The 259710-nt window shown below is 39.0% G+C and overlaps 7 protein-coding genes across 10 annotated transcripts; 3 read left to right on the top strand and 4 right to left on the bottom strand.

Annotated features, from left to right (window-relative positions):
- Window positions 1-21939: 21939 nt before the first annotated feature.
- Window positions 21940-57213, top strand: ABCB1 (ATP binding cassette subfamily B member 1). The gene is given in 30 exon segments (XM_066316830.1): window positions 21940-22052; window positions 22802-22862; window positions 24175-24322; window positions 27175-27268; window positions 31358-31549; window positions 32196-32367; window positions 33516-33640; window positions 34348-34519; window positions 36120-36233; window positions 36510-36620; window positions 37698-37823; window positions 38017-38220; window positions 38574-38744; window positions 39948-40109; window positions 41667-41849; window positions 42738-42786; window positions 42789-42883; window positions 43210-43317; window positions 44579-44656; window positions 46040-46061; window positions 46064-46122; window positions 46923-47126; window positions 48976-49076; window positions 50039-50179; window positions 51824-51980; window positions 52287-52484; window positions 54354-54560; window positions 55484-55630; window positions 56983-57052; window positions 57055-57213. Coding segments are annotated over 30 exon segments (3885 nt in total). The 5' UTR covers window positions 21940-21960; the 3' UTR covers window positions 57177-57213.
- A 25673-nt stretch (window positions 57214-82886) lies between these two features.
- Window positions 82887-102090, bottom strand: CROT (carnitine O-octanoyltransferase). 3 transcript variants are annotated; one of them, XM_066316894.1, is made up of 17 exons: window positions 102024-102090; window positions 101206-101414; window positions 95186-95310; window positions 94034-94215; window positions 93732-93856; window positions 93054-93162; window positions 91484-91577; window positions 91265-91390; window positions 90726-90827; window positions 90006-90089; window positions 89795-89902; window positions 89397-89527; window positions 87967-88090; window positions 86055-86133; window positions 85179-85272; window positions 84884-85003; window positions 82887-83825 (listed from the first exon to the last, which is right to left on the bottom strand). In XM_066316894.1, the coding sequence occupies exons 2-17, from the start codon at window positions 101318-101320 to the stop codon at window positions 83705-83707; spliced, it is 1839 nt and encodes a 612-aa protein (XP_066172991.1). In that variant the 5' UTR covers window positions 101321-101414; window positions 102024-102090; the 3' UTR covers window positions 82887-83704. The 3 variants fall into 3 exon arrangements, 2 of the variants coding, with proteins under 2 accessions (XP_066172991.1, XP_066172999.1); XM_066316902.1 differs by lacking the exons at window positions 101206-101414; window positions 102024-102090 and adding an exon at window positions 96021-96149; XR_010743402.1 differs by lacking the exons at window positions 82887-83825; window positions 84884-85003; window positions 85179-85272; ... (3 more) ...; window positions 89795-89902; window positions 90006-90089 and having other exon boundaries at window positions 91265-91413.
- A 114-nt stretch (window positions 102091-102204) lies between these two features.
- Window positions 102205-110221, top strand: OLAH (oleoyl-ACP hydrolase). Its single transcript, XM_066316949.1, has 7 exons — window positions 102205-102298; window positions 105042-105173; window positions 106802-106940; window positions 107520-107619; window positions 108683-108852; window positions 109721-109806; window positions 110047-110221. The coding sequence occupies exons 2-7, from the start codon at window positions 105044-105046 to the stop codon at window positions 110178-110180; spliced, it is 759 nt and encodes a 252-aa protein (XP_066173046.1). The 5' UTR covers window positions 102205-102298; window positions 105042-105043; the 3' UTR covers window positions 110181-110221.
- A 488-nt stretch (window positions 110222-110709) lies between these two features.
- On the bottom strand, window positions 110710-119585 carry ACBD7 (acyl-CoA binding domain containing 7). 2 transcript variants are annotated; one of them, XM_066316962.1, is made up of 4 exons: window positions 119371-119585; window positions 111458-111614; window positions 111296-111358; window positions 110710-111208 (listed from the first exon to the last, which is right to left on the bottom strand). In XM_066316962.1, exons 1-4 carry the CDS (start codon window positions 119380-119382, stop codon window positions 111135-111137), a joined length of 306 nt encoding a protein of 101 aa, XP_066173059.1. In that variant the 5' UTR covers window positions 119383-119585; the 3' UTR covers window positions 110710-111134. The 2 variants fall into 2 exon arrangements, with proteins under 2 accessions (XP_066173059.1, XP_066173067.1); XM_066316970.1 differs by having other exon boundaries at window positions 111458-111575; window positions 119371-119574.
- A 4025-nt stretch (window positions 119586-123610) lies between these two features.
- On the top strand, window positions 123611-124824 carry RPP38 (ribonuclease P/MRP subunit p38). Its single transcript, XM_066316817.1, has one exon. The coding sequence runs from the start codon at window positions 123805-123807 to the stop codon at window positions 124651-124653; it is 849 nt and encodes a 282-aa protein (XP_066172914.1). The 5' UTR covers window positions 123611-123804; the 3' UTR covers window positions 124654-124824.
- Window positions 124825-128465: 3641 nt separating this feature from the next.
- On the bottom strand, window positions 128466-160188 carry NMT2 (N-myristoyltransferase 2). Its single transcript, XM_066316806.1, has 12 exons — window positions 159945-160188; window positions 151402-151537; window positions 146928-147072; window positions 142040-142158; window positions 141853-141944; window positions 141630-141746; window positions 140912-141082; window positions 139644-139752; window positions 135980-136150; window positions 133443-133610; window positions 129332-129469; window positions 128466-129133 (listed from the first exon to the last, which is right to left on the bottom strand). Exons 1-12 carry the CDS (start codon window positions 160052-160054, stop codon window positions 129113-129115), a joined length of 1497 nt encoding a protein of 498 aa, XP_066172903.1. The 5' UTR covers window positions 160055-160188; the 3' UTR covers window positions 128466-129112.
- A 10378-nt stretch (window positions 160189-170566) lies between these two features.
- Window positions 170567-255427, bottom strand: FAM171A1 (family with sequence similarity 171 member A1). The gene is made up of 8 exons (XM_066316847.1): window positions 255031-255427; window positions 207530-207757; window positions 201591-201683; window positions 196410-196568; window positions 191248-191424; window positions 177835-177951; window positions 175290-175404; window positions 170567-174650 (listed from the first exon to the last, which is right to left on the bottom strand). The coding sequence occupies exons 1-8, from the start codon at window positions 255122-255124 to the stop codon at window positions 172949-172951; spliced, it is 2685 nt and encodes an 894-aa protein (XP_066172944.1). The 5' UTR covers window positions 255125-255427; the 3' UTR covers window positions 170567-172948.
- Between the last annotated feature and the right edge of the window lie 4283 nt (window positions 255428-259710).

The raw sequence follows: 259710 nt of genomic DNA, 5'->3' as shown, positions 1-259710 counted from the left end.
ATGTTGCCTTCCAGAAATTAAAAAGCCTGTCTTGAGGTTTCTTTCTGCTTCTCAGAGGCCTTTTAAAGGCCCATTGTTTCTGTAGCTTCTGTTAAGACATTTGTGCAGATTGAGTAAAAACTTTCAATTAAATTCAAGCTAAAGTGTAAAGTAGATTTAGTCTCTGCAGATGAGCAATTTCAGAGGCAAGGTTTGTTGTTCTTGAACTGATGATAAACATACTGGTTAATTACTAATATTTAACAATTTTTTTAAAAAGGAGAAAAGACCAACAAAAACCAGGATAACTTTTCTACATATATTAAAACCAGAAGTATCTTCTCATTCTTCTCCTCTATGTTTTTCCCAGAAACTGCAAGTTTTTGTTTTTATTCTTGAAAGAGATTTATTATTAAATCAGACTTATCTACTGGACCAAACCTTAGGTTTCAATATTAATAGGTTTTAGTCCTCAAGTAAATGGATTTCCTTAAAAATTGTTACTTTCTTTCAAATATAGTTTGTCTTCCACTAACGCCTTATCAAAGCAGAAAATGTAAAAAGGTTCTAGAAGACTTAAAAAGACTAAAAAATAATAATTTGAGTATCATCAGTTACTTTGGAAAGCTCAGTAAGTTTATCAGAAAATTTACTCTGATAAGTCTTGAATTTTTAAAGCCTCTCTGTAAGAAAAATAGACTATGGGAAAATCTTACTGCGTTCAACTAGCCAATGGGAGGATAGAGGAAGAGGCTTTTCTGAGGAGTGCAGAGCAAATGAACAAGGGGCAATTGCCAGAAGCTGCAGCGAAGGACAGATATTGGGAAAAATTCTTGATGCAAAGATGTTTGAGCACTGGGGATGCACAGGAAGCTGCTAGGGAGCACATCCAGGACAACTGATTCCAATTGATAAAAGGGTTATTCCATACCATATGGCATTGTGTCCAATGGTAAAAAACTTGGGAAGAGAAGGAAAAAGCAGGGACATTTGAGTTACAGCATTAGTCTTCCCAATAAGTGTTCCCCACTTTTCTGGAAATGGCTAAAGGTATGCCTGTTGATGGGAAACAGTAAATGTATTCCTGATTTTGCTTTGCTTGCATATACTGCTTTGCTTCACTTATTAAACCATCTTTGACTCAGCCCACAGTTTTTGCTCCTTTTCCAGTACAATTCTCTCTCCCATCCCACTGAGCAGAACTGAGTAAGTGGCTGTGTGGGCCTTAGCTGCTGACCAGGATTAACCCACAAGCTGGCACTGTATTGTCATTTATAGTAGGAGAAAATGAAGCTGATCTCAAGCTATCATGTGAGACTCCCTCAGTTTGGAGCAAAACACAAATTGGTGTGAAATGTGATATATTTTACTATTGCACTTAAGGGTAATTTTGAGTATACTGATAGTATGGAACGCATCTCATGGATTCCAGTCAGCTACCTAGCTTTGCATATGAAGCATAAGTAAACCAAAAGAACTTTCGCCTCAACATGAGGTGAAACCTTCTCTATATTTAGGGTGGCACAGCACTGCCACACACTGCCCAGGGAGGTCAAGGAGCGTTGCTCCCCAGAGACATTCAAAACTCACCTGGATGTGTTCCTGTGTCTCTTCCTCCAGGTGACACTGTTGGACAAGATGATCTCCACAGGCCCTTTCCAACCCTAACAATTCTGTGATTCTGTATATGTAGGAGGCATATATGCTTGCTCTTTAATTTTGTGATTTGAAATCATTTGGGGTTATTTTTTGCTTTGGGCTATTTTATTTTTTTTTGGCAGCATATCTGAGTATCTATGAATATCTGATCTACCAACATCTTTTTACATACAGAAACATGCTAGCTATAATTTGAAGTTGTAGTTGCACTTTTCCAAATTACTTTTTCCTAGGGGAATTCTAAGAATGAATCAATTTTTCAGATTATTTGTAGATCTTGCACTTTGGCATTATTGCTTATCCTTATGTCTTAGAAAATCTGTACAGGAGCCTTTAAAGAAAGGTTTGAGGGCATGATAGAAGATGGAATTCCACCCCATCTTCTTTTTTTGGCACACTGCTGATACTTAGTTCTGTGGAAGGAATGAAAGGATTTAAGGAAAGCAGAGCAGCATATAGCTTTTTAGAGCAGTCATGAACAGAAAGAGAATAAGAACAAAGCCTGAATTTTACAAAATTATATCATCCTAGTAGGGTTGGCCAAGGAAAAGTAATATGAAATACTGAAATATGAAGCATGTTTGTGACTTAGGATTAGACAGATGTTAATTTCAATCTATGAGCTTGAACACTTGTTGCAATTTGTTTTAAGGTTCCTTGCCTGAAATGAGTAAGAAAGCAATATTTGAAGACATCATGACTTAAGCACTGTACCTTTTGAAAGTTATGCTTGCAAGATTACTTGCGAGATAAATGAGATTACTGCTTTATGCCATGGCACATAAAATTTGATCTGTGGTCATCTCTCTTGATAGTTCTTTTTTCATACTCCAAAGTTATTTTATTAAAAAATATTCACTTTTCCTTTGTGACTTAAAATATTTACATTGCCACTTGGTGGCCTCATTTGATCAGTAACAGAAGATAAAAATCTGAGTTAAGATCCTTTTTCTTCAGAGGTGTGCAATTCAAACCTTGACATGATTCTCCTAGACATCCAGGAGCAATATATCCCTTTTTGCATAATGAATATGTGTATGTTGTGGTGATTGTTGTTGTAGTTCTCAAAGGTCCAGATCACTGATGTTAGTGTGGTCAGATTTAAGAGCTCTTCAATAAGGGTACAACTGAAGTGAATTATTTTTCTTCCCATTTTTCCTCTCCCATCCTTGAAATTTTAATGTTCAACACTCCTTCTCAATCAAAACAAGCAGAAGATCTTGTCTGCTACCAATAATTCAACTTCTCTCTTTTTTTTAGGACTTGAATTTGTTCTGATTTTGTTGGGCTTCTTTCCTGCTTGTTCTGCATCCTTAGTTCTTATTTTTCAGATTTTATTACTTGAAAATGTTTTTCTGTATCACTTTTGTGAAACTATACCCCAAGTCTCTGTCCCTCTGTGGTTCCATATTATTTGTATGATTAGCAGTGCTGCAAAATGCTAGTTTGTTGTTGCTGGGTTTGCTGATTTAGTGTACTTCTGTCTGGGTTCAAGGCAAGCAAGTATTTGTTATATCATACTTAGGACACTTACTCATAGAAATTTTATTGCTTGGCAAGCTTCTTGTCAATTCCCAATGCCTTGCAAGCTCAGGAAGAGCGGAACGGATGAGTGGATGTTGAGGTGGATTGAGAACTGGCTGAATGGCACACCTCAGAGGGTTTTGAGCAGTGTCACAGGGTCTAGTTGGACCATCACTAGTAATGTCCCCCAGGATTCAATACTGGAATTGCTTAACTTGTTCATCACTTGCTTGGATGAAAAAGTAGATGCCTCCTCAGCAAGTTCACTGATGACACAAAGGGAAGAGAAGTGGCTGATGCTTCAGTGTGCTGTGCTTCCTTTGGAGGAACTTCGACAGGCTGGAGGGACTGGCAGAGCAGAATCTTTTGAAATTCAACAAAGACAAATGCAGAGTCCTGTACATGGGGAAGTATAACCCTACACACCAGTACAGACCAGGAACTGACCTGCTGGGAGGTAGCTCTGAGGACAACCTGGGGGTCCTGGTGGACAACAAGCTGTCCATGAGCCAGCAGTGCCCTTGTGGCCTTGCAGGCCAATGGTATCCTGAGGTGCTTTAGGAAGAGCATTGCCAATAGGCCCAGGGACATGATCCTGCCCCTCCTCTCAGCCCTGGTGAGGCCACATCTGGAGAGCTGCGTCCAGTTCTGGGCTCATCATTACAAGGGAGAAATGGAGCTCCTGAGGTGTGTCAAGCAGAGGAGAACAAAGATGATTAAGGGACAGGAATGTCTCTCTTACAAGAAAAGGCTGGGAGAGCTGGGCCTGTTCAGCCTTGAAAAGAGGCAGCTGAGAGGAGACCTTACTAGTGTTTATGAGTATCTAAAGGGAAGTGGTCAAGAGGATGGGTAAGGCTCTTCTTGGTTGTTCCAAGCAATAGGACAAGAGGCAATGGGGAGAAACCAATGCACAGGAAATTGCACCTTAAATTTGAGGAAGAACTTATTTACTGTGATGATCACTGAGCATTGGAACAGCTCTCCCAGAATGGCTGTGAAATCTCCTTTCCTGAAAGTGAAACCACCTATTTCAGAAGCCATCTGGATGCAAAACTGAGTAATGGGTTCTAGGGGACTGTGTGTGAGCAGAGAGGTTGGACCGAATGACCTTCCAGCCTCAACCATTCTGTGATTCTAAACTCACAATCTCACACTCTGCTGGCTCAAGGCTAGGTGCTGCCTGAGCAAGAAAGTGCATTGTCACCCTGCTTCAGTCTTGTCTTATGATTTTCTTGCATAATCCATGTAGGTCTTTTGCAGTTGTATAGCTCCAGATAGCCCCAGGTCTTCTGTCACACTCTACAAGACATACTGCAAGCTGTAACAAAAAGACATCTAGTTAATACACAGGTAATGATTTATGGCTAAAATATTGGCTTCTTGTAACAGTGTTTGACTTTCCTCTAAAATTACCACAGTAGATTAGGTTTCTTCATTCTTCCCTGATCTTAGTGGTTGTTGATTCTCTGAAGTAATATCTTCTTTCACTGCTTGGTGCCTACTCATGATTTTTTTCTAGCTACTTGCTCAATTTTCTGTGATTCCTTAATGTTTTTATTATAAATATTCTGGTTGGTCCCAGGCTGCTGATGTTTGGATATTATAATCCTGCTGGTGTAGCTGAACATTGCAACTGTTTACCTAAAATTATATAGATGAGAAACATTGCATACTTATTTCTCTACACAGAGCATAATCTTCTGACAATTTCTACTGAAATACAAAAGAATACAATTACAGTATCTGTATCTGGTAATATGGATCCTAGAATCATTAACTATTTTGGTCCACACTCAAATAGCTACTGCTATTGTAGGAGCAATACTCTGTTTCCATTGTGGAAGCTTCTTCAGACTGCCTTTTTGTGGGACAGGACTCAGTGACTATAACCCTGTTTCTTACACGCCCTTCTGAATCTGTTAATAGCCGACCAGTAACACCCCTTACCTTCCATGCAGTGACTGATACATCTCTTCATGCAACAGTAATGCGAGTTTTGCATGTGCTGTTTTACAATCATCTTTATGCCTTCTTCAGTATAGGATCTTGGCCTTCCTTTCTCCTAAAATTGCAGCTCTATTCCATTTCAATAGTTGACACTTCAGCCATCCTATACTCTGGTTGTCCTATAACGTGTGTTGGTGATTACTGCTTAAAGAGTCTACTTATGTAAGTAGTTTAACAATGTTAATAGCACTTTCTACTTCCGGTGCCTTTTTTTCTCTAAAACTATTATTTTTGCTACTTCTATCCATATATTTATTCACTTGTGACATTGCTACATCTCAGGTAAATAATATTCAATTATTTACTTATATGTATTTTTATTTCATGAGGTTTGAATGTTGCTTATATTATGCTCCAATTTTAATAACTCTCAAGTCAAAGTTTCTACATAATAGTTTTCAAAATTCCAGTGTCACAATTTCTAGTCCCTCTAAAATGGTATCCATGAAAAGTCTTGGTTTGTTGTACTCAGTCACACAGAATCCATTTCTGGGTGACCATTGCAGTCCATTGCAGTGACCCTTCAATAAAAGCAGTATATCTGTTCTGCCTTAGAAAAGTCAGAGTAAATGTTTTGCTCACAGTAACAGGCATTCTAGTTAATTTGTTGCTACTGTATAGTATTTGTATACATAAAATTTTGAATTTTCTCTCAACTGGAATCTTTGGTCAAAAAAGTTAACCACATCAAGAATAAAACTCTGTGAAGTAAACAGTTGACCCTCTTTGTTTATTTGTTTTTGTTGGGTTTTTTGTTTGTTTGTTTCTACTTTACTTCTGGTTTCCACACTTCATTTACTTCTCTTCTGATTTTCTTACTTTAACTATCTGGTGTTTTCCACTCATATTTCAGTTGCTGAGGTTGTCCAGGTACCATCACAATTGTTGTGCATTACTTTGATTTTTATCCAAGTAAACAGAAATAAAATATGCAAGTTAAATTTGTATGTTGCTTCAAGCACCCATAATACATTCCCTTAAAATCAGAAACATTAATTAAAATCACAAGATTGTTTTTGGCATCGTGGAACATAGATGCTGTTGCTTATCCCTCATGTTTGTTTTCCACAATTTTAAAGTAGTGGAGACATTTATCTAATGTTTTCATTGTCTTTGGTACAGAAGAGATTTCCACTGTCTCTACAGCTAAGGTCTATGATCAAAAAAGAGCAGGGTGCTTACTACTTCCCTTGTTATGCAAGCAAATATTCACGATTTTGAAACTAGCATAGTTAATAATAAAAATAAAAGCAAGGAAACTTCACTCAGACAGAACTTAATAATTAATTTATGCTGCTTTTTTTAAAAGCCTCTCTGCTGGCAATAATTCTGGTGAGACTTCCCTTATGTACTCTTGAATTTTAATAGCAACATTTATAAAATGAAATTCTTGCTTTTATTAGCTTATTTACCTTGACATATTTAAAATCAAAACTGGAACTATTTAGGCTGTTTTCCATTTATGAGTTTATCTTGGTATACATAAGATCCTGCTTGTTTATAATTTGAGCTAGTTCATCCCATTTACGGTTTAGACTGTAAACTTGTGTTGAAGATATGCAACATTACTTTCCATCGTCCTTGCCATTCTGCAAAGTAGTGGTTCATTCTTGTTTGTTTATTCGTGCATGGAGTATTCCTTCCCATCTGAGTTGCTATAGCAACATTAATCTCTTTCCATGTGTTTGGATAGGGCCAGTGGCCGTTCTTTGGTTGAAACATTAGGCAGACTTTTTTTCTCCCAGGCATAGCTTTAAATCAGATGAAATTGGGAGAAGCTGTGGCTCACAAGTCATTACAATGACAAGATGATGCAATATAACAAACCTTCCTGTGATTTTTCACCTTTTGGTTTAGTGCTATTTTTATAGTCCCATTGGGCCGATTTACCTTGAACTGCAAGTTCACAGCAACATGGAGCCTTTATTTTCTTCACAAGCGTCCACAATTTCTTGATGATTTTCCCAGGAATGTATGTTCCTTGTCTCAAAAAAATGTATTGGTTTAAATTGCATCTGGAAATACAATGATAAATTTCTGCATAATGGTACACTTGGCTATAGTTTTCTTTACTGAACTACCTCAACCCACTATGTCAGTGAATCTAGAATTAGGAAACCATGCTTACTCCTGCTTTGCATGGTGTATGGGACTAAGGTGGGACTGCACCAATTCTGGTGTAGTCTGTATCCTAGCCCGTTGTCCTGGGTTTGGCTAGGACAGGGTTAATTTTCTTCTGCTGTTTCTCACTGATGTTTTGGCTGTTGCTACATAGTTCTTACCCTAAGTCAAGAACTTCTTAGTGTCTCATGTTCTCCAGTGAAGAGCTGCACAAGAAGCTGGGGGTGGGGAAGCACAGTCAGGACAGCTGACCCAAGATGGTCAAAGGAACATTTCCTACCACAGAACGTCATTTAAGGTGGGGAAATTGGCGGGGAGGAGCCGATCACAGCTCAGGCACAGGCTGAGTATCGGTTAATGAGTGATGAGCAACTATTTTGTACATCACTTATTTCTCCTGGGATTTATCTCCCTCTCTCTCTCTTTCATTATTATTGCCACTATTATTTTTATTGTTGTTGTTGTTGTATTTTACTTTGCTTCAGTTATTAAACTTTTCCTACATTAACCCACCATTTTTTTACTTTTTTCCAGTTCTGCTCCCCATTGCACTGGGCAGAGAGTGAGTGAGTATCTGTGTGGCATTTAGTTGCTATCTGGAGTTAAACCATGACAAAAATGGTTCATGAATTCTCTAATGTCTTAATTTTATTTTCTCCTAGTGGGCATATTCACCACAGCACAAAACAAGCAATTATGCACCCATCTGTCTTTGTGTTTGGGGAACTAGCTAACTTCTAATACTCTGCTTTGCATTCAAGCACCCCCCACATGATCTTGTTCATGCGTCTATTGAAACAAATCTATTTAAAGTGTACATAGTACTCATTATCTACAAGTGTTTTTTACCTGGCCACACTACACTCTCTATGCTTCACGTGTCTAACAGCTTCTATAGTAATCACCCCTCAATTTCCTCATTTCCATGTTGAAAAGTTGCTCTATCTTTTTATACCTTGCTTTGTATGATTTTCTTCAGTTTGTTTGCAAGGTGGGTGTCTCTTCCAGTGTCGGTTCTACTGGGACTACCGCAACCTTGACAAGGGTGTGTGCTTGACTATTCCAAGATTGATACCTCTGTATGTTTCTTTTTTGGTAGGCTTCTACATGACCTGCATTTTTTTTTCTCTCTGCTTTTATTAACCTATTTTCAGGATTTCCTTTCCATGATGGAGAGGCTACCAGATTTCCATTCTGTGTTTGTAGGTAATTTCTGTTCTACTTTGGTAGCCAAATAGTTAAAGCTTGATGTATCCGGTCTGAAACTACAAATGAAGCTAGGTCATTTCCTCTAGGTTTCTCTTTTAACATCATTAGCAGAGCTTGTGGTTCTGTTGCTTGTGCAGAGTGAAGGCAGACAGCTCTTTTTCTTTTTCCCAGCATATCTAATAGAGGATTTTTCCATACTTTTGATAAAAACTGGAGCCATTTGTGAACCACACAGAATAACCTGTGGCACCAAGTCAGTAACGGAGCTTTTATCCGGTGAGAGACACATAAACAGGTAAAGTGCACTCTGTTCTTTCCAGTGGTTAAAAACCCTATAGAGCTAGTGATAAAGTTTTGCCTTATTCTACAGGAAGCTCTTATTTATAAAAGCCATTGTGTATCCAGCTAGCCTCGGTTTGATATATATCCATTTTGTACTTTTCCACTGATTATGTACTTCAGTGTGCGTGATATGTACTTTAGTGGAGCATGTGTGATGCAGACTACTGCAAAGCAACCTCTAGTGATGTATACCCAAAGCTAATTGCCTGTACTAATGCTAAACCTGTTTTTTAAATACAAGTTTTTTTCCCACAAAATCTTAAGAATCTCAGAGCAAAAGCATTTTATTTCTATGTTCTTTAAACAGCACCTTGTAGATCAGAAGTGGCCAGCTGAACATGAAAAAGCTTACAGTAATGTGCATCTGAAGGCCAGCATTTGAACTAGTGCAGTTTTACTTCCTTTTATTCTTTCCATTATTTTTTTGTGAGATTTCTTCACTAATTTAATGAGTGGTTTACTCATTTCTGCAAATATGATTCTCACAAAAATGTAAGCATCTACAAAAGTGAAAGTAATACAATTTTTTACATGCATGGACTCAGTCAGTTTTATTGATGCCAGCATCACCATTCCTTTGACCTAAAACCATTACTGAATACTTCAGTTTAGTACCTGAGTTTTGTCATGATGAGCTTTGAAGCCTGTGTATTTGAATTTTGTCATTATTAGCTTTGAAGCCTATGTTTTGAGTAATGCTGGCTATTTCTTGAGTATATTACCAAACTTTCTGTTTTTCCATGTGCTGACATATCATTCATGTATGGTATGACATAACACATTCTGATGATAATTTCATGTATATGTGATGTGTTTGATCTGAAAGTCTTGAGGAACATGGATAAAACAACATTGCTTTCTCTCACAGCTTAATGTTTGTTGTTAGCAGTTCTGCTCTGTTAGTGGAATTGGAAGGAAAGCACTGGCTAAATCAGTAACAAAATAACAGTCAAATACTCTGCTTAGTGTTAAGTGAATTTCAGGCATACAAACAACCTGAGAGATGGCTGTATTATTTAAGTGTTAAAATGTCACTTTCAATTTCTTTTCTTTCCTTTTAACCCTGGACAAATAGGATGTTAAAATAATAAGTCTCTGTACTAAGATCTTACTTTCCAGTAAACTTGTTGATGGTCGATTGGAGCCCTTCCTCTGCCATTAAAACACAATTTCTATTTTTTCACTTTTTAAATTACAGGCACAAAAAACTTGAGGAAATTCTGTTACCCAAAAATCCGCTGGTTTTATTTCCTCCGGATTCTCAATAACAAAGCATCAGTGACTTGCAGGAATCACTCCACCCTCACCTCCCACTGGTCAGGCCCAATTTCACAAACATCCGTAGCAAAATCTGCAGCTAATCCATTTTGTTTCAACAAGGCTGTGCCAGTAATTCCCTGGTGTTCCTAAAAGGGATCCTCCCACTCCTGTAGGAACAGGAGACGGAGGCTCCTGAACTTGGCAGCTGTTTAACTGCAGGCAAAGGACTTAATGCAGGTACTTGAACATCCTTTTATGCATATAATGCAGTAAGTTTTATAATTTTCCCTCTTTCTTAGGGAACAAATTGTTGTAACTGGAACAAATATTAGTTGAAGAGTGGTCATTGACACTACAGTATCAATTAACACCATGGCATTAGTAGTAGTGAGTGTTCTTGCCTTAACTACCCAGTACTAATATTGTTATTGGCCACTTCCACTGGTTATATGTAATTTTACCACTAGACCAGGGGCAAGTAGACAGCAGTCTCCCTAGTCTTTGTTATTGAGAGGAAGAGATGATGTCTGAAAGCTTTGCTGAGAGGGACCTATTATTTTCTGTAGTTTTCATTCCTCATGATTTTTTATTTGCTTGACAAAATGAGCCAGGAAGGAATTTGTTCTATCCTATTTTCTCAAATCTTTGCCTCTTTTTCTCAAGTTTTACCATGTTTCCTTCCTATAGTTTCATTGGTGTCTGCTAAAGAAGTTTTCATCATATCATCCAAGAATATTTTGCAGTTACCATCACCACCTCTTTTTACATAAAGAGCTAAACCCACGCTGAGGATGGTTTTTCCTTTTCCGTTCCTTTTTATCTTTATTTTAAATGGAAGCTGTGGGTCATTTAAGACTGTATTTCTGAAAATTACAGTCTGAAATGTCTACAGTGTGTAGACCTTTTATTAGATCTGCAGGACTGGGATTTCCTTGTATTCTTTCTCACCTTGTCCATTTGGCTTGCCCATGGACATACCCTTGTATGGGCTTGCCCTTGCCCTTGCCCATACCTGCTGAAGCTGAAATTGCAGCTCTTCCCATTGTAGCTGTGATTGATTCACCAGTCTGATAATTACTCTTGCTAACTGAAGTCTTGTACCACTGCTACTCCAAAACCAGTGGTTCTATTTGATCAGATACATTCCTAGATGCCAATACCAATGATTATCCCAAGATTCACAGTATTTTGCAATCTCATAGTGTTCACAGATTCATAGTATTTTACATTCTCAACCTCTAGGTGGAATTACCTGCTAGCCAAGTCTCCTGTCATTGCTCATTGAGACATGTTATAACATGTGTCATAACTGTTCTGAGACCTCTACCTAGTAAATTTCTTGCAGGAAATTGTTCCTGCAGTATGGCTGATAATCATGCTCCATTCTGAGGCTGTGGAATCCTTACTAGTTAAGGAAAGCTTCTAAAGTCCCAAAAGCCCCATTTTAAAAGTTTCTGGATTCAGCAGCCTCAAGTTTTAAGGAAATACACTTGCTCACTCTGCAGCTGGGTCAGCTGCTATTGTTATGATAATCTCCCATATTTTAGGAGCAGCACATGCCAAACAAGATGCACCAGCAGGGTGCATTTCTTTTTTTAACCACTGTTTTGGTTTTAACAGCATAACTGGGTAATAAAAGCCTATTTTGTTGTCACTTTAACCTGAATTTTTGGTATAGCTGTGGTCTGAGTCTCCCTTATGTTCTTGCATGTAGGGTTGACAGTCGTGTTCTGGGTGACTGGTATTGAAGTAAAAGGGCTTTCTGAGTGTGCAGAAACTCATCTGTGCAGTGCAGTTTTCAGGGTGTGTCTTCAAGTTAGTAAATGGTTCACTGCAGAAACTATAAGGTAAACCTAGCAATCAGAAACTGAGAATCTACTTTTAAACACCATTAGACTGGTATTATACACCAGATCTGAAGAGAGACAAAAACATGAATAGTCTTATTATCAGCTACATCAAAACTCATGCACAACAGCGGTAACGTTTTGGTAACATTTGCCATTATTCCCACTATATCCATATTATATATATATATATCTCCTTTTCTGTTGGTCACCCCTCTTTTTTATGTATTCATCAAAATATATATGAAGAAGAAGGGGATTTTCAGAGTTGAACAATGTAATTATTCTTTTCCTCTATTTTCTATCATGGTTTAACACTAGTGTATGTATGAGTCATCTGTATGGCATGACAATCAAGTCCTTATTTGTATCTGTGTGATCTGTTGGGAGGAGATCAGTTTACTTAGATTACCATTATCAGAATAGCCACTACTATGAATATTGTGCTAACATAAAGGATGTTTTGATGACTACCATAGTGGTGGCACATAAAAAGAACCAAAGATATCTTTTACTGTTCTTGGGGTTAAAATGTTTATGGGGAACAACTTACTATGAAACCTTGAGGTAAGCATTATTGTGCCTGCCCAACTTCACCCTTTTGTGAAACAGAAGAAATTGTTAGTTCTAGTGCTGGATTTAATGGAGCAAGGTGAACTCTGTAACAAATTAAATGCAGTAACACAATCTAAACTCCAGTGCATGAAAAGACCATGCACTCATGCTGACTTAGACTTAGCTTCATTTTTATGAAGCATGAAACAAGCACACATGCTTTCCCTGAGAGACCTACCACTCTTGAATCATTCAGTTTACTTGATATATGAATATTGGTGGAAATCTATTAGGAAAGTAGGTTGTAAGTCTATTTCATGAAACAATGCACCACACCAGTATTCAGAAAGTGGTTTTGTCACATGTATATTTGGAACAAAATTAAGTACTGTATTTCAATATTTTTTGTTTTTGTAAACATACAATTTCATATACACGTAAGATTATCCAAGGGGTGTGTGAGAAATTCTTCTGGTCCTGTGACATACAGTTATAAGCATCTTTCTTTGCTAATGTGTTGACAAGGTTCTCCTCCCTCATGTGCACCATACCATGGAATCAGTTTATTATAGGACTTGGCCTGGTTCTGGTCGCACCTGCTTATAACTTCCAGCTCATTGGATGTCTTCATGAACTGATTGTCAGCCATGAGTGATCACTGCAGAAATTATCTGTCTTCTTTAGGGTGTGGGATAATTTAGCAATATATCCATCCTCAGACACCACAAAAAATCCTATATTGGCTTCTGCAAATGGCCCGTGACGTGGAGTCACTGCCAGGTTTTTTCCTCTATTGGTTAGATAAAAGGCTTTTTTTGCATACCAAGTCCCGTAGATACTGACCAGAGGTAGTTAAAAAAGAGCAATTTTTTAAATTTGGTTCTGCTTCATAGTACTGTCTATTCAAAGAACCCCAGAGGATGTATCCATTGAGGAATCTTAGTAGCATTTCATAAGCATGCCTTGCCCACAGGGACCCTTAGGATATTGGCCTTGGGTTCTCTAATTTATACTGGAACAGCATTCCTTGTGTGCCAGGTGCAGACAATGAATACAAGGAGAGTGGACTTCTAAGAGTGGGAAGTATCTCAGTTTGTCTAGGTGCTCGAATGACATGCTGTGAGTTGCTTCCTTGAACGTTTTTCATAGTAACAAAATCATTTGCCCTCAGTGAGTGGTGATATGGAAACAGGACTGTTCTGAACATCTTATTCAATCAGGGTGAGCTGTTAATCATTCATGATTTATTGATGACTATAAAAAGAAATCAAGGAATTACATTTAGTATCATGGCGCTCGCACAGGGTCACGTGTCACTGCATGCAAGCAGAATGTAAATTGGACAGAGGTCATGACAAAGGGCTGAGTCAGAAAGGAGGATGTCTAGAGTGCAAAGAGTGAGGAAGTTGAGGAATATGAGCAGAGATCACTTTGATTCTTCAATTATCATTGTGTGGTGCTGTGACACTGTCAAAGCCTTGTGGTTCAAGGCTCCCCATGTATTTTAACTTTTTGGGGAACCATCTGCCTGTCCTTCTGAGTCTGACCTGCAGCCTTTATCTCCCATTCTGTCTGGGAAGAAGGAAATCATATTGTGATTTCACTGTCCACACAGAGAAGGGGAAGAACATTGAGGAAGGTCTCTGAGGTTTGGTGATTACTTAAGTATCTTGTATGGGTGCTTTCTTCTTCTTCTTCTTGGCAGGAAGCTCAGAATTTACTAATATTACTAATATGAGTTTGGCCATGATTACCACTTCCTTAGTTTCATTGATTTCATTACTGTTTAATATGTTATGTCATTTTTACACAAAGTTTATACTTACACATCACTAAGAAATAAATAAGAAAAACACCCTGAAATCTGGATTTACAAGGCAAAAATCAAATAAATTCAAGTTTCAGTGGGTAGTGTATAGGAAAATGTTGGTTTTCCCTTACTATCTGCAGATAGTATCTGCAGATTGAGCTATAAACTTTGTTGCAATCAAAATACAATTTAATGATCTTATGATGAATTTATGGAAATTAAGATTAAAGATCCTTTATGGAATTAGGGAAATGAGCATTCAAGAGAAGATGCAGATAGATTAATCAGACATTAGAGCATCTAATCTGAGTCATTAGAAATACTACAGCCTTTTCAGTTACTATAGCCACAATGTAGCTGACCACAAAATAGAGAAATCTGATTTTCTAAGTGCTGAAGTTCTGCATGATGAGAAAGTTATTCCTTCCAGTGTCTTTAGAACTGTTTCTTGAAAAAGAAAGACATGCAGGCGTATCTTGACATGTCTGCATATCAAGAAAAGAAAATCACATGCAGACATATCTTGATATCTTAACTAGAATCTTCCTGGTGAGTCTCCCTGGATTGTTGTCAGGCACCATTGGTGTTGACAAGTTAAGCAGAGCTGTGGCTCGTGGCAGACGTTTCTGGAAGCAGAAATGATACCTCTATTGTCTACAGTTATGGCTGTTGGAAAGGTTTGGAGCTTGTGAAAGTATGTCTGCACTGTATCCAATCGCCTGTAGAAACACATTTACCTTAGAGTGCACAATCCTTTGTTTTACAGTAAACATCAAAATGGAACAAAGCAATTTGACTGTGGTTAAAGACTAACAAGCAGAACATGGTCACAGTGACATAATCAATGTCTTATGAGATGAAGTGATTATTTTTAGTCATTTCACCACAGCAACAATATCCAATGTCTAAGATCAAATAAAATATGTAAGTATACTTCCATACTGCTACAGAAAATGGAATTCAAATAACTTACAAAAATTAAAAATATTTCCCTATTATTGCAATAACCCCTGGTTTGGGGCTATTTACCTGAAAAAAAACTAAAGCTTTGGGGCAGTTTGAGTCCAGAGGATAGTAAGGTCAAAGATCAATAGCAGCAATTCTGCCTAGAGAGGTTATAAGAACAGAGCTGGAGGAGCATGGGGGTATTTATTTTGGTTTGGGGTTCTGTTTTTGTTGTTTTGTTTTGTCAAGAGAGGGCAGGCAACACTTGTGAAAGCAGCATTAAGATTTTGAAAGTTCTGTAAAGTGAAGTGGAAGAAGTTCTTCCTATTTGTTGTGGACAGGGAAGGGATAATAGGTCTAACTTATCTCAAGAACAATTCATGTTAGATATCCAGAAAACCTCCAAGTACTTCAGATAGTCTGAAGTTCTCCAACTTTGCTTTTGGAAACAAACAATGCAGGTACAGAATTCAAACACCTGTAATATGTAATACTTGGTGTGACTTGAAGGAAGAAGGATGGACAGGACGGCATTTTGACATTATATGTCTTCCTCATATAAAGAACTATAGCTATAGAAAGAAACAAAAACTTGAAATTCAGTATTAATGGGGAAAAGCTGAATGAAAGGTCTTTCATTCTCATAATTCCCTGTGTGATCTAGACATTTCAGAGATAATATGGAATAGAATGCAAGTATTTAGAAAATATGACTTTAAATAGTATTGTACAAGGGAATAAGTTGATAATTGGTTTCTGTATAAAATAAAATATTGATGCTGTTATATATTTTGTATGTAGTGAGTTTTTAAACTTCTTTCCTTGTTTTTCTGGTGTTCAGCTGTCTGTGATCCAAGACATCTTTCTAACTTTTGAGGAAATTGCTTAATTTGGATCAAGAACTGCAAAGAAGTTGATAAAATGGGCTTCTTCAAGGTAAGAAAGGTTGCAGACAGAGGTAAGACTCTTGAAATGGAGTTCAGCAGCAGTTTGGGATTCAAGACAAAAAACCATAATCATGAAAAGAAATAAAATCCTAAGGGAATAGCAGGGTTGTGGAAGCAATTCAGTCCCAATGAGGATCCATTCTAAGGGCTGTAGAAACTAGCTCTACCATACATTACTGAGGACTTCTTGGCCAACAAAGATTTTTCCTGTTTCTTGTTTCAGGCCACTGAACATACCAAAACTCACTTTAGTATTTCATTAATTCAAGTTATCAAAAAATGCTAATGTATGGTGACTAATCAGTAACTGCTGAATACTTTTAAGGTGTGTCTATTCAGTTTACAAAGGGCTCTTTGTGCTGGCAAAAGGTGGCTGTCCAATCAAAGCCACTCAGGAAGAGAAGGATTACTTGTACTGTTACAATGTTACCAGGCATATCCTTGCCTAGAAAAGTTCTATGGACAAAAATTGGATGTATCATAGTATTATATATTTTATTTAGATTTAAGTCGGAAGAGTATTTTTCACCTTCACAAAAAGTAATTTTATCTTTTCCCATCAGCTTTCATTTGTAAAATAAAGTCTTGAACATTCTTAAAGCCCTAATGTTCTGTAATATATTTCTTGAAATTAATTTTTCTAACTGTATTAATAATATAACTTTCAATGCAACTATCCAGCAAGTAATAATTATGTTTTCAGAAACAAGACTGAGTTTGTAAAGCTGAAAACTGGCACATTTCTAGTAGGAATCTAGTGACATTAGTTTGTGGCAGTCCTCTTTGTAAGATTAAGCAATTAACTCCAAATCAAATCACAGACAAAAAGCATGTAGTTTTGCAATTTTAAAACATGCTTTTCAGAATAGACTTTCTTTTTAAACACAAATAGAAGCTTGGTGCTTACATTAACTTGATTTGTTCTCATGCTTTGTCCAGGAAAAAAAGTGTCCAGCAACTACAATAGGCTTTATTCTATAGCTGAGTGTATAGCATGGTTAAACAAACACAAAATTGTCAGTTTCTGGCAGTATAATAATTCCCTCATATAGGACAATTCTCGTTGATAGAATGGTATCCAATCTGGCAAAATTCCTTTACGAAGTATTGTTTCTTTCCAGCCCTGATCACAAGGCTGATAAAACAGAACAGGAGTTCTAGTACCATAAATCAGAGGTTCTTCACAGGTGTCCTGATATATGCTAGGGTTGAATGTCGTTGAGGAATCATTACAGAATTCCTGCAATCCTTTCCAGCATATTGCCTACCTGGCTCTTATTGGAAAACCCAACTTTCCATCTTTAAAGTAAATGGAAGAAAAAAATAGTTTGTGTGATTTTCTCTGGTCACAATATATGCAGATGTTGAAGTATTCGCTTCATTTTCTTGTCTTGTTTGCTACTTTTGTTAATAAGTATATTAAAAAGGTTAGTTTTTCTTGATATCTTAATTTTGAAGGCATCATGCCATCATTTCACCACAATTTGTCTCTGATATCAAAGTTAGATTAACATTTCTGTGTCAGTAGTTTCAATATCATGTGTCAATTTGTGATGTGCTGGCCTGTATCAGATAAAAAAATGCATAGATACACTGTGTGATTTGTGAGATGAGATTTTCTCACCATAAATTATTTTTTAGAAGCATAAGTAGTTGAAACTTCACCACAAAACCTGAGAGCCCCATTTTACAAATGCCTTTTTCTGCAGTTTCAGAAACTCATATTTCATTATCAGTTTTTAAATAAAATATTAAGACATTTTGATACAAGAAGGGGCTTGTATAAGTATCTTTAGGTAATTAAATTAATGGAAACAGTCTGAAATAATTAATAGTGAGCACAGTACAGGATGATCTGTATATACTTAACTGCAGTCCAAAAATTATGTTATGATCATGCAAACTATAACTTAAAAAAACAGAGTTATAATGAAGAGTTCAGTGAACAGTCTGTAAGAGCAAAGACTCAAAGAAGGATTTAAGGTTTAGTTTATTGTGCCAATATAATCTCTCATTTTACTTGCGTGCTCAAAATAGATTATTCAAACCATGCATTTGTAACACATAAGAAAATATAATTAACTGTGCTTCAGTCTACAGAATTCGTGTTGACAGAACATTTCAAGCTGCCTGTGATCATCTTTCAAACATGTAAAGAGTATCTATGCTTAAAATTCTAAAATACATGTGTGAACATAATGCAGAAGCAATAAAAGTACGTCAGGCAAAGGGAAATTGGCTACTATATTAATAAAGAGGGGATTGAGTAAATCTTATTAATATATATAAGTATTTTGACATGGAAAATATATCTGATGCAGAGTTTCACAGAAATTGTAATATCCAAGAGGTATTGTTCTATCTTCAACTAAACAATGTCTGTGAGGGGAAATGGAGCATAGACACTGTTAGCCAATAGGTCTAACAAACTTATGACCACTTGAAATTTTAATGTAAAATTAAAAAATTAAAAAAATTTTTTCTCTTGTACAGGCTTTGCTTTAGACAACGCCAACTTACCTGACCTGATGAGTCACTTTGAGAACTTTCGACTGGCTAAAATCTCTTAAAATACTTACTCTATAACTCAATAGAGGTAGCTCTTTGACCTGCAGTTGTGTTTATCTTCATAAAATCCCACTGATCCATTGTTGGACAGGGCTAAAATGGACATATAGCAGAGCTTCACACAGTCAAAGTGGGTGAAATTTATCAGCAACTCTTTACTTGCTTTTGCAACAAGGGATTGATTAGTCCAACAGTTCCTATCATACCAGATCGCTGTTTCTTCTAATCATAGTATAACAAACTGGTTTGAGAAGGAATTTTAAATTGTTTATGAGCCTTAAATAGCTCAAAGGTCATAGATTGGTCATCTCTGTTTAAATCTCTCTTCTGTGGGAAATGTTGTCACTAGTAAGTAGAAGCGGAGAAAAGAAATTTTTTTTCATCTTGAACTATTGAATGATCAGGACACTCTTTCAAGACGTCTTTACTTAGCATCTAGTCAATGTCTATTTGGTACAGACAATGTCTATACAAGATTTCATGCTTCAATTCTTTGGCCTATAGAATTAAAAGTTTGCCCTTGATGACATCAAAGGTTGGCCAAAGCTGAGGGTAAACTCTTGATTTAACCAAACAATTAATCTGAGGGGAGACAGTATTTTTCAAACACTGACTTTATGAATCCAGCTAATGTATTTAGGACAAAACCTGTTGCCAGACTTTGGATGAGAAAGTATTTTTTCTTGGATTACATTGACTGGCACCTACCTTGTTTTGAGGTGGTTTTGTACATTTTTGATTATGAACCAGCTACCATGTTCACCTATTTTTCTTTTGATATACTCAGGTAATATGTGCAGTGATGATGCCTCAGATTCTTCTATTGTTAGTTTATTTTACAGATTTATTGTCCTCAGGCTAAAATTATATATTATCACCCAAATTATTAGTTTTAAACAAGATAGAAGAGATTAAAAGAAAGCTTTAGTAATCTCTGATTTCAAATTTGCTGCAGTTGTGGAGCTATGTGACTGAACAAACTACAGAAGCTATGGAGAAGTTAGAGAATTTTGTACTTTTACTATTACTGTACTTTTACTATTTTCTCACTTTTTAATATCATTTTAGTTGCTTCAGCTGCTGCTGTGACAAAACCAGATGTCTTTCATTTTCTTTGCATTACTGTATGCAGGCAGCAAGAGAAACTCTGGTAATAAATGCTCTTTTGTTTTATTTCTGTTTCCGTTTCCTATCATGATTGCCCTGCAATAGCATCAAGACATAGCAATGAGATAACAGAACATTATGACAGATCTCATTGTTCTCTCTATTTTCCATTTAAGGCAAAACAGTTGTGAAAGAGCTGCATATACTATTCCTTTTTTGGGGGCTGTTTTTTTGTTGTTTTTTTGGTGGTTTTTTTTAGTAATTTGACTTTTCTTTAAAGATTCTTACTTTAGTTTTTTTGGTTCTCACTGAAATATTTGGACCAGTCCATCAAGATCAAGTCCAGGAAAGCATTTAGGCACACAAGTTAAAACCCAGTATTCCCAGTAACAGCTGTGGATAGACTTCTATATAAATATATCAAAATGACCTTTGATAAACATATAATACTTATTAACTCTTTATATTCTGCTTGACTGGCATTGCTAAACTACCCTTTCTAAAGTAATCCTCGATCTGATAAGATTATCTCTATTTGAAAACATTATAAAATACTGCTTCACTAACATTTTGAAATTAGAGGCATGCATGAAAAAAAGGAAAAAAATTAATTTCTTCTTAGTAATTATCAATAATGATCAGAGTACATTTTGTAGGGTAAAGTGATAGAAGACCTACAGAAAAAATTGTATAAACCTACTTGTCTTCTATGACAAGTTTTTTTTTCCATAAATTTTACTTCTGTAAAGGTGTTGAACATGTCTACTTTGATACATACATTGAAATAACGGTTATGAAGTGCAACTTATTTATTTAACTGTTTAAAATATTTGTTATTTTCCTTGAAGTAATGCCTACAGATACTGATAGAAACAATACATTCCACAATATAACAAATGGCCCACTTAAAACTGTGTAGAATACGAACATACATTCAAAAATCAGAACACTAGTTAGGCAAATTTCTGCTGACAAGAGCTATTTCCAAAACACTTCTAAACTGGGTTTGAAACTCATTTTGCTGGTCTGCAGTAACTCAAATGAGTTACTCTATGCACTTTAATGAAATCTTGTTTTCTTTCACACTAGATGGGTAACGTTTTCCTGGATTAGATTTAGAAGATGTGAAAGGAAGCAAAAGATTGAAACAATGTTTTGGCGTTGCCTGGTTTCATTCTCACTGTGTATTCAAGAATGGATTCATCTCTAAGTGCAGCAGTTACTTCAAGCATTCAGCAATATCTCTAATAAGGTAAAGAGGAATTCCTTTCAGTTTTAGGGGCATAATTAAAACAACTGTACCTATAACAGGGAACTTTTTCTGGTGGAAGAATAAAGTATTCAGGCTTTTTTTCCCAGGTGACAATGAAATATGCATGCATTCAAGGACTAGTACTATTCACTTTAGGAAAAGGGAGGTGCTGTTCAAAGTGCATACACTTTACTATCCAAGATAAACGAGGCTATTGGAGTGGGAACAAACCCAAGAGAAAGCTATTTGTTATGCCTCTCTTACATAAGAGGAGCAAAGTCCAATCATGCTGCATGTCCTCAACCATATTAATTCTGCTCAGGTTTGAATAATTTTTCAGAGGAGTAGACACAAACTGGGAACAACTTTTCACGGTATGTCAGTAGTTTGGGGTTTTCTTTTAACTCAGAGATTTTTATTTTAATTCGCTGATAAATAAAACTGGGACAAATCCAATTAACTGCATATTCTTTTAAATAAGCTTTTAATTTTTCATTTATTTTGTGTATTTGTGCTGGATTGTAGAAAGTATTATTCTTTTATCATTCAAATGAAATTAAATGAATGACAGAGATATCAAATGGATAAATACATAATATAAATGTTTGTAAGGAAATTCCAAACTTCTGGACTCCTTTCAATATGCTTATACTTGTGCATTATGAATATTCACTTGACAATATATGATATTAATAACTTTATTGATTGTAATAAGTATTCATATCTTTCTTTCAAATGAAATGTTATTGAGATTACTGTCCTCAGCTTAGATTGTGTATTTCTCAGTCAAATATTATTTTACAGGAAACTATCTTCAATAAATTTAAAATGCATTCTGGAGATGAAAAGAGGTATACTGCAGATGGAAATAGTTATGAGATCGTTGCATCCAGCCAGGGTAATGAATCTGAAGACAAACAGTAAGTATTCTTAAATATAATAAACATTCTGTACTGTAGCTTATTAGACTACATTACTTTGGTTTATATTTTATTGGATTTCTTACTTTAAATCTTATTTTATTTTGTTTTATTTTGTTAGAAAAACCTAGTGAGAGAAATCTTTGTATCAAAGGAAGAGTAGCACTTATTGGCACATTTATTTCATCCAAAAGGACTACTTATTTTTTCCTTTAAAGGACTAAGTGTCTACAGTACTGACTAAAAAAACAATTCTAAAATATGACAGAAATTATATTGGAATGGAAATATTGGATAAATTTATGTCATATACTCATAATTATCTTAATATTTTTAGTCTGGCAGTGAATCAACTTCTTACATACCTTGAACATTTTATCTATTCCCCATTCACTATGTACAAATGTTTTCCTCTCTTCTGTTTTGAAATCTGTACAGTGCTTTAGTTCACAACTTCCCTGATCAGATAGTGGAACCACCAACTCTGTTGGTGTTGTTTCATCCTTGAAGGGGTGAACTGGGAAGAACATGACTTAAATTTACAGTAGCTAGGAGGTGATGCTACTTATATTGCTGAAGATTTAAATAGAAACATCTCAAGAATACTTAATAAATCATGTTCATTTTACATAATTGTTTACTGTAAAATTATTTCATAATTATCATAGAATTGAATTGCATTAATATGTTGAATTAGTATTTATGGAAAATTAGGTCCATTTTTAAATTCATTACCACACTTATTTTAGCAAGGCAAAGAAGAAGCAGAAGAAAGGGGAAAAACCTAAGATGGTCAGCCCATTTACACTGGTAAGGTTTATTCTCTCTAAATGTACTCACGTGTATGTACATACAGGCATATTTCAAAGTGTAATCAAAAATGGTTACATTTATGTTAGTATTCTGCATATAGGTTGCTGTCTCTACCAAATATGTTCATTTTACCGAATATTTGCTATAGTATAGAAATCAAGCAGGTCTTTTTGTGGATGTAGTTATACTAAAGGAGCTGACTTATTACAGATAAGGATTCTTAGGAGTGTCCTCTTAGTAATTTATCATCTTAAACACACCCATACCAGATACTTGCTTGTGAAAGACAGGAATTTCCATGTTCAGTCATTTCTTCTGACACAATGAGAAGAGTGACCCTATACCTACAGTAAGTGTGATCCTGTTCTCTAAATTACCAGAGTCAAGTACTTATCACACTAATTATCCCCATGAGTTATTATTCAGTCTCCTGAGTCAGCACTACAGGGCAATTCTATGCCACTGATGAAAATTAAAATCAAGAATTGCATACTAAAAGGTTCCATATTCTTTAAAATTTTCTGTATGTTTTTTAAAAGACAACCTTTTAATATTTAATCAAATAAATCCTAGGTCCTCTTAGTCATACTGAATTATTTTATGTTTTGTAGGTTCAGTGTGTGTAATACACAGCAATGACACTGCAAATAACAGACATAAAACTATAGTACGTGATGGTGGCCAGTGGCCAGTTTCTTTCCTTTGCTGTATCAGTTTATGGTTGTACAATTACATCATATAACTATAATTTACATCATTAAACTTAGTATTTTACAGTACAGAATAAAACAGATGATTTTGTAATAGATGAGCTCAAACTTTATTAAGTTCAAGAGAGGCAAGAGGATTTAAATTTCAATACATTTTTATGATATCTATGGTACATTAGGAACAGTTTTTTGGACTGCATAATGATGAATTTACAGTAAAAGCAATTATTGCCTTAGTTGTCATAACACCATTAAAACTTCTTATAATTTGAACTTTAAATGGCAAATCTAAAAAGCATAAATTTCTTATGCTTTGTTTTCTTAAGGCCTTTTTTACCCAGATGCAGATACGAGTGCATTAAAATGGCACATCTCTCTGGGATTGAGAGTTTATAGTGTAAAAGTGCTTATATAGAAAGGATTTATTCCTGTACATTTAAATTGTTTTAAAACTGTATTTCTAAAGAGATAATGTTATAGTTTTGCAACAGCAGGTGTAAGATTGATGGCTTTTTCTTTACTTTCTTGACTTTGTAGACGTGGCATTGTGTTAGCATTCTAATGTAACAGTTAGAATGAATTTCTCTTCTTACTCACAGTTTCGATACTCCAGCTGGTCAGATAAATTATTAATGATACTAGGCACTCTGCTGGCGGTAGCCCATGGAAGCAGTCTCCCTTTTGCGATGATAATTTTCGGTGATATGACTGATAGTTTTGTTGCTTCTGGAAACACAGGTTCTACAGGTAAGACTATATCTGCTATGCCAAGAACAATGGTTCATATTTAAAAAAGAGACAGGAAGATTCATGCATCTTGACAGGAGATACTAATGTCAGAAACCACAATGCTATACTATGATGCAAATTATAGTAATAAAGATACACTATGGTTGGGGGGACATTGTAGTGGCAACCTCCTGTAGGCTGCGTGACCAAGGAGGCTGAACAGATGAGGTCCTCTATAGACAGATTGGAGCAGCCTTGCATTCACCAGCCCTGATCCTCATGGGAGTCTGCAACCACCCCAATAACCCTGGAGGAACAGTGCCACCAGCCATAAGCAATCCAAGAAGTTCCTGGACTGTGTTGATGATAACTTCAAATGACAGAGGAGCCAGTGAGGAGAGGTGCTATGCTGGACTTCGTTCTTTCTAAAAAGGAAGGACTGGTGAGGAATGCAAATCTCAAGGGCAGCCTGGGTTTCAGTGACCATGAAATGGTGGAGTTTCAGGGCAGCAAGGCAGAGGACAGAAAGCTCACTATCTAGGAGAGCGGAGTTGAACCTCTTCAAGGACTTGCTTGGGATAGTACCATGGGATAAAGTCTTGGAGGGAAGAGGGGCCCAAGAAAGCTGGTTAATATTCAAGGATGACCTCCTCCAAACTCAGGAGTGATGCATTCCAACGAAGAAGAAGTCAGGCAGAAACACCAGGAGACCTGTGTGGATGAACAAAGAGACAAACTCAAACACAAAAAGCAAGCCTGGAAAGGGTGGATGCAAGGAAAGATAGCTTGGGAGGAATATCGAGTACTGGTCCAAGAAGCCAGGGATCAGGTTAGAAAAGCTAAAGCCCTGATAGAATTAAATCTGGCCAGGGATGTCAAGGGCAACAAGAAAAGCTCCTATAGATAGGTCAGTGATCGAAGGAAGATGTGAGAAAATGTATGTCCTCTCCAGAAAAAAATGGGAAATCTCCTTACTTGAGATACGGAAAAGGCTGAGGGACTCAATGATTTTTTTTCTTGACAAATACTTTGCCAAGTCTTCCTTGGCAAATACTCCAGGCACACTGCCCAAATCACAGAAGGGAAAGGCAGGAACTGGGAGAATGAAGAACTGCCTGCTGTAGGAGAAGGTCAGGTTTAAGAATATCTAAGGCATCTGGAGGTGCCAAAGTCTACAAGACCTGATGAGATGCATCTGTGAGGCCTGGGGGAGCTGGTGAAGGAAGTTGCTAAGCCACTGTCCATTATATTTGAAATGTCATGGCAGTCTGATGAAGGTCCCACTGACAGAAAAAGGGAGAAACATAACGTTCATTTTTAATAAGGGAAAAAGGAAGACCCAGGGAACTCCAGGCCAATCAATGTCACCTCTATGCCCAGCAAGATCATGAAGCAGATCCTCCTGGAAACTATGCTAAGGCACATGGAACATAAGGAGATTATTGATGACAACCAACATGACTTTTTTAAGGGCAAATAATGCCTGAAAAATGTGATGGCATTTTACTACCAAGTTACGGATTTGGTGTGTAGGGAAGAGCTTGGACATCAGCTATATGGACTATCTGCAAAGCATTTGACATTGTCCCAATCAACATTTTCTTTTAGTAAATTGGAGAGGCATGAGTTTGATGGATGGATCACTTAGTGGATAAGGAATTGGCTCGAGGGCCACACTGAAAGAGTTGTCCAAGTGGAAACCAGTTATAAATGGGTTCTTCAGGGGTCAGTATTGGGACTGACACTGTTGACAACAGCATCGTCAATGACATGGACAGTGGGATCAACTGCAGCCTCAGCAAGTTTGCCAATGACATCAAGCTCTGCAGTGCCGTTGACATGCTTTAGGGAAGGAGTGCATCCAGAGGGCCTCTGGGAACCTCATGAAGTTCAACAAGATCAAGTGTGAGGTCCTGTATGTGGATTAGGGAAATCGCAAGCAAAAATACAGACTGGAAGAAAAATGATTGAAAAGCAGCCCTGGAGAGAGTGATTTGAAGATGTTTGTTGTCAAGAAGCTCAACGTGAGCCAGCACTGTAGGCTTGCACCCCAGGAAGTAATATCACAGGCTGCATCAAAAGAATTGTGACCAGCACATGGAGGGAGGCAATTCTACGCTCTCTACATCTCTCTGGAGTGCTTCATCCAGCTTCAGGACCTCCCAGTATAAAAAGGATACATGTTGGGGGAAGTTCAAAGGAGGTCCATGAGCATGATCAGAGGGCTGAAGCACCTCCCTTATGAGGACAGACTGAGCAAGTTGAGGTGTTCACCCTGGAGAAGATTCCTGGGAGACCTTATAGCAGCCTTTCAGTACCTGAAACAAGGCTACAGAATAGCTGGGGAGCGACTTTTTATGACAACCTGTAGTAATTGGATGAGGGGTAATGGCTTTTAACTGAAAGAGAGACTATTTAGATGAGATATCAGGAAGAAATTCTTCACTATGAGTGTGATGAGAGACTGCAACAAGTTTCCTGGAGATGTGGATGTGTTCAAGGCGAGCTTGGCTGGGGCCCTGAGCAACCAGGTCTAGTGGAAGGTGTCCCTTTTCATGGTCAGGGGGTTAGAAATGGATGGACCCCTTAAGGTTTTTTCCAACCTAAACCATTCTCTTCTTCTATATGTGTATGCTCAGGAAGACATTTTAATCTCAAATTACAGTAATGTAGTTTTGTAGTCAGTGGATTTATGACTAACTTTGTATTAGTAACATTCATTCATGTGCATTAAAATGATGCTTTTCTTCCAAATCAACTTGATTCAAAAGGAGATGTACCAACTCCAGGTATACTGAACAGCACGCAGGAAAACTAATTTGTTAAATCTCGCTCCAATAAAAGTATTTATTTTTCTCTTCCTTTTCAAGGAAACAATTCAATGAATTTCACTGAAGATATGAAAAACATTTCAATGAATTTCACTGCAGAGATGCTTCACAAGCTGGAAGAAGATATGACAAGGTAATTAAAAATCGATACTTCCTCTTCTTTTTTTAATGTAGCCACACATTTCTAGTCAAGCCATTCTGCTCCCCAGAATTTAAACACACTAAACAACAAAAAAGCAATGATTTAATAATATATGTAACTAAAAATTGGCACAGGGGATTATTTGAGGCCCTGGGAAGATTCTTGAACATTCCCAGATATTCCTAAGAATTTTCCTGTAATCTCTTGCTCTGACCCAACCTGACACATTTCAGGGGTGTTCTGTATCCCAGTGACATATGCATTTCCTTCCTTCCTTCCTTCCTTCCTTCCTTCCTTCCTTCCTTCCTTCCTTCCTTCCTTCCTTCCTTCCTTCCTTCCTTCCTTCCTTCCTTCCTTCCTTCCTTCCTTCCTTCCTTCCTGCCTGCCTGCCTGCCTGCCTGCCTGCCTGCCTGCCTGCCTGCCTGCCTGCCTGCCTGCCTGCCTGCCTGCCTTCCTTCCTGCCTGCCTGCCTTCCTTCCTGCCTTCCTTCCTGCCTTCCTGCCTTCCTGCCTTCCTGCCTTCCTGCCTTCCTGCCTTCCTGCCTTCCTTCCTTCCTGCCTTCCTGCCTGCCTTCCTTCCTGCCTTCCTTCCTGCCTTCCTTCCTGCCTTCTCTTCCTTCTCTTCCTTCTCTTCCTTCTCTTCCTTCTCTTCCTTCTCTTCCTTCTCTTCCTTCTCTTCCTTCCCTTCCTTCTCTTCCTTCTCTTCCTTCTCTTCCTTCTCTTCCTTCTCTTCCTTCCTTCCTTCTCTTCCTCTGAATTTATATACTAATTGTTATGTTAAAAAATTGTATTGATTATCATCTGTCCATACCTTGGGCTATGGTGATTCACTTGCAAAAACAGTTGAATTGTCAGATATTACCTACTTTGCTGCCAAAGCATCAAGTTCAGCTAAATCACTCTCTATGAGTCTCTGAAAAGAGATTGTAGCAAGATGGGGTTTGGTCTCTTCTCCCAGCTAATAAGCAACAGGACTAAATTAAATGGCCTCAAGTTGTGCCAGGGGAGGTTGGATGTTTGAAAAAATACCTTCATGGAAAGGGTTGTCAAACACAGAACAGGATGTCAAGGGAAATGGTTGAGTGACCAGCCCCGGTGGTATTTAAAAGATTTGTGGATGTGAGACTGAGGGACATGTTTTAGTGATGGACTTGGCAATGCTGAGTTAATGGTTGGATTAAAATATCTTAAAGGTCTCTATCGACCTATATAATTCTATAATTCTGTGAAACTGGTTAGACTGTAGAAAATGCAGATTTAGATTATATGGTACCTTAAATCTAGCATTCTAGAGCAGGAAACAGCAGAATACAATAGCCAGTAAGTGCTTCTGCTACAAAAATCCATAAAGAAAAGATCGAATAAGAAGAGACATAAGCTGCTAATAAATGTGTTTTGTTAAGAGGCTTTATTAATCATTGTCCATACACATGATTTATGCAGGATATCTAAAGTTTGTGTGTTTCTTGTACCATTTCAAGTTCTTTTCTTCAGGTTGAACTCTGTTCCTCATTAGATATTGAAAAATGTATGATGTACTCTTCAAGGAAATTGTCTTTTTTGAAGAGGAGGAGATAAGGCATTTTCTGTAGTAACTCTTGCTGTTTTATATTAAAGTGCATTAAATTTTGGGTAACAGTGGACTGTAAACTTTTTTAGATTCAGTACTTCATTTTTGTGATTAAAAAACCCATGCCCATTTACACCAAAACACCCCAAGCAAAACATACCGAAACAACTCTTTACCATAAAGTGAAGGAAAAAGTTAGGAAAGGCTGTTTCTTAGAAATGAAGAACTTGAATATAATGAGAAGGAATTGACAGGGAATTGGCAATTATGCTTTATAGGAGAGTTGCTTGCTCCTGCAACATTTCTGTCAGGTCTGACATGAATGTAAGCAATGCCTACAAACCTTCAGTGGAATATACTTGTTCCCAGTGATTTGAAAACAAATTTGAAGGCAGAATTGCAAGCTATGTATGCATGGGTGAAGTTACCCTAACTGTTCTGTGTTTAGTAAATACATGAAGCCTAGTTGCACAACATTTTCAAAGTCTGTCTTGTGTTTATTCTAAAAGAACTTTAAAAACAGTTACTAAAAAATTGCTACATATGAAATTGTATAATTTGTTTTGTCCATTATTTAATTCTTGAGTGATCTCTCCCTGTCCTCGTCTTGACCTACAAGCTTTGAATTGTATTTTTCTCTTCCCAGTCTAGCTGAGGAAGGGAAGTGGTAGTGTCCTCAGAGGGTACCTGGAGTCCAACCAGGGTCAAAAGACCACAAATTAACTTTGAAAGTACAAGCAAGAGTAAAAAGTTGCCCTAGCTTCTCTTTAGAAACAAATTGTATGCTGATAAATGTATTACTAGCAGCACAGGAATAGACGTTCTTTTCCAAAGTTTCTAGATAGCGCCTTGAGTAGGCATTTTCATTGGCCTGACGAAGTTCTTTGCACCAAGTCCTTGTTTCTCTGGGAACGCCTGCCAGCAGGTCAAATAATGATAGAAACTGTTTGCAAGGACAGAGTTCTCACACAGGTGTGTTCAAGTACTCAACTATACATGTGGACTTAGTCGAGATTATTACTCACTCTGCCTAAACTCCAACTATTCCTCAAAAGAAGAACTATTATTTTACAATGCAATGTGCATTTACTCTCTGATAAGTTGCAGCAGTGAATTTATAGAATATATTTCATCAGCGTGGAATCTAGCAAAGATATGAATCCCTTTGGATATGATTTGTCAGCAGACAAAGTCGAAGCATAAATCAATTCTTTGAAGTGATGTAGTATCATAAACTAATTGTCTAAAGTAATTACTGCTGAATTCAGAATCAGTGTTCCTGGGTTTAGTTTGAGAGGCTGTTTTTTTTGTCTGTGGAGTTTTAATGGAGCCGAATGTGACTGAGGCCGATATTCAACTAACCAGCATTCTGTTAGGCATTAACCTGATTTTATTAAACAGTTTTGATTAAGTGAATTTCATAACGAGTATAGTTTCAAAATCCCTAACTAAACTGTGTATTATAACCACAAGAAAGATTGGAATAAAATTGAAGAAGTTTAATTTTGTAAGGCCTTTCTCTCTTAGAGCAGAACATTTGCACACAGATTCCTGTAATTTGGTCCTGCCAAGTTTCATGTTAAAGTTCCATATAATCAGTATGCATAACTTAATAAAAGGGTGGACATCACAAGAGTTCAGAAAAGGTCATGAGTCAAGCTTTTTGCTAATGGTTTACTTTTATGTAGATACATTGTCCTTATAATTACAGGTAATATACATCAGGAATATTTAATCATTGATTTTGTTTGTGTTTTACAAATGAAATCCATTAAATTACATTTTTTAAATTCAGTTCTGGTGTAAGCTCAATTATAACTGATTCTGATGTCAGTTCTTCATCAAATCAAAATTGATTTTAATCTTTTTAAACAGTTTAAATGTTTACTCAATTACTCAGATTTACTTCCAGTTACAGAAATATTGTGGTACTCCTGGTTTGGATTTGACATCCTACTCATAGTACAGGGTTGAATTAATATAAACATAAAATATCAGTTATGAATAAAAGAACCAAATAATTTCTGATCTTATGGCATTTGCTTTCAGTAGATGTACATACAGTAAAGATGTATTCTCAAATCAGGAAATATTTACTGCATCCATGCATTTATTTATTTACATAGACAGCCATGTTTATGATTTATATGTGTGTATGATATGATATAGATATATGTGATATGGTCTGTCTATGTGTCTTAAAAATGCTAGGCAGTTTTTGGACATGACACATTTAAGTGAAAAGGGTATTGTATCAGAAATACAGTTCTAAAATAATCCCATGAGAAAATACCTACTAATTTTGTTTTAAAAAAAGGTAATTCTGACATTAAATTTCCGTTCATGGAAAACTCAGCAAGTTTTACAGCAAAGTGTAAGTTTTAGTATAAGTATATAAACCCTAATTCGGGTCAAACAAAAAAGTAAGTGTATGCTAAATTCACACTAGCAAGGTAATTAAACCAATTTTCACCTGATTTCAGAGAATCTTGCCTTTTTTTTTCTTTACAGATATGCATACTACTATTCTGGAATAGCAGCTGGTGTCCTTGTTGCTGCTTATATTCAGACTTCGTTCTGGACCTTAGCAGCAGGTCGGCAAATAAAAAAAATTAGAGAAAAATTTTTTCATGCAATTATGAGACAGGAAATTGGATGGTTTGATGTAAATGATGTGGGAGAACTTAACACTCGTCTTCTAGAGTAAGTACACTATACCTTTCCCAATGGTATTTTATCTTGTTAAACATGCAGGATCTAGAATTTTTTATTTTTAAATTAAATAATCTCACTGTGAAGTGAAGTTTTCAAATTTCCTCATGGAGAGTCTCAGGGACAGAATTTCTAATACTTCTGATTCAGGACTGTTACAAAGATGTCAGAAAAGCACTTTGTTAAGAGGATGATGAAAGCCCAGCCTATGGTATTACCCCTACAAAATGAAAAGAGTTAATTTCTGGGCACACTGAGGACTGAAAAAGGTGCCAACTTAGCCCAGCAATGTTAACAGCTTTAGCTGCATAATGTTGCCGAAATGAAAGCTTTTCTCTTTTATATCCAAGTAGCCCACAAATACCAAACAGATCAAAAATTTGGAATTAAGAAAGTGAGAGTAGTTTTGCAGTGCTGAAAGAATTTCAGCTTTTCAGACAAAAGCAGATTTATGGCATTACAGTTTCACAAGAAATACGAAATTTTCCCTGGTCACACTACAAAATCCTTTACTATGAAGACAACTGTTATTGGGAGCAGTAACTGAATAATAAAGATCATCTTCCACATGTAACAAAACTGGAAACCTTCCTTGTTCTTTCTACATTTTTCTTCCTCTCTGTAATTTGTTTTTCAGTGATGTCGCCAAGATTAATGAAGGAATAGGTGACAAGATTGGATTGCTTGTTCAATCAATAACAACATTTGTGGCAGGGTTTGTTGTTGGTCTCATAAGAGGATGGAAATTAACCCTGGTAATACTAGCAGTTAGTCCTGTCCTGGGACTTTCAGCAGCCCTCTGGGCAAAGGTAAGATAACATATGTACAGTGTCAGGTTTTATATTAATGACACATAATGAAATAAATCTACATCTCTGTAGGTCTCAGTATTAGAATGTGTTGCTTGGAGGAGTTATAGTTTTAGATAACACTTGTGTACTTAAGCTCTTAGATGATCTGTGAATGACCCTCTCATTCAAGGCCAGGTCAGATGGGGCTCTGAGCAACCTGATCTAGTGGAAGGTGTCCCTGCTCATGGCAGAGCAGTTGGAACTGGATATTTTTAAGATCCCTTCCAAGGTCATTCTACTATTCAATAAGTCTATATAATTTGAATATTTTAATTCCCATAAATTGGGAAGACTTGTTTGATTTGAAGCTGTTTCTCCAAATATAGCACTTACAGAGAAGGAAGCAAGATATATGTGTAGAATCCACACCTGTAACTCTTTAATTTACATCTGTATAAGTACTTTTTCCTCTTGAAAGAAATAATTGCACCTCCTGGAAAATAAGAGAATAAATTAGAAAAAAACCTTTGTCTCAGATGCAGAGGTTTTTTTTCATAGTTGTTAATAGATTTGTTAAGAAATTCTATACAGACCTAGATGAGGCAAGGACCAAATTTCCATGGGACTGGAGTAACTCATATTTTTAAAGTCTTCAGATTGTTATCGTATTTTATTTCCCTTATATTTCAAAGATATTTCAAGATCTGATTCAAGAAAGCTTTCACTGTCTTGAGGGAGAATATTGCAGAAAAGGTAGGATTAGAGGCATATGTGCCATGTGTGTCAACTGGCTGAGTCTTCACAGACTGTGGCCAGTTCACAGTCTAAGATATAGGGCTTTCTGGCTTAGGTAGCCAGAAATTATCATGAGCTAAGCAGGTCTGCCTGGGAAAACCACACCAGCTCACTATGAGTACTCCTCTTATCTTTTGCACTGGGTGAAAGCAGAGTGGAAAGTCCAGGCCTTAGTTGTTTACAGTTTGTAATGTGGAATTATTTGATTGAATTCACAGCATCCTTAAGAATTTGGGTATTGGACATTCTGCACCCATGCCTAATATAGTCAAAAGGCCTCATACTGGAATATACTATCTGTGATAAAAGCCATTATGAGTGCTTGAGCTTATTCTGGTTTTCATTCATCAAAATATTTGATTCTGTGTTAGGTTCTCTCTGCTTTCACTGACAAAGAACAAGCTGCATATGCAAAAGCAGGCGCTGTTGCAGAAGAAGTTCTGGCAGCAATCCGTACTGTAATAGCTTTTGGAGGACAGGAAAAAGAAATTAAAAGGTAAGAGCAATATTTGCTTTCATCAGGGGATTTTAAAATACTCAATTCAAATGGTTTGAGAATACTCTTGTATATTTTCTGTTGAAAGTTTTGTGCTATCTGCATTTTTAGTTAATGACAGATTGTTAGAGGCTGTTACAAGGTTTGCTACACGTTGAAAGACAATTATTTTTCTAGAGTTGATATGTTGTCTCTGCATTAAAAGCTATTCAAACTACTTCAAATACCTTACTATGAGAGCTTTAGATGAAAGAAGACCCTGTTCTGTGAAGAGATGATGATAACCTTGGTAATCTAATCTGATTACGCAGTAGTCGTGAAGGTGCTAACAAACAGTATCTCTATTTCCGCTCTGCTGAAAAATATAGATTGTGATATATTTTAACCTTTTATCTTGAGTGGTTGACAATCAATCAAAGTTCACTGATCTGCAGGTTATTTAAGCAGCCTAAACACCCAGTCCCTGACCTGCAATGTCCTTTTATTTCTATATACCAAGTTAGCTAATGTTGGCATTTTTAGGAGTTGCCTTAGAAAGTCCATGCCTGACTAGGAGGCTTACCTTTATACAGTCTTAGGGTTAAAGATTTTATGTACGTAACTGCTGTACTTTGTAAACATTTTTTTTCTAATCCATCCACAGAGTTTTTGTGGTGTCCGCCACGGTACAAGTGTGAGTCTATTTTGAACTTCTATGTTTCTTCCAGATACCATAAAAATTTAGAAGAGGCTAAACGGATTGGAATAAAAAAGTCTATTACAGCTAATATTTCTATGGGTGCTGCTTTCTTACTGATATATGCATCATATGCATTGGCATTCTGGTATGGAACTACTTTGATCTTAGCTGATGATTACACTATTGGCAAAGTTCTTACAGTAAGTATTAATGAGTAAATTCTCAGTAACAGTGAGAAATAATACAGAACAAATTATGGGGATTTATTTGACTGTAATGTGAATTATGTCCCAAAATTGGCAAAGTAGCGTCCCTTCTTAACAAAAAGATTCTCACCACAAAGGCCTACATATTGCTCCTATAGGATCTCAAAATCGATATGAACCCAAATAAAACACATATGAATTTCAACTATTCCTATATATCTTCTGATTTTCAAAAGATCAGATGGGTATAGAAATAGTTCACTCAAAAACTGAAGTACAATACTCTTTCTGGTTGCTATTTGCTTTCAGAAGCCTGAGTGTATTTTCAGAATGCAGAAACAATTACATTTTTTAGCTGTTGTGTGGTCTAAGTAGATAATTTTCTTAATGTTTTGCTTATATTTTGCATCATAAGAACTTGGAACCACTTCTCAGTATTTTTAGAAATGGAGCAGGACAAAAATACACTTGTGATTAGGAAATATGTCACCATTTAATTTAAGGAAGAAAACTATAACCCTTTAAGTCATAACTGAAATTCTTCTCTTGATCTGGAAACCATTCTAATTTTGTATGAAATATGAAGTAAACAGGGTAAAAAGAATAACTTTGTTAACCATGGTGCAACGCACCCAGGTGACCAGACATGTATATAGATTTTTTTTTTTAACTACCTGTTTCGTTTATGAATCACTGAAGTTTGTGAAAATGTCTCTGTTACGTGTTTTTGACTCTTTTGAACCTTTTGTAAAGGTTGGCATATGGAACGTCTCAGTGAAGTTCATGACCTTATGTACAATTTATTCTGTTCAAAGTATTTGCAAGTCCTATTGCAAAACGTCTTTGTTGTAGTTCACCCAATGATGTTTTTATAACTTGGATGATGCATTATGATGTGTAAAATCTGTGAATAACCCCTGTTCAAGATAATGGGTGTGGCAGACTTTGCTCTGACTACTATGGTTGTTATGTGGTTTAATTGCTTTTTTTCTGATACTAACTGAAAGCAATAAACTGTGCTATGCTGAGAAAATTGTCAACTTTTTTCTGCTGTTGTTTCTTGTTTGCTTTCACTTCATTCTCTTTCATTGAAGCAGAGGATCCGTTATTACTTTGTGATGAAGAAGTTGAGTTTCTATACTTCTATTTCACTGTCTCTTTGAAAGCAGAATATTAGTGTTTTGCATATCTGCTGTTATTCTATTGGAAAATATGTAATACACTTTTCTGGTCTTTGGCCAAAGGATGAATTATTACAATAAATCCTGAGACATCAAGTGCAATTCTAAATTTTTTTGTCATAGATTTTGAAAGTCTTAGTCACTTTTTCACTTTTTCTCAATATATTTGCAAAATTAATGTTGTACAGCATCTCAGTTCTCATCTGAACCTTAAAAAAACCAGTCCTTTTCTTAATGTTTTTTCTCTGCTTGAGAGAGACCTTTGCAGTTTTGCTTTAATTCTGGATTCCTTAAATTTCCCTTAACAGACATGGAACCTCCTTACCCAAAAATATGTCATGTAAATTAATAAATAAATAAAAATTTCTGCTTAAATAAGAATGAATATATGCCTCTGTAAACATTTCTTTCAGGTCTTTTTCTCTGTACTGATTGGAGCTTTCAGTATTGGACAGACTGCTCCAAGCATAGAGGCATTTGCCAGTGCAAGAGGAGCTGCCTATACCATCTTTAATATAATAGACAATGTGAGTATCTTTGCCCTCACTATCATTTCAAAACTTCTTTTGAAGGTAAGAGACCCTTCTTTTTAAAGACAGGAACTAAATTTGCACAAAAGCTTAACAGAAAATTTTAAAAAGTATTCTTGCATGAATATATAATCAATGTAGCAGTGAGGGAGGAAAACATCACAAATCTCACCTAAATTACTTAACAAAATTTAGTGTTTCTGCAGAATAATGGTGCACTCAAGGACTTCTTTACTAAAAAAAAAATGAGATTTTAAATTTTATTTTATCCAGGAACCTCAAATTGACAGCTATTCAGAAACAGGTCACAAGCCAGACCACATAAAAGGGAACTTGGAATTCAAAAATGTTTACTTCAATTATCCATCCAGACCAGATGTTGAGGTACTGTAATTGAAGCTTTTTATATATATATATATATATATATATATAACAGTTGAACATATGGATCATGTGTTGGAAAAAAATAATTTAAAAGTCACGTAAATTAACTTTTGTTGAAAATCTAACAATTTCAGGTTGATTCTCTGATGTATATAAAACTACCTTGTCATCGAACAGATTTTAGCTAGATTTATTTCCACCCTAGGTAAACAGGCTAAGTTTCCTGAATATTTTTTTGTCTAAAGCTCTAGTTAATGTGGCTATGCAAAAACCATAAATATATATTTCTATCAGAATCTAAGTTTACAATCCTAACTCAAGTGTTTGTGTATACTACTAATAATGAGAAAGTAAGTTTTAAAATAATTGCAATGCAGCTCTGTTATAACTGTGTCTAAACCAGAAAAAAAAAGAAAGCTGCTGCAGCCAGGACTTGCTATATATGGAACAGAGATCAGAATCTGTATTTGTCTAGACAGAGAATGTTTCCTTTTTAAAGCACTGTCATATATTCAGAATCTTAATGCAGTGATGAAAAACAATGTATGAATCATTCCTGAAGATATTTCCATGGAGAGTGTCTTTGCATTACATAACTATTTCCTTCCTTACCTTCATTGACCTTGATAAAGTGACCTTTCTTACTTTTAATAGGCAGAAAGGAAATACACTCAGCTTTTAACCATGACTTTTACATAGCTTCTCTGTAGTCTGCATGATGCATTAAAGAAAAAGATGAGGCAATATTCTACAGAAATTTTGCATCATATTGTTTCTATACTATATTTGAGTTATGAGTAGTAGTAGTAATATTTTGTCATATGAACTGATTCGTGAGACAGGTAATTGTGAAGTGTGCTGTATGATATATTGATACTCAACCAATTGTGATGTAATATTAAAGAAAATTAAGCTGAAGTCGTCATTTATCCAAAATTTAAACCCACATGTTTATAAATTTCATTTTTTACCAGATTCTGCTAGAAATATGCAGGTTATTTTATTCTAACCTTTCAAATTTACCGTGACATTTCTAAATACTGTTATGTTTTTTGACCAACCTTGTTATATGGACAGATACTGAAGGGCTTGAATCTCAAGATTAATTCTGGCCAGACAGTGGCCCTGGTTGGCGGCAGTGGCTGTGGGAAAAGTACAACTGTTCAGCTCATCCAGAGATTTTATGATCCCAAGGAAGGCATGGTAAGACACCTCAAGTGAGATGACAGCTCTGTGTGTCACACATGTTGAAAGCCTAGTTCCAGCCTCACTGCTCTTGTCAATTTTCCAATGACATGGTGAAGCCTCCCCTAAAATGGCACATGCTGGCATGGAGAGAGACATTCCTTGATCAAAACACATAGTAAGCAGGTTTTGTCTGCTCTCTTTTGTTTAGGTTACCATTGATGGGCAGGATATTAGGACCTTAAATGTGAGGTATCTGCGGGAGGTTATTGGTGTGGTGAATCAGGAGCCTGTGCTCTTTGCCACTACTATTGCAGAAAATATTCGTTATGGCCGCGAGGATGTCACCATGGAGGACATTGAAAAAGCCACCAAGGACGCAAATGCTTATGACTTCATCATGAAGCTACCCAATGTAAGCAGATCAGCTCTCCTGCTGAAATCATTTCTTCTAAACCTTCTTGCGCCAAATATCTCAGAAGGAATACTTGTTAAGACAGGAAGCTATCCCTGGACCTGTGAATATGCAGGGCTGTGTAGAGTTTCCACATAACTTTTGACAATAATGTTAATTTTGTATCTTCAGGCAATGATTTGGCTGTCATTTGAAGAACTACTAGAATTCCAGGAACACAAATTATTAGTTAGGTTTATCCAAGTAGGTGTTTATTTCTGTAGAGAATGGAGGAGATGTTACTGGCGTGTCTGGCATCTTTAGTGGAAGGACTCTGCCACTGAATGTTTTCAATACATGTATTTGTCTTGTAGAAGTTTGAAACTGTGGTTGGAGAAAGAGGGGCACAGCTCAGTGGAGGACAGAAGCAAAGAATAGCAATTGCCCGAGCTCTGGTTCGTAATCCTAAAATTCTTCTGCTTGATGAGGCAACATCAGCTTTGGATACTGAGAGTGAATCAATTGTGCAGGCAGCACTGGACACGGTCAGTATTGTTCCAAAATGAAGCATGTAAGCAGGAGCCTAATATTTACTTCTTTCCTGGTCTTTTGTTGAAAATATAAACACATGAAAACACAAAAAGAAAGCTTTAATTTGGCTAATATTCTTTGTACAGAGAATTTTCGAGTTGCTGAAGGTATTACAGAGACAAATCTTATTTCAAATTAGAAGATGGAATCATATTTTCTGCATTATTAAGCTTAAATCAGCGTTTTCTTGGTGTAAATACCATCCTCATTCATCATGTGTCTTACTGTCTCTCATATTGCTGTCAGTCACCTGTTCTTGTTGAGCTTTGTAAGGTTCTGCTGGGCCTGTTCCTCAGGCCTATTGGAGACCTTCTGAATGCCATCCCTTCCCTCAATTTAATAAATTTCACCACTCAGCTTGATGTCACTCTCAAACTTACTAAGTGTGCACTCAATCTCAATCCCATTTATCAGTATCGATGATGAAGATATTGAATACCATGGGTCCCAGTATGGACCTCTTGAGGGACATCACTGAAGATTAACTCCATCCAAGTTCCAACAGAATTCCACAGCTTGGGATCATTACTTTGATTATTTAAACTGAAATTTGCTTGATCACTTTAAAACAACCTCATAATTAAAATGACAAGCTGTGATGTTTGCAACATTAAGTGTGTTACGCTTATAAATATCCAAAGAAAGGTACTTAGCTAAAATACAATTCACGTGAAATTGTAGAGAGTTTTATTTTTTATTGTAGTCACATGAGTTAGCAATGACTTAGAGCTTAAAACACTGATATCTTTACAAATGAATGTAACATATTTTCTAATGTTTCTGAGTATAAATTCTCCATGGATTTTTAAGGTTTAAGTGGGCAACTTTGGGCCTAAATAGAAAAAAATTCTAGCATTTAAAAATTTTTAGGGTTTGTAACATTCTAAAATTTTATATATTAAGATTTTTATTTTGATGTTTTTGATCAAAATTTGATGTATTTATGTGTCACAGTGAAAGATGATCTCTAATATTAAATTTCAAGATTTAAATTATATTTCTGTTTTAAGGAACTCAATGAATTTTTTTGTTTTGAAAGTTATATTTTTCTGAGAACCATTTTAATGTTCCTTTTAGGTCATATTCAACTCTGATATGAAGATGAACCGCTTTTGCATTTACTTATAAATACTCACACTAAATATTGCTATTTTCAGGCAAGGGAAGGGCGCACCACGGTTGTCGTGGCTCATCGACTATCAACGGTCCGAAACGCAGATCAGATAGTTGTGTTCGAAGGTGGAGTTATTGCAGAACAAGGGAATCATGCTCAACTGCTTGAGAGGAAGGGAATCTACCACAAACTTGTTAACATGCAGGTACTTTTGTCTCTAGCTGTAGCCTTTTTTTTTTTTTCTGCACCCATAGTCATTTTAGCAAAAGTATGAGAAATTCTACAGCATATTTTGATAACAGCAAAAAAGTCATGTACTTTGCAAGGAAAATAATAATTTGAGAGACCACTAGTTTTGGTACAAGACTTGTTTACACCCAGGAGAGTACATTCTTAATCTTCTATGTATTTAAACTTAAAAGACTATTTTATGTTTTCCTTTTATTCAGTTACTGTAGAGCAGATAACTACCTTAGTTTGGTATTTTATTGCTTGCTCTTAGTCAGATAAAAGGTAAAATAAAGTAGCTGACACTATAAATACAGTAGCTGACACTGGAGGAACAGGGCATGCATATTTTAAGCTGTTTAGTTATAATCCTTCATACTGAATTCCTTTCTAAAGAAAAAAAAGTGTTGGAATAGAAGAAAAAGGAAAATAAAGCAGTTATGCCAAGAGCAAAAATATGTTCTTAACTTATATAGACAGAAAAAATAAATTGCAAATTATAATAAATTTCTAAAATGTATAACTTATTGAATGGAGACCAAGATACATTGATACTTACACCCCAATGTCCTATGTGACCGTTAAGCTATAGCAGATTTTCACTGTAGCCTTTGATTTACTGCATAACCACTATGTCCATTGAATAAACTGAAACTGCCATCTCAGTATGTCAGACTGAAGAGGTTAACCAGACCAATTAAACTATTTCTTCATGGGAGAATCCATTTTGTTAGCTTAGATTCAAAGTAACTTTGTATCCATGCAATTGCAAATATGGGGGAAATGAGGAAATATCAAATGAAAAGAAAATTTAAAACAATTTAAAAGAAAATTAAAAATTGAAAGCAAGTAAAAAGATATATTTTTATTAGTAGTGCAAAAAAGAAGTAAGAAATAAAAAAATTCTGGAAAAAGCAAAATACAAATTGAAAGCAACTTTGAATCCAGTTGTTATCAAATACTCTAGGAGTGGGTAGACATTTATTTATTCTCTCAAAGACTGGCAAAAGTACCACCAGGGGTAAGGCTCTTTTCCAGGCTGCTCTAATTTTTCAGTCAGAGTCTCTTTTTGACTTGCTTCATGCTGAACTTCCTTATTCAATTTAAAGTCAAGAATTCTTAAGCGTGTTCTGCAGTAAAGGCAGTAATGTTTTATCACTTCATAAATAAACTGTATATCCCCCAAGAACTCATTCTAAAAGATCACAAGAGGAATGCAAAGGGTTTACCCTCAATTTAAAACTTTTTGTTTAATTCATTAAAAAAAGAGAAGCTGCTCTTGACCCCCTGTCCTCCACTTAATAATAGAATTTTCGTGAGTCATGCAAAACCCATATATGATTAAATCTCTGAAGATAGAGCTTTAATAAATATTATACAGGTTTTCATATCTCTTTAAGGCATTATATGTTGGTTCCCCATATCTCATTCAACCAGAACAAAGTTACTTTACTTTGATATACCTCATAATTTGAAAGTTTAAGTAATAATATATGCATATTCAATCTTATTATCGTGTTCGTCATACTTTTAGTCAATAGAAGCTGAAGTTCCATCATCAGGCAATTATGAGAATGTGCGTAGTGTCAAAAACAGTGAATCTGAACTAGAATTTGAAGAATCCTTAACTAAAGGATTGAGAAGACGATCAACTCGGAGAAGCATGAAAAAGCCAGGAGAGCAAAATGATAATCCTGATGAGGAAAAAACTTCACCTGTAAGTATCTTGCAGAGCTGTTAGTGAACTTGATTCACTAACAAAGTTTGGTAAATTCATTCTCCAGCTGAAAAAAGGTACAAGAAGAAGGAGGCATTTGATTGGGATGAGGAAGACATGAAAATTTTTAAATACTAAATAGCTTTTGACTGATTATATTAATAACTTCCTTTTATAGTCTCAACATAAATGATACAGAAATAAAATGGTAATTAAAAATCTATAACAAGGATGATGAGTTTATTATGGAAAAGAAATTTCCTTTAAAAGAAATAAACATATATATTTACACACCATACCAACATAGTCTATACAGGTTAAACATTCATTTTTGGATAAGAAACAAAATATTTAGCCCAACATAACTCTTACAACAAAACTCTCAAACTCCATCCCCAAAATATGACTGCATTCATATCTACAGCATTTATTTTACTGTTACAAATTGCTTAATGAACAATTACTCGAATTAATCAAGCCATGGATTACACAGAGCAATATGAGTAGTTCAGTCATCACTTACTCTGGGCCTAATATTTCTGGGTTTGAGAAGTTTTCCCTTGGGAAAAAGCAGCTCCTAGCAGGCTAAAATCTCTCAGACGCAGAAATACCAGGCCCACAATTGACCAATACCAAAGTATTCACCAACAAAAATTATATGGGCAAACTAATATTAAAGAATGACAGCAGTAGATATGATGTACAGATCTCTCTTCCTTGTGTTAGAATGACGGGAAAAAGCACCATAATTTATTCATGTTATGAAAACTACCTTTTTGCTTCTCCTGAATAGATTCTGGTAATAGGAAATCGATTATTAATCTCCCCTTTTCTCTGTATTTCTCCAAATACATTTATGTTTGTCCTAACCCAATTCACATTCTTTAGGCTGAAGAACTACCTCCAGCTTCATTTCTGAAAATCATGAAGTTGAACAAACTGAATGGCCATACTTTGTAGCTGGAACCTTGTGTGCAATCATCAATGGAGCTTTACAACCTGCATTTGCAATCATATTTTCTAAAATCATAGGGGTAAGTTGGAATAAAATAACAAAAAACTGTAAGCCCAGAAAATTTGTTTCTAGTAAAATTAGGTTAAAAACAATCACCACAATCAATCTTCAGTGAAGCTGAAAAGTGATGCACTCTTGCAAAACTCTGAAAATTTGTATATTTACAAAATGCTAAAAGTTTTGCTAGAACCTGAAATATGCTTGTTATACATTAAATATTATGTAACATATGATCAAATTTCACATGAATACATTTGACTACCAAAAAAGTTACTGAGAAAGATGAGAGTATTTTAGATTGTTAGTTAATTTTATAAAAATGTTGTTTCAAATTTTATTTTATAGATTTTTAGCGAGACTGACAAGGACTACTTAAGAAAACAGAGCAACTTATATTCCCTGCTGTTTTTAGTGCTTGGAATCATTTCCTTTTTACTTTCTTTTTTCAGGTATGTTTTATTATTTTAACCTTATTATAATTGTTCATCGGGTTTTATAAACCTATATACTAAAAATTTGCATCTTCATAATACGTCTCCAACTCAAACCAGAACCTGTATTTACGGTTCTAGATGTGTCCTATGCTGAAACTTTTTTTACCTAGAGCTGCTTTTGTTTAAGTCTTTTGAGCCTATTTAGACATCTTAACTTCAGAAATTCCCATCTTGTCCATCAGTTAGACACTTCTCAGCATGAAACTCTGGATTTTCTCACCCTTTTCTTCATTCCCTACTAACAGACAACTTCTCCACCCCTTACATTCTACCTCCTCCTTCTTACGCTCAAGCCTCCCTATTTGAATCTGTAATTGAAAATCTATCAATCTCATGCCTTTGTTCTCCAATTTTTAACTTTCCTAACCTCTTCCTTGTCCAAGGGAATGTCCCATATTTCTCCTGTGGGAGTCCCCAAAGACTCACAGGCCCAGTTTTGTCAGGTAACACTCATCAGACTGATATTCAGTTCCTCCTGCTGAAATACTAAGGGTTGTACCTGCTACAACAGTCCCACTAAAAAGAAAAAAAAAAAAGTAGTAATCATATTAAATATTTTCATATATAGTCTGGTTTATAATTTAGGAATATGTTGGTATAGTTTTATCTGTTAAATGAGCCCACAGAGTGAAAAAAATAAGGTGCAGTTGAGGCAGCAGCAGTCTCTTGCAGAAGCCTAGTTTGTTTATGGAATTGCCTTGTTGATCAAGAATAAAAAAGACCTGAGTATAGAAGGCTAAGTAGCACAGTGCTGTGATAGGTTTGCTCAGTTTATAAATGTTCAGATAATGTTTTAAATTTGACTGATGCATTTGACTTCAATGAACTTAAGTTGCCTTACAAAGTCTTTAATCTAAAATGAATTACCTAAATGCCACTTTTAAAATCTGACTTAGATTGACTCAGATATATGAAGTCAAAGGGTTGATTAGTGACTTTCTCCTCAAAGCATGCTGGTGAAGCAGTGCTGGGAAATATTGCTATGCTCCTTTTTTTAGCATAGCGTTGCTACGCTATATTTTTTTCAGTAATAGTAATTGAATGTCTTTACTATGAAGCTACTAGATTTTATATATATTTAACCTGGTTTTACATTTGCTTTCTGCAAACAGGACTAAAACGTTTTTTACTTTGACATTGTAGAGGCAATTAATCTAAAATATTTTGAATAAACACAAATAGTGTAATATATACTAAGCATTGTACTTTTTCTCAAACAGGGTTTCGCATTTGGCAAAGCTGGAGAAATTCTTACAATGAGGCTTCGATTCATGGCTTTTAAAGCAATGCTTAGACAGGTAAAGTTAATAAATATTTTGATTTTAAAAATATTTGGTTTTAAAAATAATCAGTGGTATTGGTATAAAATACAGTAGTCTACATCACTCTATCATACAGTGAAGATTGATTAAATGAGATTAGAAAACCAATTTGATTAGCTACATGTGGTTATGCAAAGGGTCCTTAGAGAGAGAGTCTTAAATCAATACAAGAGCTTTTATGTACTCCTTGCAAAGACTTAGTTTTTCAGCCAAGTTACAAGGGCCTGACAAGTTGATGTGCACCAGCAGTATCCCATTATCTGTTCATTTGCCCACTTTGCATTTTTGTGCCCTTTCTCCCCTAAAGAAATTCAACACAACTTACAGTGTAAATCTTACTTCAAATGTCTGTTTTAAATTGGGGTATGCACAGACATGTGGGTTTTTTTAAAATTTATTTGGAAGTCTCTGTCCAAGAACGTGACTCCTTAATTGTGTTTGTTAATGCAATAATAATATTGTGTATTGAAAGTGTGTTAAAGTATAATAGAACCTAATGTTGTGAAGTAATTCTAAATTCGCCTTAATTTTTCATTATTTCAGGATCAGTATTTTAGATTTTAAATACAAAATATGATAGTTATGGAGGTTTAAGTCTTGCACATAAAGCTACATGTAGACATAGAATTTTAGTCATGTGAACATGACTATTTTCAATATGACAGAAAACTGTTTTAGTCTGAAAAATTATGATTTATAGATCTGCCATACTAAAAATCTAATGAAAGGCAATCTTACATCTGAGTCTTGAGGTCACAAATGCCTGTGAGACATTTACCAGGACTTCATTCAATGCATATTACATGTGTCAGTTTAAATTAGATATTTGGTCACATGGTGAATAAGTCATAAACTGTATACCTGATCCCAACAATTAACTTTGATCAGATAGACCAGTTTGGTTTTTTGGTTGATTTAGTTTGGGGTTTTTTTGTTGTTTTGTTGGTGTCTCATAACTTCTAAATAAGCCTCTTCATTATGGGAAGAAACAAAGCAAGGAATATTTTATGTTTAATCTGAAAATTCTTTACACTTAGTCCTTCCCCAAACAGTTTTGTAACCATGAGGAGTGTGACCAAAGAGTCTCTCCTCCAAGGAGATTCAGTGAGGGAGCAGCAGTGAGGGAGGGTAAATTTTGCTTTTATGAATCTCTCAGCTGCTCCCCTCCCTTCTCAGCAGTGACAATGAATACATCAATGATTCACAAGATTACACTTCTTTCTAAATAGATTCAATGTGCAATGACAGAATTAAACTTATTTAAATATGCAGAACTGTGGCACTGCCACATACTAGATTTACTTAGCAGTTTATTTGAAATGTCCAAATCTGGTCTTAAAAATATTTTTCTTATTATAGGATATGGGCTGGTTTGATAATCCTAAAATAGCACTGGAGCGTTAACTACAAGACTTGCTAATGATGCCTCTCAAGTGAAAGGAGTGAGTAAAATTTTGGGTTGGAAGATTTCATATTTGGTTTAGCATGTAATGAAGTTGCAGCTTGGATTTGACTGGCTGGATAACAGTCTTGATTTTGACAACTAAAATATACCAAAAAACAATGGCTGGTAGAGAGTGCACCAATGCACTTTATAAAAATTATGGTTATATATATTTACAGGACTTATTTCCAAACAATTTTTTTTTTTAAGGTTACTATTGTGCTGTATGTGACCGTCATTATTAAACAAATTTATTGGGAATCTCTTGCCTAAGAAGTCTTTTTAAAGAGGTCTTATTCACCTAAAAACATGCAACTAAATTTATTTCAGTTTACGATCTCCTGCTATTTTTTTGGTCGTACAGATTTCTTATTTAAAAAAAATAGAACTGTGAGCAATTGACTTCCTTTTCTCTGTTACTTTTGTGGAGATACTTTTAAAGTAAATTGCTTACTTTCCAGGGGCCTGTAATATTAAGATAAAATACACTTAATGTATTAGTTGCGTATGCTTGAGTAAATTTTTACTGCTACATGAAGTTATGTGCTGAGTTTTTTTCTGAGCTGAAGAATTCTAAGTATCTTTGGCTTTATTCCATAGGAAAAGTAAATATTTAGCTTTTTCTTCATTGGGCTATGTGTGATGACTTGCATTTAAGAAACTCCCATTTTGAAAAATAGCAAAACTGAGTTAAGACTTTCTGAGCAGTGTTTTGAGAATCAGGAACTTTGTGGGTGAAAATGCTTTCTTTATTAAAAATGCAGTTATGTTAGTAAGAAATGCCTTTTTTTTTTCCAGGCAACTGGTGTCAGACTAGCATTAATTGCCCAAAACGTGGCCAACCTGGGGACTGGAATTATTATATCATTAGTTTATGGCTGGCAGCTGACCCTGCTACTTTTAGCAGTTGTGCCCATCATTGCAGTGGCAGGAATGATTGAAATGAAGATGTTGGCTGGACATGCTAAGAAAGATAAACGAGAGCTGGAAACTGCAGGAAAGGTGGGTCTAGAGAGATTAATCTATTTCTGTATAATGTATACAGACATATTTACCAGAACATTGTTAATGAATGTATGACTTCTGAATACAGAACATTTTACAATATGTAAATTCCAAAGACAGCCAGGCACACTAGTAGACCCACAGAGTATCAGAATTCTTCAATAACAATCGAAGACTTACCTTATTAACCTATTAATATTTTTGTAGTTAAATATTGGAATGTGCTGAACACAATTCAGGCTTATCCTCTTCTCATTCCTTTTCTAGACATCTTTGTTTTCCTTATTTTGCAACCATCCTCATTTTGACATTCTCTTTTTTTTTTTTCCCCCTCATCCCTTTTCGGCACGCCATCTATCTTATGTTTATTACACTGCTCTTTTTTTTTTTCTTCCCCTTCTTCATCTTATTAATGTTTGCAGTGATAATATGTATAATATCCACTGGTTTCTGTTTGCCATTCCTTTGTGAGGGAAGAGAAAGATGAGAACTGAAAAGCAAGAAGGCTAGACTCTTGTTTAACAAATTGAATGAAGGCATTTAATGTCACTTCATTCCAAAAATCCTTTTGGGACAGAACAACTATTTCATCACTTCCCAGATATTGCTTTCTTCAAGGTAAAACTATTCTAAAATCTCTTCCTATGTCCTACTGTTTTTAAAAGTTGATGAAAAGAAAATTATTTATCTAAGGTCACGCAATTCCATTCCTTTTCCTTTCAATGGGTACATTTCTTCTGCTTCTCTCTGAGGGATGAGCATTTATTTTATTGTTGTTTTGTTGTAAGATGTGACAGAAAACAGTTGACAGTTCTTGGAATAGACACCAAAGACTTCCTTAATGCATCATGTTGTGAAGAATTAGCACAGGTGTTACAAATATTTATGGTGTTTTTTCAAAACTTCAAAAAAAATTTCCTTTTCATAGTAATGTGAGTGTCCCTTCTCAAGGCCACCTAAGGAAGCACTGGACTATAGGCATTATATTCAATTTTCATTAAAAAAAATACAAGTTTTTTCAGTAAAAATAGCGTTCCACCTGGAAAATTTGCTTTCTGCAAAGAGTTGCTGAACTTAGGTTCCTAAAAAAACCTTACTTTATGATCTTAATTAAACTAAGATTATATTAAATGTATATTTAGCAAAATGCATTAAAGTCTTGAGAGTCTTTTCACAGAATTATCAAGGTTTAAGAGACCTCAAGGTCATCAAGTCCAACCATCAAGCCAGTACCACCATAATGACCCCTAAAGCATATCCCCAAGTGCCACATCCATCTCTTGAACACTTGGGGAAGCAGTGACTCCACCACTTCCCCAGGCAATCTGTTTGAATGCCTGACCACACTAAGAGTAAAATTTTAAAAAATTTTCTAAAAAATTAGATTTTTTTGATATGTAATCTGAATGTCCCCTGACACATTTATGTAGATAAGTCTAAAGAATTTGCAAGCTAGAAGACAGTATCAGAGCAAATATCTCAGTTACGCTCTAAGGCACCCAAGTAACTTCAACATTTTGATTATAGCCCAAACTCAGTGGACTGGAAGTTAAATGCTAATATGCCATTTTTCATGTTGAGTGTCTTCTCTATATTTTTTATCGCTGTATAGTTTTTTCACCATTCATTTGTAGAACATTTAAAGAAATCTTATCAGAAAATTCTGAGCATCGTAAAAAAATCTCATTGTCCTAAAAAGAAAAATGCTTATTTTTATAAACAGTCTATGCTTTTAGTAACCAGTATATAACATAAAATTGTATTCCAACAGAATCTTTTATTAATTAAGAAAAAGGAATTTCAACATACTTAACTTTTGATTAAAACATTTGTTTCTCTATTGCAGATTGCCACAGAAGCAATAGAAAATATTAGAACTGTTGTTAGCTTGACCCGAGAAAGAAAATTTGAGTCGATGTATGGAGAACATCTGATTGTACCATACAGGTATAATAAAAAAACTAAGCTAAAAAATCTGTAATGAATTGCAAGCATTTACTTTGACAAAAAATATATTTTTTGTAGTGTGTATGATATAATGTATAGTTTAATTTTCTCAGAATTAATATCAATATTTTTCATATTTTATTGACAAATGCAACCAGCCGCCAGCCAACACTTTTTAAATTCTGATTTAATAATTTTCTGTTATAATATTGGTATCTTCTATTACAGGGTCACTTGGTTTGGAAAAATGTTGGTTTTAAATGAGTTTTTGGAGTGGTCTAATCTAAATTTCCACCTGATTTGTTTTGGGTATTTAATTAAAAACATTTTAATATAATTGAACATTACATGAAGCTATTTTTATAGTTTTAGCAAGATGGAAAACATTTGAATAATTACTTACTGGTTTGGGGCTGAAAATAAAGTTATCTAAGTCTGTCTGGACTAAGGCAAAATTTAAAGGTCTTAAAAGCAAACAACTAAATAGATCCTACCAATTAAAGTTTTGTTTGTTCCAGAATAAAATGGTTAATTTTCAGGCATCTGTGAGAAAGTAAAGGAAATGAAAGTATATGTACACAAATATAATGGGAAAGAAGCAAGGGTGCCACTAAAACATCTACCATAATAAATGAGTGGTTAGAGCACATTGCAGGACGTAAAATATATTATTAGCTTTTTTCCCAGGCTGCTGGGTTTGAGTTCATGTCTGACAGTTTGCAGAACAGTTCCTAACCATTCTCAGGGTTGACATTGATGGGATTTCTCCAAGACTTTCATCTTTTTGTTGCTCTAGTATAAATAAGAACTTACTCTCCAAGAGAGATGTGTTTTAGTCAGTGTTTCAATGTATGTAAACTTTCCATTCATAACAGTATCAGTTGAAGTAAATTGTTTTTTGTGTACTAGGACTTCAGTATGACTGCACACTTTGATGAAAATATGCCTTTTTTTCTCTACAGAAATTCTGTGAAGAAGGCACATATATTTGGCTTTTGTTTTGCCCTTTCACAAGCAATGATGTTCTTTACCTATGCTGGCTGTTTCCGGTTTGGTGCCTATCTAGTGGTAAATGGACACATGGTCTATCAAGATGTATTTTTGTAAGTATCTCTTTTGAAATCCTTTTTCTGTCTGTCCAGGATAATATTTATAATTTAAGAGAAATAGCTCAATAGAGGGCTATGGGAACAAGTATGATAGGCTGAGATCCTACCAGTGTGGATATCAGTGACCTGGATACCCAAGAAGTTCAACCATACTGAATTTTGTTACCTGTATAATTAAAGATAGTCAGCACAGCTGATTTTGACCAGAAGATGTTAGAAAGTGTCTGCATCTCATCTGCTATCTGAACATCTCTAGCCAACGGAATGAATTTGTGGTTAGATTTGAAGGGGAGGGTTTGAGCTCCCTTTCAAAAACAGTGTGAGCCCTTCTAGGCCGTTCAAATGCAGAATAAAACAGATCACTTTATGAAGCTCTGAAGAAAAAAAGACAAAATAAATAAAAATGAATCTATTTTATTCTGCCTTAAAACAGGTTAAGAGGTGTCAAATATCAAATAACTTTTCTTGGTGATGATTTGTTACTATGGTGCATGACAGTAAGTAATCGCTGAAGATAACAGATTCTTAAACTATTCCAATGTAGCCTATGAATTACATAAAATTCCATAAAATTATACAAAAGTCATAAAAAACCAATAAAAGCATAGTTTTCAATCTTTATTGGTATTGTAAACTTGCAGCAGTGCATTTTACGCCAAAACAAATGTTTCCAAATACAGAAAAGGGGTTTCAGTTACACCCCTGACTTTTCAAAAAGAAGCATCAGAACTTTCTGGTCTTCCCTTGTTGCAATTGGCCCAATGTCTGCACAGGAACACTGGTTGGGCTTTAGAAATGTTCCTCAAAACCTGTAGCTGGTTCTATCAGCAGCAAGACAAATTAGCCCTCCTAAAACATAAGTATTAAAGAAAGAGCACAGAAGTGCTCAAGGTCTTCTTGGGGTGTCTAGTCAGGTGTCAGATGCTTCTCTGGCACCTGCACATGGCTTTTATTCTTATATTATTTTGTTTCTGTATTATTTGCTATTTTCTATTTTATTAAAACCTTTGGTTTACAAAACATACCCAAGTAGCTGTCTCGCAATATAAGCCACTCTGGGAAGTTGCAGATCAACCCTCAGACTTGATACATCTTCATGGGGCTTATTACCCTCTGGCCACATGTAAGACTCTATCATAAACCCTGCAATTTTTTTCCAGCAGACATGTGGTAGAAAATCAAATCTTTATTGTCACCTGTTGTAGGCTTGATTTCTTATTTTTGCTGATGCCTTAAAAAGTGATCAGTAATTCCCGAAGGTCGTTGAACCATAGAGAGAAAACCACAGTGATGATAGAACAGCATTAGAGTAACAATATTGCCATCCATTGACCCCAGTCCTTATAGCCTCAGCTGAGATTTAATATACTAACCAGAATTAATAACTAAAGACATTACTTCTAATAAGTAATGAAAACATGGAATTCGGAATGCAGGCATATTTGTCTCATGTCATTAAAAGAGGGAAAGAAGAAATTTCTGGAGCTAAATGAATAATAAAAGCAATAATATTTGATTACTGTTTATTCTTTCTAAATTTAGCCTTCTTTTTTCTCTGAGTAAAAGTTGACAGCAGCCACATCTCCAGTGTCCTTTTCTTCACTGTCTCTTGATATTTTTTCCTGATCCCTTTTATAGAGTGTTTTCAGCTGTTGTATTTGGTGCAATGGCACTAGGACAAGCCAGTTCTTTTGCTCCAGACTACGCCAAAGCCAAGATATCAGCAGCCCACTTGTTTCTGCTGTTTGAAAGAGTGCCCTCAATAGACAGTTACAGTGAAGAAGGAGACAAGCCTGTAAGTAAGCCATGTGTGATGGGTGATAGCATTTATTGGTAATATGGACAGCACTCTCCTCACTCTCTTCAAACTGATTCTTGCTCTCCTGATTACATCCTTATCACAATGCATCCTTGACACTATCTGAATACAATATGCACCAAGTTCTCTATTGTGAGTCCATCTTTTGCACATAGAGCCAAAAGGGTAATTGTTTTGTAAATCTCTATTGATTTGGGGAGGGGGGGCATACTTCTGCAATTCTATTTTAATCATCTGTGAAATTGTCTTAAAGATGTAACAATGATAATATTTTAATTATAGGAAACATTTGAGGGAAACATAACAATCAAAGATGTGGCATTTAACTACCCAAACCGACCAGAGGTCAAAATTCTCCAAGGTTTGAATCTAAAAGTAGAAAAGGGACAAACTCTGGCTCTTGTTGGCAGCAGTGGCTGTGGAAAGAGCACCGTTGTTCAGCTGCTGGAGAGATTTTATGACCCACTTGATGGGGAAATGGTAAGTATTTTTGCAAGAACTTGTCAAAGTGTTAAGTGAAGGTGTTCTTAATTGGCTTTCTGTGGTGTGATAAGTAAACAATATTTCTATGTTTATTTTTTAAGTACTTTTAATGTAAAGGTCAAGAGTGACTCATTGGTTTCCTTAATTAAATGAGATGTATGTAAGTCCCAGTTTCCTACATTACAATGAATCAATGAAGATCTGTGTTGTAAAAATATGCCTGATCCATAATATCATGATGGCTTTAAATTCAGGGCAAATTTCCTGAGGTTTTTATAACATGAACAGTTTAAAAACTAATAAATATATGTATCTACTTCTGTATGATCTAGTAATAGAATTTACCATCTATGTTCTCTCTCAAAAAAAGGTGAATATTGACAAAAGTAATTTTTCATAATTTTTAATTTTCAGAAACATCTTTATGAGTATGCCTGTTTATCAGGTGATAGATTACAAATACTTTCAGTAATTTTGGTTTAAAATATATGTGGAGTTCCCTATACTACTCATTCAGCACCTTTAATTTTTTTCACATAATGGTACTGTTGATTGCTGTGTTCTTTGATGTAAACATGCTCAGAGGTTTCGTCAGAAACAGAACACACATTTTGGTCTTTATGAGGTGAGAATAAGAAGGATTTTAGAACCTGTCTCTGTGAAGTACAAAACACAAACCAATACTTAAATAAAGACTAGATGCAATGGAAACTATTTTTTTGAGGTTAAAAGTGCCCATAAAGGTTCAGTCTAGCAAAATCATGTGTAGAAAGAAGCAGCATAGGTGCCTCAAAAGTGTGTTTAACTAAGTGCAATTTCCTTACAAGTGTTTCTGACCTCATGTCCGTAAATAACCAACGATAGTTCATTGAAGGGTAAAGCACAGACCTGTGCCATAGAAACCACAAGTGTCGGACTAATTCTCAGACTGAGTTGAACTGTGAACTGAGTGAAGGAGGTTTAGCTTAAAGCAGAAACTGTCAGAACAGCTGTTCACAAAAGTTCCCTCATTTAATTGGATTTTGAACCATGTTCAATATGACACCTTTTCTTTTGAAGAAAAAGTTATACTGGCTGAAAATTGACTGTTCTAGCACCAACTGTGGAGTTAGTAGAATAATGTAGAATTAACTGTTCTGGCACCAATTGTGGAGTGAGTAAAATAATAGCCATGCTATGAAGGGGGAAATTCTTCAACTACCCAGCTGATCATGTCACCCAAACAGAGCCTGAGTGCTGCACTGGGTCACTCTAGTGGAGATTTAACAGCCCTTTTAATGTCCTGGTATTTGTGTCCCCGTTAAGGTGACTTGTGCAATTATGAAGCTGATACATTAAAAAAAAAAAAAAAAAAAAAAAAAAAAAAAAAAAAAAAGTTAAAAATTCTAATAGAAAATATCTAATAGAATATCTATAAAATATCTAATAGAAAATGACAGCAATTCCACAGGTAAATTTAGCAGAAGTATGAGAGTTGCCAATAAATAAAACTGGCTGCAAATAACATCTTAAGGAACACAGAAGTAAATTCCTTCTTTACAGATACAAAATAGAGGAAAATTTTCTTGCTGAAGAAACAATTGATAAAACTTTACCCAAAGTCCTTTAAAGTTGCCTCTTCCACTATCTTCAAAATCTTAATTAAATATTGAATTAAAGAAAAGCAATGAGGCAGCATTCACTTCTATGAATTAGAAAATTTTGGAACATAGACAAGGAGGAGGTGAGGGGATTATGTGGGCATGCAATTGGTAAGAAAGAGCAAAGGAAAGACTGCAATTGCACAACTTCTGCATATGAATTTACAGTAAGTCTCAAATTCATATATAGCCATGTGACTAAAATTTAAAATGTTTGCTTTCTCAGCTTTTTGATGGCAAAAATGCAAAGGCACTTAATATCCAGTGGTTGAGAGCTCAGATTGGTATTGTCTCTCAAGAACCAATCCTGTTTGACTTCACTATTGCTGAAAACATTGCCTATGGAGATAACAGTCGGCAGGTGTCCTTTGAGGAAATTGTTACTGCAGCAAAAGAAGCCAATATTCATTCCTTCATTGAGTCACTGCCAGATGTAAGTTATTCCCTTCTTTTGTTCTCACAACTGGGTGTGAGCTAAAGTGGCAGGGAAAAACTGTGTCTGCTTATAATTACCTGGAGTACAATAATTCTCTGAGATGAAAATAAATCTGAAACTATTTTTAAAGTATTTTTCTTACTTAATTATGTTTACCATAGTTATTTTCCCTCTGGGAGATTCTATTGTCAGGTGGAGAGTGGAACTTTTAAGATCTCAGGGAAAAAAACACACAATTATATAACTGAGAGCTGGTAGTAAGGGGTGGATTTTTTAAGTTGGACATTTTTTTTAAGCTCCTGTCTCTCTGAAGCATATGTAAAAGATTCTGTTAGACGGATGAGTTTACACTTTCTTTCAGTTATACATATCCAGAATTTAAATTTCAAGTATTCCTATGGTCTGAAAATTACTAGGAATTTTTTCATCTATATATATGAGACAAACACATAATAATGTAAGACTGAGCATCTTGGGTGAGATGAAAGGTCTGCCATGCACAAAATTTTGTCCTGTGCAGTGACCAGGAAGACATAATCACAACTATTCAGTAAAATTTAATGACATTTTCCCCAGAAATTCATCTCACTTTGCATGATTTTTCAGAGTTTAAACCCCAGTATTTTCATAGAATTTCACTGACCTATGGTGTTGCATTGTCTGATGATGAGAATAACTTCACCATTTCAACCTTATAGTGGCTTGTTGCTTTGAATTTAGTAAGCACTTGATGTTATAAAGAAGTCTACTAGTAAAAGATCTATAGATCTGTGGCAGATAGAAATTCTGGTCAGTTGTTTTCAGAGAGCTACTGGGGTGGAATATGCAGATTATGGGAGGCTGGTGTCAGAGTTGATATGCTTCAATATACATCCAAACTGATTTTCATTCACAGGCTGAACTTAATATATTTTTTCCAGAAATACAATACCCGTGTAGGAGACAAGGGGACACAGCTTTCTGGTGGCCAGAAACAACGTATCGCTATTGCCCGAGCTCTTGTGCGTAAGCCCCAAATTCTGCTTCTGGATGAAGCTACTTCTGCCTTAGACACAGAAAGTGAAAAGGTAACTTAAGTATGAGCCAGGAATCTGGAATCTATTTTTTTCTATTATGATTACTGTTTTTACTCCCACAGTTTAATACCAAAATCTGGAAATATGGTGTCTTATAAAAATTACGTATTTAGGCAAATAGTAGGCAAATATAAACGTCTTACCTCTCCTTGGGAAAAAAAAAAAATCTTTTTACATCTGTATGGCAGTAGGCAGATTGAAGTTGCTATGAAGAATGCATTCCATAGCCTAGAAGTCTTCAGGTTTCAACTGAGAAAGTGCTATCAAAATTGAATCAGGAAACACAAACTATAAAAGCCAAAAAGATTGAAGATGCTGCCAGAGTATATCAAGGGTTTTCTTCTGTGAATTTGTGAAATGTGGCCTTCTTCAGTTTTCTTTCTTCTCCCATTTCTCTCTGGTCCTTGCTACATGTTCATGGCTAAAACAAAAATTTCAGGTGAAAATTTCTAAAACATTTACTTCTTTTTTTAAGCCCAAACTGCAACTTTGATACTACAAAAGTAAAACCTAGCTGTAGAAAATTCACAGAGAGTCTATAAAAATACTATTAATGAGGCAAATATTATATCATATATTATAATCTGGAAAGTTAAAATTTTCTACTAAGTTTTGATCGATTGTAGGCATGAAAAAGATTTAAGGGGAAAATGCCAGTACATGATCCCATTATTTATTTTTTTCTTGATTATATGCCAGTTAGTTATTGAAATTCAACCTCTTACTTTATTCTGCATTAACACATATGGAATAAATACAGGAAAACTGAGATGTTTTTAATATCTTTCTGGCAGTGATAGCTTTAAGAAAATGTGATTCATGAGAGTTCCTGTGAAATCATAAGAAGTAGTATGATAGCAGTTTGCCCAAGAGTATTGACTTGACTTCCATATATAATTATCACTCATGAAAGGAAGCTGTGGAGGTCCCCAGTTAAACCTCCACTTCACACAAAGGCCAACACTGAACTCAAATTTAGATTACTTTATGTTTTTTTGGTAGGGTACTTTAAATCTCAAGGAAATTCAGTAGAGAGGTTTTTGTCCCTGTTCCAATGCTTAATTATCTTTTTTTTTAATCTAGTCAGAACATCTCCTACAATTTAAGACCATTTTCTTTTTTGCTTAAAATGCATCTTAGTAATGAACCTGGTTCCTTCTAATTCTCTTAACTATCACAGCATTATCCCTCTGCCAACATGGGCTAATTCTAAATCAAGAATTAGCTTGAGCAACAGATAGTCCCTTTCCTTCAGTGTCACATTAGAGTTTACAGATGGCAGCTGAGATATATCTCACAACAGCTGCCAGAATAGTTCACCTTTTGGTTTGCTCGTTGTGCAGATTGTCCAGGAAGCACTGGATAAAGCCCGAGAAGGTCGCACGTGCATCGTGATCGCTCACCGCCTCTCCACCATCAAAATGCCGACAAGATCGCCGTGGTCCAGAACGGCAAGGTCATAGAGCAGGGCACCCATCAGCAGCTGCTGGCTGAAAAGGGTGTCTACTATTCCCTTGTCAATGTTCAAAATGTGTAATGCAGCATGTCCATTAAAGGCAGTATTTGTCTCTGAATTGTCACTGCAGCTATTTTTGTCATTGTAATTCAGTATCAACAGTCAGTCTTGATATTTTTGTTTTCTTCATTCCTTTCATATGTTATGAAACCCTAGAAATACTAAGGAAGTATGTACTGATTTCTCACTAGTTTTCATTATTCAAACCTCTTTCTGTGTGGCTAAAGCAGATGCCCATTGCACTCATGAAAGTAGAAGCATGCTAACCCAAATGTAATTAATATTAGCTTCTGCTGAACTCTTTCAAAAATCACGCTAATCAGGTGTAAGCAACTTGGAAATATTTTCTTACTCATTAAAAACAGTTTTGCTCTTGTCAGAAATAAACCTCAAGCCTTATCCTCACTGTGCCTGTGCAAGACAGTCAGTTCTGGCCTATTAGGCTGTTATGAGAACTTGCAGGTGAGCTGAAGCTTTATGCTAGATGTCTGTTGTTATGATGTGGAGTTTCAGCCTGGGATGTCAGCAAACACCTTGAAAATATGGGCACAGGCTGAAACAAGGATCTCATAGCTGTAAGTACCTTACTGACAGTTACTGATCATTGAAGAGCTGCAACCTTAAGAAATGGAAAAAGACTGCTTGAAATGAAACAGAAATTAAACAGTATCTAACTAAAAAAACCCAAGACCACAACAGATGGGCAGGACAAGGCATCTTCTGCAGCCTGGGAAAGTACTCTCTGCAAGTCTCTCAAAATCCTGGGAGTCAGAGGTCAAGAATTAAGAGCTCTCTAAAGACTGCAGTTTTTATACTAGGTGAAAATCCTGGATTTGGACTTGGAGGAGGGGAAAGGAAGGCATCCTTTTCAGTATTGACATCCTTGGTTGAAGAGCTCTTGAGCCTGAGCACTGCTGTGACTGAGATTCTCAAGGACTGTAACCATCGGTGCTGAATTCTTGGCATCAGCTCTGGGTTATTGTATATTATTTGCTAATATAGGATGGCTTTATTAAGGGCTAACTGCTTTGAATATGGAGTAATATTGATTAATAATTATTAATAATACTAAACACTAGAAATGTTTTGTTACTGAGTATTTATGCAGTAAAGTTTTGGTTTTAAGTTTAAAACTGTCTTGATTAATCAATCCTCCACTCTTCCATCATAGCAATTTCTCATTCCCTGAGGTTTATACATATAGTCTGTCTTACCTACCCCTAGATATTTATTCACACAAAACCAGTCTGTAGGCAGATAGGCTCATCAGCTAGGCTCAAACATGTACTAATTACAATCTACACAGTGTTGATTGATGCAGTCTCACTGTATTCGTCTTGAATCACATACCTATTTTCTTTTGTTCCTGTCTTAGATGGAAAACCAGTTTGACTGGAAAATTTGTTTCCTATTTATGCATTGCTTGATACAATAAGGCTCTTCTCCATCAATAAGGATATTACAGTGCAATAATATAAATAAGTTATACTGGCAACTGTAAGAATGAAATAGGTGCTCTTCAACATAGTCTGAAGATTCAGGTAAGAGCATACTTAAACTGATTATTTTTACTAAATTCTGGATGTTAGTATTTTGTTTTTTAAACTAGAATTTTTAATTGTTAATGATACATTTTCTAGCTATTGGATTAGTAATGATTGAGTTATTTCCCCAACTCATTTCAAAGATGCTTGATTTACCAGACCAATTTCGGTCTTCATGAAAATCAAGATAGCACTGTAAATATGTTATCAGAAACATGAAAACCAATTTTTAAAATTTTGGCCATATAGTATATGGCCATTGAAGTAAATGCAGAAACTTTCCAAAGCAATCTGGTTTTCCCCATTTTTTCTTCTACATTTTAAAAGAAGTATTTGTTGAGGCTTATGCAAAAGTTTGTATGATAATTCCAAATCCACCAGAAATGCTTGAAGAGCTGTGCTGCTGTTCACAATTACATCCTTTTCAGAATTTTTTCAGAAGACCATGACAGCTGTATTACTAAAACTGAGCTACCATTCGATACGTCATCATGTAGTTTATAGGCACAAAGCCAAAAGGACAGACAAAGACACTTCCAGAAATGCGTTCTTCATGATATCCTATTCATACACCTTTAAATTGCAATGCTTAACCCAAAGGAAGGGTTGACTGAACTAGGACAATTGTGTTTTCAGGACCATATTCTACCACCTCATTCAATGGGCTTTAAGAGGTCTTACTCCTTAGCTCTGCCGTTTCAATTAGGCTCTGACCATTCTGGTTCCCCTTGATGTCACAAGACACTTGTGTGAGCTCTTAGTCCTCCTAGTTGGAGTAGTCAGCTCTTTGCCCATAAGAACCCTGAATGCAGGATGATATATGTATGTTGTTATTCTGAAATAATTAGCTTTTCCCTCTGTCTTTGACAGCCTGCAACAGTTTCAAACAGCACTCGCTGTTTTGAGGGGAGGTAATTTAATGTTTCCCACATATTTCTTGTTCCTCTAGACCCATTATCTTTGGAACAAGTCTTTAGGGAGATGTCAGCATTGACACTACCTTGACAATCCTAACCACTTTGCAAACAAATGCCACTGACTGTGGGGAAACAGAAAGCAAGGATGTAAGTTCAACAGTCTGATAGCCCTCCTGCTGGAACAGCCAATCAACATAGAGTTCTCAGAAGAAAAAGAGGATTTAGGCTTAGAAAGTCATTCTTACTGCATATTCTTATACGGCTGTTAAATACCAGTGTCCTGTTGCCCAGCTTTCTCAGCATATTGACTCCTGCAAGGCTGTTCCTTATGCAGCAAGTGTCTCATTTCTAAACTCTTCTATAATTTCTGACATAGAATGAGAGAATGAGTAAACCATCATTCTCCCTAGCCTCAAGAGTTTCTGAATGAGTATTTCTCACCAATACCATAGACCATGTACCATGTTCAAAGGAAGACTATACATCAGTTCTGGTCTCCACTAGTCTCTTCTTCAGGCATTCCTTCGAAGTTCTTCCTGAGCTATCCCACATGTTGGGAAAAGTTCAATGGTCTTCCTTCCTAAAACTAACTCGCCATCTATCGAGATTTAGTGAACTAGCTCACCTTTCTTGCAAGTAAATGCTTTGAATCTGGTATCTCTTTCTTGTTGCTGTACTTGTCTATAAAAACAACCTTCCTGGTAGCTTAATTTCTGTAAGACACTAAATATCTCCTTTAAATATTGTTAATGAATAATTCATAGCACAAATAGACATAAACTTAATTCTTTCTCACGGTATATAGTCTATTTGTATCTTTATAACTCTTTGTCCCTCCTCTCCCTCAAAATCCAGTCTAACTTGTAAGTTTGGTCATTGAAAGGAAACAAGACAACTTGGAGGAAAGAAGAAACTTGATACAATGCTTATGAATACAGGGCAAAAACATTCAATTCTTGTGCAGAAAAAGCTACGTTGTAAATGTATCTATGGACACCCTAAATAACTGTTGTTGTCAAACATTCTGTCTTCTAGACAAATTGTCTAGAACAATGTAGTTCTATCATAAATTCATTCTGTATTTCCAAGAGAGGATGATGTCATTATTCTAGTTACCTTAAGAAAGTAAATTGAAAGCTGAAAGTAGAAACAGGACTACCAGCAACTACAAATTCTTTGCTGTGGATTTCATAGACTGTAGAGCTATTACCAGTAGAGAACAGGAAGAACAGGAAGGAAAAGAGCAGAACTCACAAGGGTAACTCAAAAGGGTAACAGGCAATCCCTGTTACTGAAAGGTGAGTACATTTCATTTTGTCTTTGCATGCTTATTCCTGTACATTTTCATTCCAGGTGTACTCCCTTAAAGAGGGAGATCAGTATCATAATGCTATTGCTGTAGAGATCTAGCACAGGACTGCACATAATTCACAGTGAGCATTGAAACCTAGGTAATTTCTCTAAGAAAATCTGTCTTCTGCAGGGTGAACAAAGGTCTGGCCAATGAAGACTGGGGCACATTTCGTCCTCTTCTAGAGCTGCTGTCAATAGCAGGTCAGATTAGCAACAACCTTGTGTTGTAACTCTTTATAAGAGGGTGTGAGCATGATTATCATAAATACCTACATTGTTAATGCCTTGGTATAGAGGATGAATCATACCTTGAATGAGTACTCTACTAAAATTGGCATCTTATATTCTGCATTATGTAATGTTTTATAAAAGTCAATCCATAAACACTGGCTGCAGCCTTACATTCACAATCCAGAGATATTTTTAATGGAAATACTAGAAATTGCATGGGGCTGTTTTAAAATGTCCAACATTTAAAGTCATTGATGCTTTAGATAACTTAAATGTAAATACTGTGCTTATGTATATAATCTCTGAGTAGAAATGGTATCATTCATTTGCTTAGTAAAGGAGACAAATATGTTAAGAATCTTTTTGAATACACAAACACTTGTTCTAAGATAAACAAGTGTGGTCCTTACATCATCTAACTAGCAAAAAGTTAGATGAAAAAATCACTGATGAAAAAGGAGTAAGCAAATGACATGATTAATCTAAGAAAAAAATCCAGTTCATTATATACAAGTTGTTAAAATGAAGCAATGTTGAGGGAGAAGGAATACATATCTATATGACACAGGAACTCTGGGTTCCTACTTATGTTTCAAATACTCATAGTAAGGGCAGCTTTCATTACAGCAATATATAAAAAAGCCAGGCAGAACTTAGAAAGAATGAAGCTACCATAGAGTCATAGAATGACTTGGGTTGGAGTGGACCTTAAAGAACACCTAGTTCTAACTCCTCTGTTGTGAGCAGGGACACCTTCCAGGAGACCAGGTTGTTCAGACTGAACAGTTCCAGGGATGGAGCATCCACAACTTTTTGGGCAACCTGCTCCAGTGCCTCACCACACACAGAGTGAGGGTGAGTAAGGGATTTTTTCCTAGTACCTAATCTAAGCCTGCCCTCTTTCAGTTGAATCCATTTTCCCTTGTCCTGTCCCTACACGCCCTTGTAAGTAGTCTAGGTACACAGTGACCAGCATTATCTACTCTCTTTACTGCTAGGGCTACGACAAGCTGCTTGGTTAACACTGACACTACACTTTTTTTCTCTAGGCACTCCTGTCTTTCCCCAGCATTAACTTCTTACCTTCCCTTTACATAAATGGCATTTTGTACAGCTTTCATTCTGGATTAATCAATGTGCTTGCTTGTTGTAGAAACTTTTCAGCCATTCTCAGCATATATTTAATAGTGTTGTAAAGCAATACATCATTTCCATGTTGTGCAACAAACAAAAAAACAAATAAAATTTTTGCACAACATTCCAAGGGATGAGTAAGAAAAGCCTCTATGGAATTATTACACATTTCTCCACCTATCAGATGAATTCCTAATCTAAATTAAGTTTTCCCAGTATTTTCTTTTGGGTAGTTCTACAGAAGATATAGCTACATGTATCTGTCTATTTTTCACTGCAAAAGAAGATGAGTTATTAAAGATCAGAGTTATTTACATATCTGCTGAATCAAAAACAACTTAGACACTACTCCTCATCCATTAGAGTTGTGAATTACAGTTCAGGATGCTAATATTTTCTTGTTCATCTTGTTAAATGGTACATTCAATGAAGCATACAGCAATCTAGATTTGCAGATGTCTATAATTTTGTTTCCTGCAATTTCCTGAGGAGCTTGATAAATAATCAGAAGCTTGGTTGCTTGCTTGGCATTTGTATGGTAGACATGTGAAATCTTTCCTCCGAAGAGATGATTATTCTTCTAGCTCTCATTTCCCACTATTACCTATGAGACTTCAGCTGTAGAAAAAAATGTATGTGATTTCCATCTAAGAAACATTCATATCAAAATGAAAATACATTTTAAAATATTTTTCAAAATTTCTCTATAAGTACTCATGAAAAATTTAAATGTGGAAGTATTTTTTGTGTTTGAACTTTAACACCATTTTCCTTTGAGTTCATGATGAAAGGCATGTTTTTCTTTTTATTACTCTATTCTGTAAATCAACAACTTTTTTTCCCATGGCCTGTATGTAATTTGCCACATGATGGCCTCATTGTTCAGAAAATGGCTACACTGATCTGCACTTCTTTTTTTCTTTTTACTTCTTATGTAGTCTTGTTCAACTCACTATATGCAGTATTCTTCTAACCTAAACAGCAATATTCTCTTTCTGCCTAAGGGATTAGCACATCAAATTTACAGTCCTGACAGCATTGCTGCCATGTCTTTTAAAATCAGAATTCTTAAGACCTAGACTAAGGCTAACTAGACAGACACTAACTGCTCTTCCCAGCTTCTACTATGTCAAGCAGACCTGCTGAAGGCAATCTATGATAGTAGATAATTTTTATTTCCACATTCAAATCAAAGGCCTTTCATTATTTCTTCCTAATTTAAAATTTTGTCACAAAACACATTAAGATAAAGGAGAAGGACAAAGAAGTTTCCCATATAAAAAGTATTTCAGAGTATATGAGAGCAAAGAGGTTTTCATTAACTCTGGGTAATTGATTCCAGATACAGAGTTTGAGTTCCATTTTTCAGTTCCATTTTTTTAAGAGAAATTGCATTCAACACACTGTCACTCTACGTTAAATTCCACGTGACCTCTACATTTTACAGAACACTATAGAAATTTACAAAAGAGGGTATTAAAAGGCCACATTTATATTAAAGTGAAAGTGTTCACCTGTGGGAAAAACAGGCATTTTACCACCATCAGGATTTTTACTAGTGAATTTAGTACTGTGTTAATAAAAGATAAAAGCATTTCATAGTTGCTTGATTTTGCAGCTGTGGATAGGAAATTCAATGTTTGGTTTGGTTTAGTATACCACAGACTTTAAAACAGATGTTCAATGCACTTTTGTTTAACCTAAATGAAAATAATTTTAATATAATTTAACTGTCTAATTGGTTAAACTTGCTGCAATGAGGACACAGAGATGGTTTACTGCTTTACACTGAGAAAATTCTGTTTCTAGGATGAGATTGCTTCACAAAGATGAAAATAATTCTCAATAACACATCAATGAACTTCTCATTGTGGATGAATATGGATGTGCACAAACACTAATCTTTTCTGTGTCCAGTAGCAGAAGAAGAAACAATAGGCTCAGTTTCCTCTGAACAAGAGAAAATAGTTTATTATTGTGTAGGTGGATGAACACTGGAACTTGTGCTTAGAGAGGTTGTGGAGTTTACATTCAGATATCCAAAACTAAACTAGTTATGGCCCCAAACTACTTGTCTGCTTGGCACTAAACTAGTTATGGCCCCAAACTACTTGTTCTGCTTGGCTCTGCTTAGCTAGGCTTTGGACTAGACAATCTCCAGTAATGTTTGTCAACTTCAGCTATTCTGTTCTTCTATTCAGGAAAAATTGTGGTCAACCATGTGGATCCAACCAATTAAATATATCCACTCCATATGGTGTCTTTTCAGTATGTCAAAACCATTCAATACATCGCAAGCTGTATAAGTAGTATAGTTATCGAAAAAATGCTTGAACATACCTTCATAGACTTCTGTACAAAGAGTATGTAAAAGTCTCCCATGCCTCAAAGATTACTGTAACATGACAAAAGGAATGGTATAGAAATACTTTGTGACCTCTGCTGACAGCCTGAGGCAAAGAATCAGATTTGGGTTGTGTCTGCCAAAGAGAAAGAGAGTTGTTTTTCACTCTTACCAACAAGCTGTCATTTCTAACAGAACATTGTTTTGACATCATGACAGTAAGCCATGACTTTACTCAGTGAAAGCCAGGGACTGGCAAACCTTTGTTGTCAGGAATTGCAGAGAATTAATTACAGGACAGCCACAGGCAGCTGGAGAGTGGATGCTCTGATACTGCCGTGGCTGCTTTCTCTGCTCTTCTGAGACCAGCTTTCTCCTTCCCCTCTGCCATCTCCTCATGCTACTGCATTGCTGTAAGACCTCAAAACCACTCTGAGAACTCATAATGAAGGAAAATACTCAGTTTCTCCAAGTTTCTAAGAGCTCTCACATTACCAAACCTCATTCTGATCAAATTTTTTTGGTTTAATTTTTTTACCTTTTCATCCCTTCTCAACCAATGCTATCAAACTCTGAAAAAACAACACTGATTTTCTAGATATAATACAGACATCCATTAAAGTAATTCTAGAGAGAAAATATAGCAGAATTTAAGGCTTATTGTAAAACTCTCTGGCAATTTTTTCTTTATCAGAATATCAATGAATAATTTTTCTAAGAGATTTTCCTTACATTCTGATGGAAAAGCTGGAGGAAGAAATGTCCAGGTAATAGGGACGTTTTCAGTCAAGTTATGGCTATTTTTCTTGTAATAGAGATCTCAAGTGAATGTTATTTAAAGATTATTCTAGTATTGGTTAATCGTATTATAAATATTTCAAAGACCTGTAGAATTTCAGCGTTTGTTATGTCTTTGAGCTAACATCATTTTATGAGTGAGGGAGCAACTTGCATTTTCTCACCCTAATACCTGTCTGTGCCAGATTGCTTGTACTCTTCCCCATGCCCACATCTTTCACTCCTCTTTTTCCACTTGCACTCCTCAGTCCCATTTTGCCACCAGCCTTGCCTGATTTGCAACTTGCAATTCTCTTCTTCCTGCCACAACTTTCCTGTTCATCCTTTTTCCTCTTCTCTGATGTTTTCCCTCCTCTGTCAGTGGGCAATGACCACAGGAGGGCAAGGCAGAGTCTGGTGCAAGAATCTCTGCCACGTGTCTTGTTCTGAGAGGGGCCCTGGGGAAGGGATCTCTCACAGCTGGGTTTTTTAATGACATCTCCAAGATGTCATTCCTACAAGAAGGAATAAGGGAAAAGGTGCAATGTCATTCAGGGGATGGCTACCTTTTTAATTGCATTTGGACTTGGTTTTACAAAAGGCTTGAAATTGACACTTGTGATTCTGGCCTTCAGTCCTGTTATGGAAGTCTCATCAGCTCTCTTTGCAAAGATATGAAAAACATATGAGTTTTCAATAAACTGGTGAGCCATATCTTCTATAATCCCATTTGATGTCTGTAAGATTTAAAAATACAATCAATCTCTTAGTGAATTTAGATCTTGTTCACATACAGAAAGGTGTGAATACAGAAAGCAGCATGATGACGCTGGTGCATCTGAAGAAGACCAGTGTCTCCAGCATGGACTCAGATATAATGCTGCAAGGTTTCCATATGCTGACTCTTTTTATAACAGTGACCAAAGAGATTTTTCATTTTTCTAATATATTCTTGCTGTTGATTTTTTCTTTAAATTTCTTTTTAGTAGTTACAAAACATTGCGAAGCATGTAGAAATGGAGTCAGCCATTCCTAAAGAGAATATGGTCTTACAAATCTCATAAACTCAGTGAGTTACAAACTAAAAGACAGGCATGTGGGGAAAAAAATCCACAAGTATAGCACTAAAATACTAAGGTAATGCATATGTGTTTATTTGTATGACATTATGAAATTCCAGTCTTGCCATCTTTTGATCCTTTATCTAAATATGAACAGCATGATCACAAAATCCAGCAAGTTTTGAAACTCAAATTCAGTAAGAACTGCCACCCACAGAAAACATGTTCCACCCCTTCATGCTCCAGCTGCCTGTTCCTAGCTTGGCTAAGGAACAGCTTTGGGTACCTTCACTTGACTTCCCAGCTCAATACAGTGTCTCTCTTTGGTCACCCACTGCTCTTCACTACTCTCATAACTCCAATTATGTCTTTTCCTGCTCATCCTCAAGGCACTGTTTGTCAGCCACCTGATGCAGGCTTTCCTCATGGTTCAGAAGTGGAAAGGACCTTCCCTTTTAGTAAAACTGGGTCTTGTTTTTGTAGAAAAGAAAAGTATGACCTGAGCTTTTTACCTCCACTGCTTCAGGAAGGGTATTCTACTTGTTTGAAGATTGAACATCTCTTTCCAACAAAATAGATGCACCGTTCCTGTATATTAGTTTGTTCTTGGACCAGCACTGAGCCTTTGCGTTAATAGCTCACTCCTATGGGTTTACTTTCCTGTGCTGTTTATAGAAATAAATCTTAGATCCTCTCAGATGGCATTTTGCTAGACAATTGAATTAAGTAATTTTAGTTTTCTCATACACCATAGGTTTTCACTGATCATATTTTTCTTTCATTTTGTCATATTGTATTTCACATAATTATGGCTCATCTACTTGTCTTTTACTATTCTCCAATATCATTTAACTAATTCTGTAAAATATTCTGGTATTCTTTTTTCCTGGTCTCTCACTGATTTTCTGTACTGATCCTCTCAGTTTTGTACCATCAGAAAATTTCATTATCATGAGTATTGTTTGCATGCCGAAGCCATTAATTCAAGTAAGAGGAAAAAATCCCAAGACTGAGGGAAGAATTAATGTTGTCAACTCCCTTGGATATTATTACCTCTCCATGCTGAACACTTATGTCTTCCTTCAAACTCTTTTTTACCCTACTGTTTTATTACTTCAACAACGGTTTAATCATTATCTCATGGCTTTAGGATAAATTGGCATTAGTAGGCATTAATGAAGTCCCAATGATTCGTTTTACTGAGTCTAGCCTCTCTAGAAAAAGCAGTACCAAAGAAAAATAATTGGGTTAATTCTTTGCTTCCCTAACTCATTACATATATTTATTTTAGACTTTGTTGTTTTCTTTAGGACTTGTTTGCAAGCTTCCTGTGCTATTTTTGTTAAGATAAAAGTGCAATTTCTCAGGTTACTTTTTTTGTTCTAACTCTTCAGCCCCATGTCTCTATCTACAATTTGAAAATAATCACTAAAAATCTTTGCTACTGAACCAGTATTATGTCAACCAGGTTATTCAATACTCTGGAATAAAAAGTTCATGGTCACTATGAGAAGAGTATTCCTTCCTTACCATTTTCCCTTTCAGGTCAGACATGGTAATTAAGATACCTCAAATCATGTTTGTCACTCTGTACTTTTGTGGGTTTTTTTTACTGAAAGTTGAGGCTGACTGACAATTTCAAGGCTATCTCTGGTGCAATTATCATCTCAATGCTTTTTAATTTCTAAGGTGCATGAAATGAAAACCCAACACTCTGTGTGTTCATCTGTAGTTACAATAAGAAAATTGCTCAGTATATCAGAAGTATAAAGAGCAGTCAATGCATTTTCTTCTACTCTTGGCAAAATCTTTCTTTGGGCTTGGATGATTGTGTGCAAAATATTTTATACATCTTCAATGTATTTTTAGGGAAATTTATGCATATACACAGTGAAAGAAAGGGTAATTTCTTGTATATTCTGGGGGGGTTTTGGAGAGGGTTTTTTTTTCTTTCAGGTAACAAAAAAATAGAAGTTGTCAAACACACGCTATCAAGCAGGCTATATCAGCCAACATCTCTAGGTGTATTGCTTTCATTTTGATATAAACATCATAAGTCTTTGCCTTCTGGAATCATTGTGATACTTTCTAATTTCAATAGAGTTCACAACTTGTTGCTTGGTGAGACAACATCAGCTTTGGAAACTGAGAGTGAATCAGCAGTGAAGGCAGCACTGGACCAGGTTATCCTTGGTCAGTGTAGAAGTGCTTTTGTCAGAGTCCATGGAATTCAGTTAATGATCTTTTGGGTAGGACTGAACAGCAGCAGATCCTCAAATAAGCTTTAGTCTTTCAAGCACCAGAGATCTCAATGTGTGCTGACCTAAATATTCCCAAGCAGTTTGGGGATCCCTGTGGTTTGTGCTTATTAACACCCAGCAAAGTAATTGAAAACAGCTTGGGGGTTTTTGCTAGGGCAGCTGCTACATGTTGACTGCTGTTTAGACCTAACTTGTAAACCACACTGACAATTCAAAGCAATAGCCAATCCTGTATTTCTTGCTGTCTGCTCTAAGCATGTATGTGAACAAAAGAATTCCACCTATTGCCGGACTGATTCAATTATATTGCTGATTTATTCCTCTCTCTGTTTCTCTACCTTACTATGCATCTATGCTTATGATCCTCATGAAGACAAATTCTCACCGTTGCATAAACAGTTTCAGCAATGATCACAGTTTCTCTATGCACAAAACGTTCAGAGAACAGTTTTCCCAATATACTGTCACAGGAGAAATACCTAATCTACCTTCTCATTGTCAAGATCTTTTAATCCCTAATGTCTACTTGGACACCTAATTGCCACTAATTTCAGCCAGAACTGGACTCTTTGTCCAGTAATTCTAATTCCTGATAGTTCACACTACCTTGTGAAGCTATGGTCACTGGCACACGCAGGGATCTTTCTCCCAGCCCATGACCTGTAAAGTGAATCCCAGAGACAGCAGGGCAAAGAACTGCTGATAAAGACATATTTGGTGGGATTCCCAACTAAGTTGCTGCAATATAAAATTTACAGAGCTTGTTTAAACAAGCTACTTATCCTCTCACCTCCCCCACATAGCTTTGAAATATATTTTCCTATTGACATTTCTGGCAGAGCATGACAGAAAGTCTTGCTGGGACTAGACTAGCTCTGATTGCTGATGTTGAGCAAGACAAGGTAATCTGTTGTCTATCAAGCATTCACCTGTCCTCCTCTTGCCTAATTTTTTCTCTTCCTCACTGTGCTGAGCATGTACCTCCACAGAAGGCTTACATCCAATGTAGACTAGACTCCTTTCCCCGCAGGGTTCACCAAACCTCTGATGAATCTCAGTTTACTGTTCTTGTGAATGGGACATTCTGATCTGTAAAATGAAGGATCTTAACTTGATTTTCTTCTACATTTTGATGTGATTTTAAGTTTTAAGTATCACCTCAGAACACAGTGAAGCTCTCAAAGTATCAAGAAAAATCATACATTTTTTATATGATGGTTTCAATGGTTGTAATTTCCAGTTCTTTAAATCATGTTACAATATAAAGATACCAGGTTTATCTAGAGATTCATGGACAACATCCCATACATTACAATTTAATCTTTTATTTCCAAATTCTAAAACACACATTAAGCCACTTATATTCTAGCAGTTCAAAATGTTCAGTGGGGAATTTTTAAACGGAATTATATAAAGTTTGTATTCATATCTTGGATCATTAGATATAATACAAAGTTATCCCAGCAGACATTGTCACAGTGTGCCTGTAAATACACCTTTGTTGTGACAAACTACATACTTCTAACATTGATTTTATTATTTCTGAGCAATTTAAAGGATGGAAAAACCAATATGAGTAACAGAAGTATGATTTTAAGTACAATTTTAGGTAAGTATTTTCAACTAATTCAAACTAATAATTTAGGGCAAGTAAAATTGTTAAGCAATTTTTTTTTTTTTTTGTATTTATGAAGTGCTCTGACATAGAACTATCATGAACATGCTTAATGGTAGATAGTCTCTTTTCCAGTGAAAACTCAACACCTAACTGTGGAGGGTATTGAAGGGGAAGTCTCAAAAGTATAATCTTTAGATATTTGTATTTAGAAAGTAATAGGGCATGACAAAAATATATACCTTAACATATATTTTCATTGAAACTATATTTTGCAGTATATTATCTAAGTTACACTTTTGCTTTAGTCTACCTTGAAGAAACCTAAAAATATTGTGAAGTTCAAATTTCTCAGCTGCCCATTTTGATTTTTACTAGAACACCATTTTTAAATGATTTGTTCAACTCTAATATGAAGAGAGGAAATATTACAGGTACCTGAAAATGTTCATCTGGAGCCACATTTTCACAGATCAGGAAAGATGCTGCACATAGCTCAATGGCTCAAAATGCAGATTTTATAGCTGCCCTTGAAAATGGTGTCATCACAGAATGAGTTCATAATGAATTAATGGAACAGAATAGAGTTTACTACAAGCTTGTCAATATGCAGGTAGCTTTTCTCAGAGCTTTATCATATTGTGGACCATTGACCTAATCATATTGAATTGCTCCCAAAGGTACTTCCAGTTTTGTAGTGTTTTCTTGGTGAAAAAAAATCCAAGGGAAAAAGCTCCCTTGAAGAGTGCTAAACTCAGATTAAGAAAAATTCATATTAAGTAAAACGTTCAAGTCTAATTCAAAGCTGTGAATTACAGGAATTCTAAGCAATTTTTTTTTTAGAAGTGTGACATTAAAAATAAAGTATATGTGTAAGTAAAATTAAGATTTTAGCAAAAATGAAGTTGTGGAGCTGATTGCATCTCAGACTGCTTTTCCAAATCATAGGATTATTAAATCACTCAGGTTGGAGATGACCATCTAATCCAACCCTGCTGAAGGCAAGGTGCACTCTGAGGCCAAGGCAGAGTGCTCAGGGCTGTGAACTGTTGACTTTGAAATACTTCCAAAGATGGAGAGTCCACACCCTCCTCAAACCCTCTGCCCCAGTGCCTCTCTCCCTCATTGTGAAAATTCAAAATCTTTTATGCAAGTACCTTTTCAAATCAACAGCATCTTAGTGACTCATGTTCCTGAAGTTTTGTCAATCAGACGTGGTTAGTCTTCACTATTTTTATTCTCTCCCAAGCTGTCTCCTGAACTCCTCAAGCACTTTCTCTCAGGCCTACACTTTGAAATAGCTTTAAGTTTCATTTCCTATTCTTCTCGGCTCCCTCCTCACACTGAAAGTCCCTCTCATTGATTTTCTGATTCTCTTTTAATTTAAGTTTTTTAAATTTCAAATAGACTTGCGTTTTAAATAGACTTTCTGGCAGATCTTTTCAGTTAACTTAGTTCTGTATATTTTTATAACAATTTAACATAATAAAATAATGAAAAAGAAATATCTGTGTCAAAAACGAACACACAGACATACACACACCTCCCACCCCACTAAGGAGTGTTAGTGTAATGTCAAGGTTTTCACTGAAGGTGCAGAAGACAATGAAACTCAGTACTTAATTGGGCTTTGCCAAAATGCTCAGCTCTTAACCACTCTTTCTTCCTCTTGACAGGAATTGTAGTTTTTATTCAGAATTGTTCATCATTTGAAAGTACAGGATAAGATAGAATCATAGAACGACAGAATGGCTTGGGTTTGAAGGGACCTCAAAAATCACCTATTTCCAACCCCCCTGCCATGGGCAGAGACACTTCCACTAGACCAGGTTGCTCAGAGCCCCATCCTACCTGGCCTTGAAGGCTTCCAGTGATGGGGCAGCCACAGCTTCCCTGGCAACCTGTGCCAGTACCTCACCTCAGTTTTCTTCCTAATATATAAGTCTATTCTCTTTAACTTTAGAACTGTTACTGCTTATCCCACCACTACACTCTTACAGCTTTCTTGTAGCCCCCTTTAGGTACTGGAAGGGTCCTACAAGGTCTTTCCACCTTCTCTTCTGCAGGCTGAACAAACTCAATTTTCTCATAAGAGAGGTGTTTTTCCTCATAAGAGAGGTGTTCTGTGGTTTTGTGTTATTTAGGGGTGGAGCTGGAGTCCAGATCCCAATAAGCCTCTCCAGTGGAAAGGCTGCTTGGGCAAACTCCAGGCCAAGCAGTGAAGCTCACACATCCACACACCCATGTGGCTGGCACAGCTAGGAGAGGCAGAAGGCCTTGACAGCAGGTCAGTTCCAGCAAGTTTATTTCCAGGAGCTGAAGGAAACCCAGAGTCAAGAGCAGGAGTCATCTGCTTGTCCCGGCTTCAGTAGGGTTCAGCAGCCAGTGACCTTGAGGTGTGGGGCGGAGGGAAGGTCTGTGTTCCGTAGGGCAGGTCACCGGTCCCACAGCCAAGGGGGGAGACACCAAGGGCCAGGGGCACTGGTGGGGAGGAACCAGGGGAAACGATGTGTACAGAGCACCATTGGGAAATCCCTCTGTCAGGCTGGCCAGGTAGCTATGGTCTGTCCTGCCAAGGCCAGACCTTGGGTATTATGTTGAGGGGCTGCAGGGATTCCACAGTGTTCCAACCCTCTGATCATATTTGTGGCCTCCTTTGGATTTATCCAACAAGTCGTGTCCTTATGCTGGGGGCCCCAGAGCTGGATGCAGCATTCCAGGAGGGGTTTCTCTCAGCAGGGCATGGCACAGGGGCAGAATCCCCTCCCTCTCCCTGCTGGCTGTGCTGCATTTGGTGCAGCCCCAGGATGTGGTTGGCTTTCTGGGCTGCAAGGGCACATTGCTGGGTCATACCAAGCTTCTTATCAACCAACACCTACAAGTCCTTCTCAGCAGAGCTGCTCTCATCCCATTCTCTATCCAGCCCTTATCCATGTTGGATTACCTCAGTGCAGGTCAGGACCTTGCATTGGGCCTTGCACTGAACGTCATGAGGTTTCCAGGGGCCCACCTCGAGCCCATCAAGGTCCCTCTGGACAGCTGCAAACGACTTTTAGCATCACACTGTGTTTTATTTCAGGCATCAGGAACTGAGGATCAGTTACAGAAAGAAGTCAGTGCATCAGCTGTCTCAGAGGAAGCAGAGAAGGGATCAATACTGACTGGACAAAAGCCATCATCTACTCAGAAAAGCATAAAAAGGTTCAGAAAGCATCATCATGACCTTGATGTAAAAGCTTATGTCTCTGTATTCATACCTGCTTGTGTTTTCCATAACTAATGGGACAAAAAAGGAACACAATCCCACTTGAGAGGGTGTAACAAAATGTGTGAAGGCATCATGTGTGTTTGGGTAAGGACTCATAAATCGACATCATCCTACAAGAGTTCTGTGGAAAAGCCGTTTCCTCTGAAGCTTAGATTTTTTATTGTGATATTTAAAATAGTTTGATAAATATTTTGAAACAAAATTCTTTAGTATGGGAATAGCCTAAGTAGCTGGTTAATTTATTTAATTATGGAACAAAACCAAAACCATGTAATTAGTCATACAACTGAAATAACACACCCTAAATAGAGAATAATTACTATTTTTGTCTAAATGATTTGATATCTGTTGTCTAAAATGCCTGTGTTAGCAAATAGATTCTGGAAATCAAGATATAATTATCAAGCTGTCTAAGGACCTAAACTTGCAAGAAATCATACTCAGCAACAAGAAGGAAACAATTCTTTCAATATTCAATACCATCAAATCCAAAAAGTGGTTTTAATTCTCAACTTCTCTTTCTGGATAGTTCTGTGAAAAGTAAGTGACTTAATGTACATCTCATTTACATGTGCTAATTTCTTTATTTATTGCTCAGCCACTTTTCCTTGCCCAGTCCGTAGAGTTGTGAACAGCACCTTGCTTCCTTCTGCCTGATGTCTCCTAGAAAATGGTGCGTTTTCTGAAAAGAGATCAATCCCTTCCCTCTCTTCAGGCAGAAACAGCCTCAAAATTCCCAGTTCTGTGATGCCCTTGGAAAACAAAAGAAGATGCTGGTATAGCTGTCACAGATGTTTCTCAACCAAATGTGTCTGTCTGTCTCTCTCATCTCACTCATATCTCATCTCATCCTCTCATCTCCTCACCTCATCTCTCTGTAGCCAGGAGTGAGAGATTCACCAGCTCAGCTTTGTGCACACTGAGCTGTGCTGTAGTCAGTACCTGAGCAGGGTCAGGGGCTTCCTCTAGAAAATAACCTGCAGCACTTAGATTGTAAGGTTTAGATTGTAAGCTCTTAGAGAGAGAGGGGGGAACTCTTGGTATTTGTACAGTGCCTAAAATGAGCACAGGATCTGCTGAGGCCTGAAGACTGCTACGTGATACACATTTGTTTCTTCAAAAATAATGTCTCATTTTTTTTTCTAACTTATAGATGCAAATTTACATTTTGAAAATGTGGATTACCTCAGTTACAGCTTGAATATTTTTTACATGGTAATATTATTTTTTAATTGTATGCACATAGTCACTTTACTTATCTGAAAAAGACAAAAAATATGATAAAGTAAAAAAAAAGGCTTTTTTTTCTCAAACAGGATTTCACATTAGGCAAAACTGGAGAAATTCTTACAACTAATTGATTCATAGTATTTGAAGCACTTCAGAGTCAGGTAAAAGCATTATATATTTAGTTTTCTGGAGCTTTAGAAATGCTTGTTTGTTTACATGATATAAATTGTCTTTGTGTTTAATTAATTCTGTGATCCTACCCATGAAGATACCACACTGATTTCTTTAGTTCAGTTTAGAAGCTAGCTGTGCTAAATCTTCACAAGAGGTCAAGGTAGATATTTTGAATGGTTTTTAAATGTAACTGTAAGTGAAGTGTAGAAACACTCAAAGATAATTGTGGTGTTTATTTAGATGTTTTAATAAAATCAATGCACCTTTGGATGGAGGACCAGAAAAAGTAGACTGTACTCCAAAAGACTGAATCTGAAATTCAGATCAGCCTTCAAGGACAGCTAACTCCATGCATTGTCTAGGATCCACAAAAAATTACTAGTGAAGAGTATGGGACCTGGATATGTGACTAACTGCACTCACTAAATCGGCGGCTGCTCTCCTGTAGCAGGCACAGAGCCCAAGACAGCCACAGCAGGGATCAGGTCTGGGAGCAGGGCTCTGCTGTCTGTAGAACACTCAGCAGCAAAGTTAAATCTTTAAAAAATACTCAGCCTGAAATGCAAGCAGGGCTGTCTGCAGTTGCTATGCAGTGAGTAGGACAGTGAGGCGCCCATGAGAGTGTGTAACCAGCCCTGTCACCACCTGGAGCTGGAGCTTAGCATTAGCTGCTTCCTGGAGCTGGTGCGGTGGTGAGCTGCTCCGTGCCCCTACACTGCTGCACAGTGTGTAAGATACATGGGGAAACTGCCAAACCCCACCTGGGAGGCACAGCCTGCACTGGTACCTGCCCTGAGGACTGGACAGGGTTTCCAGGTTATATTTTAGCACAGCTAGAACTAATTTAAATATTTTTGATCCTCCTTTTGTTGCCATTCCTACCCTTACCAGTTGATGCCCTAACAAGCATTCTTTTTAATCCTTTGCGTATTTTAGGAAAATGTTAGTATTCAGCATCTTACTATCAATCCGCAGCGTAACTTCAACCCTTCTCTGCATTTCTATTTAATTTTACTCTCACCTGACCCAGCTTCAGGCATGCTTGTGATCCCTGAAGGAGCAGAAAGCAGAGCAATGTGACACTAGACCATACACCTCATTCCCTTGTTCTCTCACTTCAGTGTTTTACCCCAGCCACGCCAGTCTCACATCTCCACAACCCGATCCACTTCCTGAGCCCATGCAGCTGAGCAAAGTCTTCCTGGCCTCCAGAGAGGGTCATTTTCTCCCTGAGAAGTTCCCAGAGCCAACCTGAGTGACATCAGCTTCACTCCTTAAGCCCTTTCCCTAGCAACCCAGATGGCCCTTCTTTCTAGTTTATATGGGAAGGGATTATAGGTCACCTCCTTGGAAATTAAGTCTCATGAGACTTCTCTGACCAATCCAGGAGGAAAGAGAGGTCTCTTAGACCATACTGAATCTCAACAAAAACTTAAAAACTTTCTCATGGAAGTGACATTTCCTTTTGATATTTGGCAAATCTGGAGGAAATATAGAATGAATATTTATTTTTGCTTCCTGGATATACATAAGACAAATGTCTTGCATTTATTTCAGATATTTCAGTTTTCAAAGATGTGTTTTAAAGTCACTGGTCCCTCTAACCAATTAATTTGAATTGTTAATGAGATAGAAAAATACGTAATTGACAAGTTATTTTCCCCTAAAAATAGTATCTTCCAGATGAGGAAGAGGTAGTGTTGATAAATCTCCCAGTACTACACACTATTTCACATATGTCTCTCAGACACCGCACAGATTTTGCAGCAGCACTCAGAAGTGCTTCACAGCAGAGTTACAGTTCTCACAGTACTTGTAACTGACAGAGAATGAAGACTTATTTCTAGTTTTATAACAGGAGAAAGTGTCTTGTTTAGTAATCCTTGCAGATGCATGTCATACATCCAAGTAATTGTCCCTGACTGGCAGCTTCCATGGTACTATTTATTGAGCATCTGATTGTGAAAAACATGTTAAATTCACAGGAAAAAAAAACTTGTAAAGCTACATTTAATATGAAATAATGAAGTGTTTGTGCTGCTGCAAAAAGGAGTTTTGTGTTCCAGTATCTTTATTAAACTTTTAGAGCTATTGCATTTATTATTACAGGCAATGAAAACCATACTGTGTGTGTCATCCTATTGTAACCTGAAGTGATTAGTTCTCTTATGTAACCTAATTAGGTGATGGGCAGACTGAAGTTTTTGTATTATTTATTTATTAAATTTTTATTTAGGTACTGTTTATTTTAGTGTCACAAAACATATTTTACATATAATTTTCTTCTAGTTCATATTTATGTTCAATCCAGTTATCACTAGTATAAAAATGAAGATGCTTGCTGGACAAAAAGATAAGAAGGAACTGTAAATCACAGGAAAGGTAGGTTCCATGGCATTTATAGGTTTTTATGTAGTACTAAACTGTGTTGCTTAATAGCAAGACTGGTGATGGATCAAGAATATACTCCTCAAACAAGTCAAAGTCTTGTTCTATTATTCTGACAAAATGGTGATATAGCAAATATGAAGCTGAAAATTGAAAACATGAGTTACTCATTTGTGTCCTCAAAACTTTGTGGCATTCAGAGCATACTAAGCATTTTAAAAGTACTGGGTCCCTCATGCCTGTCCCAAACGTGCATTTGGGTTCCCTAGTCTTTCCCAGCACTGTTTTCTTTTCCTTTTTTGTCATTTTTTTCAGTTTGTTCCCTTTTAGAGCCCCTCTCTTCTACCTCTCTTTCTCTCACCTTGCAGTTGTCCCTGGGTTTAAGATGAAACAACACTGTATAGAAACCATCAGTAACAAGGATGGGTGAAAATGTGACAGTGTAGCTGATCATGCCCTGCAATTTCTTGCTTTGATTTTCATTCCTTTCCCTCCCAGCCAGGAAGAGAAGCAGGAGCCTGAGAACCTGTTTCAAATTAAAATCCTGAAAGAATATTTAGTGAGGTAGGAATCACCCTTTCCTCCCAAGTAACAAGTGAGATGATGAGAGGAAATGACCTCAAGTTGATGCAAGACAGCTATAGAATCAGAATCATAAAATTATATAATGGTTTGGATTGGAAGGGACCTTAAAGATCATCCAGTTCCAACCCCTCTGCCATTGGCAGGGACACCTTTCATTTCACTGAATTGTTCAGAGCCCCATCCAGCCCCGCCTTAAATACCTCCAGGGATGGGGCATCCACAGCTTCTCTGGGCAGCCTATTCCAGGGCCTCACCACCCTCACAGAATCTTTTCCTAATATCTAACCTAAACCTGCTTTTTTCAGTTTGGAGCCATTACCCCTCATCCTGTCACTACATGCTCTTGTAAAAAGTCCCTCTCCATCTTTCATGAAGGTTTTCTTCAGATGCAGGAAAGCTGAAATTTGGTCACCCCCAAGCCATCCCTTCCAGGCTGCACAAACCCAATTCTCTCTGCCTTTCCTTACTGGAGAGGTTCCCCAGCCCTTTGATCATCTTCAGTGTCCCTGCCCTGGACGTGCTCCAATGCATCCATGTCCTTCCTGAGCTGGAACCCCAGAGCTGGGTCAAAACCAGAGGGACAAAACCTCCCTGCCCTGCTGCCCACGCTGCTTTTGGTGCAGCCCAGGACACTTTTGGCTTTCTGGGCTGTGAGTGCCCATGGCCAGGTCATGTCCAGCCTCTCACCCACCAGCACCCCCGGGTCCTTCTGGGCACGGCTGCTCCACATCCCTTCATCCCCCAGCCTGTGGGATACTGGGGGTTACCCTGCCCAGCTGCAGCACCTTGTACTTGATCCTGTTGAACCTTATGAGATTCCCATGGGCTACTTCTCGAGCTTGTCCAGGTGCCCCTGGATGGCATCCTGTCCTTCAGGCATGTCACCTACACCACTCAGCTTGGTGCACCACTGCAAACTTTTTGAGGGTGCACTCAATCACACTATGTCATTAATGAAGATATTACATAACACTGGTGCAAATACAGACCCCTGAGGGGCACCACTGGTCTCTGATTCCCAACAAGACTCTGAGCCCTTGACCACTGCTCTCTTGGATGTGTCCATCCAACCAATTTCTTATCCACTTAACAGTCCTCTTATCAAATCCATATCTTTCCAATTTAGAGAGAAGAATGTTCTGGGGGCATGTCTCAGAGGCCTTACAGAAGCCCAAATAAATGACAGCTGTAGCCCTTCCCTTGTCCATTGATGTAGCCCCCCCGCCCCATCCTAGAAGGCCACTAGACTGGCTACCAGGAAGCATTCCTTCACTGAGAGGGTTGTTGAGCATTGGAACAGGCTTCTAAGGGAAGTGGTTGAGTCCTCAATCCTGAAAGTGTTCAAAACAAATGTGGGTGTGAGACTGATGCATGGTTTAGTGGTGAAAATGGCAGTGCTGATTACACGGTTGAACTCAATGACCTCAGATATCTTTTCCAGCCTTATCTATTCTTGTGTTTCTTACTTGTAGATTGTCTAAGGATTTATTCTGCTTCTTATATAGAAGCAGTGATGTGGAAAGAAGGATTTACTAACTGTATGGGTAGAGTTAAGTTTTTTGAGGTTAGCTCCCTTATTTAGAGCTTCGAGGCTTTTCCTTCTTACTGATTTGGAGGTTGAGTCATGTTTGCCGTTTTCTACATTTACAGTAAGGGCTGACGATTCACAAGCCTAGAGGTGTTCTGTCACACATTAAAATAAGAAGTTAGAAAGGTTTCTTTATAGAAGAACATGCGTTAAAGAAAAGAAACATATTCTCCTTTACATAAGAAAAAATGCATAACACTGTGTGTAATTATTCATGAAGTTTTGCCAAATTAGTAACCTTGTTGAGTACATTCTAATGCATTGAAATATGCCAGTTATTTCATAGCCACATTATTTACAGCTGATTATCATCTCACACCAACTGCCTTGGAGAGTATTTGTAAGAGTTACATGATTGTTAAGGGATGACCTGAATATCTGGTTTTGGCAGACTGTATTAATCAAAACAATTTTTTGCAGATCATCAGTTTCTGGCAATATTTAAAACATGTCTTTCCATAACAATTCAGCAAAATGTTTCACTCTCAGTATATCAAGCAAACTTGAAGGAAAACAAGTCTCAGGCATCTATTTTTAGCTCTAGGTAGAAATCTACTTTTTTAAAAGTGAGGGCCTTCCTGGAATACTGCCTATCGAGAAATGCCATCTTCACACATCAGAGGTAAAAATAAACTACTCTCATTGAAAGGCAGTGCAGAAATGACAGTTAAAAAAGAGTAAATTAATTTCATGCCTTCTTTATGAGCAGCACGATTTGTCATATACTTATCTAATGAATCAAGTAGCTCTTCGTACAGACCATGAGCAACAATTCAGAGCAGTACAGACACTATGAGGAGCTTCTGTGAAGGCAGTGGGATTCCACAGTGCACGAGTCTGACGTGAGTGACAGAAAGTGAGAAAGAACTGAACTTCAATTCCACATACTGACTGGTTTTCTAGACATATCTAGTGATATATTCATATATCCAGTGGAGAAAGTTTAATTTTCTTCTCCTACAAAATGAGTACTTTGAAACTAAATAAGCTGCAGTGAATTTAGTACTTAATGAATATACTTTACAAAACTGACTTCCAAGATACTTCACATATTGAGTTTTGATTTGCTAGATTCCTGACCAAGACTAAAACAACTGCTGCTACTATAAGACTCGCTGTTGATACTAACTATCTAAAAGTAGATAATCTTAACATTTGGGAGCATTAAGAAAATTACGGTATGAGCTTCCTCTAGTTTTCCATCACTATTGGGTACCTAGCGTAATTAATAACTTTTGAGAACTTCTATTTTTCTTCTGTGCAAAAGAGGAAGATTTTCAAAGATAGAAAATGAATAGGGGTTAGATGCCAAACTGCTGTATGAGCCAGGAAAATGTGTCTCTACGTTTTTTAGGAATGAACAGTGGTTCTCCTTCACGTGTTTTAAATGACCCGGGGTTTGGAATTTCTCCTTTAGGAGTTTGGATAAACTCCCGAGTTTCAAAAAATGCTGAGAATATACCCTGTGAAAGATTCTTTATGAGCAAGCTCCAAATCACTGATTGCTTTTGACAATGTTTTGACAATGTTTTGATTGGAACAGCTGCTGTATTAGTTTTTAATTCACCTTTTGGTTTTTCCTTTGTGCAGACTGTCAGGAACTGTCAGATAAAGACAATAAAGGTCATACATGGGTCATGATAGTTCACCACCACTCCACCACCCAAAATGCAGATAAGATTGCTGTGGTTCAGAGTGCAAGGTTGTAGAGCAAGAGAATCAGCAGCAGCTCTAGACTGAAAAGGGATCTACTCTTCTCTGGTCAATGTTCAAAGTGGGACCTGAAATGCAGGAGTGTGGATAGTACCAGCTGCTGAAGTGCAGCTATACAGCAGGTTCAGTCTTTTAGATAAAGACTGATAAGGATGTTTCAATACATGTGGTTTTGGTACAATCCCATAAATGGTTTCCTTAAAACTTGTAACTAATAAATAACTGAAGTACATTTGCTTTAAGCACCCAACCCTCTTCCACCAGCACAAAATTCAGAGTTACTCAAATTAAAGAGTACAAAGCAGTCCTAAAAAGGTCTCACTGACTTGCCAAACTGAAAGTAAAGGACTGGGTGGAGAGCTCCAGGCACCGAGATCAGCTCTGCAGCACAGAGCATCTGTGCTCATGGAGAAGGGCACAAAAACAGGGAGGCTTTGAGGGCAGAGGCACTGGAGACAAAATGCTTTAAACAACAAGGAAATTAATACCACATTCATGAATTCATGCATCCATAGCACGTAACAAGCACCTCTAACAACTCACAGAATTTAAATTTGTTCTTCCTGGATACTCTTCTGGCTTCAGTTGCCCTAGGCAAGACTCAGACTGTGTCAGTTGAACAGGAAATTCTGGTTATGCTGGTGATTGAATGCCATTTTCTCGATGATTCACTTTCTGAAAAAGTTGCCCTTTTTCTGCATTTCTGTCAGGATTTTTATGTTCCCAGAAATCTTCAGAAAGGCAGGAGTAGGTGTATGGAAAATAAATGCAAATAAATGCAAAATTACACCATTCATCAGACTTTAGGCTGTTTTGAATGAATGTTCAAAGTAAATGGTCCTTATCACAACTGCAATCAAGTTTACTACACCAGTTGAGGGGTGAAAGGTTGTAACTATTAGACAGAATTTATTAAAATAAATCATAAAAATAATCACACATAGCTTGTTCCAAAATTCTCATCTATCTCACAGAAATCACAGCATCATAGACAAAAGGCTTCACTGGCCATGAGATTTCAGAACGCCATTTAGCTCTGAAAAAGAGGGTGGGTTAGTATAAGCATTGCAGAAGAGTGATGGATTCTTTCTCTATATGAGTTTTGGAAGATCTCAAACTACTAAATGGTTGTCAGATGTGATTGAGATGAGACATACAGGTAGATCAGTAAAGGCAAGGAAGACAAAGGCTGAAATGAGGAGACCATTTTTTGAAGCAATAAGACACAGTGTAACACACCCTGCACTGCAGAAAAGTGTCAGGCATTGAGAGAGGAAATCAAAAGGGGAACTGTTCTTGCTATTTGGACAAATAACATGCAACAGAGCTTCCAGAGGGTAGAGAGACTGGTTCCATGTTAGCTGAAAATCGAGTTGTTTCTGTAAAGGACATAAAAGTACTTTATCTCTCTGAAATTCTAAAAGCTAGAGAAAAAACAATGGATACTTCAGAATCTCTGTTTCAAACTCACCTGTCACCAAGATCATCTCTCTCACAATGCTGCTACCCTACGTTAAACAGTCCAGCCATAAATTAATTAAGACAAGGTTGATTTTTAGAAAATTTTATTTCTGTAACAGGAAAATACAAAGTTGCTCAGAGGAATCAAGTATTAAAATTCTGAGAACCATATCAAACTGTATTCAGTGCTTACTTTTATTGTGCATTATTAGTGTAAAGCAGCAGATATTCACAGTTCACCAGAGAATGGAAACTGACAAATTTGGAACTCATGCTGCCTTCTGTTTTTATTATTGAGTGATTCTTTTTCAAAATACTTAGAACTGTAGTGCTCTCATACTACAAATGTAGTGGGAACATCCCCATTCGTTGACACAACATTTATTTGGTATAATCCTGATGGCCAAAAGTGAAAGGTAACTTATAAAATACTACATAACCTGATGGTTAAACCCTCCAGTTTTATTAACCACTCTGAATAGGAGGCATAATCACATAAGAAGATAGTGTGATTACTTTTAAGTACACAGTTAAGTGCTCCATTGGCATAAACACTATCAGTAGACTAGAAACTATTCTACACGTGACTACTATGGTCATAAATACACGTCCTCTCATCAATTTTCCACTCTAACATCCCATCCCTAAGTATGTTTGCATTGTTCTGGCATATTTTAATATTGCATAGTTCTACACAGGTAAGATACTACTGCTTGCATTGCTGTTGCAAATGGCTACATTATTCTTAAATGGGTACTGTTACCACAGTAAATCTCATAAAAATAGATACATGTCACATAAATCATTGAATGTCTTGAATTTAACAGTACTCTTGAGTAGCATTTCATTTTTAAGTACTACACACAACTTTGAGCTTGCAAAAGCCTCTTACATCATTACCAAGCTTACAGCTGAGCTGTAATTGTTAACTGCAGCACGTCATGAAAACACTGGAACAGAGTTCTGCACAGCACTTCTGCATCAGTCTCTGGACAGGATTTCCAAGAAGAACAGCTAGTAATGATCCTACCAACATAGAAAACAGTGAAGTCACCGTGCTTAATTGTCAAGGTCTAGGACTAAGTCACACGAATCGTCCTGAAATGTGGAATTATTGACATAAATTCTGAAGTAAAAATTGTCACATAAACATATCGTCTCAACACTAAAACAGGACTCAGATCCTCAGTGCTCTCAGTAAGCAATAATGTTGACAGTCCTTGAAATCAGATACTTTGATTTAAATACCTGTTACTTCATACACACTGACACAACTTTTCTGCTTGTATTTGAAAATGCTGTGAGTTATATTTCTTCTTTTTCTGCTATTAGTTTAAGGTTTTAGGCACTTCTTTTCTATTTATCTAATAAAAGGTACATCTTGATCTAGGTTCTGTTCATTTAAAGAGAGCCATAGATCAAAGTATGAATGCCTTGTATTCCCAAACTGATCTGAATGGGCACACAGCCCCTGCCTAGCTTTAGGAAAAAGTCATTTCAATTACACCTAAGCTAGCAATTTATCTCTACACATTCTAACCAAAGTAGTTTTATATTTCATAAAAAAGCAGTAATTTTTGCCCATAACACCAGTTAAGCCAAAATTGGATCTTTTCAAATCATATGATTTTTGGAGAAGTGAACCCAAATGTTTTAGCCTCTCCTGTCAAAAGGTCTGGTTTGAGTCAAGATGTGTGTCACTGCCAAGAATGATGGGCAGTGTGCTCACCTGTCCTCTTATCTACTCTAGCTCAGACAAGAAACACCTTTACATGTTACAAATGATCCCTAAAATGGCAGCCTATTTTTAAGTCCTTTTGTTGCTCCCTTCTTTCATCTTCCCTGCTCTTTATTTCTGCTTATTGTCAGTATCTTGGTGCTCACTTGCCCTCCACCACTTGCTCCTCACACATGTGCTTTCCCAGAATGCCAATGCTTCTATTCTCATGTACCTCACTTCTCAAACTCTTCTGACACAGACAGATGTATTTCTTTGGTATTTTCCTTTCCTCACTCTAGCTGTTAGCTGCCTTTTCCTCTGTGACAAATGCAGAGCTATATCCAAAATGAAATTATATCCTTACCTGTCATCTCTAATTGAATAAAAAAAGCCATAGCCATGTTGTACCATAGGGACTGCAGATCCACTAAACCTAGTGTAGCCAGTCAGACTAGTTGAAAGGACAAAATTCCCACCTCCTCCACTGTGAAACAACACAAAACAAAAGCAGCACTTTTGAAAATAATTTAAAACAAAGTGAGTTTTACAGAACAGTTATTTTGTTGTAGAGATCAAGACATCAGCACACATAAGGCCAGTGTAACAAAGGCCTTGCCATCAAGACATACAACTTCCCATGGGGCAAGGAGATGTCTTACCTGGCTGTGAAGGCCTTATCCCCATACAGTTCTGGAACTGGCAGTCCTTGCTCCTGTGCTATGAGCAGGAGACCCAGAAGGTGACGATCAAAGCCTGTCAAATAAATGCAAATACTGAATCATTAACAGCAGCATTCCCAGTTTTTCTGCATCTTCTGGTCTGGATAGCTGAGAGCTCAAACAGCTGAAAGACAGATAAACAACAGCATCATATTGCAGCATCCAAAAACATCTGCCACATATTTGATCTAAGAGACATTAAAAACTTTCAACTTGCAGCACTGAGCTCAAAATCAAATGACTTAAGTAATAAAGACACAGCATGGTTCCCATGGAAAACAAAACCCAACAAAACTCCCACTTCAGTCAAGGAAGAAGAGTTCCTCACAGTGGAAGCAGCCCATGGGCAATTATGTCAACACAGCAAAAAGTTCTTCAGGGCCATGACTGCTCTGAATTGTGATAACACACCAAAAACGCTGAAGAGATTATGAAGTTCATCAGGTTCATTTCCCAGCTACTCTTCTTATTCACAGAACAGTGTACAGCACTAACACAGCTGGATTAGAATCTCACCCAAATCTGTGATCACCACCACTTTTCAGCCAAGCACATATTTGACTGGAAGATAGTCCAAAGTAATTTTTAGCTGGACAGAAAAACTGAATAAATATTCCAAGTGAACATATTTTTGGGGTGTAGTGATGGGTGCAAGAACTAGGTTTTAGTTCTTTTCCCCAAAATTAAAGTATAAAAGGTTAAGGGTTAGTTTTTATTCAGGCTAAAAATCAGGAGATAGAGAAAACGTACTAGCATGCACTGATATTCTGTTTTCACCCACATGAAAAAGACACAAAATTTTTGATCCCAGAATACCTTTTCCATTTTCACATTCTTTCCTCATTTTATTGTGCTTTGCAAATGCCTTATGCATCAGTTGTAGCCGTTGATAATTCTGTAAAGTAGGGCAGAGACAGGATTAAAAAAAAAGAAAAAAGAAAAATAAATAGAAAAATCAATCCAAATGAGTAACACATCAGCAATCACAGAACAGCAGGTTTTTCCCTTGTATAGTTTCTAACAATTTCAGAGAGAAGAAAATGGAGACACTTGAAAGGTAGATTAGAACCTCTCCCAAACCCAAATTCCCTTTTCAGGAAAATGTGGTTATTTGTTTCCTGTATCTCTGTTCTCTTACTCAGAATACTTTTCAACTGAACAATATTCTAAATCTCATTCTCTTTCCTAAATAATCTGAAACAATGGAAAGGAACCAGTGTGAACTAGAGTGATCAAACCCAAAAGCCTTCTACAATAACATTTATTCAGATGGACACTAGCTCCTACTAGGTGCATTCCCAAATTTTCTCTGCTGATTGTCAATTCTGCCCAACATTATGATTTTTTCAAGTTTATATTAAAACTTATATATTAAAGTCAGAGAGAATACAAATAACATGTTTTTTGTAAAAGAGGCCTTGAGAAACACTCCTCGATGCTCAAAATCTTGGCTTCCAAGACCTTAGATCTTGATAGCACTTTGACTACTTAAGAAGCACAATTTATCCTTTTATTCATCACACAAGAGGCTGCAGTCTTGTGAAACAAGGACATCAGCCACTCGATTAGGATAAAAATCAAGCTAACAAGCTGACAAGACACAATAGAAAATTTAAGACAAAAGGATTATTTCAAAACATCTGACTTTAAGGTCTTAAAAATTACATAAAGGCAGACTTTTAAGCATGTTAATTTCAATACTACTGAACAGATTTTTTAAGCTGCAAGACTTAGTATTAAAACAAAACAAAACAATAGGGAGATATTTGGAGATACTATTTAACATTACAAAGAGAAAAAGGCTACAGTTAGTGTTGAAAGTAGTAGTAGTAGTAATCACAGAAGCCTGACAATTGGTTAGAATGTAACTGAGGAACAGGGAAATAATAGGAATCTATATTTGGAATGGGAAAGCAGATTTGGAAGGTGGCCAGAAAACTGAGTTTTAAAACTGCAGTACATGCTAAAAGAAGCCAGTGAAGACTAGGAAAATGTGCTCTTAATGGCCAGAATTATTAATCACATATGCCTTCTGACAGCCGTCTTCCTCTATGTTTTTCAGATGCATTAATAATATAGAACCTTTGATTTTTCTAAAGATGTGTTGCCCTTTGTCTCAAGAACCTTCTCCTTGCTTAATTTCTCAGGCTCTGAGAAATGTACAGTGAGGGCAAGAGTAAGAGCTTTAGCTGAGCTCTTGCTTGGCAAGCAAGGCATGACCTGCTTTGCCAGCCAAGCACCAGAGGGTAGTTGCTGGGAAAAGAAAAGGTGTCTGGTTCAGCTACTCAGAGACAAACTCCAGAATACACCCCTGTTACCACTAGGACATAAACACCTTTCAATTTTGCTCTCAGATGCAACTATTAGATAAACATTTCCTGATTTCACTTAAAAATTAAAACAACAGCACAACTGCACAGCAGAATACTTTGGTTCCAGCCCAATAACTTTTTGAGGTGTGAAATAAATCAGTGTGAATGTAATTTGAGACAGTTACATTCTTGAACCCAAAAAGCGAATAGCACAGAAAATGAAGCCAGCCCACACATGACAGCACATCTCAATCACAATGACCAGAATCAGAGCTCAAGCAACCCAATATTTGAAATTTGTCTCCACGGAAAGGCGACAACTCCCATCAATAAGACAACAGAAAAACAAGTTTGAAGTGGTTCAGATGACAGGCCTCCTAAACACATAGTAATTAAAATAGGATTTCAGTATTTACACTGTCAGAAGGATCCAGCATGGACTTGCACCATTCCACTGCTTCCACAGTACATGGCCTTATGGTCTCTGTGCGGCCATGATAGAAACGTCTGGTCATCGCAGTTTCGTAACAGCAGCCCGGACTAAGAACAAAAATTAGGGAAGAGTGTCTCATTAACTTAAGAAAACTATTTTCTATCTCAAAGACTAAAGAAGTCCTGCAAAAGATCTTGCACATCTAGCTCAGTTATAAGTATCAGAAACCCATTAGTTTTCTTTAAGTTATAAGGCTGAAAAAGAGCCACAAAGCAAATTTATGTGCTTTTATGGGACAGATGACAAAAAAAGTGCCAGTACTATAATCATACCTTGAAAAGATGGCATTGCCATGGATATTCTCTGCAGACTACAGAATCTACCAGCCTCTAGCAAAAATAGCTACACAAGCTAATTACACAAGCTCCAGTTTCACTGTATACTTCCACCTACACCATCCAAACCCTCATAAATTAAGAGATACATTTAAAGTAAGCAATGTGTTCCAAAGCATTTAAAGGGAAAAGGTCAAAACCTTTTCTGCTGCATACTGACAGCCATCCAACTTTGACATGAAGTAACTCCAGCTCTATGACAGTCTACTTAATATGAAATATATTTGCATGTTTACAACAGACCAAGGCTATTTTAGTCAGATAATTAATGCCCTTGTGTTCAGCAAACCAAGATCTACCAACCTTTGTTATGATGAGTTACCTCTCACCAGTGACTAAACATCACACAACTATGATGAAACCGTCCTCCTTCTGAAGCAAGCAATACTCTGCTGGTCAGTAATGACTTACACAAGCCATAATGAGTGCTACTTACCAAACAGAAATTTGAGAACACCAATAACAAGAAGAATGACAACTTTTAATCAATAATACAGAATTAAATGCCACATCCAAAAATGTAGAGGCGGGCACTTGAAGGGTCACTATCTCCATCTCTATTATTCTGCCCAAACCTTCACATCCAATACTGCTAAAGAAAATGAGACACTGAAGTTTCTGAGGCTTTTTACAGGCTTAGAAGACTAAACAACTTATTGATGGCTGCCACATGCTACAGACAAAACTCTTTTTTTACATTTGAGCAACTCTTTGACATCAGAGAACCCTGACCCACTGTGCACTTCGTTTGCCCAAGTGTTGCCTTTGTAGGCCCAAGTTCAAGTTTCCACAGACCGTGTTCTACCATCCATTCCGTAATATGTAGATGTATCATCCCTATGGGTACAAGAACACAATTCTTCTGAAGCAGGCATGGCTCTATGCAACTGTTACTGTAAAAATCCCTTAGTTCTGCATTCTTACATTCTCATGGCAAATTATACAGTAATGTTGCAAAGACACTACACTCTTCTACTTAAGAAACTAGTTTTTTATTCCTAATCTGGTATTTTCGTACCGTCCATGGCATTTGTAATAAGCCAGCTGAAGGGCAAGTTGCACAAATGTATCGGGATGAAGTTTCCTCTTTCTAATCAATGCTTTGCCAAAGGATGTGAAGGCATAAGTCACCAGCTGCAAGTCAGATACCTGTCATGTCAAAGGAGGAAAACCAACAGAAGTCAAGAAGTATCACAACTTTCCATTGTAATAACTGGTCCATTGTAAATAAAACAAATGCAACATAAACCCAATGTAACTAACTTAACCATGGCATTAAATTCAACAATTAATCAGTAACATATTAATTCCTGTTCTCCAGCATGACAAAAACATGTAAATAAACTAAAACATGTAAATAGAATGAAAAAAACCCTAGTATCAGTAACAACTAAGAGAACCAGGAGTAAATTTCACCTTCTTGTAATACAATTCTTTAGTACGTCCAATTTCATTTATAATTTTTGGATCCACTGTGAATACAAGTTCCTCTGGCTGCGGAATATCCCTCACATTATCTGATCCCTGGGAAGATGAAGACAGAAAGAAAGACACAAAACCAGAAAATGTTATCCATAAGAAAAGACATGTTAACCGATAAGCTTGAAAGTTTATAAAGGATAGATACCTTCCATCTTCCCTCATTTTCAATGATCTTCTTTTCAGCATAGGATAACATGGTAATTAAAGCCATGGCATCAAAAGGAGAATGCTAGAATCAGATAAGAGGACATATTATATTACTCTGCATAACAGCAAGAAGATCAAACTCTTTTGCTTTTTTCCCTATCCTGCTCTTTTTCCTGCAGACCAACAGCTTAACTGCACAGAACTATTTTATAGTTCTGCAATAAAATACTTATTTTATTGCAGAATTTAAGTCCAAGCACCCATTTTAACTGCTCTGTAGCTGGACAGGGAGGCACAATTTACTACTGCCATGAAAAGGCAGATTTAAGGAAAAATATAAGCCCCTCTAGCCATGCAATTATGAGTTTAAAATAAGTTAAAAAAAAACCCCAGCTGTTCAAATGGATACATCAAACAAAGAGTTAATTTTAAGCATTCTTGTGCAGTTTATTTTTTCCTTTGGAATTCCTCATCAAATACTTTCAGAAATAAGATTATGACTTCAGATCCCACTGTTAATTAAAGTATGGTGTAATAGCAAACACCATGAGAGAGCAAGAACATGAGAAAGCAGGCTGCTTTTGGAAACTTACCAGGCCATGTAAGTGCCAGGTAAACAAGGCCATACTAAAGACTAACACATTAAGCACTTAAAATAATACTCTGAATAGGGAAATTCAGTAAATAAATACTCAGAAGATGGAAAAAAAAACCTTACATCACAGAATGCACTGCAGGTTCCATTGGCAAAGAATATGCTATTGTAGGATTTATCTCCCCAGCGTGCAGTTGGATCACCTGTCAGCCCCAGCCTCGTAAGCTAAAGCAGAAGAAACATACTGTGAAGTCTACAAAACACCAAGAACACTGCTAAGCTTTGTAAGTTAAACCTAGTCTTAATGAAGATGGCAAGACTCCCTGACAGATGACATTTTCATCCAGCTCAAGATGAAACATAATTATAGGGTCAAGTTATTAATTAGAAGTGTGATAAAATTAATGACTATATCCTTGAAGACCCTGGAGGATAGATGGCTAAAAAGTTATGAAGGTAGATTTCAGCCATTCCCATTTCCAATGTCCTAACAATTTAAACTATTTAAGTTTTCCTATGGATCAAAAAAGCACATTTTTTGCATAATTATCTGCTTCATTTTTACTGTTCTGAAAGAGCAAGAGGTGCTACTTCTCTATATATGCAAGAGAAATTTTTATGTGAAGATGATCAGATATGAATTATCAAAAATTCTTAGCTACCTCGGTGTAATCCTCGGGAGTTGCATGGGGACTAGAATCATCAAGCCCAACCACAAACAAACTTCTCTGAATTTTTTCCAGAAGAGTTAAGTTCTTTGGATCAAGATGAATCAAATATTCCCGTAACTGGAAGGCATAAAAAGACAAAGCTAAGTGAAATAATGTTTTTCCAGTGATCACAATGCTTTTCCCAGGAACTAGCTGCTGAAGTAGTCCTACCTCTGCCCATTTGGTCCTTTCGTTGCTTGTTAGGGCTGCCAGTCCTGGTCCATCTGGTTCACTACAGCATCTCTCCTGTATATATGCAAGTTGCCTTTAAGAAGATTTCAAAAACTGAAGTTAACAACAGATGGAGAGAAGGTAAAAGTCACCTTGTGTCTCTCTCTTTTTTGCCAAGCAGGAATTTTGTTTCCACAGTCAGAAGCCAACGTGAATTTTCAAGAAACATGAATCAAGTACCCTAGATGCTAAGGACAATTGAAGACCTACTCAGTTTTCAGTCACTCAGCACCTACAAGCCCAGTACAAACACACACAAACAATCGTAGTGCTAAAGCATTATTACACACTCAATTTAGAAATAGATTTAAGACTTCAACAGCGCAGGTTGAGACTTTTCAGAGCAGCAGACATCTGCCATATTGCACCTTTACAGCTTTTACAGCAACTCATCACATACAGGGCAAACCTTCCCCTCAAGATAAACCTTAAAACAGAACACTAGCTACAGTACATCCTGAATGTAGAGTATGAGTATACAAGAGCAATTCTCTTCCTATCTTTTCCTTTAGAAGAACAATTAACAGAGGGTGAGTTTTTATTTGCAAATTCAGTTTTTCACATGCTGTTCTCGATGTTAAAGAAACTCCATAAATTACAGGCACTTTATCTGGTCTGTTCTTTGTTCTGGCACTCTTGCCTATTAAATTTCACTACTGATCATTAGTTACATAGTATCAAAAATATAAGACATCCATTATGAGGTTAGAAAAATAAAGCCAAACAAAAAAAGCCCCACCAAACCAAACTCAACCTGCTCTTCCTATAGACAACAGATTCAGGGGGTTTTGTCTTTATTCCAAGAGTTCATTTCTTTGTTATTGGCTTGACTTAACAGGTACAACCACAAAAATTAGAAATGCATATGTAAAAATATTAGGTATTAAAGTACCAGACTATTTTAAAAATGTGATTTTTAACTTCTCTAATTTGGTTTGTCTTGCCTGAGGAAGTTGGCCATCCACTTTTTGCCAATTTTAATTACAAGCCTTCCGTTGTGCATTATAAGCAGCACTTTGACAATTGCATTAAGCTATTCCCCGGCAAAATTAACAACCCTTCTTTAGTAAGAAGATGTGACTGATTTGGGATCTATATGCAAGACACTTACATTGAACTCTCCTGTTACATACAGATGTAGTTTCAGCATATTAGAGTGCTTCAACTTTAATAATGATTAAGTGGCAATGCAGATTGTACATGGAAGCAATGATGATAGCTGTAATCCTACTAACTCCATGTATAGAAAGCACAAAAAATGGTTATTTCCTACTGAAGTATCTTCTTTCAGGCATTTTGTATGATGCTCAACAGATGTATTACAATAGTATATGGAAAGAAATTGCCAACCGGGGAACAAGGATTTACTCAAATCTGAACCTTTCAGCTAAAGGAGAAGCTGTAGTCTCTCACACCTAATTCTTTGGGGTCAAGGGAATGGAAAAAAAAAGCACCTCTTTGGTATGTAGATTAAATAAGACAGCTAATTTAAAATAAACATTTTGAAAACCTGAAAATCTCTGGAGGAGTCAGCATGCTGCCTTCATGCATAGCATCAAATGCAAATACCCGACCTCGACACAGGACTATCAAGTGAGATGGACATTCACCTTCAGCCTCTGAAATGAAAAAACGAATAAATGAAAAACCAACCTTGGGGAATAATGCAACAGACACAGAAAAAACTCAGCAAGCCCTACAGACTCTTTTTTGTTCAATTCTGCAAACTTGAAGATATTTTAAAAGCCAACAGAAGTCACCCATAACTCTCACTGTTATGAACTACTTGAAGTCATTATCTACTAGCAAATCTCATTTATTTGGGTCTTGTAGGCAGGAACTCCCTCTGCTGAAAGGAGTGTTCTCTGCTGAATCCACAAATACTTATAACACACAGAATTTGTCTTTCATCAATTCTTAATGCTGGCATGCTTATTATAGGCATCAGGCTGGTAACACACAATTTAAACAGAGCTTTCTTTTACTCTTATTCAATAAGGACTAAATATTAGACCCTAAAAGGTATTTGTAGATGAGATGCCCTCTTTGCTTCATTATATAAGCACTCTACAACCAGTAGCTGATTAGCCCTCAAGAAAGCAAGAATTTTATGGTTAAACCGACCACTCCTTTAGCATATTAATAAAAATCACTTGCTTGTATTAACCCCAAATTTTCATTTGTTTACCAGTTTTAAAATAACTGCCAAGACAGTCTCTGGTACGTCCAGGAATTTTGCAAGTGCAGAAGAGCATTCGAAATTGGTTCATGTCCAGAACTGTATTCCCAGATCTCTCTATGGCAACCTTCTCTCTGTAGTAACAAACACAGAAACATCAAGCAAGAGAAATTACAATGATGGAATTAAATTAAGGTAAGACAAACCTGTCTATTATGGCAAAGAATGCATGCCAATGCATGACATAAACACACATACGCAATTAATAGATAACAGACCATCAATATTTAGGATCAGTTATTTTTTCTTACGTTCGTAATAGATCCCAGTATTTCAGGGTGTGCCATATATTTACACATGCTCTGTCTATCTGAGTGCCCTCTTTTGGTGGCCAGCAGTGTTCAATATAGGGACCAGGGCCTCCCATATTACAGTGTATTTGTGTTGAGATGCGAAGATCAAGATAAGCCACATTCAGCCACCAGTCCTCCAGCTGAAATGAAAAACATTTAACATCAGAACTTATGCTATTCATTAATTCTTTAATAATTATGTGACTGTTCAATGGTCTTTTTACTTTTTTAATTTTAATTTTTTTAATTTATTTTTATTTTAATACTCTGAATAGTAGGTCCTATATAACACAGGGCAGGGCAGTGATTCAAAACTAACTACTGAAGATACATTTAGCTCTTCTGTTTTCAAGCTTGAAATAAAATTCAGTGCTGCTTAAGAATATTAAACTGTAAATTATACTCTTTCTTCCCCTAATATTCATCATCCTAAACTCTTGCAGATGTCAGTTGTGGCTGCTGTGAATATCACAGACTACTCCATGAAGAATAGAAGGAAACTAGATTTGTGTTGGGAAGGGATCTGAGAGAGAACAGTTCATAATATGCATTTTCTGACACCATCTGAAAATCTCCACTCTGGAGTATGTTTTCTTAGGATTTAGAAAGTCCTTATGAATTCCACTTGGCAGAATGACTTTCCTTGTATCTCCTTCTCTGCTGAAAGACAACCTTAAAATGCTACCATGGGAAGAAAAAGAAAGAAACCAAACTCTGGATTCCAGGGTTGTTTTTTTTTTTTTTTGTTGGGGTGGTTTGTTATTGTTGGTTTTGTTTTTTGGTTTTGCTTTGCTTTGGGTTTTTTTTACAGGGTGGAGAGAGAAGGGACAGATGTCATAGGAGAGACTGACAGATAAAGCATTCAAAATCTGGCAGCTTTAAATTTCAGTAAGTGAGCTCTCTTAGCCACTCAGCATTGAGAAGACCAAATGACACATATGTAAGTGAATGGGTTCACATCCACAGGTCAAGTGGCTGATGTAAGGAAGATTTGAAGATTAAAAAAAGTGAAATTATTCTTTGAGTTACATCCTGAATAACCAACTTTCCACAAGCTGAATTAAGATTTCTTACACTGAATTACAATTTCTTACATATCTAAATACGCACCCAATTCCTTCTTGTTTTAGCTCTTTCCAGTAATTTCTGATGCAACTCTTTTCCAATGCCATTTTCAAATTTTTTAACTATATCCTCGGTTCTTTGATATTCTTCTTGACTTAGAAATGGCTTCACTGTAAAAAGAAAGTGTTTTTATTTTAAGGACAACTGTAGCCTAAGATTTATTCCAAGACTCAGATATCCACAGTCAAGGCAGTAAATGAGAATTATTTTTTCTAAAACAAGTATTTGAAGGGAAAACACCTTTTAAACACCTCTCAAAAACCTGTAAATAAATTAGTATATTCTAACAAAACATAAATACATACTTGTAAATAAATACAGATGATAACAGACTACAGTAATTTCTGAAAACCTGAAATATTTAACAGATAACTAAATCAAATATATTTACATCTGTAAATACTATGGAGTTCTTCCAAGTAATGAAATTAACAGGAATTTTTTTTTGTAAATTAACTCATTGACCATACATGTCTGCCACCCTACTGCATCAGCTACAAGCTACTTGCCTATATTTTCAAGTTATGGCCTACAAGCAACTTGCCCATCAATTCTCATTCACTGTCCCTGTGTTATATCCATCTTTGACTGATAGCAAATGCAGTTATCGGTAGACAGTTTTTCTGGTTTTAAATCCCTTTGGATTTCTCTCAGTGATGTGCATTATATGCCAAAATCCTCCACAAATATCTACAAAACTGGTGATTATTTTAATCTAAACATTCCTTAAAGACTTTTTACCATGAAATCTATGTTCAGTAACAGGCACTGCTGATGCCATTTTTCATGCAGGTACATCTTATTTTTTTCCTATACTCACCTGGTGTATAATGTATTTTCTGTTATACTTAGATTGTGAAGTTGGTGGGAAACAGAATGAAGGGTTGTATGTGAGGTGTGTTTCTGGTGATTCAATGCCTACACAATGAGGTCGAAGTAATTTTTGAGGCTGCTGGATACTACCACTAGTTAATTTCTTGTTTGCCTTGGTATAGGTAACCCTGTAATGGACTCATAGCTGTTAAGAACCAATGAAAGATACACAATTACAAAAATTTAAACAAGTATTGCATCATCTCTCATCTATCTTTTGCAAGCAGCAACTGAGTTTCAGCAGGGCAGTCTCAAATACTTAGTTAACCTGAGTATTAAAACTTCATCTTGCTGCAATCACGCCTGCTTGCCTGCAACCTCTACTTTTCTCCACAAATCTAGAGATAATCTTGTCCAACACTTCATCTCTGTAGGTCAGTTGCAGCAAGTTGCTTAGGACTGTGTTGGGGTTTAAGTATCTCCAAGGATGAAGACTCTACAACCACCTTGGTAGCAACTTGTTCACTGCTTGACCACTGTTGCAACAAGAGGGGTTTTCTTATGTTTAAAAGGAATTTCTTGTATTTTAATTTGTGCCCATCACCACTTATTCTGTCACTGAAAACTACTATGATGTCTGCCTCAATCTTATTTACTCCTCCACAAGTAATCACATGTATTGCAAAGATCTGAATAATCCTAGCTTTCCCTGACTCTTCTCATATATCAGATAATCCAATACCTTAATCCCTCTCACTGCCCCTCTCTGGGCCCACTTCAGTATGTCCATATCTTGCTGGTACAGGGAGCCCAGAAACAGACACAGAACTGCAGATATGTCCTCCCCAGCACTGAACCAAGGGAAAGGATCACTTCTCTGTACCTGCTGGCAATGTCCCTTCAATAAGGAGCCCCAAAGACTACTAACAAGCCTTGCTGCAAGGCCACATGCTGGTTCATGCTCAACCAGAGCATGTGCACCTCATGTCTACCAGACCCCAGGGGCTCTTCTCTATCCAGGCACGAGGCCACAGCTTGTGCTGCTGTGGCAAGTTATTCTCTCCTGGGTGAATGACTTGGCATGTCACTGTATTTGTTGAGCTTCCTGAGGCTCCTGTTAGCCTGTTCCTCCAGCCTATCAAGCTCTCTCTGATGGCATAACAACCACCTGGTGTATCAGCTACTCATTCCAGCTTTGGAAGCTCCAAAACTCAGAGTACACTCTGCTCCATCATCACTAATGACCATATTAAAAAATACTGGACCCCTGGAGTACACCATCAGAGACTGGCCTACAACTGGCATATGTGTTGCTGATCACAAACCTTTGAGCCCAGAAGATGATACAGTTTCCAGCCCATCTGACTGTCCTCTACCTAGTCCATACTTAATTAGTTCATCTATGAAGATTGTTTTAAAAAGCTTTTGATGTGCCAGAAGCCTTGCTAAAGTAAATATAAACAATATCCATTCTTCTTCCTTCATCCAGCAAGACAGTCACCTCATCGTAAAAGGCTACCATGTTGGTCAAGTAAAATTTCCTCTTCAGAAACCCATGCTGCCTATTCCAAATCACCTTCTTGTCCTTCATATGCTCAGAAATGGTTTTTATGATTATTTGCCAGGGATTCTGGGAATTAAAGCAAGATCGATCAGCCTGTGGTTACCGAAATCTTTCTTGTCCTTCCTGAAGACAACAGTAACATCTGCTTTCTTCCTTTCCTCAGGAACCTTCACCAGTAATCATGATCTTTTAAAGATTATCAGAAGTGGCCTCCCAAAGACAAAGACCAGCTCCCTCAGCACTCACACCCCAATAGGACCAATGTAGCTTTTCATATCTAATCTGTTTAGTGCTGATCTTCTTCCATCAAGAGTAAGTCATCCTTGCTCCTCTTCAAAATAATTCAGTTTTAATCCTAATTATATAAGGCATTTCAGTATTTTGCACTACCTGTCCTAAAGTGAAAAAAAAGGATTCATTTTCAGATACATCCTCATGGTACTCTACAACAAAAATGCAATCCCTAGTGGTATTTTTTTTTCTATTCCACCGGACAAACATGGAGAGTAAGGGCCAAATATTACCTACAAATGTGGTTTTTGAACACATCCAAACAACCTAAGGCAGCAGAGAGAACATATACATTCAAGTATTACCATACAATACTTGTGTTTAAATTGCACTGGGATCTCCAAAAATTCCAGTATAACACCATCACAACTGGAAAGGTTACCAGCATTCCTCTTACACCTCCACCACAGGTGATCAGCTATGAACATTCAGGCAGTGACTACCACATCTAGATGCAGCTTGAATTGCACACTATCAGTTGTAAACACAAATGAAAAAAGAAATAACAGCAACAGAGCCATTCACCTTTACCCTTTTGCAGACTACAGTTTCACCCTGAAGTTGAAAGCCATCCCTGATTGATAGTAGTCCAACACTCAGGTTTGAGTGATGGAAATGACCTTATTATCACATACTATTGAAAGAGAGGATGATTACCCTCTGTTATTATTCAGGTTACAAAGTCCTTACAGAGCAGTATTTACACAGAAAATGAAAAACAAGCAAAATTATTTGTTCATGTCTCAATTCATAGAATCATTTCGCCTAGAAAAGACCTGCCATTAATTTAGTCAAACCATTAAAGAGATGACTAAGGTTGTAAGGGGACTGGGATGCACAGTGAGATGAGGCTGAGAACTGTGTTTGCTGAGCTTATGAAGAGAATGCAAAGGGAATACCTTGCTGTCCTCTTCAACTCAACGGAAAGTCACGGTTGAAGATAAAGCATAGTTCCTCTCGGAGACACAAAGAATTAGGATAATAGAAAATGAAATAAAGGCGGAATACAGAAAATTTTTGACATGGAAAATGTGAAGTTTTTGGGGTCATTGCTGTTTTTGGTTGGTTGGTTGTTTTTACTCCCTCTCCCACAATCAGGAAGGGTGATCAAACACCAGAACAGGTTACAATCAAAGTAGTTGCAAGTAAAAAACCCTGGCTAAGCAAGGCCTGAGCAATAAGCTGTAGTTGGACCAGCTTTGAGGAGGAATTTGGTCCCAATGAACTCTTCCAACCTACATGATTCTATGACTACAGGACCTTTTTCCACTTAAAAACTATTTAATCAGACATAGAAGCAGCACTGTTAAAGAGTAGAACTTGGCCCTTTTCTCACCAGAGTTCAGTGAAACTTCTGCATTTCTCCAGCCCACATTTCTTGTCTTTCTTTCTCATTAGGAGTTCAGCTCTGCCCATGAATAAGCAGTATCCCATGAAAGACACCTTCAGCTGCATAGTTAAGGAACTCTCTGGTAAGCTGGAAGTCTGAGTTTTCATACTTTCATGCTGAGTCTATGTTTCTGAGTCTCAGCCTCTGGGCTGGAAGGCTAAACAAATGGCTATGGCCACCTTCTCTGCTCAAGGCTTACTTTTAAAACCATGTTACTCCTTAAAGAAGAGGTAGCAACTGCAAAGCCTTAAATAAAGCATATTCTGTAAAGCCTTAAATGAGGCATATTCTGACATATACTTAGTCCAGCTTTTCTAGCTGGCTGGCTCTAAACTGACAAGCACTCTACCAGCAGGCCCAGTGACTAATGTCAAGTGCCCAAGTCCTCCTCCAACCAGTGAAAGAAGGTTTCCCAGGACTAATTTAAAGCTTCTGTGAAGAATCATTTGGAGGTTCTGAATTATTTTTCTGAAGCACTTCTTTTCCTTCACTCGTACTTACAAATTAAAATGACAAGCGTAAGCAATGAAATTCACAGAGATATGTCTAGAACTGTGCTCTGCACACTTTGACTTTAATATATTTGTACAAGGGAAGACTGTGGCAGATGCTGGGCAAACTTTTCTCCACCACCAATGAGACTAAAGAGCAACAGTGATCAAAATTATAGAATGACTTTGCACATGGAACAGTAAGCAGCAACTAACTTCAGCGTGAAAAAGGAAGGGACATGTGATAAGGTATTTATGAAAAGAGCTCAGAATCACAAAACAAGTGCAAACAAATTCACCATCAGGTTTTCTCACTCCATGAGAGAATTAGCTAGGAGAGTCAGCTAGGTTTACAAAACTAAACAGCAATTTTGTTATTGTACGTTCTACTCTTGCAGCGAAACTTTAGTTAATCTGCAGATTAACAGCATTAAATGACAGCAAAAAGACAGTGCATTATTTTAGGTATACATACACACACAACATTTTTGCTCAAAACCCAACAATTCAATATTCTGCACCAAAAAAATGAAGATGTAAGGAACACCAAAGCAGACCACTTCTAGTACTCAGAATAAATGGGAACTCAGAGTTAACTTCAAGAATTTTACTTTGGAAAAGGGAAAAAATTGCTGTAGCATGCTTCTGCTAAGGAAAGAACTCCAAGTCTTACTTTGTTAGCATTTGTGTAATACCTGTAAGATAGTAAGATACAAAGTAGATGTTCCAGAAAAAAACTCCATGTCTCAGAGTTCTGAAAATTACTGGAGAAATAGAGAAAAGTAATCTCAAGATACTCCATAATGTATTCTTTCTATTCCCAATATATAATAAAGAACTAACCAGTCCTTTCTTCTTTATAAACAAAAGTAGACACGCATGCACTGATGTTGTTTCCAAAACTTTACTGTGATAGTCTTTAGAATAGTCAACACGTCAAGGCAGAAAGTGTCCGAGCTAAATTATGTAAAAATGCTCACCACTGCTTTTCCCTATTACTGTATAGTTACTAAGTGTTCTTTCTCACCAATATTAAGTATGAAAAGTTTTAAATAACTTGCCTTTTTTAAAAAATCCCGGATAAACACAGTTATAAAAAGCAATTATGTGAACCAAAATTTGTAAGTGAAGAGTCTTTCACCAGTACCAGGGTTTTTTGCTTGTTTGTTTTTACAAGGGAAAAAAAAAATCCACTCTCAAAGTAAAAAGTTAACCTTCCCACATGCCAAATCCACTTGAGGCAATTAGGGATAAAATAGAAACTTTTACTCAAGTTGTGCTGGGCACTTAATTTCCAGTTTTGAGCCTGAAAAAGACCTTTGGCACTGAAAGCTTGTCTGTATGCCACGCCTCAATTACATTACAAGCTGTCTCTACAATCACTTAGCAAACACCTTCAGATTAGCCTGGTTACAACAGCACATGACATGCTATCATTACAACATGAAGTCATTACCTGCATCAAGATATTTACTCAAAGATTCATCAAGAGGAGGTACTGGCAGGGAAGGCAGAGAATCTTGGTACTGAAAGGTCCGCTCCTCTGAGGATTCAAGCACTTGCTTTTCCATGTTGCAGATTTGCAGCACAACCCAATAGAGTATTCACGAAGCCCACGTTCGATGACGAATCTCCCCACACTGTTCTCTCCCCTGCTCCGGCCTCCTGCCATTTACACGGTGAAAGACAGATATCAGGAAACCTTCCCCGACAAAAGCACGAACGGACGGCTTCTTGTTGGCTTGCAGCCACGAGAGGCAGACACACACAACAGGGGGAAACGATGACCAGGCGGCTATTGATGCTTTCCCAGCATGTCGCGATTAACCAGCTCAAGGAGTCGCTTTCTCTCCCAAGGAGTAGCCAGTCAGTCCTGGGACACCCGCCCGAGACTAGAGGATACCTGGCGAAGGGGAAATCAGCCCCTGGCCCAGCTGGCGGCCCCTCCTCGCCCCCTCACAGATCCTTCTCCCCAAGGCCCCCGCCCGAGCCCCGACCCCAGCGCTCCCCGGGCCGGGCCAGGCTGAGCCGAGCCGGGCCGAGCCGAGCCGGGCCGAGCCGAGCCGGGCGCGAAGCCCGCAACAGCACAGCAGAGTTTACAGCGGCCCAGGGCCCGCGTGGAGGAAAGCCCAGAGAGCCCCGGGCGGACGGGGCCTGGCTGTAAGGAGACAGCCAAACCGAGCCGAGCCCACCTCTCTGCCCCGCCGCTGCGCACTCCCGAGGAATGAGGCTGGTGGGAACCACAACCCACACCACTCCCGAACCCCTGCCCACCTCCCCGGCCGCCGCCCTCCCTTCTGCCCCACTTCCCAGCGGCGCCGGAAGCGGCGCGGGGCGGGGCGGGAGGGGAGCGGCCTCGCCGGCCCCGGCGCTCTGGGGGGGAAGTTAAAAGACAGGGTGAAGGGAGGGTGGAGGTGTTGGCTCCGTGGAAGGCAGATTGGCCCTGCAGAGAGACGTGGGCCGGTCGGAGGGCTGGGGAGGCGCCAACTGTGTGAAGTTTAATAAGGGCCGGTGCCGGATTCTGCGCGTAGGAGAGGGCAGCTGTGGACGTACGTATGCCCGGGGGAATGAGAGTCGGGAGAGCTCATTTCCATCGACCTCTGGTCGATGAAAAGATGAGTATAAATCAGCAGTGCCCTGGCAGCCAGGAGGGCCGTACGTGTCCTGTGGTGCATCAGGCACAGCATGGCCAGTCGGGCAAGGAAGGGACTGTCCTGCCCTGCTCTGCTCTGGGGCGGCCTCACACCTCGAGTGCTGGGGGCAGTTTGGGGTGCCACAGTATAAAAAAGACTTTAGGCTATTAGAGAGCTTCCAAAGGAAACCTATGAAAATAGTGAAGGCTCGGGAGGGGAAGCCACATGAGGAGCGGCTGAGGTCACTTGGTCTGTTCAGTCTGGAGGAGATTGAGGGGAAGCCTCATTGCAGTTACAACTTCATAGTAAGGGGAATGGCAGGCACTGATCTCTTCTCTGTGGTGACCAGTGACAGGAAACAAGGGAATGGCCTGAGGTAGTGTCAGGAGAGGTTTAGGCTGGATATTAGGAAAAGATTTTTCCTCCAATGGGTTGTTGGGCACTGGAGTAGTTTCCCCAGAAAAATTGGATTACATTGCCTAACTGGCCTATAGACTGACAGGTCTGTTATTACAGGACTGCAGACACCAAGTGGTCAATGTCCTGACGTGTTAAAGTTCCAGTGTTCACAGCCAGGTGTCTCAGATACGTGCCCAGCTGTGAGCAATCCAACAGCTTTGATAGCAGGCTCAGTACCTACCATCTAGTGGATCATTTGACTCCTAGGCTCACTGTTCCGCTTCTGTGTTTATTGCTGGGAGGTAAATGGACTGCCTTAAATCTAGATTTTGTCAGTAGACTTGAATCTACTTGCCACCTGGGGTTGCTTTTTCCCTGGCTTACAGAATCTGCAGACCAGGGGTTAGGTCATGCATGCACAAATGAGACAGGTTTACTATGTAGGGTTTGCAAGTGCCTGGATACCTCAGAGGCTTCTTTGGTCCTGGACTGCCCTACTGGCAAATACCACACTCCTGCAGTTCACAAAGACTTGTTTCATGGATTTTTAGACTGTGTGCTATAGAATACACTTTTCTTGGGGAAGTATCTTGCAGCCCTCTGCTGGAAGCACTTGTTTCTTTACCTTTGGCTTTCGGTTCCCTGCAGGGTGGGGCTGTTGGTCCATTTGTCCTAGCAGCTGGTCCGTGCGAAAGCAGTTTTGTTGTTGCTTGTGTTTTCAATTGTGCTTTTCAATTAATACTTGTCCACCTGCTATAAGGTGATACCATGACAATAAATAAAGCTCATGTAAAAAGTTCATCATGCCCTGGAAGCCTGTCTCAAAAACATGTTTGAAAAATATTCCAAAATTTCTTTGGTATACCTCATCTGTGTCCATTTTTAATTCTGCTGTATTAGAAGGATGTTGAAAGACTGAAGTAAGTGTGGCACGGTCCCCTGCTATTGTGCCTGGAGTGGATGATGTACAGGAGAGTCTGAGATAATTGGTTTTGTCTTAAGAGGGGAGTGCCAAATGAAGATGTCTTCACTAATAGAAGGATGTGCAGAGGATGGATAGAGCCAGACTCTTCTTGGATGTACTCAGCAAAAAGACAGAAGACTTGTGGATAAAAGGGACAGCAATCATACAGATAGAAAGAAAAGTGTCCTCACCATGAGCCATGGTTGAACACTGGAACATGGTTACAAGGGAGGTTGTGGAGTCTCCATCCCTGGAGATATTCAACACCTAACAAGACAAGATTTGAACTGTATGATCTCTGAAAGTCCCCTTCAGCCTAACTTATCCTGTGATTTAAATGATGTCTCCTTTTAATCTTTTATACAGCTCTCTATCAAACTAGAATTTTATTTTCAGCTTATTCTAAATGTGAAGAGATAAAAGCCAGGAAATGCTTTCTTAAAATTCAGGGTGGTTGTTTTTTTTTCATGGACTGAGCCATTTCTTTGCCGGTAGTTCAAGAAAGAAACATTCTTTTTGATTGTGAACACTCTAAAGTACATTTTTCTGCCACTAATTCATCAGATCATGCATCTAACGTAAAATTTATAGGGAATAAAAAAAGCTTGTTTCTCTTTAAAAGTGTACAATCTAGGAGAATCTTGATTCTGCAGGAGAATTCTTAGGTATCCTTTCTTTGTTGCAATAGGGTCTAAGTTAGATCTCAGGTAATAGACAAATAGGTGGAAGTAGATGAAAATATAAAGACAGTTTGGAAAGAATAATCAATTTTTTAAAATTGAAATATTTCCCTAACCAGATATGCTTAGATTTCAAATCGAGATTCAACTGAATGTACACCAAAGATTATTTATTCATGTAATGGTTCTTTCTTGTTTATAGCTGCGGGGGTTTTTTTGTTTGTTTGTTTGTTTTTGGTCAATGAAAATTAGATTTGCTGAATGTATCTTTTAAACCAGTAAGACAGACTCTGCAGGTTCTTTGTTTCAGGGAGAGTTGTATTATAATGATTGTTGTGGTCAGTGACTGAGCAAATTTTTAACTGAGACTACTGCCCAGTACTATTCTACCATCATTTATAAAAGCAGAACTGGTTTACAGTGTTGTAGGAAGATTGTCATATCTAGCAGATACTTCTTGTAGCATAAGCAGTTTTGATGACAGAGACTACTGCACCCTGTTATTTCAATTTAGACTTAATTCACTCTAATTTTCCTGTATCTGAAGAGCCTTGTTCTAGAATGATGTGTTGTTTTTTTGGTGGTTTTGGTTTTGGGTTTAGTTTGTTTTTTTAAGAAATGGAAAAGCTGGTTGCTTGTGTACAAAAAAAGCCAGATGCTCTTTGTAGACTAATTTGCTTTCCGTGGACTGGAGGTGGAACTTCACAACTTGCTCGATGGGGCAAACTCTTCAACAACTCAATTGAAGGTTAGTAATTTTTGTTGTTATAACAGAAGTTATGCAATTCTGAAATACACAATAGCCAGATTTTTAAAATGGAATACAGTAGTCTTGAGAGCACCACAATCTTTATCCAATGTGTATTCTCCAGAAAGGAAGGAAGAAGCATTCATTAGGAACTAGCATTTCCACTCTGGTGCATTTTCTGTACCACCTTGAATCAAATTACATTAGATTGGGTGAAAAGACTATATCCTCAGAGCTACATTTCAGAAGAGTATAGTAGGCTTGACTGCTTTAGAAACTATTGGTATGATTCAGAAACAGAAATGCACTGCGTATTGTTGATAAGCCAGTCTTCAGCAAGGTTAACAGTGAAGATGTGAGAACTATTTTTAATTTCGAGAGGCTGCAGTACAAAACTTATCCAGTGTTTGTACTTTGTGTATCAAAACTGAAATTCAGTCTATGAATTTTATAACAGTAAAATGACGCTTAGTTACACTACGAAGTAATGCTCATTGCTCAGAAGATGTATCAGCACTAAAAAGATCCACTGCTTGACCTATTTGAAGAGGTACCAAGGCCATTTTCCAGACCTTCCACAAAGAAAAAGATAATTTTGTACTGATAAGCATTGCCATTGCAGTTTTTCCAGTCTTCTAAATGCATGTATGCTTTCCAGTAAGCAGTTGCACATTGAATTTTCCTTGAAATAAGGGGAAAAAACAAAAAAGAAGTAAGAAAAAGTTTTTTTCCACTGGAACTACTTCCAAGAAAAGTTACTAAGGAAATGGCCTAGTGTAGATGCAGATGAATAAAGTCAGGGCACAGCATGTTCTTTCAGAGATGATTTCTGCAGAAAGTATAGAAGATGCAAACTTTTCTATACTGGTATCTGTGGTATTAAATAGGCATGACCACTAGGTTGGGGTTTATTCTATCTCTTCTAAAATACTTTGTCTGACCCATTACCTCTGCATAACTGGCAGGATGCATGACGTCCAGGAGATTTGAAAAAATCAGCTTCTTTTTCTGATCTATTAATTCCTCACTTTCACTAAACAGTGAGAAGAAAATCTTCAATTTTGAAAGGAAAATAGTAAAACCATGTAAAACTTCCTTCTCTATAAATATAAATAACTGTAACTATAAATATAAATATCCACCAATTTGCACTATGATCCCACATTTTCCAATGTGCACTACTGAAGAACTGACAAAGAAGAAACAGAGATTGCACAATTCTAATACAGTTTCACTTAGTAATGCTGCTCTTGAAAGGATATATTTTACACAACCATCAAACTTACTATTATTGAAATGAATGAATTTGAGGCTGTTATTAAAACTTACAACAATAAAATTGCTTTCAAACCTCAGCTGAAACCAGGATCTTGTGGATTCTGACCCAAGGCATTTATTAATCAAATCAGCTGGAGGGCAACATTTAAGACTAAAGGAAGAGTGGAAACCTAATCTCTTGCAGGATTAAATCACAGTAGCAGCAATAGCAAGCAAGTGCACGGTATCAAGAAGGATTAATGAAATAGTATGTATATTCTGCAGAATAATTAAAAAATTAGAATTATTTTACTGTATCTCTTTGAAATAACTGTAATTCTTTTCCCTCCCTTCCTTCACTTCTTCTGCAGTATATTGTATAAGGCTTCCTGGAAGAGAAAGTCGTCTTGAGGAGCCTTTTGCAGAAGACATGACAAGTGTAGTTAATGAAGTTACAAGTGTTCTGTTAAAAGAATTGAAAGAAAAACCATTTGCATTTTTTGCTCACAGGTAAAAATATATACATTTTTAGATACCCTGGTGAAGGAGCTTCTGTTTCTGAGCTCTAAGAGGAGAGAGTTACTTGTTTTTGTTTGCAAAATCTTTAGGAAAAATATGCTTCTGCAAGGATCTTCTGTCAATTCTTCCTAAAACATGCAGTTGCTCTCAAAGACTCTGGTTATTTATTTATACCTTCAGGCATAACACCTGAACATGTGTTTCTAATCAATATAATTACATTTGTTGTTAATGTTTGTGTCAGTGCTTGATCTATATGAATGCAGGGGGTGAACCATTCATGAAGCAGATTTTAAAGATTGCTGAGTCTCAAGTATTCAAAATAACTTTTTCTTACTGAAAATAAATGAGACTATTAAAAGAAATTAGGAAAACATCTTATTTGCAGAATTAGACTGTCAGAATATGCTTCATGTCAATTAACTAATATCATTATAATCAGTATGTCATATACGGTTTCAGCAACTGTTCAAGATAACGGGGTAGCACTGAAATTAAAATTGTATTTATATTTTCCAGTTTTTATGTATGTTTTTACTTACTTTTCTTTAATTTCTTCTCTTGCTGCAGTTTTGGAACTTACACAAGTTTAGCCGTTGCACTTCATTTGAAAGAAAAGTATGGACTGGAGCCAGTCCATCTTTTCATGTCAGCAGCACATGCCCCGAATGTAAGCTACGGAATCACTACCATTATGAAACAGAACCATAAATTAGCTACTAAGAGTAAAAATAATATTTTACACTATGCTATGCAGAGTAGTTTTAATACTACTCAACATTTTTAATCAACATTTGTTAAGAATCTATGGAGTGAAAAGTGTTCTGATGTAGATGCAGAACACGTAATATTCACTGCTGCTAGCATTAGCCTTGGGAGAACAATCTCCTTAAACTAATTAATTCTTAAACTAACTAATCCTTAAACTAAACTTTTTTATTATTATTATTATTGTGTTATTTAGTATGGCCTTTGGCTTAAAACTCAAAAGCAATCAAACCAAAATACTATGTGGTCCTCCTTACTGTGTAATGCGTGAAATAACTGTCTTGACCTAGTCTTTCATAAGCCTGCAGCATCAGGCCTCAATACATTTGTCCATTTTTTTCCTCTCTCCTCATTCTTTGTAGGATTTTTTAACCAGTTTTTTTTCTGAGACCAGCAGAATTAGCAGAATCTTTCTCAGAAAAACAGTGAAGTGGCATTTTTCCAGTCCTGTCCTCAGTCAGCATTTGCTATTTCTGTTCTTCAGTTTCTAAGGCTTCTTAGCAGTCCTGAGTATGAGCTAGTGATTGATTTTTGAAGTAAAAGTAAAAGTTTTGTTTGAGTAACAATTGAAGCAATTGTTACTCCTGCAGATTTCCATGGTCAGTTGGTCTCTTCAGTCCTACATTAGCCAAGTTTATGTCCAGTGCTAGGTTTTCCTTTCTCTTAGATTATTTTACTAGTTGTGTTTCAATAGTAAGTCAAGCTTGAACAAAGTAATATTAACAGTTATTTGTCTGTGTAAGTTTCAGAAATAGAGAGCACTTGGCTTGCTCATAATTTGTAATTTCAGTAAGCACAGGCCACTGACCCTTTCTGTGAAGTGTTCTCAGTGAATGCTAAATGAATCAGCCATCATATTCTGGAGATGGAAAATTATAGTACTTTTTACTAAAATAATTTGAATGAAAATATTATTTAAAGTATGTTATATACAACACCTGATCTGTTTTGTTTGGTACTGACAGTCTGCAGCACATCTTGCCCTCAAAAACGCGATCACACCTGATAATGACAATGACTTTCTTACATGTATGGAGATTATAGGAGGAAATTACAAGATTCCATCAGATGAAGACATTAGGAAAAATATGGTGGTTACCTCCAGAGCAGACACTAGAGTTTTTCAGACGTTTTCGTAAGTTTTACAGCTTTGTATTTGTACTTTATAAGTACTGTATTTGTATAAATACTGTATTTGTATTTGTACTTTGTATTTGTATTTTATATTTTTACTTTGTCTGATCATGTTAGGCTTTTCTTTTTCTTTCTTAGTAAATTGCTCTAATTTCTGTTATAAAAATAATAAGAAAGTAATATAAAAATATTAAGATTGAGAATTAAAAATATTAAGAATTAAGATATTAAGTAATATAAAAATAATAAGAAAGTGATATGTAGTTAATATATTATTGTTTTCTGAGGTTAACAATCTCAGCTCATCATGCTTCAGGAACATTGCATTCAGCCTCCAGATCCGAGGTCCTCTAGCCTAACCAGAAGAAAAGAATCCCTGTGTTCTGGGCACCCAGACAGCAATCAGTTTCCTGTGTTCTAACTGCTCTTCCCACTGGATGTTACAGAACAGCTCATGTAGCTGTGTGGTTAAGGCTTCTTACCTTGGCAAAAACAAGGACATTCTTGAATGTGGGACATTTTGGTCTTAGGAACCTGACACCGAAAGATGTTGAAATGTTAGAACTTGTATATAAGTAGGTAACATCAGTATTTATTGTAGGTGAGAATTTTTATTGCAGATGAAGCTCTTTTTTTTCCCCTAACTATTGGGTCATTCTTTCTTTACAATTTTAGATCTAATTGCAGTAGCGTAAGGAGCTCAGAAACTTCAAGATGCAGTATTTTCTTCTCCTGATGTCCTGTATAATCTAACTCCTGAAATTTGTTAAGTTTTGGAGAAGAACAAAAAAACCTTTTTTGTATGTGGAAGCAAATTCCAAATACAGGTTTCTTAAGGAATGTTTTATGACTACTTTTTATGTTCACAGATTTGAGAAGACAGAAATGAATATCCCCTTCTCCTGTGATGTTACCTACTTTTATGGGTCCAATGATAAAATATATGATGCACAAGGTACTTTGCTTAAATGGTTTCTGCCTTATACTTACACATTTTCTTGTTGTATTGTACGCATTAGAGTTTTCTAGATTCTATCTCCTTCTTAAAGCAAACAAATCAACAGAGCAGTTTCAATGTACAAACCAAAAAGTTGATATGGGATTAAAAATAATTATTAAATAATAACTTTGAAATAGTTATACAAAATTATCACAATAGTTGACATTTCTCTGACACTTTAAATATATTTTTTAGGTTGGCAAGAACTAACGTGTGGAGAGACTTCCTTTTATGAGCTTCCTGGAGATCACTTTTATCTGCTGAAACCATCTAATGAAAGTTTCTTGATAAAACACATCACAAGATGCATAGAAAATGCTGGTCCATAAGTATTTTCCTTGATTTTAACAGCAGAATGTGTAAGGTTAGTCCACAGCTGTTGCACAATTTCTTAGAGAGCTGGGACATAATTTATATTTGGATTAAGGTTTGAGCTACCCCAGCCTGAGCCTCAGATTCAGACCTGTGAAGCCTGTGGCACAGTTAGAAATTATGTTAAGGTGTGCACATGGGATAGTGGGTTCTAGGTGTTGATAAGTATAATTTTGTAGTGTGAACACTTTAGTCACCCTAAGAATAAGATAAACAACGTTTGTTTGCATTCTTTTTATGACCTGTAATTGTAAACCATATTAAAGTGACATATTAAAAGTAAACCATATTAAACCTGACATTTGGGATGGAGTAAAGGGAGAACGTCATGTTAACCATTTGTTTTGATCTATGTTGCTCTGATCCAGGCTTCCCATGTTTTAGAGGTTCCCTGGCTTCGCACAGCAATTTGTAATAAGTCACTTCTTTCTCTACATTGCATGCAGTTTTGCCTAAAAGATACTCTGTTCCTCTTCTGCATTCCTGATTTTTTTGAAAACAGACATTGGCTTTGGGTCTTAAAAAAGGTTTCATCTGTTCCTTCTTCTCTTGAACATGTACAAATTCTTCACTTTATTTCAAAACCTTGTTTGCAGAAAAAAATGTCTGTTATTTTACTGTTAGAGCTTCTCTCTTGTCTGCTTCTGTCAAAATTCTAAATATAATTTAATACCCACAAAAATCCACAATTCTCACAGAAAGCTTAATTTATTCAGTTCAAATTTATTTAGATTAATATACAAGCTAAAAATAGATTATATATGTAAATACCCTTTACAGTCAAACAGATTATGCTTAAAAGACATTAGTGTCAGACTACATGATAAGGACTTAGTATTGCATTTTTCTCAACAGAGTTAGTTCATTAGCTAATGAAGAGTTAGTTATTAGTGGGAATTATTTTGAATATTCTAGATCCCGTATTTTTCTACCATTTCTCTTGCTTTAGAAATATAGGCATTCATGGCATCCTCCTTTGATAAACCTGCAAAGGAAAGTAGGAGTCATTATCTCTCCTCATTTGTCATCCTATAAACGTGACTATGGGATGTAAATTTAAACGATGTAACACCTTTTTTCAGGTTCCATGCCTCCCATTTGGCTTTTCCTTTCAAATCTAGCATTCCTGGACATTCTGCCAAAATAAATGCATAGCTCTGGTTATCATGCAGATTTATGTAACATTAGCTTGATTTTATCAGTGTGAGTAAATGTGAAGTATATATAGTAATACCAATATTAATATCTCCAACAGTAGCCTGTTTGTAGAATCCATATAGTTCCTTCAGTTCTTCATCAGTTGGTCTTGTTTTTAATTTTTTTACATCTTCTGCAGCACCATCGAAGTCAGCCTGATGAAAGAACAGAAAGTGTTCTCTCAAGGGGTGTATCTAAAACATCAGTTACGAGACATTCAGTAGTATTATTAGATATTCTCAATGACTCACTTGGGTTTAGGAATCAGACAAGGTTTTTTCCCAAGAAAGAAGCTTCATAAATGTGTTCATAAATTGTTAGAAAGGGATATAGGCTTGTGTGCCTGATAGGAGCAGGCAGCCTCCACAATTTATGTGGTGTGTATGTCTTTTACAGTCACACTGCAGGTATGAAGCCTTTCACTGAACTTTACACGCCATAGTAATCTCTGAATTGTTTTGACCCTGCCTGCACTGTGTTGGCTCAAGGGGTGGAGCTCAAATCCCCTCTGCCAATTCACCCTACATTTCCACTGCTCTGCTGATAGGGAAGTAGGAGACCAGCAGCTAGCACAGAGGTGCCTTATGGAGATAAGCTACTGCCAGGACCACCTTCCACAGCTAACTCTGAAACACAGGACAGCACCGGAGTAAAGTGTAAATTTACTCCTTTCATCACTGTGAATCACACACATCAGCCTGAGGCTGTAGCCATTTTTGCTATAAAGCAGGTCTCAGGCTGAGGTTTGGAGTTCTGTTTCATGCCCAGAACATTTCAGAGAGAGACAGAAAATCTATGGTGACTACAGACCCATCAGATCACTGCACTACTCTAATGCAGAACGATACAAGCACTTTAACATGCTATGTTCTGGTTTCAACAATGATGTTAGCTTTTGAGTTGGATCTGCACAGTATATCCTGCACGCATATTTAATATGTACAAAACCAGCTGTACTGGTTTTGCATGGCCTGGTTTTTGGTAGCGGGGTGGCTACAAAGGTGGCTTCCGTGAGAAGCTGCCAGAAGCTTCCACCATGTCCAGCAGAGCCAGTTCCTGGTAACTCCAAAGATGGATGTGCCACTGGTGGATGGTGCAGACCATGGTGAAGCAGCTGTGCCCTGCAGCCCATGGAGATGCAGGGATTCTCATACAGCCCATGGAGGGCCCCACACCGGAGCAGGTGGCTGCCTGGAGGAGGCTGTGACCCTGTGGGAGGCCCATGGAGAGAGGGGCCCTGCTCCCGGGCTGGAGCAGCCTGTCCTTGCAGGAGTGCAGCCCGTGGGGCAGTGACCCACACCGCAGCAGCCTGGGGAGGACTGTTCCCCACGGGATGGGCTCACGGGTCAGCAGCTCACAGGGAGCTGGTGCTGGTGAGATGAGCTCACACTGGAGAGGTTCCCAGAGAACTGTCTCTGTACCCACCCCACGGTGCAGCAGGGGAACAGCCCCTCTCCCTGAGCACTGGGAGAAGCCACCGGTGATGAACTGACCATAACCCCCATTCCCTGACCCCTTGCACTGCTGGGGTGGGGGGTGGAGCTGGAAGGAGGGAGGGGTGGGGGGAAGGTGTTTATAAGGGCTTATTCTACTTCTCATTATCCTGCTCTGATTTTGTTGGCAAAAAATTCATTTTATGTCTCTAAGTTGAGCCTGTTTTGCCCTCAGTAGTATTTGATGAGTCATCTCTCTCATGGTCCTTCATCTCAACTTATGAACCCTTCATTAAATTTTCTCTCCTCTGTCCAGCTGCTGAAGAGAGTGAGTGAGTGGCCTTGGTGGGTGCTTGCCATCTGGTCAGCATCAACCCACTACACCAGCTTAAAAGTTTGTGTAAAAGTCAGCAATGATTTCAGCATGAGTACTGAAGTGAATAAAATTAAGGGACTCCTAGTTGTTCAAGTGTTGGAAGTTTGGTTACTCTTACTTGTTACTGTTGAGTGAGTGCACTGGTATCCATAGCAACTTGCGTGCCCCTTACCTTCCCTCGAAAGTTTGTATCCCAAACCCCAGTTTCTTACCCTTTGTATTGTATACCCCTTGCCCTCTGCTGCTCCTCCCGCCTGGCCTCTGCCTGCTCCACTTCCTGTTCCCTGCCAGTGCCCGGCCTGCCCATCAAACTGCTGTTGCCACCCTTATGGAAAACCCAAGGACTCCCATGAAGCTCCGCTCCAAGAGGAAGTGGAGTTGCTGGCAAAATGGTACAAAAGCTGCAATCCAACAAAAAATCCAAATAAAAGAAAGACACTACAACACCAAGAGGACCCTCAGCTACCTGGGGACTGATTCTGCCTCCTCGCCATAACTGCAAAAGGACTGAGCAAAGGTGAGGACCCTAGACTAGACGTGCCAGCTTGACTTCCTGAGAACACCCGTGAGAGCGAACTCCCGGCTCTGCAGCGCCTCTGCAGCAACGAGGGCAGCGGCAGGATGGACCCGACCCTCCCCTTTGGTGGAGCAGCAGTGGTGTAGACCATCCCTCGAGCTTCCCCTTTTTAAATAAAGGCGTCTAAGGAGTTAATATCATCTCCTGCCCTGGTCATTTCTAACAAGTACTGCAGTTCTGTTTAAATCAGTGAGATCCTGGCATTACCTCAGAAGTCCTCACTGTGCTTCTTTATGCCACCTTTCCCTTTAGCTACAGGAAAGATTAGATTTTTTTTAAAGTAAGGAAACCTAATGCATGTTTGTCTCCTTAACTGATGCCTTTCTCCTTGGCAAGTGACTGTGCTGGTGATGGAAATAAGCAAATATGAGTGACAGCTAGTTTCACTACAGAATTCTGTATTTAAACAGAGAGAAAGTACAAGAGAAAGGTTATTTCTGTTTTTAAATTTAAGAAGGAAAAATAAGTAGCAGTTTAATTAGAGAGTGATGTTCAAGCATCTTTCCTCACAAAAAGGCCCCTTCCTGGAATCATGAAACTACACATTCATTGATATAAGGACATGCCAGCTGGTGGCTGCATTAAGGGAGGAGCAGCAGGCAAAACAGGGTAAGGACAGGTGCACTGCAGCTTCCTGCACAAACACTTGGCCACTCTACCACCAAATGAGTCACCTCTGCCTCCTGAGATGGAATTCACTTTTATTTTGGTCTGGAAATTTAGTTTGGCTTATGAGATTCACCAGATACAAACTTCTGGGGAGTTGCTAATTTTTTGCGAATTTTGAATTGATATATGAAACCCACAAAGGGCAAGCACAAGTCTTCTAAGAACAAAAGGGCTCACCACAGGAGGAGGTGCATCTGTAACAGCTGCATTGCAACAGGAAGCCACATTTAAAAGGAATGTTTTTAAAAAAACATGATGTGTGATTAAAAGGGCATTCTAGCTCCCTGAAAAACAGCAATTAAATCTTGAGTATTCTTTAAACTGCATCTGTAAATTCACAGAAAATTAGGTGTGAAGGATTCATGATGACAATATACATCTCTAGGTCTGTCAGCTCATAGCACCCTTAAGGTAAAATGAAAAGACAAAAATCCTGCAGCAATGCAGATGCTTTTTAATAAATACTCTTCCAACTCAGTGAGAATCTCACTATTTGCATAACTGACAAGCAGAAGTTTCTGGGAGATTCCCACCAAGGCCTCACTAAACCAAATGCCCAGTATTGGATGGAGGAGTATAGAGAAGTATTGGTGTGCTAAAATTGATAAAGACTGTATTAAGTTTGAGAAATGCTGCTGTTCTATTTTGAATATAACAATCCTTCTGAGAATTAGGCATATTCCCAGTGCCATTTGTCTTCCTAAAGATCTGACACTTGGTCATTCAATAAAGTATATGATTTGGCAGTTTCTGCACTAAATTCTAGATTAAATTACTTCCACATTATATTCTTAAATCTAAAACTTTATATACTGAAATATGTAATTACTTATTACTTTGTTCCTGTTTTAATAAAAACAATTCTAAGTGTTACTAAAATGCATCTATACCATTGAACCATAGAAAAACATGAAGCTTGAAGTCCAACTTTTTGTGTCTGATTTCTTTTAACACTGTAGTTTTGTTTTTTTAAACAGACAAGTATTTGAGAGTGCTGCAAAACAAATACAGGATTTTTCTAGAATAAAAACCCAAAAGGTTTAATACATTCATATGCTATGTATTTATGTTATATGCAATTTAGATAAACCAAAATTGTGTGCTGTAGACTACATATAAAATAAAAGCTGAATCAATAATGTTGAAATGGCCTTACAGCATCCCTTCTCATGTGTTGTTTCGTCGGTTGGTTTTGGTTTGGGTTTTTTTGGGTTTTTTTTTTTTGGTAACAGTAATATTTGCTTTCATGAAACTCTTGAAATTTTGTTTTTTTTATGCTGTGTTATCTCTTGGTCTCCTTCTGCACAGCAACTGTGCTTGGATTTGCCACAAGCACCTGAAATGCACCAAGTTAGATGTCAAGCTCAATTTTACTTTTTCATCAAAAATTGCAAAGGGCTTAGTAAGTAAGTAAATAACTATTCTTCTTTTCAGCAGCAAACCCAGAATGGTGAAGCCATTTGAGGCCAGAAGTCACACCAGCACAGGGAGAGAATTGGGCAGAAGCACCTTGCCCTGTGTCTTAGGCACAGCATGGGTGCCTTCAGCCTGGGAGCAGGGAGGGGACAGACACACTGCCACAGACAGCAGTCTAAACTCACAGTCCTTGTGAGACTGCTCACAGGGCTTCTTTTGACAGTCAGTTGCCTTATCCTTCCATGAAAACAGGCCTGTTCCACTTTGTACTCACCTGGGGAAAGAGGCAAGGACATGGGGATTGCAGAGGAACTCACATGCTCTGAATTTACATCCCAGCCCACCCCTGAGTCACTCCAGCCATGCCATGCTGCTGCACAGTGTTCCAGGCACTGCAGAATTAGGATATGAGGGCGTTTTATACTAAGGCAGCAAGACTAGTCTAATTACACAATCCCTCCTGTGCACTAATAACATATTTTTGATAGATGTACAGCGTTTACAATGAAGAAGCATTTAACAAGGGGAAACAAAATCAGCAATGCAAACTACCTTACCAAGGAATTAAAAATAGTGGTCCAAAGAAACTGGAAACTACGTATGTTTGATGCTCCTCAAAGCAAAGCATTTATAGTCACACTGTTGGTACAGATGTACAAATCCCAAAAGGGATGGAATTTACTCTCGAAAATAAATGTGATATCCTAACCAAGGATTTTTAAATAGGTACAATTTTATTAAAATAAGTATTTCATTATTTATCCAAATATCTGAAATGTGACATTCTTGACTACACCTATGACTGACTCCTCCATCACAGACATCTTTTAATATTATCCACACAGGTGTGAATAAAAGCAGGATTCATGCTCTGTTAACTGTAAGATTTAAAACTGTATCAAAAATAAACAATAACTAGGTTGCCACGTTTTTAGAGTTTAAATAAGTAAGTACTGCATGACAGCCTCTGCCTTGTACTGATGTACAAGGACCACTGAAATCTGTGGAAGTCTTTCACATGTCTGGAATTGTTTTCTGATCTAAACTTCTGTCTTGGTTTTGTCTGGGGTATAGTTAATTTTCTCCCTAGTACCTGGTACAGTGCAGTGTTTTGGATGTTGATAACACACTGATGTTTTGGTTGTTGCTGAGTAGTGGTTGCACTGAGCCAAGGACTTTTCAGTGTCTCATGCTCTGAAAGTGAGGAGCTGCACAGGATTCTGAGGAAGAGGGGGGAACACATCTGGGACAGCTGACCAAACTGGCCAAAAGGATATTATACATGAACATCATGTCCAGTGTAGAAACTGGGAGGAATTGGCCAGGAGGGACTCATTGCTGCTCAGGGATGGGCTTGGCCTTGGTCAGTGGGTAGTGAGCAGTTGTATTGTGCATCATTTGCTTCTCCTGTATTTAATTGCATATGCTCTCTCTCTTTTTCTCTCATTACTACTATCACAGTATCATATTTTACTTTTTTTTTTAAATTATTAAACTGCTCTTATCTCAGACTATGAGTTTTTGCTTCTTCCCCCTTCTCCTCACTGCCAATTCTCCTTCCTATCCCACTGTAGGCGAAGAGAATGTGGGCAAGCAACTGCATGGTACTTATTTGCTGGGTGATATTAAACCATGACAGCTTCACAGTAAGAACAAACCAGAAGCCCTGTTCAATTGTACAAGATAGAAGATAAAAAAATAAGTTAAGGAAACCATTAAGTTAATAACCTCATCTTCCTATAATTTTATTCTATTTGCAGCTATAGTAAAATATCATAAGATAGCTTAAAATTTTGCAAATGTATATCTTACAGAGCAAGAAATGTGCAGAAATGAAATCTAAATACCAAACTTTTCTTTTTTTATTCCCCTCTAGCCAATCATTCTGCACAGATTGAGGCTTAGGATTTGCTGGCTTAAGAGCAGCCTGTAAAAATATAATTTCCTTTTAACCATGTGCCCATAAAATTCCCTTTAACTCTTCAAATAAAAAGCATAAAAAATATACAGACATAAAACATACAGACATTCACATGTGCCTTAAGATAAAAGCACAAATTATCAAACTATTATCAGACACTGCCTTTTTGCAAAGAACAAAAGCTTGACTGAATTCTTCATTTACAGCAGAATATTTTACCAGTTTGCAAAACTGATAAATATTTTACAACTTCACTAATGAGAACATTATTTTTGTCATTTGTCCTCATTCCCATACAGCTAGATTCAAGAAATTTATGGATTGGTAACTGTCAACCAACCAACTAGACAAGTTCTATAATGTCTAGTGCAGAATGTGTACAGTATCTTAAAATTTCAACCACTGATTTTTATGTGAAAGTGTAACTATATACAGGTGTGGAACACCATATCATACTACATTCAGCTCTTATGATTTATGGCTCATTGCTCGTGATTCTCATTAGGCTAATAAATTCACTTTCTAGAGTGAATTCAAGGCAGAATAAAACAAACTACAATTTCAGGAATTATTAATTAAGCAAAGGTGGCATTATGTTTGGGATTTGGCAATTTTGATCCACTGAAGAAAGAGATTTCTTCTTAGCTGTAACACAGCACAATGAAACCTCTGTGCTATTCAACATAATTGCAGCTCAGAAGAAAATTGCTAAGCTGCTGGCAGTCCCTGCATCTAGGTCAGAGCATTGTACTGCTCACTCTTTGCAAAATGCACACTAACTAAGCTGAGACAGACATAATGAGATGGGAATAGAAGAGCTTGCAAATCTTGAAGTGAAAGGGATAATAGGAAAGCCTAAAGCTTAATCCATCAGGCATGGCCAAGACAAGGGAAGTATTCATAGTTCTCCACAAATGTAGGAGGCTAAAAGCCAGCAATAATTTCCTCAACAGCTATTAAAGCTACAATCAGAGAGAATGTAAAAAGAAGCGCTCTTTATAGCCAGATGGTAAGAAAGTAGAAGCTCTCCTACCAAAACACAAACTTTTCAAAATGTAGCAGTCCAAAGATGCATACACCCAAAAAAATACACACAACTTCCTTAAAAATTATTTACGTTTCCCAAATGCATATATAACACTGTCTCAGTGTTAGATGTTTTCCTCTTCCTTTAATAGCTCCAAGCAACCAGCTAGATCCTAAAAACATAAGCATGTACCTGTCTTTCCACGTCTAACTCAGTCCTAGCAAATTCAGATCCACGCCTGAAGAAACATAATTCATGTGATGCTTTGAACGGGTAAGGCTCCAAAATAGTACTTGACCTATGAAATAGTTCAAATTAACCAGCATGCTTCTCACCCTCCCCTTGTGAAAACTAATGCACTATTTAACCTCCAAAGGTTTAGGCAGATTTCTCTTGCCGCAAGGTAACCTTGATTTTGCGGTAAAAATCCTGATACTGAAGAAATGCCACAGTCCCCAGCACGGCATTACACAGACGCACAGTGCACCCCTCTCCTCTCGTCTCTGTCTCACCAGATGCAGACGTGCGTACCTGAAGAGTCATGATGCTGCGAGGATGCGCTGGGACCGGCCTCGTTCCTTCTCCGGCGGGGACGCGGCGCGTCTGCCAGCGGGCTCCGGTGGCGCTGGGACGGTGCCCGTGACCTCGGCTCGGCAGCAGAGCAGCGCCGACAGCGCACAGGGAGTCTGCCGCCGCGCCCCTCGGCACCGCCGGCACGACTGAGCGGCGACAGGCGCCGGGAAGGGGCGGCGGGGGCAGGGAGCATTAAGCCCCCGCTCGTTTCCGCTGAAAACCCGAGCTCCGGCCATACCGCTGGGGATTAGGCCGCCACGTTGAGAGCAGTGATACAGAAACATTCCCGAGCCGTTTGTTCGGCAAAGGGATTTCTCGAGTGCTCTCACTGCGACCAGCCCAGTTATTGGTTGTGTTCCTTCTGCCGCAGTCCCTGCCCATGCCCGTGTCCAGCCAACCTGGGACCTCGCACCCTTCAGCTGCAGCTCTGAAAAACACGTGGATCATCGCAAGGATACCTCACACAAGCGGCTACACACACAAAACACACGGTGAATGCTGCTTTTTAATTTGGTCTACTAAGTACAAAATAAAAAGAATATTAAATTAATTGATAAACTACCCTACAAATGTAACCACTGAAGAAAAAAATTCCCTCCCTCTTGTATCAATCAATTATTTGTAGTCATGCCTCCATGCATGTGCATCATTCCCTAAACATAGTTTGATCTATGGTAGGTACTTCTGCATTTTTAACCTGCTAACTTCCATAAAAACATGCCAAAAAAGTAATTAGAGAGGAAACAAGTCCAGGTTAAATCAAGTCATGAATTAACGAGAAAACAATCCAAGTAAATTAAAGTAAATAGGAGATTTAAAAAAATTTAAAACATCTCTGAAGGACCAGTGCCCTGACGAAGTACCTCTGCTCTTTCAGGGCCAAGAGGCTGTACTTAACTATGCTGTGCACTGCAGTGAATGTGAAAAATGAACGTGCTTGTGACGATTTGTTAACCTGAGGGCATATTGCGGGAACACACCGAATGGAACCAGTCCTTACCTGTCACCTTGGTCACAGAACACAATGTCCGTGCACAGCACGGCGCACACTGCACTGCAGCGAGGGACACTCCTGTGGCTGTGAAGTCCCTATGAAGCACCTGGTGACCTGGCCCCCACTGCGTTAGCTGACATAGGACTAAGCACGTCTGCCATCGCCTCTGCGACAGTTTTCGGGAGCGCTTGAGCCCCGGGAACGCCAGTGGTGAGCCTACGATGAGACCTGCCAAGAGCAGGCCCCCAGCACCAGCGCTTTAACGCCGCTTGGCACCAACGCTACAGCCGCTTCGCGATGCGGCTTTGAGCGCAGCCCGGGCACCGCCCGCCGAGCCGCCACAGCGAGAGCCGCCCGAGCGGCGCACCGCTCCCTCCATCCCCACAGCACCCGGGCTCGGCCCGCTCCATACACCGCCCCGCCGCGGAGCCGGCCCTGCCGCCGGGGGCGGAGCGGGGCCGGGGGCGGAGCGGGGCCGGGGGCGGAGCGGGGCCGGGGCGGAGCGGGGCCGGGGCCGGGGCGGAGCGGGGCCGGGGGCGGAGCGGGGCCGGGGGCGGAGCGGGGCCGGGGCGGAGCGGGGCCGGGGGCGGAGCGGGGCCGGGGCGGAGCGGGGCCGGGGGCGGAGCGGGGCCGGGGCGGAGCGGGGCCGGGGCGGAGCGGGGCCGGGGCGGAGCGGGGCCGGGGCCGGGGCCGGAGGCGGAGCGGGGCCGGGGGCGGAGCGGGGCCGGGGGCGGAGCGGGGCCGGGGGCGGAGCGGGGCCGGGGGCGGAGCGGGGCCGGGGGCGGAGCGGGGCCCGGGGCGGAGCGGGGCCGGGGGCGGAGCGGGGCCGGGGGCGGAGCGGGGCCCGGGGCGGAGCGGGGCCGGGGGCGGAGCGGGGCCCGGGGGCGGAGCGGGGCCCGGGGCGGAGCGGGGCCGGGGCCGAGGGCTGAGCGGGGCCGGGGGCGGAGCGGGGCCGGGGGCGGAGCGGGGCCCGGGGCGGAGCGGGGCCGGGGGCGGAGCGGGGCCGGGGCGGAGCGGTGCGGAGCTACGTCCCTCGGCGTGTTCCTGGAGCGCGGACGGCCGAGGTAGGGCCGGCTTTGCGCTGGCGGGCGCGGGGCAGCTGCGGCCTGGACCCGCGGTCGGGGCAGCCGGAGGCCGACCCGCTCTCGGGGCCGCCTGGGCCCGGCCCGGCCCGCGGTGCTCGGCGGGTGGGGGCGGCGGCCCGCGGTGCGGGGAGAGGGTGCTGCGGTCGCGGCGGAGCCCCTGCCACAGGGAGCGGCGAAAACCGCAGTGCGCTGTGCTGGGGCCGCGCTTAACCCGCGTTTCCCCGTTGCCAGGCGCTGGAGGAGCCCACGGCGCGCTGTGGAGCGGAAGCGGCTGGAGAGTTCCCGGCGGCGGGGGACGTGGGCGGTGCTCCCCCGAGCTGCCTTCCGCCGGAAGCGAGGGCGTCCCGCGCTGGTGAGAGGTGGAGGAGTTCAGTGTTGGTTTTTTCACTCATTGCTCTGTTTCCTTATTCCTGCACGCTTGCTTTCCTCAGGAGTGCCCATTTTGAAAAGAAAAATGTAATCTTTGAAAGGTGAACATGTTCCATGTTTTTTTTCCTCGTACATGTCTTGCTGATTTTGCTTGTCAAAGGTCATCAGAGCATCCCTAATTGAAAGCTTTTAAAAGCGATAACCCGGCGCTCATTTCTTTTAAAAAAATCACAGGCTTCCATTCTAACTCGGTCACACGTAAATATTCTTGTGGTTATTTCCATTTTTTAGTTGTCACTGTGATGGTAAGCAAAAGGGATTAGATCACTGCATGAATGATAACTCCATAAAGGACTAATAGGTTAAATTGGCCCATCTTTATTCTTACATCCCAAATGCAACCATTCTGGGTGCTTGGGAGCTGAGGGAAATACCAGCCCTGTCCTCCTCAGGTGGTTTCTCCAGTTCCCACTGTTGGAGGCAGATAAGTGGGTTGGATGGACCATTTTGTGGTAGCCCAGGGTGTTTCATAAATTATTCTTGAGAGTACTTAAGAGTGCTGTGGTGGTTTTTTTTTTTTTTTTTTTTTTTTTGGAATTCTCAGTTTTACTGTTCCCTGAAAACTCCTTCACTGGTTTTGACTTTCATTTTGAGTAACAGTTCACATTGCATTGATACAACTCTGTTCAAGATGGAATCATAGACTATCCTGAGTTGGACACAATTCACAAGGATCATCAAATCCAATTTCTGGCTTTTCCAGTCCCAACTTGTGGATCACCCCCAGAATCACACCATGTGCATTTTTCTCCTGCTGTCCTTCAGATGAGTTTAACTGAATGAAAGCCTATCCAGATAGATGTTGCTTGGTGGCAGTACACTGGGGTCAAGATGGCATTAGTCTTATTCTATCAAGGTAGCTCACTATCAGTATTCAGAGAACTGGTATGACAGAATGGTATCTTTTGGGTGGCAGCCTTTAGATGTTCATGAGCTGTACATAAATGCAATCTGTATGTCTTCTTGGGTAACTAGGAAACCTAGGAGGGAGTCACGTTATGTTCCCCCTGATCAGAAACGTGAGCTGTGCTTATTCTGTAAGCTTGCAATGAAGACATTACTAGTTCCCAAGCAGCAGCATGGGGGCTTTGCAATTTATCAGGAACTGTCACCAGGCTTGACCTCGTGTCTTCACTGCTACTCTGGACTAGATCAATCAGAGCAAGAACAATTACGCTTTCTCTGCTCCTGTTCAGTTTTTCTCATCCCTGAAGGCAATGTCCAGGTGACTCAAAAGACTCCTTCTGAAATTCTGGAGGCCTGTAGGGGATTGCCTTCCTTCCCCAAAAGCATAACTATTAAAGTGTCTACAAGTTTCTGTCATACCTTCCAAATACAGAAAAATACAAAGGTGTGGACTAAAGACTGAAAAGAGATTTCTAAAAATCCTAAATAAATTCAGGTACTTGTTTCATGTTGTGATTCAGTTTTTGCCTTTTTTTTTTTTCCCCCTCCCTACAGGGGGGCACCGCAGCTGTGCAACAGTGAGAATGGAGTGATCCTTCAACCTGTGTGTCTGGGGATGGGTTGTTGTTTGGTTGGGCTTGTGGCTTTTTTATAGCTGTAATACCTCCAGCTGCTTTTGTTCAGCTTTATAAGGGTCTGTTGTCACTGCTGTTGCCTTACTGTCCTGTCCAGCATTTTTATTTATTAAAAAAAAAAAAAAAAAAAAGCAGCAGCTCCACACCTGCCTTGTGAAGGATGTTGTGAAGGATTGGTGCCAATGTGAGGAGGCTGACAGATGCCAGTATCACTGACATACAGTAATTCTCTTCTGCATTCCCAGAAGCTTCTGGTAACAATGTCCATAGCACATAGTGCAGTATTTGAACTAATGTCTTGCTCTTTCTTCCTCAGGGTGACAAAACATAGAACCACCTCAGGATGTCTGTAATTCAGCAAGGGACGGCAACGCTTCGGAAAGCAAAGAAAACCACTGTAAAAACTAGTCTAGATAACCCCTTTGTTTTCCAGTGGAAAACCATAGATGGAGAAGATATGCATTTTATACTAGACACCTTAGAAGAAAGGATTAAACATATTGGACTTAAAAAGATTGAGAGTCCAAGAAAGAAAAAACGTTCCCTTACAAAAAAGCAAACTGAAAGAAAGTGTGATGCTGGCACCAAAGAACTCCCTGCGGAGGAAGCAGAAAGCCACCAACAAAAACCAGGATGGACTGACATAATTATCAGAAGGCAGCTTGCTATTGGAGTTAATGAAGTTACAAAAGCATTGGAAAAAAATGAACTTCTTCTCTTGCTGGTGTGCAAGTCTGCCAAACCCGCCATGATCACGTCACACCTGATCGAGCTGAGCGCGAGCCGCGCCACGCCGGCAGGGCAGGTGCCACGGCTCAGCGAGACCATCGCGCCCCTGCTTGGCTTAACCTCCGTTCTGGCACTCGGCTTCAAAAAGCCGTCCGACAAATTCACTGAAGCAATTGCAGCAATAATCCCAAAGGTGCCAGCTTTGGAAGTGCCGTGGTTTCAGTACAGAACTGAAGAATCCATGGCTTATGCAGATACAGATTCTTCAGAAAATCTGGAACCCGAAGAGCTCACAGAGGTGCTGGGGGATAAGCTCACAAGTCAGAAGCGGAAGCATACGGAAAGCAATCGGCCTGATCTTTCAAATGTAATTTTGCAGCCTTTGAAAATCAAGAAACTCATCCCAAATCCCAATAAGATAAAGAAACCACCTCGCAAAAAGAGAAAAGCTTTTTCAGCGTAACTGATTTGTTTGGTTCTTTCTATTAAACAGATTTTTTAAATGCAGGATGGAGCGCAGTTCTAACTGAACAATTCTTTTAGGCTTTACAGTGTAAAGCTCTTCAGTACAAGGTGAACTTTATGTTGCATTTGGCTGAGGTACTTCCTGCTTTAATAAAGAATATTGCTCAGATTTGAGTGTTAGTGTAGTAAAGACTAAGTATTTTCATTTGCAGCTGGAGATCAGAGTTAAAGCCAGTAATGAGCGTGCCAAAGTAATTTCAAGACATAATTTATACTTCTCTGGAATTAATACAAAGCATTAAATGAACTTTGTATTTACACAGATGAACATGCTTTAAGCAAAAGAGATTTAAGTATAATTACTCAAACAAATAAATACCAAAAGTGAAAGTTTATTTAAACAAAGGTCCATGCCAGTATAAGTCTTTTAAAGCTGGGTTCAAGTAAACAGCACAGGCAGATTTCCCTTTTGAACTCTATTATTTGTTCTGCTGTACAATAATTTTGAACAATGAACTTGTTTTGGTCACAAATGTATGCAGATTTGAGTTCCATCTGATACGTGGTGCATGGTATGCTAAAGGAAAAGCTATTTCCAAATACAAACCAAATTACTACTGCTGCAGTATTTAAAAAAATACTTCTAAATGAAGTCTAAAGTTATTTCCCAGTAAATTGACATATGCCATATATAAAGTAGATGAGAACTATAACTGCTACAAGACTGAAAACATACCATGTAGCTTCTGAGTTTCCCTTTATTTTACTGGGGACTATGAGCAATTTCCTAATGAGGGAGTTGGATTGTAGGAAGGAGGGGAAATAGCACTGCAATTTAGGCAATCAGCCTAGGAATTTACTTGTAGAAGAAAGCATAAAATACCATAACTGGTAACTTCTGCTGTTCCTTCAAATTTACATAATGTTTTTTCAGAGATCTGTTAATCCAGACTTCCACTGCCATCCAGTAGTTCATCTGTATTTTGAATTTATTTAGAAATTACTTAAGTTCATGATACCAGCTATGAAGGCAGGCAGTAGCCATGAAGGCAGGCAGTAGCAATGAGCACTGATTGTGCAGTCATGATGCTCCTTGAAGTTTAAACAAAGCATTTAAAGCTACAATTTTTGTCTGTGTCTGAGGGTGCAAGAATAGGTGAGATTTCATTGCCTTGCTTCATAGTCCTTTATACATGTCCTTTTTTCTGGCTTTTTGGGTGCAAAAAACTTTGAAGGCATGCTAGCACTAGTGTGTTTCATTCCCAGGCTGGCTAACCATAGCATAAGAGTTGTAGCATTTACACAGAGCATAAGGATTAGCTTTGGTAAAGAACATAAGCACAGCAATCATCTTTCAAGCATTTCACTGCCTGCCCAGGTCTATTTCTGTCTTCAGGGATTTGGGTTCCCTCTGCAGATAGGAAGTTACTTTGGGAAAGAAAGAACAGATGTTTAAAAAGCCAGTGTGAAAGGTGGTAGAGCAAGCTTTACATCTGCCAATCCTTTGCAAACACCTATTAGGTTCTGAAGAGTCTTACCTTCATAGCAGGACTAATGCACACAGGTTCAACCTTGGAAACAAGAGAATAGTCTCTCCTATTGAGCTCCTGACAGTGGCCCCACACAGATAGTCGTCACCCTTTGTTTAGTACCTGCTTAGGAAGGCAAAGTGAGTTGCTACAATTTTCACCTCCAGAGTAACTGTCTTATTGTGTGGGTGCTGGCTTGGACACTTTCAAGATTCAAGTTCCTCTGTGATGCTGTGATACTTCAGCAAAACACTAAGGGTGAAGAGCACTCGGCAGGGAGAGAAGAGGCCATGCTTAACACATATCAGTCCATGAACAGAACTCTCAAAGAGCTGCTCCAACACTCGGGCTTAGATGCCTGCTTCCTTCATTCTCTGGCTGGTAATTTTTCTGCCTCAGCTACAGTGCTGCTTCTACAGGAGCATGTCTCTGCCTGCAGCCCCTCAGTGAACATGCAGAGTGAGCCAGACCAAACAGAAGTTTATCCCTTGGATTCAGAAGCAAATGGCACTACTTTACTAGAAGAGAGCACAAGACTGGCCACACTATTTCCTTCATATGCCCTAACCTGAATATTTAGGCAGAAGCCAGGCTGCAGGAAACCCACATTTAAGTCTGTCTTCTACATGGACATACTTGGTCCCATCATGGCCTCAGTTTTACAAAGGACAATACTTTGGAGGATCTGCCTTCTGATTTCAGAGGAGAAAACAAATCATCTGCCTAACATTTCTTCCACTTGCATTTTTTTGAGGGGAGGGAAGGCAGAGAACATGAACATAGTCCTTCACCTGGGCTATGATCACCTGGGCTGTCTCATCAAGGAGGTATCTTGGCCATGAGGACAGAGCTGTCCCACCTCACCTCTGGCAGCCCTGAGTGAGGACTGCTGAGGCTCTGCCTTTAAGAGCTGAACACGCTGAGCTCCTCTGTCAACCTCATCCCAGAGCACTCCATAAGAATGCCCTGCCAAGGAGGCACGTTCTTGCCTTTTAGCAGTTAAAACTTAGGTCTTTGATGGGGTCAATATTAAATCCTTCTTGTTACCTCAAGTATCACTACCATCAATTACATTTTCAGGCACTTAATTCTACTTAGGCCTCACACAGAGTCCAAGCTGTCTCTGCACCACCTGTTTTGACTGCCACTAGCAGAGAGGTATCAAGAGTGGCCAGAGATGTAAAGCCCAACTGCACCATAAGATCTCCCTTGAAGTCCTTTCAAATTCATGAGGTCCCGAGCTGGTGCACAACCAGGGGTCAAACAAACCACGTTCAGTCCCTTCCTTTGTTTGAAGGAGGTTGAATGCTTTAATCAGCTATAATGCAGTAAGGGAAAGTATTTATCAGTGTTTCTAGGGCAGAATCCTCCCACCACAATTCAACAAGAAAAAGAAACCAAACCACAAACCATTCACACAGTGGAAAAGGAGCAGGAAGAAAGAAAAACTCCACTGCTACAAGGTGGTGGGTAGGGCTAACAGTTATGAAGGACAAATTTATCTTCATGTACAGAATTAAACTTTCAGCAAAATCTGCTGTCAGAATTACAGGCATCTTTAAAAGGAAAGCTAGACATTTGCATTTCATGAGATATTCAAGTCACATTCAAAAGATGCTCACAGCACAGAGGCTTCACTACCACAATTTGGCACTTTCAGCTAGAACAGTTTCTTAACACAGATTTTCTCAGTTCTCATGATCTGCAGCATCCATGAGCTGAAAGAACTGCTATCATCTCTAGCTATGACGCTATGCTGGAATGCATATAAAGTGCTTCAGAAGCCACTCCCATTGCCGAGCATTCATGAGGGAATTAAAACAGCTCCACCCAACAACAAAGATCAGCCCTCCTACATTTCTGGAAGTGCAGTACAGGGACTTCCAAGGACTGAGGGCAGAGCATTTCTCTTCTGCTTACCAGCCACATATATAGCAAAACTTCTTGTTCCAAAGTCAGGATAAAAACATTACCAGGAACAATTTATGAATACATATTTACACAAGGTACTTTTCCTTAAAATTACAGACTTCATAGGAAATCAAAGTAGACAAAGGAATATGTGCAATTTCGCAGAAGCGTTGAAAACATTCAAACTATAAATATCCTGATAGCACTACTAAAATTCTTAGTTTTACACACAGGCTGATGTTCTACTGAGGAAAAACTAAGGTATTGTGCCACAACTGTAAATTAAGTACAGTAATGTATTATCATTCTGGCAACATAGATAACACCTGCACTGAACAGTGCGATACTGTTAAATCAATCCACTGATCTATTGAAGATCAAAGTACAAATCTGTATTTTTTATTGATTTGGCAGCGTTACTTATGGAGAAACAAATGCACTAGTTATACCAGTACATTGTCATACTGCTCCAGTTACAAAAACATCCAGGACTTTCATAGAGCTACAAACGAATTGTAATTCGTGATTTTTCCCCCAAATGATGATAACCATGTTAAGTAAATAAGCAAAGATACTCCAGTTTGTATCCTTCATTCTGTTACACTGACATACATACATCACCACTTAATAAATAGAAATGCAGCAGTTCATCCACATAATAGCAAATATTTTTGTACCCTAATCCACCACTGAAATTCAGTTTGTACAAAACAGTCTTTTCTACAGAGTGGAAAAAATACCTTCTTCTCATCCAGGTGCAAGCTAAGCTTTGAAACTTAAATGAATGTGCTTTTTATTCTTTTCATGGACAATAGAAGAGTTTCATGGACTGTCTGATCTATCTGAAAATGCATAAATTTGGTCACATGTGGATGTCTTCATTGATCAGATTTAATGGACTATTTCAGTATCACTGACGTTGTGCTTTTACTCCTCTTGAACAATACCATTTCAAGAGTTACGGAGATTAAATTAACTCAAACGATGACCTCAAGAGTTCTAGAAACATAAGCGTTCTCATTGTAATACAAGACCAACCTAAAGGAAGAAGAAAAACATAGTATTTTAGTTCCAATATGGTAGTAAATCTAAACATCAAGAGTCTTCTGCATCTCAACTATGGATCATAAACAGGGCCAATTACATTGTTTTTAAAACTTCCACCCAATTTTGGGCAGTGTAGATTAATGTACCATTACATCTAATGGAATTCAGGAACTCATTTTTCTCCCTTACCTTTTCAGATTCCATGCCTGGACACCTCCAGTTGTACAAGTAATACTGCAAATTTCCATCTCCAATCCCAAACTTGAGTTTTTCCAGGAATGTTTTGTTTTCCATTAAGTCTAGTGCATTGAACACATCAAATCCTTTCTGGCAACAGCAAAGCATTTTTAAAATTTTACTTTTTAGATTTTCAAATGACACACAAATACTTTTCAGAGTGGCATACAATATCCAAGAGACTTAGGCGAATTAAAAGGAAAAATATAATGGAATAAATCTTGCCTTTTAATTAGGTACATACACGAAGATATTTTCCCAATAAAAACTAAAGTATAACGCACAACTTTGCTTGAAGATTAGTTCCAAAAGGGTATGAATTTTAAAGCTATTTTCAGGGCCTAATGTCTGAAGAGTTCCTAGAACATTTTCCATTATTTTATCCTTAAAGATATGCATTTTTTACAGTCACATACAGTGTTTTGACACATATGGCCTATTCGAGTTGAAGCTGCATAAATGCAGCTTTTACTGTGTTTTTCAGCAATTGATCATTCTGTTAATGATAAATATATTTTTGTGATTTAGTCCTTTTCTGAAATGCCATTCTCTTTAGAACTCAAATCGTTCATGTGATTCTCCCTCCCCTACTAATGCACCCTCTACCAGCTCCTTTTTTCTTAGACCTCCCAAATTCACCACTCCATCCAACAGACATTTTTTGTCTCAGAAGAGCCACACGGCCAAATCAGTCCTGAGCTTTTTCTGCTTCAACACATACTCAAATCCTAACTCCTTACTGGGAACTCTTAACAAGCAGCATAAACCCAAGGTCAGTTAAGCCATTGCAGCAATAGCCATCGCATATGGAGAGCTGAATTTGCTTGGGGGTGTGGATATAAAAGTCCATTTATTTGCAATTAACTACAAGGGAGTCTGATCTAAGCTCCTGGGGTCCTAACAGCAGAAAGGCAGTGCACCAGCAGGACATGATATACTTTTAAAACAAAAGGTACAAAACAATAATGCTCAATTACTTAAGCACCAGAAGATGGGGTAAGGAACATTCTTCATTTAGTAAAAAAAAGATTTTTTTTTTCTAAATGAGCACCCCATATTAGGAAAAAAAGGGTTTGAAGAGAAAGAGCACTTAAGCTCTTCATCAGGACTATTTTAAAGAAAGTTGCAAAGCACAGACAGTGAGTTTAGCAAGGCCTCCCACTACCTTACACAAAGATCATTCTGTGTGCAGATGATGCCATGCTAAGTTAAATGTGCTGTGAAAAACACAAAGAAATAAGACAAATGACATAACAATATCTGACATTTGGCATTGAATGTAAATTTTGAAATATCCCAAGTTAGTAACAATAAAAGCAATCTCAAGGCAGGAAGAGAAGTGGGGGAGAATAGAGACACTAGATACAAGCACACAAAGCTGTGCAATTAAACACTCAAAATTCAAACAAAATTCTACAAATGTAGTTTTAATTCAGTATCTAAACATCAGCAGATTAGTTTCAGGTTAGTATCTTCTGAGAGGGATTAAAAGGCTTCTGTTTAAAGGTACTTTCTCCACAGCTCTGACAGACTAGTGAAGCAGATTCAGAAGAGAATTTCTTCCCTGGATTCTAGATCTTGAAACTTAGTGTCAGCTTCAACAATAAAACATGCAGGGTTTTAGAGGGATTATCCTGATGCAAAATCTCACACTCTCTCCATACAGAATACACAGAACCTAAGCTGGTAACTCCAAATTTCGGGTTTTACTTTGAAAGTCAGGTGTTTTGTCCTATAACTGCCAAACTAATTCTAGAACTCCAAACTAATTTTATACAGTGTGATATGGAGACAAAAATAAACACTAGCTGACATGCAAACCCTAAAAACAATTTGCTGAGCTGAATGTGTACCTCCAAAACCCATGCTTTGGAGTTAAAGAACAGAAAGGAGAAAGTGGTGTGCTGTCCCCAGACAAGAGCCAAACACCCCCACAGCCTTTGGTTTACTCCTCTCCCACAGGATGGGGAGAAAATAGAAGGAAGGCAAGACATCTTGTGAATTGCAATAATGACAGTTTAACAGAGAAAGCAAAAGCTGAAGGCACAAGGGAAGCAAAAAGAAGAATTCATTCACTACTTCCCACTGCCAGACAGATGTCAAACCACTTCCTGGGAAGCAAGATCTCAGCATGCATAATCATTGTTAGGGAACATAAATGCTATCACTGGAAAGCATCCTTCCTTCTTCCTCATTTCCTTCAGTCTTTATTGTGGAGCAGAACATCATTCAGCATGGAACATTCCTGTGGTCAGCTGGGGCCACCTGTCCTGGCTATGTCCCCTCCCAGTTTCTTGCCCACCCTCAGCCTCCTCACTGCAGGGGAAAGAGAAAGCCTTGAGGCTGTGCAAGCACTGTTCAGTAACAACCAAAACACTGGTGTGTTATCAGTGACAAAGTGCAGCACCATATGGGCTACTAGGAACAAAGTTAACTCCATCCCAGCCAGACTCACTATGTTTGTGAAACAAAAGGCTGTGAATAGGACTATGTTTATCTCACTCTTCCTTTGCCTTACCTCTCCTTGTGTAAAACTCAACTGCCAGATCTGCAACTATAATTAGGCATCTAATGATGCATTACAGGCCCAGCAGGTACTTAAGAAATCCACAGGTGTCTAAATCCCAGCACTGCAAAGGATATAGGATGATCCACTCAAAAGGATCATCATGGAGCTGCATGTCACATTGGGAGAGAAATGTGTGCAGAGGAAGGTGCAAAGCCCTGTGGTCAGAGCATGGAACTGCCTCCTCACCCATCCCACCCATGGCCAGAGAATGGCCAGACACACAGCTCCCTGTGCCATACTTCTAACTGAGACCAACCTTTCCCCACCTTAAGAACTATTACCAGTATTTTTAGCCACTCCTGAAAATTAAACTAGCTTCTCAAAGTCTGCCTCTGAACTTCCTTTTGAATAATTCTGGAGCCTGAATAATGGTATTTCCTGTAACTATCCAGGAGTTTTCCCTAAATACTTACTGAACTGCTTCTAGGTTAACAAACCTCAGCAAGCAGCTCCTGTCACAGATGGCAGCTCAGCTGCAGCGCTGCACGAACATAGCTGGGACAGACAGGTTGAAGTTTGTGTGGCTGCTTTCATGCAGCCTCAAGTCTGAATAGATGCAGCCTTTGCAGACCATCACTGGCTTCATCCAGAACCAACACAGAAATCCCTGTGGCACGTGCAGGCAGCTCTGAGCACGGCCTGCTGAAGCACTCCCCAGGAGGCTGTAACACCACCAGTAGTACAGCAGCAACACCTCAGCAGGAAGGAGGAGCAGAAAACATGTCTGTGCTCTGCAGCCTGCTGGGAATGGTTTGCAGAGTGGATGCTATGGACTGGATGAAGCCTGTGCAGTGCTTTGAACCACCCAGGGCAAACAAGTCTCTGCAAATTCATTCAAAGTGCTGTCATGTGCCATTGGTGTTAGCACTACGCTCCCATGAAACCCTAGTCATTAAGAGCTGAGTGACAGCTTTTCATTAGACAGTATTAACTCCCAAAACTCTTCTGTTTAAGAAGTTAATTTATAGTTTTTTCCCTTCCATTCAACCGAACATCTATCAGTATAATTCCATATCTAAGGGTATGCTTAAAAGGTACACCATGACAACATCTACAGCGCTTTACACGTAGCAATGATAAAATTGTAAAGCTCACATAAATAAATTTCTACCATTTTTAAGAATTTAAAAAAATTTAAAAAGCAATAGATACTTGATGGCGCTTATTAATTCATTTCCAAGGGAAATTATTTTAGTGATACTTTTCACTCTTCTGATACTTAGTGACTACGGTCATCAGTGTGCTCTTGAGTGTTTCCACAGTTCAAGCTATTGCAAATACTTTATGCATTTGTCATTCCCCAGCATCACCCAAAGTAAAAAGGAAAACCAAGCATACTCCTTTATATTTTGATATATATATGTCTCATCAACTGCATTCTGTGCTATAAAACTGAATGCACTGGCATGGATAAATTACACCAGTTCTTACCTTGCGTCTACTCCTAAGAATACTTTTGTGAATGAAGCAGAAAAATCCCAACCTACAACTTACCAGTTTAGCTATAATGAGTGCATCATTCATTAAATCCAACAGGGGAGTCTCTGTATGAATATTGTAAAAGGAATAGGCAGCTTTGAGGCTTTTATGAACAGGATGATGCATCACTGTTGAAGGTAATGTGTAGAAACTGAGGAAGTCTGTTAAAATACCATTTGAACCCTAAAAAAACCAAACCAAAAAAAGTCCATTAATAAGTAGTCAGTTACTGGTTAGGCTAATGTGATTGTTCTACAGAAAGCAATAAATGCAGTAAGATTCGTGCACTGTAAGCACTATGGTATAACAGCTAGTCTTAGCTAAGATTTGAGGAAACATTTAGATTTTTCTTGTCTATTACACCACTAACATTTTGAGAAACAATTGTCCAAGCAGTAGTTTGCTACAGAAAAAGCTAACAAAGCTCATTTCCACTGAAAGTATTGAAGCTTTCTTCTGACTGAACCCATTTTTAATAAAATATTCTTAAAATATTACAGATATTTTAAAAATCTGATGACATTCACATCAAAGAATATTTTTTTCATCTTTCAATAAGAGAGAAAAAACATACTGTGCTGGTATACAAAGCATATTTAAATATTACTCAACAAGAACAAAGTATCTGCTGGACAACAGTGCTAAATCACACTGAAATTCTAATAAAACCAATAGTCATCAAAAAAGGTGTTTTTACAGATAACTAAAGTATACTACATAAAACTTTTTAATTTCACACCTCTAAGAAGTTTGCCCATCTTCAAGAGTGTGCATTAGTAGGAAATAGTAACTAACTATTACATGGGTTATGAAATAGTTATTACATAGGTTACAACTAACATGCTGAGCACAAAAACTACCCAGAGTATCTCCAAGAAAATAAGGCAAATGCAACACACAAAAGCTTTGTTGCTTTAATTTTGAATGACTAGTAACCACTAATTAGAGTTCAATGAAGGACCTCACATGGCTCCCTAAATTCACAGTACTTCTACAGTAAAAAGTAAAACAGTTGAACGTACCACATGCAAAAAAGCTTTTGTCTTAGAGCAGGTACAGATTCTGAAGTAGAGTAATACTAACTACAAGGAACAGAAAAGTTATTGAGTCACTCACTAAATTCAATAAGAATGAGGAAACTATTAACTCATAAATTAAACAGAGTATTTTAAGGTTTTAGATCTGTACATAATAAAGATGACTTAAAAGTCTGACAGTAGCTTCTCCAGATCACACAGGTCTTAAGAAGATTTTAAGCACTAACAAACCTACATTTTGTATAGTAAAAAGCTAGTCCAAGAGACAGCATAAAACAAGTTAGTGAAGACTCTGCTGTTTAGTTAATATAGCACTGTTAATGTCACATTCATGCTAATCCTGGTGCTTGTGCAACTCTCCTGTAGGCTTCAACTCACAAAGCAAGCCAAAAACCAACTCATGGAGTAGGGCAGAGGTCAGGGAGAAGCAGGAGTGGAGAAAAAACAAGGGACTATTAAATTAGACCATGGAAAAATCCAGTGAGGACTAGACCCACTACAAAGTAAGCAAAAAGCTAAGCTTGGACAATAAAAACTGATGGGCAGGACCACTCATCTCCAGCAGCTCTAGGTTTCCTAATTCAGCTGAGGCTCCTGCACAAATTCAGGTTACAGTATGGGAATGCTGAGCTTCACAACCTAAGGCTTCTATGAAGAGAAGATTTAGGGATGTTAGTGCTGATCATTTTTAAATAATGTTATCACTTTAAGCAAAGTAATACACTGGCTAAATATGCTGTCTACAACTGATAATGTATGGACTTAAAGGGAAGGGTGTATCTTTCCACTAGCTTTAGTGCACCTATTCCAAATGTGTCTGGGAGATTTCCAATCCAAATGCTAATCTATTTCTGCACTCCTTATTTTGGGAGGAGCACTATGGCCAACTCTTTGGAGGGTGGAGGTGGTAGATGTATATATATCTATATATATATATGCAAATTCAGACACATATACATACACATTTTTTTTTACTGGACAAAAACTGAAGTAAACTATCAAAAAAACATAATTCCCCCAGCAGGGAATTATGCCTCTAAAATTAGTTTTTTTAAAAAAGAATTTTGTAATGGTGTATGGCAGAAACATGTACACCTGGGAGAATGATAGTCAATTCAAACCCCATCCTTTTGTCAGTCACAGCAGTATTTTTCCTTTTCCCTAGAAAAGGAGGTTTGAAGACCACTGCTTAGTATCATGTCATAGCTCTGTAAAAAAGTATCAAGAAATGCAGTTGATTTAAAATATGTAGGGTTCTTGACAAGATAGTGATATTTTGATATTTCATAATTCTTCTTTAAGATATTCTATTTTAAGAGCACTGCAGTTTGTCACAGCCAAATATTTTCTTATTAACAGAATGTAATACAAAGAACAAAGCTTGTACTCATGGTATCAAATTCTACCTATAACACACATATTTCATACTGCCTGCATTTCAAAAACTTGATGGTGATATGAACTACTGTCAGTGGTACTCACACACACATTCATATATGTTAGTGCATATTTTACCTCTACCACGTAAGTGTCAATAATATGATCCCGAGGAAGGAACCAGTGGGCCACCTCTTCTTCATCCATCACAGGTGCAAGATTAAACTGTTTCAAATAAGTATTGATTAATTCTTGTACTGCTTTAGTATCTTTTTGTTCCATTGGTCTCAAACCTGAAGTCTTTGTGGCCTTAGTGTAAAAAAAACGAAAAATAAATGTTAAGATGTTGAAAGGAAAACTGCAAATACAGCAAAGGCTGAAAGTAGGTTGCAGAGTCACTCCACTTGCTATAATGCATTCATTATTAGCCTACTTTATTCCAGCCACCTAATTCATTATGCTATTTCACAAAAGGCTTTCAATCAGAATTCCCTCTCTTCTAATTATTGAGACAGTCTGGGGCACTTCAATCTTTTTACTTCATTATTGAAACAGCTTCATTTCTCCAGAGAAAGACATACCATCACCAACTGCCTACACTTTGTGCAGTTAATGTGGGTTTTTTTTAGGTCAATCTATTTCTTATCTTTTTCTAAACTACCTGGGGCCCAAGACACAGAAACAAAACAAAGAAACTTGCATATCAGAAGTAATCTCAAGACAAGAACACAGGTAATTCAAACTTATGGAAATTACACCAAGCTATACACAAATGTCAGCTGATTAAGTTTAATTAGAAATTATTTAACAAAAAATATTCTACCTGTTTTAGCACTTGTAAACTTTCTTGCTAGCCTTCTATACAGGCATAACTGCTACTCTGTTAACAAGAAAGCTTCTCATAACTTACAGCTGCCTGAAATTAAAAACCTATTTTAACAAATAAAGTTATTTTTCCAACTTTAAACATCAGAAAAGGAAAAAAAAAAATAGCCCCTTCTAGTACTATGCAATTATTGTTTAAACAAGTGAAAGTGATTGAAGTTTTCTTCCCATCTTTTGCCAGCCTTCCTGGATACTTCCTTTTGGGGAGGCTAATGCTTGCTCTCTTCAGTGCTCATTTATCGTGCTTCATCTGGCTGAGCTACATACTTGGGCACGTACCACATTAATCATAGCAAAGTCGATTGCAAGAGCAGCCAGGTAGAGACTTGATTACTGGAAGCCTGAAATTAGTCTAGCTGATTATGCTTTGCCCAAAAGGCATTATTCTGGGGGAGGTGTTTATTCACACGCTCTGGGAGTCAGCACCCAGATGAGAAATCAAGGCACATCAAGGCCATAGCTCTGACCTGTGTATTACATTTCAGTCTTCCTGTTTTTCTAGGCAGCCTGGGACTATGGTTTGGCTCCACCACAACACATCATCTATATTTTTAAATGCCTTTATTCCAGACGGGTGTACACCTTACATACAGGAAGGATGGAGGAAAAGTAGATGGGCTGGAAGATCTTCCCCCCACCCAGTGTTGCTCAGAATGGCCACTAATAAGTGACTATTTGCAATCCCAGAGGTGAGGGGAAAGTGTACAGAACTGTGCTAAAATTTGTTTCTCTGCTGGACTGGGCATGTAATCATGTGACTGTCCAGCATCAGGGTCTCAGCTGGTCAGGAAAAGACAACCGAGACAAACATACTCCTGTCTTGATTCTGAACACAGACGAATTTTACTTCTTCCAGAAAACTCCTTGCTCAAGAGATTAAACACTCAGGAAAAAAAAAAAAAACACTTTTTATTTTTTTTTATCTATAGGTACATGCACAGCCTTTAGGGAGGGTGATATTTATTAATTACAGTATTTATTACACCTGAAAACCTTTTTAATTCAGGCTGTTCAAGTGATTAGGAATGATTAATTCTCTTAAAGGGAGATGAGCTCCTAGTGGCAATGATATTCCAAGGACACTAAGAAAAGAGGTTAAAATGCAAGAAACAGTGTTTGGTGCTCAGAACAGGACAGCATGGTCTGAACGGACAAATTTGTTTTACAGTAGTGTCTGTAACAGCCTGAAACTGAGGAAAAGAGCCTCAACAGAACTTAATCCCTTCCTCAGGAAAAAAGAAAAGGCCTCCAAATAAATCCAAAGCATAAGACCTAAAGAGAAAATATCAGAACCAAGATGAAATCTTTTTTTTTTTCCACTCAGAAGCTCCCAAAACCAACCTAAAAATAACGAAAATCCTGAGGTATATGGACTCCTACATCACTTAGTTTTGGAAGCTGATTTTGAAAGCACCTATTTTCTATTTGCACTTCTATGTACAGTGTATGTTTTCCTTAGCTATATTTGATTGATGAGATAGGATATATTACTTATTATCCCTAATTCACTTCTCTGTTGAAACTGGGGCTTATGATAAAGGAAAATCTTTGGGATACAACTGCTATTTCTAATGACTCTCTACAGTTACACCTTTGGTACTACTAACAAGATCCTTAAACTATTGGCCCCCTGAGTTCTTTCCATAAGCAATGTTACTAGAGTTGCCAGCAAAACATACACTTGGAATTGTATATTGCACTCTTCAGACTGTTAAAAATGTCTTCAAGATTTGATGGAAGCTATATTTAGCTGTCCAAGATTAAAACCCAATTAATTTGGTTATTAATTCTTAAGCTCTGCAAACTGCTGCCCTGCACGCAAGGGAGAAGCTGTGTGTGCAGGCACAGGTGGCACCAGGCAGAGCAGGAAACGAAGCTCTCTGACAGCAGCAGGAGTACAAATCAAGGTATGGCATGTGCTTTATTCCAAGGGCTGTTCAGCCTACTGCTCAACTATCTGAGCAGTAAGAGAATCTGCAGCATCAAGTTAAATATAGCAACAGACATAGTTCTGCAAAATCAGATAAATCATTATAAAGTGTGAGTGAGTAAGGAAAAAAGCACTGTTTATAACCAGAAGAAAGGATTTGTTTAAATAAAGAGAACTTTACTGATAAGGTACAGGTAAGGGATACTCTGCAATCCCTTCAAAATGTAGCTTTTACACGCAAATAAATTTTTTCAGACATAAACCTCATACTCCATACCTCATTCTACAGGCTATTAATTACAGCAATGAGATTTTTTTAAAAAAGTACATAGTATTTACAGTGACTTGCCCTGTCATGGAAATGCACCCTAAGGCTTTCTGCAAGCTGAACTATTAGCTGCAAACATGAGAAAAAAGTATTTTTAACTATTTTCTATGCCAGAACACTTTGTTTTTTGCTAGACCATGCAAACTAACAGTGCACAACATACTGAAGTGGCTTTTCCTGAGCCTGCTCAGTGCGGGCTCTATGACAGTACAGAAAAAAATGTGAATTAGAGTGGAATCAACAATACGATTGTATTAAGCCAAGTTGCTGATGGACTTCTCTGAGAATTTCAAGGCATGAACTGTTGATTTTCTGTTCCAGTAATCTCTTACCAGATTAAACATACCGAGAATAGCCTTACGCATCTCCAACTCAATCCCACATGTTTGTGAAGTCAAGCTTTCTGGCTTTTTTTTTTTTTCCTTTGTTTAAGGATTTTAGGTCAAAATTTGTATTTTCTCCAGAGATCTAGATTTCCAGCAAGTCTCTTCTGTTTAGTATAGCCCTTAAGGTCTTTTTCATCAACCAGAGATTATTTTTTTTTTATGTCCTGCATGCACTGCCTTTACACAGAAAAGCCTGTGCTGTCAGAGACAGATGGAAGGTTATTTTGGGCCTCACGATAACTGTGGGGATTCTCTAGAAGTCATACTGCTTACATCAGGAAGTCTGTAGAGCTTCATTGTTCTCTGTAGAGTCATGTTTCTACTCAAATGTGAAAATTTCACCTCCACCAATTTTCTGGGATTTAGTGATCGATGCCAATACCTGGAAATACAACCAAATAATGAATTTAAATAGTATTTCAAGTGTCAGTGTCACTTGCATCCATTGCCCTGCTTTCTTGCTCGCTCCTTTTCTACTCTCCAAATTTGTTTTTGAGCAAGCCTGTACTGTGTCTGTAAAAAGGCTGATTAACAAAAAAATTAAGGAAAAGCTATATCCAAGCAATAGGTTTAAAACAAGCCTCCTACCACAGTATTTTCAATCTAAGCAAATGCTTTTTGATACAGAATGAGTAAGGACAGGGCTAAACATTTTAGCATTTGTCACAGCCCTGATGAACTCACCATATGTACATACTAACATTTATTTTCTTGTGCAGACAGAACCCTATGCTCATGTCTAAGCTTTTTTTTTTGAAGGAGCTCTCCCCCTTCCTGGGAAGTCATTGTGCAACAGAGCATCTCTGGTTATTCTAACACAGCGTAGCCTTTTTTTTCCCCCATCATTCCTTAGAGAAACTTACAAGATCTTTGGTGTTGATAGGTACAAAACAATTTCAAATCAAAAGGTACTCTGTCCTCCAGAAGTCTGGAGGAACAGCTCGACTAAAAGTGCAGGAACTGAACTTTTCCTAGTAGAAATAAAATCCATTCCAAGCAAATGAAATTTTATTTGACTGTAACTCTTCCCATATGGTAGTGTTCCTGTATTTAACCAATGCAAATGAAGTCCTCCTTTCCCCAGGGAAGATGAAAGTATTTCACAAAAAGGCAAATCATACAATTACCAGAAATGCTCTGCCATCTCTGGCAAGCAAGCAGGTTAACAGGGAAGTGTCCTAGCATGGACACAGGCTGCTTGAAAAACACAGGTACGCAATGTTGTCATTGCTAGCATGGCTGCCACCAGAAGGTTAACAGAAACATCTGTTAGTCCATTTAAAGTATGCTAAACAAACCACAGATTAAATTTTAGTGAGAGAAGCTGTTTTGTCTGAGGCACTGGGAGGGGAGGGGGGGAAAAAAACCCCAACACCAAAAAAACCAATACTGACAAACACTCCAGCCTTCACGTTAGTCAAGGCCACAACATGTAATACCTTTGAATTTTATGCGTTTACTGTTTTTAGACAATTACATTAAATTTTCTTAAAAATAACTGTTACAGGAACCAATATTATTAGGAACATCACCTAGGTTACCTGCAAGTGGCCACAGGTTTGGGAAGTACCACTCCAGCCGTGTAAACAGCCTGAAAAATTCCTTCCAAATTCACTCTTCTGGTTATTTCCCGAATCAGTACAGGTGCCACCCGTTTAGATCTCAGTTTCTTATGGACACACAGAAAATTGATTTCTACCATTTTCTTCACACTAAAGAGACATTAAGCAGTGGAAAAATTAAAGAGAGTTACACATTGCATGCTTCCATTTTTATAATTACAGTTTTCCATACTGTGACAGAAGATACTGAAGTAAAATAAACTTGTCTGTGACAAAGTACATCTGCAGTGAACACTAATCTATGACAAACTGCAATAAGCTATCTCTAAGGAGTTTGCAATAGTCCTTTACCAGAGCTCTATCAAGACTTAACTGATTGCTTTACTTTAAGATACAGTATAGCATCTAAGCAATGCCACGTGGTGTCAGCTGCTTTATGCAACAATGCTTTATGTTTGTCAGTGTATGAAGACTTGGCCAAGAAGTCCAGCTGATCAACTATAAATGCTTTTCAGCAGGGTCAGAAAATTGTACGGTATTATTTGTATCATCCATCACTAAGAAAATTCCCTAAATAAATACTGATGTTCTTCACCTCATTCTCTCTTTTTAGATTTTCCATAGCAATGGATACCAGTTTAAGGTTTGTTTTGTGGCATTATTCTTTTACAAACACAAAAGTACTGGTGCATTTTACCTGTCATAAATACGAATATTTGCAGGGATGGCACTTATGAATCCTACCAGTTTTTTGTTTGAAGACACTCTAACCCCACAGTGCCACTGCGGTAACCAGCCCGGAGGACGTAATGCCCTAGAATTGATGACAGAAATAATTACAAATTACTGCCTAAGAAGATGTAATAAAAACACCCTTCATTAAACTCCAGCCAGAACAGAATGTGGAACTTGCTACTCACCACAGAAGAAATTCAGGTGAATAATCAAACCTAAACATATTATCATCATCTTCTACGTAATTCTCATTTAATAGTGTGTATAACTCCTTCAGCTGAAAACACACACAAAAAATCCAAACACTTATCCACATATCAATCAGAAAAAACCTGAATTATTTTAGATACATACAAAAATTGTTCTACTTACAACTTCAGCATTGCTAAGATCCAGTGTGTCCCACATAAAACCTTGTGGCAAAGAATATGGCTCTAGGCGGACATTGTCCTTATCTGGTTCAATTGCACCATGTGAAGTTATAACTTCATCTTTTGAGGGAGGAGGAGGAAAAAAAAAAAAACCCAAAAAACTGTTACATTGCTAGCTTTCCTAACAGCTCTGTAAACTGCATTTAATATGCATCATGTATGTCTTCATAATTATCTGAATGGAACAAGAAGCTTTTAAAAAATGCTGAAAATATTAGCATTATTAGTTTACACTACTTCTCATTCTCATAGACCACATTCAGACTAATAACTATCTCATCATAGTATTTATAGATATGTACAGAACCACTCTATCTCAACTGATAACCCTGCATTTCATAACACAAGAGACAACAACTTATCAGCACCCAGACAGCATTTAGCCAGCCACAGAGATCCACAGCCTCATAGTGAAAACACGTACTCAGAGCTAACGAGCTATGCCTCAGATCCTGTTCACCACTGACTTGAACAGACCTTAACTCAACAGGATTACTCAGGAGCATGTGACATAACAAGGCCAAGGAATTTAAGAGATACTAGTGGTATGTGAAATGGGTTCCAAAAATCTTACTCAAAGGCATGCTTTCTTCTCCTCCTTTACTTTACTGCTCCAGTCTTCAGTATACACTTATAAACTGCAGCTGTTCCTCTTCTAAGGAGCAGCAGCTATTAAATCACAGAATCATTTAGATTGGAAAAGAGCATTAATATCAGTCCAATCACTAAGCTTACACTGCCAAGCCCACCACTAAACCATGGTCCTAGGCATCCTATCTACGTATCTTTTCAATACCTCCAGGGATAGTGACCCCACTACTTCCCTGGGGAGCCTCTTCCAATTCTCAACCATCCTTCAGGGAACAGATTTTTCCTAACATCCCATCTCCCTTGGCACAGCTGTCCTTGAGGTAATTTCCTGTTGTCATAATACTTGTTAGCTGTGAGAAGAGGCTGACTCCCACCTGGCCACAACTTCATTTTAGGTAGTTGTGGAGAGTGATAAAGTCTCCCCCGAGCCTCCTCTTCTCCAGGCTAAACAACCCCAGCTCCCTCAGCCAATCCTCATCAGACTTGTGCACCAGACCCTTTACCAAGTTTGTTGCCCTTCTCAGGACTCAATCCAGCACTTGAATGTCTTTCTTGTAGCACTGTCCTTTAAGTCAGACTACATTGTATGGGCTTTGGACTGTCTGACTTTCTCCCCGCATAACCTCATCATCCTTGCAGTCCTCATGAGTTGCCTGCCTCTCCTTCAAAAGCCATAAACTCTCATTTTCTCTCTTGAATCCCTCTGGTGGTGCATCTCCCCATCCATCCTTGGGCCTGCTCTAGGATCTCAGGAGTTCCCAGTAAGCCTTGACCAAACCAGCTGGGCAGTGAACTGTCCCTTGACTGTAACAGGAGCTCCAGCACAGTAAAGGTGGGAGTGACACTGTATCAGGATCATCATTTGCCTGAACAAGGGATAATCAGTTATTCCCTAATAATCAGCTATTCCCTGACAGCCTTGGAACACCATTTACCTGAACTGTAACCCAAGTGAAATTGTACCATTGCTACTGGATGGCATTTTTCGGCTTCCTTTTTTTGAGTGTGGGTTATGGCCATGATGGGAATTTACTGATGACTAAAGCAAATTGTCTTGCAATCCTATGAAGAGTGGTCCTAAGTGAGACCCTTTACAGGTCCCTGGACCGCTGCGGGCTGCACTCCCTCTGAGAGAGATGTCTCTCAGAGCTTGCAAACCCTCAGGTCTGTGATACTCTAAAGACCTGCTGAAGATGAGGCCTATGCTGACATCCTCCACTCCTCAAGGCTCAACTCCTACCTGCTGAGAAATGCAAGGGAGTTAATGTATGTCACTGGGCTCAAGGGGAATTTTTAACAGGCACCTTTGAACACAGAAGCATGTAAACAACTCCATGCCTGTGTGCATGCATGCAAGTTGAGTATAGTAGGAATGCTATTATCTAGAATCTATAATTAAGTGACACTTATAATTGTGTAAATCCTATTGAATTACTTAATAAATGCTGAATTAATAATTAAGTACTGCTAAACTCTTTTGTAGCCTTATATTTTTGCACCTGTATCCTTGGCACCCTTGACTTTCCCGCATCCTCACTTTTAATGTAAATAATTCTAAATTGCTGCTAATTCTGTTTTGCTATGTGTGCTTCATTGATGTAGTAAGTAATAGAGAGAACCTTGTCATCAAACTCTCTTAAGCTGCACTTCCACAAATGTACATTAAGACCTGCTTGTTGCCATTATCTTTGATGGTGATTCTTTAGGTGGCCCAAACCACTCATTCGCAACAGCATGAGCCAAAGTCCTGCCACACTGATCTCTGTCCCCATCGGCTCATCCTTTGGCACATGGGGACAGCCTATTCTCGCATCTTTCTTTCTGAAAGTACTTCCAGTCGTCCTGGACATCTTAGCCCTTCAAGACTGTCTCCCAAAGGACTCTGTCAACCAGTCTCCTAAACAGATCGAAGTCATCCCTCCAGTTCTGCTGACCCCCTCCTTACTTCTCTGAGAATCAAAAATTCTATCATTTTATGATGACTGGGCCCAAGATGGCCTCCAACCAGGACATCTCCCACAAATCCTTACTTTTCACAAACAACAGGTCCAGCAGAGCACCTTCCTAGTTGGCTCACTCATGAATTTTGTCAGGAAGTTCTCTTCCACACGCTCCAGGAACCTCCTAGACTGTCTCCCCTCAGCTGTTCTTTATTTCCAGCAGACACCTGGTATGATGAAGTCCCTATGAGAACAACAGCTAGCGATTGTAAGACTTCTGCCAGATGTTAAAGAATACTTCATCTGCCTCTTCATCCTAGTTGGGAGGTCTAGAACTGACTCACACCATGGTATCTTCCCTGTTGGCCTTCCCCCTGATTCTTACCTGTAAACACTCAACCATATAGTCAGCATCATCAAACTAGAAAGTCAAATATCCCTTTGAGCATGTATTTTTCCAAATTATACACAACCCTGGCTAATAGTTACGGCCTGCCATCCAGTTTGGAAGGTCATAATTATCAGCATCTTTAAGCAAACTTTGAAGAGTACCAGCAGCCCAAATATTACCGCCACTTCATGGCAGGTTTGGCGCAACTAAAGGACATACTGGTAATATTTTTAACTTGAAAGCCAGAGGATTCTGAAGTAAATTTAATGCAAAGTTCCCTACAGCATTTTCTTGAATTAACAGACTATTTTTTCCACCTAAACACACAAAGCATATCAAGTAGTGATGATTTCCCAATCTGTTCATTCAGAAGATAAAGAAAAGCTTAAAAAAAATCTCTGGGATTAAGAAGAAATTCATAGACATTGTTGGACAAAACATCACTGACCAAATTCAACAAAACATATTACTTCTGAAAAACACTAACAAATCATTTTCTGAGCCACTGTATGGGCCTTTTTAGCCTTGCAAGTGACAGACTCTCCTCTTTACCAGAGTGCTGTAAGATACATCAATTAGCCTGAACTGAACTCCTGGCACTACTGCACAGACACCTGAACTAGCTCTGGAAAAGCTTGATTATGGCCATGTTTGGATTTATACTTCAACTTATTTCGGCTAGGGTCTTTCTCCACTTAGGCTAGATTGCTGGTGACGATTGTTATCCCTACTTTATGCAGGTATTTGGATAGAGTTTGTACAGAGAAAAGCCATGGCAGGTCAATTCAATCCAATCCAGAGGAAAAAATGTGTATCCAGAGACTCTGATCTGGACTTCTCTATGCAAGAAAAGTCAGGAAGAAATGAGATTGCTTGCAGATTAAACCATAGCCACAGATTAACACAAAATGCTGCCTGTGGAGAGAGACAGTGAGCTAAGTGCTCCTGTGCCTTAGACTCTACCTTGTTTCTGCTTATTCTATACCAGTCTCCAGTGCAATGGAGAGAAAACTGCAGGACAGAGCAGCACCAGCCACTGTGCTGAGAATGTTTCACTTGTGGGGCCCCTAAGGTATGTTCACACTGAAAAGCTAGAACTGCTTAACCTGAAGATAATGAAAGCAGAAAAGGAAGGTTCAGAAAGCAGTGCAGAAAACAAAAGACAGTTAGCAATTACTTTCCTCAACAATGAGATTTACCAACTGTGTTATCAGGGATCAGATCAGTATAAAAATAACTCATCAAATTCATTACAAATTTAAAGGCAAGGAGAGATCACCTCATCATCTCGCTTGGAATCAAGAACAGAATCTGAAAAAGCATGTCTTCAAGGTAGTGTGCATTGTGGATAACATGAACACACAGCAGAAAAAAGAGTTTGTGCGTCAGACAAGTGCCATTTTCCACTTAAAGCTGTATGAAAACAATGCGACCTATGGCAGGAGAGTCATTATTTCTGTGATGGGAAATCCATTTATTGAAAAAAAAATAAGGAAATATAAGTAAACAAACAAAACAAATAATAATGATTAAAAAAATAAAGTTTACTCTTTGTCACTACCTAAGAGTTCTTACTTCTCCTAAAGTGGAAAAGACTTCTATGTTTATTGTTCAAGATTTCAGACCTAAAATATACAAAAGAACGCTATTTCAATAGCATTTCCCATTTTCACAAAGGACATCAGAATGAGACTTATTAACACTGTATCTTGCGTATTATCTGTGGGGAAGACAAGCACTTCCCTGGAAAACATCAAGAAATCCACATAAACTACACAAAAGACTAAAGATCCCTACCACACACAGTCCAACTTTATACCCATTTTAGAGAACATGCCACAGAGCTGGCACAGAATTTCTTTAGTGATTGAAAGACAGATCTTTCACACAGATCCAGTTAAACTTACTAAGTTTAGGTACAGGTTGCGTATCCCAAAACTGGTATTTACGTTTGGTAGCCTCATCAATATTCTTTGCTGGGCCTTGGCATGCAGAGAGCAGCTCCATTGCTCTCTGGATGTCTTGAAGCTTCTGCATTGGAATGGCTGGATTCTGCACACACAGACAAACAGAACAGGAAGCTTATTGAGTACATCTATTTTGTGAATAGTTGTACAAACATGTTTTTTTTTTTACTGTTACCTATTCTTACAGGTACTCTTGTCATCATGGTTAGTTTAGGTACAACGTTTGTAGACAGGAGGGTGGAAAAAAGTAAGGTGGGCAACAGGCAAGCAACTTCACAAATTAGTTGTCAGTAGCACTTGCATTTAATGTTTAATGATTAGGAAACATCAACATTTTTAACACAAATACAGCAGCATCAAGGTTGCTATATTGCAATAATAAATGCTTCTTATATTCCCTGTTACCCTGGTAAAACACAATAAAATACCCGCCAAAAAGTGTCAATTTAGGTATTTAACAATAAAGGTATCATTGGTACACATGGAGTTGTTTGAAGTTGTACTTTACATATACAATATAAAATAATATTTATATTCCTCTGGTTCAGTAGTAACTGGACATACACTGATGTGCTACAAATATCTGCTTTTTAACCTTACTTATATTGCCTTGTATTTGTTTGCAATTATTAGAGCAGATAATACCTTTCTGCATCATACATGTAGGAGTTAACCACCTTGCTGCTAATGTCAACCATGCCAACAACTGACAGTTAAAGACAATTTTAACTGAAGTAGACAAACATAACACAAACTCACTTTCCACTTAAAAGTTGAAGAATCTCTGTTGAAAAGTTATTTTAAAATCATAAACCTAAGTGTTTCTAAGTTGAACTGTTGAACCCTCACTTTTGATCGCTCTGAGTAAATGTAACAGGAATGAGATTTTTTCCTGCAAAGGACAGTACAGAGGAATAATGGTTAACAAGCCTCTAAATCTAAAGGGATTTTTCCCCCTCTCTTTTGAAATCTGTTTGTTTTGTTATCTTCCTAGTGGTAAGTCCTGTTCTGAGGCATATCAACAGCATGCTTGTGCTCAAGTTTCCCTAGAATGCAGTGCAATAATGCATCTAAAAGAATAGTCTCAAATGTACTGGAAAATTTTAAGCAATTCTGCACAGAGATTTCAAGCCAGACTGGCTTTTTTTACTGAATAGCAATGGACTACTATTTCCATATTTCACTTTCTTTCTAGGATTCATGTGTTGGAAAACCACCATAAAATAAATGTAATAATGATGGTAAAGCTTACTTTGGGTGATGAGTCTCTGGTATCCTCAATCACAAAAGGAGCAAAACTTAGTGCCTTGAGCTCAAGCAGCCCATCATTTACTATTTATAATAAACACTTTTATTATCTAAATAAATGAAACAAAATGCCTGTTTAAGTACTGCAAATGTCACCTGTAAGTGTGCCTTGAACACCTGTCAACTGAGCAACTGTGAATTAACAGGCTTACACACTTTAGAGCAACACTGTTCCAGCCTAAAAAGCCTATCTTATTTCTAGATCAGGATAACAGAGACATAAATTACTAATGTCATAAGATGAATTCTGACATCTCATCAGTGCATCATGAAATAGTACATAAATGCTGACATACTCTAATTTATTCTGTATATTTATTTAAAGTGTATAATATGTCTTCTACATTAAAAAGGCAGAAAATCTAAAAAAAAAAAAAAAAAAAAAAAAAAAAAAAAAAAAAGTTCCTAAGAAAGATATCTTATTAGCATAATAGTAAGTAATGTCCAGGTACTAAATAGACATCAGGAGGAACCCCCTTTCATTTCAAAACCTTCAGAGATCAGCCTGAGTAAGAAGTTTACTTTCAACACTTTTTGTTTTCCTCTAATAGAAAGCAAGGAAAACCTACACAGACTTCACATGAATTACAAAAAGAAAATACAGCTCTATTCTTTTATTTGACTTTAGGGCAAATATACCTTCACAGCACAAGATGGCCCTGTCATACAACAGGGCTGAGGTATGAAATAGTGTTTTTGCCTTAGTTTTGTGGATGACCTCAGGCCTTGGATATCCCTGTGCACCACAGAAGTCAGAAACAAAGTTAAGGACTGTTGAGCAAACTAATCATGCATGGATCCCTGAAAACAGACCAAATGCATGTAAGGATGCTAAGGGATCTGACTGATGTCAGTGCAACTAACATCTATTAAGTTTAAAATAGCAATAGGTGGAAGTTTCCTATAAATGGATAAAAGGAAATGTCACACCTGCTTTCAAGAATGCAAGGGAGAGGACTCAGGGTCAATACCGTTTAATGATTTGGACTTGACAAAGAATACTTTCTCTGCAACTGCACAGATGCTATCTAGAGGAAGAACTTCTAGAATTGTTGATATGCTGAAACATCGAGCAGCTATTCGAAGCTACTCTGACAAGCTGGAAACAGAAACTGAATCAAGTTCGACAAAGGCAAATGCTAAGTCCTCCATCTGGGACAGAAAAAGCCCATGCAAAGACAGAGGCCAGCATGGACTGGCTAGGAAAAAACTTGCAGAAAAGAACTTGGAGGTCCAGGTGTGCAGAGGGCTGGACATGAGCCAGCAGACTGCTGGCCAGCAAAGGACAGCTGCATACTAGGTAGTACCAGTAAGACTGGCCAAGAAGTCTTCTTCTTTATCTGGCACCCCTAAGGTCACACCTTACAGTCTGGGGTTCTCCATTACAAGAAGAATATTGACAGAGTGTTATGAGTTCTCTGGAGGGCACCAAGATAAACGGGGGACTGAAGTACATCACACACAAGGAGAAGACAATGAAAGACCTTGGTTTGTTCAGCCTTAAGAAGAGAAGGTTGAGAGAGTAGGAGAAATCTTATTACTGCCTATTGGGAGAGTATTAAGAAAGCTGAGCCAAATCTTTTCACAGGAACACAGTGACAGGACAAGAAACAAAGGAGAAAAACTGCAAACTAGCAAAATCTGTTTAGATATAAGGAATCACCGCTTTTTTTTAACCAAAAACTATAGTCAAACACTGGAATAAGTTACTCACAAAGATCATGCAGTCTCCATCCTTGAAGACCAAGCAACCTGATCTAGGCCTGTGCAGCCTAATCTAGCTGGACCTGCTCTAAGCAACAGGTTGGTCAAAAAAACCTTCAGATGTCCCTTCCAATCTATTATTCTGTGACTAGGTTGTGTAGGCCACTAGTGAGTACAATGATGATTGATAAGATTGCAGATATGGCAAGCTTTCTTCGTCTGAGTGCAGACAGCTTACATAACTGAACTTATTATAGTGAGAGATGGAAGTCTTGTGAGATGGCCAATGAAGTGTCCTCAGGGTCACTGTAAGCATACAATGCTAACAATCATTTACTGCTATGATTACACTCATGCCAGTGTTCAAAAGGTCTACTAATACTACTATCACGTATAAGGAAGGCAGAAGCCAAGGAGACTCACTGTTCGCTTTACTTATCTCCAGATTGATACATCTGTTTACAAACTCACATGACCTCAAGATCCTTTTTCAAAATCATTTTCAATGAGTTCAGGAGCCCCACTGAGTTCTGCCTGATGATCTTGCATATATTCTCTTTGAGGTAAGGTGTACAATGTCATTCTCCTCTAAGATATAGTCTTTTCAACCAAGAGCAAGCAAACACTAAAAGCCTGTTTTCTATAATATATTTAATATAGCACAATAATACAAAATGTAAGCATTACTTGAGTAGCAGACAGAATAAATATATTTTTCCACACTGATCCAGACCAGCAGTCTAAGATGCTTTCAAAAAATCTAAAGCAGAATAGTAGTCCAAAACAAACCTGCAACACAAAATAACCCCCCAGGCAATGTTGATGCATTTGTGACTAGAGAAAAGTGAAAGCCATAAAACACAGCACTGTTTTCTTCGTAAGCCTGTATCTCCATGTTTGAGATTATCGCATTTTATGTAGGAATACACACTGCTTGCTTGCCCTAAAGAGACTCTGGGTTACCACAGCAGGCTCACCTTCCCTCCTCCTGGTGCTGCTGCTGAGAGCGCTTCATACTGCACAAGTGACCAAAGCTGCACAAAGCCAAGTTAGATGGTGGCTAAAAACTAAAGGCAAATCATCAAATACAAAATCTATTTTAAAGCATTACCACTGCAGATTATGATTCTGTGCAATGAGGTTGTCACTAGCCTGAGTTCTAACTGCTGAAAGAGAAAGACAGAACTCCTCCTCTGCCTTTCTCGCGGTACGCCACTGTGGTGGTGACAACAGCTCTGAAAACACCAGGTCTTGGCTTCCTTCTTTCTGTTCAGGACAGGAACCGTTTGCTTAATTTTCACACACTAAGGCAGAACTTACAACTCACTTTTACAACGAGCAACACGCAAATTAAAATTAAAATAGAAAGCAAGCACAAATTAAAACAGAACCAGGCTCTCACTTTTGAAGGTTGTTGTATTTTAATCTCCTGGGAATCAGATGCAGAATCTGATTTGGTGCCTCCAGAATTTGGTTTCTCCTTTTTTCTCTTCTGCTTCTTTTTCTTCTTCTTCGCTCCCAAATCCCCTCCAGGACTTCTGCCAGAGATTCAAAGAATGTGCAGTGAGAAAAATCAATACCACGGAGCCTCAGATTTAAAAAAAGTTAAATATGGAAAATGCAGCATTTTGATATGAAAAATCTAACAGTAGTTTGAATGTAAAGAAAAGGCAGTGGAAAGAAAGGAAGGAAGGAGAGAACTGAGAGCATTGACGAAAAACTTCCTGCAAGTGCTGCCTCATTTGTTGAATACTCTGACAGCAGCATAACCAGGCATTTTGACAATTTGACTCATGTCAAATTGTGACACTACATAGAAACCAGTGCTCCTCTCCCATTACCCAGCACAAACACAAAATTACCAAATTCAACAGTTTAGAGGAACAGAAAGTATGGGAACTGAGAAAAGCAACCTCCTTGGAAACTCAGTAACTCTTAGAGCCCCAATACTTTTCCCCCTTCATGCTCAACCATCAGATACATCTGAATTTGAGAAGAACCCAGATGAAACATTCTGTTTTCAGGAAATTTTGTTCCTAACCTAAGCTGCAATGAAAGTCTTGCTGAAATCCCAATAAGAGACATCAAAAAACTAACCAAATATTAGTGCTTTAAAACAATAAGCACAGTCAAGTCAATTTTAATTAAAAAAGTCCCAGCAACGAAGAGAAAATTGTACTTGAGTATTCTGGTGTAATTTGACTATTGATAACACAAGTTATTCTTAAAGGAGATTTTTATTTAACAAATAATCAAGATTTAGAATTAAGATTAGATTAGAATTTGCAAAGTGTGGGATGTGTTGGCAACTCTCAGACAGAACAAAAATATGAAGGCAATGAGTCAGTTAACACTAAATTGTCTTCAAGAGGCTAATCTCTCAGCAAAACCATATGCACATAATGGAACTGAAGACAGATATCAGAGTTTGGGGGGCTTGGGTGTTTTTCACTGGAAAAGAAAAAATGTGAATGCAACAAATAATTGTTTAATCCTGGAGGGGGAGAAAACCCAGATATCATATGGACAAACAAAAAGAAAAAAAACTCAGAAGAACATAACTAAAGTTATTATGATCAACATAATTGACATATTATTTGCTGTAACATGCTCACTTGCAAGATTATGATGACCAGTCCTAGCATCTATACCTTGTCTCAGCTGATACTGTCAGGAAAACACCCTCCCTCCAGTTGGGAGGCCCAAAGCCTGCAATTAACCCAACAATGCAACTAAGCAAAGACTGATTTTTGTGAGATCATTACTGTACTTTAGAATAGTCTGTAGTGAAAGATCAATCTCAAGAAGTCCTTAACATTCAAGGTTACACTGGGTTATGCTCCCAAAAAGGAAGTGTTGTAAATACCGCAGCCCTTAGAATAGAATAGAACCAAGTTGCTACTCAATGGACAACAGGAGAGCAGACCAAACACACTGGAGAGGTAAGAGAGTTTGAAGCATTTACTAGAAGGCTGCAGAAACAAAAGATGGACTTGTGTAAGTGATGCAGGGAGAAAATCTTTTGTTGCAGAACAAGCATCCTGCTGGATTACCTACATGATCCACAATGAATCACAATTTCATTGAATCACAGCACTTAGGCTGGCACACACCTTTAGGATCATTGAGCCTAGTATTAACCCAAGTCCACTACTAAATTATATCCCTCAGTGCCTTATCTACACGTTTTCAATAACCCTAAGGATGGTCATGCAGCCACTTCTCTAGGGACTCTTTACCAATACTCAACAACCCCTTCGGTGAAGAGATTTTTCATCGTATCCCATCTGTATCTCCGCTGGTGCAAGTTGAGGCCATTTTCTCTTCTCCTCTTGTTTGTTACCAGGGAGAAGAGGCTTGCCCTCACTTGGCTAAAACCTCCTTTCAGGTAGTTGTAGAGAGCAGTAAGTTCCCCCTGATCCTCCTTTTCTCCAGGTCAAACAACCCCAGTTCCGTCAGCCGCTCCTCACAGGACTTACTCTTCAGCCCCCTCACCAGCTTTGTTGCTCTTCTTTGGACATGCTCCAGACAAAAGGAGGCCAGTGAAGGGCTCAAAACAGAACTCAGGATTCAAGGTGTGGCTTCACCAGCCCAAGTACAAGGGTATAATCACTGTCCTGGTCCTGCTGGCCACACTCTGTCTGATACAAGCCAGGATGCCACTGGCTTCCTTGGCCACCTGCACACAGTGTTGACTCTTGGAATATAATAAAATTTAAGTCTATCCGAAGGCCTGTATACCAAGCTCTCATTTTGTACAGAATTTAAACAAAAGAACAGACCTAGAAGCCTGGCAAGTGGTTATAAATACAAGCCAGTAAAACCTCACACACGTGTACAAGAGCTAGGACTTCACCACCTCTATCTGGTGTCCCTAAAAATACGAGGGAAAGTGAAAGTTATTTCACCTGTGCTGAGATTCATTTAAGTATTTTATTTTTTCCTACAACTGTCCACAAACTTGTCTTTCCCTGTAACACCTCACATATAGCAAACAAATGATGCCACTGTGTCCCTGAGCTGGGTCCCAAGGGTTTGTACGCTGAACATCAGGCTATTCAGTTTCAGTAAACACTGCTCTTGAAAAGACACCCTCAGCAGGCACCAAGCCCTGAGCTGGAGCAGTGCAGCTCACTTGTCTTCTCGTCTTTCAGAAGGATCCGGCGTCACATGCACCACAGGGGAATTTTGCTCACTAGGATTACCTGAGGGTCAATGTTTTATTTAGTTTGGTGAAATAATGAACAATTGATCTAAAAAAAAGCTCAGCAGCTATGGAGAAAAATCAGCTTTGCCAAGCCTTACTGTTATCCCCAGTCAAACCATAATTTTACTAGGACAACCAGAGAACTAAAGATTGGCTCTTGGACCAGTTCAAGATCCTTTTCATACAGAAATGTATATTCTTCAGCTGGGAAATAAGAAAGACAGAAGTAAATTGCTGTAAAATATATGTGGCATTTAAAACTACACTCCTTGTTTTCTAATTTTTTTTTAATCTTCCGAAATCCTAGTCCTTGGTTTATGACCTTCAGGTTTAAATCTTTCACACTGTCTGTTGCAAAATAAATACCAGTATCTTTGTTTGACAGGTTATCCAGGAATCATTCTGAGCAATTATTTATGCACATAAATAACTGGAGTTAAGTCTCCTGCTTAGGTCAGTTTATTTTTTACTGTTACAGTCCACACAATGTAAAAAGAAGATTTAAATAGAGTTCTACTCATCTTACTATTTAGGCATGCCTGCAATCCAGATATTGGGCAGCAGGCAGCACACAGAAACTTCTACTCAGTAAACAGATTTGTCCAACACAAGTTACAACCAGAGATACCAAGCAAATGAGGGCAGAAGCAAAACAAAAACATCTCAGGATTTTTTGTCCTTCTCATGCTCTGCCTTGAAAAGAACTGAAAGGCTCTAAACTTGGGAGTGAGAATGGCTGGGAAGGGAGGAACTTTGTTGCTCAATTGGTAGTAATTGTGCTGGACTTGACAGCACAAAGGATGTGCAAAGGTAACAAGATTGAAACCAAAGGCTCCTATTAAAAGCTGTTCTCGGACATTCTTGTGTGCTGATTAAGACCTGAATTCTCTGTCTGGTCAGATACACCTATATGAGTACGCCTTGAATTATATCTCACACTTAGAAGCTGGGAGGAAAAAAACTTTCCCCATTTTTACGAAAGTTGACCTTTAAGCGTGAAATCTCTTTTTCCAAACTACCCTGCACCTGTAAAGTGACACAACTCCGAGGGCAGGTCTCGTGTGGGAAGCAAAGAAACAATACAGAACTGACGGTGCTACCACGTCAAGTTGTTAGGTCAGGAAACACAACTTTTTCACACATCAGATCAACACATCTGCTCCAGTCCAGCCCACCACACAGATCAAAACAGATTATACAAAGAAAACCATTCAGGGTCAGGCTTTGGGAAGATTTTGACTGTGTCAGTCTAGTGGAGACACACTTCTACCAGGAGAACTTTAATGACAGGAGGGCAAGTCTATACAGTGAGGTTCAGCTATATCCAAGAACAGGCACGGTCCAAGATATTTTTAACTGCACCCACAATGACAATTTTGTCAGTCTGATGAATAAGAAAAAGGTGATGCCAGCATAAGTGACATGCAAATCAAAATTCAGTTGAGGCAGAAGGGTCAAAAGACCTTATTCTTATTCCAAATGCCTGAACCTTGCCCCAGAAACGGGCCATGGATAGGACTCCCAGATAGTCACTCAGGCCTACAGTTTTATGATTTTGTCTGCAAGTCACAAATGCAAGCCCATGATCCCACCCACATACCTTTCCACTTATGTACACACATCTGGTGTTTTGCATAGATGTGGGAAAAAAATACTTTTGCTTCTCCCTGCATGTAGTGGTGTTTTGGTTGGATTGGGGGTTTTTAAACTGAAAAATGGGAATACTTACTGCATTTGGGGAGAAGCGTGGCAAAGGTAGAGAAACCTACTCTATGAGGCTCAGAGCAAATCTATGAAAAGTCAAGATGAAAAACTCAGGGGGAGCATGACAATTACCTTGTTCAGGTGGTCAAACCATTCTGGTTCCCTCGGTTTATCTTTCTCACTGACTAATTTTCACTGTTATTTGAATTTCGTTTTTGAACACTAAATTCTGCTGTCCCAGAAAGCCTTTGGTCATATCAACATCTGTTTTAAGTTACATGGAATGGTAATTTTAAGTTAGCAATTTCTCAAATTTAAAACCAAACATATACTTCAGATGTTTATTTTTAAACTGCAATGGCCTGTGTGGGGTTCTTTCCTTCACAGTACTTCTCTCTCTGTGAGTAAGTGAGGTTGCAAAGCTGCATTTCTGAAGATGTTACATGGATCTTTTTAATCACAAAAATAAGGTCTCATGTATATGGGCAAGACTTCAAAAAATTTTAAAGCAGTATTATTTATACTAGGGCTGCCCTTGGTTCATAAACAAAATGGAGGTTTAGGTGCAAAGGGCTTTCTCATGGCTGTGAAAAACTACCACCACTCCAAGACAATATAGAAAGGTCTTGACCAGAAGGGTCTATAACCTTCAAATTCCACTTACTAACAAACAGCCATGCCAAAGAATCTCTCCACATGAAGATTTCATTTGTATACATTTCAATACTTGAGAATGCAAGGCTTTTCGCATGAAAATCCAGCAGCAATACCTTAAACCCTAACCCAAGAGTACTCCTCAGATCTGCAAGCTTCCTCTGCCTCACTCTTCAAGTCTGTAATCTGTACTCCAAGACATATAACTCACCTGCTAAAACCAAGCACTGCTTCCACGACCCTAAAAATATTTGCTTCTTTTTTAAATCAAGAAGCAGTATTTGTTATAAAGTTGGCCTTTTTTAGCAATAATCATAGGGGTATACTACTAAAACATTCAAAGCAAATAATTTGTGAGGGCTGGGGGAGTTGTTTAAAGGTTGTACTTTTTTCTCATCTGCTTACTAAATGTTTTCTGCCCAAGGCCTTTCTGGCAATGAGCATAAGGAGCTATTTAGAATGTGAGAGACCTTATAAGGCTGGGCATAGCAGGGTGGATCTAGGTGCAACAAATACTTTTTTTTCTACATACACACTAACAAAGATATTTTGTAAACCACACTTTATTACAATACAGAAAAAATACAGAACAATGTGTCTAGCAGGAGCAAACTACAGAACAGGAAAACAGCAATGAGTCACACAACATACATAATCCTGCATCTAAAAAACAGCAGCAGAATCAGAGGACAAAGACATTAGCACAGCTGAGAGCTATAAAATGGTTATTTTCTGCTGTACTCATTCAGAGCTCAAGCACAAAAAACCTGCAAATTAAAAAAATTCCAAACAAAAAAGTCATATATATGTAAAAATCTTGTTTTCTTGTGGGTAATATTCTAAGGACCTATTTTCAAATGTCAAACATCTTGAAAATAACTTAATTTACATGACAGTCCAATAGAGACTGACACACAATATTCTGTCTCCTAAAAGAGTGCAAATTAAAATAGAATGGGATTAAATACTGATCAGCAGCAATAGAGACCACGCAGAATTTAGCAAGTCAGTTGACACAGTCATAGTCTCAAGTAATTGGACTGCTCATAAATTGCTTAAGTATATAAAACCTAATATAAAAGCTTGAAGTAAACTTGAAAGTTACCTCAAGAATTAATACACAATGGCAGGGAGGAAACAGAGAATAATTAATTAGACTCCTATTACTATAGGTTAATCTCTCAGATCAACAGTAGTTCTTGCATGCTCTGCTGTGAGATTTCTCCTTTCATTTGCTGGAAGTCATTTGAGTATTTCAGCCCACAGACAAAGAGTAAGCAAACAAGATTTTTCAAAGATTAGAGGAAAATCAAGTAATTCAAGAGTTAATATGAGACTTCATGCAGCAGATACTAATACTTAACAGGCTTTTTCTACTGGAACGATCTACCACTAATTTAACTAGACTTCACATTACTTGAAAGCATTCACTTTCTTATTCACAGATGCACAAAGCAGCTTTTTAAAAAATACTCATTAAAATATATCTGGGATATTCAACAAAACCAAGTTTTGGGTAGAAGACTATACAGGCTGCAGCTGCTGTCCCTTAGAGAGCAGTGAGAGTCGTGTTGGAGTAGAGCAGCAAGCTGTGACTCCGAACACACCAAAGTGCAATTCTTTGTTCCCTGGCTGCTCCTTACACACTGCACTGGCTGTCACAGCAGCCCAAGCACAGCCACACGCAGAGCTACGCTGCAGAGGACAGCTACAGCCCGGGCACGCACACAAACAAACAGGAGAGGAAACTCAAGTAGGAATTCAACCCAAATGAATTCTGGACAGGGATTACCTGGCTAGCAAACAATCCCAACTAGGATGCCAGGTCGGTTCCTATGAAGAACAATAAGTAAAAACTCTCTGCTCTTAGGACTTTACTTTTACGTATTTGGTAATCACCAACTGTGACATATTTACTGAAACAAATGTAACAAAAGCTCCAAGATAACAAAACACTATTTTTCCCTTTCAGTATCCCAGATTTATATTACTGTAATTATTTCTGATGCAATTATTTTAGTGTGCATGCCATTAACTCAATGACAGAGCAGCAAGCACCAAAGTTTTCCCCCTTCCTGCCTTCTAGACAAGTCAGCCCTCCAAAGTCTCTTAGATTTATCTTGGCACCTTTAAGATTGTTGTCAACCAAATCCTAGGGGCAGGAGACAAGAGAGTCCATCCTCAAACATCAATCACCTACAGAAAGGCTCTCCAGCAGATCAATCGCAAATTCACGAGGAAGATATTTGTGTAGCACTGTATAGATTAACCTAGTTCTATTTTAGGTTACTCCAGCCACTCCTAGCTGCGACAACAAAGCGCCTTCTCTGCAATCACGTTTCTAACCCCTCAAAAAAGAAAAAGTTAAATGGAACCGACTTTTGAAACACATTCCTCCAACTCTCCTGCCCTAAAAGCTGCAGAGCGAGCCGGAACCTTGGCGCCTCGTGCCCGGACGGAGCCACACTGCAGCCAGCCCAACACGGGGCGGGTGGCAGGGGCCGCAGCTAGGCTGGCTGCCTCTCCCACCAGCTCCCCAGGCAACTGGAAACACCGCCTGATCCTCAGCGTGGGAAGATCTGAGACGCGAGATTAGCGGAGAAGGAACTACAACCAGACAACAGCGTCTGCCCGGGCTCCTGCCGTGCTAAAACGCGCTCTGCTCTCCACAGCGTGTGGATCTGGAAGCAACATCTCCCGGAGGACAATGGGTGACGGTGAGGAGGAGCGTCTGCAGGACATGCTGACACAGACGATGCCCGGCCCGGACCCCGGCCCGGCGGGAGCGGGCGGTGGGTGCGGATGTGGGTGAGCGCGGGAGCCGCTCAGCTGGAACCACCCGGAACTACCGGGGGGGACACGGGGGCATTTCTCGCTACAGGGGGCTTCCCGACGGCCAAAAATACCCAGAAACGCCCCCAAGCCCTTAAAGCGCCAACATCAAGGCGGGATTTACCCTCGCTTATACGGCATGATTTCAAGGCCGGTGTCCGGCGGGGAACTGCCAGCGCCGCCACCCCCACAGCTCGGGCCCGGCCCGGCCTCCCGCCGCTCCCCGTACGGGCAGAAGGGCACGGGGCTCGGGGCCGGGCGGCAGGGCCGTCCCACGCCCGCACGCTGCGGCGGGAGGCGGCCCGGGCTGGGGCGGCTCGGCAGCGAGCGGCCCCGGCGCAGGCGCCGCTGCAGAGCCGGGTCGGGCCAGGCCGGGCTGCGCAGGCCGCCCGCCAGCGGGAAGGAGCGCGCCCCACAGCCGCCCCGCCGCGGGACCTCGCCGGGCATCAGGGGAGCCCGGCCCGGGCGCCTCCAGCCCGGCCTCTGCCGCGGCGGAGGACACGGAGCTGCCTCTCCGAGCTGTGCCCGCTCCCCTAGCGCGCCCCTACCCCTTGGCGTGCTCGGTCTCCTCCTCATTGTCGCCGTCTATGCCGCAGGTGTCCTGGTCATCCAGCTCCAGGCTCTGCTGGCTGGCCGCAGACTCGCTGTCCTCCGCCATCACGGGGGAAGGAGGGAGGGGAGGGGCGGGGGAGCCTGTGAAAGAACCGGGGCGCACGGGCAGACGCGGTCCAGAGCAGCTCCCTCTAGCTGCGGTCCTTCCCCGCGCCAAAGCCGGGGGACGAGGAGGCGGTGGCGGCCGCCGGGGCCGCCCGTCCGCCGGGGCCGCCCGTCCGCTGCCGCCACTCGGCGGGGACCGGGGCGGGGCCGTGTGGGGAGACTCCGCGCCCTGTCCCGCCCGGCCCGGCCCGGAACGCCCGAGCGGTGCTGCTCCTGGGCCCGGCCCCGCAATGGCCCCCTCGTGCCGACATCCGCTCACGCCGCTTCCCCGACACTCTGCCCCCGGGGATCCCGTCCGTGGGCGCTGCCCCGCAGCCGCGGGAGGCCCGAGCCCAGCCCCGGCGTGTCCGTCCCGTGGAGCCCCTTGGGCCGGGCCTGCGGCCGCAGGGCCTCGGCGGCATCGACGGGCCTTCTGCCGGCTCCCCGTGTTTCCATCTCGCACCATAAACACTCGGACGCCCAAGTTATTTTCATAGCTCTCCTTGGAGCTTTAGTAGTGACTCTAGATTTGCTGCTAGATGTAGACAAAATACCCAGTTGCTTGTGCAACAAATTGGAAGAAAGGAAGATAGAAAGACAAATAAATTACTTCAGGTGTAGCTCTGTCAGTCACCAAAGATCAGAGCAGTGCCTAGGGGACCCACCACACCACCATAAATCTCAGCTTTCTGGATCCTTCCCCATTCTACCTCCCAGGTTCTGTCTCTTCGCAGTTTTCCATAACAGAGGCAGTCATGGATCTGTCATGGCTACAGAAAATTAACCTGTGTCTACAATTCAGAGATGCTTTTAGCCACCTCAAACGCATGTATGAGCATAGGTCCAGGTGCACAAATGGACTTTGCCGTTGCTGTGTTTAACCTTTTCCTAGCTTTCCCAGAAGAAGCTCCAGGACTTGAAATGAAGCTCTATGAACAAAATTTGCTGCTGGTGGAGGCTGCTGAGGCCACCAGGGCAATCTCAGCACCGTGGGATTCCCATGCACTCACAGCACTTGCTGTTTTCCCAAAGCCTTTGTATTCTTACAAGCTCCATGCTAGAAAACATAAAACTGAATGGTAATGGTTTATACCCAGGAAAACAAATAAAGAGCTACTTGTGTTAAGTATTTGAACTGTTGCGATTTCCAGGGTCCTATCAAGGTTTCTGAATGAGATCCAGAACTTTCAAGTGCTTGGTTTGGCAGTGCTGAAAACACCACATTAAAATGTAAGAATAGGGTTCATCAGTTGTAATTTCTCCTTATCTTTGCACCCTTGAAAGTAATTTAATGTGAGGAAGGTATTGCTTCTGCCCTATTTGATTTAAGGTTTGATCTGGATTACTTTTTTCCATTTTTGATTTGAGGTGGTGTCATATTTTACTCTGTTGTGTATTGCAGGTGACATGTCAAGTAAAAGATCTCACTGGCCAAGGAGAAGAAATCTAAATGTCCTTCCAGCTGTCAAACTCGGATCCTCTGTGTACTGAGCGCTAGCCTGGCGCTGCTCTTTGTCCCACTGCACTTGGTCCTTTACAACTTGTGAGTTGCCACAGAAACTTGTTATTCAAATGTATGAAATGGATTCTGTAATTTACACTTGGCCAAGTATGACTTCCTAGTGTCAAGCCCATCGCTGTAGTGTAGAGGGGAAATGTCTCTGTCATGTCACTACACTTTGAAATGACCTTTAGGAGTAAACCTTCATTCAGTTGTAATGCATAGAAGAGAAAGGAAATCTCAAAACAAAGGCCCAATACCCAACAGTTTTCAATAACAAAAAGCAATTGTGAAGTTGTCTTGTAGCCTGAAGAGATGTTAATCCAGTGATTATGAATGATTTTTTCCCCCTCATATAATAAGCTGTAAGAGAAAGTTGAAAGAGAAAAACAATATGTCAATGACTAAATAGCTGTATTGAATCACTGTGCTGGAGAAGCTGTATATTTCACTGTCTTCTTTCCATTACCACAATTTTCCTCACTTTATTGAGACAAATGGAGTAAAAGAAGCCTGGGTCCTGACTCGTCTTGCATTTTATATTGTCAGTTAAAGAGGTAATATGAATTTCTCCCAGCAAGCTACCCTGCTAGGCATTCTCCCTGGAAGGGGGACTACAGGTGCAGAATGGCTTCTATTCTGTACTTCATAGCATGTGTGAAGTGAAGAATAACCTTATGCATAGTGCAGTTGATATGAGATTATTATCCAGGTTTGACTGCTGCAAGGTCAAATAACAGCACTGGATTGTGCCTTGCCTTTCATGAAAATGTGACTTTTGCTTTTACCACAAGTAGAGAAGTTCACCGTAAGTGAAAGTTAAGCACCTGTCCTGCACTATGGATTTCTGAGGTAGCTTTGCATTTCTGAAATTACGGGACATATTCCCAGAGCATTTAAATTCATTCTGCAGAAACTGCTCAGCAGTCACACTACTTGATAGATGCTGGCTATCACATGTATAGCTGTCCTCCAAAAATAGAGCAGCAAAGTAAAAAAGGTACCTTTGAATTCCAGGTCCCCAGATGCTCAGCCATAAAGTGTTATTGAAGTATGTAACAACATTAGGACAGAAGCAGTAAATGTGACACTTCCTATGTCTGAAAAGGCTCCCCGTGGGCATCTGTAGTTCCAAGATCTCTGTTGTTGCATGTGGGTATGTCCAGGAAACCCTCAAAATGCTGCAGGCCAGTACTGCAGACACAACCCACAGACTCACACCAGTCTAAGCAGACCACCAAAAACCATCAGAAATGTTTAAACTTAACCAGGTAAAGTGTTTGTGAAGGTGCAAACTTACTGTTTTTAATTGATAAAAAAGACCTCTTCCTAGATGTACAGGGAAGATAAAAGCAAAAGCCTTTTATTTTATGAAGATTGAAAAGAAGAAAGCACAGTCATTTTGCACAAAAGCTAAAAAATTATTAACAAAGGAAAATAGACTTTCTTTGCAGGAGATACACTTCACTTAATACTAAATGGCATATCATGAAATCAATTAAAATACTTCCAGCATGTCATGAATTATTCATCATGGTTATTTTCATAGGTCTGCTTAGAGCTTTAGTAGTGACTCTAGATTTGCTGCTAGATGTAGACAAAATACCCAGTTGCTTATGGCAGCAAATTGGAAGAAAGGAAGATAGAAAGACAAATAAATTACTTCAGGTGTAGCTCTGCCTTGCTGCTCCCACTTATGTCAGCCACCAAAGATCAGAGCAGTGTCTAGGGGACCCACCACACCACCATAAATCTCAGCTTTCTGGATCCTTCCCCATTCTACCTCCCAGGTTCTGTCTCTTCGCAGTTTTCCATAACAGAGGCAGTCATGGATCTGTCATGGCTACAGAAAATTAACCTGTGTCTACAATTCAGAGATGCTTTTAGCCACCTCAAACGCATGTATGGGCATAGATCCAGGTGCACAAATGGACTTTGCCATTGCTGTGTTTAACCTTTTCCTAGCTGACTCCCAGAAGAAGCTCCAGGACCTAAAATGAAACCCTACAAGCACTCAAATACTTTGGGCATCTTGGTGGCCAACATGAGTCCCCAAGAACCCCAGGTTACTGAGGGAGAAGCCATCTAAGCTTGGCAGTAAGAAATACTGGGGATTGGGAAGCCTAAATTCCTAGGACTGTACAGGAACTGGATGAACTATCAGGTGAGACTGTGCAGTATGTGGGCAGGGTGGTACCATGCTTCTACTTGCTCTTCTGCTAGTCAATAAAGCCAGCCAGGCACAGATACTGTTTCTCTCAAGCAGCCAGGCACAACTCAGGCTTATTTACCTGCCTAGCAACACATATTAATTACATCCCCATGAGATGGTGATATATTGTGGTGGTGTGTTTTGGTTAAGTATGTTTTATTACTTGAAGTCATTTATAATGGTTTGTTCCATGTACCCCTTTGGTTATTCCCCACTTGGTTTACCCCAGTCACTGTTTTCTGTCAATCCTTTGTTATGTAACCCATGGGCCCTGCCTGTCACCTCGAGGCCTCTCCTTACCTCTGGAAAGTTCTAGGGGGAGCTTCGAGTGATAGGACAGGATTCCAGATTTCCCCTGTGTGTCTATTGTGTCTTGAGCCACGCCTGAGTTACCTCTGATTGGACCCACACAGAAGCCATCCCTCTGTACCACCCCCGGGATAAAAGTTATTGCACAAAGGGGTGACTCGGAACGCTGTGGAGGCAGGCACCCTGGGCAAATAAACCCAGTTTGGTTGACCCTCGACAGTGTCCCCTCTTTCTCTCTCGCGCCATCACTGCCTCCAGCCAAGGGCCAGCCAGGACCCACAGGATCTCTAAGGTGACCTGGTCACTGGAGAGTACCTTTCCTGCAGCGGTGTCAGGGTTAGCCAGGGCAGGAACAGCCGTGACAACGCAACAATATATAATCCAGCATTCAGGCTATTGGCATCATCTATGTATTTTGAGTATTAAACACTGGAGAAGAAAAGTATCTAAATTTTTCATGCAGTCATAGGACTGCTCCTACCTTTACACACCACATTGAAATATTCATGGCATTTTTAAATTAAAGTGGATTTGGATTGCAAATAACAACTTGGTGTAAACATTTTTAATTGTGTAAATTGGAAGCAAAATGGGTCCAGTTTGAAAATTAGCTAGTATTTTAGTGTTTCTCCTATTTTTCTTATTAACATTAAAAAAGTTATTGAGCAAATTTATTTAGACTTTGGCTTCATTCAAGTGTCTACTAGTACTACTTCACATTGGTTTTTTTTTCTAGTTTGCCGCTCTTTATGGTGAAAACTCAAATACTATCTTCCTCAATTCTGAATGAGATGCAAGGATAAGAGAATAAGATTGAAAATAAACAGAACAAATGCACTGAAACACTTCTGCATAGTTGTTACAGTTAACAACAGCAGAAGTAGAAATGGTTAGGGAAGGAAATGAGCTTGTGATCCCATATGTTGCACACCAGTGTCCATGTGACTCACACCTCTGGTGTTTATGGTTTGTCTCACCCACTCCACCTTTTTTTAGCCCCCTGCATACCATGCTTGGGGAGCTGCAGCCTCACCTGTTCCCACACCCCACTTTCTGATGGCATGTATTGGCTGCAGTGGTCAAACTGGGCACAAGCACTCTCAAAGCACCCCATTCTTTCTATTGCACTCTCATTCAACTTTTTTAAAATTCCATTTTCAAATGCAGCTCATACCTTGTCTCTTCTATTTTACAGCTTACCTTTGCACAGAACCATCTACTTCTCCATGCTGGTGCCTGCATTGGCAAGGGCCATGGGCTATACAGCACCAAAGAGGGTTAGGCATTTACATGCATAGAAAACATATCAGAGCATTAAAAAAATGTGTATGATAAATACAAACCTTTGTGCTTAAAGGTATAAGTGATAAGGATAGAAAGACTTTCATCCTGTTACTATTGCTTAGTAGAGATAGTTTTCCAAAGCATCTGTTTTTGATGATTGTTGGAAGTAGGATACAAGACTTAGATCAAACACAGGTTCACACTGGTTCCAGCACTGCTCAGTTCCTCAGTTCCTAGGGTCTAAAGCCCCAAAAGATAAGAAATACTTAATAATTGTTGGGAGTTCAGGGCATTCCTCTGGGTGCCTTGGAATGCCACAGACCTCAGCAGAGAGGTTTGGGATCTGTACAGGGGGGTCTTGAAGCTGTACAGAGGGGTAATAAACCCTGGCACAGAGCCCAGGAGGACACTGCCTTTGACTTCAGTCCATAGGAACGGCTTCCAACATGGAGAGAAGAATTACAAACCACAAAGATGTGAAAACAGTAGCTTAGTTTAGTGTAGGATGAGAAATTACGTAGTTTTGAGTTTTTAGAATGTATGTACATCGGGAACAAGATGGAGGATTTAGGGTGGTGCCCTTGGTTCTTCCTTCTTCTCCCCTGGCCTCCATCTTCTGTTGACGGTGGCACAAAGTAGTTTAAGGAGATTGGGTCAGAGTAGAGTTGATAGTATAGGTGACAGGCACTGGAACATAACTCTAAACAGGCAATACATAGTTTTCTGTATAAAGAGGCTGTGACATCCCACTGTGGGAAGAGTTGCCTCGTGTCCCAGCTGCTGTTCAGATCTCAGCTGGGCACAGAGAACATTGTGAGATATGAAATAATAAACAACATGGAAAATCGAGGAAACAAGACCTTGAAGACTCCACTTCTTCCTTGCGACCTGGCTCAAGGTTTTCAAAGGCAAAAACTCTTAGCAACCTTAATCTTGGGCACAGAAAGCCAAAGCCAAGAATAATCAGAGCTGACAATTAAATAATTATTACAAATATATACATATTTTGCATTTTAACATCTATTTTAATTCTGAGACCCTCTCAAACTATGTATGTGAACGAGAATTAGTGGTGACAGATTTTTTGATAGACAGTGTTGACACATACTGCAGGAGCTCTGACTGATACTTAGCAATTACTTCTGCCTATCCAATCTCCAAGTCAATCCAATTTACCCCCATCAGCTCTGCAATCAGTTCTCCCACTAGCCTTTTACACTTCCCCCTACCAATGTGCCTGCTGTTTCCTTCTCTTTGCAGGGAGGCTGCAGGTACAGCCAAGCTGCTTTATTTCCCCCATTCTGGATGAAGGGAGCGATAGTTCCTTGAATTATTCTTTATCTCTTGACCATTTCAATAGTTTTTTCAAAATGAAAGTTTTTAGAGTTCTCTTTTTGTCTGTTTCAGACAGTTCTTTACTCACAAACAAAAAAGAACTCTTTCCTGTGACAGATGTGCCTTCTGGGCAGTTAGATGAACAGCATGGTTCTGGATGCACACCTATAGCATGGAGAATTACACTGATGTAGGAAGTGTCTCATAGACATAGTGTCTTCCCTATGAAGACAAAGGAAAATCAGACTCTATTATAACTTTTCAATTTCTGTGCAGTTTTTTTAGATTTTACCCTTCAGAATTTTACAACTTTGCACAAAAGACTCTGTCAAGTGTGCAACAACTGCAGAGTAACTTACTTAAAATATAGGTACTAGACAAGCTTTAATCACAAAATTTATACATCAGGTCTAGGTTAGAAGGCAGGTGTGAATAAATCTTGTGGAAGTTGGAGGTACAGCAGAAACTCAGCATCAAGCATGGTTTTGACCCTGCAATGTCAGCCCACAAGGACAATTAAGTTAATTAATACAAGCCTTTATGGGCTCTCATGCTGGTTCTTCCAGTCAGTCTGGGCGAGCGACCTTTACTTCGCCATTGCTTGGTGTTGAAACGCTGAAACTGGTATTTAAGGCAGCTTTTATATTAAGTGCACTTATATACATACATGGGAATGTGTATCCATGCATCTGTGCATGCACTCACACACTTATGTAAGTATATTTGCAAGGATTTCAAGGAATGAAAAACCAATCCAGCTGTTAAGACAAATATATTTCTCATTGGGGGAACCTGGTATCATGTTTTGGTTCTCTTGTTTTTATTGTGTTATTTAGTGCATGATTGCAAGGTGTTAAATACAAATTAGAGCAAATGGCATAGATACAAAGAAAGCTTGCCCTTGCCAACACCTAAAAGTAGCTTTACTGAAAAGTCTCATGGTAGGGTGTCACATTGTACGTCCCATTGATGTGTAGCCTCACAGCATGGCACAAAACTGAAAGTGGAATCAGGGAGTTGGGTTTATAGAAGGGGCATTCCTTGAAGAGAGGAGAGAGAAGCCAAAACCCATAGCTTCTCTTATCTCCAAGCTTTTTAAACTTCCTACAATCACTAAATCACCAAAACCCTTTAAAAAAGAGCTTGTAACAGGACCCACTTAAAATAAGTTCTTTCAGTTTTGATGCCCAACCTCTCTTGCACCAGGACCAGCTGTTCCTTTGAAAGTGGGATTTCTCATCTCATAGCATTATTTTAAGTACCATTTCCTCATTTTATATTATAAAACTGTCAGGAGCATTCCTCAGTTGGGTTTATTAAGGAGTCTGTCTTTCTAATTATGTGAACACAAAGTCCTTCTCTACAGAATTACAAAAATAACCTGTAAACAAGTATTTCATTTGTACCTTCCTGTTGTCATCACATTTTCCTTCCCTGTGGCTGTAAGTTTCTAAGGCAGAATAGCTATTTAATGATCAAACAAACTAACTGGCACTGTTCATTCCTAGAAAAAAAGGACATCAATAAAACAAGAAATACTTCAGTTAAGTGATAATAGACCAGGTGCCACAGTTTGCAAAGTAATTACCTGTGGATACCAGAGGATTACAGCTGAAAAGAACTAGATACCCTTTCTGTTATTACTGACAAATAGAAGATGGTATCTGGTCTCAGTTTAACAGTTGGAATTACATCAGTAAATGTAATAAAAAATGCTCCTCTATTCTGAAAATTGCACTTGACAGCTACTTATTTGTTCACCTAAAGCTCCAATTCCAATTGTTTTACAGCATGGAAATGAAAATAGCAGATATGATGAAAATATAGTGTATGTACATATCTATATGGTGTATGATACAGTATAGTATATATTATAAATATGTGTGAGTATATATAAGTATATAATATATTAATAATAGTAAGGTTAGCATTATGAGTAAGGTTAGCATTGAACCTGCCAATGTGACTGTAAGCAGAGGAACAGGAAAAGAATAATTGAGTTGCTCCTATTTTTTCTCAACTTTGGAGACACTTTGTAGTTAATTTTTTTTTTTATTTTAATCTAAACCCAAGGTGCTATTCACAAGGCAGAATACAGAGCCATCAGTGATGATTCACTTTGATTTGAATAGAGATGTCGTAAGCTGAATACTCCCCCGGCAAAGGGGCTGGGCGAGGTGTCTCAGCTGACTGCACTGGACTGACAACAGGCCCAGCAAACAACTGATGATCCTGTACCAGCTCTCTGCTGGTGCTACTGAAGTTGTTAACTGTGCTTATATTGAAATGATAAACTGCTTTACACGCAGCACGTCTGGAGAAGCAGTTCACCACCAGGTGGCAGATACGACAACTTGAATTTCAAATGCTAAAGAGCCTAAACAGCAGCACTGATTCTGAAAAACCCTATCTGTTGCACAAGTATTTTAGAAAAGTAAACAGACACTCTTCTCCTTTGACCGAGTCCAAGGATGTACTGCATGGACCCTACCATCATCGAGGTTACAAACTACTGATAGCTGATTACAGTGTTACAATAAATTTTAATTCCCAGATGAATTCTTGTTAAGAAAACAAAGCCTTTTTGGTTCACTATAGACCTTCCTAGAGTAAGACTAAATATCTCATCCAACACATGCTCTTTTATACCTGTACTGTTCTATAGGCTAAACCCAACATAGGACCTTCGATTTCTTACCGATTTCAAAGATATTGGTTCAGAATAGTGGGATTAAATCGGTCCCTGAGAGCATTCATGGATAGAATGAAGGGCAGAGAATGAAAATATTGGCAAGGTATGTCAAGAGTGCTTAATTAACTCTACTAAAACTACTCAGTCCTCCCTGTAACGAAGAAAAGCATTATGAGCAATTTCCAAATGCTGGGCTTTCCTTTGTAATCCGTTCATCTCAGATCAGTACCACAAATTTGTATAATTTGTCTAACATATTAGATTGCAAATGCTCAAGGCAGTAACCAGTTTTTGTCCCTGTATTTGCAGAGGGTTCAGCATGCTGACAGAGCACTTAATCGAATAATAATAGGTCCCAATCACAATAAGTGAAGGTACTTTACAGGTAGTTTAATAAGCTTTGAGAAGCAAGTATTTGAGCAAGAACAAAGTGGGAGCTGGGGGATAACCATTAAGTGAATGGTGTCGTAATGTGTGTATTAACTCACAACGGTGCAAACATTTCAGAAAGTCTGTGATATAAATTAACCTGAACTTTGAAGATTTGTTTCTAGTATTTTTTAAAGACAAACATATTTTCTTAATGTCTGTAAGCTTTGTCATTACAAGCTTAAGTTTTTTCCCTACTAATATCTGTCATCATAAAATGAGAAAACTATTGCTTTTCTTGGTTATCTTCTACATGGACTCAGAGCTGCTGAGGCTCAGACCAATTCAAGTTATACTTTGTTCTCTGTGTTTTATAAGCTTTATTGGTACTTGCTTTGCTGTGCAACTGCAACATACAAGCAAGAAAATTTCTTTGTATTTTACTGATGTATCTTCCTCAGTAAGTTTTTGAAAATTAAAACAGAACTGATCACTGGACTTTTAGATTAGCCACAGCATACTCTAATCTTAACCTGTTACCCGATTTGTGTTAACTCTGTTCCAGTTTCATTTAGCATATGGCCCAGGTATGGATGTAGAAAAATACATTTCATAAACTATATATTTTGCAACATTAAACTATCACATCAATTAAAAAATGCTGTTTTAAAGAAGATTTGAAATATACACACATTGTGTCTGTTCGAGTATATTTGCTATATTAGGACCACAAATCATCAAATGAAGTGTTTTGAACATAAAACCAACACAATTAAAGAAACAAACCACTGCAATTTAATAGCAACAATCTCACTTTACAAGATAGCAATGATGGAAACTTTGCAAAGGAATGTGAAAAAGAACGTAATTAAAAATGACAGATTTAAGACAACAGAAAACTTGAAATTAAATAGCACAATAATTCTAGTATGCGGAAATTTTATTCAGAATGTTTACTTATGCAGCACTCTGATTAATAAGTGACACTGTATTACCAGCACTTACTGACATCTGATAAATACTATGCCCTTAAAGTAGTATTTTTCTGTTCAGTGACCTTGCACAAACTGACGATAAGTAACCCAGAGCCCAAAACCAGCTCACAGGTGGTCAGTACAAAATTCCTAAACAGAACAGGAAAGGACCTGGCACATACACAATGAGTCAAATGTAATTTAGTGCTAAAATGATAATTTCAATATTCAATGCACTCCACAATATTTTAGATTCCTTTTACAACATATACCACTTTCAAACATGAACCAAAGCAAAAGGTGATCTGGCTTTGCAGCTGGAAAGGAGCATTGACCTGGGAACTAGAAAATTTGGATTCAACTCCTGGCTAGACATCAGGTTCCCAGGTGAGACATAGAGTAAGATGGAAATTACAAGACTCGCTTTCTATGAAAACCTTGAAATTTACTGAAAATAAATCAATGAATATGAGTTGAGGCTTATTATTACAAATTAAATAGGAACTATATAGCACTTAAATCACTTTGGAGATACTTATTAACTTTAGTAAGCATGACTGCTGCTAATCTGCATAAAAATAACTGAATGAAACATGATAAACTGAATGCATACGAAGGATTCCACAAAAGTGGAAGTTACATACTTCCTCTTCTTTGAACCCAGTTAATGAAAAAGTGAGAAGAGTGCAGTAAGTGTGAATACCCACAGCAATCTCAGAAAACAGGCCCATGGGAAGTGTGACTCCACAGGGAAATTTTGGTGATACCAGGATTTCATTTCCAATGTCTTCAGTGATACTTAAGCAAATTATTATGTACTTATCAAGATACAGAGGATGCTGTTCTGAAAAGGGGTCTAAATTTCAGTATTGACTTAAGCTCATGAGAACTGCAAAAGAAAGTAAGTCACATGAGCATAAATATGCACAGGAAAAATGAAACCAAAGTATTTTTCTTTTTAAATAACAAAAAAATGTGATAACCACTAACAGAGGAAAAAACCCACAAAGATACTTTTTGCAGTTTATTTTCAATTATAATTTTTGGAAAACCAAGCAGCTCTGTATGGAAAAAGCACAGAAGAGTTATTCTGGCACTTTTGGATAGTACATTTGTTTTTTCCCCAAATTTTTCTAGACACATTCAGTCTACTTGCTCAGTCAATAGTCCATTTTATATGAGCATGATTAGCTCGTGATTCCAGAGGAAACTAACAATATATACAGTCAATGAAACTATCTTCTTGGCTACTCTGGGCCCTTTAAAATGTCTTCTAAGTCTATCCTGGCTAAACAGAATCCACAATATACATGATAGCTACAGAATACACTGTATTGAAATGAGAAATGCTCAGCACAAAATGGGACTCTTGGCATGCAGCTTAAAATAAAAGGTAGCAAGTTCAGAAGTTTATAAAATCTCAAATGGGGTCAATTAAAAGGACTTAGCAAAAGAAGGGACTGTTCATTGTTACTGTAAAAAAGGCACTTTGAGAAAATGGTACCAGAATTGGAGGAATCTTAGTCGACACAAAGTTCAGTTTGGTTTCATAAAAAGGCTTCAATGCTAAGGGATGCTACTCAAGTTTCCTGCAGTTGTACATTAAAATAAATTGCTGAGTAGTTTATAATAAAGGACATAAAATGTTTACAACCAACTTGTAAAATTAAGAAAAGCATAGTATAAGCAAAATATTACTAAAAGCAGCAATGCATAGCCTTTCATTGAGATAATGCACAATTTTGGACACCATGTGTCAAATTCCTTTTTAAGATACTTTCAGTAGCATTATCAACATAAAATTGGCCTACAAAACAAAAGCTATACCAGCTCCCATTCATAAGGAGATTGAGGTCATAAACCAACCAAAACAATTTGTCAGTATTTTCAACATCCTGGATGACCAATATCAAGTATATGGAATAACAATCACACTCTTTGTTCAGCTATCTCACTGGAGGCAGCTGTTAAATCAGAGGAATGATTTTAATTCTTTTCTAACATTTACACAGTAATGCATTTAAGTTCTTTCAAATGTTGCTCACCACAGTTTGTTTTTATCTTTTCTCTCCACAACATAAAAAAAATAGAAGAAAAAAAGAAAAAAAATATCAAGCACTTCCACAGAAAGGATATTTGGCAATTTTATACTCCACTGAAGGGTGGATTTTCACAATAGCTCACTTTAGATTGAAAGTCATTAGTGGTCTTTCCTCTCGTTTCTGCCAAGGACTCTTCTTATCTTCACCTTGGTCATCTTCCTCATCCTCCTCATCTTCATCATCATCTTGAACAGATGTTCCACGTTCAGGACTAGTTAATGGCTCTGGTTTGGTATCCACAGTTCTGGTTTCTTCCTGCAGGCTGGGCAGCTGCACGCCACTTCTCTTACTGGTGCCTTCTAGGAGGCATCGGAGAGCATTGTCCTCAGGGCTACAAACTGCTGTTCCACACTCGCTGCCACTTTGGTCCATATCATCCAAGTACACAAGCTGTGTGTAAGCTGTGCTATCTGAAACCTTCCGCTCTCTCTGCTGGTGCTCCTGCACTGGGGGGTGACTCTGTGGCGCAGACAGATGATCTCCTCTTCCCTTTCGGGCAGATTTTGGTTCATTCATGTCAACACCAGAGTCCAAACTGGCATCGTTACTCCCGTTCCTACCAGCTCTTTGGAGATCAATGTATGAATGTCTAACGTGAGCATTTGAACGCCCATCTAGGGAAACAAACCATGCTCGAGGATGAGGCAGTGGCTTTCCACCTCCTAATTCCATCAAAGCCTTTTCTGTAAGAAGCTGCACTTCGCTATTCATCTGAGCCAGGGATGCATCATTAAGAGAGGCAGGAATGGAAATAGATTCAGACATGGAAGCGTTTTGCTGACTCCACTCAGCTGCACCTGCATCTTGCAAATGTTGCTGAGATATTGCTTGGGAAGCCAACTGCTGGGGCTGCAGCTGCTGGGCAGGGTGCGGGAAAAGCCGTGCGTGAGGGTTAGGAAGGTCAGCCTGAAGTCTTTCTATATCAATCTGCTGGTCAGCTGGGACAACCAGGGGCTGGCTAACAAAAGGGTGTTCTCCGGGCAGCTTCATGTAATGACCTGGGATGACCAGTGCAGGCAAAACCTTTCTGTAAACACTGTCATTGACTTGGTCAACAGAATTGCAGCAGATTAACTGACCTGGTCGAGGGAAAGACGTAGGTCTTTCAAGGTGATCAACTGAACGAGACATCATACAATCAGTAGGTCTGCAGTCCAGCAGCTCTTTTTCAGGGGCTGAAGGTGTGGGGTATATTTGTTCCTGAATATTGTATTTACTTCCAGTAGCAATATGGTTCATAGATACTTGAACTTCTCTCTCCTGCTTTTCAAATAAAGGCTGAGACAGCATAGCATTGTAACTTCTCCTATATTCATCTTTGATAGGGGATTCATAGCCTTCAGCTGTTTCTGTAGATTTTCTTGTCTTTAGAGGAAAACTATCTGCTGACTTGTGGTAGTCTTTTCTTAGAGACCCACTGGGAGTCAGGTCATCCAAGGAAATTCTGCTCTTGTCTTTCTCCTTGTCAGAGAGCAGTTCCTCTCGGGAACTAAACTCCTGGGAAGTACTGAAGGAGTGTTTGAGCATAGGTGTATGCATATCTGCTTCTCCAGTAGGTGATACCATCTCCATGTGGACAGCACTGATTAATTCCTTTGCCCCTGAGTTTTCAGCGTGTCCATTGCTTGCAATGGACAATCCACCTGGAAATTCTGACTCACGACGTGAAAATATCAAATTTATATGGGACATTGAAGTTGCTTGATCCTTCTTAGAAGTGTCCAGTGCTGTCGAAAGCTGCAGTTTCTTATGATGTTGACGTGGTCTTAGACATTTTCTTCTATAAAAGCCAGTAACAAAAGAAGTTATACTTTTATGACTGTTGTACACAGAAACAAGAGAAGCAAGTGTGTCTTAACAGGAGATTTTTAAGCAGTGATTAGTATTAGGGGAATTGAACTTTTATTACATAATCTAAAAATTAAAAGCTTATCCCAGCAGCAAAGATAAAATTAAAGAATAACTAATGTCATTTGGGAAATATCTGAAGTACCAATTACAAAACTGGAGTAAATGTCTAGAGAAGGCAACTATAAAATCATTAATTACTAGGCATTTGCTGATAAATTAACATTCATTTAAATACAGCATCAATAAAAAAAAGATCATTTGCAAATGCATAACAGGTACAGAGATCTTGAACCTATGTCCATTTTTCATAGGAAATTACATGGAGAACACAGGTACAGATGTGTGTGATTCACTCAACTACCATCCTCCCAAAGGCAGAGATTCATAGGCTGCATGTAACCAGGAAGACAGGAAATTTGATCTCACTGTTTCTTTTTCAAGCATTTGCTTGCTTTTTCTCCCCCCAAAGGAAAAATGTTTCAATACAGAACTTTTTAATTTCATAAGCACAAAAAAAAGCAGCTTGTATTTTCAACATGAACTAAGTAACCAGGATGGTGAATCTTACCTGCAATAATACAAAAGCAGACACAGCAAGACTAGAAGTATGAGAGCCATCCCTCCTAAAATTGCCAGAAGAAACATTGTGTGATAGCTGGTAATGTCGTGTGTTACAACGGGACCTGGAAGGCCAGAAAAGAGAATGTAGACCTGTAATAATCTGCAAATAGGAAGAGGAATAACAGTTGAACAAGGAGAGGGACACCTTCCCTTATTATGAGAGTGCTAAGCAAGACTGTTGCTCACAGCCCTGGAGCCTACTGAGCAGCCCATCTCTGGAGAAGGCAGCAAGTTGTGGAGGAAGCATGTGTTGATTTTCATGACTGCAAGTCCAACTAGGTCATTCTGTGGAAAAGCAGTCAGTTTCAATGGGAGCATGCATCAGTGAATGCTGCTTTCCAGGTCCTAATGCTGACACTGTGTGCCAAAGCTCTCACCACTGAAGAAAATCCATCCGAGCATCTCCCAGCACTGTAATGCATGAAGCAACACTGTGGGCAACAACTGCTCTTTAACAGCTGTGGCTCTTCACACCAAACAGTACAGACACTGCAGCCTGATTCGCTGGAAGGTGTGTTGGTGCTCTGAAGTCTAGATCAAGCCAAACCAAGCAGATCTTCAGTAGCTTTAATTAACAGGCCACTAGTGAAACAGTGTTGCTACTCCAGGTTTAAATAACACTTAATAAATGTTCTAACACACAAAGGAATGCACACATATGGACAACATCTGTTCACAATTATGCAGGTGTGACCCAGTTGGTTTGTAAAATCCTTATGATGATTTTGAAATAAAGACCCAAATTTTCTTCTGCAGGCAAGGAGGTACAGCACCAGCTGGCAGACTAACATGCATGTAGTGAAGGACAGCAAACTTGGCCAACTTAGAGGGCAAACCCTCATGTGTGGATCTTGAGTGTTCTGTAGAGCCACTGCTAGGAAAAATAAGATAATTTTTGTCCATTTTTGAGATAGGAAATCAAATAGATTCAATTAGGAGATAAAATATGCAAAAATACATTAAATCATTAAAAGTAACATAAATTATATTGCGTTTGGGAAATCTAAATATTTATACATTCTGTCCCACCACTCCCATTACATAACTGATTTTACTGTTGCTTTAGGACATTAAGCAAGAAGATGATGAGAAATCACTTGAATTTTTCATGTTGTTGCCATTGCAACAATGTTTTAGAAACTCAGATCTAACCCTAGAGGGAAGGAAAAGTAAAATACAAGTAGAAACTCTGCCATACAAGGTGAATCACAGGGACAAATAAGCCTTCTACTAAGAGTTACAGGCCTTGTAACTTGGAGTTACAAGCACAATTCCATGACTAGTGGAACTTCCTTGCAATCTGGGACAGAGCTGTACTGGGAAATGTTTGGCTCAGAGCCATTGCTGTTTCTCCAGGAACAATTATTTTGTAAAATTCCATTAAATTTAATATGATAGCTTATTCAGATCTGCAACTGCCTCTAAATTCTGTTCAGCAATGAATCAGCTGAATATCCCAGCATTTAATATCTATCATTTAATAGAACCTCAAATAAAAAGCTTGCATATTATGAAACAACTTCATTAAATGTATAAGTAAACTTTAAAACCCGTCCTCATGTAAGAGTTTGTTTTGCTGGTTACATTTAGTTTATTGAGCTTGCACAGCCAAGGCAAGATGTTTAAATCTGTAAGGAGTTCTGTGCTGGTGGGTTGGTTTTGGTGGGGTGTTTTTTTATTTTTTATTTTTTTTTTTTTAATTGATTGGCTCTTTTATACACAGAGGTATCTCAGATTATTGGTGGCTGAAGAGCTAATACTGAGAAATCTGAGGCAGCCACAGACAGAAAAAAAGGAAGCAGAAGTTGCTAATTAAAGCTGTTAATAACCTCTAAAGCACATATAATTAATGCCTAGTTCAAAGCCATTTTTTATAGTTATGCCAAGAGGTTTGCAGATAGCAACCAATCAGCTCTGTACTAATGCCACTCTAATATACCTCTTAGAACTTCTAAGCTAAGTTATTCACAGTGTAAATTAATCAGTCACCAAGATGATGCAAAGCATATCTCAGGGCAAAATGGGCATCCTCAGTGCAAAAGGAAAAAACTCTCAATCAGTCAATCAATCCATACATACATTAGTAAGTGTCTAACCCAGGATAATGCTGGTCTTAGGTAAATCCATATCTCTCTGAGTGTCTGTACAGAAACTTCACAGCACCTGTTTTTCTACCCGCTGGAACACCAACACACTGATGCTGTGACTCCCATAATTTTCTAGCAATGGCTCTACCAGGCAATGGTAACAAAAATGCATCACAAAAGCAGGAACACTTTGAAACGTTCCCCATTGAAATGATGCAGATATTTTGAGCACAAGGGTTGCCCCACCCAATCCTGAACCTGAATTACTTTCAGATTTCTGTTTTCTAATAATCCATTATTGATCAAGCTGTGGCATATCAGACGAGGTCGTTCTGAAAAATATAAACATTATATATGAATAAATGATCACCCAGTGCTGCAAATATCAATAAAATCCAATCTTACCTGGGATAGTAGGTGACATAGCTGCAACCCAGTAGCCCAGCTGAGGTGCAATATAAGTCCAAGTCAACTGATCTCCTTCTTGTTGTACAATGCCCAAACTACTCTTCAGCCATGTCCCTGTAAATGGAGAAGTTGCAGGAAGATGTTACAGATATTCACACATTCCTCTGCAATCAAGAGGAAAATTAAGCAGTAACAAAACCTATCCACGTGCAGCAGAGACAGTGTGTGTTGCTGTGAAGTGGGAAGTTGTGCCTCCTGGTTACTGGCAATTGAGAGTGCCCATGGCTTTCTCAGAAGCAAAAAATTCCAACCTCAAAACATTTAAGATTAAATAAAAGTTAAATCTTCAATTAAATCTTAATAAAATAAATCTTCAAAACCTGTTCAAAGAAAACATTTATTATCATATTGGGTTCCCCTGTTTTGAAGATGGATATTCCTGAAGCTGATTATATGTAGACAGCCTGCTTAAAAAATGTAGTTCAAGAGACATCATATCTCTTAGACCACACTTGAGCTCTACATACCACCTTTTTACCAGGCCTGGTAGAAAGGCTGTCAACTTCTGGGAGACAGAGGAAAATGTTTCCTCAAAATGGTTCTCCTATACAGAAAGGAAGCTTAGTTACAGCCAATGACTAGAATTACACTGTATCATCATTGTGATTAGCTGCAATCATTCAGTATTTGTATAACACCCTGAGAAATAGTGTTTGGTAACAGATGATGAGTTTTTTAAAACGCGTTTCTCAAAGGAAACAAAATTTTTTTAGTATTATGAAATAATAACTCCAAAATAAGTAAGAATAACAATTTTAAAGCAACGTGTTTAAGTTTGCATAACTCTTGAGTAGTCCAGATTGAAAATCTGTACTAGTTGAGTTTTCTACTTCCTTCAAGATTACTTTTATTCCAAGAGTTGGGTTATGAAAACCTTTACAACTTGAACCAGCCTTTTTGTAATTCCTTAAGACCCCTGATTCTGGGACTGTCACCTTAGTTTCTGATGTAATAATTGCCCAGAATGGCTTGTAGACTGTTCCTGTACTCATCCTCTTTGAACAAAACACAGAACTGCTGGCCTTGACATGGAGAGCAATCACTGAGAGGCCACCCCTGCTGCCAGGCAGTGTTTCCCAAACCTGCAGTCCTGGCTTGGCACCTCCAGTGGGTGCCATAACAGAAGGCTTGGTCTCCTTAAGGACTCATGTATTGTGGTGGTCACTAGCGGGATGCTGACCTGTGTACAGAGAAGGGATAAACCCCTCTGCATTTCTGTAGTGCATTTCTATATTTCTGTGCTGAAGGGGGAAGAACGCTGTATTTCCCTTACTCAGCTTCAAATGCTCACTTGAAAGGCAAGCTGCATCCTGTACTTGTGATTCCCCTTCCTTTAAGTAAGTCTCCTGCTTGTAATTCCCAAAATGATGCTTTTCATCAGATGTAACTTAGAATTATGCAACAGCATTTTGGATGACAGTCATCTGAACACTCAGCAGTGAGTATAGAACACACAGAAGAGGTGCTGTGGCTGGGTTTGTTGTTTTCATAATACATTAAAGAGACTCATAGTTTCTTCTGTGTTCCTCAGATTATCCACCTGTGCAAACCCTCTACACATAAGGATGGCTTTTTTGAGTATTTATTTCCTCCCTGCTACTGATTTTTCCTATGTAAGACCACCATCTTAGGCTAATAATAAACCCACCTGAATATAGTGAAAGGTTTAGAAGAATACATGGTTGAGAGAATTTCTAGATCTAGGTGACTACTACTGCCAGATGTGAAGTGTATTTGCAACCAAACTGAATTTGTGGGCAACAGGGAAAAGGAATTACTAATGTAATTATCAGTTTTCCAAGTATCATTTCCAGTCTGTAGAGGGTAGCAATCATCTGTTATTTCATAAAGAACGTCACACAGGAGAAGTAATTTTGATTTACAGTACTAAAAAGACCAAAATCTGTGTACACAGATTCGCATACGTGGCATTCATAACTGCTGTAGCAGAACATCTTGATGTAGTCACTCATATACCTCTCTCAGGGAAACATTTTTGGGAAAAACAGAATGGAATTGTCCATAGTTATGTGTGAAGTTTCTGGACAAAATAGGAGTAGATTTATTCTTCTCCACTAACATGGTCACTATCCCTTCAGATTCTGTATCCAGGCACTTTCAGAGATGTCATACTAATAGTCCTGAAGGTGAAAAATAGCCTTTAAGGTCACAAATTTCTTTTATCTTGTCTCTAAAATGCCATTTGGCTTAAAAATTCTGTAACCTTGAACCTTGTGATTTTGCTTTTTCTGCAAGATCTGGATGATGAGAACATGTACTGACTATTGAAATACACAATGATGCGAAATAAAACTTTAACAGAGCCACAAAGTGATATTTAAAATGAAGAAAAAAAAGGACCTGGGTGATGAATAAATCAAGTTTCCATATTTTTCTTATCCTCTCTAAGCCCATTAAATTTACACACACGCCGAGCGCAGACGTACGTAATTTAGCGAAGTTCGGTACCTTCGATGTCTATTTCCACAGCTGTCTATTTCCGTAGCTGCAGAAGCTATTACGGATCCTCTCACTAGGGGGAACTTGTGTCCAGCATGCCTTACCCACATGATGCTGCACGCCGAAGAAGGCAGTCCCGCTGCCTCCCGAAAAGCCTTCTGCTCAGTAATGTTCTGCATAATGCAGCGATCAAGGCTCAGAGAGGCTGCAGGCGTATCACCGTGAGCAGAGCTCAGCTGCCATCCTGCCCAACGAGCAGCAGCTCAGGTTGCTCATATTTTAGCAACAAGAAGAATCCCTTATTTGCAACGGAAGACAACAAGAGTCTACTGCACAAGCCTCAGAGAGGTTTCACACTTGTCTGCTGCTCACTTAGTTCACCTGTTCTTGCTAACCAGTGGACATACCCCAAGCAATGTGCTGAACTGCATAAACTAAGCAAAAATGTAATCCCCTCTCTCTGTTATGGATAATTAAGAATTTCAAATGCATAAAAGATATACCAAATATTGGTCATCTTTAAACAAAAGCGATGCAGCTTTTGTTGACCATACTCTACAAACTGCTGTATTCTGACAGAAAATAGTAATTTTTAAATGGCACTGTCCCAAGTTCCTTCATCAGGACGACATCAAGTGTGAGTTCCTGTGAACCATGAGTACACAATCTCATCATCAGACATTTTTTAATACTTTCATTGTCCAGCACTTTGGTGCTAAATTTGTCTCTTAAACTTTCACCATCTCTTACCAGTAGTCCACTAATAAAACAGAGCATCCTCACACATCATGGGATGAAGAAAGCAAAGAACTCCATCCTTTACAACAGCAGCAACAAAAAAAAGGTTTGAGTGAAAACAGCTGAAAACACAAAGTCCTGTATTGTTTCTTTTGTGATCAAAGAGCTGAAAGCCAACCTAGTGTTACTGGCGGGAACTGACATACCTCCAGTATTCTGCAAATCCATCAGCATTTCCAGGTTTCTCGTATTTCATCCTTTATCGTTTCTAATTTCTTGGTTGCCTTTCAAGTATCATTAAACAAGCAGTGTTCTTGCAGCTCCTTCCATGCAATGCCATGCTGTAATGACTAATGTTGGACCTTCTATTGAGCAAAACCCAATTGCCTGGTCATGACTGGCTGTGCTCCTACCATTTCACACTGCTTATATGATCAAGAGTTCATTTCTGTGCAGCCTTGAGAATGAATTCCCTATCCTGCCTCAGATTCCTCCTTGGAGTGGAAAACAAGATGTTTTCCTGTTCTAAAAATGAAGCTAATTACACTCTATGTCCTCACACACTTGCTGCTGTAAGCAAAAGAGGAGACTGGGCCAGTTGATAAAGAACTTGTAAATAAATTCTCAATAAAGAATCATTTTTCTATCCATTCCTATGCAGTAGCCTACAAATGGAAGAAGAGCAAGCAGCATTCATTCTTTCTGTATTGTCAGGATTACAACTGCAGAACTAAGCAGAAGGATTTAGAAGGGAAGAGAGGTCTTACCTCCCTGTATGCTGTGTTCTGTTCTAGTTATTTAATTTGTTATTTTCCAAATATCCAGTAACATCTACTTCCCCCCCCCCCCCACCAAAGTCAGCAAAATCAATAAGATTCACTCTTTATTAATATTTATACTAGATTTGTAATAATTGTTAAGTAACAAGCAATACAGGATTATTTTTAAAAAAAAACCCAAACCAGTAAAAAGAGCTGGATGTAATGGAAGTGATCATTTTGGTTCAAGACTGTGACGTTCCAAAGAAAACTTGTCAATGCCTCTTTGGAGCAGAAACAGCAAGCTCAGTATAGTTTGTAAGCACTGCATTATTTGGGCCAATTCACCATTAATTCTAAAGACCTTCTGGTGCTTCACGGAAAACTTCTAAATATAGAGACATTCTTGCTTATAGATCATTTTTACATTTCTCTTCCTCTTTTTTCCTCTCTTACTGCTCAGTGGAGCCAACATGCTGATCCAAGACTCAAGTCAGGGGAGCTGTCTCCTGGCTCAAACTATCGGCAGGGGGAGAACCTAGACACTTAATGCTTTTCTCACCAAAATTATACTGCCGGTTATGACTTTTTGGAATAAATGATGTAATTTAACAAACTTATTCTTCATTCTCTCTTAAAAAGCTTTTGAGGCATCTACCCATCACTCTTTCATATATGGAACTCAAAAGCAAGGTATGCGAACACCACAAAGAATATAAAAATCAGAGTACTTAGCAGATACACAAATCAAAAAACTATCAGATAAAGAAAGCTGATGTCCATCTGACTGCAAAAAATATCAGAGAAGATCAAGATTTCAGCAGAGCAGGAGGGAGAAATTCTGCTGGAGAGAAGCATCTTAATACTTTGCAGGCCAGAGGGGGGTTATCATGAGCAAATTTAGCAGCAAATGGTTTGCTCATTTTTGCTCATTAAATCCCTATTTCAAGACACGTTCAACATTAAACAACACCTTTTTGTAACTCCATTTAGTTTACTTCTGAATGAGACTGAAAAGTGGCACTTTCGGCAAAGGGGAATGCCCAGATGGGTAGCATTGCAGAGAAGCCATTGAAAAACAGTTATTCCAGACTACCCTCCTGCACAATCAGGTCACTGCAGGTATGGCTGGTTTGCCCAGAAAAGAGACGTCCTGTTGTCTTCAAAGGTATCAACTATTCAATGTGACAGCTTGCTGGAACCAGACAGCACGAACATATTTGCTTCCATAGTCTAGATACATGATGACTCTGAGTAAAACATTGCTACCTATTTTAAAGCTAGACTTTATTATTTTAAATTGATCTGTAGTGAATTGTATGTCCCTCTGGCTTCCATGTGTGACTGTGCATGCTGACAATCCCATGCTGCTCCAGCTCAAGCAAATGGCAAACTTCCCACTGGCCTTTGTGAAGCAGGAGTGCCCCACAGGACCATCTGCTCTAGGGAGAGATGTAGGGGACTCTTGCTACAGCCAAGAAGAAAGGGGACAACCTCCCCTCCTGTGATCTGGCTGGGAGGGGAATTCTCTTGCTGGCACCCCAGCACAGGGCTTGGCTCTCTGGGAGGATGTATAATGCTGCTTGCTTCAGGCTTAACTTCCCAAGCTGACCATTTCAGAGCCTTCCAGATCACCACTGCTGCAGGGACTTCTGCTGATTTTGATTGTGTGTTTTTCTATCACTGACCAAAATAGTTCTAGTAAATGACTGTCAGATGAGTGTGCTGCAGCCAGCAGCGTCCCCCAAGGATAGTCACAATGTCCAAATATATTTGTCTTTAAATATATGGTAGCTATGGTGGTTTATTTCCATAAATTACTTTTACATGTGAGCTTTTGGTAGAAAGTTCTTCCATTGATCAAATACTGTTTGCTTTTCATTTTGTTTAACTGGCAATAGATTCATCCAATCCCATTCAAGCAGGAACCAAAACTGTTTTATTTACAAGATGAATTATTTCCATCCAAGAGGTTTGACAAATAAGAGGATTTAATAAGAAAGAGGGTAAATTAAACGTATCTCATTATATGAATTTATTTCTAGTCACAAGATTGTCTTCCCTGGACAAAAGCAGTTTGGAAAGAAAAGAAAGATACTTGTAACTGTACTGCTTAATAGCATAGATGCTTTAAATAAATATTCCTTAATGAGAAGTGCTTTTCCTTCAGCCTGGATCTCTTTTGTGGTGTCTACGATGTCTCATAAGATTGCCCTGCTTAGGCAGAGATTCACGGTTTAACAGAGATACATGTGTCAAAAGGAATGAGGCAGGTTGATATCAAGATGGGGTAGGACAGCAAAGGATATTCAAAACATACTAAAAGTGCTTCTAGAAGTAATTGATTTAGACACTGGAAATGGCAGCATTATTATGAAGAGTTAACCAAGGGCAAGTTTGTGAAAAGAACTTCCTAAAGCATGTTATGACATACATAAATTGCAGCTTTTCATTCTACCAGTTGAAAGCTTCTTATCAGATTTCTTCTTTCAACTGAAAATCACTTCTAATCTGCATCAGGAGGGGAAGTTTTACTAGAGAGGGGATGGGATTTTTTTGTTTTACTTTTGTTAATTTTCTAAAAAGCCAAAAGCTGAAATGGAAGTTGAAAATTCCTTCCTGAATACTGGTGGAGCTTACTTTCCTCCTCACCTTCCCCCCAATACACATGGGTTTAAAAATTCATAGTATTTAAGTTAATATTACAATTTTGTTTCCAGGGTTGCTAGGCAACAGCAAAAAATAAACGTCCCCGCTCTGAGAGCCCATACCCTCATTATTCTTCCACTCTTACAGAATTTGTTACACAACCCTTCCAGGGCTAAATCCTGCTCCTGTTCTGTTAATTATTTCATTAACTAAAAGGGAAATGCTTTTACCATCATACCTTGAAGATTTGGCAAGGAAATCTACGAGTTCAATTTATTATTGTGCCTGAGAAGCTCTGTAGAGTTTCCCATCTCTTCTTATTTTTCCACTTAAATCACCTGTCAAGTGTTTAACAAAAGAACACACCAGTTTTCATTATTTAATAATCTTAATTGTATCTGGGAGAAGGCAGGGCACATTGTACACAGAACTGCTCACATTGCTTTGGTCCCCTCAGTATTTCCTTCCAGAATGCCAGAAGAGAAGTGACTTATTAAAGAAAATTACTTCCATACATAATTACTGGTTAATAATTGTATTTCAAAAGGAGAAGCTTAGTTATGCCTGTTGGATCACCATCCCTAGTTATTGGTATATGAGAAAGATACTGCCTTTAGAATTTGCTTTACCACGTTATTAATCATATTCAGTCAGCTACTGACAAAATTATTTGAACAAGCAATAAATAGAAACACATGCACAAAACACTGCATGCCTTTTCCTTCCTTCAGCCTTACATCACATTTACATTCAGTTTCTATTTTTCAAACTGAAAGTGGAAGCAGAGGGAGAGGTACCCAAGTCCTCAGCCTCCTTCCAGCACCATCCAAACTAATCACTCCTGCCTGGATTCCCACCAATCTCCAGGTCCTCTTCAACTGAGGCATTTGCACAAGCACAAAGGTCTTTTCTCCACTTCTGAAGTTTTGATGCTTGCTTCTTCCCATCTTCTCCTGCCATGGCTTCTATAGGTGGAGCTACAGGGCTATCTACATTATACTGCAGTATTCAAACCTGCTCCCAGAAGCCAGGACAGATCCCTGTTTTATCTCCTTGACTACATATTAGCAGATTATCTGCACAAAGATCACTACACTTTGACACCAACCTGATCCCTTCAATATTCCTTAAAGCATCACCATCATGCCATACCTCATCTGCTTTGCTATAAATGCAGCTCAGATGGTGTATGAGGTGGGCAGAGAATTAAACAATCCATTCATTCCCTTTCCTATGTGTAAGACACAACACCCATTTTGAAAACACACACCAATAAATAAGCACAACTACCTCCTATGATCCTCTCCAGAGGAATCATGAGAGTGAGAACATACCTCAGTGAGCTACACTGTGAAGCATCAGAGAAGCAGCTTCTTTTCCTTTCAATGCTGAGGTCTAATACTCTGAAATGGTATCTGCACCTCTTATGTAGACATTGTATGTGGTAAAAAGCTGGGTTTGGTAGCTGCCATTTCTATGGCAACACACAAAATACTAAATTCTTTGAGAGCAGTTAGTTAAGAACCTGTATTCTTTAGTATATTTAGTCTTAAAAATAATTCAAGCTTTCCAGCTGAGATTAAAAAGGGAGTCAAAATCAAATAGTCAAGGAATATTTAAACTACAGAAACAGCTTAACCTTAAACTTCTGTGGTTTTCACCTTTACAAACCAATCTCCATATCACCACTGAAACTGGTCTAGAACCACGTGTTCTGGATCCAATTATACTAAGCTCAAACCTTTGGGGGTGAGGAATATGATTTCCTGGGCACGTCCATTTCTCATGCATAGAAAACCCACTAAAACTCATGGAGAAGTGTATGAAGCCCCAGGCCACGTGTGCAGCTGCACGCACTCCAAATGCAGATCATCTCTCCAAGGTCAGAGGCACAAACTCACACCCAGTGTCAGATCAAGTGACAGGTTGCGAATATTTCTGCTGAATTATTATTTTCTGTCAGTCACACAGGGTTATGAATGTGGTGGCAGTCAGAAATTAATCAAATTCACAACCAAAAGGAATGTTTTATTTTTAAACTATGAGACAATATTTTCTTTGGGTGGATTATCACTGCTACCACATATGGGGAGCTTAAATCCGAGACTTTTATAAATCATCGTATTTGCGAACAATGCACAGTGAAGCAGACAGGTAGATGTACAGTAATCTGCTTACATTTTCTGCCTGACCGTAGCTGTCCCTCTCTCCCTATAAACAAAAAACAAGCATCATTTCACCTCTATGAAATTGTAGTCAAGTTTAAGTGGGCACCAACACTGCTTACACATAAGTATATCCTCATGACTTCTTTTGAGCACAGAAAACATTGTCTTGATTTTGCTGAGGAAGGAACATCTGGAAATTCTGGTTCTACAAAAATCAATACAAATTTTACCACTGATGGCAGAATGTCATCCAGCAAAAACAAGTACCATACTTTTAAATGCATTTAGAAATCTATTATGGCATTAAATGCAGTCAGAAAGCAATAACCAAGAAGAGCAGAGTACATATTGTTTTTTATGAAGTTGCAAGGAGTTCCCCAAGATACTTTTCTCCATATTCTGCCATCACTTTATATGGACACACGGCTGAAATTTCAGGCACTGGGGAAATATCCTCCTCTGCAAAGAAGCCAATCATTTAAAAACAACAAGGTCACGTCAAAGACGTACAGCCAAGTGTCTGGGGAGAAGAAAGAACAGAAACACAGTATTCCAAACTTCATTCACATGTAGTGCACAAGCAATAACATATCTTAAGGAGAATGAACAAAAGGGCTAAGGTTTAACCCTTCCACTCCAGAGTCCTTTGCCATGCAACTGAAAACAGTGTTGAAAATATTTTCACATTATTTGATGGGAATAATTAACTAGCAGCTGCATCATATCAATAGATTTCATTTTCATTTTATGCACACTGAATATTTGGCAGAATTTTGAAGCCCATACAGTTCCAGATGTGGATCTAGAGGTCTAGGTGCAATATAATGCCTTTATACCATATGGAATGAAACTGAGGTTTTAAAATGGAGAATGCTGGACTTACAGTTTTGCTCACTGAATCCAATGAAAACCAGACACCTTAACATAAACCATTTAAATGGGGGCTGAGGAGAATACAGCTGAGCAAGTGCTGTGTTATTCAGTCCAGCTGCTGGAAGCTGGAGATGACACAGGAGGCAGAAAATTTCATTTCTACTGGGATCTATGGTATTTCTGACTGAGGAGGACAAGGCTAGAAAGAAGTTTGGAACAGAAATTTGGTGTCCAAGAATAGAGAGATTAATAATACTGCTGTAAATCCTACTGACATCAATGCAAATATACATGGAAGAAATCACGATCCCAACCATCTGTTTACGGATAAAGAAAAAATGATTTTTTCAGCCCCCTCAGATTTTGAGAAATCCAACACATCACTTGTTAGTAAAAAAAAACCACAACCAAACCCCAGAAAACCCCACTAAGCACTCCTGATTATAAAAACGAGAATCCCTATCTCTATGTCAAAACCTTTTAAGTGTATACTGTGAAATAAAACCACTGTCCCACAGTAGTGTGAAACACAAGACATGGTTACGCCCATAGCATGGAGTGATTAAGTTTCATTTCAGCATGTAATGTTTCCATAACATCAATGCATCTGTGTTTATTATTGCCAACACTCAGAAATGCTGCAGGAAACAGTGGTGGACAACACAAGAACAAGGTTACATGTATTCGCTTACCCTTAAAACATCTCCAGGGCATTGGCAGCTGATCTTCATTTTATTAATTATTCAAAATGGTATTATTGCTTTAATTTGCTTGCTGTGCACACAAGGCAGTAGGTTTGTTTCACAATGAAAAATCTCATTTGGAACAGTATGAAATAGATGCAGCAGATTGTCTTGTTTTGATGTCAGCCTGTTTTTTCTGGCTGCTCGTTTCATCAGTGTCAGTGAAGCCACTCTCAGCCTTAAGCAGACTATGCTGCTTTTCCTGCTTCTCTCCCATGGTCATGAAAATACAGATTGTTTATGGTAAACATCCTAAAAAGCCATTAGTTATTTTTGGCTGCCGTAAGATGCAAATACACCTCATTTTTGTGAAAACTACAAAAATCTCTGCACTTCCACTCAGATGCCTCTGGGTTCATATTAGTTCATCATGAGCTCAGCAAAACGTATCTCATAAGGATTAAAATATCTCTGTAGTATTCCTGTCACTTCTCCACGTCATCTAAAAGTGAAAAGTACTTCTGCTGTTTAGAGCAGAAATTGCATTTCATGCACTAAAGATGACAACTACATGGACTCTAAACAAAAACAATGGCCTGCACTGTTTGTTAAAGCACTTGCAGGCTTGCAAGTGTCCACTGTACTGCTAATCCATGAGAGAGAAGTGCTGTGAGTGCCTGCTAAGATGGACACAGTTTTCTATCTGTGGAATTTACTAACTGTTAAGATAAAAGCAAGAAAATTTAAGCCACTGGAAGTCTACTAAGGAGAGACCAAAACATAACCAGCACTGAAAAAAGCAGCCATGAAATGAAAGACAAAATCAGAATAATAAAGCTAGGGGTCCTCTCCTGACAAGGCACAGATCTGGCAGAGCAAATGGGTTACAACAGCTTATCTGCCAGCTAAGGATTTGTCCACTATGGAGCCATCCCAGTCATTATCCATCCATCTCCCTTCATAGTCCAAGCACAACAGGGATGTGGAATGACAGGATACCACCATGTTCATGCTACATATGGCTAGTTTGACAGCCTTAGGGTGTTAAAGTAGCTTGCACAAGATAGTGTGGCTGCTCTACTTATTAAATTAAGCTACTCTAATTTAAATTGGTTGGGATGTGGCCAAAATTCTACTAGAACTGGCATGCTGCAGTCAGGGCTTAAAATGCATCTTTGTTCCACATCTTTGGTTGCACAGAAAGATGCTTACTCCAGCTGAAGTGTGAGCTGGAGCCTGAGCACATCATCTTCAATACCTTGCTCTCCACAGCTTTGTGAAGCTAAGAGGCCTGACAAGGATGCATTCTGTTTAGCAGTCCTCACGCCTTCTCCTCCCAATAGCACAAGTGCTCCAGTAGCTTGCCACGAATCAAACAAGGCTGGACTTGTCTCAAGATTGGGAGCCTCAAGCCGCAACACTGATTAACTAACTCATACTGATCTACAATAATGTATATATATTGCACACAATACGGTAACTGGGTCTTTATATACAAAATTAAAAATCGTATTCCATACTAAGAGAGAACTTTTGTGGCCTCACTGCAGGGGAATGGAAATTTGGCCGTAAATGAGAAGGCTCCATAATCAAAATCAGAACTATTTACTTGCAATACGTAACTAGCAATGGGGCCGACTGCAGCTCTAGCACAGCTGACAGAAGGACTGGGGAAGGACTCCTTCTTATGGGGAAAGTAAGCTCAATCTTCCCTGTTTTGGTGGGTTTTTTTCTGGGGGGGGGGGTGGAGGTGGTTGGGTTTTCTTTATTTGTTTGTTTTGTTTTGTTTTTAAAAAGGGAAAACAAAACAGTTTCTAGAAGAATTTTTCTGTTTCAGGAAGAATGTAGTGAAACTTATTGCCAGGTCAGCACAAGAGAAGTGTCCTTTCCACAGTTAGGCAAAAAGACAAATCCATTCATTGCACTCTTGTCTCTACTATTCTACTTTATATCATATTCAAATTTACTCTTCACTAAATCTTACTGCTTTACCCTGTAATACAGGCAATTTCTGACAGAAGACTCATAGGCATGCTGTCTGAAAACACATAAATTTTTTTCAGCAAACAGAGGCAGGTAACAAACAAAAACATTATTTCCCTCTTCAGCTCTCTTCCTCCATTCCTCCAGTACGCTGCTTTCATACTTGTTCCTCTGCTTCTAGGTGTAATCCTCAGCTGACTCAAAACATTTGCTTGCAGGACAAACCTCCACTGATTGTCTATACAGACCCGTATTTCTGGCTCCTTTCTCACCTTCCATTCTCCTTCTTCTTAATAACCATCTGGCATACTTCAGAAGGCACAGTGCAATAACTGAAGGTGGATCACTAAGACAAGACTTATGCACTCCTTTGTCTTTTAAAATCTGAAGCTGTAAAGAAGGCAAGTACAGTGTACCAGCTAGCAACAAAATAAAATCATTTTTTAAAAAAGCCTAAAACATGTATTTCTGGGAAATATCCTGTTCACAATGGCAAACACTACCCTGTAATACAAAAATTTGAGCGCATTTTACAAATTTTATTAATCATTCTGGCCTTTCAAAAGATTTCCTTAATTTTTCTTTTTAAAAATTCATTTAAATCATTTACATGTATTTTCCTGACAGTATTAGTAAATCTCAAAGTGATTTACAAAAGAAGTCAGTACTATATTTCCTATCTGGCAGGCAGGAAACAGAGCCCGAGCCAAGAGAGGGACCCAAGGTCAGACAGCTGGCTGCTGGCAAAGATAAGGCAAGTTTCCATTTCTACACATTTCCAATTCAATGCTGCAGTGAATAAGTCTCTCTTCTTTTCAGTCTGTGGGTGAAATGCAGTTCTCACAAGTTTTTAAATAAAATATATAGTAACTGAAAAAAGTACATGTATAAAAAAATTTGTTTAAAATTGGCACCCAATGCTAAGTCAAGTATATTTGCATATATACCATATATTACTTGATCAGTAAAACTCAATTGTCTCTTCTTCTACATAGAAAACAAAAGCCATCTAGCGACCTACAGTGAGATGTCACCTACCAAATTTTTGGTCAAACCTCCACGCTGGAACGTGTGCATTGTGTTTCAAGTTGCTGTTTGCTGGCAGAGGCACTGTTACATAGATGGGGCCGTTCACGGGCACGGGGGTCCCATCGCTGCTGAGGAGGTGGACGCTGACGGCGGTGACAGGGGTGAGGTCATACCTGGTGCTGTTTCCTAATGAGAGAGTGAATGAACACTGTCACTACAGGATGAACAGAATTTAAGGGATATCTGTGTGCTTCAACCTGCACTACAGCATCCATTAATTCTCAAGGGATGGTAGCAGCAATTTCCTCCCTGCCTTACAAAATAACTTTAAACCAACCAACCAGGCAGCCAACAAACAACCCTCCCCCTGCCAATAAAAACAAAGCCAAGCCACAAAATTGAAGGAAGATGTATTTGGTCTATTTTTCACCTAATTTTGGAAAAATTTGAAAACAAAAAAACTATAGTGTAAAAATCTCCTCCATGTATTTTTTTCGTGTTAATTCATCTTAAATAAACCTGTATGAGTAACACACTTTCATGGAAAAAAAGAGAAAGTTATCTTACAAGTCTTTATTATAACCTCAACTGCCCATATTATTAACTAACAAACACCAAAATAAAACAGTGGCACCTCACAAATGATCAGTTACATGTTTAAGAATGCCAACTTGCATTTCCTTTGGCCTTTCACTGAAAAGAACCATGCTAAATAGATTATTAGCATATACAATGTTATCTTCTTATCCAAGACAATTAATTAGTCGTTGTTTAAACTGGATGCCAATGAATGTTACTTCATGACAGCATACTTCTAAAAAGCATTATAATCCTTCAATGATTTAACCAAATGAATCAATGACAGAGATCAATATCCCAGATATATGTAAGGAGGTAAAAAAAAACACAAAACCTTGAGTTTTAAAACCAAGATCTGGAGCTCAAAGCAATAGCACGAATACTTCAGTTTGGAAAAGATGGAGCTTCCAGTTTTGCAAGGGGCTTGGGCCCCCCAGGCCCATGCAGCTGCTAAGAGCACCATCCCTGCTTCCTCTGCTGCGCTGGCTCCAGGGCTCTGCAGCTGCTCTTCCTGCCAGGGGCAAATCAGGGAGAAGGAAGAGGCTGCCTGGCTGGCAGGGATGGCGTAGTGTGCCCACTGTAAGCCTGGTGCCTTACATGGCACACTGCCTGTGAGGGCACATTCACAGCCAGCAGTGGTGGCACACCACTTTGGGTATCCTGAGGTATCCTGGCAACAGTGCTCAATAGGATGAGTACACTTGAGGGAATGGTGGGAAAGCACTGAGGCCTTTATGATTTCTCATAACTCTGGGTATATCTCAAGGAATGGCCTTTATTAAATTCGATGTGTCTGAGTAAACAGCTCACCAAATAAAGACATCACCAGGAAAGGGGTTGGGGAAATGGTAAAGTGTAGGCTAAGAAAGGTGACAAAACTTCACCAAATTTTAAATTCCTTGGATTTTGCAAGACTGGCAACCTGAAGAAATGGAAAATAGCCAGAAGTAATGTGGCTCATTTATGAAAACATCTAGTCTGAGGCACACGTTGCCCAGGTTTCCAGGTGGGTGTCAATGTTACACAGCTGATATGCAAAGGGGACACATGCTGCCTTCACTGAGCTGCCTTCACTGACTGCAAACAGAGGTGCAGAAGCTGACCTTACAGAGGGCTTAAAGTACTGAGAAAACAGGCACTCTAAAGGCAGCCATGTGGGAGAGACACAGATCCAACTGATCAAAAACCAGACAAGTAAGCTTTGAAAATTCAGCTAGGGTGTAGGAGAAGGTTGCCAGTCTGCCCATGCATCTGTAAATATAAGCTCCAGTGGTGTACAATACTGTCCCCTTAACACTTTAGAATATATAACAGTGAGATAGAGGAAAGAAATGGAGGAAGGAAAAGTTATTTCTTTATTCTTGATCATTCAATACATTGCCTCTGCCATGCACCTGTAACTTCTGTCAGATTGATGCTTGACCCCAGGACTTGAGCCATTGAGGTTCTCAGGCTGGTATCAGAGAAAAAATCCTCTTGCCAAGTACTGTATCCTGAAGACATTCTTGTGTGTACAAATTCCAAATGAAAAACAGTACAACTTCAGATTCTAGATTAATATAAAGGATTAAATAATGTTTTATATTTTGCATATTTTTAGATATTAGAAGTTTTGAATTTTTGTTTTATTACTGTCTTGATCTAGCATATATCTGTAAAAATTACTTTTCAGTCCCTGAAAAGGCATTCTGATAGTGAAACACAATTTTTAATTAAGATGCACTTATACTTTGCTCAGCACTGGACTGAACAATTTATATTGGAAGGGGAAGAAATTTCTGAAATCCACTGACCTCTAGCAAGAAGAAATAATTCTCCAGTTTGCCACCTAGTACAGTATGTTAATGCTCATTAAAAAGACAAAATGTTTTTCTTTTTCATTGTGAAGGCAAATTAAAATCAATGCTTATGAAACTCTCGCATCCTATAAAACTGATAAGGCACGCACACAGATTAAATGGGAATGGACTTCAATAAATGTCAGCTTTCATTTATTTCTTGTCCTTTTTGACATCTGGTGACCTGTAAAGAGCTTTAAAAATAATCAGATAAAATTCACTGTCAGTTCAGACATGACGCTTTATAAAGAAACAAGCAGCCATGAAAAGCAACAGGAGTAATGGTGATCAGCCAGCTTGGTCCATTGAGGCAGATGACAGAAAGTTTTGTTTAGTTGGGTTAAAAGGACAAGATTTTGTGAAACCATCCTCCTGCTCTCCAACTGGTGACTAATATAAACAACAAGCTAACACTATACAGGGTTGTCACTACTTGCAGTGAAATTCTTGCAATTTTTATGTTTACAACATGCTGATTCATGCAATGAATTTTCACTGCTCTGTATTACTAATTCAACGCCCAGTTGGGATTTTATGAAAAATGCTGAACTCATAGAGTAGGTTTTAAGCTAAAAGTACTGTGAAGATACTCTGGACAAATACTGAGGGACCTAAATGAAGGGACCTCACCAAAACACTATGGACATGTAAACAAACTGTGAAAGAATAGAGAAGTAATTGTGGGGGGAGGAGGCAGACAGGGAAGAGACAGTGTTCTATGGAATTCCAAGATTTCCCATGCATATCAATGCTAAAAAAATTTTTAAAGTTTTTTAAAAATTCTAAAATTTGTAAATATTCTTTTTCTCTTGAGAACAAAAATATTAAAAAAATCTCCAGCAGGTGTTAACCTCATTTTTCACACTTTCAAAAGTTTTCCAGGCCAAGTCTTCACCAAGTCACCTGTAGATGCAGAAAAGGATGTCAATCCAACTTTACGATTTTAAAGTTTCATGTTTCCACATCAGGAGAGGCTTCTACTAGAGACAGAGGACATTTCACTTCTACTATATACTGCATAATAAAATACATTGTATTTGTTGTCTGTGTCATACCATACCGAATATTACAGTATTTGGAAAACAAGGCTCTTCTCTGTCTCTCTTAAATACCATTTCTTTGCCAGTGTTTTTGGTCCTTTACAATACAGTTTTACCTGAAAACTAAAAGTCAAACCCAGGGTCTCTGGGCTCAAGCAGAAAAGTTTCTGTCATGCAAGAATACAGAAGACTAAAAAACCTAAGGCAGCATCAATCTGTTTTAGAGGGGGCTAGGAGGTAAAACAGGAGAAAGACAATATCCTGGTTGCGCAGTTCCCACGAGATGGGATCATCTGAAGCTTTGGCAAGACCTGGGATCACTAAATAAATGCAAGGATGGGAAGCTGGGCTGCTGAGTACTTAGGAAAGATTTGGGAAAGAGCAATCCCACACACATTGCCAGCAGTTTGTTCAGTTGGTTTACAGATAAAAAGAAAGGAGATGAGGAAGTAGACAAATGAGGGAGATCAAATGCATTCCTTCATTTCAAAAAAGATAAAGAGGTTTTGATCATGTCTGGGTATGAAAAGTCAGAGAAAATGGAAGGTTGAAGATGAGAATAGGAAAATTACAGGGAGATAGAATGAGACAGAATGAGATGTACTCACTGGAGCAGACAGAAGGATCGGAGTAAGGTTGCGGACACATTTCTTGTTGCAATAGAAAAGGAAATGTGCAGATTTGTACAAAGGGAAGAAAGGGGAAGCTAGCAAGCTACCGTTTACACACATGACCTAGCATTCAAAGTCACTCAGATCAACACATCACAAGTAAATGAATCCTGAGAAACAGCAGAGAGAGACCTCAAGGGGATATTCAGACTGCTTCAAAGCAAGCTCAGCTACGCCTCTGCCATCCTTACAGGTGACTGTCTAACTCTGTCCAACATCCTCAAACAAGTAATTCTACAGCTTCAACTATCCTCTCCATAGCAAGGTTTTCCTAATCACTAGTCTGAATCTCTCTTGCTACACTGCATGGCCACTGATATCTTTCTAACCTATTACAGGCACAGAAAACAAATTATTCACCTTTTCACACCAGCCTTTTAAGAATTTGAAGGCTTCTGCTCTTCATTCTGGTATTCTTCCCTTACCTATGAAACACCAATTACTTTACTCAAGACTGAATGAAAAGTGGAAAAAGACTAGCAGGCAGTTGCAGTCATAAAAATGTATTAAAACTTCGAATTTAACAGTGATTGTGTTTCTACAATGAGTATTCATTGTTTTCTCTTTGGTGCTAGATGAATTTGCACATTTTGGCTACATTCAAAAGTATCATTGAAGCCATTGAAACAACACAGTAATAAATCCTTTATATGTAGGCATTTTATTTATTTTTAGAAAAAAAGATGAAGAATTTTATGGCATCCTTAGGTTAAATTCTCTCATTACTTCACATTAATTTCCATCTTTTATGTGCACATGCAGCGAATTTGGAGACTCAGCTCTGAACTACAAGTGTGACCAACTTGTCTGATCTCCCAAGGCCAAGGAGTTTTCATCTTTGCTATTCAGTGGCCCCACGTAAGGGATAGCAGACCTTGCCCTCTTGCTCACTGGAACAGCATACTGGTAGGGCAGTTGAAAATATCAAGTCACTCAAATCCAAAAGAATCTTTGCTGGAATGGGGAATAGAAAAAAATTATAGGATCAAAAGTCAAACCCTGGATGAATATGAAATCAGAGCAAAACCAAAGTAGTGGGTTACCTGTTCCATTTCCATCTAATCCCTGTAAATAAGGGAAACTGTCCACTTCCCAGGGTGAACTGGCTGCAGTCAGATATGCTGTCAAATCACTGTAGCTAGTGTTCTCTGGCAATTTCACAGATCTTCTCTGAAAGTGAACTTGTGGCTGAGTCCGTGCACCTAAAAATATTAAAAGTGACTTTATTTCCAAGGTGGGCAGAATATTGAGGTGTTCATATTCATGGAAGCAATTTTACACTTTTTTCATAAATTGCAGTAACTTGAGAAGGACAGAGACCTTAGAAGGCTATTATGAAAGATGGAAAATCAGTATTTTACATTTATTTTTCAATTGCCATTATTTCTCCACAAGTATTCCAGTGCAAAATCGTGGAGGCACCTACTGTCAGAAGCTTTTCTGGCTATGTTGTTTCTCCTTCACTTCCATTACATGCCTCTTTAAATTAGTGTAACTGAAACCAAAACTAAGTTCAGAGGTAGGGTATGCAAAAGTTTAGGAAAGCATCCACTTCACCATATTTGTTCAAATTTCGTTTTCCCTGAAATATCAAGATAAATGTAGTTGGTACTTTTCAAAATTACCTTCTAAGAGACAGTTCTATCTGTAGTCTCAATTAAGTTATGCAATTTCTGTATTTAGATTTTGCAAAGCTTTGGCCATGAAAACTAACTCTAGAACTGAGGCCGGTCACTATTGAAATCACTGGACAAAAATATCCACTTGCCAAACCCTGGGTGAAAAGATTTTCCATATTTTCCTATGCAAAGAACACATCTAAATAGAACCAGATTACTGGGCATGTAAGACTTCTATCTTTCCCTCTGCCTTGTACAGTGTTAGCATTTCTTTCAAGCTCACTAGGTGTTAATTGAAGGGCCTTTGCTGCAACATGATTTAAGACTGTTTCATGTACTATGGCATTTCATGTCTCATTTAAATCCCAGCTTATAAAGTCAATAGTCTTTTTCAAAGGATACTTACCATTAATACTGTTTAGCAACACACAGCAAGATTCCATCTGAAAGTTTGTGTGCACAACATGCAAATTAATTTTTAAATCAAAAGCTATTGTGTTCTCCAGAGCTCATTTTGAATACACACAGAACACTCCTCACACAGCACAAAATCGAGAGACAAGCAGTTTTCTTCTTAATTCACATTGGACTGTGTGATTCAAAGATGTCAACTCAAAACAATTTTGCATCTTTTCCCCCATTAGGCTCTGGCAGCACTTTTAGGTTACATGCAGCTTCACCGTGAGAAAGAATAATGAGCCTGACTTGCTCCTAAGCTTTGTAACTGCCATTGTCATTAACCTAGAGACTGGAATCTTTTCTTGCATAATTTTCCAGCAGGAGCTCTAGCTGCTAGAAAACAAAATTCAACAGAACAAAACGTTGTATTGGCCAATAAAAATGTCTGTGTACAGGAGCAAGCATCTCCAAAGAGCTGATCATTGTTTAGCTGTCATTTCTTTGGTAATTCTGCACAAAAAAAATGCTATAAAATTGCTTTTATTTTTTAATTTCTGAAACATTTAAATATTTACAGCAGGCTCTCAAAACTGGCAGTATCCTTAAGTGTTTAATATAGTCATTAAACAACACCTATGTGAAATGGGAAGAAATCTTCCTTATCTGACTGCTAGACATAAATGGAAAACTATGTAAAAGACTAAGCAAATTGACTGCAACAAACTCAGGCAGGATTTATCTCCTGTGTGCTCTGTAGTACTGTAGCAGTTTGCTGCACCTCAGGGACTGATGTGCTCAGGCATTCTGGAACCCTCTGACTGCAGCTGAGTGGGCTCCTACAGCCCATGGGTATAGGTACCCACAGTAACAACACAGGAAAAAAAAACCCACAACAAAGAAACTGGCATTAGGATTATCACTAATAGTTCAATGCAAACTTGTAGGATTTTCTGCTGTCTAAATGTCTGGTTAGGATGCATTATTGCCAAGAACTGGTATTTTATTTCCAAGAATATAAACTAATCAAAAATTAGAAAACAATAACTGTTATTGGGCCTGTAATACAGTAGGTCATGCGTTTTCTATTAAAAAAATTGGTGGATTTTAGCACTGACAGAGCCATGAGCTGCCAAATTTTAACTAGATAAGGAGAACTCAGAAAGCCAGCCTCAGTTCCTTCAATCCTACAAACCTACAAGCAGTACAAAGCCTTGGCTGAGCCCCAAACTTGGCAGGAAACCTGTGCAGCAATGAACTCAGATACAAGATTTGAGGGTGAAGAAACAGTCTCCTCTGTGATAGTGCATACAATAGACATTTAATAAATCAGTGCAGAGTAGGTAATTCACACCCTAGAAAAACAAATTCCTCCACATTGATGTTCACCCAAAACCTGCCACTCACCCTGACTCTCCCCTCAGTTCCTCACGTGGGTCTCCCATACCTGGCAAGAGACTCCAAAGGGGCAGAAGACTGGGAGCTTCCAGAGAAAGGCCTGTGAGGGAAGCAGCTACCAAGGCTTTCACCTTCTGTCACCACCTTGCTGGAAGATAACCCAATGTTCTCCTTTACTAGAGGCCATAGTGGATTTTGGGGCATATGTCTGGGGATAGATTTATTGAGGAAACTGGAAGTGATAGAAACCTGTGCTGACCAGACTCTTGAGAGTATTTTTCAACAAGTCATCACTTATCACTGGGAGTGGGTTATTAGTGTTGCTTCTATTACTGAAGATACCTGGTTTTTACTTATAAAATCCAGTTTTTACTTATAAAACCTAAGCAAATTTAAGTGTAAAGCGTGCATGTGAGCTCTTTCCACATAATGTGTGCCATGAGGTAAATGCTGCTGAGCACTGATCTTACCTTCTTTAAATAGCCTCTTGTCAACACATCAGCCAGATTTACATGCTGTCAGCTCCAGTTTGCCTGTTCACTCCTGAGGATGTAACCTCAAGGAGTCCCATAAGGCACCTCTTGTCACTCTGAATGTGTGACATGTGGCACCACACCAGCATTTGAGGTTCAATCTATGTGAAGTAACATCTGAAGTCTCACCAATTCATGCCCTGATTGCTCATAGGTCAGTGACAGAGAGAGAGTCCCCAAACAGCTTCCATTCACTGAACACTGAAATTCAGCCCGTCACTGTGCTGGTATTAAATAACTTAAATGACCCAGTGGTTGGCAAGCCCCATCCCTCACAATTACTGACAGAACACAGCAGTGGATTGTAATGCCATCATGAAAATGAAGCTGCCTGCATCAACTCAGACAAACTTCTCAACTGCATCGCTTGCTTGATTAATTATTCAAATGCAATTGGTAACTTACTGTACCAAGACAGGCCTTTCTTTCCCTTTGACTGGTGCTTCAAACATCAGTGTTCCCAGCCTGTTCCTGGTATAATGAGTTCTGGTTTGCTCTCATTTTTTCACTAAGGTAACTCCTGATCAGCTCTTTTGAAACAGTGTGAGGTTACTGGGAAGTAAATTAGAGAAATAACAGAGAAAAACTAGGTCACAAGGATTTTGGATCGAGACTAGAGAGGCTCCATTCAAATACTGGAACAATGTCCAGGCTGTCTTTCTTTTAGGCTTCATCACAAGACAGTCGAAGAAAAGAAATGTGGACTGGACCCATAAAATAGATTTTACTGGGCAAGACTGTGAGTTCAAGTCCCAATCCTTAGCACTCTCCAGGTACACTTTCTTCCTTTATTCTTTTTTTCTGCTATCTCAGTAGAAGCAGTTACATTATTCTAATTTATATATATTGTTAACACACTGGATCATTTCACTGAAGGAAAGGAGATTATGTTGAAAATACTTATGAGTCTCACTCAGCTGTTAAGTGTCCCTCTAGTCCTTTAGCATCCCCCCCCTTTTTTTTGAAGGAAGCTGTGAACATGAAAATACTGTTCTTTTTCAGTTAATTGCATAATATCAGCACATTTGCCTTAGAATAAGAGTATTTAATACAGCCTGATAGTGGAATACTGTTGGTAAACAATGTTTCATGTCTTGCCTAATGGAATCCCTTGTTTTTTTAACACAGTTCACGTCCATCTAATTTACCCCATTAGACAATGTCCAGCTCTCAAATTGCAGAATATATGTACAGCAGCTCTTTCTCCAGCTCCTTCTGAGCATTCCATCAGCTAACTAATTTGTTTAATGCATTTTCAGTGCCAGTCGTATCTAGTGCTATCATTAATGAAAAGCCTATTGTATCTGGATGGCTTCTAACTAAAAAAAATATGTCAGGAAGGCATAATTGTATTATATTCTCTCAGATAAAACAAGGTTATCTTGGAATACTATTGAGGGCACCATTCCTTTGTTTATTAACTATCTAGTAGAGTTTAAAATTATGGCAAGCATAAGACTTATTGTGAATAAGACACCATTTATGCACAATAAGAGTGCCCACAGGAAGGATATGCCCTTGTTCTGGTTCAAAGTACCTTTAAAAACCCCTGTTCTTTTATTAACAGACTTACCTCAGCCAGCACATCAATTGGACTAATTTACATCAGACCTCTAAGTCAGATGAACATTTTACTCTTCATTGTGCAGTTCAGAAAACACTGTTCCTCTGACTGATACTAGTTACTTTAACAGCTGTGCTTGGCCTTACGAAGAGGTTATTCAAAACTCATTTTTCTAATACAGTGTGTTTCAATGTGTAGGACTTAGGTTTGCAGCAGCTTGACAAGGGGTCCACAGGAAAAGCAAGTTTATACTGGGTATACAACAATGCAGATACAATAAGTTTCAGTTTTTCTACGCCCTAAACATCTAAGTCTTTCACAATTGGAAGTAAGAAACAAAATAAAACCAGAGAAAAATCTCAGACATTAAGAACACCAGGAAATGTCTACTTCAAGGATGGTTAAATGAGGCTAGATGAAAAAACATCTAACAGATAGCATAAGAAATTTAATCTCTAGCTCTCAAATGGCACACTGAAGTCCAAACTCATTTATCACCGTGTAACTTGAATTCCCTAGTCACAGCAGTTAGGGATGAATTCAGCTATTAATTTGGTAAAACAATCCCACAGAGAAGCATTCCTCAGGGAACTCAGAACCCCCCAGAGAATACCAGTCTCACTTACAGGACAAAGTTCAGAAAACACTGGGCTGTCAAGGCTTTTTCTTTAGTGTCCCTCAAATTTCAATTCCAACCCCCCAAAACCAGCATACCTTGAAATCCTGAGACTATTTGGACTACATCATCATAGACCATCAGAGTAGCTGAGCGTTCAGGAAGAAGGCCGAGGCTCAGTGAAGAGAACACTGTGGGAGAGAAGTGGTTTAAGTGGGATATATTTAAATTCTTATAAACATAATCCAACAACAACAGTGCTTACTTTCTTCACATTTTTGCAAAAGGAGGCTACCCAAATGATTAAAATCATATTGTATACATGACAGAAACCACATGCATTTTCTGAACCAAACAGTTAAATTGCCAGAGTAACTACTGAACTAAACAAAATGTTCTACGCTTTGACTCCTGCACGTCATGCATGGTAGCTCAAAGCACTGAAGAGTACAGTGTAAAGCAGGGTTTCATGCTTTACATGAAGCAATTCCCAACTCCACAGGAAGACAAGAAATACATAAAGAGAACTGAAATGCTAACTCAGTCTGGCAGAGTTATTTTTCTGTGCAACAGCTATACTTTTTACTTAAGGAAGATTTTAATGAATTCTAACTTTTAAATACTTTGAGATGCTTACATAAGTTATAGAGAAAGGCAAAGTATGTTGAATAAGTCTGAATAATTTGCTTTAAAATGCAGCATGTACTTACTGAGTCACCACCTACACCAGGGAAGTGCTATTTATAGCAGAACTACTGTCATCCTATCAGTGGTGTGAAAGGAGATGGATAAATGGTATTTGCTGCAAGAAGGCTACCTGCAAGGACCTCCCTTCCCACTGGGTACTGATACTCCTTGCAGGGGGCTCTCTCAGTATGCACACACATCTTTGCAGAGTGAAAACCAGGATATAATTTCATGCCAAGTTCTTTAGACCCAGAAGACCCAAAATATGGAAGGAATTAGCCACAGAGCCCACCTGCCTCCTCTGCATCTATGAAAAACAGTAAGGAGCATGACTGCCTGCAGTCCACATGTGGCTTTCTAAGATAGAAGGAGATGACTAATGCAGGCTAGTTATTTTTGGTAACTGGGCAGCACCCCATACCTGGACAGCACTCATCCTAATCTGAAGTAAATGCAAGCTGAGGAAGGCATTCCCAGAAACAGTCAAAAGAAGATCAACACAAACTCTCCTGATTTTCTGGAATTTTATGCATTTCCTCTAAATTAATACACATTACTTAATCCAAGAGACCATACAGATGTTAGCTACCAAAAGGGAGACTACACTACTTCTCCTTAAAGAAATACAGTCTCCTTTTGAAGATTGGAAATTTTAGTGTTTGGGAGAAGTACAGGAGAAAAGAGGAAAAACTACGAGAAACACACTGAAAACAACAACCATCTAAAAGATGGCCTAAATTATATATATATATATAAAAACATTTAAAAAATTAAATACCCTGCTATTGCAAATACAACTGGGTATTTTCTTTCCAATGCCCAACATGTGAAACAGATATACACATTAGGCAACATATGAAAACCTAGTGCAAGTAGCACTAAGGCCACACATTTACAAAATTTGCCTTTACTCCCAATAAGTTAATTTGTAAGAAGAAAGCTAATATAATTTAGACACCCTGGGGAGCTCAATACAATCAACCATGCCAACATCTTCTTCCATATCTGCCAGACTATAACGAACACATAACCTCTAAGCTTCCCTTGGGCTTTTCTGCACAATCTTTTCTCAGCATGACGAAGACAGAAAGACACAGCTTTTAAGGCCAGAAGGATGACAGTGATGATCCAGCCTTATTCCTGTATAACTACAGCCTTCCCTGAATTAATTACTGCTGCAGATTCAATAGCTGTACCAACACATGAAAATGCTGTATAAAAACTCCAATTTTATTTTTACGGGTGTCCAGTGGTACAGAACACACCACAACATCAATGTTCTAATAAATAATTATGAGGGCAGTTAAACTATGTGCCTCTTTACCCATCAAAATTTATAGAGGTTCGATTTCCAGCCATTTGATCTTCTTTTTATACAGGCCTGCTAGACAGAATTCTCTCTTACCCGTTTCCTGTTCTCTATGAGGGTATTGATGGACTATGATCAAATTACCTCATGAACTTTCTTGCTAGTGAACAAAATAAATTAAGCACTTCCAAGTCTTTCCTTGCAAACTGTATTTTCCAATCTTTTAACCACCCCTGATAAAAGTCCACAGTTTTAAACATTCTTCTTGAAGCATGGATCCAGAGCTGGACACACATTTCCCTGAATGGCTATGCCAACGACAAGTCCTGAAATACTATACTCTGCTTTCCCAGCTTTTAACCTTATTTTACAGGTAAACAATTCCAGATGAGATCTCCTCTCCCAGAAATATTGTAAGCATCATCCTCTGCTCCTAAAACTGTATTTCACCACAGTGAATATCATGGTTTGCTTTGACTGATTGTCCTGGTTTCAGCCAGGATGCAGCTATTTTGTTCTCTGTTGCTGGTACAGTGCTGTGTTTTGGATTTGGGATGACAATAATGTCAGTAACACACTGATGGTGCTGGTGTTGCTGAGTAGTGCTCACCCTAAGTCAAGGATTTCGCAGTTTTCCATGCTTTGTCAGTGACAAACTGCAGAAGAAGCCGTGAGGGAGCACAGCCAGGACAGCTGACGTGTACTAGTCAAAGGGAAATTTTATATACCATAGAACGTTATGGCCAGTATATAAACTGGGAGGAGTTGTCTGGCAGGGGTCAACTGCTACTCAGGACTGGGCGGGGCAATTGTATTGTGCATCACTTGCTTTAACTGAGTTTTACTCCCCTCTCTCGTTTTGTTGTCGTCATCATCTTCTTCTTCTAAAATTTTACTTTATTTCAATTATTAAACTGTTCTCATCTCAACCCACAGTTTTTACTTTTTATGATTCTCCTTCCCACCCCATGGAGGCTGGAGGGGAGGAAGCAGAAGGGTGGCATTTAGTTGATGACTTAAAAGGAGTTAAACCATGACAGTGCCTCTACCAACAAAGTCTGAACAGTGCTGTCTCAGCAACTCCCTCTCTTCATGGCATATACTGCTCCAAAAGAAGTGTCCTTTTAAATAAGGATTACCAGTCACAAAAGTTTTCTTCCAAATTTTTTACAAAGAAAAATCTCATTGTAGTTAAGAGCAGACAGATGAACACATCTTCCATCATGAACACTTCAACAACTCAAGTGATGTTAAATTAATGAACTGTTAATAAGTGGAGTCATGGCTCTGCTGATAAATATTTTAATGGAAGAAAAGATCGTAAATCTTTTTCTCCTACCATTTATCACTATATAAATAAATAATCCTCCCACTTAAGCAGTAAAGCGTTAGTAATTATTTTTGTTAATATAAGAAAAGTTAATTTCTGCCAAATTATAAGAACAGAAAACCCTTGATGTTTACTCCTTGAAGCTACTACAACAATACCACAAGTTCAGTGGCTGCACATCTTTTCAGCATAGCACTCTTACTAATGCATATTCCCTGAGATGGAGGAATCCTGATCCTTTTAGCAAAGTTCTGCTATAGCACTTTAAACATTACCACCCTTTAGCTTTCAAACCTACTCCCTGCTCATGGTTATCATTTTCTCATTTGAGATAAATATGGCCATAGTTCATTCACCACAGCACGCAGGATGGCACATCAGCTTAAACACTGCCCTGGGTGGAATGCTTCTCAGAGTGGGGGACCTGCTCTGCGGGGGATAGAGACTAGGACTGCTAACAAGCATTTTTGGGAAATGAGGATCCAGCTGTGTGGGTGTGCCCAGACTGCACACTGCAGAACAAAGATTGAGATATGCTGCCTGCTTTCCATCATTTAAACCAGCTTAAAAATAACAACAAAACAACTTGCACATTTTTTCAAAGTTCTATACTGTTCTAGTTAAAAGCATGATAGGCATTTAAATACAGGGAATTTAAATACAAACAGTTCTTGTAAAGTTTTTTAAAGACTATAGGCATCTCAGTCAATACAAAATATAAAAGCCTAAGCACCTTAACTTTTATGTCACATAACTTTTCAGGATTGATTCAAAGAACAATCCTATTAAATCTACATAGGGCATATCAAGTTGTAACTTGATCTTTCTTTAAGCAAAGGAATAAGTTCAAGATACAGGAAGCAAAATAAAGGATTCTACTTCCAATTAAATCAACGGCAAACTATCTACCAGTATCAGTGGGGGAGGATCAGAGGTGAAACAAATCTACTTTCTGAGCTAAGTTCATGTTTCAGACATGGAAAGAAAGATTTTGTGGAACCTATACAATTACTGCTCTTTAAACTTCAATGATTTCTTAAAACAAAAGTGCCCTATTTCATTCCCTTCCCTCAAAATTAGTATTTAAAAAAAACAACAAACAAAAAAAAATGAACCAAACAAACTCCAGGCTATGGAAGAGTACATCTCATTCAAGAAATCTAGGGTATGAGTCAGAAAGATATGAGACCCAAGTGAAGGTTATTGCATACTTTAATCACTTAAAAACACATGAAGTATGCTGAGAAAGCTGCGCTTCATCTTATTTAAAGAGACGAAAACCCAAAGGAAATTTCTAAACAGAGTCATAAAACAATTATGGCTGGAAGGGACCTCTGGACATCACCTCTTTCACCAAGCAGGGGTTGTGCAGTTGAGTTCTGAATGTCTTTAAAGGTGGAGATGTCACAACCTTTCGGCATGACCTATTCCAGTTTTTCTGCTGCTGTAATGAATTGCTGACTTTTACTTATTTGAAACTCTCCTGGCTGCAACTCTTTTTAGTCACTTCTTATTTCACTACACCCCAAAGAGCTTGACTTAGAGTCTTTGCTCTAGTTCCATTAAAGAGCTAAAAACCATGGCTGAATACAGTGCAGAAAATGTGGAAGAAGTCATTTGTATCTTATCTGAAGCAAGTGAAAGCAGATAAGTAAACAGCATGTTGAAATGCCTAAAGCATAATTCTGGGTTTGAAAAGATTCACGTTCCTTTCCCCTTCTGAAAATACATTTGCTACTTGACCTTGCAGTAAGTCACGCAGTCCTTCTGGCTGTGTTGATATTAATAAATAAAATGGAGCCAAGACAAGAAATTCAACACTGCCCAGGGAACATATACACTATTTAAATATTAGTGCACTTAAAACCTCACATGGCTTTGGCCCAGGCTAATTATCAAACCTGAGGTGTGTGTTATTTAGGTGTGATTCAGGTATAATACAAGCCTGGGACCATTCCCAAATTACATGGACCCTAATTGTAACTGAGGATTACAAGAAAGGCAGATGAAACTCCAGATGTGATTTTCATATAGTTGTTATATGTCAAGATTTGAAAGCCACCCTCAGTCTGTTCTTTTTAGCAGCACAGAAATAGGCTTCATGACTCAATTTTTCCTCTCAAATAACCAATGTAAGGTTCTGAAGGATTCTGATCAAAACTAGCATGCAAGTATTACTGTTGTATTTGTTTGCCTATGGAAGAAGCAAAACCATGCTCATTGAGTTAGTAAAAATCCTTACATCTGGATAGCATAACTGCAGATTAAAACTGTTCTATTGACATGGCTAAGAAAACTAAAAGACCAGGACTTTTTTGTACACTACAGGCTATGGTGCAACAGTTGTTGCTACATCTTGGAAGAGAAGCAAGAGTGCATCACAACTGCTGAAAAAAGGTTCTTGGAAACGTAGTTCCCAAAAAGAAAAAGATCTGGAATAGGTTTCTATTTTCTATAGAAAATAGAATAGGAGCACCAACAGTTGTTTGAAAACTGACGGAGCACTGTATGGAGGACCTCCAGAAGGAGAGTGCATCTTTGCTCAGCCATGATGCTACAATTTAACTGAAGAATAAATGTTACTATCTTTGAAATGTGCAGATGTTTCTCCTCCCACCTAGGATCTCAAGCATTGAAATACATTATACAAAACTGTGTAGCTTCCTTTAGATGCAATATCTTACCTCAGAACAAAAATAAAGATCTCTTACCAGGCAATCTTACAGGTTTCCATGGTGCAGAATTTGGCACATATGCATGTTTACTAGCAGTCACTATCAGCTGATTGCCCAACTTATACTGAAACTTGAGGAAGGCAGTGCCATCTGCTCCTGAGGTTCCAGATGCAATGGAGATCTGGTTGGTAAAAATCTCAATGAAGGCTTCAGTTACTGGCTGATGGGTGCTGGCATCGCTTACATGGACCTTCAGCGTTACTTCTGTAATGACAAACAACCACAGTGATTATTGTCTGAAAAGCTTCTGTGGGAGGCAGCAGTTAGAACATGCTGACACACCAATGAAAAGACACCAGCTCTGACATTTTGGTGCCATGTATGACTTTTTATACTGGCCTGAAGTTCTCCATCTCAGGCAGTCACTCTTCAGAGACACTGCAGAGTCTGTTACAAGCCAGACCAGGTCCTGAATTACTCCCTGACAGCTGACTTTAGCTGTGGAGACATCTACCTTCCACCTGTGACCCACATGCAGCTGGACAGCACACCTCCAGGGCAGGCAACACTCCTTTTGAGGGGCAAAGTGTCAATCACAGAGTACTGTTGTACTATGGCAATTCTAAATGTGTGCTATCAAACATCCTGTGTTAATCACGGACAGCAGGGTATGGAAACTCTCTAAGACCCCTACCTTGCCCAGCCTCTGCTCCAGCCAGCCTCCTCCAGCAGCAGTGGGGAGAGAGAAAGGCTGCAATTGGGGTATGCTCCTTGCTCCTTCCCAAAGCAATTCTCTCTGTGGAGCAATGGAGGACATCTGCTGTGACAGAAGCCCAGGAAGAAAGTGGGCAATAGAGTAGGCTGTGCTAAAGTTGGATATTTTCAGCTCTGGTGGGAGAGGTTGCCCCAGCTGGCAGGGAACTTCCCTGGTGATGTCTAACCAAGGTGGAGAACTCCTACAGGATCATGTTCATGTCCTCAAAGCACAGGCCAACCAGGTGGGATGCAGAGTGCTAGCAGTGACAGCAGCAGCCCTGACTGACACTACTGTATCACCTGTCCCCACATACTGCTGGTGAGAAGCAAAGAAGTGATGGTTAAGGCAGTCAGGAGAATCATACATGCTGCAGATATGCAGTCTAAAGCCAACACAATGGACTACATTTTTCTTGAGTAATTTACCATTTTTCCAGAAACTAATTACTAGTTTAAATGTTTCCAGATGTACAATATTTGTCCACTCTGGGCACTCCTATGACTAAACCATGCATTGTGTCACCAGGCTTTTGTTACATAAAATGGAGTGGCTTATGCAAGACAGTCCCTCTGGAAGGCATTCTTCTGTATTTATGATTATTTTTCTGTGCCTACAATAGTTCAAGTGCCTCATGCTCTAAAGCAGCAACTGTTGCCTTTCTGCAATAACCATGACTTAAATGCAACGCTGTGTTGAAAAGACCCAGCAGTGATCTACTGCTTTCACCAAGACACTCCTTGAGTTCTTTTCACTTCCAGTTGCCTATTCCTCTTAAACAAACACCTCCCTCCCTCTTTTCTCTCCAACTCTCCCCTTTATCTCATTCCTATCCTAATATCTTGGAAATTCTGTTGTTCTTGCATGAAGTTCCCTGCCTCAGCTTACTCCATTCCCTAAGGTAGTAGGTGGTATTTTGCAAACTCCCTTTTTGTGACAAGAGACTTCAGCCTCACACAAGCAAGATCCTCCCACTCCATGTGCAAACGTTTCTGTGATACCCAGAAAAGAGAGCATGACCTCCTGTTCATATATATTCAAAAATATTGCACTGATGTCTACAGAACAGTAGTGGTGGTACAGTTCTGTTCTATTACTACTGCCTTACAAGAACTTCTTTTTGGTGCAAGCCCCAAACCAGCAAGACAGGACATCAAGAAGAAAACACAGAACTTAATAAAAATCTTTGTGGTGTTTCAATAGTGAAAAGACACAACAGAGTATGCAGAGAAACACACTGTAACAACCTAAAAGTTTAAAAGGATATGAGGACCTAATACAAAAGTAACAGCACATCTATCCTAAGGGTATTTCAGCCAGAAAGATCAATATCTTGGGCTCTTTCATAAGCCGAGACCTTCTCTCTGAATCCTACAGTACTGCAAATACCAGTATCAAGCCAGTCTGAACAAAAACCCTGTTAGAGAAATTCATCATCACTGCACCCATTGCTTTAGAACTTGGCAATGGAGGATGCTAATTTAGATGGGATTAGCGTGAAATATATTCTAGCTATTAAAGATTCTGGACTTCTTCCCAGTTTTGCATTTAGTAGTCAAAGGAAGCAATGTACATTGAAAAGCAGTGTCCACATACTCTGGTGCCCAGTACAGAGTGCCTCCTTAGAAACCTTGCCTTGACCACCAAGCAACTTGTGAAATCTTGTGTATGTGAAAGGCAGCCACAATAATCAACAAATAAAAATATACAGATTCATGAAAAAATATATACAAACATACAAACATGAGGACAACAAACAGTGTAAGTTTTAAATTTCGAAGTGGAGGGATATGCTTAGATCCAAAGCCAGACAGCTGTGGTCTTAGCATTTCCCACCTGGAATTTCCCAGCAAGGAATGCAAGAATGGATGAGGTTAAGAATAATGGGTGATGCATTAAAGAAAAAAGCAAGAGAACACGACAAGCTGAACATTGCTGTTAGCAATTTCAGTAATATGGAAATCTACCCTTTTCTAAAAACAACCATAGATAAGAAGGAACCAAGGAGCTTTGGAATATTAAATACTAATTAAGGAAGAGGGTAAGAAAACAACAGAAGTATCATATAAGTTCAATTCCTTATATACATCCAAAATTCTTGAATAGAGACTACTACCAAAATTGATCATGAGAAAAAAAACAATAAAATTTGACTGTATGCATAAATCCATCCCTCTCTTCCCAAATCAGAGAGCTAGCCATGGGTATCTCCAATAGGAAATTTCTTTATCTCTCACTCCACAGGTATGTAAGGGCTTCTGTCTGCATACTTGTCTCTTTCTGCATCCCTCTCCCTTTCTGATAAGGAAGGACAGGGGCTTCCAAAATCTTTCTTCTAAGCAGAAATTACAAAGGCAATCACCCAAGACAGAAGACTGATGTCCTGAAAGGCAGCAGACTGGAACTGCTGTTCCAAACCACATAGTCCCTAGATCAGACACTGGGCTTGTTTTCTCCTTCATTTTGATATTAACATGTTTTTTCCCGAGCAGATAGAGAAAACCCTAGCAGCCTGAACAATCTTAATTCCTTTTCATGTGTTATCTTCCCTGACAAACATGTGAAATGTATACAACTTGCTTAATTCAGGGCCGTCTCCCACAAGACAGCTCCTTTTCCTTATCTAATGCAGCAGTGAAGTCTCGAACACTAAACCTACATTATCACTGTAATTTCCACAGCAACTGAATGATTAAAAGCTTAAAACTGGAAAAAAATTGTTGAAGAAAACATCCTCTCAAACACTGACGTGATGAGAACACCCTATAAAAAAGAGAAAGTAAGTTTCAGAATTGCTAGGATATATTCAGGCACTTCTTGAGGATCAGGGGAAGGAAGTAAGGACTTACAGCGGAGTAAGGACAACTGACCCAAGATCAGTCTGATCTCTAATTAATAGGGAGGTCTTAGATTGAAAGACTACGTATACTAGATGAAATCCATTAGAAGCTGTTTATAAGACTTACTTTTAACTAAGGAATAGAGTATTTAAAATATCTGGCAAACTCTTTAGTTGGAACTTTCAGCAAAGAGTGGGTGTAAAGGAGGTACATTCTTCTTGAGTTTTGCAACTTACCACAGCAAGGAGCTCACAAAGAAATAAAGGCACAGGGATGCAGAAGAAGCACAGCTGCAGATGAAGGCAGGGAACTGAAAGCACTGCAAAAGATAGACTGCTAAAGGGAAGCCTGCTTTATTCTTACACTATTGTATGTACAACTGGAGTATTTGCTAAGTTCTGGAGGAGCCTTTTTCAGCTACTAGTGAGGTCCTGGAGGGAGGAATGGGACATAAAGGTGCAGAGTGCTGATGTTTCCTCATTTAAGAGCGAAGCAGAGATGGCTGAGGTGAGAGACCCTGGGCTGATGAACCCACCCAGGGCAGCTGTGGTGTCTCTCTTCCCCAGACAAGCCAGCCACGATCAAGACAGGCTGTGCCTGAGCCATAGCCCTGTCTGATGTACCTGGCTGCTGACTGGTGTGGAGTGAATGTGTCTTTTTAAGACCTCATCTGTGTGGCACGTACTTCCCTGCTGGCTGGACGGGGAAGGGGCACTGGTGGGCACAGGTACAGCGCCAGAGTCACTTGCCTGCACCACTAATGTGCATCCTGCCATTATATTCCTACAGAAAAAGATTCAAGTCGGAAGCAAGAACCACTTAGGATAACTGTAATTTCCAGAAGATAAACCACAGGCAAAAACATGGTTTCTAGATGGGCAAAAAGTCTGCGTCTCCCTGACTTGAAGTGGAGGTAGAAATGGGCCACTCACAGATGTTAAACAGTGCAACCCTTCAACTCTGCTTTAAGAATCCCAAAGCAAAGTGGGAAAACAGAAAATAAAACCAGCAAATGCAGGGGTAAATTCCACAAAGAGATCAAGGCTGATGTATAGGTATGCTCAAGCAAGTCTAATGCAAATCTGCTGTCTTATAGTCCTTTGTCTTTTTTTAAACAATAAACCTCCTTGTTTTTCAAATGAGTGCAAACCAAAACTACTAGTTACTGTGAAAACAGCTGCTTAAGTGCAGCTCCCTCCCAGTTTTCTAGTACTAAATTTATTGTAAGCTATATAAAAAACCTCCAGCATCTTCAAGGTTATAATTTGGGAAAGTGAAAAAAAGACAAAAAAGATCCCTAAATGGTAGCATTCCAATCCAAAATCCCATCTGTCTTCTTAATCTGATTTTTGAGATTTTACTAAGTTTAAACTTTCTCTGAGCAATCCTTCCTGTGCCATCTGCTCTATGAACCCTACCGCCTCGCCTGAAATACAATTAACTTTAAGAAAACTATTTTTGCATTTGTAACCCCTTCTTATACTCACAGCTGCTCTTTACACTGCTGTGAAACTCTCAGTTCAGGAATGGTTTCCTTCAGAACTGCTATCATCACTGCTGTTTTCTATAAGCAAACTCTTGAAAATTAAAACACTGGGTTTTAGGTAGTTTGGGGCTTTGTTTGGGTTTTTTTTAATCAGTAATATAACACAGAAAATAAAATCCTGAGTGACCTGAGCAAAGGCAAACTGTCAGATCCCATATACTGGAATAAACAGAGAAAAGTTACAACACAGATTGGAAATCAAAGATCACAATCCTATTTAGATCCCAATGCTGCAATTTGGTTTCTGTGCACACATCCCTCTGTCAGGCAGACTCCCACTGACGTCTGCTGGACAGATGATCTCTTTTGGGAACAGGCTGACACAGGCAGCTGCTATCATTTAGTTTTTCCTTTGGGGGTCCCTTAACCATGGACAATGTCAGGATATTACCAAAGAAAGAGATATTTAAATTATCTAGGTTTTGATTAGAAAAAGAAAACTTCCTGCTCATTTAAAAAACACCATTATGAACCTTATGTAAAATTGTGTCCTCTGCTCTGACTGAAGTTACTGGCAATACGCCTGGCTTTGAATGCTACGTGCCAAATGGATAAGCCTTTCTGTCTCTTAACCTTTTGCCCATGTGTGAGGTCAATCCTCAGTCAAACAATAGGATTTTCATTTATCTAAAGGAAAACATTTTCCTAGAAAAAGGAGTGTTCCCCATGCTTTAGCCACAGATGCCAACTCTAGCATTTACATATAGTATTTCTAATGTGCTGCATCAGGAAGGCTCTACTGAGAATCACACAGCAGACTAAGTTTGTATGAAGAAAAGGAAACGTATGTAACATCCCTACAGAAGCACACAGACTCTGATCTTCACTGATGTTGTCAGCTAAAAGAAAGTTCTCAAGTAGCACCTCAAACAGCAAACTAAGTGTGCTTGAACAAGATTCACAGTGAAGATGATGACATCCTCTATTCAGAACTGGCTCTGGCTCTCATTACAGGGAAATCAATAGTGCTACACAACCCTCCCCTCCCTACAGGTGACTCAGGTTTCAGCTGGGGTGAGTGTCCACCACTGATTTCCAGGGAACCCAACCATGGAGACTATGGGACGCAGGAGGTCCCCTCAGTGCCTGTTTAGTGATTCTCCAAATCATATCAAGGCTGCTGCAGTCCTTGGCATCAAGAAAAAAGTTCCTTACTCCACTAGTCAGAAATCCAGTTAGGACTACACAACACAGCTTGGTTCTCACACCCAGATTCAGAAGGGATTTAGAGAGCAGAGGAATTCAGAGAAGAGGCACATAAAAATGCAGGGGACAGGGAAGCAGCTGTGGAACTGGCCATCTGAAGAACATGACCTCCTCTTCTTGCAAGAGAAGGCTGAATTACTGTGCCTATCAACGAAACTGAAAAAGATCAAGTCAGCTGAGGACCTTTAGTCTTGCCGACAGAGACAGCCAACAGCTGTACACTGAACCTAAGTAAATTCAGGTGTCATTTCTTGGCAATAAGAGAACAGCTTACTAGATAGTAGACTCAGGCTGTGAGAAAAAAAATTGGGTTAATAGCTTTAATTTTAGTTCTAGGTGTTGAATTAAGGCTTACAATTAATGTTAAGAGTTAAGAAAATTAATGTTTGATTCTAGAACATTTATGAGGCCAGCCCAAGTGGGTTGCTTGTGGTGCTTCTTTTTAGCACTGCAATGTAAATTTGCTAAACACTTTGTACTTTAGAGGTCAAGGGGACAACTATCAGTAATATCCTCCACACACTGAGTACTTGCAGTGTGATGACTATAATTAACCCCAAACCTGAGAAGTCAAGGAGGAACTCTCTTCCTCAAATACACAACTGATTGATTTCTGAGTTTTTCTTTATTCCTTTCTTGCTCTTCCTCAGAAACAGCAAAATGAAATGAGAACTGCATATTCCACTCACTTGACTGACACAGAGAAACCCCTACATGATGCCTGATCAGAGCATTCTGCTCACCTCATCTCTGCAGACAACCAGGGCCCAGGATTGTGGAGGAAGCTACACTCGGGTAGCACTTGAGGCTTTCTCACCCTTCTCTGCAGCTCAAGTTGATTCAGCCATATTTCTCATCTAACATTCCTTGTTGCTCCAAGTGCCTCAGGCACTGCTGGCACTGTGGCTGGCTCCCCTAGTGCACAAGAATTTAATTTCCAGGGGATTGAAATAGTTTATCTTAACTAAAATAATTAGTCTTAATCATCGATCTTCAAATAAAGCACAGTTGTCTGTGATATGAAGGTCAGGCAGGTGCCCTACTTACCTCTTCAAGTTTAAAATCCATTAAACGAAGTGTTCATAAACTAAAATGATAAATACATTAGTTTATCTCACATTGCATTATCTCCTAGGGATAATGCACATAGTTTTTAGTAAAATGTCACAAAAAGAGTTCTGCTATATGAACTAGAGCAATTTATGCCACATATGATGAAAACCAGGCTACTATACAACCCCTGTATATTCAAAAGGGAGGGAGGGGCAGTTATGGGATAATAAAATAAAGACATCCATCATGCAACAGTCCAACATGTAAAAGAAGATTTGCATATCCTGACCTGCTAGAGCCTAGAGCATTACTACCAAAATTAATTTCTTGGGAAAAAAGGTAGGCATTTGCTTTAATTAAAAAAAGTGGGAGCTATAAGCATTATGCCCAGATGAGACTCCGATACCCTATTGTTAAGTGATTAAACAACCATTTATAATTAACTTGAAACTCACATGGCTATGAAACTCATGAATAGCAATAGTTGCATTAACAGGTCTGCCTTTGATCTCTACAGGAATTGTGCATGACACAAACTAATTTCATTTCCAAACCTTGTCTCTTAGACATGGAATTAAATAAAATACTGTCATGGAGTGCAGATGGAAGTTGAGTTTCAAAGCTTTAGCTTGCCACACGCATAATGTATTCTTTACAAGACATGAAAAAGTAATCCCTACTTAAACCCCTCATTTTTTTTTTTGTAATAGAGTTCTTTGAAACTCTGTTTGGGGATCAATATGGAATGAGAAGTTAATGCACTGATATTTTCCAGTTGCTCAGCATTAGAGTTCTCCACTGACTCAAGACTGCAGCTGATTTTGTGACATCAGCTCTGAGGATAACACCACACCGAGCTCAGCCACTCAGGTTTTTAAGCCAACTTTATACCTACTGCACCATCAGTCTAGTTTGGGAGAAGGCAGAAACGGAAAACTTGGATTTGCTTAGCCACAAAAGCACGTGTTACATTTTCTCAGAACAACTTTAACCTAAGTCTTATTAATAAAAGTATTCATCTGATGAAAGCCATTTAAAGCAGATGTTTAAGTGATCCAATGTATGTTCAATGGGGCAATGAGAAAACAAGCACTTTTTTATTTTCCTAATTTTTCAAGCAGTTTAATCTTAGGTTTAATTTCTAATTTCCAAAGCCTGTTGTGAAAGCAAAGCTAGCTATCACTTTGGAAGAAGGTATTTTTACTTGCATTGTTTGTTTTTAAACAAACCACTGTAACAAATCAAACAAACCTATCTCAAGAGCCTCTCTACATTCCCACTGCAGCCTGCAGTGCAAACTTCCACTTTCACCTCAGCAATTCACTGATGTAAGCTCATGCACATACAGAGGCCAACTATTGCGCTAAAATTTTATCTAGGCACTTGCACGCTCCCTTTCTTCAAATAACTCAACAGTTGATTTATAATCACTTCATTCCTTGAAGAAGTTATCCCCAGCTGGCAGACAGGAAAATTAAATCATAGGTGAAGCTACACATGGCAACCATCTCATTCCTCCAACCCAGCCAGCCTGAGCAGAGAGCTCTAGAGAGTGATGAGCAGTGCAACACTAGTGTTCAGCTACTCCACAGTAAATCCAGGAGCATCCCCTTCTTTCCCACTTCTGTGGCCTGGCTGTGGACTCTTGCTCCTTCTCTTGGGCTATCCCACTTCCCTTGGACCTGCTGCTGTGCTGGTTGCATTTACTAATCCAGCACTGCACCAGCCTAATAAACCAAGTGGGCTCAATGCCACGTTATCAAGCTGAACTCCTGAAGCAACACAGCCCCATGTGCCAAAATCAGCAGAACAGGCAAGTATGGGGGTGGAGACTGGTGGCCAAGTGCAACACTGGCAGAGGAAAATAAAGGATCTGGGACCACCCTTGCTGGTTCACAGGCAATTCAGTCAGCTCTGTTGCAGTTTGGAAGGGCACCTGCCCCTCTCCTGACCTAGGCAAGCTTGAGGTCAGTATTTGGCATGTACAGTTGCAGTAAACCTTCATTCTGCATTAACTCCAAATGCCATACTGATTCCCCAATAACTTCCCAACCTCTACTGCTGCATACTGGCACCACAGCAGTAACATCTCCTGGCTCCACAACAACAGGATGCTTATGACAATGCCAGGAAAGGGTTGGTATGGAGCAGAAAGAACTTTTGCACAGGCATTACAGAGTGTTTAAAATAGCTCTTGAACACCCAAAAACATCTACAGTCAGTTGGTATTTGTGACTGGGTGAATGGAGGAGGTTACTGTTGTTTCCTCCTGACCCTATAAAGCTCCCTTTCATTAACATCCCTACATGTCACTTCCTGTGACTTCTGTCACAATAGCATCAAGATTAAATGCCACCCAACTTGTCTATATTGAAATTTTCCTATCCTCCAAAAATATTTATTTCCTAGTTCTGTTTAAAATAATATTTCTATTTCCTCATTTGGAATAGCTGAAAAATTTAATTAACTTGTGATCTAGGTCTTCTTCTAGATAATAAATAAAAATATTAAATAAAATAGGACCCATTACAGTTCCCTTTATCCTAACACTGTAAAGCAACCCTATCTTAATACATGACCATTCATCATTACACTTTATTTTCTCTTTCATCCAATCTCAATCACATAGAAGAAGCCTTCTGATCCAAGTCAATTAATTTTTCAATTAGTATTTTTGAACCAGGCTGCTGTACTGTCTATACTTCAGCTATGATGACTGCATATATATGCAGAGCATACATAACTGACTCAGCAACCCAAACTTACGTCAGTTTAAATTATTATAATAGCCATGGTGATCTTAATTCTTGGCAGGGGATTAATTTTTAGGGCCATTATGATTTCATGAGAAAAATAATTCTAATCAGATTAAAACTCTGAATTTTGAAAAATTACTTTCTATTCCCCTACACTGGAAGTCAATTATGTAAATCAGAAGCTCTTCCACAAATTCATAATCATAATGGAAAGGTACAGGTACACTTGCAACATTCCTCTTTCTTAGAATCACTATATTTAAAAACCACAATGTGACGAGAGTTTGACATGTTGCTCACACACTTTATTCCAGGATTAGAAGAGCACTGGACAACACCTTTGTATTTCTTGTTGCCTTGCAGCTCTGATTCCCAGAGCTCCTTATCTCAGTCACACGATTACCACTGTAGCTAGAAATGAAGGTCCACAAACCAGGCTTTGGGAATGGGTGAAAGTAACTTGAGAGTAGCCTGTTTGTTTGGGTACTACATGTAATTGCCTAATCTAAGGGGGAGCGTCTGAAAAGGATGACACTCTGCTGAAGGACTCCTGGGGTTCACAAATCAAAATGAAAAAAAAAATGAATCACAGCTAATCAAGCAGATCAGTGATTTATCTGTTCTATTTAGAGATCAATCTTGATGCAAAATGCTGTGACTGGCCAATAAAGGGCAGAGGAAGGCTGAGAGGAGAAGGGCAAGGGCTATGTGCCCTGAAGCTCAGGAGATAATGCAGAATGGGACTGACCACAGCTGCTGCAAACAGGGCTGACTGTATCTCAACACAAATGGCACCCGAGGGTAGCCCCTGTGTTAGATGAACAGCTATGTCATATGACTGAATCAATTGACTGCACCCCACTGAGTGGATCAAATATTTCTCCAAGTTCATTAAAAAAGTGAGAATGTCTCCCAGACTAGCACAGGGAAGGCATATATATATGGCTCAGACCAGTAAAGCATTTAGGAACTGAACAATTAGCAACATAAATAAAATCAAAGATAGCTGTGGGCTGGTTTCCACCCATGTATTCCTTCTCAGCAACTGGTAATGGCCAGCATCATGATGGTGAGCATATTGGCGTAGTGACTGAAGTATTATTGTTGTTAATGTATTTTGTATTACAAAGTACAAATTACACTGGCATTGTGATTTTGGTATATTTTTTATCATTGTGCAAAATCAAAAATCCCATGTAATGTTAAACGTGTCTTCAACTAAGTAAACTTGATATTACACATGTGCCTACCTAAAAGAGCCCAGTCAGAGCATACAAGACTCTGTCAAATGGTCACATTATTTATTTGTTTGTCCATTTGACATCATAAAAGAGTCATTGCTTCTACTCTGGCATGAGCCATTCTAGGTATTTATAGCTGTAAGCAGCACTCTGCTCAAGCTCTTTCTCTCTAGAAAAGAATCCCTCAAATTCCTTCATTTTACCTTGTCTGTTTCTTACACTTGTGTTACAAAGCACACACCTGCTTAAAAGTAACACCATCATATAGGGCTGCTGCTGTTTTCAGTCTGACAAATACGGCCACTTTCCCATTTACAAGCAGATATGTAGAACTGAAAACATTCCAGCGGCATCCTCTGCTTCCTTGGCACAGACAGTAACATGAATATTTTGAAGGCTGCTTAGTCTATGCATTAAGCAAGCATTATAAACTATTATTATACTGGTTTAAACAAACAGCTGTATGTCTGGAAAGTGATCTACTGTGTGCTAACAATGCTTACAGGAGAAGCAGGAGAAAGGCCTTTCTAAATACCCAAATCATACAGATGCTAAACTTATACACAGAAGTTGCATTAACAGGATGTGCTGGGGGGAAATTTGCTGGGATGCAAATGAAAAAGGAGATCTACAAGACCAATAATCAACTTTTAAAAGGGTAAAATATACTTTATTATATGTTGTGCCCAGAACAAATATACTGTTAGCACTTGGGGACGTGCTTTGTGATGAACATGGCAGTGCCTGGTTAATGACTGGACTTGATGATCTTAGAAGTATTTTCCAACCTTACAGATTCTATGATTAGCAGATAAAACGTTCATGTATGCTATGCACATACATGTGTATGTTAAGTTAAATTGAAAACACAAGGTACAGCTAATCACACTAAAAATGACAGCAGTTACTTAAGTTTCTTTTACAGTACCAGTCCTTACCACTTCCCTGAAACCCATTCAAAAGCCAAGTTTACAGATACTTTCTTGAAGTTAAGAAAACATGTATTTCACACAGCAATATACCCTCTTTGTTCATTTGTAATTTATTCTGTTCTCACAGTTACAAAGGAACTGCTAAGAAAAATTACAGTATTCAACAGTTAATCATTACTCTAAAGAAACTAGCCCAATAAATTAAAAACCTATTCTACCATATTTAGTCTGAGATGCAATTCCAGTAACATCAGAGTGCTAACCAAGTAAACATGTAAAATAGAGATACAGATTCCTCATCTTTTTCAAATTTAACAGCTGTAGAAACTCTATAAATACCAATTTTTAGCAATATATTCAGTGTCACTTTATGCTATGTCTTATTTTGAATTTCACTTCTCTAAATCACTATGCATTTGATTTTAAAGTTCACATAATTTCAGCATGTCCTGAGATTTAGGAAATCAACATTCTACAATACAAAAGTAAGGTATTCTTCCTGCTTCGCTGAGCATTTGTTCTAAATCAAAATTGCTCTTTACCTTTTTTGCCCCTCTTCACACTAAGACTCTGAAAAAAAAACCTCCAACCCACAGAACTCAAAAGATGTGTGTATGTATATATACTCACAATCTGAAGCACACAGTTATACAGAAAGGCTGGTTTATTTATTCCAACAACAGGTCTAACAACACAAGCTGTCTGTTGTTCTCTTGAGGTTGCAAAATTACTAAAGGGAAGAGGAAAAATGACAGTAGACTGGTATTACTGCTCAAAGCCAGCCTGAATTCCTAGCTAGCCTTGTGCTACCATAACAGCACAAGGGAGACTTCCAGCCATCAGCTGGCCAAGCACAATATGCACCCCTTCAAAGAGCACAGCAAGTGGAGAGGTTAGGAAACCCCACAGCACTCATCCTGTAGGAACCAGCAGTCTAGGGCAACAATGACAACAGTTGCCTTAAGATGTTTATAAAAGCAAAAGGACTTTGGGCCCACTGCTCCAGTACAAGATCAGCAACAAATACCACAGCAAAATAGTGACAGTTCTACGTAGTTACAACAAAATTCTACAGACACATTAACATTCTGAATCCACACACATGTGGATGCAATATAGGAGAAACAAAATAATTAAAAATGCAATTGCTTTAAATAGCAACTTAAAAGAGCTTATCTGCAGACTCAAGTTTCTCATAGAAATGGTGGAGTTACTCTAATGATAAGATGTTCAATGTGAACAAGGATTTTAACTTTAGTTTTGGACCATTCAATCAGATACTCCTATCTGAGTTGGTAGCTAAATAAAGAAAAATTGAGTAAGAATTATTACCAGCTAATTAATATTTGCACTTCAAGTTCATCTTTCTAGCCATTAAATGAGTATTAAAATTAGGCTGAAATTATTTTGTAGTTACATTCACATGGAGCCCAAAATGCTTGGGTCTCAAATAGCACGTAACAGTAAGTTAATGGTTTAGCTAAGTATGGTGACTCAGTGTATAGCTACTCCTTTAAAACATGGTTCTGTTAGCTGCAATACCAAAGCCGGGCAGAATACATTTAATATTCTTTTCAATGAGTGTGTTTACATATAAAACATTGCTGCCTACTTTGAAGTTTGGTTTAGAAATTCATTTTTGTTACTGCCATGCTAAAACTGCAGAGAAGTGGGTGGAATTTCTTAAAATCTCTTTTTAACTAGGAACCTCAGCCAAAGTGTTTTTGAGAGCCACTGCTCCAATTCCCTTGGTAGAAAGGACTTCTAGAAAATGAAATAGGTAACTGTAAAGCAGAACGGGTGAGATTTCACAATCCACTTAGGGATGCAGTGCTAAATTTGCTGTCAACACAGACAGTGGAAGAAGCAGATGGCTCTGCAGGCCATAAGCTACTTTTACACCATGCCTATTCTTTTCCACAAATTAGAGGGGTTTCCTGGCATAATGCCCTGGGGACTGCCTGTTACATTAGCAGTAACAAAGCCTGGACTCTGAAGATGTGGCCTTCACCTTGATAGTTCTCCCGTTTCTGCTGCCCAGGCTACATCACGTGTAGAAAGGGTCTGTGAAAGGCAGCTGCACTCCAAGACAGGAATCCTCTCTGTCAGGCAAAGCCATTCCACAGCATCTTCCCAGCCAGGGCCCCTGGAGCAGCATAAGAATGTGCTCAAGGCTGAGGGTCTCACCCAGGAATCCTGGTCTGGGCTACTTTCTGCTCCTGCGCTGAAGACTCACGTGGTGTAAAATCTGCCAGCTCTTTGGCTTGATGACCTATGCTGCAATGACTTGGTTAAGATGACATGTTTAGACCCTCAGCTATTAATTTTCAGAACTGCTTGTGAAACACCTTGTTTCATATTTAGCTACCTCTGTCCTGCTTTCTTCATGTCCCAAGACTTCAACACTTACTAATACACATTTTTTTAAAAAGAAAAACAAAGAAAGCTCTGCTAAATGTAATTAACTGTAATAACATGAAATAAATTGACTTACACTGGAGCAATATGTTTTGTTTAAACTTCATTTTATTTAAATAGCAGTGGTAGCAACTATATTTAAGTACCAGACCTGCCACAGTTTAAAAAACAAAAAACCCGAAACACATGTACTTTACTTCAGCTCTCTGCAGCTGTTTAGGACAAACCCTTCCAAGTTTCACAAGAGACTATATCAAGATGCAGAGGAAAACAGGCTTCAGAAGTTCGTTTTACAAAATGTACACAGAATTTAAAATTACTTTTTAAAATAAGAGTTTTCATTTTTCAACAGCTTGATTACAATCCTTGCTACGTTGCTCCCCAGAAGTGTCCCTCTGAAAATATTCATCCTTTTTAGATCACTTGCAGTGACAGCAGGCACACTGATTTCAGCAACTCTAACAGCTCAGTTGTGAAGTTACCAAACCTTTTTGCCAAATCAATCAAACTTGGAGTTACAACAAGCCCTAAAGCATGTAGCAAAATATGTTGAATATCTGAAATGTGGTATGAGCATGAAGATCAGAGCAGCACTAAGGCCCCTTGGTACAGCAGCGTCCTGGAGCTCCTTCCTCCAGAGTGAGGATGCAAGTTCCAGCAGACTCACACAAAAGCAGCATCTTCCTGTCATCTTGTGTGGGCAGCCCCAATTGCTCTTGCCTATGACTCAATTGCAAAAGTGAACAGATGGGACTTATCTACTCCCTTTTTAAGAAAGCAATCACCTGCCAGTCTGTTTTGGTTTTCCCCCTCCTGTGGCAGTATTTTTTCTGGCCCTATATAAGGCCCTTGAACCTATAGATTACATCAAGAGTCACAAATGACACCTTAAAAAGAGCAAGGCACAAGGCTTGCCAGAGTTATACTGCCATTTTTACTGACACTGGATTTTTAAATATATTTTAATTAAGATCCATAAAAGCAAAAATTTGAATGATGAAGGAAGTCGATTATGATGGCAGTGGGGCTGCTTCTTGGTTTAAGGTTCTTAGGAAACAGTCACAGACTCTATTTAGGAAAAGGAGCTCTGAACTCAGAGAAAGAAAAGTAGTACAGTAACAGAGAGTGAAAATTTAATGAAGAGAGGGCAGCATCTAGCTTTTGTATGAGTTTAATGAAAGCCTATGAATCTATTAATTCTAACAGTTTTTTAGCTTGCAGAGAATCGACATCATGGTTCATGTTCAGTGGGACTTTCACCTCCTATTAGATAAAAAAAGATGAGTGAAAGTAACCTTATGAAAGGAAAAGCCTTTGGGCTGAGCTGGCAAGAGCAGTAAAATGGACCTTAACACCAGAGGCACACAGCTGGGAGCCCGCCTGGTTACCGGCCACATCTGTCAGCCTGGTTAAATGGGAGGGGACAGGAGGACAAGGAAAGAGGTGGACAATTTCCATTCACTACAACAGAGAAACAAGAGTGAGGAAAGATGTTTACACAAAAGTCACAAGTCCACAGATGTTGTCCCTCCATCTTCCCAAAGTTTAGAAAAATCCCCATAAATGGATTTTTCTCCCTGAACACTAGACTCTCCTTCCTTTTTAAGTCCTTATGACATTCCAGTAATTCCCGCCAGCTCTACACTGTTGCTATTTGCTCTTACTTAGACTGGCCTTAGAAGTGATCCCAAAGTGTTCAGAAAAGCAGGATGCAGAGAAAACTTTTCCTTGGTGCAGCAGTAAAAGACTAACACCTACATGATGCCACAGGCCCTGCTCACTGACACAGCCATTGCTTCACTTTGCTGATGTAGCCAGGTCTCTGGGCTGGAGTGTACACTCGGGGCTGCGGTGTAAGGCAGCAGGGTCAGCACACAGCTGTGCTCCCTGCTGACAGCCAGGAGCTTTGCTGGGGAGGCTGCCCCATCCCCCAGCCTTGGCCTCTGCATTTCACTGACATCATCCAAGATTCACTCCCTTTCCAGCACATCCACCCCAGATACTGACAACATCTGCTTTGGGCCAGAATACCCTGCCCTTCTGACTCCCATTTCTCCTTTCTCTTTGCGATCATTTGCTACATTTTATTTATTACAGCAGCTGGATATTCAGGTTTAAGATCCTCCTATGCATGTGGGCTTTGTATATGCAAGTATCATCTCCCCCTGGATATGGGGGTGTTGGGCGGGGGAAGGGAGGAAAAAAGAAGAGAAGTTGAGTATTTCAAGCCACTCCCTTTGATTTGCAGAGTAAGTACATCACTGCTGTGTGCCGAGACACTTCGGTCCAAGGGCCGTACACAGCTGTCATGGAGCCAGGTCACAGAACCAGGGCAGCTCCAGTCCAGCGCCAGCACACGGTCACTTCTGCCTCTTCCACAGATACCACCCTCAGCCCCCCACATCAGGGCTGTCAGCCAGCTGGCAAAGAACTGAGGTGGGGAGGGGACACCAAAGCAGCACAGGCTCTGCCTTCTCCTGTCACAGCAGCCAAGCCAAGCTAAGAGATATAAACACTCACCTACCCACACATTGTGCTGTGATGCTGCTCAGGGCTTGCAGGACTATTACACCCATCCCCTCAGAGGCATACAGTGACTCACAGCAGCACTGACTTCACACCCTGCAAGCATCAAAACCAGCAGCAGGGTGTTCTGGGGAACAGCGTGCCCCCAAAGCATCTGAGTTGAGCAAAACAGCAACTCCAGTACTGTGCTATAGGAGCCAGGGAAACACCATGGCTTCGGGACCGTACTCACTGCTCCATAAGATCCCAGTCCAGTGCTGGGAGGACACCTGGGAGTAAGCCATCCCTCTGACTTCTGCAGCTTGTTCTTCACAAGATGAATTTTGAAATGGCTGTAACCCATCTGGGTCCCACTCTAGCCAGAACTGCAAAGCACATGGTGAACCGCTTCTCCCCCTGAAGCTTTGACATAGCTTGTGTGACAGCACTCAGCATCTGGGACACTTGCAAGATAAAACCAGAGCAAGCTGCAATCAGAAAGGCATCTAACACTAGCACAGCTCTTGCAAACACTTTAGCAAACCATAGGTTAAGTAGCGATGTAAGTGCTAGAAAATGATCTGCATATTGCTTTATGAGGAAAAAAAAAAAAAAGAAAAAGATAATAAAAAAGTCAGATGGAAAAGATTTGTCACTCAAGAGAGATGAACAGTGGTGGAGGACATCTATACACATCAGCAATCAGATACAAAGCACTACCTAAAAATATCCAAAGGGAAAACTAGTAAAATAGTATGCTTAAATGCAATACGTGTGTTATATATGCAATATGTGTGTTATAAATGCAGTATGTGATATAAATGCTTTTTAAGCATTTATTGTGCCTCCAAGAATCTTTGTGGGTTCCTCTGAAGTTAAATGTCCACAGATTATTTTTATTTTTTTAAATCAGTTTAATTATGTTCCTTGCAGACAGTAAAATATTTACAAGCTTTTAGACAAGAATTTTCCAATAATTTTATTTGGAATCCTCACTGGTTTTGCAAAGGACAGCTGTAGGACTCTCACTTGCACATTCAGCTACTTCAGAAACTGCAAGCTTTAGCAAGTCCAGAAAATGAAGTTTTCTGAGTAATCTGTATATAACTCCATGATGCCAAAGGCTGTAAGGATTCATGCTCTTGTGACATCATCATACCTGGGAGAAAAAGTCAAGCAACATTTGGAGTGTAGGTTTAGGCTGGTTTTGAATGCTCTGGCTTTATACATCTAACAAACTAGCTCTAAATTGTTCAAAGGTTAGTACAGGAAGAAAATAGTTAGTTCTTAACACTAATACAATTTTACTTTGAAGTACCAGAGATCATACAGAAAATAAAGAGGGTTTACCAGGCAGCTGTTTAGTTCTATACCCTACTCATGTCCAGCTGACAGACCACCATAAAATGAGAACCCAGAAAAGCAAATTTTTAAGGTTCAAGCACATAGACAACACCTCTAAGGCCAATAGCATCAGAAATGCAAATAGCATTATGTATCAGAGCTACCCTCCATAGACTCATAAGCTTTCTTTGCCGTATTTTGGCTTTTACTATAATGGGATTTTTGAGAGATTCACACATACCATTGGTGAAGAGACCATATTAATAAACAGAGATTATTCGAGTTTTATATACCACAAGATGAAGATTTAATAAACCTTTGTTTTTAAATGGAACACACATAATAAATTCACAGTTTACTGAAGAACTTCAAAACCCACACAAAACAGGTATTTAGAATTATTCTTACTTATACCTGGTCTGAAGTCTACAATAATTTCTGCACAGAACTGATCTTTAAAAAAATAGTTATAAAAACCCCCCTAAATCATCTGATGTGTATGAAACTTGATTCCAAGAACACCACTTTCATAGTAGCTTATATGTAGTAAAATGGGCAATGAAGGTCACCAAGTGGCCAGACCTCTCCCATTTTCAGCCTGTGTCCTGTCTAGACTTGGAAACAGAGGCAGGTAAGAAGGTGACTGGCCAAAGTTTTGTAAGGAAGAAAGGATGATAAGGACTCCTAGAGTTTGAAGGAATAGACTATAGTCAGACATGGGAAAAGTTTCTCAGTTCTCAACACTCCTCACGCCAAGGAAACTGGTATGCCTAGCCAAAGTCCTCTTTCCCACATTGCGCCCCTCCAGGGCACTGTGACAGATGCTAATTGATGTTTCTATTAACTTCTTTTTTTCTGCTTGTTTTGTTTGGTTTTTTTTTTTTTTTTTTTTTTTTTTTTTTATTGTTGTTTTTAAAAACAGATTGATAAGAACTTGATATTTTGTGAGCTGTGTGGTGACCACATAGAAGTATTTCTTCTTTGTGCTGAAGGGAAGGCTGACTCCCAGGCAAGTACGTTCACAATGCCTCTCTATTCCAAGCCAGCTCAAGAGGGCTCCCAAACGGGTGAGTGGGCTGACGATGACAACCTCTTTGCGAGGACAGGCAGGAATCTGGTGACGCACTAATCGCTGCCTTGTTTCTTTCACTGCAGAATCCCTTGTGTGACTGTTTCAGAAGCCAACTCTCACCCTGCTTTGCTGCCACAGCAACACAGAAACCATCATGTGGGAGTGCTGAAAACAGATTTCCTTGTATTACTGAAATCAAGACATCCAGCAGTAGATGAGGAACCAAAAACCATTCTTTTACCATCTTGTGAACTCATCAAACTTGAGTCTCAGAGACAAAGCACAATTTGAGGCTCTTCCCCTCACTCAGTCTTCAAACGAACACACACACACTCCAGGCTCCCACAGTTAATACCAGACAAGAAAAATACTCCTGCCTTTTCTTGCTCTTTGAGGAGATGACTGCTCTCTCAGCTCGGCCTTAGGCTGACTCGAAGATCTACAAACCTTCACAGCATCTCAGAGGGAAACAAAGACTCTTACTGCAATTTGGCCTTGCTTTGCAAAGATGCTGCTGCCTTTTTCCACTTTACAGAAAAAAAAGCCACAATGAAGGAGAAAGAAAGGCTGTGCAGATCACTGAGACATGCAGCTTTTTGACAAGTCTATAACTGTATTGTTATTCATTTTGCATTACAAACGTTAACAGTCAATATCCCGACAGCTACTGAAACAGATAAGAGGTTGCTGAAATTCTGTAATGTAGAAAATTCAATCTGTGGGTGGTGCTTTAAAAGTAGCAGTCACCCTCCTCTGTTCATAGGGAGGCAAAGGTAACAGCAGGACCCTCACTAAAAGCTCACTGCTTCTGTCACGCTCTGTGCTACAGACAGGGCATAACTTGGCCACCACAGGAATCCAACACATTTTATAACTACACACCCTCATATAGTTTACAACTACTAGTGATATTACCACGTCACCTATCTTAAAATTGTATTTTCATACGAGAGAAGGAAAAAATTTTTAAGATTTATTAATTTATTAAAAAGGAAACAGTTAAATGAGAAGCTTCTAATTTCCTTCAGCCAAGCTAGAACTGAAACATATGAAAATCAGAGTATCACCTAATTTCATTACCTCAGTGTATTCTCTTACTTGGGTGACCATTTCCCAACAAAATTCTGTGTGTTTTATGCATTACACTTCTTATGCACTTCCTCTTTTCATAGAAGTACTGGTTCAGAGGCATAAAGGAGAGTGAGGACTAACTTCCTTGCAGTTAAATCAAGAAATCAGAATTTTCACTTCATGTGGGCTTTGGTTCAGGCTTGGAATAATCCATCATATGGTATTAATACTGAGCTAAGAAATCCAGTCAGAAAGGCCTTAATCATACCACAGTTGTAGACAAACTTTAGTTCAGCATCATTCAATTTAGTGGTTGTTAAATTCTAATTGGCAAAAAAAACTTACTGTACCTGGTATTTTGAGGACTGGAAGACTCCAGCTGTAGCTCAAAAACCAGGAAGGAATATTTATTTATCATCATATGAACATAACATGTTTAAGAACTGAAGTATGTCATGTCAAAAGACATACAGTAATGTGGTGTGGCTGCTGGAATCACCACCTACACACAGCACGCCCAATGATAAAAAATTACCTTGATGCAAAATCTTCCAGTGACAGAGCCAGAAGCAGAGCTCTGTGAAGATTCTCCTTTCCCTGCAGCCAACCAGACACCACATGCTGGTGGTTCTCAGACAGTGCTGGGGGCAGGACGATTGTACCACTATGGACTTTGGTGACCTCCAGGTCTACTGAGGTCATTCCTCATGACTGGCACTCCTCAGGGGCTATGCAGGTTTCACCACCACAAGAAAGCAACAGGACTGCTCCATGCAGGACTACTACTCCCTCATATTTGACTTGCTTTTCAGATTTTTCACCTTACTTTGACTTCTGTATTGATCAAAAGTGCTGCAATTATCAGACCAAGCTCCAAGAGTGTAAAAATGCTGCACTGAGAGACATAATGAGTGATTTTATATTATCCATTTCATGTTGCCAGAAGCATTCAATCAAACAATTCAGGGAAGGCCAATATTTCTCCAGTAACAATGTGGAATACAGTATGCTTTTTTTGGTACTTCTATTTGCAAGCAAGTTATACACCAATACTACTTTAACACTGAGATGGAAAAACATTACATATACCTACAAGATGATTTATGCAAAAAATTCATACAGCAATTGGGAAAAAAGTTTATGGTCAAACTGTCTTTCCAGGGAATACTTGGGAAGCAAAGGGAAAAGAAGACGGAGAAGCACTCCCTTTAGTTAATTAAGTTCAGCTGTATTAATTTATTTAATAGATGTCAAAGACAACATATCATTATTTGTCAGTTTAGAGCAATTTCACAAGTGATCATTAAACCTCAGTGGTATTCTCCCCCTTTCCTTTCTGAACACTACAAAGCTGCTAAAAATGTACTTAATCAGCCTGCTATCAATGTTGATACCACTAAGAAGGTGAAAAAATGCATAAATCCCTTAGTTTTCTAGGAAAATGATCCAAGGCAATGAAATTAGGCAATATTATAGTTTTCAAATGTTTCAATTCCAGATTTCCTGGAATCTCCATTAAATCAATCCACAAACACACTGGTAACAATAAAGCCTGCCTACAAAATTAAGACTCCTGCATTTGATATGCTCACCTCACTTTTCAATCACACCTAAAAATGAAGAGGGTTAAGATTTTAGTTGAGATGTCCCATGTCTTGCAACCGTATGGTTTTTCTTGCTCACTGTCCACTGTGTTTAAAAGAGAAAGTAGAGTGCATGTTGTACAATTTTTTATAGTAAGAAAGATGCCTCATTCAAATTGGGCTGCAGTAAGTTATTCTAAACCATGGTGGAAGTTAGAGTTTGCTCAGAGGTGTACTTTAAGAAAACAGCAGAAGAGTTCTATGGAAAAGACAGACACTAACACAGCCTGAAAACTGATACAAAAGCAATCCGTTATTTTTCTCCATACTTAACAGGCAACATCCTCATCAAGCCACGTTTTGAAATCAATTGGATTCCATTTCTCCTTTGAGTGCTTTCATTCCTGATACCTCCTAATGACTGCTTGCACCTCAATTTCCTTTGACATTTAACATGCACATTAAATGCTAGCTGAAGGTGCAAGTGTCTTACTTAACAGTTTCTATATATGAATATAAAGGATATATCACCTGAATTACAGCCAATTCCCCTCTCAAACAACAACCAAAAAAGCCCAACCACAAGCAGAAGCCAGAGCTGTAACAGTGCATTAATTCACCACAACGTCATAAACAAACGACAGTAGTGGGCAAGCTTTCAAAATACAAATTCTTCTACTGTGAGAGTCCTCCTGTTTTCAATCTGTTACAGCTAAATGCCTGTGCTCATTAAAAGCATGCTTTTTACAAATAGGACTTAAAGAGCAATTAAATGTTTACTTTCAAGTAAAAAATGTGATTGCTCACAAGTCAACATAATACAAGAAAGCAAGATGCAAAAGCAGTATCACTTACCTGTCAAGAATAATATAAATCAAACCAACATTGCTCCATTGTATTTTTTCCAATACTAACTATAATCTTTCACTTTTAGCTAACTTAAATTGGCTTAGATGACTACCATAGTTTTTGTGTCCTTAAGGCTCTTTTCAGCATAACAGTAAATGACCAAAATTTTAGTAGTCTATAATTTTGGTAAATTTTTAGGAAAGTTATTTGATGCATGCCTTCAATTAGACCTCCTCGGTGAATGTAGAAAAGGCTTACTACCCACCTTAGTTTGCATTTATAAAATACACAGTACACGTTACTTCACACATCTACTTATGGAAAAGAGAGGGGGGAAAAAGCTACATGAGTGAAGAAAGAGCAAATTTACATCTTCAGAAAATGTCCTCAACTAACTGCATGAACATTTGACTGAAGGGCTGTTTTTTGCTGAGCATCCAACATACAAGAACACAGCAGCCTCCAACCCTTACCCCCATCTGCCTCTGTGCCTTGGGCTGGGGAAGAGGACAAAAGGAACTAATGTACACAGTTTTCTTCTGAGGACAGAAAGGTCCTCTGGCACACACCGCTGGAAAACAGCACTGACGCAATTATCACATGGAAGCAAAGCACACAGAATTTCAAAGTGTAATTTGACTACTTTCCCATTTTTTTTAAATTACTTTTTTTCTCCAAGATACCAATTTCTGGTAAGTACAAACCTAACTGGCATTATAAGCATGTTAACCTATAATGGACAGAACTTCAAATTCAGCTGTACCAGAACTGTTCTGAGCTCCTTCAACAATATCACACAGATGTCACCCATTTTGGGACTCTAGATTAGGCAACACACCCCACAGAAAGGATAACATCAAAGAAATTAGCCATTAAGGGGCTCCTTTTCTCTAAAGGAAGCTTGGTTAGAAAGATCTGGAGGGTCTGCAGTATTGTCCATTCAGTACCTCTCTTGCTTTGTAACTTTATCAATGCTACTGGAATATGACTATACTGTCTGGATAGGAGAGGAAAAAACTCCATTAAGAATGTTAATACTTACGGGTATTTGAAGTAAAGACATTTATATTTTTAGCAGCCTTATGATCCTGTGTAACGATTCTTCAAATTTACAGGCAGTAAAGCTACAAGGAAAGATCTCCATCTCGGATTCAGGAATGCTGGTTATTACTTTCTCTCAGCCTTGGCTTGTTGCTAAAAAGAGCGAGTGTGAGCATATGTTTGTATAGGGGAGGAAAGGAGTGCTATACTGCTACCCGCTATAAATACTGACGCGTAATGGCCTTCAGAAAGTACCAGATGAGGCTCCAACTTGGTCTAAAGCTACTTCTCTTCCCAAGAGAAAGATGTATTTCCTCTCTTTTCTTACGCTCAGCTATTAGCTTTTTGTCCCCTTACATCTCAGCAGTATCATTTACATTAAAAAGCAGCAAAAAAGTGAAGTTCTTCTTTGGTTTTACTCAAATTGCTGCTTCCATGTTGCTGATTGTACCCAGAATCCGCATGTGTCCACTCTACATCTCTGTGGTAAGTCATAATAGTTGCTTTATTGTCTTTAAATATCAACTTTTCCATACTCCATGCATCCTAATTATCTTGCCAGTGAATATATCTGCAGCAGCTTGGAAAGAACACAAAATGAACACATTTGCTGGTATACAAAGACAATCAGACATCACAGTTCCACTGAGACAGAAGAAGGTTATAGCCTTGTGAGCCGTAAGAATTTTGAAAAGTGCTTTTTCTCAAGATAACTACCTAATCAGAAGACTCTTCCCCAGGCAGTTCTAGAAGTGGCCGAAATCAAGTTCGATGTAAGCCACTGTCAAGCATGATTAAGTTATATCTTGACAGCAAAGGCAAAATCTACAATGGAGCATGACTTACCATCAACCTCCTCAACTAACCACTTAAAAATCAGAGAGCCTTTTAACTGGCCAGTCATTTTACATTTGTTAAGGTAACAATAAAAATGATGCAAAGTATTACAAGTCAATCAAATACTGAATGAACTTTTTAAAAAATAGGACTGTATTGTCCTTAAAAAAGAAACATATCCAAATTATTCCCCTACTACAATGCAGGCTACCGTGTCCTTTAACTGACAATAAGCAAGGCAGAGAATTGACTAACCCATTGATTTCTGATTGTGTGTTTCAGATGGGTTTTAGCCGCACAAATTTAGGGTTATCCAGAGCCAGAGGGTAGGTACAGTGCACCTGATAGATCCTCTGTGACAGAACTCAGTCAGTGCTTTGACTAAAACCAAGTATCAACGCTGGGAAATGAGGCTGAACCACTAAAATGTGCCTTCAGGCAGTTTGGGGGTTTTTTTCATGGCAGCTGCAAATGTTACTTTACAGATCAGAGACTCCTGAATGATGTATATGGGCTGAACTCAAACCAGAGATTATATAAACTGCATTATCTTTTGCTGGGTTCTGCAAATTTACTAGTGTGACTACTAAAATAATTAAACCTATTCACCTGATTAAACCATTATATTGACATTCCCAAAGGCCATACATACTTTATACTTTTAGACACAGCTTTATCTACACTCAGCCTCAAAACACACAATTATTATAAATTAGCAATATTTTACTGTGGTTTGGATTAAGTTAATCAGACTTTAAACTAACACGTATATTTTTTTATAAAAAATTAAAGAATGAAAATAGGATTTGCCACACTAGATCAGGCCACTACTGTATCTAACGCGGTATTTGCCTTCAGCATTGGTTTGATACTGTGGACTGGCAAAAAAGTGACAAAGTTAGTCTAATTAGAAAAATTCATTACATAACATACATATATGAAAGTAAAAGAATAAAGGATAGTGTAAAGGGCAAAGTGCATTGTCTTAGATAAAATCATGTAATACATCATGCATTTGTCCAAGAGTTCAAGGTTACAACTCTGCAAGCAGTCCAAGAAACAATTAAGAACAATGTCAAAGTATTCTCACAAGCACTACAAGTGAAAGCAAGTTTAGAAATAGAACAGATAATGGTAAAATGACAGATGGGACTCCATCTGTCAAGAACATATATTTGATAAAGTAATTTTAAAAAAACTAATGGAGATGAAAATTTTCCAGTGGGTGCAAGAAGAGACACCCTTCAGATGTTGTTCCAGAAGACTTATCCTGGGTACAGTTGCATTTATACACACACACACACAAATATATATATATCTGGGCTGGTTAACAGACAAGCTAAAAAACTTAATTCAGTAGGATATTTTTTTTAACCCAAATCAAGTCACTGACATGGTTTTATAGTGGGCTGTGATGGTCCTAGTACAGCCAAATGCTGGTAAAGGCAGATGAATGGTTGGGGTCAAGAACTGTGGAATTGTACCCTGATTCTCATATTTCCAGAAGTACCAGTATATTCACTTTTCTTATGTAGTTTTGCATTTTGTCAGGTGAGATTAGTTGCTCACAACATACAGACTTTAAGATGTTTCATGGTTATCAAGGAATTCCCCATGAGAGACTTGTTTAGATAATCAGCAAGCAATTCCCATATCCATGTTACTGAGGGGGCGTTTTTCAGGCAAAAAATTGCTCAGTTCAGACTGAACTAGGTTAAAAATCTACACTTCTTGTTGACAGACACAACAGCCATGGGGTGGCACAGTATGGTCTTTCAAGGTGCAACAAAACTCTTAAGTAAAGGATCAAGAGAGGAGAAAACAAAACCAGAAAAAAAACCCAACCCATTCCTCTGTGCTGCCTCCTTCCCTGAAGGATATTCCATAACCCAAAACATTCTCACAAAATCCTAACTTTCAATTCCCACTAAGAAGCAGGCAGAAAGACTGAGGTAAAATAAAATACTACATTTTAAATATGGATGTGAAATAAAGGCAAAGGAGCATGCAGAGGGGACTGAATTTCCCAGGACAAAGTACAACATACTAAATGGAAAGGTTGCCATTAGCTATTTCCTAGATCATGATTTTCCACAGAAAATATCTAGAGGTTTCTCTTGCTCTCCTGTGAAACTCAGCAATATGATGTATCCAAGTTAATACCTGTGCCAAAGTCCCAGTTTTGGCACTATGAAAGGCAAAGAAAAAATTACCATATTCTGGCAGCTTCATGAGCTTCTTAAAACAAGTCAGACCACTTCCTCTCCAAAGCAACTTGATTTGTATACTAAATGAGCTGAGATTCATTAAAACTTTATGCCTTTTGCACAAAAATAATCTAATGTTTCTACAATTCTGAATTATTTCACTTGTTGGTCAAAACATCACACTATAGCCAATTTTGACATCAATTAGCTCTCAAAACAAAGAGTATCTCTCTGTTCTTATCCAAGTAGTAAGAATACTTCGATAGTCTTTTTAAAGCTTCCACTTACACTGCTTTATCACCCAAGTATTTGACACTTAAATGAGCACACAAAGAAACCCACAGACTAATGTTTAGCACGCAGATTTGCTGGAGAAGGCAGGCACCATTAGATACATTTCACTACATCAACCCAGAAGGCAAGGTATGCAGAAATCACACCTTCGTAGGATAGTAGAACATTTAACAGATATTTAACTCCTCCCAAAATTAGGAACTTCAAGTTTGCTTTTCAGTTACTCTTGCTATCCAGTGGTGGTATTATATTAGTGTTTAACAACAACCAAATCCACCACAAACAAGAAAGCAAATTCTTCCATATTCAACAGTCATTCACATCAGTCCTGAAATACAGTTACATGTTTTGCCTTTCAATTCCTTACCTAACATACTAATTACTTTCCATGTGCACTAAGAATAAAACTGTAACTATTTTCAATTGAGTACAAGTTCTTTTGCAGCAAGAATAGAAAAAATTACTTTGAAAACAGTAATCTGTACAAAAATTATAAAGGAACACTAACATACAATTCCTAACTGCAACGTATGTACAAAAAACCATAAATCTCAAGAAATTAGAGAGGCACTTTTTCCACTTCTTGTGTGGACTTCAGTTTTTTATTTAAATACTCAGTCACCTCAGGCCATTTTAAGAACAAGGGTTTTTTTGTTGCATTCCAGTGAAAAGCAAAAACTAAAAACAAAGGAAAATATTTTCACTGGACCTTCATGTATTATTACCTTTTTTTGTGCTTCTATTCTTCTCACTTGTTCTTAGTAGGAGTGTTTTAAATTAGAACAAAGAACATAAAGGAATCTTGTGGGTAGTCAGATCCAGGGCTCTGTTACCAGAAGAAACATGCATCATAAAAAAAGTCAAGATTTTCAAGTTCTGTCTTAAAAGAGGTAATGACTTCTCCTCCACACCCACACACCTGGCTGCCTGCCAGAAGCCCACTCTTCAATGGCTACTTCTTTTACCTGCATACCTTTCTCAAGGCCAAACTGTCAAGTGCAATTCCTTCCTTAAACAGGTCCTTTCTGTATCTGCAGAGAGAATCACTTTTTCACCTTTATTTGGTGTCTTATAAAGTAACTTGTGATTGCCCAACACTTCTATCTGTTTCTTCCTCTGTAACTAAGAGCTGGTAAGCCTCCAACTTAGAAATTAATGTTATTAGTCCCTAAATAGACAAATTTATACTGTAATATAGTTGTTTCATTTTGTAAAGACTTATAAATATCAAAGCTTTATAAATATTATTAGAAAGGATAATGAAAACCTACTAATATAAATATTCAGCATCTGTTCAGAGGCTACTGTGCTTGGTCACACAGAAATATTTTTACAATGCCAAATCTAAAGCAAGATCGTTATGAAACACTTGTAACAGCTTTGTTACTACAAGTTTGGAGACATAATCTGAAGAGGAACAACACTATTATCCTATTCAATACTAACAGGAGTTTATGAGCAGTGTTAATATGTTAGAGAAAAAAGATCCAAAATAGCTTCTGCAACAGTCTATCAAAATCTCAGCTTTGTAGAAAACAACTAAAACAGTCCTGAATGTTCCTTGCAACAGCCATTTCCCATCTCTTACAAATAAAGAGCAAAAGTAATACAAAATGACAATTTCCTAAACAAAACAAACTGTCAAGAAAAACAAACAACAAATCCCAAAATCCCAACACTGAACTGCAATTCAAGCAAGGTAGGGCAGCAGGTCATATGGATTAACCTGAGGATGGCAGAGTCCAGCCTTCAAACAACGAGCTTGAGTAAGAAACATCAAGAAATCTTCCCCAAGCCCTCCGTATTCCCTCCTTTTTTTTTTTTTTTTCTTTTTTTTTTTCTTTCCTTCTTTGAGAGTTTTACAAGTACCAGGAAGAAGTGTTAGGTCACAGGAAGCTGAAATTCAAAAAAGAAAACAGCAATCTGTACTAGACAAATACTAAGTTAATTATGCCATGAGGAAGAAAAATTATTTTCCAAAGAAAACATCTACAGATTTCTGTTGTTCTCCTGTGAAACTCATGTGTTCATGTGTAGTTCAAAAGCTAGGTAGGAATGAACATTATATGAACAAAACATGAAGTTTAATAATTCATTTATTATCCCAAATCATCACACAGTGATGTTTAGATGAGTATTCAAGGCCCAAAGTGTCTACTTCCTCTTTTCCCAGAAAAGAGGAAAAAATTGAATGTAATGGAGCTGTGCCAGGTGGCACAAATTGATAGCAAGACAATAAAAACAGCCCCACATGGCTTCACCAAGCTGTGAGCTCAGGCTAGCCATGACAACCTTTTCTGTATAGGTAAATAACATTCACCTCTGATGAAGCAAAGGAGTAAGACTGTTTTTCAACTGGGATCAAATACTGCTAAAATGGCAGCTCACTGCAGTTACCAAAGGTGCAGGAAACAGTGCAATCACAAACAGCAGCAGCAGATGAAGATGCTCATGCTCAAGTGTTTTCAGCACCTCTGTTGGTAATGACCCAATGTGCCCAATCATTAGTTTGTAAAATTTTAAACTTATCTTTTTTTTTAACCTGGGTATTTGTGTAACTGCAGCTTTCACTGAACTTAACCAGATGGATCAAGCTGTTGGGTTTACAACCCTATGCATGTCTATGCACATGGCAGTAAAGACCAGAAAAATACCATTTATTTCATGGACTTTAATATTTCAGTTGCTCTGGCCGATAAAAGGTATTGAAAAATTTGCACAGTATTACTACTAACAGTGAAATGCTTGGAAACATCCTCTGACTCATAATGAAGTCAAGCAGAACTCAGTTTGAAGATGAAGTCAGTGAGATTCAAAAAATGCTTACAAGGTAGTTGCTAAAGAGATGAAAAAATCCAGTCTGTTCCAGTACCATACTCCTACATTTCCAGAAGGTTCATGATTCATATTCAGAACTGCACTCCAAACATTTCGGTCAAGCACAGAAGTTACGCTGCACTTCATTATCTTTTCCTACAAACCGAGTTGTGGGCACATCTTGCAGACCACCTTTAATTTCTGCAGCATTACATTCAGAGATTGGAGGGCAGAAGGGCCACTTGGTATGATCCACAACATAATACTAAGGAATTTCGCCAAGTCCCCACTTCTGTCCTACATACAAGCACCAATGGCAACCATGCAGACCTAGCTACACAATCTGAAAACAACATGCAGTCGTCCTGCACACCAGAAAGGAGAAATGAGACAGCCCCCCCTTTACTTTCAGCTCACAAATATTTGCTTTTCATGTTCAGCAGGTAACAATTATCCTGCTCCAGGCTGAAAGCAAAGCAAACAAGGTATGAGACCAAAGCAGTGGGGAAAAATAGTTTAAAAATAAAAATAAAAAAAATCAGTAACCCAAAAATCAAGTACAGGGTATTGCTGGTGCCTATAATAGCTCTCAGAAAGTCAAATAAATACAGATGACTAGCAAGGAAATCTGAAGTTTATGTAATACACAAAATCTCAAGGCTATTAGCAAAAGTTATTAAGTGTTCCAAAGTCTGCATATGGCCCCCAAGGAAATAATTCTAAAATAATAATAATAAAAATTAAACCAGAAATCACAAATTGCATTTATTCTGGCATAAGACCTGTATATTTCTTGGAATTAAATATCTGTCTTTCAATTAAAAACATCCATGTCTGTTCATCCTGGGTTTAAAACATGACCAGAAGACTCTTGCTACATTAACACCCTTGCTATCATGTTTTAATTCTTTAAAGAATCACACAATAAAAAGTCAGTATCTGACTGTCATCAGTTGACAATAAGGTCAATTTTTTTTTTTTTCATTTTAAAAAAAATAACTTTATTACTCAGTCATAATATAAACCAAGAAAGAAACTAAGGAGTTAAAGCAGTTTGATAGCTATTATTTTAAACTCCCTTGGGTTTTACAATTTGCAGAGCATGTCAGTTCCTCCACGCTGGAACTTTTTTGAAACACCCAAGCAGAGGAATGTCACAGCACCATCATCTGCTGTAAGTACTGTAGTCAGAGATATGATACAGCAGAGGACCTCCTCCAAATCTGTCATTTGTAATAAATTATGGTGTAGCCAGGAGCTGGTTGAGACCAGACAGAGAAATCAAAATTAAGAGAATATGTAGAATCAGACATGACCTATATAGAAGTGACGGGTAAGGCTGAACAGAGCAGTATGATTTCTTAGAGAGAGAAAATATGTATGGACAAGGGACAAGGACAGAGACAATGACTACTGGGTGAAAAGGACAAACAAGAGCATAAAACCTTCAGTACTCTTATTAAAAAAGTAGCAGTTTGAGGCAGTATTCAAGCACACAACACACTGGTTTCTTGTTAAAGGTGCCCAGAAAGTAAAGACCAAATATGGCAGTAAAACCCAGCCCCAGTGAATTTAGCCCCAAGTCTGCACTGCAAGACCTGCTGGGCAAATGCCACACAGCAATCAGATACTGTCTTTGACCAGAATACCCAGAACAGAAGGTTCTGCCCAGGTAAGAAAAAGAAATGCTTATGTTTATAATTCTTCAAACAAATGCTGTTTTACCCATAAAGTCATCTTCTCCACACCTATTGAAAAAGGCTATTCCACGATACAAACATCCTGTGACTAGATCAAGTCCCTATTATCTGGGCAATACAAACCCTCTCTCAAAGAGAGACCCAATGTGAACTGTATAAAGAAGAGATTGTTAAAATGCTACCCCATCATTTCACAACCTTGCACTAAGTTTACTTCCTCTATTAGTATCCACTTCCATTAAGCCCAAGCTGTCAACATGAACTAGTAAACTACCCTCCAGCTCATAGTCAGTACCGCAGGACAGCAGCTCTGAAGCACTCCTGAGCATGCCAGCCTTTGGCAAATAAGGGTGAACACCTTCTTCACTTACCGGCTTTAAAAAGCAGCCAAAGCCAGTAAGACACCAGTAATTATCTTTCATGTTTTCTATTGTGTTTACCTCTTTCAACTATTTGCATTTTCAGATGAACTTCTTTCCTTTTTCTACATTACTTGCTTTCTCTGTTGCACAGCCTACAGTGTTAGAAGGGGTCACAAAGCAGAACTTTTAGTATTTAGCTCTCTGGCAATGAAAACAATAGAACTCACAATACCTTGACAGATTACAGCTCAGCAGAACTCCAGTCACAAGCTGGGGCCCTCATGCACTACTACTATCTACAGGTATCTAACAGCCAAGCAAGAAGTTACAATGATGGTAAGCCGTGAAAGCCCAGCATCTGCAAGTACTGAGAGCAAAACAATGAGACATTTGTTCCAAGCTCATGCAGCAAGGCAAAAACAACTACACAGCAGTCACCATTCTTCTGAATAGGAGCCAGTAAGATGAATGTTTCTTCATTTTCGCCAGTGACTTCACAAAATGTTCATAAGAATCATCCTTTTATTTTAATTATTGCACAGATCTGTACAATCTGAATGCTTTTCCCAAAAAGCAGCAGCAGTGAAGTGTGGATGAGGGTGAAGAACAAGAGCACAGCAGTGCTCTACATTCAGCCATTCCAGCCCACGCTGAAGAAGCTGCAGTTTAGGATCCTCAGTGGACAGAAGGCCAACACAACAGACCTAAGTCTGGATGTCAAGAACACAAAGGACTGGCCAACTCGACAGCAGTTGGTAGCCATGAGATACTGCCACGGCTGTCAAGCTAACCAAGCTTCCCTCACGTATGAACAACAAAGAAACACCGTGCTCACTACAGCCCCATCTCTGCACATCCCTGTGGTACTGAAGGTCAGCAAAATGCCTCATTCCGCCTACACATTGAGCATCTCTGTCCAGGAACTACTGAGGAACCAAATCTTTGTATCAGTCTCTTCTGGAAGGAATTAAGAATCTGGGAAAGGAACAAGACGCATGGATTAGAGTCTCTCAGAAGCTAAAATGCATTTGTATTTCAAGCAACTAGAACAAGCTGAAACACTGCCAACTGTCACGGACTTACAGTTATTACTAGGGACATAACTAACTCCTTTCTGAGACATAGATGTAACATCTAGGGAAATGGTTTAGTGATAGACTTTGCATGGTTCAGTGATGGGCTGTTGTACTAGGTGATCTTAAAGGTCTTTTTTAAATGATTCTATGATTGTTGGAGTAAACATACAGGGGAGAGAACTTCTGCAACGCACAGTTGGAAACACGGGTCAGAGGCAAGTGAACCTGAGAGTGCATTAAATGTCCAGAATCGACACAAAGATGTGTCTGGACAGCCTCCAGAAAAAAAGAATCAGGAAATAACTAAGCAACTCCTAGCAAAACTTCCTGATGAACTAACTATTCATCTCCTTCACACTTTGGCCTGAGCATGCTCCTTACTCTAAGACAACATAGCAGCACGCTGAGGGCAACACATGTTCGTCTCCTCTAAAAGTCAAGGTCCATCGTGACTATGTGCAGAAATTACTGGTCACTCCACAAGGTGATTATCTACACCAGAACTGCTGGCAATTGAAGTTCCTGTTGTCAAAAATTACAAGTATGGCAGAAGATTCAACTACTAGACATATTCTAAAGGGATGGCTTGGAGTGCTTACAAACCATTATAGAAAAAAATCAATGTACAAGACACATCATGTTACCTAAGTATGCATCATTTCTTTGTTGTTTTATATTCCTGATAGAGAAAAATGACAGCAAATCAGTTGCAAACAAGTATATAGGAACAGTTAGAACCCAAGGACCTACTATGACTACCTAAGAGAGAAATATCTACCTCTGCTGACTTTCAGTAATGTCATTTACAGAGTAAGACATTTGATTCAGCATCTGGTCTATATTTAGGGTATCTTAACCACCCTACTTACTTTAATACAGATAAAAATATAAACAGTAGGTCAGTTCTCCATTTTAATGTTAAGCGTATTTGTGTGACCAGAAAGGATAACTTTTAATAGTATCAAAGGCACTATAACAGCCTAAAGGCTGAATTTTCTTGTGCTGTTAGAATAAGAGAAAAAAATCTAAGTGCTATAGTTTTTTTACATAAAAGATCTAAAAGTCTAAAATTAAAATTCACTTTTTCTGATAAAGTTGGAAATTTCTAAGAACTCCCAATAATAGTATGAGACACCATGAAAACTACAGGGGAAAAAAAAAAAACAATGTTTAACTAGAGGTCTCAGACTGTATAAAAATCCTGAACAAGGGAGTACATATACTTGTATGCTCAATTAGTTCACATGCTTTTTATCTGCTAGCAAGGGTTTGTTGCAAATCTACTGCCATGAACAAGAAGGAACAAACACATCTGTATGCATGTGCAAGCCAAAGCTGCTTTAAACAAAGCCAATGAGCAGAAAAGATGACACAACTTCTGGTGTTATTGAAATATCCACAGCAATCCAAGGACAAAATTGAAGCTAAGTATCCTGGAGAACACATTAATTTCACAGAATAATGACCATTTACAAAGGACAATCTCTGTAAGCTGTTCGAGACACAGAATATCATGCCATGAAGACATAACTGAAAATGGTGGAAAATGCATTACAGTTTTACTACTGTGAGGTAAGCTTTGATTCATACCATATGGCCTTACAAGACAAGCATATGTGCACATCTGCACATGTGTGCATTAATGCTGAGGTCTCCAACCAACTGCAGCCATCCCAGCTTCTTAGCAGAAGTAAGGAGAAGACAGTATTCCAACAACAAATACATAATTTTTGAAGAGTAATTCAGAGAAACTAGTCCTATTGACTCACAATTTTTGTTTCAGAAACCTAGTAATTAAGACAGAGACAAACTAAGGTGTGAAGATAACTAGATATCATAGCAGTACTAATTATTATGCTCATATTTGTTTTCCTCTTTACAAGGCTTAAAAAAACCGCTAGCAAAGCAAATCACACTAATATGTGAATAATTCATAACACGAAAGGGATCAATAGTCTTACAAGTAAGTTCTTTTCTTTTTCCCTATTCTTTTTAAGGTGGCATAAAACACATAGTTCTTTATTTCGCCCTCAGGCGAGGTCCAGTGAATAGAGAGCTACCTCATAAAAATCACAGGTCATTAGTTTAGGTTTAAAGTAACAAAAATGTTAAACTAAATATTATGCTGTAAGCATGGAGAACATTGAAAAATGCAATTGGTTATCAGCAAAATCCCTGAAATCAACATTTATCTGTGTTGTTTCACTACCTGAATTAAAACAATTGCTTCCTATGGTATTTTCTGTGTTGTAACTACAGACAAGTATTGACTTTTAAAAAGCACCTTGAATTTGAGGTGTTTTATCTCTGCTGCTTCAGAGCATGAAATGAGATTCTGATGTTATCTGCAATGTCAAGTTTTGTGAGTATGTTTAAAATACAAATTTGTTTACAAGACTGTTTTAAAAAGTAGGTTATCTTCTGTCAAAACAAAATAAAGTTAAAAATTAAGCTCACCTCCGAAGGAAACGGAAGGTGAAGGAAAGTGCAATAAGAAAAGGAAGAAGGATCTTAGTACTCATAGCTGGAATCCATTCAAACTTCATTTCCTATATAGGAACTTTCATGCCTTCCTATCACCTTTATGCTTTTTTTTTTTTCCTCCTCTTTTTTTAAATCTTCTTAGTTTCTTTACATACATATATTCAGAAACAAAGCTTGCCATTCATTTCGGGAACAAGTTGCTGTGTATGTAGAAAAAAAAAAGAACCTTCAGATTTGAACATCAGTGTAACAGGTGGGGGCTCTCTGCCTTCCCAGGAGGCTGAAAGCAAGCCCAGACTGCTGACACACCACTGTGCTGCCCACTGCCAGGCAACTTTCTGGCTTTACCCTTTATACTCATGCAAGTGTGACAAAAAAAAAACACGGAACTGCAAGAAGAGGCCAAATAAATATGAACATTATTTCAAAAGGGTTCAAGCAGAAGCTTCATTACTATCACTTAATTCAATAAAAGTTCCCTAACCACTGAAGTAAAAATGGCACGAATTAAGAACAAACTCTTGTGTGGCCTTGACTTACTTTCCAGCCCTGACCTAGACAGTGTATCATCATGGTCACTGCACTTTCTCATTACTCCTGACCTTATTTTATGCACAACAGACATACCCTCCTCACCCTGTGACTAGAGAACAAGGAACGGCCCTTTCTTTTCCAAGGAAGACACACTCTTTTATTAATTTGAACTTTTATTGCTTTTATTGTACATTTAAGAAGCTGTAAGAATAACTTAAAAGATTAATCTCAGCAAGAGAAAGTGCTGTTCTTGCTGGCAAACATACCCATCACCTTCAAAAATCTTTGGGTTTCTAAAAGCTCTTCTGAATTTTAACAGTTGGAGCAATGAAGGCTGCATTTTACTATCTCCACAAAGACCAGAAAGTAAGCAGTGACCTGCAACCCAATATTGTCAGATATCATTTGTTTATAGCCAGCCCCTAGATGCACCAAGGCTCTGTCAGGATGGACTGTGTTGAGTACATGCTTACTAGCTGTTAACCTGTACAGCAGTAGGCAGAATGGCATGAAGTTACAGTGAGGCCATGAGATTTTTCTGACCCATATCAGCATCATGGTAAGGAAACAGTGTTGTGCATTTACTTTTCATCTTATTCAATATGTTCCTTCTTGGAAATGCTAACATCACCACAGGCACAGGAACACACAGTACCTGACAGAGCTTGGCCATAAGAATACACACAATATTTTTCCCCATGCAATCAGGCTAGGGGTAAGAGAATATGGCACTTGATTACCCTGAGCAGTTAACTGATGCAAACTTGATCCTCAAATGCATCAGATATTAAAAAGCACCTTTGTTTATGTGCAATCATCTATGGTAAGCAAAGATTCTCTACCACCCTGAAGGAACCTACTGGTCTATCACTTATTAATGAGTTTCATCTTGAGAGCTTAATATACATTTTTTAAATTTCTTTTTTCACCACAGAAGAATGAAGCACTTTAAAGCGTGCATTAACTCGCACATGGGAATAACCATTACCTTTCTAGGAGGCCACCACAAAAACTGCTCTACTCTCTTTGCCTAGCCCCTCACCCCTCAAACTCAAGGCTATTTTTCTGTGCATAAAAGTCTTGAGTCATTACAGTACTCTGATCCCCTCTCTAATAACAATATCTGCTGAGAGAGCTCACTCAGCTCTTTATGCAGTAATAGTAAACCTTGCCTTAAAAAACCCCATACAAATCAAACAACCCCTCCAAGATTCACTGAAAGATTACATACAGGTAAAACTACTAATTAAAATAACAACTTCACCAAGATGCTTAATATAGCTAAAGAATGGCATAGTTTTTGCTGACGTAAAGCTTCAAAGAACAGGTAAGTATTCATATCTGACCTTAAGAGGAATGGTCTTATCAAATGTCTGGAAAAATAAATGGTTTTCAGTACGGCAGATTCTCTCCCTTCAACAACTGATTTTTGAAGTATTTTTACTAATTTAATATTCTAAAGCCACTGTAATTACAGCTTGCAGCAATAAGCAAACTTGAAATTCATCCCATTTTAAGTTCTAGCTCTTTCTGCTTCAGGCTGCTTAAAGCAACCATATATTTAATTTTCATGTAACATGCTAATAACAGTATTTACATTGACTAAGTTTAATGCCATAGTTCCCTGTAAAAAGTTCTAGCAGTACACTAAAAAATGAAATAAAAATTCCTTTGTTCTTATAAGATAGTTAACTTTTAAAGAAATTGAGTGTCTTCAAATTAAGATTTTTATGGTAGGGAAAATGTAACAGTCCCCACACACAGGTTCACCACAAACAATGAAAACACAGTTCTCATTTCAAACATATGTTCCTAGATCCTGCAAATTATACATCATGAACCTAGAGACTGGCCCAAGCTCAAGTTATTTGCCAAGACTTCAAATGCTGGAATAAGCTGTGAATATTGCTAGAATATTCTGGGTACTAGCAGTAAAGATTAAAGAGCAAGTATATCGTTGTGCTTCACTGCATCTGTCAATGTTATTACCCCAAGTAGCCTTTTTAACGACTGTAATAGGCTTTAACTACTGCAATATTTGTCCAGGTCAGTATATTACTCAGCAGGTTTCAAAACTCACTGGGCCCACAATGCAGAGAGAAGTAAAGAAAGCTCCCATCTTGAGCTGATGGCTCCCATTCTGCAAACACAGTGCAAAGCCTGGACAAGTTTATCCTCTTCTGCCCTTGTCCACCTCACCCCCTGCAGACCATCAGTCCTGTCTCCAGAGCTCCTGGATACATTTATTTCCCTAGCAATGCTTGCCCAACTCAAACAGAAACAAGAAACGACAAGGGAACACTCCCTAGGACACTTTCCTGCCTGTCCAGCAAAAACAAACAAAGCCCTTTAAGATAGGAGAGGGCCAACACAGGGACAGAAAGAGGAAGGGTAGGATAAAGAGTTAAAAGTTCTTTAAGCAGACACTCTAATCTTGGAGACATTAATGCAAAAGTGCAGTAGCTAAGGAAAGAAAGGCAAATTAGCTGAATGAAGGTGGGAATTACTCTGGCTGGCAGACAGATCAGAGAGCAGTGACCAGACACTAGCAGGCATCATGTGCTAATCATGTCAAATCCTGTGCTGACAACTTGCTGGCAAAAGTTACTCTACCAGAAGACTAGGGAAACTGGGAAGAAACTGCTCACATGTTTCTTTAACATTCAAATGAGCTAAAATATATAATTTCCTCTCAAGCCATTTAGAACACCCAGAGAAAAGATGATTCAGGCACTAACTCACCTGTTGCCCTACAACTGGGAGAAACACTTGTGAGTACTTGAGTTGTCACAGTACATGTCACAGTACACCTGAGCTTAAACTGTGGATGGAAGTCTGCTTAAAATTCCATGCAGGGTACAAACTGGAAATCCTAGGCAGGGACAAAAACCTGTTCTGACAGTTGCAGCACAAAGTGCCTCAAATCATCTGCCAGCACCCAGGTCCAGGTCTGCCAGTATTAACAGTATAATGCAGGGTTTTTTCTACTGTAAGCAAATTGGTTTTTCAAAAAATTCTCTATGCTTTTACTTTAAGCAAAAGGATGGTATCATACTTCCGGATAAGAGTAATTCCCTTTAAGTAGTAACTTTTAAAACAGTTACCTGTCTAAACTCTGCACCTTAAGTCTTATGCTTTAGTTCTACAAAAAAGTGTAATCCTGTATCAACTGGCACTGCTGCCATGAAGTCCCTTACCAGCTCCTCCCAGCCCTTTTTGCTGCACCAGCAATGGCATTTGTGTAATTTCTAATGAATCCAGTCAGGGAAATGATCCAGGTGAAGACTGAGCTGAGGCATACAGGAGTTTTCAGTTGGATAACTTCCCGAATCTGGTTTACCACATTGCTACACAAATGCCAGTATGAGAAAACAGACAAAGATCAGAGTAACAATGCAATTTAATCCAGAATAAATCAACCCCTGGGAATACAAAGCTAATTAAAAACATGTCAAAAACATATAGGCAAGTCCAAACAACACTGCAAGCCACCTTACTAGTTTTTAAACTTTTCTTTTTGTTTATTTACTCTTGGGAGTGAAACACTTAGGTTCATAAGCATAACGCTACAAAGACAAATGGTTTAGAAATGTAAATAGACAATAACTCTTGTTTGAGTCTTGAAAAGCACATAATCCAGCCAGGTAATCCAAGAGTGTGTACCTTCACATAGTTTATTACACTGTATATATTCAGTAGCTCAAGGCCAAGCCAGTGGGCAATGCCAAGGGAGGCAACAGTGAGGGAGGATTCATCTGACTAAATGGGAATTCAAATAGCGTTGTGTAGGCTGTCATGCTCTGCAGTGGAGGTTCACACAATGGATATTCATCAGACCAAATGTGTTTACTCCAGCTGACAGGAATGATACTCGGCTCCATTAGCTGAGAAGATTAGACGTTGTCTGAAAAAGGCCCCTGGGCAACTCACTACAATGCAGACACTTGAAGACTGCAGACACTCAAGCAAGGCAAGATGCCTCCTACCCTGGATGCAAACTGCATCTCCCTCACACGAGGTGTACTTGTTATGTACAGACTGAGACATGAGATATTTGGATCTTGACCTTCTACAACTTTTCCCAGCCTGGAGAAGAGCAAGAAGGCCGCACAAAACTGCTGATATATTAATTTCCTCGCAGCAGTACAAATGCAGATTTACCTTAATTTGGTGCTGTTTTCTTAGCAAGTCTCACAAAATCACCTGCGAAATACTTGTTGCTGTGTTAGTATTTACCTTTGTTTATTATAAAGGATGAAAGACACCATGTTTCAGTAATGACAATCACAAAGGTGGGATGAAACAACAGGAAGAACCCAATACCACTATCACTTCTGTTAATCAATGCAGGAAGAAGAAAGGGCTCTGTTTTCTCTAACAAAGCAGGAGTACTTTGTCTAATTCTACCTCTTATTTATCTCAGCATTTATGGACTGTCAAGGTGAGCTCTCCTTCACTTTCACATACTGTAATTGTATTACACCTAGTACAGCAGCTCTCAGCAGTCCTGCAGCTACAACTAACTGGAAGCACTATGCACCTCTGGATTCAGCTTCTTTGTTGTCCCTAAGCTGAAAGGATGCTGCTATTTCCTTCCCCTTGGCTTCCGCTCGGTGCTCCATTTCCTCTCTGCTAACTTCAGCTGCCACCGTGTCTCCTCAAAGCCCTCGGGGCAGAGAGGCTGAGGGTGGCCCCTACAAGTGACTCCAACTCCAGCAAGGCCGATGTGGTGCCCTCTATAGTGTAAGGTGCTCTTGCCTCTCCATCTGAAAGGCACTCATGACAGCAGCAGTGTGCCACGGTGCAGTTCCCACTCACAGCGACAGGGAGGCTTCACCTGCCAATGCATGAGGTGTACAGATAATGAACAAAGACAGGAATTCTCTCCCTAGGATGCCTCCACTGAATGGCACAGACAGTGACAGCTCACAGATCTGCAAAAAGTAGGAGTAGGAACAATTAAAAGGTAGCTTTGGTGTTGGATTTCCAAGGACTGTTGTGCTCTGCCTGCACACACTGCCTCTACTCAAAACAAACTTTTATAACCACTGCAGCTCGGTTTAAATGCATCCAATCCCCCAAGTAGCTAGTGACAACCCCTAAGTAATAGGGAGTCAAACTTAGAGACTATACTGTACATAAATGAGTTTTTCCTTCAGTTTTTCCTCAAGATCTGTTGCTCTTCAAGCTAGCAAGAGTGGCATGGGTATATCTGAATTAGAACATTAGTACTTCACAGAAATGAAAATGTTGGTCTATGCTGAAACATATTTAAAAATACTCCTTTCAATGGCTCAGACATGCCATTATGTCAACTGTGATTCTGTCGTACTATTTTAAAGTGGAAGATCCAACGCACTTACAAAAAGCAACAAGAAATTACAGAATGTTAACATTCTTAAGGCTCTGTATTAAAAAATACATACATATTTTCCAGTCTCTAAAAAAACCTAAAAATGCTATTTGTTAAAAGCATGTGTATAATGCTTATTATCCATCCACAGCAAGCCAGATATTACATTAACTGAAAGCTTAATGTAAACCAGCCTTCAGGATAACGTTTCTGGAATTTCTGAAGGGAAAAAAAGCACTCAGTTCTCTTTGGCACTTCCTAAACCAAAATATTTTAGTGTATATTATTAACATGTATTATATTAGTATTATTACACTGATTTTTTTCTAGTAAAAACAACCATTTACACAGACTTCTTGCCTCCATTACTTCTGCTCCCTAGCATGTGTATGGTAAAACTATTGAGACCTGTGGGAGAAGCAGAATACCAACAACACAGCTCTCTCAGAATTTGCCTTCCTTCATATCTAAAGGCAGAACAGATATATATATATATATATATATATATACACACTGGAGCAAAGGAAAACTGACCTTACAAAAAACACAGCTTGCATAAGGTAATGAATGTATAAGCCAAAAGAAATAATGAAAATGCATTGTTTTGATTTCAAGTTGTACATATTTCTGAGAGATTACTTAGTTTGCCTTCTGCTGAATGGAAGAAGAACACTCCCTGAATTATAAGCTTGAGATTCATAACAACTGTACTGATCCAAGGTACTGGACTTTGGGATGTGGAATAGAAGCATCACTCGCAAACACACTGCTGTTCAATGGTGAGACTTCAAGCAGCACTGTTAAGAAATGTCGTTTAAGCTGAACCTCCAACCCAGCCAGGTACAGCACATTCTTATAATGACACAACCAAAGCATTTCCTTCGCATGCATTTTCTTCTTGGTTTCTCTTCCTGTGCCAAGCCTGGCTTTGCCCACAGAAGACCAGAGTAAAAAATTAATCTGAAGTTTGTAATAACAGGAAGCAGAGCGACATTTCTGTTCCTCCATTTACCAAAACCACTGGAGATTTCTTGTATTTTCAAAAAAATCTAAATGCACAATTCTTCTTCCTCCCCAGCACACAAGTACATACAGCCAAGCTTCTGTTAACCGATACAATTAAAAATTGTAAAATTCCATTTCACTGCTACCAGAAACTGCTATTTGAAACCATTCACTTAGCCAAAAGCTGACACAGCCATCCGTAAAAGCTTCATGAACCCAGTTTTAGTCTCAAGCAGGAAAAGGCATCAGTGTGGTTTTAAAAATGACAAAAATAAGGAGAGAGAGAAACACATGGCAAATTAACACTATCTCAAGACACAAGTGGGCAAAAAAGACAAAAGTGGGACCGCAGGGAAAGTCAGCATATGAATTTGCCACTTCACAAGTGCATACACGCATTATGATGGGTAAGTTTAATCACTTAGTGCAAGGTATTACAAGCCAAAAGGGTGAACACAAATGCTCAGGAGAAAAAGACTGCAGCTTTAAACCCTCAGATCACCTAGGTAACTTGTTCATCTGACTGATGGAAATCAAGTTACCAGGCATTTGCAGGCATTAGTAGTTCAAGACAAACACGAAAAAACCCCAACCAAAACCTTTTCTTTACCTGGATCTGATAATTGATAAAATCAACAAACACCTCATCCTCATTAACATTTTACAACACTATCTAGTACTAAGTAAACAATTGGCTCCTCCACTAAAATAAAGCAACGTCTTTTGGACTGCTTTAGAGCAATTTAGCTTCCACTCTGAGGAGCCCATTTGTGGTCTCAATGAAATAAACCTTTGGATTTGATGGTCACTAGTAATTTACAGCTGAATGAGAAGAGACAGTAAGACAGTGCAAGGGGAAAGAGAGAAAGACTATTTCTGCATCATCTAAACTTTAGCATCATTGTTAAAACTGCAAGCTGAGGATAAACAGCTTAAAAACAAAGCAAAAAAAACCCCACAAAACCCAGAACTGGAGAGTCTTCTCAGAGCTGTTACTGTGCTGTCCAGAAAAGCAGACTTTGCAGAATGTCCATCTGAAACGCTTGTGAAGTTAGCTTCCACGAAGTAATGGAATGGCTGCTTGCAGGAAGGCAATTCCAAACAGCAGCACTCAAGCATCAACCCTCCCATCCTCCATGCATACAGAGGGACAAAACACTGCAGATTCTGACTAAGCAGCAACATCTGAATTTTTATTCACCATCATACTGGAAAATAATTATCTACCCAATCTCATTCTGGGATTCATAGCTTCTTAATTTTGAACATCTAATAAAATAAGACGACCAACTAAAACAGGAGTTAAAACCAATACACACTGTGGCAGACAAATATAATGCCAGATTTCAGCACTAAAACAGGATTTATCTAAAAAGACCTCCCTAGCAGCTACAAATGAATAATCCTCATCTACTGAGAAGCAAATAAAGAAGGTGATAAAGAAATTTAATCTCTTCCCAAATTACACTGATTATGCTTACACTCTCCCTGGGTTAATATTACATCTTCATATTACTCTTAAATTCCTTAAATTTGCCAGTGGTCTGTTCTTAGGTTTTACACAAGACCTATTCATGTTGAAAAATGTGCACCATATATTTTGTGTACTCATCAAACAAATCACCAGTGCCAATAGGAATTCAGCTTAAGGGTTTGTTTGTTTTAAAATTTGCAGACATTCCTTTCAGCACAAAAAGAAACTGAAGCTCTGGAATACCTGTTAGAACAATTAAAAAACCCAAATAAAACAAAGACCAAACAAAAACCCCACAAAGCCATAATTTAGTCTTCATCTGAAACAGCTGTCAGGTTTTATATCCTTGAGAGGAGTTACAGAGGTAAAGGTTCTAAAGGGTACCTTCATGGACATCTGACATCCTCTGCTGGGGTTCCAAGTACCAAACACTGACTAAAGCTAACAACTCATCTGTGAGAATTTCACCCTGTCAAAGCAAGCAAGTTACTGAAACTTAGAGGGTACCTCTGTGATCTTCAGAAGCCACAAGAGATCTGCATTAAAAACTCACTCAATTTTCTAAATACAGTGCTAAGTGCAGAGCTTAATAACCAGTACTTTCATATTCACAAATTACATCATCAGTCTGGCTGAGGAGAATGTGAAGCTGGGACTGTCTGAACATATGTCTGAGACCAATGAAGGAGAGAAATGCTTGATGCAAAGCATCCCTCCTCATCCCTTCCTTAATAACACTGACTATACATCCCACCTTCAAAAACCTCCAAATCCAAGACCTGTTTATTTGGTTTGTTAACACAGACACGGAACATCTTAACCAAGTCTCATTTAACCTGTCCCACCATGAGCAGGCTTCTCCACTCCAGTCTCATGTAACCTGTCCAACAATAAATACTGCAGCTGAAGCAGTTAATGGCACACTCTGGCTTTCTAACTTCTACCTTTATTTCAATCACTTGGATTTTAACTAGTCTATTCACAGCCACAAAGGGGAAGACAGTCATCTGCAAACATCCCTGAACTTTGGCAATGGCCCTGTACTTGTACCTACAACTGTGACCATAGCACTAAAAGGGAAAGAGGGAAAACCAGCTAGTTTAAGTTTTACAACCATTTAGCACTTACTGTGTTGTGTGTATACAGACTGGAAATGTACCTGGTACTAAAACTCTTTTCCCCAGAAAATCATCACACCTGATGTTCAGGAAGTTAAACAAGGCTACCAGCTGGCATCACATCACTTTCAAAGAGGATTCACAGTAAGGAGGAATTAGGAAGCAGAATACACTTTGACATGAGATCAGCTCTACACATCCCCTTTACACCAATATACTTGCCCAAAGAGTAAAGAGTGAGCTTGTAATCAGGCTTCAGAAAGCAATACTATGAAAACTCAAATGTTCTTATGTGGAAGACCAAATTAGACATTTCTATTTCGATAAAGATATTCTCAACTCACTGGCAAAGCTGTTATTACTCAAATAATCAATCATCAGTCTTGATGTGGATGTAGCAGCTACAGACAAGCCTTTCCATGGCATCTGAATTGAGCTTGGCAACATCAGCAGGGCAGTTGAAAGGCACTAATTCTGCCAATACCTCACCACTTTGATCACGTGAAGGAGGTTTTCCATATGATACAAAAAGTATAGTAGATTTTTCTATTACCTTGGTATCTGAAGTGCTAAGTTCATGGGCCACACAAAGCTCTGGTTTTCTGGCATGCTTATCAATAAACTGAGTATATCCTGAGTTTAGTGGCCTTTGAGTTTTAGTCAGTGGTTCTTATTCCAGAACAGCTATTTTTTGCCCTTAAAAAAAGGCAGAAACTGGTATTGCATTTGATGTCAGATTGCCTGGTGTGGTAGGTTTTCCAACAGGACACCTTCACCTTTTGACTACTCTATGTGTGAACACATGCCCACTCAGATTCTACTCAGTGTACCTAAATACAACCATCAAAGAAGGAGACCAAAAAGGTTACTTTTAATGTTTTATTTCTTGCATCAGGCATCTGATTGTTACAACCTGTGTGAGATAAGGAAAGCTCTGAGGAAACAGGATATACGCTTACCCTTCACATGGTGCCCGTCCACCCTAGCACAGCAGGAAGGATGCTGCCAGCCCACTGCCATGAAGGCTCAGCCGGTGTATGATCGCTCATCCCACATGACACATATAGCCATTTGACAATACATGCCACAAGGCCAACGCTGACCACAGGGGAGGATGCATTTCCTTCTAACATGTCTTGTACCCCTACGTACACAAGTTTCTGCATCCTGACATACCCGCGGTCCTGGCAGGCGCGATGCTGCCGCAGGATCCCTGTCGGAGCCCGACGGAGGGGTTGCCCTCCGGCCACCAAACGCAAGGCCGAGGGCGAGGAGGGCACGGCGGCGTCTCCCCCACTCGCCGAGATTCCACGTCAGGCTGGAGGGCAGGTGCACCTCTCCGGCCGAGGGGCTGCCACACCACAGGTGATGAGGGCTGCGCAGCCCAGGGCAGGACCCGCAGCCCGGCACAGGAGCTGCTCCAGGTGCCCCCGGGGCGCTCGGGCACTGGCTCGCTGCCGCTTCTGCTCCCGCTCGGGCGAGGGCGGAGGTGACCCTGCCCGGCCGGGGAGCGTCTCTGCCCGGCTGCCCAGGGGCAGCGGTGACAGACCCCGCCCGGCCGGCGGGAGCCACCGCGCCGAACAAAAGGCCCGGCGGAGGCCCGGAAACGTCCCGGGGCCGCGGCCGAGCCGCGCCGTCAGCCCGGGGGGCGAACCCCAGCCTGGCGGCCCCTCACGGCCTGCGGCCGCCGCTGCCCCCCACCCGCCTCTCGCCGCCGCGTCAGGCCCTGAAGCGGGCACGGCGACGAGACGGGAAACCGGGGGAAAAGGACGCAATGCAACAGCTCCGGCGGCGCCGAGGGACGGAGGGAGGAACGGAGGGGGCAGCACAATGAGGCCAGCGCAGCCCCTGCCCCTGCCAGTAACAAAAGCTCCCCAGCCGCGGGGCTGCCCCTGATTCTCCGGGCTGCGGGGTCTGCGGCGGCCAGTGGAAGCCGGGAGAAGTCTCACATCACCGACCCGCTTCCCCGCCGTACCCTCGGTCCGGCCCCCGCACAATGTAGCGCCCGCCGCCCCGGGGACAGCCGCACAAAGCGGGCCAGTCCCGCCGCCCATCCCGCACCGACCTTGAGCCGCCTCGGGCGCCCCTAAGGTTTTGGTCACCGCCTTCCATACGTTGCAGCCCAGCAGGCAGAGGAGAAGCGCCGCCGACCTGCTCATTTCCACCCGCCGCCGCCAGCCGCCGCCAGGGAGAGAATCGCCGCCGGAGCCGCTGCCCGGAGGAGGAGGAGAAAGAGCCGCATCAGGGGCTGGCCCGCTCCGCGCCTCCCTCCATGTTGCCGTGCGCTGCCCCTCCTGCTTTCTCCGCCTGCTGCATTGTCGTCCCGCCGCTGCGCCCCGGCTCCGCGTCCCGCGCTGTCCCCCCGGGCGGCGGAGACGAGGGGGAAGGAATGGGAGGCGAGAGAGCTCGCGGCCTCGCTACCTGTCCGCCCGAGTTTATTCTTTAATTCCTCTGCCGTTTACCCGCCCGCTCTCCCCGCGAGAGCGGCACGGGCTCCCCGCCCGCCCCTTAACCCTTGGCGGCACCCCCTGCCCTGCCCGCGCCCGGCGGCGCAGCGCCCCCTGCTGCCCGCGCCCCGCCCTGCCCCGCCGCGGGGCTCCCCGGCAGCGCCGGTGCTGCCCTCGGCCCGCCCGCGGCGGCCGCGTGTCCCGGCGGCCCGGCCCCGCGCCCGCTCACCTGCCGCGCTCACCTGCCGCGGGGGCCGGGTCCCGCCGGCCGCGCCCGCCGCCCGCTCTCCCTCCCTGAACGGCTGCAAAATGGCCTCCCCAGTCGTGCCGGCCCCGCTCGCCTCCCGCCGCAGCCAGCGGGAGGGACGAGGGGGAAGGCGGGCGCGGTGACCTGCTCTCCGCACGGCCGGGACGTGTCGGGTCGCGGGGTCCCCCGCGGCCCCGCTGCCACGCGTGACCTCCGGCCGGGCCCCTGTGGCTGCTGGAGTATTTAAAGCGAATTTTAAAACCAAAACGAGCCAGCCAACCACAAAGCAACAGCAAATGCGCCCATCTACTGGTATTAATACAAAATAGTTTTAAAAAATGCTGTAGGAAACTGCACAGGAACGGTGAACTCTGGGCTGGAAATCGCGGCATTGAGGGCTGAGACCGCGCACGGTGCCTCCCGCCCCGTGCGGAGTGTGGCAGGGGTAGCGCTGAGGACATTCTGCCGGGGGCAGGGTACCCTCCCTCGGGGCTTTCTCACTGGGGTGCTTTGCATCTTCCCTAAGAGCATCTCTCGGCTTGCTTTCCTTCAGGCCAGCAAAGGCAGAACACAAGGGGACAGCAGTCACTCCTCCCTTCCCGGTCTCTGCTGAGCATTACGCGTCCTAAGGGAGGGAGAACAGGCGCTCCTCATGTTTCCTCCAGCACGGAGATTGCTGCTCCAGACAGCTATTATGGCAAGTCTTTACACAGCTGTGCAAAGCAAAGCCTCTGCCCCACTGCCTCACGGATTTCCCACGATCTGCTCCCAAATACTGCCGGTGCTTCAGTTGGCCTCTAAGACTGAAGTTTGTATACCTACAAATTTAATCTCTCGGTGAGGTGACTTAAAGTTTCAGGATTTGTTTGTAAATCTATTTTTAAATAAAATCTTCCAGTAAAAGTGTGATGCGTTATAGATCGATTTTTAGAAAGCAGTACAGTTGTTTTTTTGTCATTTCAGTATTTGACCAGAGTAGCTACATCGCAAGCTCCAGGTTGTTTGTTTTATTAATTTTATGAAATTCTAGTACCCTAGAAGTGTTAAAACTGATTTAACAGATGATTTTCAGAGACCAGTTGATTACAACATATTTCACTTTGGTTTTGCTGTTTCCAAATACATTTTCTGAGAGTTGATAAATACTGTGTAGACGCTGCAACTTTATCCTTTTATCCTGAGAATTTGGAGGATTTATTTGTAAAGTTCAGCCCCATAAGAAACCAAAGTACAAAAAGGCTATTCAGTTCACAGGGAAGACTAAATGAACAAATACAGATCATGTGATCTTACTCCTGCTTGTCATAAAGAGAGATTTCAATATTGTAAACTCATGGCATGTCTTAACTGTGAGGCAACTTGTTCCTAAAGAAAGGAGGTTGGCCTTCCTAAAGAAAGGAGTGTGGCAAATAATATAGCTGCCTTTTTTTAAAAAAAATTAATCCATTTCCCTTTCTCTCGATGTTTATGAACTTAAATTAGCATACATAGGATGAGCTCAGAGCTAGAAACTTATATAAAACCTATTTCTGTCCATAAGGAAAGGTAGAACATCTTGTTACAAAAAGAAAAATGCATTTTCCTGCATATAGTCATATTATTTTCACAAAAACTAGACAGCTACAAAAATTCTTGCAACATCAGTGGATAACACATAACAAGTAAGGCTGGAGAGAAATGAGATATTGCATGGAGAAATCACAGAATTATCAAATGGTTTGGCCTGGAAGGGACCTTAAAGATCATCTAGTTTCAATACCCCTGCATAAGCAGGGACACCTTCCACTAGACCAGGCTGCTTAAAGTGTCATCCAATCTGACTTTGAACACTTCCAGGGATGGGGCATCCAAAACTTCCCTGGGCAGCCTGTTCCAGTGTCCCACCATGCTCACAGTAAAGAATTTCCTTGTCGTATCTCATCTAAACCTGCCCTCTTTCTGTTTAAAGTCATTCTCCCTTCTCTTATCACTGCATGCCCTTGTAAAAAGTCCTTCTCTGGCTCTCTCTTGCACCTCCCTTTAGGTACTGGAAGGTGTTACACAGTCCTCAGAGCCTTCTCTTTTCTAGCTGAACCACCCCAGCTCTCTCAGTTGTCCTTATAGGAGAGGTGTTCCAGTCCTGTTTTATCTTCGTACTCCTCTTCTGGACTCCTTATTTGGGGGCCTCAGGACTGTTCACAGTACTCCAGGCAAGGTCCCATGAGAGGAGAGGGCAGAATCACCTCCCTCACTCAACCTCCTGGTCGCTTCTTGTGATGCAGCCCAAGGTACCCAATGTCAGCTGGACCTCTGAGCTGCAGATTTTAAAAACACAAGCTGTCTATAGTACCACACACTCCCTGCTTTTCTCTTTATTTCAGCCCACATATCCCTACAAACTATGCTGGGCACACAGGGCTTATCTCTTACCTGAAAAGTCTAAATTTATCTATATAATTACATGGTAACTCTCTCATAAATGCTGCTATTCATGTAATGAAACTGAGCTATTCCTCCAAACAGCTTTTCTTGAAATGATCCTTTCTTTGTTGCCCCAGTGAGCACTGAAGCATCCAACACTGACATACTGGTAATGCCATTGATTCCTGGATGAAAACTCCCTGTGACACAAGGGATAGCTGATATCTTATAGCACAGTTCAAATCCTCTTCAAACTTAAGCAAGTATAAGCTATAGCCTTGTTTTCATGCCTTGTTTGCTGACACCCGTTGGCTAGACACCCTTAAAGAAAAAAAGGAGACAATTTACTGCAGCCTGAGTAAACACCACAGGAGCAGTGTCAATATATAACATTAATACAATAAAATTATCTAAGTCAGGCTGTAGTGACAGCTCACTTCTAATTTGGGTCATACATGAGCCAGTAGTGCCCTTAGAGCAAAGAAGGTGAATGGTATCCCAGGCTTCATTACTCAAAGCATTGCCAGCAGATCAAGAGAGGTGATCCCTGTCCTCTACACAGCACTAGTGAAGCCACACCTGGAGTGCTTTGTCCAGTTCTGCACTCCTCAGTCCAGGAGAGACAAAGACACACTGGGGAGAGTCCACCAAAAGGTCATGAATATGATGAAAGACCTCCTGCAAGGAAAGGCTGAGAGCTGGAACTGGTCAGCCTGGAGAAGAAAAGGCTCAGAGAGAATCTGATCAATGTGTAATCTGATCAAGGGTGCAAAGAGGATGGAGCCAGGCTTTTGCTGGTAGTGGCCAGTGACAGGACCGGAGGCAATGGTCACAAACAGAAATACAGGTGGTTCCCTCTGACCATCAGGAATCACTTCTATTGTGAGAGTGACTGAGAACTGACATAGGCTGCCCAGAGAGGTTGTGGAGTACCCATCTGTGGATATATTCAAAAGCCATCTGGACACAATCCTGGGCAACTGGCTCCATTAGGCCCTGCCTAAGCAGGCAGGTTGGACCAGATGACTTTCAGAAGCTCCTTCCAACCTCAACCATTCTGTGATTTCTATTCAGAAAGAATACTTGAGTCCTAGCACTGGAGGTGCAGTGGCAACTAGATGGCTGGGCTTATTCCTAACCCAAGGTGGGTACTTTTTATTTTCTGCAGCATTTCCTATTTGTTCAGTACATGCTGATGCTACACATAGTACATTTTTACATTGTACAAACATTGTAAATTATATTTAAAATTGTACAAACACATTTTCAAATAGCCAACTAGCCAAGTAATGAATACTAACATATTTAGAACGAGTACCTATTAATGAGGCTCTCTGTACCAATCATTAGTAGACAGACACATTCAATTGAGTGCCTTGGAGACTATATGAATTAGTTTGCAGGTAGGCTTACAGTTAAAATTTCCAATCTTTAATTTTACAATATTCAGACACTCTTGAAAAGTATGCTGAATATGCTTAAGCAAAAACTTGAGCTAATTTGTTCTTTTCTGTTCTTTCTCACAATGTCTACTACTATGTGGTATTATTTCCACATAGACAAATACAAGTTATGAGAGCAGTGCTCAGACAGCCATTGAAAAAATCTATAATGGAGAATTAACATTTAAATATTTAATATATAGCAAGCT

Source organism: Sylvia atricapilla, chromosome 1, assembly GCF_009819655.1.
Source record: "Sylvia atricapilla isolate bSylAtr1 chromosome 1, bSylAtr1.pri, whole genome shotgun sequence".
NCBI lineage: Eukaryota > Metazoa > Chordata > Aves > Passeriformes > Sylviidae > Sylvia > Sylvia atricapilla.
Note: the sequence above shows the minus strand (reverse complement) of the source record. Positions and strands in the feature narration are given on the sequence as shown.

Excerpts from the sequence above, each read along its gene's own strand:
- CROT (XM_066316894.1), bottom strand. The coding sequence starts at position 101,320 with ATGGAAAAGCAAGTGCTTGAATCCTCAGAGGAGCGGACCTTTCAGTAC. Across the intron at positions 91,391-91,483 it reads AAAGGACCAAATGGGCAGAG|TTACGGGAATATTTGATTCA; the intron begins GTAGGACTACTT and ends TATGCCTTCCAG. Across the intron at positions 86,134-87,966 it reads TGCTGGATCCTTCTGACAGT|AATTATCAACGGCTACAACT; the intron begins GTAAATACTGAA and ends CCTACTTTACAG.
- OLAH (XM_066316949.1), top strand. The coding sequence starts at position 105,044 with ATGGAAAAGCTGGTTGCTTGTGTACAAAAAAAGCCAGATGCTCTTTGT. Across the intron at positions 105,174-106,801 it reads CTTCAACAACTCAATTGAAG|TATATTGTATAAGGCTTCCT; the intron begins GTTAGTAATTTT and ends CTTCTTCTGCAG. Across the intron at positions 107,620-108,682 it reads CAGCAGCACATGCCCCGAAT|TCTGCAGCACATCTTGCCCT; the intron begins GTAAGCTACGGA and ends TGGTACTGACAG.
- ACBD7 (XM_066316962.1), bottom strand. Across the intron at positions 111,359-111,457 it reads TGTTGGAGATATTAATATTG|AATGTCCAGGAATGCTAGAT; the intron begins GTATTACTATAT and ends TTATTTTGGCAG. Across the intron at positions 111,209-111,295 it reads GGCATGGAACCTGAAAAAAG|GTTTATCAAAGGAGGATGCC; the intron begins GTGTTACATCGT and ends TTTCCTTTGCAG.
- RPP38 (XM_066316817.1), top strand. The coding sequence starts at position 123,805 with ATGTCTGTAATTCAGCAAGGGACGGCAACGCTTCGGAAAGCAAAGAAA.
- NMT2 (XM_066316806.1), bottom strand. The coding sequence starts at position 160,054 with ATGGCGGAGGACAGCGAGTCTGCGGCCAGCCAGCAGAGCCTGGAGCTG. Across the intron at positions 142,159-146,927 it reads GCAACCTGTACCTAAACTTA|ATGAAGTTATAACTTCACAT; the intron begins GTAAGTTTAACT and ends CTCCCTCAAAAG. Across the intron at positions 133,611-135,979 it reads TTGACACTTACGTGGTAGAG|GGTTCAAATGGTATTTTAAC; the intron begins GTAAAATATGCA and ends TGGTTTTTTTAG.
- FAM171A1 (XM_066316847.1), bottom strand. The coding sequence starts at position 255,124 with ATGAGCAGGTCGGCGGCGCTTCTCCTCTGCCTGCTGGGCTGCAACGTA. Across the intron at positions 191,425-196,409 it reads ATTAGATGGAAATGGAACAG|GAAACAGCACCAGGTATGAC; the intron begins GTAACCCACTAC and ends CTCTCTCATTAG. Across the intron at positions 177,952-191,247 it reads GAGGTTTGACCAAAAATTTG|GGACATGGCTGAAGAGTAGT; the intron begins GTAGGTGACATC and ends CTCCATTTACAG.